Source organism: Perna viridis, chromosome 1 (genome assembly GCF_037379345.1).
Source record: "Perna viridis isolate PV_CMFRI_1.1 ecotype Kerala chromosome 1, ASM3737934v1, whole genome shotgun sequence".
Classification (NCBI taxonomy): Eukaryota; Metazoa; Mollusca; class Bivalvia; order Mytilida; family Mytilidae; genus Perna; species Perna viridis.
This window is the reverse complement of record NC_142445.1, coordinates 62,021,843-62,276,432: the sequence shown is the minus strand read 5'-3', so window position 1 is coordinate 62,276,432 and position 254,590 is coordinate 62,021,843. Positions and strand designations below refer to the sequence as shown.

General features: G+C 34.2%; 11 protein-coding genes across 18 annotated transcripts in view; 4 read left to right on the top strand and 7 right to left on the bottom strand.

Moving 5' to 3' along the window:
• Positions 1 to 3,625: 3,625 nt before the first annotated feature.
• Positions 3,626 to 8,500, top strand: LOC148629748 (uncharacterized). Its single transcript, XM_088556467.1, has 3 exons — positions 3,626 to 3,758; positions 5,790 to 5,985; positions 6,898 to 8,500. Exons 2-3 carry the CDS (start codon positions 5,793 to 5,795, stop codon positions 8,418 to 8,420), a joined length of 1,716 nt encoding a protein of 571 aa, XP_088412593.1. The 5' UTR covers positions 3,626 to 3,758; positions 5,790 to 5,792; the 3' UTR covers positions 8,421 to 8,500.
• Positions 8,501 to 17,274: 8,774 nt separating this feature from the next.
• On the bottom strand, positions 17,275 to 20,003 carry LOC148629747 (uncharacterized). The gene is made up of 2 exons (XM_088556454.1): positions 19,178 to 20,003; positions 17,275 to 18,331 (listed from the first exon to the last, which is right to left on the bottom strand). The coding sequence occupies exons 1-2, from the start codon at positions 19,518 to 19,520 to the stop codon at positions 17,541 to 17,543; spliced, it is 1,134 nt and encodes a 377-aa protein (XP_088412580.1). The 5' UTR covers positions 19,521 to 20,003; the 3' UTR covers positions 17,275 to 17,540.
• A 1,507-nt stretch (positions 20,004 to 21,510) lies between these two features.
• Positions 21,511 to 24,853, top strand: LOC148629746 (uncharacterized). Its single transcript, XM_088556416.1, has 2 exons — positions 21,511 to 22,015; positions 23,893 to 24,853. The coding sequence occupies exons 1-2, from the start codon at positions 21,643 to 21,645 to the stop codon at positions 24,822 to 24,824; spliced, it is 1,305 nt and encodes a 434-aa protein (XP_088412542.1). The 5' UTR covers positions 21,511 to 21,642; the 3' UTR covers positions 24,825 to 24,853.
• Positions 24,854 to 27,236: 2,383 nt separating this feature from the next.
• LOC148629745 (putative inositol monophosphatase 3) lies at positions 27,237 to 44,145 on the bottom strand. Its single transcript, XM_088556427.1, has 5 exons — positions 43,795 to 44,145; positions 42,821 to 42,986; positions 42,016 to 42,123; positions 35,504 to 35,680; positions 27,237 to 30,373 (listed from the first exon to the last, which is right to left on the bottom strand). The coding sequence occupies exons 1-5, from the start codon at positions 44,119 to 44,121 to the stop codon at positions 30,114 to 30,116; spliced, it is 1,038 nt and encodes a 345-aa protein (XP_088412553.1). The 5' UTR covers positions 44,122 to 44,145; the 3' UTR covers positions 27,237 to 30,113.
• A 163-nt stretch (positions 44,146 to 44,308) lies between these two features.
• Positions 44,309 to 56,646, top strand: LOC148629744 (ubiquitin-conjugating enzyme E2 W-like). Its single transcript, XM_088556441.1, has 6 exons — positions 44,309 to 44,384; positions 46,028 to 46,119; positions 48,364 to 48,466; positions 49,166 to 49,321; positions 50,618 to 50,693; positions 52,880 to 56,646. Exons 1-6 carry the CDS (start codon positions 44,370 to 44,372, stop codon positions 52,891 to 52,893), a joined length of 456 nt encoding a protein of 151 aa, XP_088412567.1. The 5' UTR covers positions 44,309 to 44,369; the 3' UTR covers positions 52,894 to 56,646.
• A 17,957-nt stretch (positions 56,647 to 74,603) lies between these two features.
• On the bottom strand, positions 74,604 to 197,708 carry LOC148629743 (potassium voltage-gated channel subfamily B member 1-like). 8 transcript variants are annotated; one of them, XM_088556371.1, is made up of 8 exons: positions 196,846 to 197,700; positions 146,534 to 146,578; positions 118,095 to 118,941; positions 91,526 to 91,561; positions 85,416 to 86,486; positions 80,424 to 81,177; positions 77,457 to 78,195; positions 74,604 to 77,082 (listed from the first exon to the last, which is right to left on the bottom strand). In XM_088556371.1, the coding sequence occupies exons 1-7, from the start codon at positions 196,941 to 196,943 to the stop codon at positions 77,501 to 77,503; spliced, it is 3,546 nt and encodes a 1,181-aa protein (XP_088412497.1). In that variant the 5' UTR covers positions 196,944 to 197,700; the 3' UTR covers positions 74,604 to 77,082; positions 77,457 to 77,500. The 8 variants fall into 8 exon arrangements, with proteins under 8 accessions (XP_088412497.1, XP_088412492.1, XP_088412506.1 ...); XM_088556366.1 differs by having other exon boundaries at positions 77,479 to 78,195; positions 196,846 to 197,698; XM_088556380.1 differs by lacking the exon at positions 196,846 to 197,700 and adding an exon at positions 168,195 to 168,281 and having other exon boundaries at positions 77,479 to 78,195.
• A 12,641-nt stretch (positions 197,709 to 210,349) lies between these two features.
• Positions 210,350 to 220,611, bottom strand: LOC148629742 (mitochondrial amidoxime reducing component 2-like). The gene is made up of 7 exons (XM_088556363.1): positions 220,319 to 220,611; positions 217,145 to 217,321; positions 214,286 to 214,460; positions 213,784 to 213,924; positions 211,704 to 211,768; positions 211,381 to 211,452; positions 210,350 to 210,504 (listed from the first exon to the last, which is right to left on the bottom strand). Exons 1-7 carry the CDS (start codon positions 220,540 to 220,542, stop codon positions 210,390 to 210,392), a joined length of 969 nt encoding a protein of 322 aa, XP_088412489.1. The 5' UTR covers positions 220,543 to 220,611; the 3' UTR covers positions 210,350 to 210,389.
• An 807-nt stretch (positions 220,612 to 221,418) lies between these two features.
• LOC148629741 (mitochondrial amidoxime-reducing component 1-like) lies at positions 221,419 to 223,076 on the bottom strand. Its single transcript, XM_088564780.1, has 3 exons — positions 222,987 to 223,076; positions 222,452 to 222,523; positions 221,419 to 221,602 (listed from the first exon to the last, which is right to left on the bottom strand). Exons 1-3 carry the CDS (start codon positions 223,010 to 223,012, stop codon positions 221,488 to 221,490), a joined length of 213 nt encoding a protein of 70 aa, XP_088420906.1. The 5' UTR covers positions 223,013 to 223,076; the 3' UTR covers positions 221,419 to 221,487.
• An 809-nt stretch (positions 223,077 to 223,885) lies between these two features.
• On the bottom strand, positions 223,886 to 227,343 carry LOC148629740 (mitochondrial amidoxime reducing component 2-like). Its single transcript, XM_088577092.1, has 5 exons — positions 227,120 to 227,343; positions 226,493 to 226,669; positions 224,782 to 224,956; positions 224,445 to 224,585; positions 223,886 to 223,897 (listed from the first exon to the last, which is right to left on the bottom strand). Exons 1-5 carry the CDS (start codon positions 227,341 to 227,343, stop codon positions 223,886 to 223,888), a joined length of 729 nt encoding a protein of 242 aa, XP_088433218.1.
• Positions 227,344 to 245,185: 17,842 nt separating this feature from the next.
• On the top strand, positions 245,186 to 250,346 carry LOC148629739 (uncharacterized). Its single transcript, XM_088556356.1, has 10 exons — positions 245,186 to 245,308; positions 245,612 to 245,742; positions 246,030 to 246,141; positions 246,756 to 246,870; positions 247,116 to 247,265; positions 247,578 to 247,811; positions 248,205 to 248,502; positions 248,818 to 249,318; positions 249,534 to 249,638; positions 250,124 to 250,346. The coding sequence occupies exons 1-10, from the start codon at positions 245,220 to 245,222 to the stop codon at positions 250,246 to 250,248; spliced, it is 1,860 nt and encodes a 619-aa protein (XP_088412482.1). The 5' UTR covers positions 245,186 to 245,219; the 3' UTR covers positions 250,249 to 250,346.
• A 3,585-nt stretch (positions 250,347 to 253,931) lies between these two features.
• Positions 253,932 to 254,590, bottom strand: part of LOC148629738 (beclin 1-associated autophagy-related key regulator-like) — a 3,732-nt gene continuing 3,073 nt past the window's right edge. Inside the window, exon 1 of the mRNA XM_088556344.1 lies at positions 253,932 to 254,590. This exon is cut by the window's right edge and continues 3,073 nt beyond it. The gene's annotated coding sequence lies outside the window, so the exon portion shown is untranslated.

The following is a 254,590-nucleotide window of genomic DNA, read 5'->3' as shown; positions in this document are numbered from 1 at the left end:
TTGCTTTTGTTCTGCGAGATTGGAGACTCTCCCAATTAAGGGTGTTTATCATGCCAGTCACTGCACCTGGTGTTTTATTTGTGTAGTCAGTGAAGACCTACCTTGCGGCTTTTCTCTGAATCTGCTCAAGTTGGGCAATTTGGTTTTGTTTATATGGATCCCAGACTGGCGAGGAGTACTCTACGATCGGACGCACAAGTGATGTATACGTAAGGCTTTTAACCTTACGTGTGCAGTGTTTCATATTTTCATTTTTCTTCGTAAAAAGCCTAAGGTTTTATTGGCTTTCGCCGTTATATTGTTAATATGTGGACCCAATCGAGATCACTACTTAAAGTGACACCTAGATATTTGCTGTCTGGTACAGTCTCTTTAAGAGCTCATATATTATATTTGACATCAGACTGTGCGGAATGAGATTGGATAAACAAATATGATATTTTTATTGTGATAAAAGTAATTATATTCTTTAATTCTGAAAAAAAAAAAACAATAAGTGGGAAAATTAATTGCAATATGAAAACTTAATTTCTAATTGGAATATAGATCTAGACTTTCCAATTAAAAAACCAGTTTTCCCATTGGAAAGTCGCATTTTCCCATTGGAGAACAAGTGCTCCCATTGGAAAAATTTCTTCCCGTTGGAAAAAAGTTTTCCCATTGGAGAAAATAAATCCAATTGAAGATTTTTTCCAATTGGAACTCTTACGTTATGCCAGAGCTTGCCGAAACTACGCAGACTTTTTGTATCGCGCTAGAACTCTAACAAATAGGCTTCTGGAACAGGGTTATGTTGCTACAAGATTGAAGTCATCACTACAGAAGTTTTATGGTCGTCATCATGAACTCGTGGATCGTTATGGTGTATCCATCAGCACCATGAAAACTAATTTATTCAATGGGTCATAGTTTTCCTTTCCTCGTTTGTCTACCCCGGACTTGACTTTTTATGAGCAACTCGGCGGGTGTTTCTAGAAAAGCAGAGGACGCTTACCTACCGGTGCACCTGGTCCATGCTCCCAGTTCTGAGTGGAGTCCGAGTTGCTCATTTACTTTTGTTACTTTGTATTTATGATTTTAGTTACTTTATGTTCTTTATTGTGTATGTCTGTTTTCCATGTCTGGTCTTTGTCCCTGGATTACATTTTTTTGATTACCGCTATAACATTGGTTCCCTTGATTACTCTTTCAAGGTAATTTTTCATTTCCAATGGGAAATACACTTTGAAATGTAATACATGTGCATGTATTCAACAGATCTAAAGGAGTAGCCAGATTTGAATGTGTGACTCTTAGTCTTTCTACGTGTATAAACATTAGGTTCATTACAGCTAGTTCCATCCCTCATTAGTACAGTCTAAATTCATATTATAAAGTATTTATATATAATTAATTTGATTAATAATAGGAGAGGTCACGTGATTTTCCTCCATTTGAGCCTTACAAGATAAAAAGACGCACTGTTATATGATGCATTGGCATTTGAAGAGATGTCTAGTCCGAGTTTCCTCCGACCCTGCATGTTGGATATTGATTTCTCGGATTGGGGTCAGAACGATGTGTGATTCAAAAAGTTGGATCTTAGCTGTACTGCGGAGTATTGTACTTCAAGTGCTTCTATATATATCGATTGTGCATGTTCTATCTAGTAGGATTCCGGCTTCCTTTTCCTGTATGCTGATAACATATTCATTTTACATGGTAAACCCAGCATTTGAAGTGCGGCACTCCGCAGTACTGCAAAAATATCCACCTTTCTGTATAGCACATCATTCTGACCTCAACCCAATATTTCAGTTAGAGGGTTGCATTGCATGGTCACAAGAAATTTGGACTATCTGAAGTCTGAATGACTATCCTAGCACGTCATAACAGTCAATACTATTTTTCTTCTATTATTTTTTATCTTGGCGATATTGAGTGCAGTACCGGTATCCGACAATCTTTCACCAAAGTGATGAAATCTTAGACATTGTCTCTATGTAACCAATAAATACACACAGGCTAAGTGAAACTTTTATTATTCAGAATGCTAAAAGATGTGCCAAATGAGATTCAAGCTTAAACGGAAATCATTTTAAAACGCTTGTCAGTCCCCGCACCAAGAAAGGAACCTTTCCTTTGAAATCTGGGGTGAGGTTCTCGAAGCTATCCTAAGATATGTCATAAGTCACGTCCTAAGACCAACTTTAGGATGAGGTTAGGATCATCTTATGACAATGTTATAGGCTGTGTCTCGAAGCTACCTCAGACATGTCTCAAGTTAAGAGGTCATAAAGACATCCTAAGTATATTCTGTGAAATGTTTAAATTATTATTTATATTAATATGCTTTTATTTAAAAATATAAAATACGGGTAAATGGTTGATATTGTTATATCAAATAAACAAAAATGTATATATGATGAGGCAAAAACCATTTGATTATCGGGGGGGGGGAGGGGGAGCAATGCATTTTTTTTCAAAATTTGTTTTTCACATATTTGGTGAACAAAAAAAATAAAATGATTGCTTCCTAATTATATGCATGTGTGTGAATTTAAAACCGAATGAAGTTATTGATTTTCGATTGCTACATGTATGTATTAGAAATAGAAACAGTAGCAATTTTTTTAATAAAGTGTCACTGAATCGTTAAACATTCAGGTCAAAGTTTAAAAATCATGAACATTCCTTAAAGATATGTTTGAACCAACGCGTGCCGGTCATTCTGTGGTATTTTTTTCTCGATAAGATGATCCTAAGACACCTATTTAGTCGTCCTGAAGTTAGGATGAAAATTGCGACTCGTCTTAACTTATGATGGCTTCGAGAACACAACTTTGGGCAAAGACGAATCCTAAGATAATCTAAGGACACGTCTTATCCCTAAGATAGCTTCGAGAAACCCACCCCTGGATTTTTCGCTCATTTTTACCTCCCCCTTCCCATTCACAGAGGACAAAGGTTCGTTTTTTGATAATAAACATGAATTATTTTGTAAAATTATAAACTAATTTTTAACATCAAAACATCATTTTTTGTAATAAAAGAAATTCATTTTCTATTGATATAAATCTTTTTTTTAATTAAAATAACTTGAATTTTTAAATATATAAATTCCGATTTTTGACGATTTATTTTACTATTAGAAATTTATATTTCATTTTCTAATATTTAAAAAATATATTTTTCAATATTAAAAATTCAGCATTTTTTTCGTATTAAAACTGCAAGTTTTTTTTTAATATTAAATTTTTTTTAAAAAAACATATCTAATTTTTCCGCTAACATTTAAAATCATTTTTCTAATATTCCTTGAGGGTAATTTTGTTGATATTTCACAAATTTAAAATAGGCTGATTTTAAATCATTTAGGCAGTAACATTTTTTATTCGAAATTATTTTAACAAGTAGCTTGTTCACACAAACTTTGATAAAGCAGCTTATAATCATTCTTGCACGTACAAATTGTCATGTTCACTACTTATCTAACAAAATATTCAAATCATTTTAAATTGAATTGAAAAGGAAAAATTATAATTCTATGTAGAAACGGTCATTAGACTTGAACTGTTTAAAGACATTTAAATTCCATTATAAAGAAACGTCGAGTTTAAATAAATTAACTACAAACAAAAGAATAGGAACTATATACTTGCCAACTTAACTGTTAGTCTTCATTTACCAGTTAACAACATCAATAATAATATATAGCCGAACTTTGGAATATTTTAATATATTTTGGTATTAATTTTGGAATTAACATTAAGAACAAGGTAAGATTAGTCTTGACAAATGACTTTAAAATTCAGATGGCTACTTTACTACACCATGGTAAACATCAATCGAGCCTGTTTTAGTTGGGTCGCTTTTGTTTTGTTTTCGTTTGTTCGTAAAAGAAACTACGTAATGTGCAAGACATGAATACTGACACTAAATAGCTCGTGTTCATCATTCAAATATTTACACCAAAATTAAGTTGCAGTCATATTTTACTTTCCGTTGTTTTCTGTGCGCTGATGTTTGAGGTGGACTCAATACCCTTACTTGGGAGGATCGCTCGCTGACTTTCTGTTGTTTTCTGTGCGCTGACGTTTGAGGTGAACCCGATACCCTGACTTGAGAGGATCACTCGCTGAAGTTTGAGGTGGACTCAATACCCTGACTTGGCAGAATCACTGAAAACTAAGATTCTTTGCTTTAATAATAAAGTCTTGCATTAAAAGCTTGCATATAGTTGACACTGTAATATATGACGACAGAAGCCAGTTACCGTAAATCTCTTCAAAATAATGAAGTAACGGCGCTAATAAAAAGACTTCCAATTTATGGTTATAATTGTTTTTACCTAAATAGCTACATAGAAAGTCTGTTGTTGGTGTTGCTATGGTCGATTTGAATCCTTAATAACAATAAATTTTCGAACGAAACTTAAACATGGGTCCTTTGTCTTATTCGTGGGTTTCTTGGATACACAAACATATAACATATGTTTCTCTTTTCTTATTTTTTTCACTGCAAATTTAATATATACTATGAACACATGAATTTCTAGTATGAAGGAAAAGCTTTTACCTAACAAATCAGTGGTATTATCAATGTATTGAATTGGTGAATATATAAACAGTCGCAAGTTCCTTTCAACAAAACAGGTAATCTTCTACAACTGAATGGCCTATCACATCCAATCATGAAATAAAATCCGTATTTGTTTTAGCATTCACCAAATATGTATGTAATCAGAAATATTCGAACTTGCACTAATATTGTAAATAAGACATAAGACAAATTAGAATATCAAAAGACCAATTTCTGATAAACGATGCCTTATGACGAAATAAAAACCAAGGAGTTAAATAAAAGAAGGAGTTTAATCATGTTAAATTGTGATTGTTCTGCAAAGCAGAATGATACAGCAGTCAACAGTAACCACTTTTTTCTTTTTGACGAAGTCAGGAAAGACTCGTTACTGACCAAGCACAACAAAACGGTGAACCAAGGATTTATACAAAATTTAATCATGACAAACTGTGATTATTATGCTAAGCAGAATGATACAGTGGTCTATAGTAACCACTCTCTTAAAAAAAAACACCAGGGAAAAGACCCAATACTGAGCACAACACAACAATGTCCCTTTAATTAAAGACAGACACTTTGACCATGTTTAATCAAGACAGAACTATACGGTGGCATAATGCAGCCATGCAAAAAATGTTTTTTTGTCTTTCCCTCAGCATTTGTTGTTCCCACATTATCATATGTCGTTCCCACTACGAAGTCATGTCGTATTCCCAAGCAAGGTATATCGTTCCCTCAAGATATTATGTCGTTCCCACAAGAAAGATATCTTGTTGCCTCATGATGATATATATGGTTCCCTCTAGATATTATGTAACTATATAAATATCTTACTGTCTTGAGGGAACGATATTACTACCTTGTGGGAACAACATACTGAAATATTTTTTCATGGCGGCATTCTGCCAGCGTACTTACATGTTACTCTTATTTCTATTGTAATACTTTTTTTTCAATTTACATCGTTAGCGACTACTGTCAACAGTAGAACTTTACACACAACATTTCGGTGACATTGGTACAGTAAATATAATCAACTCATCACAAAACGAATATGTATTCATTTTACAAACAGACTGACATCGGGATGACCCTCCTTTCCGTGTATTCTCGATGCGGTGCATTAAATTCCACTACTTTGTACATTTGAAATGATATTGTTCTTTTAGTCTTAATAATAAAAAAACACCTATGTTTTTTTACGGTTGAACTTCAATCTTTTTCAGAAAATGGCCACAATGAAGCCATATGAATTTTGTCACCCGTGTCACAGAAAAGGAGACAACATTGATGCTACAAAATGGTGTACAGATTGTTCAGAAGCTCTCTGTTCTTCTTGTCACGTGTCACACAAATCAATGAAAGCTCTGATGTATCACAAAATCATAGACATAGCTGTCGCAAATTCAACAGCAGCCCCGGGTAAGTCTGATCTACGTTTTATATAAACGAATTGCAGTATAGATTTATGAATATTGCTTAATCGACCACAAAATACATCTACAAGTCACCGGCAGTTAAGTAGTAAAAAGTCACAGTATACAACTAAGTCTTTTAAGTGTCTGTCTTCGTAAAAATCAGACATAATTGGTAAAATTTGAAACATACATGCAGCTCCAGTGGTATATTTACGCAAGTGATTGTCCATTTATCATAATTTGGTTGGTTTCTACTTATCTGGAAAAATTGGGGATTTTTCATTAGGTTACACTTTGTCCTTGAATATTTTTTTTTTTTCAGTGCACTTTATTGGAACTTAAATTCTTGACAAGCAACGTGATGCGTATTTCTCCATTGTTACACGAATAATGTAATATTACGCTGCCAGAATGATTGATACTTCCGTGTTGCCAGAATGATTGATACTTCCGTGTTGCCATAATTAGATCAGACTTTAAATCAGATTATAGACCATTTACATGGGGAGTTGTTGTTTTTGGTCGTTGCATTCTGCCAGTATTCATAGTTTCTAATCCTCCTATTTTACAATCGGTTTTAAATAATCACTCACTATTTCTACTATTGAAATTACGTTAAAATATTGGGCTTTTGAGTAGGGAAAACTTCTAGTATTTGAATGCTTCATACATGTACGACTTTCAACGAATGCGATTTTTAAAAATTCACATTGAACACTCCAAACCAATTTTGTATGAATAATTATAATCGGAATATCACTTAGAGTGATTGAGGGATGTTCATTACTGATACATCTGTGAACTGTGAACATTTCAACAATTTTCAAACGGAACTCGTTTGTGGCAAGAATTATATATGTTCTGTTACTAATTCCACGATATGGCATTAATATGCATTTTCCCTTCTTTTTTACAGATTCGATTAAAACTTCAACTCAATTCTGTAAGAAGCATCCTGACTTAAAGTTGGAGTACCATTGTCAGTTTCATGATTCTATCTGCTGCCATACTTGTATGACACAATCCCACCGCGCTTGTTCGAATGTCATTCCTATCGAAGTTGCCGCCAGGGGAACTAAGTCGTCAAAAAATATAGACGAACTTCTTTCACAACTCAGTTGTATTGACAAAAATTTAGAAGTTGTCTATCAAAGAAAGATACAGAACGTCAAACAATTAGATGACGAGAGTAAATCTATTCGGAATAGAGTGTCACAGCTCCGCCAAAAAGTATTGGATCGCTTGGATATGATCGAGAAAGATTTGAACGAAGAACTCAGCGAACTAAGAAAAACCGGTAAAGCGAAACTCGAGAGAGCAGCAAGGAAGATACAACAGTCCCAGAATTTGGTTAACCAGCACAAAGAACAGATTGAGTTCGAAAGAAAACACGGGACTGACAAACAAACATTCATTTTAGCTTCTGTTGTGAAAGAACATCTCATTGGCATTGAAGAAAAGATTTTCCGTATCAAAAACCATTCTGGTTCTATTTCCATCGTATTTCAAGAAAACAAAGACTTCTTAGAAAGCGTTGGAAATGTTGGCTCTGTGACATTAAAAGCGAGTGAAAGATCGATTACATTGAACGAACACAGTAGCATATCCGAACGAAACGAGACATTTATTCAGGGCTTTGACTTTTCCATCAAATTTGACGCAACTACGCATAAAGATGCGATGATAACTGGACTGGCGGTTACAGGCGACGACCGGCTTCTTCTTTGTGGAGGTGGAAAGTGTAATATCATCGTATGTACATTTGAGGGCAAGCATCTTCAAGAATGTAAAACAGCAGGCGAACCATGGGATATAGCCATAATCCATGATGGTGAAGGCAAAGCAGTTACAACTTTGCCTTATCTATACGCAATACAGTTCATAAATACAAATAGCATGGCAGCAGGAAAACTGGTCAAATTCGAATGGCGTGTTTACGGTATTGCAGCCCTTAACAAGCAAATTATAGTTGGAGGAAAAAACTGTCTACAAATTTTAAACACGGATGGAATCAAACAGAGTGAGGTTAATGTGCCGAGCATGAATGTATTCTACATTCACCCTCGAGAAAATGGCGACTTGTACTATTCCGATTGCACTTACGTCTATTGTATGAAACCTGACGGTCGTCATGCTTTCTGTCAAGATGTATCAACTCTGGAAAGTCCACGAAACATCATTACCGACAACAGGGGCAACCTCTTGGTAGCCGGTCATCGTTCTGACAACCTTCATCGACTATCGTCGGACGGAATAGCGATTGATGTTCCATTATCGAAAAAAGATGGAATTACTGGACCATTTGCAATCTGTTTCTCTAAAGACAAGAAGAAACTTTTTGTTTCAAACGACAATGGAAAGATAATACATGTGTTTGATTCTATATACGCCAATACTTCAAAAGAAGAAGCGTTACAAGAACTTCTGAGATATTTGTGAGACTGCATGATTGAACAATAGTTGAATTGTAAATAATAAAATGATATACCTTCGGAAAGATGAACTTATGTCAGTTTTTTTATTTGCTTGTTGTCAGAGCAACAAGGTTATTGCTTGCATGAATATTTTTTGTTTATTAATCAGAGTTGAAGGTAAGCATCGGTTAAGTTGGAACTATAATAAGTGTCCACTTTCACCTCTCAACTTTTACGTTGTCATTTAAAAAGGATAAAGAATTGTACATCTATTTTTTTTCTGCTGAGATGATTTGTGACTTTGTTAACCCCATCCCAAGACTAAAACTTTCATCGATGTAAGAAAATTTCCGACGTTTTTAAATAAAGACTATTCAACGTGATTATAACAAAACAAACAAAGAACTTTCTACTGATACATGTATAATTGAAAACATTTCTAAAACTCGTATATACGAGAAGTTATACAGCATCTATTACCAGATGAAGACTTTCATATGCCTGGTTAAATGTTACATTTTTGAGTTTAAGAGAACGGACGCCAAAAAGGCATTTTTTTTCAGAATCTGGCGGTTTGAAGAGAAAGTTGTATCCTAGCTTCGGTAGTGTCAAAACCTTGTGAAACTACTGTAAAAATGCCGTTACAAATGGAAGTCAAGTCAAGTCAAGTAAACTTTATTTAAAGCCAATATATCAAACAAGAAAACATAAACTCTGTAGAGCTTTTAAAATTGACTTAAACACAAGAAATACACATAAACTTAAAACACACGTAACATACAACTAATAATCAAGCATACAAATAAAACACTAAAATAAAAGTACTGCCAACTAAATACGAAAGCAGGTGCTACTAAGCAGCTAAAAGCATTAAAAATAAAATGCCAGCAAAATTAAAATAATAAAAGAAAGATGTCAAGGACATGACGTTGCAGCTCTCATTTGGGTAAGCCAAACTACTTGAAAAAAGGAGCAAGAACATCCCTCCCCTCCCACTTATTTATCAAACTTTTAAATTGATCAAGCCCCATCTTCCTCTTAATTTATTTGGAAGTTGGTTCCCTGGTTTAGCTGCCCATAACTGACAGAGTGCAGACCATACCTGTTACTCTTGGTGTATTCTGCTTTATGGCCGTTGTTTCCCTCCTATGTTTCATGGTTCAACAGTTCTTTGATATACAAAACAGAGGTTGCGGTAAGTAGGGTTCTTGGCCTTACTGAATCCAACTCGCTTAGGGGCATTTGCAGTTATCGGCGATTATGAATGCATGGTTTCTGTGTGAATAATGTTGAATTATCAGTGGCGGATCATGGCCAGATGGAGGGTTCCGGGTCGAAACCCCCATTTTGTTCCAGTAAAATTTGTTAATCCAGCAATATTTGGGCCAATCTCCTCCCCAAACCTATACCGCTTCCTGATTAACGACATACTACTCATCTTTTTAATGGCAGAAATAATGATAGAAAATTATGGCCTTGAAACTCTTTTTTCGAAATTTCTGGATCCGCTCCCAATAATGCATGTAAGTTGCTTATTATATAGATATAGTCGAACATTTTATTTTTCCGGTACCATGGTTGTTGATATGAACAAAACAACCCATAAAATAACAGAAGTCTCAAAATTCTACAGAAGTACGTTTTAAATTCAAAGCACATACCATTGAAACGCTAAAATTTGTTTTAAAACAAATACACAGCTAGCGAACGAAACGTTTCACGGTAATGGTAACACTAAGCGAAATAACTGAATCTACATGTTTCAGAAAAAAACAAAGTTCTTGTGATTTCTGACCAAGGCTAATCGCTGATTAAGTGCTTTATTTTTTAATATTGTATGCTGAAAATTTTATTCTGAAACGCATTACCCTTTTCAGATACAGAAAACACGTTGGCTCTCCTATGTGCTAAATCTACCGAACTGAAGCAAAGGTTGGAAATAGATCAGGAAATTTAAATTGCTGCATCGTTGAAAGCTGATTTTAATAAACTTAAGAAAGATGGGTGCCGACAACAACCCGTATTTTCATGATACGGCATTGGATTGGAAGACGTTCTCATACTAGTGACAGCATCACTGTAACTATAGCAACAAGATTTGTAGGTAAGACTTATAAAACTATACTTACATAAATATTATATAGAAAACCTTTTTTTTTTGCAAATTCCGAAATCCATTTCAATAAAGATTATATCCATTTTAAGTTGTGCATGCAAACACACACACAAATTTGGATATCTAAACAACAAGAAAACGAAATAGTGTTTGTCTGATCGTTAATTTGTCAAGAAAAGTTCATATAACATCAAATCAGATCCAATCAGGACTAATGTAGTGTACATGTACATGTTCTAGGTTATGAAATTAAAAGGATTTAAAAAAAAAAATGGATGACGACAAGGTACCATTTCAAGAGGTTCAGAGAGACGTCAGAGTACTGACTAACTACTTAGTAAGTTCTACAAAACTTTAAAAAAAAATCTTAATTATATAAATAAAAGAGTCTCATTAAAATATGCACGATGAAGAAAGATGACACCTCGACGAAAACAAAAACAACACGAAAACAAATAGAAAATAATTGTTATATTTATTCTTTAAATTCCTTGTACAGTCTCTTTTTTGAAATTATAAAAACTATATCTAGGATTTTCATAATTAAGGGTTTGAGACTGCTCACACTTCATATCCTTACATTTTAACAAAAACAGGATAACATGAAATTATTTGACTCCATTGCTAAGTCATGGAAAAAATAAAATGTTGCGATTTTTGTTGAGAGTTACTATTACAGATTTAACAAATGTCTTGTATGTATATGTTCCATTTATCATTTTGCAGGAAATAAAACCAGTGAATTATGATGTGAAGGAGAAGTGATTTTAACTGCTTCATTGACCCTTAGTATTTGCATTATCTGAACTTGCTTTTTCAAATTTATATCTAATTTTTCTATACTTTTTGTCAGTGAAGCCACGACAGTGGCTTAAATTGACCTAGGCATCGATGATTGTTTTTTTTTTAACGATGCTAGTGGGTTAGTAGGACCAACTGGTGTTGGTGGCGGAACCCAGCCTTCGGGATATTGACCGAAGAACTCGGTCTGAGTATGTCCTACTAGCGGCTGGGCTGCTGTGTTGACGCTCTGGCCTACTCCCAGACCCCACGTTGGTCCGAGAGCGTTTCCCCACTCTGTTTGGGAGTACGTCAACATGTAGGGTGTTTAACCTAGGCATCACATGAAAATTTTGCTAAATATTATAATTTGCGGTAGCACTCACTTGCATCCGCGATCAATACCATTATGAATGGAAAAGAGTGAAACGTGAAATGGAAAGGAGTAAAAATAACCATGAAATTGATAGTTAAAAACATGCAAGGGAAATTTCGCATCTTCCATTTTATTTAGAAATCCGTGTAATATTTACGCACTATTCAATGACTTGTTTCTTCGGACTGTTGATCACGTGGTGAAATATTGTTACAGTCACCGGCCATCTCATGCGTATGAATATCTCACGTGACCTTAGAAGAAACGTTTCTGAAGCTGAAGGGGGCGCCAAACGGGAAATAGTTTGATTAAGTAAGGTGGGTTACTGCACGAAAGCAACCCCTAATGTAGACACAATTCTTTCATTACAGATACTATTTGCGAAAAAGTTTTGATTATCTTAAGGGAAAGAATGGATTTTTTTTCTGTATCTGTAGCCCCCGCTAATACCCTCGCGTAATCCCGCCATCATGGATTTCTCCTTTTCAGCATTACGACAAATCTAAATGTATTATTTAATTTGCTTGACAATTTTTAGATGTAGACTTAAAATAGCTGAAAATAGTATATGAGAGACAAAGTTTTATATATTTTAATATTGAAGGGAAAATGAATCCTTTTTTTTCTGCCAGTCAACCCGTTAATACAGTACTTTCGCGTCACCCAGCATGCACCTTAACAGACGAGCATCATGTCAAATCTTCTGTATTAATCCTGTTTAATTTTTTTTATATTATTGATGTGCAAAATTTGTAAAATGTTCTTTGTACCTTGTTAATTTATGATAAATAGGTATGAATCTATCATGAGCTCATAGTCCTGATAATTTACCCTTTTTGCTGTGTAATGTATGATTATATTCATCTTACAAACTTAAGAACGTTTGAACTTTTTGGATCAGTTTATAAATATGCAACAACAGTTAAAGTATAGATATTGCATGCTATACATACATACATGTACCAACAAATGCTTGTAACATGTATTCTTTTTCCGACGCAGTTATTTCCAGAATGAAATGTAGAAAATTATAAGTAAAAAGAACAAATTTTAATGTGTTGGCTATCTTTCTTTAAAGATAAGACTTGTTTACAGTGTTACTTGTAAACAGTACAAAAACCTAGTTTCAATGGATGTATTCATATCATTGTTTGTCATCTTAATACATATACATATATTTACAATTAACAACACATGTTAAAAACTGTGTAACGTCCTTGTTTTTGTCTAAGTTTAGAATAGATAGTAAAAATGTTATTTACCCAAAGTCTTCAGTTTATGTTTATTTAGAATATTTTGACAGCTTTGCATTTAATAAGGATGGACTTGCTAGTTATCTGATTTAGCCATTAAACAAATATATGGGGTCCAATAGTACTGAAAGGTACAAGTTGTTTGAATGACATGAAAACACAGATTGTTTCTATCACAGTCTTGAATACCCTTTTTGCGTCTCTCGGGACTGCTCCATTTTATGACTCTGTTAGAAACTATATTTAGTAGAGGTGAAAGAACCTTGGTTTTGGGTGAACTACTATGTTGATGCTCTGGTCTGATTGTATGGTCATAATATGAAAGTAATTACACAGCAAAAATGGCAAATTTACATGCTTTGACACAAGAACACAGGATTCAACAGTGGTTTAACCAAAGAGTCTTTGTCCATGTATGACTAAGGGAGAACTTGGAGCTGTATAAATATTTGCTTCAATTCTATGATAACTAGAAGCAAAAGCTACGCAGTGAGAAGTGATATAAAAAGCAAAAAAGCATGGAAGAGTGAATTAACATGTATATTTTTAAATGTGTGTCAAATCTTTGTGTGTGAAAAGTAAGAAAAGGTTGTGGGTCATTTTCCCCATTCGTCTTGTCAACTGAAGATGTCATGACTGCTTAGCTAATAAACGGTCTTTGAAAAAAAATTTGAAGAAAAAATGGTAAAAATATTAATTTATTAATATTAATTAATTAAAATATTACAATCCTTTTTATGATTAGAAATGTAAGTGTGCAGTAAGAAACAGAGCAAACTATGAAGGCTTCATTGACTCAGTACTTCAGTACTTTGATTTAAATTCTTTTCGTTTGCTTGTATCTTTTTGTTTGCTTTTCATTTGTGTTGTTTTACCGTTTCTCGTATCTCCTATTATAATATTTTTTTGGGGGGTGGGGGGTTACGATATATATTTGTGAAATAATGAAATGAAGCATTTATTGTCTTTACTATGTTATTACAAGAAAATACAGATTTCAGTTTGCATGAAAATGTATGTATTTCTACACATAAAAAGGCATGTTTACAATCAACAAAATCTAAATATACGCATACTATGAGGAAGTATAATGGGAAAAGTACATTTGTATTCCAGTTTAAGTATAAAGATGTAGGAATATAGTATAAGAAGTTATAATTCGATACAAAACAGGAATTTTCAGACTTCCAGATTTTCTTTTGTTTCTTCTATCATTGGCAAATTTCATGATACCTATAGAAAGTTGGAATATTGGGCTTCATAATGACACATGAATGTCGAGTTATTCCATCTGTTATAGAATTTTATTTTAAAGTGCAGCTTGATCTGTATAACATACATGAAATGATGATTACATAATCATTCTTTAAATTTCAAATCTTATACACACATCAACCGGTCTTTAGAGGCTTATATGGATCACTATCAATCATGAGGGGCCTGATTAGGGGGGGTCTAATCACGATTCACTAGTTGATTTTTTTGTCAATCACGATTCACAGACAATAGAGATTCAGCAGCTGGTTGTTTGTGTTGTAGATTGGTTCAATTAAGCTAAAATCAATAACATTACTGACTCATTACTTGTTTACGTGTTGAATTCTCCCAGGTTCTAAATTAAATCGCGCCACTTCAGCTTTTTAGCCAAGAAAGACAACTCAATGGAACTCTTTTTTTCCGTAATGGAAAAAAATCACGAGAACGAAATATATGTCTCAATCACGAAGAACGAACATAAAACTCCAATAAAAACGATTCACGAACAATGCTTTCATCACGGAACACGAAAACTAAATCTGTAGAAAAACGGATCACGATAGCGAAAATGCGCCGATCACGAAGAACGAAAATAACCCATCAGGCCCCTCATTTATAAATATCTCAAATGTAACAATAAAATAAATAGATAAATATTCAATTATAATATTACGTAAATATGAGGTTTGTAAAAGGTGATAGCTTATTCTTAGCGATTTGTTGTAGGTTCAGGGAAAATTTGGACTCTAATTTTACCAACAGAAATATCCTCTAACAGTATAGACAGCAGTAGATGTAAAGGAAAGTTCGAATTGAAAATGTCATTTTTCAATACATCCGTACAGGAAATATTATAATGAAGACTTTAAAAAAATCAGATACGGCTATTCTGAATAATAAATGGGAGAAAAACGTTTGCGCACAATCGACCTGATCTGAATGTGGATGATACACATTTAGACATACTTTCAAATCGGTTTGATCTCTCATTTTCATTCACTTTTCTTAATTGGTCAAGTGAAATACTGGTTTTAAAATACTATAAAGGTGCTTTTTTGTAGCATTGTATTTTCCTGCTGTTCTGGGTGTCTTTTCCGTGTTTTTTTTTGTACATTTTTGTTATTTTTGTTATTTTTTGTCTTTCGTTTTGATATGCCTTTTCTTACTGCATGTTGTACAATTTATTTGTGAAAATAGATTCTTTCTTTGGTTTTCATCATTTCCGTTTTTTTGTTTTTGTTTTTGTTTTTTTTTAACTCGAAATTACTGACACATAATGAGCATTTACTACATGTAGTTCACCATAATATATTTTCTCGTAAGCAAATTAACGTGAATAGTCAAGGTAACTCAAACATGCCCAACTCAGATTGGCCAAACAAAGCAAACACCTGTTAATCTTTTAAGCTCTTATAATACGATTTACCAGTGTAAACACTTACTCAAGGGCAAAAAGTTCATACATAGTATTTTAAAAAGCCTCCCGCTGGTCTATGTGAATTATCAGGCCAGTGAAGAATAATTCGAGCCCTTCAGAAAATCGGATCCAGATCTGCAGCAAAACAGTGTTGTAATTGAAATATTTTTTGGTGTTTAGTTCGTCCGAAGATGCGAGCTTTGGATTAACTTACACTTAAATATGCCTTCAGATTCAAGCCGGCAATTTGAGTAAGCCTATTAGTTCCATCCATGTGATTCGGTCCTTTCTACAACAAATCTATATATTATATTGAATCAGTTTTTCATTTAATTATTTGTGGTACTGGAACTGACCTTAACTTTCAGACAAGAATCTTGATAAGCTCTAAGTTGTAAAAAGTATATTTTCCTAAAAGAAAATCATGTTTGGCTGAAGGATTGGAGCAGCAACAAAATCATTGTATGATATATTGTACCATTCTACTATTGGTGTTGGATATCTTTGTTGATTCGATTCAGAGAAAATACACACGAAAAATGAAAATATCCCTTCTAATCTACTTATCACAGTTTTGATTTCAAGTCTAATCTTACTTATTGAATGATTTTGTTATTATATTAGAATTCAAATCTGTTGAAAGCTATATACGCATTGGTTATATAACAAAACACTAAAACACTACCTTGAATTATTTAAAAACGATGCATATAATTACATTACATTTTTTTCTAAAACCAATGTATGGTACATTTTGAATATTTTACTACATTTGCTAGACAATTCACAATACTAGCAAAAGATAATTACTAACTCCTAGCTGCAACCATCTGGTCATTACTAACTCCTAGCTTCAACCATCTGATCATTACTAACTCCTAGCTTCAACCTTCTGATAATTACTAACTCCTAGCTTCAACCATCAGATAACTACTAACTCCTAGCTTCTACCATCTGATCATTACTAACTCCTAGCTTCAACCATCAGATAACTACTAACTGATAGCTTCAACCATCTGATCATTACTAACTCCTAGCTTCAACCATCTGATAATTACTAACTCCTAGCTTCAACCATCTGATAATTACTAACTCCTAGCTTCAACCATCAGATAACTACTAACTCCTAGCTTCTACCATCTGATCATTACTAACTCCTAGCTTCAACCATCAGATAACTACTAACTGATAGCTTCAACCATCTGATCATTACTAACTCCTAGCTTCAACCATCTGATAATTACTAACTCCTAGCTTCAACCATCTGATAATTACTAACTCCTAGCTTCAACCATCAGATAACTACTAACTCCTAGCTTCTACCATCTGATCATTACTAACTCCTAGCTTCAACCATCAGATAACTACTAACTGATAGCTTCAACCATCTGATCATTACTAACTCCTAGCTTCAACCATCTGATCATTACTAACTCCTAGCTTCAACCATCTGATAATTACTAACTCCTAGCTTCAACCATCTAATTAAGTAAAAATTAATATAAAATTCAGACACTACCAATTGTAGAGGCGATTTCTTGGTGCAGAAAAAAAAAACAACCGGAAATAATGCTTTTTCGATCTGTATTTATATGCCTAATTTTACTTAACTATAGTCCTTTCTTCATACAGATCTGTCTCCCAATTAAATCAACAGTCAAGAACGACAACTCTTTCATGTATAATTTATATAATTTTTATCTTAATACTGCAACACCGATTGAAGAGCTGAGACTTATTATGTGATTTGTAACTTTTTCTGAAAACGGAGTAAAGCGATTTGGGTTTTTTGGCATGTATGAATCACCTTCTGTCTGATTTGTATAAAGACAGTTACTTAATAAATGTCTACATCCACATATTTTGTAGCTGCCAACACCCTAAAAATAAATACAAATCGTGATAAGAAAACAAAATACTCCTAACTGTGACGTAAAAATTGTCCATTAAATATATACAAAAGTGGTGATTATACCGAATCGTGCGCTATCCAAGGCGCTGCTTTGGTCGTCACCATCACATGAAGCCGACGAAACTTTATTGCCAGAAAGTTGAGCGATACGATGCCCAAACCTCGACTTGTACTTCATATCTCGTGCATACAGTTTGCTTTTTATTTCGCAAAGTTTCAAAGCATGTTTCACAACAGGGTGGTGATACAAATCCTGATTATTTAACGCAAGATGAAATGGCAAAGGGGAGTTAACTGGTAACTCGAACATGGTAAACCCACTTGGGTTCAGAACACAACCAATTACAGTCGATTCCTCAAAGGAATCAATCAATGTGAATAAACCAGAGAAAGATTTAAGTCTAAGCTTCTGCTTACTACTAATAAAGCGGACGAGAACTGGAAACTTTTGATCGGCAATTAAATTTTCACTTTTAACGGACATATTGCCATTGTTTATTAATACTTCAGAAAATTCACCAGGATGAGTGAAGGGTATAAGAATCTGAATGTCTTTTTCATCTTTGCACTTCAGGTAATTATGCTGAACAACCTCTCGTTTTTTCGCTTTTGAAGTTCCTGTACATACTTTTTCAACGATTAACACATTCCCTGGTGTGTAATCTACTTTCGTATAGTCGTTTGTTGTCACATCTTGTCCAATACGAAAGGCTGTGAATTTAGTCAAATTAACGAATGCTTTAATCCCATGTTTCGCCAGTTCTGCTATGCTTTTGAAACAAGAGTCATCTTTGCATGTCCGTAATTGCAAGCGTAGAAAAAGACCTGAAAATCGAGGTAAATAGGATTATTTTTCCGGCTGCGAATGCTTGCCTAAGGTAACGCTCAGAGCTACATATAACTCTTTACATGGAGAGCTGACAGAAGTCAATTTTCTAGCTAATTTAATAAGATTTACAATGTCCTATTTAATGATTTTGATTTTTTTAGTCATATTACAAAATAGGCCAGTCGCTCTAGAGGATTGATCTGTTCACGATCATTTCTCTCGCTTGACAGTGTGACGGGTGTATATGTAGCTCTGATCGTAACCAAACAGATTTTCATATTTAGATTTTTTACACGATAAGTTATCGTTTTTTTTAGCATTTTGAGGACAACAACATTGTAACGTTTTAACCTGAAATGTTTGGTTGCAAGTGTCTACAAAAACCTGGTAGATATCATCAATATTCCCTTTTTCAGTGATCTACTTTTAGTTAGACGAAATCATCAATGATAGTAAAACCCACGATGTATCAGTCTAAAAAGTATATCACATAGATACACTAGTCATTTTACTTCGTTCAATCTAAAGATTATATGCATACATCTTAGCGTTAAGTACGTAAATTTATAAGTTGTTTTATTGCTGAAAGACCAAGCAAAATCTAAATTTGAAAATTTAGGAAAACCCAGATCTGTCTCAGTTTTCATATAGTTTATAGTATTATGATTAAATTTGTCACAATTTTGCGAGAACTTTCTGAAATATCCATGATGATCAAAACACACTACTTCTCAACTCATTTTCAGAAACTTATAGAAAGGTTGAATTATCAATTTAACTTATAATTCCTCTAAGTAGTTGATGTGATTCCCTTTTGAACTGAACGGACTGTCTAAATTTACCTTCATAATCAGCTGGAATGACAATGGTCTCGTTCGTTTCTGTGTATCGTGTTATTATCGAATCAAACACTATATTTCTTGCCAGTAACTTTCTGATATTCCTTTTGTCATAGAGCAGTATAGAATCAGCAAAATTAACCGGTAGTGGTTTTTCTGACTGTATCCTAGCAGAGTCTTGATTACATTTCACAACTTGTGGTAGACTGCACTGTTCCAGAATTTCCTCAATGGTATATTCTTGATTGCTCCATTGAGCTTTTTGATGCCCTTGTTCCTTCCTTGCACTTTCTTGTCTGGTCACAGCATGCCGAGAACGAGTCTTCTTTCGCACAGAACCCGACATTTTAGCTCCTTATTAAATGTGTGAATGCTTAAGCAAATAACTTATTATGTTAATTTTATCCAATTTCTTTACAAAAAAGTTATAACTTTCCTTTAAAAACAATCATTTCGCACAATGTCACAAACTTCATTCGCATTTGTAAACCAACTGTAAAATTGACATGTTTATTTTCTTTTGAATTGAAACGCACCGATGAAATTATAAGAACATGGCCATTCGTTTGCTTCGTTTGTTATGTTTAAATCCCATTCATTAATACACAAAAGCGGGTACATGTGGTAGGCATTTCCAAAGTGAGAATGTTGACATAAACCTCTTGTGCTAACGAACTGTTTTTTTACCTTTAATCCCGTAAACCGAACTCAACACTTTTTTTCACACATGAAGAAATCGATCTTTTGAATGATTTTGAGCTTTGATAACTAGATCATTATTGGTTTACTTGTTATGTAACGATATTTAGGTATGATATACAAGTACATGTATTTTGACATATATGACAGATTTGACAACTTAAAATGATATACCAGTCAGTTCCTGTAGTAAATGAATACAATTGAATAGGTTTACACTTACAATAACTAGTCTTTCGGTATATTAAACAATCTTGTGTCTTTAAAAAAAACGTGAAGCAGAGTAAAAGATTTTAAGAGTAAAACTTTTTTCTAGACTAAACTAAGAGTACATTATTATATATATACACACGCATAAAATTCAATCTCAGAGACACTGCTATTAACGACATGACTGAATATGTGCAGTTGACTTTGCACTAAAACAACTAAATGCATGTATTTTTATGTTTTGTTTTGTGCACGCAAAGGCCAGGAAATAAACAAGTACTATCTTTTTAAAAAAAAAAAGATAGCCGACGCATTAAAATTTTACTTCTAAGTTTCTACATTTCTTTCAAGAAAATAACACATGGCACGCAATGTCAAATTTTTGATACAGTTTTTCGAACGCAATTTCAAATTCTATACAGTTTTTTTTGAACGACACTAAGTTATCAGTATTTGGCCAATCGGGAAACAGAATTGCTATCAGGTGGCTTGCGTTTCCATAGAAAAGCGTCCTTAAGGTTAACGGGTAAAAAGCAAAACTATACTGATCGCGTCGGGAAAACTTCACCATCTGAAGCCCTATCGTTGTCAGTTGCTGCCCCTTTTAAATTACTTTCTTGAGTGGTATGATGTTTGTTTTCTATTTCAAAAACGAAACTATTTCGATTTCGTAAATAGTAATTTACATGCCCAATTCGAAACTGTTTCCTTTCGTTTTCTTTCTTGAAATGCATGTATAGTATATGTAGTCCCCTTTGCTTGTAGGTTGCTAGTGTGTATTAGAAAGGCGAACCTCCCAAATGTTCTCTCGTGACATGTCATCCGGTATGACATGAATGATACAAAACTGATAAAGGGTCTCATTAGGTATATTTCGTTTAACATGATGGTATTTAAACCATATCTGATAAAACTGACTGTACATTTTAAGTAAAATATGAAGCATATATAGTACTCTCCCATTGCCTCGGCTCAATGGTCATAGTCGTAGCTAACACAGAAATAAATGACAGGTGTGTTAAATTCCAATGTCAATATATGCCAAGAGTTGTTCTACACGATTTGGACATCTCTTGGACGTAAATGGATTGTTAATTGCTTGATTGGTGCTAAAATTGAGTTTGATGAAAAGGTATGAACAATTATACCATGATTTGGTAAACATGTGAAAAAATGAATTAGATATACTGATAACCTTGTCGATCCTCACACATAAAGAGAGGCTTTTGTTGAAAACAAATGTAAATTTGGTTCCTAGAGCTCTTGTAAAAATTTCCTTGAACAAGAATGTATTTTTGTGTAAACAGCTTAAGGATAATACAAAAAATTATAGTCTTCTCTCTATTTAAATAGATAGGTAAAATGAATGACATCGAAAATTTAATGTGCTTTTATTAAAATTTACTCAGCCGTTATATTTGAAAACATTTTCATACAGAAAACATTTAAAAATGGCGACTTTAAGGATGTTTAAGTTCAATATCATATACATCTTCAGTGCGTGATACGAAACGATATGAATTTAGATGAGGAAATACAACTCGTGATTTTATGAAGAAATGGAGGAAAGTGAACATAAAGAGAATGAAATCTCGGTAAACAAAAATGAAATTAAAAGGCCGAAATTCAGAGGAATCAAGAAAATCTATCCAAAGACAATGTGTAATGGATCTCCTGCTTTCACTTGGAGTTCACATTCTTATACACTGGTACATATAACCTGTAACTTCAAACTTCCGCGTGTGGTAAAATGCAGTGTTGGTTCTTGTAGTCTAGACTGGGATCTGTTACATTTCGACCTCTCACAACCACTTTTGTTGCATAGCCTAAGAACCGTCAAGAAAATTAAAGCAGCAGTTATGAGGTTGGACAGAGAACAAGGGATGCTTGTTGATACTGGGGGACAAGTAGTTATACCAATGGATTATAGCGGTAAGGAAGGATTACTTATTGAAAAACTATGGAAAAAAAGGAATAAAATTCATACACTATCATTTACATTATCGGTAAAAAAAAAACACTGATGGTAAGATATACTTCTCAAGAATTCTTAAGGTAGGATTCATTATAGTTCACTGATTATCGTAGATTTCGACAATAAATGTGGACGTTCAATGCTAGATCTAAAGCTGCTACCCATCTATGATGCAGTATAACCGGCCATTTGGAAACCAGTAAATTTGTAATTCGATATATATATATTTATATAGAAAGGTCTGAAAAATTTCCAACGATGTTAGAACTGTCAAATTTGCGAAGCAAATGTTTTGGTCGTTCCCTCCGCGGGACTCGAACTCGTACCGCTGTGACATCTATGGCAACACCGCCTGCACGGTGTCCAGTATATATATATATATATATATATATATATATATATATATATATATATATATATATATATATATATATATATATATATATATATATATAATTGCTTACACATGTACATGTATTTTGGGATACCTGGTATTACGTAACTTGCTTTTTGACAAAGAGACATTTAAGTTAGTTCGCAAATATGGAATTTAAATGAGAACTAAAATGTTCGACGACTTACAAGACACTGAGATTTTCAACTTTTTTTATATATAGTAATTACATTAAATTTCACAAAATACACAAAGATAAAACATCTTTGAACTCTCACTTCTCTTTTTTTACATGTGAACACAGGGGGCTTTAGCTCCCACCATCAAATATACAGCCGTGTACAGGTTATACACTAATGGGGCTGCTTATTTGATAGTGGGAGCAAGCCCAGAGAAATTTTGTCATGACTGTAATCACACGGGGACTTGAGGTCATGAGTTAGATCCATTTAATGAGCAAAAATTGTACTAAATGTAAAAAATCGTTAGACCATCATTTAAGTACAATTTTTGCTAATTTAATGGATCTAACTCATGACCTCAGGTCCCTGTCTATAATCTCACCTAAATTCAATCAAAATAGCAGTAAATTGCAACTTATCCTGCTACACTAACTATACAAATAAAAGGTATCGAATGACGCAAAGCTGCATAATATCGTCTCCTGGTTGCCTTTTCAGTTATGAGCAACGTCAAAAATAGCTAAAAGGTAATAAGCTTAAAGGTGCCCTCGCCGACCGCCGTGCCCAAAAGATTGCTGAAAAAAATAATTTTAACTATTCCAAATGATTACTGTTTGGGACAAATTTCGCATGCTTAAGAGTAACCAAGATTCTAGCGGAAATCAAAAGCGTGTAATCCAGAAATTATTTAGAAAATGTAGTTGCAGGATAAAAACAATACATGAACACTGCCGAAAATATCAATATATTTATTTGTACTCGCTTCGAAGATTAGTTCGGGAAACCCTCAAGATCTGACTGTTCCCATCATGAACTGGTGGATCGTTATGGTGTATGAATCTGCACAATGAAAACTGATTTGTTCATCGTGTCATAGTTTTCCCTCCTCTTTCGTCTACCCCGGACTTTTTATTAACAACTCGGCGGGTGTTTCTAGAAAAGCAGAGGACGCTTACCCTACCGGTGCACCTGGTCCATGCTCCCAGTTTTTAGTGGAGTCCGAGTTGCTCATTTGCTTTTAAATTACACCACAATGTACACGTTTACAAAGGTATAATGATGCAACCGTATTTTCATACGAAAAAAATCAAAAGTATCATTGACATATGTCGTTCTGAACGAACAGGAGAATAGACAAATACATCTAACAGAAATATAACGGTGGACATAACAATCAGTCAAACAAAGGTTTCGATCAGTCGATGTTGTTATTACAACGACACAATTAATGCTGCATAACCCTTCCTTTCTGTTTTAGGATGGTTCACTTTACTGGAGGATCTAACAGAACAATGTTTGCCGAGTTCTACTCTGGAGCCTATGGTTGATGAAGATACCGACCAAGTTTTGGTCGCTAAAAGTATCAGTTGCTTATGTTTGACAGAGACAGGTCAGGGCAAGAAACAAACTGAAAGAAAGCAAATATCGTCAGGAGAAATATTGCATATAAAACGAACTGACGTAGAAGGGTCCATTACAAGACGATCACCTCCATCGAAATATCTTGTATGTACGGACGAAAAGGAAAAGGAAATGTTTGTGCCCGTTTCACAAAATGGAAAATTTTACAAAGTGAAAAACTCATTTGAAAAAGATGGACTTTTTCAAATAAAAGACCTTATTGAAAAACAGCAGATATTCCCGTTGAAAATTCGCCATGTAATTGGTGACATGCCAACATTTGCATCAGAATATTCTAGCTATCTAAGGTGTTATGACGTCATTGAAGAAACCACCGCGGTTGGTTGCACTATGGACGAGGAGTTAGTTCTTTTAGAACTCCAAATTAAAACGCCATTAAAATTTTATCTCGCATTAAATGAAGCATCAGTGAAAAATAACAATTTCTATTCGGATGCCTTGCAAAACTGTGAAATTGAAAGTGATGACTATGTGCGAGCAATAAAATTTTCCTTCACGCTTGCTCCAGATAATTATTCCGTGTGCAATTCTGTTTTATCACTAGCATCTACGGAGTCATATTATACCGATAGTGAACTTGGAGATGAAGACGCAAATTCGGAGTTTACCATCAAATGGGATCCGACAGGCGAAGAACTCTTAGAGCAGGTCCGTGCAAAGCTCGAAGCAAAACCAGGGCCAAAAATATTCAATAGTAGCATTATCAAACCAAAAAATAACACTGAAACCGAAGAGCGTCAGTGGAATGAAGAACCAGATACTGTGTGATGGATTACAAAATAAATGTATGAAATTCATTCGGAGTGATATTCATTTCCTACGTGAATAACTATATTGTAAATTATGAAACCGTTAGCTTTCATCCTCTGGTGGACGGAACAAACACCTACAAACTCTAACAATGATCAAATATTACTTCCTCATATTTCATTACAACAAATGACTATAAAGAATATAAATCCTCTACTTATTAATTTGTATAAAAATCATTTGCATTTGCACAAAAATTACAAGTGTTTGTCCTAGTCTAATTTAAGTCAAACCAAGACTAAAAAGAATCTTCTCTTCACAGAAGCCTATAAAACTTTAAAAGCTTACTTTAATTAACATAAAAAAAATCAAGCAGGAAATACTGTCTGAATAATAAATCACCATAAAAGCTCCAATATCTACAAATGAAAAGAAAATATGTTTCATGACTTTTTAATGAAAATTTTTGTTAGTTTTTACAATTTTATTTGCTTCCATTTAATTTGAACAATTGAGTTCACACTAATAAAATTGTTCAATCTAATAAATTTAACAATAACTTTCAGTGAATACTAAATCAAAGCAGGACATTAATGGTACAGGGAACACCCATAGAGATAAGTACCAATCTATAATTGGTAATTTACATTGTAAATCAGGAGTTTTGAAACAGTATATCTTGAGTCCTTGAACATTTGTCTATCAGACTAGACATGCTGCTTTCAAAATCATAGCAGAAATAGAAAATTGTTTAAGATTTTTCAGGTTTCTGCCTCCCTTATTTAATAATTCAGTCAGGTCTTGTCTTCATAAGCTCTTGATCCGGTTTCATTAAGAATTTTAGATTTTCCTCAAATCCTTCCTCAACTCAAAGATTGGAGAAAATTCTCAATTTGAGATTTTTAAAAAATATTACCCAGTCCTATTATGCCTTATCTTTAGAAATGAAGTAATGCATAATACGATTAACATACCTTGGTTCTGCATGGCGCACATTGCTGCTCTTAAGAAACAGATTTGAACTAGGAATAAATTAATGTGAATTTAATTATACTTCATAGGAACACTATTTAATTTAATTGGATTCATTCTAATTACACTTTCATCAAATTAATCGTTTATACACCTAGATATTTTCATATTGCTACCCGTATACCAAATTCACAGTTTCATGTCAGCCAACTTCTGCTTTTAAATCATTTGAACATTTGTCATTTCAAATTTTTTTTCCCAAATATTGGAGAAGGTTGTACTAGTTTAGGACACAAAAAAAAAGACCTCATAAAGTACAGCTAAACCTGCCTAAATCTGGCATTTTCTGAAGTCCCAAAATATTTTGAACTTCTGTAAGAGAAATCTTGCCTTAATCTTCAGTCCAAAGGGTTTGGTATAGCTAAGTGTCACTTGAACCATTTTTAAAATTGATCAAAGTAGAATTTAAGGAAGTTGATTTTTGTCAAATTAGGAAATACTGGTAGCAATATCCAGGGTCAATTACACAACTATCATCAATCATTCACAGAAAGGTTTGGAGAAAATGCTTTACATCTATGAGATCAAATCTTATAAAATAAACACTATTAGAATTGAAGAGTTCTATATAATTCATTTGACCACAAACCACATAACTAATAGTTCTAACAACAAACAAATATGTACTCTAATCTTAAAAAAATATACATCATTACATAAATTAAGTTTCATTGAAACTATTTAAAAAAATGAAACTGTAAAACATTAAAACTTTTGATAAATTAATCCAAAATAGTAAGTTCACTAAAAATCTACAAAATTTCAGAAATGGCAGAACAGCAATGAGTGGTAATTGTGTAAAGGGAGATAATTCAAATTTTCACCTGTCAAAAAAGTAATAATATGAAATAATTTTGTTCATTTCTCAAACTCCTCAAGTACCACTGCAAGTATAATGTTTAAATATAGCCACTAGTTAAATTGATAAAATTCTTCACATTAAAAAAACAAAGCACACTACAAACACTTGACTAGAATATACTGATTTGATTGAATAATTTAGCTATTTCATTAGAGCACAAGTTAGGATAAGAAAAGTAGGAATTTTATCATAAAGTATGTACAGTATAACCTGTTTTAAATGTCTGAGAAGTCTAAATAAGTTGGAAATCTGGTTGTATAAGGTGAACTAACTTTTCTTCCATTTAAGTAGTATATACAGGTGTAAACAGCCAATTTGAAACAATATCATTAAAACTCAAAAAAACTTTCATGCCTCTCTTTACATGGAGCTGATTCATGTAAACTAAACCTGTTTTTTTGTAGTCCCAAGAACGACCTTCCTGTAAGTTTACAAATAATAAATTAGGTATTACATGTCTTTTTCATGGTTTAAAGTTTATACTGCAACTTCTGATTAACTCTAAATATAGTGAAGAAAAAACTACTGTGAGGAAAAACATTTAAAAAGTACCATTTAATTATACTGACTACAATGATGACAATACCAAGTAACTAAATATACATAGGAATGATACTATTTGATCATATGCATATAATGTATTTCCGATACACAATTCTTTGGCATAGAACTGGAAGACATGTATCTAATAACTATAATATCTTTTGTTCTACAATATGAACAGTAAACAAATATTTAATACTTAAGTCACTTTATACAAACAACATCACTCTGCATTTCCTTATAAATAGACAATATTTAACAAACACAGCACCCTTTATACCACATTCTAGCATTACTTACACACCACATACTATTATTTCATAAAATATATATGTATACACACAAGCATAATCAATAAACAGACTGTTATAGGTAAGGTAAAGAATAATAAGTGTGAATATTGATGTAATCCTTTAAAACCTAATAAAACATCATCAAAAACAAGTATACAGTGCTTCAAAACACAGGAACAACTTATAGAATTTACCAAAAAATTATGCTATATGTGAAAATAAAAAGTCATTAGAGACACAGATTGACAGAATCTTGCACAGTTTGCATCAAACTACATTTCTACAGTTCTATAGTTAAATTTCAAATTTTAAAATGCTCAGCAAGTCTTGTGCTTTAAATTTTAAAATTTAACCATATGGGTTACACATGTTTTTATCACTGGATGCAGTTACAAGTGTGAGATAAACATGACATTAAAATTAGTTCATAGAAATGGGAACAGAAATGACTAGACTATTAATAGGCACCATAATTTTCTAGCAATCAGTTTTCAAATACAAACTGCAATATTAACAATAATTACAATGTACAAGAAAATATTATTAAGTGACATGAGGTTGACCTGTAGGTCAGTCCAAGTTAGGGTTTGATTAACTCTTAAAAATATTTATTTGTTTGTTTTTAGTTTTTAGCTTGTAATAAACTACAAAAATGTCTGCTTCTAGCTGGACTCTAAAACTGCTATTACACATATTTAAGTCTACCTCAATTTAAAACTAAAATAATGGAAAATGTTTAAAGAAATTATCAGTTGGGGCATTTGATGATAATCGAAAAATGAACTTGAAGTGCCCTAGATTAAAAATAGTAAACATGCAATAGGCTTTCAAGATTTTTTAACAGGCAAAATAGAGAGCAATAAAAATGATAATCATAATGATAATAAAACCCATACAGTATTCCTTGAATTTAATCTTGACCATAAATTTTCTGAAGGGTGGCACATGAAAAATTTTGTTTTCAAACACTTTTACCCAAAGTCAGAATTTAGCTAAATATAATGATTTTGGAGATGTATGCGAAAAACTACTGTCTGATCCCTGCAAGTCATATTTCAAATACATCCTTTTTTTTTTTAAATTGAATGATGGCTTTTGATTAACTACAACAGTTAAAGAGAAATGCATTACACAGAATGCATTGATAGTCATTGAAAAGGGAGATAACACTTTCATATTGTGCAAAATTTGGTTGCTTTCTTAGGGAACTTCATAATCATTTTCTCAGCCATCCATTATTGATTTAAAAAATCCTTTGTTCTGTTGGACATATATATGATCAAAATATTACATCAGAACAAAAAAATCAGTGGAATAAAATTCCATGTGTCATCCATATCATAGGAAGTGCCTGGTTTCTAAATGGACTATCTCTTACTTAAGTACTTTTACTCAGATTGTTGCTTATGATATTACATGTACTTATATTTCCATTTTCATGATGTATTAAAAAAAAAAACAGTTTTATTTAATTTTTAGCTTTATTTTACACACAATAAAGAGACATTCTATTTTTGTTTTAATGATGACAATGAATCATTTGTGATACAGGTAAGTTAGCCAAAATATATGGGAATATCTTGTATTTAGAAGGAATTCTTAAAGGATCATATCACCACTCAGAGATTAATGCACATTCTCCTATTGATAGAAACTTAATAGTTATTAAATAATATTTGCACAAAAAAACCTATCACACCAAATCCTAAAAAACCCCATCGTAAATTTTTATGTTTAATTTTTGTTTCAGACAAATCTTTATTCAAAGGTATTTCAAGTTTAATGATAATCAAACTGCCAAGATTTTATGACAACACATAGATTTAAGAATATTCTCAAACTTGAGTAATTTTTCAAGTTTTGTGGCAGATTTTGTGCATATTAAACCTGTGCAATAAAAATACTTGTTTCAATTAAAGAATATCTTATCTACAACCATAAAGGACTAACTAAAGTTTATACAAGTACAGTGATATATTTAAATGATAATGGGAAATAAAATGAAAACTTTAATTTATTTTTAAATATCTTCATGAAAGACCTTACTCATATGGACCCACTTTCCAATGGTTAAGACTATCTCAAAGTATTACAGCTTGTTTTCATAGATTTACACACAAAGTTAGGATGGATTATTTATCAAACATGTCCATGTGACTAAAAATATGGAAGAAACATTGAAAATAACATCTTGTCAGAAAGAAAAAGTTGACAAATAGGATATTACCATGTAAACAGCCTTAAGGCAACAGAAAACTGGCTTCCTGCTACCAGGCTTAACAAAATGTGGTCTATGCCTAAATTTGTTCCTAAAATTTTTAAAACTGGATATTGAATGGTTAGTGAAACAAGGTATACTTGCATAAGGTTTTCCAATTGAACCTCAATCGACTTTAGCCGATGACCAATAACTTAAATAGCTAATAAAGACAACCTTATACAATAACAAACTATTTACTACCAGGATTTTTAGTTTCATACAGTGATGATAAATAATACAATCTATGTTCTTAATGTTAAAAAAACAACAGGTACCCTGACAAAAAATTGCTTAAAACTATCTAACATGATAACACACTAGGATTTCTCTTTACTTTTCATAGCACCAGCTAATTTTTTCAAATAATCAAAATGATTAGATACAGTTACTAACAAGCCTTCAGAGACTACTTTATTTGTACTGGAGGAATAGTCAATAAAATCTCCTTGTAATGTTGTCATTTTACCATCCATTGAACTCAAGATAGCATTGGCTGCACATAAATCCCATTTCTTTATTTTGGTTGTATGTAAATATGCATCTGCATTGCCTTTTACTACCTCTAAAGTTTTATACCCTGTAAGGAAAAAAGAGAAGGAAAAAAAATGAAAAAATGAACTATAGATGACTCAAAGCTGTAGCACATGCAGAGCTATTATATTATGTGTGCAAAATAGACAGATAATGGAAACCATTGTACAAGCTGTCACATACAAGATCCAATTAAAATATTTCAATTCAGTTTTATTTCATAATGCAGCTTAAAGAAGAATATTGATGGTCAAGATATATTTAGGCTCTTTATTGTAGGTTCAATATCAGAATTGAAAAGTGCAAATCAATGTGAAGTAAACAGATGGTCCACAAACCAATATAGCCCCCTTTTATTGTCACTTTTAGTAATGGAGAACAGTTTGGATACTGTTGATAGTTTTAAGATGGTCTGTAAACCAATGTGCCCCCTCCATTGCTGCTTTTAGAAATAGAAGACGGTTTTAACCACATGTCTATTGTGTCAATATGGTGCTGAGCATGATAAATACACATTGTATATACAATATGTATAAGTACATCTACATGTACTTGTATCCTGTTGAGTCAGTATCTCTATGAAAATATCAAACTTCTGATGGTCACATTTTTGCCAAAGTCACTACTGAGGGGCAGAAGATTTTAATAAATAATTTTAATGACCTCAATGACCCTATAAATAGTGTCTGTAGTTCCCACATAGTCCAAGGCCAAGTCGAGGTGGAATTGTCGGGTGTTTAAGACAAATTACCTTTACAGAAAATTCAGTTTTTTTAACTGAAAAGTTTTATTTGTTCGTACTGCATGCTTATTATTTTATTTCCTTCCTCAGATTGTCAACTTATATACCTACATGTAAGCCAATGGTGATTATGTTATCCAAACCATTGACCTGTGTACAAATTTCACTAAGTTGGGAAATCCCCTTCAGCCAGTTAGTAGGCTTCAATTACAAAAAATGATTTTTTTCCCTTAATGGTGTTAATTACAGATAAATGTTGAATTAAAATTTGTATTAGACATGCATGATCGAGTAAGGAGAATTCATATCCTATCTTAATACTTGCAAATTTTGTATGCTATCCCCTTTTTTTCTCTCATTTCCACATACACATAATTTAAAAGCGTCTTATAATTTCTTTTAAAACAAATGGTTACACATATGAGTATCAAATAATTAGATATGCAAGTCATGCTATTAAACACATGTAATTGACACTTGTAGTATACAAGCAATAACTTGTATAAAGTTATCTATTTATGTATATAATTGATCCTATTATTTTAATTCTTTTTATTTCAAAAGTACCATTACTTTGCTGTTGTTTACTATTTTAACCCTGATTAAGCCTTAATTTAAGAGTTTAAATTCTGAAAGGGAACTTCATTGAGTATATACATGCACAGTGCAAATGCAATAACTACAGCTTTGTTGTTGTTATTATTATTATAGTTTTCTTTTTTGCTCTTCTATTTTATTTTAGAATAGCACATTTCATATTACTATAAAATTGTAAATCCCAAGTACACAATGCAGTTAGCAATTTCCAAAATCATATCCTTGATGTTTTTTAATACATGTAACAGTATGTTTTCTTTTGTTATTTTCCTTTTTATTCTCAATTACCTCTTTAGATTTTGTTGTGGTGGTGATTATTTAACACACGTAAAACATCTTTTTTATAAGATCAGCAGACCTGGCTCATATGGTTCACATGTTCACCCCTCCCCCTTTTTTTATAAATGGCTGGTAGTGCTCTTGTGAGCTATAGAGCAGCCATAGGTCTCTTTAACAACAGGAAAATAGCCTTTGTACATTCGGCACCCTCAAATTTATCATACAATTGTATATTTATGACAAACTTACAGTGCATGTCACGCACATTAGGTCTATTTGTTCTTCAGTCAGTAAACCCGAACATTGACATAGTTTTTTTGCTTTTTGTTCATTATATTTTATTGATGAGTAATATTGAACCTAATCCAGGGTCTGACATCAGCAACTCCTTTTCCAACACTCACGATAAATCCATTTCATTATGCAACATTAATATTAGAAGTATACGAAACAAACTTGAATTCCTGAACACATTTTGTGAAGAATTTGATATATTAACAGTCACTGAAACTCACTTAGATCCCAGTGTAAAAGATGAAGACATTCATCTTGAATCTTTTTCAAACACCGAGATCGCAATAGCTTTGGTGGTGGTTTAGTTATCTATGTAAAAAAGCATATCCGTGTACAAAGAGTAAATATTTTAGAAAACCAAACTGACGATACGCTTTGGATTAAAATCAGTGCCAAGGAAGAAACATTTCTAATTTGTAATATATACCGTCCTACCGGAACGGAGTCTGATTTCTGGACATGATTAAATCATGCGTTAGGGACGAGCTATCAGTTGAATGAAAACATTGTAATTACAGGCGATCTAAATTCTGACTTACTGGTAGCATATTCAGATGAAGAGAAATGTACGCTTCTGAATAAATATTTTTGTTCTATTTCAAAATTGAATGATGAAAATCATAAGTTGCCAGACTTTGTCAGTAGAACAAATAATCATATTTTTGGTATCAGGATTGAAGAGCAAGAAATTATTGATATTATTCAAATTCTAAAACCGAATAAAGCATCAGGTCCCGATACCATTAGCCACAAAATGCTTAAACTATGTCCTGAAAAAATTGCAATCCCATTGAAAATCATTTTTAACAAATCATTGGAGCATTGCAAATTTCCATCTTGTTGGAAGATGGCTAATGTGATAACAATATTTAAAAAGGGTGATTCCTGGTTACCATCTAACTACAGGCCTATTTCATTAATTAGCTGTGTTGGTAAAGTTATTGAAAGGGTTGTGTTTTAAAAAATCTATGACCATCTTCATAAGAACAAGTTAATAGTTATCAATCTGGATTTATACAGTTATCAATCTGGATTTATGCCAAAACATTCCACCGCTCACCAGTTGTTAGAAATGTGTAACTGCATTATAAATTCTTTAGAGAAAAAAGATATTAACTGCTTTGTTTTCTGTGATTTTTCAAAAGCTTTCAACAAAGTACAGCATAAAGGATTAATATATAAACTAAAATCTTATGGAATTTGAGGAGATACGATATAGCTGAAAATCTTACCTCTTTATGCAGACTTTTTGCAGATGACACATCATTTAACTACTTAGATCGTGATAGTGAGCAAATAAGAACAGTCATTATTCATGATTTAACTGAGTTGAATAAATGGGCAAAAACTTGGCTCATGACTTTTAATGATGAAAAAACTGAGATTATGTTATTTTCAAATATCGAAATACTGATGTTTAGTTTTTCTTTAAATGGAGTTGAAATTCCAATAAAACATCATCATAACACTTAGGCATAACATTTACTAGTGATGCAAAATGGTCCTTGCATATTGCAAATATAATAGGTAACGCAAAAAAGCATCTTAACATATTACGAAAATTAAAATTTCAGCTGAATTGTAACATTTTAGAAAAACTATATTTATCTTATATTCAACCATTATTAGAATATGCCCCTGAAGTATGGGACAATTGTAATGCTTCACTCATTGGAAAATTAGAGCAAATCCAAACGGAGGCGGCAAGAACTGTAACTGGATTACCGGTGTTTACAAAATTGAAAACATATATAAAGAAGTGAAATGGGAGACAATACAAGAACGTCGAAAATGTAGGAAATTACAAATGCTCTATAATATCGAACAAAAGCATGCCCCTGAATATTTGTGTAATCTTGTTCCACCTAAGGTACATCTATTTCTAAATATCCATTGCGAAACAGGGATGATAGTTTATTGCCGTATTGTAGATTGTCTGTTACGAGGGAATTCTTCCTTCCAGCTACTATTAAGAAATAAAACAATCTCGACATTACATTAAGAAAGATAGATTCAGTATCCAAATTTAAGTCGGTTTTAACTAGGAATAAGGACCGATCCATTGCACCAAAATATTTTTCATACGGGCCTAGAAAGCTAAACATACTGATAACCCAACTAAGATATTCTGCATCGTTTCTGAATTATGACCTGCACCGAGTAAATATCATCACAGATCCGCTATGTAGATGTGGTACTAACATGGAAGATGTTGACCACTACCGCTTCCATTGTCCTTTATATATAGTCCAAAGACAAACTTTGTTTAATAATTTAAGCTGGCTCTGTGATACTTATACACTTAACGCAAACATTTTACTATCTGGAAGCCCTGAATTAACATATGAAGAAAACATTAGTATTTTTCAGCAGGTTTTTCAGTATATAAAACAGTTAAAGAGATTTCTTGTTGTATGATTTGTGAATCCAGTTGATATTTTTTGTGTTTTTGCTGTGTTATAGATTGTCACCATCACTTGCCCTTCCCCAAACTAATTTTCTCTCCAGTTGACTTTTAATTACACTCATTACAGTATTGTATAGTTCATATATTGTTATAGCATGCTCTCTTATTCTATATGTATTCTGTATATGTATATTGCATTTAGGACTAAATAAGTATGATTTACTTTTGTCCAATCCATTTTGTTTTGAGCAAATAAAATATGTTTAAACTAAACTATCAAACAGAAAAAATCAGTTTTACAGGTTTTAAAAATTTAAAGGCTAAATTCAACAAAGATATGTGTGTTCCTTTAACTCAATAGAATCATTCAAGTTGTGGTCATTGAATACAAGCTTCAACATAAAAATATTATCTCTGGACAAATAGGGTAAAAAAAGATTATTTTACTATGGTGTTACACTTTAGAATTGTCATGTTGACAGTACCATATTTATAGACAAAAAGATATTAAGCATAATCACTGACAAAAAACAAGAGGTTTGAGAAAAAATTATTTGTTTTTGTCACAATAGGTTTTAACATCTGTCACCTTCATAAATCAATAGTATTCATCATGAGACAAATTGTAAGGACTTTACAATGTATATTCTATCAAAAATCAATTACATGTGATATAGAGAAGTATTATTTTCACATCTGCTTGACTTTATTGTAGGAGAAAGGATATACTAATTGAGCAGAAAATCAGTATTTTTATAATTCAGCTCAATAATGCTGATGTGTAGAAAAAAGGGAAAAAATACAGTATCACCATATGTCATCCCATGTAGAAATATTAAATTCTAACTAATACCAACCTGCACCAGCTCCTTGTAAAACTTTAGTTTTATCTCCTAATGCTGTTTTAGCTACTTTTTCTACTTCCCCTTTGTGTGATATTGAAACTATTATTCTATCTGGATCTCCCTCTTTTTTTGCCTCCCTCTTTACTGCATCCAAGGTCTTTGATTTTCCATAACCAACCCATGCCCACACTGAAAGATAATGATACACTTAGATCCAGTTTCTCAAGTACAGTTGAACTGAATAACTGAATTCTTCCCATACATCATTTTTATAAAATTCAGTTACCTTCAGTTCAGAATTTGAAGAGATACATTCAAACTACATGCTCTGAAATGCTTACCTGGATAATTTGAAGCATGTCATTAATTAAAGGAAATATATTATGGTACAGTCCTTGAACCGATCCGTGCAACAATTTGACAGATCGATGACCGTTGACTGATTGATCGTTGACGGATCAATGACCGATGACCAGTAACCGATCTGATCACATTTTTTGTTATGTAAAATGACATAAGATCTGTTTTAAATAAAATAAATGTAAAATAAAAGTATTAATTGATGTTTAAATCTATCACATTAAGTAAATATGTGTAAAATTGACAAAGAAAACAAAAACAAAACCCCATAAAATACACTGACCGCACTGTGGTCACGTGATGCGGTCACCAGTAAAATGGATCGGTTAGACGGGTTGATGACTGACCAGAAACTGATTGGTGATCGATGACCGATCAGAATTTTTGTTGCACAGATCGGTTCAGGTACTGTACATGTAAGTAAATCCTATTCTTGCATCATTCCTGTCACCTACTGATCCATCTGAGCAAAACAAAAAGTAACTTGAGGGCATTCAGGATAACAACCTTATCAAGTTTCAAAACAAAAGCCCCCTTGTTTTCAAAGGGGTTGATATTTGAAAACTGGCCAATCAGAAGCTTAGGCCATCCAATTGAATTAAATTGAATCAAAGGTAGATCACTTGTAGAGGCTCTTCCTTCCATTTTTTCTGCCAAATTTGTTCAAAATTAGTCAAGGGGTTTTCATGAAGTTGAGAAAAAAACTTTCTTGGACCTTTGTCCCAGGTGAGCTAAAAAAGGTTAACTTGTGGCAGAGTTAACTGTTGTCTTAGCCAATGGAATGGGAATTAAAAGGCTGTAGTGGATGCTACAGAGAACAATCCTGTAAAAGTTTCAGAATGTTTCACACAAAAGCCTAATAACTTGAAGGTGTTTAATGAGAAATTTTATAAAGTTAAAAAGGAGCTTACAGTTAACATTTTCATAGAAATAATCCATTCACAAAAGTTTCATAGAAATGGCTGAAAGTGTTTTTGAATTATTGATTGAAAGCTAGAAATCACCCTTTACACTGTTAAAGTTATAAAATCAGAAATTTATAAAAACTGAGAAGAAGTTTACATCAAAAGAAAAAAGATCAGCTAAGTTTCATGGAGTTTTGATGTATTCTGACAACTGTAAACAAAGGATGGACAACATTGTACATGTACATGAACCATGATATTTTCTGACTATAAAAGCCAGTGCATTAAATACAGAAATAATGCCCATTCCAAGGTACATGTAATGACAGAATGATAGATACAAATGTAAGTTTACCTAATCTATACATCAAAGGAAAAGTTTTAGTAAATTCTGCTTGAAAAGTGACAATATTGGCATTTTTATCTATGTAATCTATTACAAAAACTTCTCCCTGTCAAAGACAAATTGAAGAAGTAAGCACAAACAAGGAAAAGTTGTTGCCCATTTCTCCCTCTAGATTAGGCCCTGACTATAAATGTTTTGACTGTCAAAATCTAAAGAATTATTGTTTTTCTTGAAAATCTATGGAATCCAAATCTTTTTGTGCATTGACGATCAAGTAAAATGTTTTAGCATGCACTGTACATGTATAAAAACTGATGGACGGCCTTACAACAATCAACAATATACCTTCTTGTATACATGTATTTTACACCTAACTTTCACATAAAACTAAAAATCAACTAAAACACTTTAGTTTGTCCTAATTTATATCATTCAGACAAATTGATTAATATGAAACACAGCTTCCAAAGTGTAATTGTATTTCTAAATAGTTACATGAATATTTACACAATTTATTAAAGTGGTTCTTTCAACACATTAAATCACAATAAAAATTAATTAGTATCAAACATAATTTATCTTGGTATTTAAGTCAAATAAATAACCACAATATTAAACAGCCTATCAATATCTGCCAAACGTAAAATCTAAATACAATATTTAAAGTTGATGAATGAAAAATCTAACTTTCCCATGAAATAAGTCTGGGATTAAATTTCACCCATACAGTAATGGCAAGACAGTAATATTGGATAACCAGGAAATCTGAACTCTTAATCAGGAAAATACTGGGCAACATTTAATTTTTTTGTTTTTGTTGATGGAAAATTCTGACTTGATTAATGCCTTCATAAATGTATGCATACGGTACATAGGTTATTACAAATCAACTGATATTTCCACCAATAACAGTTTTACTGGTAGATACATTTTTATCATCCATTTTGATTTAATATTAGAGAGCATTCTGACAAACAATGAATGCGGTCATATAACATAATCAATTGTACAGTGTACCTATGCTGGTCCATACTACATAATATATATATAATATAATGTACATGGTTAGATTCAGCATATTAAAGATTTCTATTGATTCAATTTTTGTTGAAATTAAATAAATGTAAACATAAATTTTCACCTTTTGGACCTCAATGTAGATGAATTTAAAAAGGGGCCTAAAATTGAAAATGTAAAATAAATAGTCATACAAAGAACCCTAAAAGATCAACTTGGAATGAAATAAAACAAATAATTATTACGGAGAGCACTTTGGAACAACTTGAAAACAAGTTCATAATTATAGAAATTCTAAAAACAGACAAACCTGTCTCCCATAGGAGAGAGTGAAATCATGGTCACATAAAACAGATGGTCTTTACATACAGGTTAATTTTACATAATACGTGAAGTATAATGCACTACAAAGGTGGATGATAAAACAGATCTGACTTTACATTGTTAGAAGTAATATTTAACATGAAAACCAAGTGTCCTAGTGTTAAACAATATCAAAGATAAAGTGAAAAGCACCAAATCATGATGCAAATTTAGGACCATACATTTTTTTGGAGTTGAGTTAAGAGTGAAAAGCATTTTAAGAATAAAATGCTTTTCAGGGCACAGCTTGACAACAGAGGATGAACCCTGAACAGTTTGGACAAGGTATGGACTTGACACAAGTTTGAATTTTGATTACAATTAGACATTTGATACAGATAAAAATTTGACCAGAACTGAAGTGGTCACTTTTTGTCCCTTATTCCTAAATGGTTCTAGTCAAAACCAGCAACATCAATCCCAAAATTCCTTGTAGTATAATTTCAAAGCAATTCATCAAGTTATTGTCTAGAAATCAGAATAAAAACTTGTTTCTGGCCCTTTTGTGGCCCCCTTATTCTTACTTGGCTCGAGTCACAACCCTAAAAATCAATCCTAGTCTTCCTTTTGCAACATGGCATCATGAAGTAAAATTTATACAAGATCCATTCACTTTTACTCAAGTTATTAAATAAACATAAGGAAAATGATTATTTCATGTCCCATTTTTTACCCCTAAATCCTATAAGGCTGAAGTTTTACACTAACAGTCAAGTTATTGTCTGGATATCAGAAGAATGCATGTTTCTGGCCCCTAATTTCTGAAAAGTTCAAGTACAATCCAAGTCTGACCGCTGTGGTACAGAATATTGTAAAACAATTTCATTGACTTTTATATACTTTTACTAGAGTTATATAGTTAAATTCTATGGGATGCTTGTTCTAGGTCCTCTTATTGGCCCAAAATTCAAAAACAGTTGGGGCCATAACCTCCAAAATCAATACCAACCATCTTTTTGTGGTTTGGAACCTTTTTTTGAATTTTATATAGGTCAACCAAATGATTCTTAAATAATTGGATGAAAACTAAGTGTCTATGAACAAAAAACAACACTATACCGATGACATATGTCGCAAGATTTTTGCAGTCAAATAAAAAGACTGAATGGTTTTCATTCATCTATGAAAAGTCAAGAAACATGAATAAATAGCATTTAAACATATCAATGTGTCCTTCAACCTACATGTAAACATATTAAGTACCTATCCATGTAAAATTCAGACACTGCCAATGATAGAGGTGATTCATGATGCATCAAAATCCCATCAAACAGCAGGTTTTCCTGGCTTTAAACCATTATAGGCCCATAAGATGAGCCAAGGGTCCATTTTATATAGGAGCCTATGGGTATATTCAAGATTTCAAGTGGCCATTTGAAAAAAAAAATGGGCCCTTGCAAAATTTCAATGGGACAGATATTTCTTAATACTGTCACAAGGGACAAATGAACAGTTTATTTTTGGTGCATTATCAAGGGGCCCAGCCAAATAAATGATTAAGTTTAATTCTATCTCAACACATTTTCCCGCAAAATTGAAAGGGCCCATTCCAGGATAATGCCTGCAGTATTATATTTTACAGTATTATATTTCTTTCTGTATTCAGATTTATACTATTGAGAAAACAATATAGCTACATGTATTTACACAGAACCACTTAAATCAGCCAAATCAAGAACAATAAGTCTTGCAAAGCACAAATTTCATACAAAATCTATATAATTTATATCTCAAAAGTGCAACAGCCTAATGAATACATTTTATCTGGTCTGTAACTGCTTCTGATATAGAAATAAAAATGTAGTTCTTGGTTTTTAAACTGTATGAATCACCTCCTGTCTGATTTCTATAAAGACTGCTACTTTCATTGGAATGCATTCCTCAATATGTGACGATCATTACACGTTACATGTATTATCAGCTCATTTTGTTTTTTGTCAATTTAACAGTTAGTATTACATGTGGTGGATAGCTTAAGTTCTTCTTAATGAAAATTTGTACCAGGGGCTTACAGGGATATTGAACTCACAGTTTATTTTCTTTAGCTTGCATTAGTTTTCTCATTTCTTGAGTAAATTACTACAGTAATAATGTGCATGTCCAATATAAGTAATGTAAATCATAACTGTACAATGTATTTATAAAGTATGTTTTTCTTGCAAGTAAGAATTGTAACCACCAATATGTATTTACCATCATTGAGACTCAAGAGCTCAAGAGTTGTTGGGAATGCCAATGTACTTGATCTGGAAACCTTGACTTGCACATGTAAATTACAATGTTATGAATGTTTAAATTGCACCAGAAAGAAAAATAATCTATTCGCACTTTTAAAATTTAAAACATGTCTTTCTTTTAGCATTTTATATTAAATTGCCTTAAACAAAGGTGTATGGGCATTAAGCTTTGAATATTGCCAAAAAATATCAACTTTTCTGTAAAAACATACAAGTTGTTCATAACATGGTAAAATATATAAATATAAGTAAAAATAATAGTTTTTGGCATTAATTCATTATAATGGGGCCATAATTTTACGTCATTTAGCAAAAAATGCTGAGAATTGTAAATTTTGTTGGTTTTTTCCCGATATATTTACATCTAGAAAACTATGTCCACACCCAAGAAACAACTTACGTAGGTTCTTACACGAGTCTCTATTGAAGATCTGAAATTTCTTCCACGAGTGTGAGCAATTCCATCAAATTGACAAGTGCAGCACAGCAGAAAAAGTGAAAAGACTAGGAATTTCTCACACTCGTGGAAGAAATCCAAGATCTTTAGTTGATGATAAGTGTAAGAATGTATTTCTTCTGTTTTACAGACAAAAGCTATTGAATTATAATGAAGATCAATAAGTAATTTGCAAAGAATATGTGTTGTGGGCACCTATTAACCATGTTAAAAATTATGTCACTAATCCTTAAGTTTTTGTATAATTTGAATATACTAACATACATTGTCATACAAAGATGTGAACCTACATACATAAAGTTGGACCCTCTGAACTTTACAGGACTACTTTTACTTTGCATATTGTGATAGGCTATTTTAACCATGACAAACTTGGTGACATGTTCCTGTCTACCATGGGCTGTCTGTCATAGAAAACAATGAAAACAGAAGAATATACAATGTATTTCACATATGATGAACAATGTAAATATGAATATATTCACCATTTCCTTGCTAAAAATATGACCAGAAAGTGACCAAAAAGTACAAAATTTGACAGAATATCTAAATATATGTCATTAAAGTTCAAGCAATTTTTCTGTCCTTTCAATGCAAGAATTATCAGAAGTCTTTATGTTTTGATGTTTGTGATGGATTCAAGTCTCTGAATTTATAATTAAATCATTCAACACTTTATGATAAATTTTCAGTTGAATTTTAGGCCAATAAGACTCTTTACTGCCCTTCCACAATAAAAATAATTTAAGTTTCAATGAAACCATAGAGTTTTTCCCCAACAAAATATTTATTTGGCACATGCATTTTATTTTTTTGATTTGCAGTTTTAAAAAGATTACCTGTTTCTCCTTCATTATTATTTACAAATGGTTTATGTATTACTCCAATGGTAGGATGTCCATCTACTGCAACACAGACCATAGTAGCCACATACTCTAACTTCATCTCTGTAATCAAAAGGAATATACATATATGTTAGAGGTAAGTATATTGACTTGGTCTTAAAGGGCCAACCGAGAGGCTTTTAAAAGAAGGATCCTATCTTGAAATTTGTAAAATTGGGGTTCCTGACTTATCATTAGCTCATTTTTTTTTGTCCACATTCATATAAAATTAACCAACATAGGAGGAATTCAACACCTGGAATCCTTACTTATCTAAAGGGTAACCACTGACTATATGTACAATGACCTGTCTGTAGCATTCCCAAACTTTATACAATATTGTACAATAGTGGAACATGCCAAGACAATTTCACTTTCTAACTAGAAAAAACATAACATTGGTAAACAAAGCATATAGATATACATGTATGCTATCTTGATTAAAAATGGTTTGAAATTGAAGAACTATATTTATGTAATTGCAGAGAAAACTGGAATGAAAAGGTTGTGGACCAGGAGTGTAGACACCATGATCACTATACCACTTCTGGGAAGTGGGGGTATTAAAAAAATTGTGAATTTACAATAAATTAGTAAATTGTACAACAGTCTTAACAAGATTTTTCTAAAAATAAAAAAAAATAAGTTTCAATAACATGTGTATTTGTACAAATCAATATATGTATGTACAGTTGTGAATATACATGTACCTAGTTTTTTACTTACAAAATTTGATGACTTAATTAATTCTTCAACTCACCTGTATATTCTTTAGTTGCATCAAGTGGGTCAACCCAAACTGTTATCTTTGATGATGCTATAGACTGATCACTTGAAATGGTTTGTGTTACTTCATCTAATTGTTTCTTTGTGTCATCTACTTCTAATAAATTTACAGGTTTTAAATCTTTTTCTTCTGAGATGACCTAGAAAAATCATCATTGAATACAATTCATAATTAGAATATTATAGGTATGCTATAGTGACAAATATAATTAGTTTATTGAGTGGTAAATTTTGTAAGATTAGTACATAGTACGTGTACATTTTGTATATGCACATGTAGCAATCAGTTGTCTTTGAAACTTGTACATGTAGGTTTACTATTCATGAAAATTAAATTCATGTTGTATTCACTGGTCTTTTCAAACCTGAGGCTAATGACACACATATAAAAATGTACTTGATTACATGTACATGTATGTCAAGTCCTAATCTAATAAACTGTAAACTGTAGCTTATGGTTGAAATACAATCACCATGGATTATACAAGGATACAAATTCTTTATTCACAAATTAGTGGCCAACTGAGGGCACTATACAGAGTGAACATGAAAATACATGTACAGCGGTAACAATAAGAAGATAAAGTTAATGATTAAAAGAGTTCAGACCGTTAATGCACATATCGATCATATTGTGTATATAATTAAATTACCCTCTAAGTGGATAAAAGTAATTTATAATGGTTTCACAGACACAGCCTCAGATGCTAAGTCTTTTGATAGTAAGAAAATTTCTTGTTTACACATGTAGAAATGTATGAATAAAGCCCATCTAAAATTATCCTGTTAAGAAAAATCTTGGCTTTATAATGTGCATGTACAAATTAAACCATAATAAAAACAAGAGTATATGTAGGTAAATTGAAAATTTGCAACAGCCTCATCTGGTGTTTTTTATACATTGCAATTAAATCATTATTAAAGAGATAATTCTGTCACAGTGTGTACCTTCAATCCCGGAAAAGCTTTTGCTAATCCATAAACAATTGCCCGATGTGATTGTGTGTCTCCTTCAGTCTTCACATCTTTTACTCCCTCGTCTGTTTTTCCTTTCATTTTTTCCTCCAAGGCTTTGCTTGCAAGTCGAACATCTTTAACAACTTTTCCACCCTTTTCTGCAAGCTGTATACACACCGATAAAAGCTCTTTCATACTGACTCTTGGCTCTCTGTGGAACCAGTCAGGTAACCCAAACATGTACAAGGCAGCACAGACACCAAGAGCAATAAAAACAGCTCCTCCAACAGGATTGATTCGAATATTTGCAGGTCCCATTCTCACTCTGTAAGTCCTGATGTGCTGGAAAAATAAATGGAAGTTCATATTGTAAACACTGTTTAGTAAATGTTGAGAACAAAATAAGAGACCAATACCATTTTAAAACGCCCGAAAATAAATCTGTTTATATTACAATTTTGTGAACTACCGATTATATCATGCATGGTTGATGAAGGGAGAAAAACATTCAAAAACTATAAATGATAAAATGAAATCCGAAACTAAAGATAAACAGACAGACGATCATGGCTTCCATGGAGGTAATTGTCGCTTTAGCTGAGAAAATTACATTTGTTTTGATAAAAATTGCATTTTTTCATTAGTCTATACACCCATAATATATTGGTCCGTTAAACTTTATAAACATACTAAATATAAATCCACAAAGGTTTCACAGTTTGACGTATAAACTTGAAATTCGGAATCAGATTGTCAGCTGTTCCAGACCCTTTATCTATCTTTGTTACAATGTATCAGAAATTCATTGGAAGTGATTCATGCACACCTGGCATCCACAATACATATATTTTCTGCATATCAGTTGTGAGGGAAAAAAATAAAAATAAAATAATGAACATAATTATGAACTGACCAAAACTGCAAAACTCATACATGTTCTAATGTATATGTACATGTATATGTTACCAAATTGGAAATAGAAAGTTACAGTATATCAGTGATGATTCAGGACTTCTTCAAAACTATGTTATTCTTGTTTTATGAGGAAAATATGTATCATTTTTAGAGTCCAAGATCAAAAAGTCGTACAATGTACATGTATATTTTATTGCTAAATGCAATCTAGAGAAGGCTTAAAAGTGTCATTGTACTTATATCGATTCTTGCATATTGACATAGTGAAAAACAACCAAACCATACTGCTAGATATCCTGTTACATGAATACCATACGTGTAGATTGTTCTCACGATATTGCAGGTCCCACTGTATTGCGCAAGAAAACAAGAACTCATGATAATGCAATTTCTAAGCATTTGATGTGTTTGAACTAGGAAACAAGTGTAAACTTTCAAACCACATATTTATCCAATTTTCTTAAAGGCTGGAAAAGAAGGGATACTCTAAATTTTTACTTGACTTTCAGCCATTTTCAAATTTGCTATGGTCATGTTCTGAAAATTGCTTTCAAGTTGCAAGAAGATGAAATTCTGATGAAAAAGTTATCTTGATCCATTGAAAAGTTGTTGAAGTGCATTCCTACAAATTAATATTGCAATATTTTTGAAAAAAATAATTTTTGAGAATTTTCTTTTCAGTAATTTGATACAATGGGAATCAGGGAACATGCAATTGTATTTTTAAGCACATTTTGGCAAGCAATTACTGAGCATTAAAGATGCTGCATCAGAAAAATAAGTTAAATGCAATGAAAGATAAGATCTTGTACTAACTTCAGACAAAATAAAAATCCACTGATGCCTGTTTTTACCTCAGTCTAGAAAACAATTAACTTCCATGATACACTACAGAGTACAGATGTTGGTCTTTGATCATTTGTGTTCCACTCATTCACTTGTATTGTATGTAAGAAAGCTATATATGGTGTTGAATTTCTTATACAATATAACTTTGGGCCTCAAGTCAAAATAATGTGTTTAGCATAGTTTGATCAATGATTCTGGAATAGACTGCCATAAAATCACATACATGTAAATGGTCATTTACTATACATACAATTAAATGTACATGTAGTACATATATGCATGTCTACTTACAAATTTTATGCTATTTTTGATTTATTTGTCTCAAGAAGTTAATTTCAGGTTTATTGCTATATTGTCATTAATTACCTCAGTTAGTGTAACTATGTAATTTAATGATTTTATTCCTTATGTGATTTAAAAGGATAATTGACAGTCATTGTGTCCTTTCTCCATTTTTCAGAAAAGACTACAGAAAGAGCTAACAGCATTGATAAAAGACCCACCAGCTGGTGTTAAAGTTGATGCTGAAAGTATTTATAAAAATTTATCAGAGTAAGTTCTCCACTGTAATAGTGCTGGCCTCATGTACTGGTAGTTATGAATATAATAAATATTGGACGTATACTTGAACACACAAAGTTGCATAGGCAGGGTAGGAAACTAACTCAAATTCTAGCCAGTCCTGAATACAATTTTTCAATAAATTTACTATATGGCTATATAAATATTTGCTAAAATTGGCCAGTCGTGCCTAAAGATAGCCAGTCACGGGCTGGTGGGCAGGCTACTATTTCTAACGTAGGAATAGCAATATGTATTGGTACTTTTTTTGTACATGTTTATCCAGTTTTTGTCCATCTGTCTGTTAGTCCAAAAGTTGTTAAATAGCTCGAGAGTATTTATTAAGATAATTTTTATCTGGTTTGGGTATGAATGATGCTTGCATTCATTTTCTTACTATTGCAAGTTTTATAAGTGTCTTTTAATGCAGTAGGTATTGCGGTATACTGGTGTCCATTTGTCGATCTTTCACACTAGGCACAATAACTAAAAAAAACAATTTTTGTGATACTTTTGTGACTTGTTTATGTATATTGATGTAAGCCCTTTTTTATTTTTGTAAATTTCTGATTTAATGATTAAGAGTTATAGGACTTTCATACAAAAAGGTAGGATTTCCAATGATTGCACAATAACACTTCAAGCAATTTTCATGAAACTTTGTTGAATTGGTTTTTTTTTTAATAATATAAGCTTCTTTTTGATTTTTATATATTTTGTGTCAAATATTTTATCTCAAACAAAATTCAGAGCTACATCAAGCTTGAATTTTGTGTCAATATTTGCCCAATCTGTCCAGGTGTATCTACATGTAGCTGTACTTCCTGAAGCATTCTAAGTAATGAGACTATAAAAACTTAAAAATAAGTCTATTTATGTGACCAATATGGTGGTGGACTATACCATATGTGAAGCACAGCTTATATAGGCTGTAAATTTGTATGGCATCAACATTTTAGTCAGATTCTGTTTGCAGCGCACTAAACATTTCAAAATATTCTTCAGGCCACAGACAATCAGTTTTTGTGTAAATGGATATTACTTATGCCATTACATGTTTGTTGTGAATGTGTGTTCAAACAATGTTATAATGTAATATTCTGTTGAAATATTCATTTTTCTTGCATTAGTAAAAAAATTCAATTAATTTTTTTGTGAAATCAATAGTTCATGTTTGAGGATAGACTATTTTGTCTTAACTGTTGATTAGATATAATCCAACATTTAAGACAAAAATGTCTATAAGGCAGTTTTCATTTTCTTCTTGATTTATGAAGAGTAATCAAGGGAACCAAGGTTATAGCGGTAATATCCAGGGACAAAGACCAGACATGAAACAGACATACACAACAAAGAACATAAAGTAACTAAAATCATACATACAAAGTAACAAAAGCAAATGAGCAACTCAGACTCCTCTAAAAACTGGGAGCATGGACCAGGTGCACTGGTAGGGTAAGCTTCCTCTGCTTTTCTAGAAACACCCGCCGAGTTGATCATAAAAAGTCAAATCCGGGGTAGACGAAAGAGGAAAGGAAAACTATGATGAAAAGAAACTACAAAATACTAAATTATAGTACATTGTAGTGTTGAATTTCATGGGCTTTTTGCAACACAGCACATATACCCAGTGTTATAGGATTCCTAATTCCCATTACCCAGGGCAAGTGAAATTTGGGTCAGGGAAAGTTAGGTACTTAGTTGCACTTTCCTGTGGCAAGTTGAAAACTTCATATGCTGGAAGGATTTGTTTTGTTAGGAAAGCAGTCAATGACTGTGGGAAAGTTGATTTTATATGGATTTTTCCTGAGGAAACGTCAATTTCTGAAAAATCCTAGAACACTGTATACCTGTACATGAGATATGTCCAGTATCTGTTTATCCCCATTGTTGGCCTTCTCACAACTTACAAATGATTTTAAAAACACATGTACTAATAATTCCAAAGGTCTGTCATACTGGAGGCAAAGTCCAGTAATGTCTTGTAATGTATGGTCATTATTTTACTAGCAATTTTACTAATTTTATTAATACTGATGAAGGGTTTGTAAAAGCCTAAACCCTTTTCTATTCACTGTGAGACTTTTCTATATGTAAGAAGAAATACATTTCAAATCTATGTATTTCTGTTATTACTTTTCATCAATTTGATTCCTAACAGAGTTTTTTAAAAGAGTTTTAATTTTTCTGACTAAAGATAATCAGTCTCTGATAAAAAAAAACTTATATTCATAGGTGGATTGTTGATCTAGATGGAGCCCCTGGAACTTTATATGAAGGAGAAAAGATGCAGTTAATGTTTAAATTTGGTTCACGATATCCATTTGATTCACCTCAAGTAAGAGTTATGTAATGATTCATCAAAAGCTAGGCCATGCAGTGTAACTTTAAAAGTTTTTGTCATTTACAATGTAGATGACTACTTTAAGATAGTTGAATGATTAGTGTTACAAACTCACAAGTCATGAAATTGCATGTTATTTAAGAGAAAGTACACAAGTCTCCAAAATACACTGTTTTATTTCTAAAGTTGTCCATCTAGATTTCAGAGTAATTTAAAAAGCAAAACATGATGTAGTTCAATTTTATAATTCAATTTTCACATTTTGTTGAACATCTAAGAGTTTTTGCTAAAAAAGTAAAAAGAAAATATTTGAATATCATAGCTTACATATTTGCAGATGTATTAAATTCACACAGTATCCACAAGATTTAAATTCTTTACAAAAAAATCTGGTTTGACACAATTGTTTTCCTTTTAAAAGTCTTTCATTTTAAAAAAATTCACCAAATATGTCAGTATAGGTTCAAACTACTGGGATTTTTCCATGTGAGCCATTTTCTTTCTTATATTTTGTCTGCAAATAATACCATACAGCACCAGTTTCTTCTTTTGATGCCATGGATAGTGAGGTACATGTACAAACTACATATATGATTATTTCTCGTCTTCCTGGCCCTTTTGGTCAGGCACATAGATGTGTCATGGAAATTTACCCAATATTTCTGTTATATATCTTATATATTTATATTGTAGGTGATGTTTATAGGACAGAATATACCTGTACATCCTCATGTGTACAGTAATGGACATATATGCCTATCAATCCTTACAGATGACTGGTCCCCTGCTTTATCTGTACAGGCTGTTTGTCTTAGTATTGTTAGCATGTTATCTAGTTGCACAGAAAAGGTAACAGAAATTAAAATTATTTTCTATCCCCTATCCTGACTCATACAGTGGTCCCATTCTAACTAAAATTAGACCTATAAACCATTCCATTCAATCACTGCATGTAAGATCTAACAACGCTCCATTCTACTTTCTGTTCAGATGACATTTCTCATCAGCTACTCAAATTTCATCTTTCTTGATTTTAAAGTATTATTCAAAGGGTAAATCCAGAGAATTCTGAAAAGATCATCTATTCAGAAAGTAGAATGAAGTGTTATTAGATCCCACATGCAGTGACTGAATGGAACAATTGATGGATCTAATTTTAATTAGATTGATAATGGTCCGACACTGTAATCACTTTGTCCATCCTTTTATGACTGTTTGGTCATAAACATTTTTTTAGTGTTAAATTTTCCCTTAATGTCACTTCTGCAGTACCCTGACCTACTGAATATTATGGGACTTAGATTTTTGAAAATAGCTTGTTGAACTAAAAATAATTGATCACATTTTTTTTCACTGCTACTTAATAGAATGGCTTATTATTTTTTCTGTAGCATGATATGTTAAGTTGTAAGAACATGTATTTTCTATTGTTTTTACTTTCAGTTTGATGAACTTGATAAAGTTTGAAGCAATTGGTGTTATCCTTTGTGGAACCTTTTGTTTGTTTTGAATTAACTATGATTCATATTTTTTTATGATGCCAAGTACTCTTCTTTAGGCAAAGAAAAATATACCTGTGTTTATGCTAACGTACATGTACTTTAAAAACTTTAAGTCACTAGGTAGGCAGAACTCTTTTTTTCAAACGTTTTTGACTAGTTTGTTTTGGAGAAACATTTAGACTTTAGGGTAAGCACACAAAAATTAGGGTTGGTAGGGCTTGCGGAAACACATGTAATTTTTATGGCCATTCAGAAATATTTGTGGAAATATTCCTTGTCCGAACACAAGGACTGCTAGCAAGTATTCTTTGTATCAAATGTCACTGTATTTAACATATCAGAGCCTGAGAGCAAGATGCGAAAGAATTTTCATCAGATTACAAGTTTTGCCAAGGCAAAAAAACATACATGTGGCAGGTTTTCAATTTTTCACATTCTTTTTTTAAAAAACTGTGTATAGTTTCAGTGAAAAATAGGTTTGTTTGCAGAAAGATTAAGAAAAAACTCTTTTCATATTTTTTTGTTGGATATTGAATTTCCTGAGGGACAAATGTCCCACTAAGTGATTCTAGAATGTACAATGAAAAAGGTTGAAACACCTTAGTGGAAATACATTAATGTATGTTATGATTTTTTTCTTCAGAAAAGGCCCCCTGATAATGCATTTTATATAAAGACTTGCAGCAAAAACCCAAAGAAAACAAGATGGTGGTATCATGGTAAGATATTTTAAAACTAGAAAAATTATAAGCAGAGCTTAGCATTAGATAACCCCTATTCCCTGCTCCAGCAATGTTGTCAAACAGGAAACTGATGTTGCTTCAGTCTGAAGTCAAATTCCACAATAATAGCATACATGTACATGTACCTATATAAAGGTTCTGTTAAAATATTAAGGCCAATAAGGGGCAGTGATAAGAAGTTGCAGAGAGAACTTAATGAAAAAGCTGTGGACAGATAAACAGACTAACAGACATACTGACAGATAGACACCATGCTCACTATATATCTAACACTAAGTGGATAGCAGTATATAGGTTACAGACCACCAATTCAACCAATGAGCATTTGGAACGTACGCAAAAATAGTCCTACGCAGAAATTACCCCTGTTCCTCATAGTGCTGTGAAAAAAGTTCTCATCTTATTTAAAAAATTTAAACAGTTTCTGAAAGGAAAAACATTTCTGTACATTTTATAGGTGCATTTTGCTTCTTGTGATGTGAAGCCTAATCTCCATAATGATTTTTAAATATACCCCTATCTTGTGAAAACACTGGGATTTCCCATGCTATTTATAGACCCTTCATTTCCGGTGACCAGTACTGCACTGCAAGTCTGCTAACCCCACATGCCATTCTGAGGATTGTGAGCTGACATATGTAGAATCATGCTGATATATAGTCCTCTGCAGGTTAAAGTTAAGGTAAAGTCCAGAGAAGCCATTGAATATTGTGAAATTAGCATAGAAGCCTATGGAAAGTGGAATTAGTGGTTTTTAGCCTATATGCAAAGATAATATATTTAACTATTAATGAACTTGAATTCTATTTCTCCTAGTCTACAAAAAAAATTTATACTTTAATAATAAAAAATACCTTTTAACTTTTGAAGGCTCCAAGTGGGAAATCATTCTATATCCAACTTCCCTAGGAGGAAGATATAGGATGGAACAACTTTTCAAGACAATTAAATGCACAGTTTCACTATTAAATTCAGCTAATACAACATAATTGATTGACTTCTAGTAAATTCTGCTATTGATTTTTGTCTCACCTGTGATGAAAGTCGAGGGAGGCAAGACTTAGGTTTTGCTTTTCCGACAATAGGGTCCACAAACTTAATGATAAGTTTTCTAACAAGTTCATTTAAACATGAACCCCTTATGCTAAGTCAATGATATTTGGTGTACAGGTGCATTTTCATCATTGCATCACAAATTCATGCCAATTTTACACATTTACCCCTGAAGTCATCGTCTGTTGACTTCGAAAATTTAATGTTAAGAACTTAATATTAAGGTTTCTTATAATTCATGTAGACATTTTTATTTGAATTCCATCTAGTGCATGAGTGGAAGGGATTCACAGTGCTTCCTCGATATAATGCTTCTCTTTAATATGGGTTTCTCTTTTATTGCCATAAATTTTTTAAGTCCATTTTTCCTAAAGTTATATAGATTTTATACAATTTATTCCCTTAATATATCCCCAACCTCTTAAACCGCCACAATTTACCTTGGTCCAAAAAGTGGCGATAAAACAAGGGTGCACTGTATTATTTTTTCACTGATTCTTCTTTTTTTCTGGTTCTTCTTTCTTTGCATTTACTTTTGTTTGGAGGAAACTCAAAAGGAACTTACTTGATCTCTTTGCAGCTTGTTCATCCATCTGTCTCCTAATGAATTTTGTAGTGGTAACACAAAAATGATAATTTTGTAATTTCATATTATTATACAAAATATGAAAGCAACACAAAAAATAATATCTAACAAACACACCATTATATTGACAATATCAAAATTTATACAATGAATTGCATTTAATTTTTATTTTTAAAATATTGCTACAGTGTTAAATTGAAACAGACAAAAAGATACTCACAAGACAATGTTTCTGCTATCTAAATATATGTTCATTTTCGCCAGGATTACAAAAGAGAAACACAAAGTATATTGAATAGAAAATGAACTTTTTTGTTTTATATACGGTAATAATAATAATCAATTAAATTAGCTCATTATAATTGTCACCAATTGTTTCAATAAAGAAAAATAATACGGGTACATAACATAATTTATACACAATTTACTAATGAGACACTATAGTAACATCAGTAATAACTATTCATGCTTTGGAAGTAGAAGTGTTTTTATTTTGCTTTTAGAATCATAATTTTATTTTTAGATGAAAATGTATGAAGATGTAGACATGAGAGTGACTGATGTTATTTAAATGGATTTGATTATCAAAGTATATATTTAGTTTTGATATTGAAGACCTGAATCAGGAAATGTTAAAAGTTTTCCTTCCTTGTTTGTAATGTGATTCAGTTGTAGATATAAAGTGTTATTATTTAAATGTAATTGTGTGGTTAATGAGAAGGAGTATGTTTTATATTAAATATAATAGGGAAGATGTTTGTGTTAGTGAAACTCTTTAAACTATACCCAAATAGAAGACTTAATAAGTACTATATAAATCGTGCATTTTTTACCAGTAGTTAAACATTTTGCTGGTCTTAGGAAAAGAAATGACATTTTCTTTAGGTATCATTTTATCAGTTTTCTTTTGTTTCTTTTCTTTGTTGGAGCTTAGTTTTGTGAAAATTCTTATTGTAAAATTTCTAAATATATGAATTATATTTTTGAAGTGGTAAAGACTCAATGTCAAAAGTCGATGAATCAAGAACAGCAGTAATTTTAATACAACTGTGTATGAACAATTTTAGTGAGATTTGTGTTGTTTATATCCACAATCATTTTCCTGGAAGGGATTTACTAAGGTAGATAACTCATGTAGTACATGTACAAATATATCCACAATCATTTTCCTGGAAGGTATTTACTAAAGTAGATAACTCGTGTAGTTCATGTACAGATATATCAAATGTCAATGAGGTCATCAACCGATGTTAAAACTGTGAACAAGTCAAACTGTTTTCGACCTAACCTGTAGTTCCTTCAAATTGATGATTCTGTAATTCTAATCTTCGTCTAAATTCTAATATATTATTTTATAAAGTTCAACTATATTCTATTATAAATAATTCTACTTGAGTTCAGTAAAAGATGTAAGATAGATGATTTAAGATTTTTCAGATCATCTTTGTAAGAAATGTAAATTAACAACTGTATTAAGACTCCTTTATTGAGTAAAAAGTTTCCACATTTACTAGCAAGAAAGTGTCTTTTTTATGAAATTGCATCTCTCATATGAATATTGTTTTTTTTTAATGATTTTTGATTATATAGTTATTTGCTTATGATGTCTTTTTTGTTTTCACAAATTCATATATTTTTGATTATTTTCTTTTTTTTTTTTTTTTTTTGCTGCTGCTTTTTTGTATATTTAAAAGTTTCTAGTTGATCATTCCAATCAATAAATGTGTTGTAAAATTGTTTATGTCTGCTAAAATGCTTGTTAATGTGATTGTAAAGGTCTAGAGAGAGATAGAGTTAATTCTCTTTTAATGAAACTTTTTAAGTAAATTCAAATTTATGTGCAATATACTTGTTTTTGTTTTATTTATATAAGTAATGTTTAACATAAAGAAGTAATTGTTTAACTAGTCATTGACAGTTATTAATAAAAAAATATCTTGAGATATTAAAATTTTCCTTATTTAGAGTGAGAAAACTTAGTGCTTTAGTTAATTGTAGATTATTGGTACTAATTTGAATTAACACAGGATTTTGTTTACAAAGTGTACATTTTTTTTTGCTTTTTATAAATTTGGGAAAGTAGTAATTTGTGGTGTACACTAAATGTTTCTTTTTTCTATATCAATTTCAAGTAAAGAAGACTTCCTTCAGTGAAGGTATATTGTAAGATCAGTGAGGTTTTGACATGCATGTTTCAGATTTTTCCCATTTGCCTGATTTTTACAAACACTCATACCTTAAAAAATTTACAAACATGTAAACCTAAATCAAATAAACAAATATAGAAAAGTTGTTATTTTATATGTATTAAGTAAGTATGGCTCTAAAAAACATGCAGAAGGTGAGTCATTAGTTATTTGATATTTAATCTAAAACCTTTTAAATAATTTGGGCAATGCTGGTTTCCTAGGAATGCAGTATGCTGTGAGATGCTCACTTGTGTAAAACTGTGTACACAAACTGAGTGGGAAATTTTTTTCATATTTCTCAATGTAATACTCCACAAAAATTTAGGTGTAAATATATTCTAAACCCAACTTTCTCTTGCACTATCATTTTTAAGTAATCATTGTCTTTTAGGTATTCTGAATGGTTTCCAGTATAAATACTTCTGTGGAAATGTATGCATGAATCATTTATTGTCATCATCTGCATGATTCTTAAGTAGAACTATACTGTAACAAAATGAAGAATAACTAAAATTAAAAAAAAAAGCAATCAATATGGCTGTAAAAATGTTTTTTTTTTTATGTACCAGTAGTTTGTGCCCACTTAATTCATTTTTCACCATTCTTTAAAGAGTCACTTCATGTGCATTGATATCCATACTTCAGAATCATGATTAATTTGATGTTTACAATAACACTTATTTAAAATCTGTATTTGATTTATAACAGAAGAAAAATAAGTTAGTATCAAAACCAGAAGATTGAAAATAGTTAAATTCCAAAGGTTTGGATACAAAGTAGACAGTACATGTAACTACAGACTGATAAATATAGAAAATTATGTTCATGGATTATTTTTCCATCAATTTTAAAGTTAGCATTTTTATGTTTTTACACTCTGATTCCTTATATGATTTTTTTGGCAGATTTTAGATCAGATTAGTGATGGGTCCAATTGATTAAGTGCTTGAATATGATTTTTTTTTGCTGTTATTGAAACATAATTGTTATCTTTTCCTGTTGATATTTTAATTGCCATCACATTCATGTGTTTGTCTTTCATAATATTTATGAAAATTTTCAGTTGATATTTTTATCCATTATATAAACAAGGAATCTGTGTGCAGTTGATTATTGTATTTCTACAATTGCAGTCAGTAGAAGTTTTTAACTGTGGCCATGTAAACAACTTTCACTATGTAACTTCCAGTATGTTATAGGAATATGAAAGTCAACTGTTCATAAATTTAGCTTTTGTTTCTCCCTAATTCTTCAGTCGAAGTTTTTACATTGAAAACAAAATTTGTATGCCAATGTTGACTCCCATTGCATGGCATCACACAGAGAAAAAATTATGTACAATGAAAATGAAACAGTAATGGACAATGAATTAGTGTCATTGACTAATTCTATTTTCTTTACTTCAGAATGTCTTTTTGTTGATGTAAAGTATAAAAGTTTCAACAGAATTGAACTTGCTAAGAAAAAAAAATATGTCCTTTTGGCTGCAGTCAAAATCTACTAATCATCATGGTAGAACAAGCATTCACATGTGAATAGATATAACTTTCCACAAATTGTTTGAAATAACAAGGTAAAGCCAGGGAATGTCATGCATGATATATTATTTTATGCTTCACAATGTTCCACATTACTTTATCTATCTTACAATACTTATATTATGCATAAAACAAACTTGCAAATTTGAATTTAATGTTTGAAATTGTTTTGTAAAAAGCCATTAGAGGACTTTTGTGCCTGCTTTATTAATGTTATTGTTTTCATGTTTTGCAAGCAATATTATATTTGAATTAGTTTTTTTCTGTTTTTGATTATATTCTTCAGTGGTTTAACATTTCCTCTCTCATTGGCTAATGTACATTGAAGGCATGTTTTGAGAAAATTCGTTTTTAATGTGTGCAAGTAAGAATTAAGATGCACTTTGTAAATATTTATGAGGTAAGGTCTTTATGTGTTTGTTATTTGTGTCTAATTGTGATGTTTTAACTGTTGAATGTTATGTGATGGTCATGTGACAGCCATATGACTGCCATGTGACTTCTCAATAGTCTGTGATAGCTAAGATGTTTTACTTCTTAAAATAAACTTATGTCATTTGTTATTTTTCAGTAGAATTTATTGATCAAAGTGTACTATAAAACATTATTTGAAGCCCACTCCTTTGAAAGTATTATGCTTTCTTTAGAAATTGGGGATATATATATAAGCAATTGTAATAATTGGCAATGAAATTAAAAATGAGTCTGAATCAATGTAGAAACAACAAATATTTCAAACCTTCCATCCGAAGCAACATATATTTTGCGTTCATATTATGAACAATCAGAATAAGCAAGAAGCAGTTGCACAAAATGTAAATATTGGCTTTTTAGTCTTGCTGAATTGTTCATTGTAATTAGGTGTAGACAGTGAATAGGTGAAGAAAAGACATGTTTTCATTAATGAGGTTGCCAGACCCTGATTATGAACATTCATTGCAAACACGAAAGTTTTGTCAGTTGGATTTTGGCTAAGAAATTCATGTAGTATGAAATCATCAAATTACTTACAGGGAGTGATCTCTATACAACCATAGATCTGTAATAAATCATAGGTCTCTGATACAATGTTGCTTATATCACCGCAAAATAATGCGATCGTCAGTGTTGTCAACTAGTTGTCGTTCGGCATCTGTAGACTGTTTGGTTTCCGGAAAATAAAATGAATATAAGAGCATGGACCTAAATAAAATTGTACTTCAAGGTGCCATACCACAAAAGGAAGTCTAGAATAGACACTTAAGGATGTGATATTAACATTTTAAGAATATGGGAAAAAAACATACACGTTCTTTGTTTCACAACAATAACTTCTAAGATAATGTGTGGATCGCTAAGTGTTTTTTTATACCTTTGTTTTATTTTTTAAATTTCTTTTGTCTATTTTCGAATTTCCAGATCTTTGAATATTTTTCAGGAACTTACACTGTGGCAAACATTTAATCACATTCCAAATTGAGATTTATCTAGTTTAAACGTTATGTCGAAATTTAAAATTCAGTCAGCGGTCTTATCAAGCTGCGCCCTAAGAATCATTTATTACCTATATTCCATATCAGAAAAAAAATCGAGCGATTCGCTAACATTGAAGGGACCGAGGAACTGACAACAGTAAATAATGTGAGTCTCATCATTCGAAAATTCAGAAGGATATGGCAAGCCAAAGTGGACAAAATTGAGCATTTTCTTGTATTAAAAAAAATGATTTTTTTCTAATATTACAAGTAAGATTTCTTATATCACGAAAAAAATTTTTAATATTAAAAATTCAATTGAATTTCTAATTTTAAAAAACTATTTTTAAATAATATTAGAAATTGATTTTCTAATATTTGAAAATGGATTTATCGTATTCAATTACGATTTTTTAATATTAGAAAATCATTTTGTAATATAAAAAATGTGACTGATTTTGCAATATTGCAAAGTGATTTTTTAATATTACAAATTCGTTTTCTAATATTACAAATTCATTTTCTAATATTACAAATTCAATTTGTAATATTACAAAATGAATTTCTAATATTAAAAAATCTTATCTAATATTAAAAATAATTTTGTAATATTAAAAATTCAGTTTCTAATATTACGAAATATTGATTTTTGTCCACTTTGGTTTGCCATAGAAGGACGTGTAAATTGTTCAGATATCTCGTAGGAAGGGCCCATATAACTAACAGTTCTACAAACAAGACAAGTGACAGTGATATTTTTGTATTCTCCCTAACCCGTTCGAATTAGTGACGGAACGTTCCAGACATTAGACTGGTTAGGCAGTAATACTGATATGTGTTAAAATCTCTGTTACTGATCATGGATGGATGTGTATGCATGGGAAAGTAGAAAACGCTTAATTAATTACCAAGTATTTTGGTCTATGATACTTTGTTGCGGTTGAATCCGAGTTGCTCAACTACTTGTATTTTTCTTTGAATGAAAAAGGGAAGACTCTGTAATGATAAAGGAACTTCCTGTTCTACAATTTAATGTTTGTGGCATTCATCTAGGTTAAACGCTTATCTGATTGAAAATAAGTTTTTTGATTCAGTAGTTAAGCAATTAATATATATTTCAAAAGTCAATCTGTCCCTATTGTCTCCTACAGTTTCACCAACACCATTGCCCGTAAAATTTTATTGGATTCCAAAATTAATACATAAAAATCCATACAAACAAAGGCACATAGCAGGATCATCTACTTGTTCTACAAAAGAGCTGTCTGAACGTTGCTCGCCAAAACTACTGACACAGCTTCCTCCGCACGTCATTTTTGGACCTTCACCTAGAAATTGATGACAGTAGTCATCTCAGTACAAAAATATATGGCGTTTATATTTCCCAGTTGTTAAGGTATTTCACAGTTAGTAGCTATTCTGGCTTCTACTAAAATGCGTCGTTAAATTGTCTGAGAGACAGACTTTTGGACCAAGGTTATAAGAAAATGCGTATAATACAAATGTATGTTGCATAAAAAGTTTTATTTCCATTATTTAGATTTTATTGAGACTTATTCTGCTTCTGAATGAGTGATCAAAGGAACAAAGACTCGAGCGAAAATCAAAAGAATATATTCCAAGGATAAAGATTATAGACAGAGACAGTAGACACATACAACAACAAAAATAAAATAACCAAAATAATACGTACAAAGAAATAAATTAAAGTGAATGAGCAACCCGGACTCCACTAAAATCTGGGAGCGAACACCAGGTGTACCGGAATGATGAGCATCCTTTTTTATAGAAACACCCTCCTAATAAGTTACGTCCGGGGTAGACGAAAGAAAAAAGGAAAACTATGACATGGATAACAAAATCAGATCCATGTTGCAGATGGATACACCATTAAGGTACACAAATTCATGATGATGACCATAAAACTTACGTAGTTGTAGCAACATAACTCTGCACCAGAAACCTAATTTTAAAAAAAGTCTAGCACGGTTAAAACAATCCGAGTAGTTTGGGCAGGCTCTGACATAACGTACGAGTTGTGATATACGCAGGTGCTGAAGGGACAACCAGATGATGGATTTTCATAATAATAAATTGATTTTCTGTTCTCTCTTGACTACTGATTTTACTAATTTGACCGGTGGTAATATTATGCTTCCCGTTTGTGTTGAAATATATCGAAAATAATAAACCGTAACTGAAGTGGATGGATTGGGATTGGGGAAGGGGGTTGCGCTATAAAACCAAGTTTAACCCATCTGGCTGTTTAGAGTCAGGACCATTGCGGTGTTTTCCAACTTTCCAGTTTTTACCAAGACATTGTCATTTGTTATACGGACTTTCCTTTTTACTATTTCCTTTCATTCTTCAGTTCTGTAGTTTTGTTTTTACCCTTTATTTGTATAAATATATATGTTTACATCATCACATTTAAAGTGTTTCCTGCTAAAAGCTTTGAACACTACGGTTTTTTTTTCTTCTGGTAAATGGTTTAGTATAATATTGCGATTGATTTTATGAAAATGCATTACGTATTTGAACATTCTGATATAGGAATGGTCCTTATTTGTACACCGAAGATCTATAATTGATTCTTACTACCAGGAAGTTCTCTCTTTATTACACTAAGGGCATCTAAAAAAACTCCCAAGTGACAGTGAAACTTTCTTGGATGGAGACATAACGAAAGATACGAACGTTCATATATCATTTCTGCATATGATATGGCTATTTATCTAAAATTTAATACAGATTTTTCGGTTAAGTAATAACTTCAGAGCCCAAACATCCTAATGTAACTTACTAACTTCCTCGAAGGAATCTGTGTCAATTTCATACATTGATAAAATTATCCTGTAAAGGATAGTCCGAAATCAATAAATACTAATTCACTGTATTGTAAAGCCTAAATTGCGTGTAGACATTTTACTTAGAGTAAAATTTGATGTATATCCTTGTTGCTTTGATATTTGAGGCAGACACTCTAATCAGAACTGATCAATTTGTTCGTATCACTTTGCTTCATTTTTCTGGATTCATTACTCCAAAGGAAATATTTAGTCTCCTATTTCATTATTTTGACAGTGTATGCCATTCCATACCATCTTAACCAATTTATCACAAAAAGTCTCAAATGCCAAGAAGACAAAGTAGTTTCCATCTCTCAACTGTCATGTGATCTTAAGTATTCAATTTGGCACCATCTACGTAAACAGACGACAAGACAATACTTCTCATTATTCAGATAAGGGTGCAGACTATTCATATGTTATCCAATATGAATGACTTAGTCTTACCTAATTGTGAACCAATTTAGTAAGAAAATGAAAAAAGAAGTTTATTCATCCAAATACAGGTGATTTTGATTAGTGTGAAAAAAAGACTCAACCATAACTGAACTATTTACTTTGAGTTGTTTCAGATGTTAGAGAGCAGATGGAAGTCTAGCTTATAACTTGAGATGATTTTACTAACACAAAGTAAACACGGGCACGAAAGTAAGAATTTTGAATTGTAGGGATGTCCCAAAAGTTGATGACAAAAGAAAGATGCTTGGAGACATTTGACCGTTGAATTTGTAAATACAACTTTGCTCTATTTCTAAACCAAACTTTACATTTTATCACTTAGCTAGAAAACAACAAGATGAGCAAGAGGCTCATAAAAGCCTGAATCGCTCACCTGGCAAACCATGCCATATTCAATAATTTATATCATTATTTATATTTTATAACATTGTATCATTTCTTCATTTTAATGACATCATAATGGTACCACAATTTTGCTTTTTTTTTTCCTGACGTATTTGCACCCAGAAAACTATGTTCACACCCAAGGAACTTCTTTATATTTTCACATATGATGAACTATGTAATAATGAATGTATTCACTAGATATAACATTTTAGGGGGTAGTGGACAACTTTTGCTTGCCAGAAATATGACATATGACCAGGAAGTGACCAAAAGGTACAAAACTGACAGAATATCTTAATTTGGGAAAACTCCAAGCAATTTGTTTGTCCTTTTGTATGTCATTCTAGTTTCAGTTTCTGTCCCGGAATTTCCGATGTAGAATGTATTGAAATCCGAAGACCGATTTGCATTTTATTGTTTACTTCCGGGAAATCGAAACGCAGCATCACCATGCAAAATCTTCTGTTTTATGCTTAACTTCAAATTTTTATCTTGTAGAACTAGATTAACAACAGTCAAAAACTGAAAAATTGTCAAAAAATACACTTTAAGGGGCTAATACTCTGTGAAGGGTCAACATATCTTTCTGAAATTTATACCGCACTAGACCTCTTACAATTATAGTCGGCGTCACATAAATAACATACTGTTAAAATTTGAATAAAAATATTTTCTACGACTTTATTGACACCTACCGTCGTTTAAATTGTCTTAAATGACTTGCTCATTCGTTTAGCCAAACGGCTTCTCCCTAAACATTGAATCGTTAAATTCCGGTCAGATTTTAATTCTAGGTGGCAATATTTACATTGTAAAAAGTCGGCCATGTTTACAGTGATCGGGTTGCTAGGAGATGTTGTTTACGTTTAAATGGTTTGTCCAAAAACCGAAGAACCCAGAATGCAATTCGGCGTTATTTCGGATATCTCGGATTTATTTTACGCGAACAACGTATAATACCGAGAAGTTGATCAAGCAGACGATTGTCACCGGAGTTCGACGGGAACTTACGCACTTCGTTTGTAAACAAATCGTCCCGTAAAAACCAACATGGCGGATATTAGTATGGGATTTTCCCGTAAGGATTTGTTACGCATGATTTAAGCTAATAAGCGACTTGTTTTTGAGAAGCTGTTTGGCTAAACGAATGAACAAGTCATTTAAGACAATTTAAACGACGGTTGGTGTCAATGAAGTCGTAGAAAATATTTTTATTCAAATTTTAACAGTATGTTATTTATGTGACGCCGAGTATAGGCTTCTGGAAAACGGATATGTTGCTACCAGATTGAAGTCATGTCTACAGAAGTTTTATGGTCATCATCATGAACTCGTGGGTCGTTACGTTGTATCCATATGCATCATGAAAACTGATTTGTTCAACGTGTCATTTATTTCCTTTCTTTTTCGTCTAACCTGGACTTGACTTTTTATGAGTAACTCGGCGGGTGTTTCTGAAAAAGCAGAGGACTCCTACTGGAACACCTGGTCCATGCTCTCGGTTTTTCATGTAGTCTCTCATTTACTTTCGTTACTTTGTATGTATAATTACTTTGGTTACTTTATGTCCTTTGTTGTGTGCGTCCGTTTTCCATGTCTGGTCTGGTCCGTGGATTACATTCCTTTGATTTCCGCTAGAACCTTAGTTCTCTTGATTACTCTTGCACCAACAATAGATATTTAAATACTTAGACATTTCTTTCAGTTAACATTAACCGCCAATCTGCTATCGTTTTCTAACACTGGAAAAGTGGTTTTAAGCAACAAAAAAAAACCTGCCTTTCAAGGGTATTAACTAACAAGGTATCATCATACAATTTGGACCCTATAGAGATTAGTAGACTTTATCAGAAGGATTATTTCATCGATCGACAGGTTTTTTTTGCTTATCTTATAGATAATTGGACAACATTTCAAAAATCGTTATTTTTCGCCTTTCAAGGACACACACACACTCACAAGGAATGAACACTTTTGTAGGACTTATCATAAGGATCAAAGATTTACTTCAAAACATAAAATCCCTCAGCTTTTCGGAAAATTTTTAAATCTTAACTCTTTACACTACGTTGCCACATGAAAAATTGTAAGGAATTATTCGAAAATCTTTTAATTGCTGATTCGAGAAATTATGTTGCTCTTGGTTACAAATCCACATATTGTTCTAAAAGATCGCAGAATGGTAAACTGTGCAAAGCAGAAAAGCAGGTTTTCGACATGCTTGATTTCCTCACTGATAACATACTTGTCACATTTGGAGAAGCTATTTTACAACAAGAAGTTTGCATTCCAGTGGACACTAACTGTGTTTCTCTCCTGGCTGATTTGTTTTTATATTCATACGAATGTGAATTTCTTCAAAATCTCGTAAAGAATACAAATATAAAAGCTACTTAATCATTTAACTTTACATACAGATATACTGATGATGTTTTGTCCATTTGGTAAATGGTTACCTTCAGTACTCGAGACTAAGGAGACTACAGAAACTGCTTGTTATACATCTTTTTTTTACCTACATCTCGAAGTTGACAACAGTGGTCATCTCAGCACTTCGATTTTTGAAAAAAAGACGATTTTAATTTCAGTATTGTAAATTTTCCTTACCTATGTACCAATATAACTTCATCTCCTGAATATGGTGTTTGTATTTCATATTTGATTCGCTACGCTAGAGCAAGTACTAACTACTCTGATTTCCTTAAACGCCATAAATATCTGCGTAACAAACTCCTGAATCAAGGGTATTAGGAAATGCATATCAAAAGGCCTCTTATCAAATTTCTTTTTTTTAGATATCAGTCTTGGTTTCTCAGTTTCTCCTAAAATAATGAATAATGATTGTTTTATTGTTCTTTGTGCTGTTGTTACCGCTAATTTAACGATTATGTCTCCGGTGTATTCACGCCGCAATAGAAGAGGGAGGTTAAGTGCTGTAACACCTAGATTTAACCACTATTTCGCTTGAAATGCCTGTACCAAGTCAGGACCATTGAAGTACCAGGTGCTCCGGTGGTGTAATGTATTTTGTCACATTTGTTTTGGACTTGACTTGATTATGGATCGGATTTGTTGTTACCCTTATTCATCAATTAAGTTTTTTCTCTCTTTAAATTTTTGAGACTACACAAAAGCATCTTATTTCGCCTTTCAAGTTCAAAAATGTTGGAAAGTTAACTACATTGTACATGTAATGCCACGTCATCGCTGGTACGTTACTAACGAACGCCATTACCGGTTTTCCTTATAAAATGTATAAGTATTCCCATCAACTGTAACGTTTTTACTTGATCCATAATATCCAATCTTCCAACGCGTGTTTAAGTCTATATACGATATTAGTTTGGTGCCGTGACCGCCAGGAAAGAAAATGTTAGTCTTCGAGAACGGGACAATGGAGTGCAATGACGAAGTTATTGAAGAAATTCGAGGGAGGGATAATCAGAGGAGAACTCGACAACGATCAGCTTTGGATAATTCTAGATTTAATTGTGGAAAAGAAAAAAAATGAGATTACAGAAACAGATGGATGATCTATTAACTTGGAAATGAAGTTTTGTAAGTTTCACTCACTACCCACACCCATCACTCGCCCTGACCTAATTCCCCAGACAATCCTCAATCCTTTAGTTGAAAGTTTTGATTATAAAAAAAACTAAGCTTCTATATCGTTAATTGCATAGGCCATTATTCATTCCCAGTATTGGCACAACATTTCATAAACCTCCGAAGTAAGAGTTAGCAAAATTTGACGGCCAACATTCTACACTGGCGAGAGTTTTGTGATTCGTACGATGCTGCAATCCACAAAAATTACTCCCTTACAGATTCCCAAAAAAATAATTATCTGAAGTCCTCGTTCAAAAATGAATCTTAAAAACAGTATCGGGATTTCTCCTCACAAATACAAATATAACAGAGCCAGCGATTCGGGCAACACATATTTGGATGCGTACGGAGCTGTTTTTACACAAGTTTTCCTCAACAAAATTCCGTCTAGAATCCGTGCGCACCTTGTTTAAGTGATTAGACCCTTAATGAACTTCGAGAAAATGGCATTATAGAGAGAGGACACACAATAGGCGTGCAATCCAGTAAACCATCGTTTCCCAGTACTGTTAATCTAATAAAAACTAGTACTGTACAAAACAATAAAAAGCTAGCACTACAAAGTACACGTAACAGAGTACAGCGGATATTAGAAGGAGACCATGCATTTTTGTGGAGTGGCACATAATCCAACGAAAAATCCACAACAGCAATGCATTGTACTACTGCGTCACAAGTTCACCTGAAAAACGCTATTGTCACAGTAAGTTTAAACTCAAAGTTATTGTAGAGGCGAATTCTCCGGGCCAAGTAATCTATCTAACAGAGGAAACGCAGAATCCATGATGAACATTCTTGTTTAAGATAAAGAAAAACCTAGCGAAATATAATTTTTTTTTTAAAAATTCGAGTCACTACACCCGAGTCCGAAGACCGGACTCAGACAGACTACTTAGAGAACAACAGATCAGAGAGCATAGTATATAATGGTTCGAAATACACTGCTAATAACACGGAGAGACGATCACGATCAACTGTCATCACACTTAGAAGCAGCATAGATGGAAGGTAAGCGATGACAACATCCACTGTGGAATCAGAGACACAATACAAACAGACCCATAATCATGTGACAAAATAATAAATTCTTAGAATATCTCCGAAAATGTATGATCTGCTTTGAATGCTTAGTCTCGTAACCATCCGTAGTACGACTTTTCTACAACAACTATTGACTGATAAATTCAGCTGGGGCGAAATATTGACAGAATCAACCACAGCAAAATGGATCAACATCAATCAACATTTGAAAAAAATAATACTTGAAAGAACTTTTGACAGTACTTGTAAGAGCAAGACTAGTATCTCATGCATTGACAATCTTACAAAAAATCCACCATTGTATACTATGGACACGCAGTCAATTCGTTCTACACAGGTTTTCATCCAAGAATAGACTAAAAACTTTTATATCGAAGCGTATAGCCGAAATAAAAGAACTAATATCCGTGTTCGGGTGGAAGTATTGCCCCGACGCAACATAGTCCTTACTTTCAATAAGGTTAGCTTTTTAGCAGTTCAACTCAGGTACGTAATGGAAACATGGACCAATCTGGTTGCCGAATAAGAGAAACTGATCAGATGAGTGTTAACGGAAGTGTACATCTGACTACATTAATAAAATAAATGAAAACGTAAATACTATACTGATAATATCGAAAAGAGGACTTCCTTCAACAATATTGTATTTTAGCCTACGTATTGAAATTCGAAAAACAAAAATGTCACAACAAAGAAAGAAAATGTCAGAGAGAAAACTTAGAATCACATGTAATAGATCTAGCGGCCATAGACTTGACAAAGGCCGTTCAAAGATGGAGACATACTCGACAGCCTGACTCGGCAAACCAATTGATGTTATATCTTGACAATTTAGGATTGGTATGTTATAGAAGAAGAATGAACAACGCGCCGCTACCGAAAGAAAGTTCTTTGACCAAACTTTACGACAAACCTTGATGACTTTCCATTCAACACTTTCCTTTCATCTGTGGCAACTTCCCTTTAGTACCTGCGTATCGAGTGTTCATATCACAACTCGTACGTTATGCCAGAGCTTGCCGAGGCTATGCAGACTTTTTGTATCGCACTAGAATTCTAACAAATAGGCTTCTGGAACAGGGTTGTGTTACAAATTGAAGTCATCACTACAAAAGTTTTATGGCCGTCATCATAAACTCGTGGATCGTTATGGTGTATCCATCTGCACCATGAAAACTAATTTATTCAACGAGTCATAGTTTTCCTTTCCTCGTTTGTCTACCCCGGAGTTGACATTTTATGAGCAACTTGGCGGGTGTTTCTAGAAAAGCAGAGGACGCTTACCCTACCGGTGCACCTGGTCCATGCTCTCAGTTTTTTGTTGTGTATGTAATGTGAATTACAATCTTTTGATTTCCGCTATAACCTTGGTTCCCTTGATTACCCATTCTACTACCACCAAAACATACTTGTACGTGACACTCACACAAAGAATCTTTATTCCGGAGTTGGAGCGACATTGACTTGCAACATCGATGGATACCGTCTGGTAGATACGAAGTCAGATTAATATTACAGAAATGTATTACTTGCCGGAAAGTTTCCGGAAATGCTACCGCGTACTTGCTCCACCACCACTTCCGACTGGCAGACTTTTATCAGGGTGCACTATACAGTTATATTAAGGCGCACTGTTACCCCGGTCAAATTTTAAAATTAAAAATTGAAATTTGGTAAATATATTGTTTAAATGTAGATAAGCATTTATACATAGACTGATGTAATATATGTTATGGTAAACAGGTGTAATTTAAATGAAATATGGTATCCGGAACGTTTCAGTCCCCTGCCGTATTAGGTTCTCTCCTCAGCATCAGATGGCTGATTTTCAAAATACCTTATTTCGCACGAATTTTTGGGACTAAAATTGTGAGAGAATGAATCGAAAAGGGTCTTATTATTTTTATCTTTTTTTCCATTTACTCCATACATGCTTTCATCCTGTGGTAGTGTCTAAGTGCTTGATATTTTATAAAACATAGTATTTGGCTGTTAGTTTTGGAAAGGCACCCCTGATTTGTACTAAAACTCAATTATATTTTTTTCAGTATGTTACCATGGCTACTGGATTTCATAAGAATAATCACTAAATTACTTATAAATGACTTGAACCTCCATACACCAATGATTTAAACAATATGCACTTTTTTATTACAAAACACTAGAAATGTCTGTGTGGACTGCCTCAAAACAGCTTTATTTCAACTAAATGAAACCAAATTTTTAGAAATGACCTAACTGTATTGTACTACCTTAGAACCACTGTTTTCCGTTACTGGTGTTTATTTCAGTGGAGCATTGCATACAAAAGACGAGAATGGACAAATCCGCAAAGCCTACATATGCCTATTTACGTGCGCTAACGGCCGAGCAGTTCATTTGGGAATTGTATAAGATTTAAAGGAAGAAACATGTCTTCTCGTATTCAGACGATTTGTGAGTCGTACATTCATCCCACGTCTGATAATGTCAGGTAATGTCACTACTTTTGCTTCCGTCGCTGAGGAAATCAAGAGATTTACACGATCAAATACGTGACACGACCAATTAAGCTAGTATGAAACAACGTGGAAGTTTATCAAACAACGCGCTCCTTGATACGGGGGCTTCTTTGAAAAGCTAGTTGGACTTGCAAAAAGCAGTCTCAGAAAAAATACTTGGACGTGCACTTGTAGATTTACAATTACTTCAGACTATCATCGTTGAAATTGAAGCAAATTTAAACAAATGGCTTCCCACGTACTTATCTTCCGATATTTCCTACCCAGAACAGTTTACCCCAGCACACCTATAATATGAAAGAACATTTCATGTTCATCGCCTGAATATAGCTGAAATATTGCTGCTCGGGCGTTAAACCCCAACAATTGAGCAATCAATCAATCAAAGGTTTTAACTTCAGAGAAATTCCTCGCACTTGTCGAGCGCTGGAGGATATTGGAAAGTGTAGCAGATGTAATGCGACGTTATCGCAGATTACGTTACTAACGAACATCATTACCGGCTTTCCTTTTCAGCTGTATAATGGTCCTATCAACTGTAGCGTTTTACTTGTACCATCATATATGATCTCTACCAATGCTTGTTTGAGTCTATAAACGATAAAAACGTGGTTTAATTAAAGTAATTTTTCACCTTTCAAAGCCAATAGCTGTAACATGGAGTCGCCAGAAAACTTTTAACCAATACAGACTTTTGTAGAACTTTCCAAGCAGAAGAAGGGGAGTCACTTTAATTTACCAATATCTCTTATAGTTTTTAAGTGATAAGTAAAAATTGGTGACTTGACCCCTGTGGTCTAAAAATAATAATGGTGGCCATTTTTTTACGTTTGATCCTTATAATCAATAAAACTTTTAATTTGTCTACCCCGGACTTGACTTTTTATGAGCAACTCGGCGGATGTTTCTAGAAAAACAGAGGACGCTTACCCTACCGGTGCACTTGGTCCGTGCTCCCAGTTTTAGTGAAGTCCGAGTTGCTCATTTGCTTTTGTTACTTTGTATGTATGATTTTAGTTGCTTTATATTCTTTGTTGTGTATGTCTGTTTTCCATGTCTGGTCTTTGTCCCTGGATTACATTCTTTTGATTACCGCTATAACCTTGGTTCCCTTGATTACTCTTTCACTAAAACTAAAGGAGCAAATAAGGTAATAATCGACTGAATGGTTTCAAAGAAGAATTTTAATGAAAAGTTATCGACGGACGGCAGACGACGACGATGACGAACGCCAAGTGATAACAAAAGTTCACATGACCTTTAACCCTTACTATGCCAAAGAGCCTATACATAGTCTTTTCATACTCCCGTATTTTGCCAAGAACCTATATATAAACTTAGCAAATGTTGCCTACACATTCAGCAAGTCGATTGTTCTGCAATGATGTCATTGACGTCACAGTTCTGAACGTGATGATTTGTGGGGTGCTTAACAGGGTAGACTACATATTAAAACAACGTAAAAAAAATCCTTGCAAATTTTTTTCTTATTTCTACTCATTGTTATCTATTGATCAAATATTCACATTTTATTTACTTCTCTTTGTTTTTACCTTCAGTGCAATCTACTTAAATCAAGAAGTATTCTTCATGTATTCGTACAGGGAAAAATAGAAAAAAAAGTGTAAAAGAAATAACAAAAAAGCAAAACAGAAAAAATAATGATAATTTCAACTATACATTATGCACATGTATTTTTTCGTTAATAAAATCGCAAATATTGTACAATGATTTTACTCAAAGTTTACATCGATTGCACGGAACATTTTGTCAGCTGAACATATGATTACGAAAATTAATCTTCTCAGATCTACTAGCGCCAAAGTATTCCCTGATTAGGGAAAAGAGAACATTGGCATGAAGGTTATTTATTTCCTAGAGGTTTTACAATTTTTTTTTAGGATTCCTTTCAATGTCCCGAATAAAATAACTAGGTTGTTTATCAATATTACTTCTATTTGTTTTTTAAACTGTACTTATTTAAGGAGAATGGATATGACATTCAACTTACTTCTTAGATGTTTTAATAGCTTATTATACCCTTTTCAAATAAATATCAGTGTATAAATAGTGGCTTGTAAAATCTTTTTGTGTGCTAACTATGGGCTTAAGTATTAAAAAGGTTTAATGTGGTAAAGAAGATGTATTTAGAAAATCGACAAGTTGAAAACACTTCTCGTGAAATGTCTAATTATATTCTTTTTTACGTTTTTTTTACTTTTTTTTAAAATATTTTTGGGTAACTTTTTATTACGTAAGAACGTCAATGCGTATATGTTCTAAGTTGACAACTTGACAGTATAAAATATATTCGAAAACATCCAAATGATGACTATACTCGGCGTCACATAAATAACATACTGTTAAAATTTGAATAAAAATATTTTCTACGACTTTATTGACACCAACCGTCGTTTAAATTGTCTTAAATGACTTGCTCATTCGTTTAGCCAAATAGCTTCTCAAAAACAAGTCGCTTATTAGCTTAAATCATGCGTAACAAATCCTTACGGGAAAATCCCATACTAATATCCGCCATGTTGGTTTTTACGGGACGATTTGTTTACAAACGAAGTGCGTAAGTTCCCGTCGAACTCCGGTGACAATCGTCTGCTTGATCAACTTCTCGGTATTATACGTTGTTCGCGTAAAATAAATCCGAGATATCCGAAATAACGCCGAATTGCATTCTGGGTTCTTCGGTTTTTGGACAAACCATTTAAACGTAAACAACATCTCCTAGCAACCCGATCACTGTAAACATGGCCGACTTTTTACAATGTAAATATTGCCACCTAGAATTAAAATCTGACCGGAATTTAACGATTCAATGTTTAGGGAAGAAGCCGTTTGGCTAAACGAATGAGCAAGTCATTTAAGACAATTTAAACGACGGTAGGTGTCAATAAAGTCGTAGAAAATATTTTTATTCAAATTTTAACAGTATGTTATTTATGTGACGCCGACTATAGTTTATGTCTATTTCTTTCTTCCTTCGATCACCCCGCCGTTGTACCCTTTCTTGTGACGTTAGGTTATTGTCGACGTTATAGGCAGGACAGTTGAATTTGAATCTTCAAATTCTTCCTTGGCAAAATAAAGGAAAAGCCTTGGCACTCAAAGGGTTAAGAACAGGCGTCGGTTTCACAAAAAGTCGTAAGTGTGAAACCGACGCCTGGGGAACTAAAAATGAGATGGACGTTTTTTTCTCATTTTAGGAGAAAAGTTTCTGTGATTAGTTTGTGATGCCAATACATACTCCATTTGATGACGATGGCATTGTTTTCTTACAATTAATTATCATCTTATAAATATTTTTTTTAAAGAGAAATGGACAAATCATTTAATTTATTCTTTACGACTATGAGTCATTCTAGTGCAATTCAGCTCAAGCTTCATAACGATTTAAACGAAGAAAACAAGTAATGCTATGATTATTAAAGAACAAGTTTGCAACTTGCAAGTTTAAGAGCTTACTGATTTTATCCAATTTACTATTTGAAAAGTCAACATTAAGAAAACATTTTTTTTTCTTTTCGTGTTAGAGTACAGCTGTCTATATGACCACCAATTTCTTTCCAAAATTTACCGACTCTATCTTTCTGAGACAGTAAAGGATCCTTAACGGCAACTTTTCATAACAAATTGGAACAATTTTGATGTAAATACCTCTTCATCTAAATCACAAACTACCCATTTAACGTTTTTAGATTGTACCGTGATGTCTGCTTTTAGTTGCAAACTTCTATATGGTTGTATGTTAACGATTCTGTCTAGTAAATTTTATCGACATTTTACTCGTTAAACGCCCACAAACTTCCATTAGAAATGTCGCTGAATTTACAATTTAGAGAGCTTTTCTAGGCTTGTTTTATCAACCATGCAGGTGTGTTTGTTAGTATAATTCTTCAAAGCCTATCGTGTCAGACGACAACATATCATTCAATGCTATTGGGAGAATATTTTAAAGATACATCTATAATTGTGAATGTTTTTGAAAAGCTGTAGACAACATTACCAGACAAGAATCTTGAACTTGTGTTAGGATAATATAAAGTCCCAACACAATTTTAAAGAAATGATGTAAATAGCCTCAAATATTTTACTTTATATATTGTACCGAATTAATGTAATGAAAAACAAAGTGTAACAATAGGCACTCTTAGAATGTCAAACACACCCGATTTAAGCTGATCACGTGCTGATCACTTGCAAATCGTACGTCTCCATGTTCCCCATTAGGATTGTGTGCAAGCATTCCGTGCAAGCAAAACAAAAAAACAAAAAAACAAAACAAAACAAAACAAAACAAAACAAGAAAAAAACAAAAAACAAAATAAAACAAAACAAACAAAAAACAAAATCAATGAAAGCCATTTCAAAAGAACAGGAAGTAACGGGATGAAGTCATTACATGTACAATATGTATAATGTAGTTAACTTTCCAACATAGTTGCCCTTGAAAGTCGAAATATTACGTTTTTTTAGTAGTTTGAAAACTGTGATAGATAGATAAAAAAATCTTTTAATTGATGAATAAGCGTAACAAAAAAATTACCGCACACAAATCCGATCCATAATCAAGTCTAAAACAATTCTAACAAATAGATATTACACCGCCCGAGCAACTGGTACCACAATGGTCCTGACTTGATACAGACATACCGGTATTAAACGGAATGATGGGTTCAATCTAGGTTTTACAGCGCACTAAAGGTTACAGACCACCAATTCAACCAATGAGCATTTGGAACGTACGCAAAAAGTCCTACGCAGAAATTACCCCTGTTCCTCATAGTGCTGTGAAAAAAATTCTCATCTCATTTAAAAAAATTAAACAGTTTCTGAAAGGAAAAACATTTCTGTACATTTTATAGGTGCATTTTGCTTCTTGTGAAGTGAAGCCTAATCTCCATAATGATTTCTAAATATACCCCTATCTTGTGAAAACACTGGGATTTCCCATGCTATTTATAGACACTTCACTTCCGGTGACCAGTACTGCACTGCAAGTCTGCTAACCCCACATGGCATTATGAGGATTGTGAGCTGACATATGTAGAATCATGCCGATATATAGTCCTGTGCAGGTTAAAGTTAAGGTAAAGTCCAGAGAAGCCATTGAATATTGTGAAATTAGCATAGAAGCCTATGGAAAGTGGTATTAGTGGTTTTTAGCCTAAACCCCCCTCTTCCATTGCGGCGTGAATTAAATAACATATTCATGCTATTGCGTCATAATCGATAAATTAGCGGTTACTTCAGCATAAAATAAAAAAAAAAAAAAAAAAAAAAAATTACAAAAAAGCAATCATTACTCTCATTTCCTCATACCTCTGATTCAGAAGTCTGTTACGCAGATATTTATGGAGTTTGAGGAAATCAAAGAAAACAGACAAAATACAACAGAACTTGACCGAAACCAACACAAATTTAAAAATGAGCAACCAAGAGTCTACAATAACTAAGATTTGGTGCACCGATAAGGTTTGCGTCTGCTTTTATTGAAAGACATGTTGAGATGTTCATTTCATGTCTTCGAAAAAAAAAAAACAAATATGACGAGTGAAGTTATTTTTTCTAATAACTGAGATGGGTCTGCCATATCTCTGAAATGTTAATGACAGCGACATGCAACTTATGAATAGATGTTGCTCCATATTTAAGACTGTCGAACTGCAAATAAATTTCGATAATGCACAAAATGAACTGAAATTACCACCGTATGTTATCCAAATACGTTGTGCACATCGTGATGTAGTAGCATTCTTTGTGTGACGTAACTGATCTGCATTTTTTCAGTTCATTATAAAATGCTTTATGATTAAGTTATTTCAACTAAGTATCTCAACAATCACAATTATTATGTATATGCAGTAAAACTCTTTCAAATATGATTTTGTTTAGACAGGTGTTTTACCAAGGTTTAATAGCTGAAATTTTGCTGCTCGGGGTTAAAGCCCAACAATCAATCATACCAAGGTTTTAAAACGGTTTAAATTTAAATAAAGGCACATTAAAAGTGTTTAATTTAGACATGTTTTCTGATTATGCAGGCTTCGGTTTTGAAATTTTTACTGTACTTATTTTTTTTCAATTTGTAGCGGACCAAGTTTCGTGCTGCTATTCATAGAAAATTTGCGTATTATAATTACATTTTGTTGTATTTTTTGTAGTTCGTACCTAAATTTAGTAAGTGTCAATAGAATAAAAAAAGCTGTCAAATATTTCTCATTTATTTGAATCGTATGTGTCTAGAATAAAACTTCAATGACCTAGTTTGAATAAAAGTACATTTACTCAAATAGTAAAAACTCACATATAAAACACACTAATTTCAATATTATATCTAATAATAATAATTATAATAATCTTAGGTAAAAATATGCAATCAACGATGAGAACATTCATTAAACATGAGAAATGGATTAAGACAGGGATACCCTGTCTATTCTGTGTTCTTACGCATTTTTTATGAATCCAGAACGTGAAATATTGAACATTTTGTTTGAAATTAAATAAACCTGCGTTTGAAAAACAGCAAAAAAAGGAATGTAGATAAATACGATTACTTATATGATTTCCTTCAATACATTGCATGGTTATTATCACTTTTTAAAAATCAGCGTCAAACAATGATTTTGATATATTTGGCAATAACGAGATATGATACAAGATACAAGGGAATCAGATCTCCCTACATAAATATGGTAGAATGAGGTAAAAGAGTTGAACTTGAAACACCATACGTAACAAGTCGAGTTCAAATTCTCTGATAAATACAGCATACATTCACAATATTCTGTGTACACAAAACTGGTAACTATATCAAAAAGTTCATCGTGTAATCATAGTGTTGCATATTATATGTAGATGACAAATGATGACAATATCCATATGTTTGTTAGTTTGAAGTAACAGCAATATTTTAATAATTTAAATACAGACCGTGGTAAAAACGCCACAAAACCTATTTAATGTATTTAATATGTATTGTAACAATTAGTCTCTCTTACAGGAAACGTGATCAAGTAAAGCAAATTGTTTTATTCACAGATTTGGTAAATCTAACAATATTTTATAATGCAATGATTACAACGAATTTATAAAGGTGATTAAATATTAGAAAACTAACAAGTGGTTGAGAAAATAAAGAAACAAAGAATCAAATGGCAAGGATTCAAAGGAAGACAACTTATGAAAACATTAATAACTTAAATGCATTAAGCAATAATTTTCTTTGAACCTCTTAATTCATTGTCCTTAAAAGACAATATCGTATTACTTATATTTCCACGTGGTGTCCTAGCATTAAATGTACAGAAAACTGTGCATTTATTTGTAACACTTGCATAAAACAAAACAGATGATAAGAAATAATTAAAATAGCCACACAAATGTCACAATGACATGTTTTGACTGTCCTTGATTTATGAAAAACGATGCTTTGAAAAGTAACCAACCTGCTCAAATGATGTTAAAGATCACATGACTAGATATATTTGATTTATTTTTGTAAGCACACAAATCCTACCCTTAATCAAATCCAACTGATGTAAATTATGAAAAAAAACGGAAAAGTCATCATTCATTCATACATACGTGTTACTCATTTGGTTTCATATAGCAGTTATCACAGTCATAATGTGTAAGAAAACATCACATACATAAGTGTAAAGATACATATTTATAACAAAATTCAACTATCATTAACAATACTAGCTTGTACACAAATACAGTAGTAAGAAAAAAATATTGTGCATTAATAAATAAATATATTGTACTTTTGTTCAAAATTTTGACTTATTTCTCGGTTCAACGTTTGGTTGAAAATCAAGGGTCATCACTGTCAGGACTGGTAAGCTTAGCTTGCAAAGACCCCTTCCCTTCACAAACTAGCAATTCATAGTTTTTTTCCGAATGATTTTCTTTCCAACCATTTATAGAATAATTTCAATTTGCTTGGAATATATGTATATGAAATGGTCTAAAGCAACAAGTGTTAACTGCAACTTCTTTAATTTATTGGCCTTGGCCAACATTGTGCAAAGTAGTTGTTTTTGTTGTTTTATCAGTAGTTCCAAACACTCAAAGTAACTGGTTTTTAATCAATAGATTTTCTTTAGACTTATCATTTTGCTATGTTTTTACAATCAAATACAAATACAAATACGTTCTATATCACAGAAAATGCATACCTTTTTTTACCATGGAAGGCCTGGTATAACAGTAATCTTCAAACATACCGTATACAAATACCACCAAGGGAAAATTAGAGTAAATTCAATTGGGCTTACTATAGTTTCCATTGTGACCTTAATTTATTTTGTAATTGCAAAATTCACTTGAGTTTTTTATGAATAAAAAAAAAACACGAATAAAAAAATACTCAGGGATGGTAGAGGGTAACAAGTATTAATTTTTGTGGACATTCGTTCTGTATTGACAACCGAAGTGATTCTGTTAAATATTTTCATAGGAGACAGATCCCATAATTTATAAGCGCTGACTTTCGAAGCATTGAATTTTTCACATATTATCGCAATCTATATGCCAGGTAAACTAATTATCATTTTGTTTGTGAAAAACACACATATGGTGAGATGTCTTTTTCAAAGTCCATCCACACAAATGCTTTCCGGAAAGATCCGCTATTGTAACACATTTAGCCACCTTAGCCACGCTCTCTGTTGGTCCCACTATAAATAAAAAAAACATATATTACTATCACATTTCTGCATAATATAGTTAATAAAACAAGCCATATTTCAACGAATGTCCATTATTGATGTCTTTTGTTGTGTAATAGGGTTTTTTTATGTTCATTTGAAAAAAAATAATAAGCCATATTGTCAAAAGATTCTTACAGCAAAATTATAATGAAATCGTCTGTCCATAGTTTATAAATACAATACTCTAATAGAATTTACGCATTCATTAGTGTTTGTAACCGAACATTCTTCTCGAGTTCAAAAACACGGAAATGTGCAAATTTTATGTGCAACGTAATGGATAGAATTAAGCTTAAAGTTTAAGGTGTTTATTTAAGTATTATGTTTATTCTATTACGTACATTGACCCTATTTTTCAGTTACCTCTTGGTTTTTGCTTAACGTATCAGCCACTTGCATTAGCCGACGTATATGGATCTTTTTCACTGTCGTCGGAATGTTGTCGTCTGAAGTTATTAATTAAAGCATCGAATGGTACAGCAGTACTTTGATTGGTATTTGAATTCGGGTAATCTCTTTGGTCAGCATTGGATTTTGATTCTGGATTTTCATTGTCAAGAGGAGATAGCCTATTAAAATTATGAGAAGAAAAACTCATGTCTGATGGAGAATAATCACAAGAATTTGAGCCAGGGATACTTTCGTCTACATCTAAATTGTCTGATGGACTAGTATCGTTTTGCCAAGGTGGTCCGTCGCATTGCCAATTTGATATCTTATGTTGGTTTGCCAAGCTATCACTGAAATCCAACTCTCCAATACTATGACTTCCGGTATAATCTGTAGAGTTAGGAGAACTTGGACTGGTAACATATTTTCCACTCATGTCATTGCCGTCTTTGTCAAAAGAGTTACCAAGTCCTGACAGTATATTAGGGGTTGCTTGATTGATGTGGTTGTTATCAGGAAGAAATACATCATCGTCAATGACTTGAGTTTTCTGAGCATCTTTGTCACTTAAAATATTTTGAAGAATATCTTTTTTCAAAGGTCTTTTCTTTGTCGGTGGTTGTTCATATAATGGTGAGCTGCTACTGCTTCTGGATTTTGTATTTTTTTTCTTTCCAAAATCTAAATTTCCTAAAAAAAAAAAGAATACACCGTGTTCAAATACTAGCCAATTTTACTTAGTTTAGTTTTAAGTTTCAAGTTTGATTAATGATAGTTTGTCTCAATTTTTTGATTTTCTGTTTTCGATTTACTTACGTTCATTACTTATGTTTAAACCATTCCATATCTCATAGAGAAATTAAACTATATCAGATAAATAGAGTAAATCTGTTTCCCCTTCAGATATATAAAGGAATGGAATGTTGTGTACATGGAAAAGGCGTAACATACAGAAGTATAAATATTTTTAAAATTCTACACACAGGTAAAAAAAACAAGCGAAATAAAACGAATTTGGGGTAAAAATACGACAAAATGTATGCTTATCAAGCAGTTCAATGAATGGCGGTAAATCTATTTTCGTAGAAAAAGCACGTGAGTTTAATTCCACTAAAGTTCGTATCTTTTATTTGTCCGAGTACATTGGTAGTTTGATGTTTAAGTAAATGATACTTTGTTTGATTTCTGGACATGAAAGAGTTCTGACGACTACCAGATGAACTTTAATGAACATTGGATGCGCTTCGCGTCGTTACTTATTCATCAAACATCTTCAACGATAATTTTCCCATAATTCTAATTTAATGCTACCTTTAATTGATACATTAGTCATTCTTGTACAATCCAAGATATACGGAATTTTTCATCATAGTGTTTGACACAAACAACCCGAGACTGTGTTTAATTGAAAAGAATTAACATCCCATGTGGATTCAAAATGATACTTTTGCTTCAATGACTATCTCGTTGTATTTTTGGTAAAGTTTTATAACAAGAAGATTATTTTTCTCTACTGGCTAATACTAGTAGAACATACCAGTCAAAGTTTGTAATATTGAAAACATTTTTAAAGTGATTTATAATTTAATGTATCGTTTTATGATTATTATGATTATTTTTTTTGCATATTTAGATAGTGTTTTGCTGATTACTTGTCTTGTATGTAAAACTACTTTGATAAATGTAAATATATATAACAATCAAAGCAAAAAGCATTCAACAGAATTACCACAACAAAAGCAAGGTTCATCTGAATGTGGTTCGATATAGAGTTTGAACACAAAGGAGAGGAGAATTCTGTTTCAGGAAAATGCAAACACTGGTGTGACCAAAGACGAAAGCGGGGAGCAGTATACAGCTAGAAAGTCAAGACACCGAATGTTTGACATATCTTATGGAATAGGAGGCATTAAAGCGGAGAAAAAAAATTTAAGCATGGAGTTATATTATACATTTAGCAGCCAGCATGCTTTGCAAAAAAAAAGTAATATGAAAATACTGAAACGTTAAAAGTTTTTTTTTGTGGAGTTAAAGACTTTGCTTTCAATCTGCATGAAATTGTGATTTCTTTTTCATGGGAAAACATAAATACAAAGAACAAAATACATCGAATAAACTAAAAACAGGACCGAAGCCAGGTGAAAAGCTAATCAAAGCTGAGAAGATAAAAGGCAGTGGGTAAATGGCGGATTTTGTACACGCAGCACGGGTCACACCAATGTATCGCACCTGAAATCTGTCTTTTTCTCTCAGCAAATGGAATTATTCTTCACTCAGTAAAGGAGAAACGTTTCGTCTGAAAGACAAAATAATTTTGCATGCAAAAAGATCTTATGTTTTGTAAATCTTTAAAAATGTCTAAGAATATTCACATTCATAAAAATTTTGTGCAAACTATTCTATCGTCAAGTGCAGGCTAGTCTATGAAAGATGCAAGGAAACCATATAGCATCACACAAGACAAGAACTTACTATGTAAATATAAAATTAGGGTCTTTAAGTGTCTGATATTTTTAAGAAACGGATATAAACGGATACTTCAACGTTAGAATAGCCAACAAGGACCATGATAGAACTTTAGTTAACGAATACAGTTTGTACAAGAAACGAATGTAAGAAAGTAAACGGTTCATATCAATTATTTAATAATATCAGAATGAATTACCTGAACTAGAATAAACTCTTATCACATCATTCGTTTCCGACATCACTGAAATTTTAGCACTCCGATTAAGCTTAACGTTTAACTTTTTTTTTTATAGATTTAATAAATATTTAAAACATTATTTTTCTGCGATATTAAGCCGAAAAAGGATAAAATGTTTTTTTTTAGTGTATCTACTCTTTTTTGTTCAACACAAAGAAACACAATGAGCAAGAAAGTGAAAGCAAGTGGTAACAACATCTACTCCTGTTACCTGACTGTGGGTTGCCGATGAGATGATAATTGGCAAGTTTCCTTCCAGTTGACGGACTAGAATGAAGTTTACTTGCAAGTGATACAGCCTTTCGAAATTTTGTGCTTTTATTTTTTGATGAGGAGCATTCTGAATGGAGATTATCGGTTGATGAAAAGTTGCGCTCTTTAATATCACTAAAATGTGGATGTTTTTCACAAGTCTCTGATTTATGTCTTTTAAGGCTTGACCTCTTTGGATTGCCAAGCGGTACAGTACTAGAAGGCTTAAAGTCAGAATTTCGAACATCGTCTGGATTAGATTGTTGACTTAGCTGCCAAGTTGTCGTGAAACCTTCATTCAGTTTTTGTATCACTTGATTCGATTGGCTGACTGGCGGATCCGGAAATGCATTTTTAACCAATAGTTGGCCGGAGTCCTTTTTCTCCAACGAACTATTATCACAAGTACCCGTAAGGTCTGTATCGTATAATTCCGAATTTATTGTTCTTAAACTTTCGTCCATTGGGTTGATATATAAATTATGTTGAGCATTAGAAGCGAGTTTCCCACATATTGTTTTGCAAGTGGGACTACATAAAATGTTAGCAGTACTCTTGATAGATTGGTTCAACGGACTGTTTGGTGGTTGAGTCAGGCAACTATTGAATGTATCAGTGCTAGTGTTACTGTTCTGACGAACAATTGTCTTCATTTCAATAGTGCACCTTGGGATATTGTTATTATCAGCAGTTGGTTGATACTGAACTGGTTCCTGCAATACAAGTGAATGTTAGTTGCGTGAAAACAAAACCGTTAGTAATCAAATGTGCAATAAATGAACATGAAATGAGTTAACAGATGGTATTAATAAGTCTAAAACTATGTTGAAAATCGATTACTGACCAGTTGAATACACACAATTTAAAACAAACTTGGAATGATAAATTGGACAAAAAGTGTATGTAAGCATTCTAGTTTCACTGCTAGGAATTAACAAATCAGCCAACTACACAACAGCCAATGCATAAAAGGCTTAGAAAAATTGATTGACTTAGGAAAACTCGTAAATGATGAAGAAAGAAAGACGTCGATAAAATGAAAAGAGACCCATACTCATATCTCATTTTTAGTCATGGCAGCAATTATTTTCGAAAAATTACTTTGACAAAAATTGTATCTTTTTGATCAACTTTTCAAGATCTATAAATTCAATAAAACCGGTTCTCATATAGTTCTTGAAAAACTCATTCAAATTATCATAAGTTTTTTTGGAAGAGCAGTTTTAAAGTTGCCTTAGAAAAGTTCAGCCTATGCAAATACCACAAGAAAAATGTCCATAAATGTGTAAACACATAAAATAAGAAAAGTTATTTCTTTTTATTCACATTAAAGAAGAGAGAATTCGCCAAGAGTAGATGATTGAAAATTGATAACAGAAAGATTGAGTATTGGAAGAAAAAGGGAACATAGAGAAAAATATTGTCCATACAAGGAACGCAACCTTCATATTATAATCATGGATGAGTTTTGTGAAAACTTCAGGAGGGTATTAACCGTTTTGATATTCTTATTGATTTAAAGGACTTTATATCTTGAACATGAAAAGTTTTTGCTATGAACCTAATCAGAGTCTGCACACTTGGTTGATTTAGATACGAAGTATTCCTCTATAGAATTTACCTCTTGTTTGTACCTAACAATGTCTTTTGAATTTGGATTCAAAACAGAATATTCCTGAATGATGAAACGAATGCATTCAATTGTTCTGCTGTTTTAATGACTGAATGATAGTGTATTACATTTTCTTTTGGCATTTCGGCAGTTCACTAACTAGATATTAACTCAAGAGATCTGGAAATTAGCCGTTTCAGTATTCTTAGAGTCAAGTTGCCCAATTAATTACAATAGATGATTTCTTTATCGGATTGATAGACCTGCTCACCGAGTTGACAGTTTCTGCAATTCAGGGATTTGAAGAGGATTTAGAAGTTCTAAAATTGATTATCTGACACATAAGCTAAGCAATTAATTTCTCAAAACTTCAAAGATTGCTAAATAAACTTGATAGAGTTGAAAAATGTTATTGCAAGGTTTTCCAGATCAGACAAACACCAAATATGCATTTCCGTAACAAACCAAACTCATTTCGGTAATGAAAATGTTAACAAATAGAAGCAAACATGAATTTATTCCCCCTAATCAATGTAATAACAATCGCTTACAGTTGATGAAGCTGATTGTCAATAAACTCGAAACCTCTAATATAAAAAAAAAACAAGCAGGAGAAACTAAATGGAAATTTCAAACTTTCTGATCTGATTGATTTTCACGACTATTGGTACATACATCTACCAGGGCACTTCATAAATTTGGGTCCAGCACATATTTAGCTCCATGTTTTGTAATAGACCCAAACTCTTGGCGTGATATTACAACAACAAACTAAAGAAGAAAAATGCATTTCATTATTTTGTAAGTGGTAAGGGGTATGATCGGTTTATTTTAAATTCTGCCCTGAAAATAAACTTGACCAAATCAACTTGAATATTGCATAATATATAAGTAAATATAAGCATACCTCACCAACGAAACCTTTTGTTTTTGTTTTTGTTTTTTTTTTCTGTTATTTACTCATGCATATCATAAAACCTTAGTGCAAAACGGAATCCAAATCTGTTCATTCTGCCAAATTGGCGCAAAACATTTATATTTTTACATTTTTCTTTGCAGGCCACATTGGCCGACAGCTAAATATTCTAACCATGAAAGTCTATTGCTCATGTCATGTTCAATAAACAACTCTTGGGCTAAACTTCCCAGTTTCAAGACTTTCAAGAATTGTCAGGCTATGCAATGCTAAGGCTTTAATACTCCTAGATACTTTATGCCCGCCTTAAAAGGACAATTGCGTGTATTTAAATGTCAACCTGGAAATCTAAGCTGAATTTGGACTGACTTTACAAAGCGTCCAATTAAAAATTGATATAGCAATTTTAAACCTTTCAAAATTAGGTTGGCATATTTATGCTTTTAACATCTGTTCAATAATTGTGGGTATAAATCAAAAAGCAAGTATAGTATTACAACCAGTCATATACTGAGCGATAACACTCCAGCAGGTAACTAAATTTGCATGTGATTTGGCTTGATGAAAAACAATATGTAAACAAAAATTTAAAAATTGTACAAATTAACAAATTAAAGAGAATTAGATTTTTATTTTTAAGCCCCCATCACTTTTCAAGTGGCAGGTATATAGCGAACATCCTGTCTGTCTGTACGTCCTAAGTTCTAATCCACAACTACTATCAAACCTCTAAATAGAATTTAATGAAATTCATTCATTATCATATGATGCCATTGTATACCCCTTTTTCCCCATCTCACTGACTTTTGGGATATCATGATACATAACACGGTCTTTGTCTTTGGTCAACTTAGGAGAACCATCTTCGAATCCGAAAGGCATTATATAACTTGATCAAACTTTCACACTTTCTTTATCACAGGACACAATTAATATTATGCACCTCTTACACTGACTTTGTCATATGTCGACCAAAGGAGGAACATCCTCTAATCAGTGACTCCTCTAAAATAGCTGTTTCGTTAGATATTGTTTAATACTTTCTGTTTCCATCTCAATAACTTTCGGGGTTTCCTGGTACAAAACATGGACCTTGTCATTGGTCGACCAAAGGACACGATCTACTAATCCCAAACTCCTCTTTAACCGCAGATTTGAATTCAATGAAACTTTCACACATATACTCATACTTTATCAAATGATGATATTGGGCATCTCCTTTTTTGTTTTCTTTGCCCATTTGAATGACTTTATGGTTTCCTTTATGATTTCTAAAGAGGAAAGGGGTATAACTACGAGAGCCACACGAATGCTCAGAGTTTTTCTACTTTTTTTATGTATAATCGCGTATACGTTCATTTTGAAATTGCGGTTCGTGTGTTGTCTTATAGATTCAATTCAAGCTATATGAAATGGATTTTAATTGAAAGTTAAAAAGTGAAAACTTATATACAGCAAAGAAAGAAAATATCCGAAGTTTATAATTGAAAAAGTTTTAAAACCGATTCATGTTCTATAGATAAACCACAATAACAAAAAATTGTTTTATTGATTTATACCAACAGACTAGTATAAAATCGCATGGACGTCAAAATCATCAACGTATGAGTTTGCATGATTTTGGTCATATATATGAATTATTCAGTTAAATATAAACAATTTTCCCTTTGTGAAAATCATTAAGGAGAAAATCTAATTATTTATGTGTACTCTTCTGTACTATACAGCTACTAACTACCAAAACAAATGGTTATTAAAAATCCCTCGACAATATATATGGGAATAAACCACAGTTTTATCTACTTTGCCTCAGCATTAACCTCTGATATTTCGGTTAAACAAAATAATGGTGACATGTTTAGCTAAATAATTCACAAGGGTACCATTACTGTAGAGACATATATCAGGCAAAATTTCAACCATTCAACATTATCTGACAAGCAAAAAATAACCCAAGTCCCAAAACCACGTCTGGTAAGTTTCAAGAATTCTAGAAACCCAGAAATAAATCAAATCATTCTGTCTCTGAGAGACACGACTAAAAAGGGACATAGAGAAAATGTCGTTGTATGCAATAAATAACTGTTCAGTTATCAAATAAATATAAATGATAAGTATGTTCAGTATGAAAAGGCTTAGATTAGCACAAACATAAAATTCAGATGTGCAAGTGAGAGTAACCGCATGCTGCACTTCAAGAAGTGAGGCTTTCTTTCTAAACATAAGGAAAAATGCACAAGATAATCAATCAAAATGCAACACATTTGTGAGTGTAAATACAGCAAAATGAAGCAGCGTGAGAAATCACCCAAAAGCACCATAAATGGAATTGCTTTTAAAACTTTAAAAAAGAGTTTATTTTCATAGCAAAAAAAGGGTAACGGAAAAAAGTTGAATAAGATTAGAAAAATATGCGTACCTACCTGTTGGTTGGTGTTCAGTACTGGTTGTGATGACGTCATTCTATTGGGACAATCGTCATCAGTTTCTGCTACATTAGAGGTACCATGTTTTTGAGTTCCAGGAAGACTTTTAGTATCACAGCTTTCGGTTCTAGCTTTTAGTGTTGCAGTGCTAGATTTGGTAACGCAAGGAGAACCCGACCCTTTCCCATCGTCACTAAATCCATCACAACTGTCCCGTCTTTGGTTTTGTCTATTACCATTAATGCTGACCTCCAAAAGATCAACGCTCCTGGCGAATGCATCGCGCAGGTTTATAGAATGAAATGAAACTATACTTCCTGTTCTTTTTGCACGCTCTAGTGCATCACGTCTTTTGAGCGCTTTTTCTCGCCTCATTTGATCCTTGTAGAATTCTGCGAAGTTGTTAACTATGATTGGAATTGGTAGGGCAATGACTAAAACACCACAAACGCAACATACAGAGCCTACTATCCTTCCCGGAACCGTTGTGGGATATATATCACCGTATCCAACAGTCGTCATGGTGATCGCTGCCCACCAGAATGTTTCGGGAATACTGATGAATTTTGTTTTATGTACATCTTTTTCGGCAAAATAAGCTAAACTAGAAAATAGTAAAACAGAAATAGCTAAGAACATTAACAATAATCCTAGTTCTTTGTAACTTCTTTGTAATGTATATCCTAAAGACTGTAATCCTGTCGAGTGCCTTGCTAGTTTTAAAATTCGCAAAATTCGCATTATCCTAAATATTTGCACAACTCTTCGTACATTATGAAATTGTTCAGTGGTATTCTTATTTGTTTCGGTTAAACCTAAGCTAATAAAGTATGGCATAATTGCAAGAAGATCAATTATATTTAGTGGTCCTTTGAAAAATTTCCATTTATTTGGCGATGCCCAAAATCTGGCTAAATACTCAAGTGTGAACCATCCAATGCATACTGCCTCTACAATGTCTAACTGTTCGTTGTCTTTTCCTCCTTTCATCTGCATTTGTGGCATTGTGTTAAGAGTTAAGGCAATTGTTGAGAGAACGATGAAAAGTATGGATATAATTGCAACAACCTGCAAGACAAAAACAGTGTCGCTTATTATGCTAACATGGAACATTATGAAAGAATAGAACATTGAAAAGTTAGAATAAATCAATTCTTTTCATAAAAAACGTCGACTGATTATAACGTATACAACAAGATTGTTAAATCCGGCGAATAAAAAGGTCACTTCAGCGTCATTTATAACCACACGAAGTTTTTGCAAAATTGAACGATTGCAATCCATGCAAAGGATAAGCAAAATGCATTAATTGCATTAAAGCCTCCTTCCAGATGTAAAAAATCAGTATCTAGACGAAAGCATAGTAATGAATACCAGTCGGATAGATAAGGCAACTGAATTGCTTAGAGTATAACAATTCACGTTTGTCTTGTTATTCATGAAACGAATGTTGAGACGAACTTCATAGTTGACAAATACAGCAAGATTGCGATGACGACGCCACCTACATACAAACGCAGTTACACTGTATCAGCAACAATTTACCCGTGATAGGTTGAATTGTCGTTTTTTTTATCAGTGAATAACTAATAAAACAGCAAAAAAAGAAGATCGATCAAAATCCATTCTGCAGAAGTAAACAGAATAATGACTTATAGGAAATCCGTAGCTCTAAGTCATTATTGCTAATAAGATATTGTTAAACAACAGAATTTTGCGACTTATACGGGCAACCACATATTCGTTTTTGTAAACAAACATATTACAAGCACGATTTATGGCATGCCTGAATTTTTAAAACAATTAAAATCAAGCCAGCACTTACTTTGCAATAGTACCGTCTGGTACGAAATTAGTAAACATATTGTTTGCTTTAAGCACTTTAAATGTTTACAACACATATAAGAATAGAACGCTTTTACACAGAAAACTCATAAGATAATAAAACAAAGTAATGCAATTCTTCGAACTTTGACCTTTGAAATAAATGGGATTTAATTTAGAATCTTAAACTTCACCCTGGCTGCCATTGTTTTAATTAAACTCATTACGAAGAAAGCAATAAATATTTGATCTTGGCGTGCCATGATTGCAATAAAAGGCAAGAATCGATACAAATTTTCATTACCAGCCTAATACTTTGCTAGGTTTCCTTCGATTGTCAGTGTTTATTACTTTACTAATGGGTTGTTGTACTGATAAAGCATCCAAGCATAGTTAAAGTGAAGTCTTTGGGTACCACTTTACAATAGAATCGGGCAGTCCTGATTCGATATCTCACCAAATATGTTTTCTTTTCAACGACTGTTTTCCCTTGTATGAAACTGTATTAAGTTATAAAAATGCATTTCTCCTTGCAATACAATTGACATTCAAAAGATATTCAAGGAATAAAATGTCTGAATGGGTCTTTTTGCATTCAACAAATTTGTGTCCATGGGATGTATCTGAAGTCATAATGCATTCAAGTGAAACTACTATGGACAATACTGGTAATGAAATTAGATCTACTGATTATTTCGTTTATTCACTGCAATAAAGATTAAACAACACTCCTTTCTGTTAAAAAGACCTTCCTGGTCAGCCAATCAGATTTCTGCTTTCACAATTGTAAAAGAGTTATATGAAGGGGAAATACTTAGGTTCTGAAAAATGCATTCTGAACAGAAAGTATAGAATGGAAACTTATCATAACGTACATAATGTGACTAAATTAGTCCTATTTTTATTATATTTTATGAATTAAAACTTTGCATCAGCCCTGTCTATAGACTCGATATAAGTCTATGTGGTATCCATGATGAAAATAATAATGATAATAAGCTTATGTAACATCATTAATACCATACTCAGCTATTCATTTGTAGTACAACGGATTGGTAAGAAAAAAAATGGTACATTCTGTAAAGAGTGAAGAGAGTACCCTACCTGATTCTTGCTTCAGAATCTATCGTTCTTGTTTGAATGGCATCTTGATCGAATAACTAGAATATAACCTTCATTTACTTGATCGTTTTCTGATTTTGTAATGCAACAAACAAATTTTATGGTACTTGCTTCAGCATTTATGGAGCAAATAATGTTATATGTTTGGGAAAAAACGACAACCACGAAGATATTCAAATGTCATTAGACCTTAACAGTGAACCATTACACAGCTGTAATAGGAGTAAATCAAATTCGATCGAAGCATTTCAAAATATTGACGATTTAAAATTCTCGTGCGTAGAGATTTGACAAAAGTTGCCGCATTATGATGATTTATTCAAATTTTAGAAAATCGTTCTTTAGCAATTTTCCCACCAAGCATGTTCCAGTTTTTCGTGAAGCAGATTACTCCATACACTCCGCAGCACTGGATGTCTGAAGGATTCCGAAGAACTTGATCTTTTGTAATTAGAAAAATAAATTTTGCACATTTCAATTGCTTTTTTTTATTATTTCGGGAAAAGTTATAAAGTTATATATATATATATATTATATTTTTTTCAAAATTAACCTGGATAGATTTTAGGTTATCTATGGTTTTTAATTTCTTTAGCTTTCCATAAACTAACAGATAAAATTTCAAAAGGCGTATTTATTTAAAAAAAAATACTTCAATGAGAACGTAAATTAAGTTTTCATTTGCATCACCAAAAAGCGTCATAGCTTTTGACAGTGAACTGCGAAAAGTCCCAAAGATATTCAGCTTTAGATAATCTTATAACTTCAAAATGTTGTCAAAGTCGAGAAACGTTACGAAATTAATATTATGGACGGAGCGCCAGCGACGTCCTATACATGTAGCACATGGCTGAAAAAATATTCTGACGGAAGTGAAGAAATTAGTCGACACGGAAGTAGACGATTGCGCAAGTGAGGGGGCGTTGTTTTGTCTAAATTAGAGACTGAGCTTATATAATGGATACCCAGAAATCATATTAAGAAGTCATTGTCAGCGTTTTACCCTTGATGTCAATGTAAAATTGTTTTTTTGGTGGGGAATGCTCATATTTCTAGAGAACCACCGCGTAAACATTAAAAGAATTTCACTTTATAGGTAAATGATACCAAGATTGTGTGAATGAATTATAATATCTGATAAACAAGACATGAAAATCATTAGTTGAAACACTTAACTTCGTTAAAAAAAAAAAAAAAAAAAAAAAAAAAACTTGAAAAAATGAATCTGTAAAAACGTACTAATCAACTTTTCTAATCACTTAAAGATTTCCCTTGTTTTCATGTTTTTTTTAACGATATCTATCAGACACACAAAACAACTTATCACTTTTTTTGCTTGTATATATCTAATAGTTGATGTCAGTCGTTAATCTATAGCCTTTGATTTATAAAGTACACCACATGACGTGCATTTTGTTTATTTGTCATGCATTTACCTGAAACAAAAAAGATAAATGTTGCGAGAAATGCACGTTTCATCAAGACTGAAGATATTTCCTGTGCTGATTGAGGCATTTTTTCTTTCAAAATTTGTGATGATATCATTATAAATACATCGCACTTTCGCAACGTATAAATAATTACTCCATATCATCGAGTTAGTGAACTAGTAAGTAAAAATACAGGATCGCATCACAATAAATGCTGAAAGGTTTGCGTGGGCACTCGTCATATTATCAGTAGCCCTTTGATTAGGATATTTAGCAAAGGTTGTGGGTAAATGTAACATGCAGGTCCATAAGAAGACGGAAAAGACTCGACTTCTGAAGTACAAGATGTACACAGCAGGTAATCTCATGCATGTACGCTCAGTAAATAATAGTATGTGCAATAAATCAGATTGGATGTTTGCTCTAAGAAAATGTTCTTTCGTCTTGTATTAACAGAGCTTTAAATAGCCATTACAACAGTATATACTAGAATTCTGCTTTATTTGTTACAATGAAATAAAAATTAAACTATTTCATTTTTATTTGGTAAACAAACTTAAAAAAAAACAAAAGAGAATGTTCAGCAAATGCTGATAATTTGGTTCATCTTTTTTAAATAAGCTTGAAACATTATTCTCTTTATATTTATTAGATCGTTACAATACTCAACAGTTGAATAATTGATTACTGCACTTGTTTTCCCTGTGAGCATGCGGTGGATTTGTTTACTTCTCCAACAAAATAATTAGAACTGACATTGTATTATTAATAAATAATTTGATCTATTCTATTCAAACTTATTAGTAGGGCTAAGATGCAGCTATTGACAAAATTGATGTGGCTTCAAGCGGAGGAGAAGTTAACTTAATCTAACGGTTGTTGTTATATAATACTTTAATGCTCAGGAAAAAAGATTCATTTGAAATGGGGTAGTTTAAGTAATAATTTCATGCAATAATCACTGCGAATGCAATGCAAATTTTGCGATACCAGGGAAACCCCTACGGCTGTATTAGCATATATTTAAAATTCGGCTTTGACTTTTGCGATTACATTGGCTCAGTTGTAATGTTTACATTTGAATTACATTGAATTGAGCATTGTCTTAATACTAATATATGAGTAACATCATCTACAGTGTTATAAATTATCTGATTATCTGGTCATCGACCAATAGATAACTATAACTACTTCTCATATTCGTGTACACGTGCAATCCTGCGTGCGCTTTGCTAAACCGCGTTTCTAACCGAGCGTCAAAGTACATTTAACAACAACCATTCAAGCTCTACTAAAAGCAAGCACAGTAAGTAACTAATCGCCAGCTTTATAGCCAAACCAATTCAACCAATAGCTGATAGCCTAACCACCCTAGCTATGTATAGCTCTTAATCTAGGTCCGTGCAATGCTTTTATCCATTCAGGTCATTCAAACAAGATAGCTGACGATATTAAAATGTCGAAGCGAGGGTGTAAGACAGGTAAATGGTGTAGGATATGCATTATCTCTTCACTCTGAGTACAGTTGAATAAACAGTAAATATTAGTAAAAAGATACACAATTTATTATTAAAATTTAAATTCATACTATTTTACTATTCATATTGAAAGTATGAAAGAAACAAAAGGCCCCAAAAGCTGGAATAAAATGGAAAAAAGTGACATTTTGATATCGCCATTTTCAACCAACGTTACAAGGAACAAACGGGAAGATTACACAGGGTACTATACCTGTGAAAGCTTGGCCATGAATTTCTCTGATCTTGTCTGTGAAAATAAATGTAAGAATATTTTATATTTAAGGTATTGTAAACTTTGAATAGAGGGGACTCTCCTTCACGCAAAATTCACCCCTATTGCATTTAACTTGTTTTCAATATAATCACATGCAACTATATATACTATATTACACGTATACCAATATGTTGGGGTATATATTCGCTACATTCTGTATACGTTAAATTCCACTCATTAGTATTCTTTTATCGCTTAATTACATGTAAGATACACATATTTATAATTTTTTGATAAATCATACCACCGAGTACTTACACATCTTTATTACAAGCACATTAGCTTACCTAATTTGTACCTAAACTCTTTGTCTCAGATTCTTGTACTCCATCACTGCTGGCATAATATTTTTTTTGTTTGTTTTTTGTAAACCGTAAGGTTAAAGGCATACAGCTCTTTGGAGCATATTATAGGATTAAACACTGTTTTTCAAGAATTTATCGATGTAAAAAAATGGACCATTCACTCAATAAATTTGTTTTGTGAGTGAATGGTCAAATTTTACACATCCATAAATGTCCTTCGGACTTTTATTTGTTTCGTGAGTAAATGGTCCAATTTTACACATCGGTAAATTCTTGAAAAACAGTGTTTAATCATAATAATTCCAAACCCTAACTATCTGAAATATATTGTAAACAACGTGACATTGTTGTTCATTTCAATATTGAAAGTATTTACGGGCTACTGAAAAAAGTTATAGTAACGAATACACGATGCCGAAAAATGAATGGAATAAAGCAGATAATACTGTTTTAAGCCTTTAAACGGCTCTATCTTTTGTAGAAGCGATGGTAGACATGTTGTTTACGATATGTACATGGAATTCACAATTGTAAATACATTCATCGCGGAGGTCGTTAAAAGTGAACAACCAACCATAATGCAAGAAAAAAGACATATGCTAATTAGGTTTGAATTATTCATCAATATCTAATGTACCAACAACTTCTCAAAACTTGTTGATAATGTCAGCAATTCAAAATGTACAGTTTATATACTTTAGATGCAGTTTAACACACAATATCTGTATATAAAAAGTACTACAGAAAAATGTGAATAATACGTATTTCAAAATTAAATAGCAAATTTGAATTAAGACGGCAATCATCCGATGTTAAAGGGTTGGTAATTCTGTTTAGTTATGGAGAGGAGCGTAGTTACATGATATTTATAAAACCATAGAAGTAATTTCGCGTTCCCAAATTTGAGACATCGAAGAAATACAGATCAATCTGGGATACCAAAATATAAACAATAAGTATTATGCGTTATACTTGTTATTTCCAGAAAATCAATCATATCAACATCAGCTCAGAACAAAATTGATACCCACAAATAAATAAATGAAGATCAATGGACAAATACACATTGATCTTGTAATGATCTCAAAACATGCATCTGTATCTTTGTCAAGGGCGCACAGTTTCGATATTACATAAGGCTAGCCAAACTTAATTCGTTGGGAAAAAAAGATTGATTAGAGTGCCATATTGGCATTTCCCCAACAACACTTTATTGTGTTCAAAGTTTTGGCGTATCCAGACTTTCTTTTCAAAAGTGAACTGACAAACACCAATATTGTACAAGCACTAGTAGCTGCTTTAAATCATCCCAAGTAATAACTTGGAGACTTCTATGCTGCTTGTATATGTATATATAGTTTATTTTATAAGATAAATAAACACCAATAGCTTTCAATTTCGATTGAATGCCATGTTTCCATATGTATCTTTGTATGAATTCAACAAAACATCTAAATATGACACAAAGACAATAACAGGAGATCGAACATCAAATGTAGGAACAAGGACTTCAAACACATACAAGAAAAACAAGGATGTGGTGCAAGGAATGAGAAAGGAGAAAGGCTTATGGTCTCTGCTCTACAAAAATCTAGTCGTGGGAGGCACGATGTATCCAGAAACAAACTTGGTACTCAATTAATCGAAGAGACAAAATTAGACAGACCACCTCTTTATCAACAACATCATATATAATGACAGAATAGAGAGGAGTTGACCATCAGATGATAACAGGAGATATAAAGACAAAACATTATATCAAAGAAACATACACTGATAAACAGAAATTACAAAATAATGACGAAATACTATACAATAAAGTAAGAAAAAAATTCCCAGTCCAACAAGATCTTCCTGTGAACATCATATTTATAGTACTAATACGGTTTTAGACAGCACAAACTACACCTCTTTCTGATTGTATTGAGTATTAAGTCTTGACATACATCAGAATCACTGTCTAAACTGAGCAGAGAGCAAAAACTGATATCAGCCAGAGCTGAATACAGCAGGAATTCTGGCCAAACTAAACTTAAACTTTTAATTACATCATTTGAGTGATTATTGTATAACCCTTATTATTGGTACGTGACAAATCTTGACCAACAAAAAAGCTCAGCTTTCAACACAAACAGCTATTCAGGATAATTTGTGGCCTTTTAAGATCACACAAACAACTTCTCTCTGACGATATTACCTTTAAGACAGACACGCTTATAATAGCTGGCTATAGATAGGCCATGTATTTGGGACAGATCAGTGAAAGTATCGGGCAGCCCTATTCTGGACACATGATGAAAGACAGCGAAAACGAAAACAAAAAAATATTGCCAAGAACAAACGACAACGGGATGGCGTAATGAGCAGTAAACTTAAAGTAAAAAGGAATATAACGTCATGATGAAGAACGTCATGATGAAGAGAAATGAGAAGGCAATGGACTGCTGTAAAATATTTTTGCAACAAAAACTTTATTCATAGGCAATAACTTCTGTACACAGTTATCCTCTTATGAATTCCTCCTGTAGTGATAATTTTTTATTCTAAATTATCCGGCTTTAAATTCTAGTACCATTCTCTTACTATATATAATACAATGCCTTGTATTTTTGGTGTATCTTGTGTGATACCAGAAAAAAACAAAGTCAAATGAATAATGCTATTAATGGAACCCGATAATGGTTTACCACTAAAAGCTTTTAGTCATGGACAAGCCATTAATGATACAGTAAATCCTTGCTTACACGACCGTAAAACTTAAGCTTCTATATGTATCTTGCATTAAATAATTCGACGTATTCTGCAGCTTATACGACTGGTTTTAGATCAAGTGCTAAAAGGAATTTTTCATTTCAACTTTGTTTACTGTAGTGTTGCAAAACGTGATATACAGAAAAAGGCCGATACCGTTCACTATGTACACAATTTATACCAAATAAAATAATATAAAATCACGAAAACAAACTATGATAAACAATTCCACATGACGGTGATTTCCCAACTGTAACTACTTTGATATAAGATTGATCAAAGTAGAATTTGAACCTTGTTGTAAGGGTTATTTTATCTGCTGAACATTTCTTTACATCTATCATGCCTTCAAGATAGAAATTTAAAGAAAAAAAAAATGGGGGCTACCACTTTTATATGGAGTTGTAAAAAATGGACAACAAAGATAAGCCTTGTCACTAGGATAAATTCACTGATTTTCTTCCTATCTACTTATGGTTTACAAATAGAAGCTAAAACATCAATACATTTTATGTAGTCGTCAAGGGCAATCACTTTGTTAAAACCCAATTAATACTTTTCATCAGCTGAAAGTTTATCTATTTCCGATACGGTTTTCATGGTTATAGCAGATCATACACGGCCTTTAAAAAGGAACTGTCGGACGACTTCGACTTCGACTGAAGTAGGTAGGTCACCTTTACTTTACTCTATCGAAAGTATCGACAGGGAATTATACCCTTCATAAGTGATAAAAAAAATAGCATTGCATTACGCCTTATCGTTATAATCAACACTTTTTTGAAGTAAACACATCCACGGTGCATCTGGCCAAATATAGCAACAACAACGCAATGGTATAGCAGATTTTCTAAGACGACGACATTCGACGATTGATGCAGAGTAATGAAGAGAACCAGGATTCGAGTGGAAATCAAAAGAATATAATCCAGGGACAAAGACCAGACATGGAAAACCGACAAGGAAAACAAAGAACATAAATTAACCAAAATAATACAAAGTAACAAACGTACATGAGCAAAGTGTTGAAAAAGATTCCATGTATAGAGCAGACAAGATAATCCTGTACAGAACCGAAACTACTTCGACAAAATAAAAAGTTCAAATAAACTATCAATTTAAGTGTCCAATATGGTGTGCTCTATAGTTAACGTTGATAAGTATTTTTACCAAGATTTCAATATTCAACAATTACTTAAAATGTCGACGATTATTTGGCAAGATTCAGAAAAAGCTTACAAGTAAAGCTACAATTTAAAACTAAGGCACCACTCCAAACTATTAAGAACTTCATCGAAAATTAGTATATTACTTTTTCACCTGAAAAAACGTAGAAACGAAACTAAGTGCCAAAAAGATAATGATCAATTTACAGATATCACCTGATTGAAAGTAACCGTAAATTGCTTCGCTTTTTTTCTGAGGTAATAACGAACTACCGATAATATTGGACCCGAATCAGAACAAATTCATTAACAGCGAAGCTGTGTATAAAATGTATATTTCCTTAGCAACCACAACACCCATTGTTAACTAATTTAAAACAGAAGTTCGTTTGAAAATCGATTGAATTTGTGAGTGTCATTTAAAGCAATCATGGAAAGTGAAATTAAAGCATAGAAATAATTCAGGTGGTCATGGACACAATCCAACCTGATATAACTAACTTCATTATATTATCATTAGAACGGGAAAAAATGTCACACAGCTGAAGAAAGAGGAAAAATCGATAAACCAGTCGTTTTATCTGTGACAGACTTACAACATCAAATCACTGGTGGTATATTTTTCTATAGAAGAATCCTATTACTTCCAGATATCTATGTTTTGTCTATATATGGCGATGAACTGATTTAGCTGGAAAGCTGTGTATAGGCATATTACCAATTCTACAGGTGGTGTAAACCATTTGGAATATAATCGTTAAGCTATTCAAACTTGTTTGTGGTGTATTTTATTTGAACAATTATCAGTAAGAAAAGAAATCAACTAACAACCAAACAAACAATGAACATAAAGAAAACAAATAATATTAAAGAAGACCAACTACAGTATTTTAATGTACTGACGGTTAAAACGACAAACAAAAACAAACAAAACACGATACTAATACTAAAGGTTAAAATAGCATTTTGCAGCGGTTTCACGGTTTCTTATTTTATTTTAAGAGCGGATATACAAGCCACAACCTGTTATGTCTAAAGCACTTGATTCCAATATAAAGATACGTTCCAATGTTCATACAATATTTCTATACCAAATGATTTGATAATCTATGCTATGTTTTTATGAAAACAATTTTATGTGCTTGCCTGGTAAGCCCACTTATAGGAGAGTACTCTTTTGTTGTCATGGTATATCTAAAGTATGCCAGAAGTCTTTGTTGTTGAAAGATAAAAGCACACTTTTCATACATGAAAACTCCATATCAATCAAAGACTAGAATACAATACGTTACCACGGAGACTTAGAATTGCATTCAAAGAAATTCTGTTTTAGAATATAAAAATATCTAATACCATTTGCATTTTTAATTCTAAATAATCAGCTGGTATTTATTTTACCAGCTTAATTGATTTTGTTCTGAGTCTGAACATTATAGCTGGTATTGTTTACAACAGAGAAACCAAATTTGAACAATGCATTTATCGGTTTCAGTGTTTCCTGGAGGAAGAAATTGACATCAATACGGCTCTGCTTCCCATAAATACAGAAATTCACTACACGGAGATTGTTAATCTACAGCGTTTGAATTCTTGCTAATGGATTTGCAGGTGCAAGTGAAACAAGAGTAAATGTTTCTGGTTCTATGTTTCAACGCTTGAAATTCTTTCCATAAAAGCAAGACGGTTATATCACTTTTTACCATGCCTGACCTTAAAAGTAAGATTTATCATTATTCCAAAGTCAATATATGAAGCGCCATTGTCAAAGAAAAAAAGGATTTATAACTTATAAAACATTCATTTAATTTGAGTTGCATGCGGCTATTGGAAGAGTAATCAAGGGAACCAAGGTTATAGCGGTAATCAAAAGAATGTAATCCAGGGACAAAGACCAGACATGGAAAACAGACATACACAACAACAAAGAACATAAAATAACTAAAATCATACATACAAAGTAACAAAAGTAAATGAGCAACTCGGACTCCACCAAAAACTGGGAGCATGGACCAGGTGCACCGGTAGGGTAAGCGTCCTCTGCTTTTCTAGAAACACCCGCCGAGTTGTTCATAAAAAGTCAAGTCCGGGGTAGACAAACGAGGAAAGGAAAACCATGACCCGTTGAATAAATCAGTTTTCATGGTGCTGATGGATACACCATTACGATCCACGAGTTCATGATGACGACCATAAAATTTCTGTAGTGATGACATCAATCTTGTTGCAACATAACCCTGTTCCAGAAGCCTATTTGTTAGAGTTCTAGCGCGTCTAGCGCGATACAATCCCCGTGCAGGTCCGGGTGTTAAAAGAATAGGCCTGCAGCAGCGCTAAGCTTGTTGTAAAAGGCGACTAAATGGTGCTCAGAACCCTAGCAGGGGGCTAGGGCGCTTTGTCCACAGAGCAACTGGGATGTGTGCCCCAGATGGTTGAATGGGATACCTCTGGCGTGTTACATGCTGGGGTTGTCAGGCTATAATACGGAAAACCTGACCGCAAACCATAGTGGTGCACCGTGTTGGGAAAGATGCCACGTTCCTCGCACGTTAAAGAACCTTACTGTGGTATTCTCCCGGAGTAGGAACCATAGGCCTCCGCCACAGGAGGCTAAATTGCCCGACCCTACCCACCTGTCCCTATTTCCAGTGGCAATCAAAATTTGTCGACCTCATTGTCCTTGTGTCCCTTCCCTGTTTCATTTCATCATCATTTCATGTTCATTTTATCATCAATTTCATGTTCATCGTCTGAATATAGCTGAAATATTGCTGCTCGGACGTTAAACCCCAACAAACAAACAAACAAGCGCGATACAAAAAGTCTGCGTAGTTTCGGCAAGCTCTTGCATAATGTATGAGTTGTGATATGAACACTCCATACGCAGGAGCCGAAGGGATGTTGCCACAGATGAAAGGGAAGTTTACAATTCTGAATAAAAAGTCATCACGTTTGTTGTAAAGTTTGGTCTATAGTTTTCTTTTACCATCGATTTCTAAGTGTAGGTCAAGATATGAGGCTGACTTGAAGCTTGTATTTTTTTGTATTTTGAATCCTCCACTTTTTTCACTTGTATAACAAATTATCAAAACATAATGTCTTAGTACCAATATACAGTTGTACTGTACATATAGGGCCGGAAGGTTTCAATCTTGACTCTTAAAACAGACAGGATCGTCATGGTGTTCTCGCGGTAGCATGCTCACCTGTAGTGCAGGAGGTCATGTTTTCGATCCACGACCAAGTCATACTAAAACTTCTAATTTTTAGCCCATTTATCTGAGTCAATCAGTCAATTAGCAAAGTCGTAAAGGTTGCACGGAGTAAAGAGTGGAAAGACAAACTTTCATGTGAACCGTTACTTCTGTGAGCTAGCTAGCACATTTTCGGCTCATGTTATTGGTATAATACTAAACAACGCAAGTCTCATTGCACGTCTATCATTTGACGTTAAATTACTAAGTCACGGATCGGTCCGGTGACCTAAAGTAAATACAGATAATTATATCACGTACTTTCCTATTAGATTTAAATGGAGGAGAAATATATGCAGCATAATATGCGTTTTGACTGAGGAGATTCGGTTAATATTTCAATCAAAAAGGCATTATTTTTTCCTAAAAAATCATTTGTAATCAACTTTTTGATCCTTATGAATTCTATGTTTTTGTTAATTGTATTTTGACAAATTCGTACAACTATCAATACAATCGCTAATGCATAAACACGATGATTGAAATATGCCACTTAACTATTTCTAAACTATAAAAAGAAGTTTGTTCATAATACAAAAGAGAAGATTCTGACAATCATTATATTGATGTACTCGGAAGACAAAATACAAATCTGTCTTCGGTTTTGAATGCTTCCAACAGAAAAAAATCCGGGCCAAAAATAAATCGAAAATGAGACCTACAAGTCTTTGTACGTGTCTCATCTACTATATGCAAAACTTGTATACACGTCAAAATTGAAGCACTGATAAACGGCAACTGTAGAGGTACCTAAATCTGTCGTCACTGATTGCTGCTGGTGCATTTTGTATCATTCAAGCAGTTATTAACCAAAAATTACCTGTACATGTAACGAAAAAGGCATTTCATCAAGTTTTTCATTTAATTAATACCTTTCTAGTCGTCGTTTTCTTTGTTTCATAATTTCATGAATTATAAAAATGTTATCGTGTAAGGCACAGATTTAAAAAAAAAGTAATATTACATAACTGTTGTGTTTATCACGAATATGCCAATGGCTGAAAAGTTTTGTCAACGATTAAGATTGATGGATATTTTGATATGATAAAATGATTGCCAGAACCGAGTTCCTGCATTTATTTCAAATAATTAAAACGGAATATTGGGTAAATATGTCTGTCGAAGAGAATTTAGGTGAGAAATTAATCGAACTCTGTCGGAAAATCACATGATACGAAATTAATTAGAAATATATGCACGTTTATTCTCCCCTTATCCAAAGGCACATAAAATTAATTAGTGATGAAATGTATAATTATTGTTTATTTCGTACAATTCTTTCATTTCTTGACAGTTTGTGATCTCTAATGGTATTAGAACACGACACTCTGGGAATCTTGTACTCATTAATGTTGCTCACGCAGGAGACCAGTCGTCAGAAGGTTACAAATAAAATATAATCCCTTGACACATAGTGGTTTTGTTTATTAATTGATCGAATCGTCTAAATACCAAACAAACGAATAAAATGAATTTATAGTAATATCAGATTATAACAATTTATGAGATCGCTTTCCCGCAAATATTGTAAACTTTATTGCGACTTATATGGTTCTAAATGTCAATTTTTACGGCAAATTTGCGGCAATTTCGATATCAAATGGAAGTTAAGGACTCTAAGCACACGAAATCTGTCAAATAACTAAGTCATGAATTTTTAGAATGTCACAACCGGTAAAACCTTACGTAACAAACTATCCAGTACTCCATAGTAAAATGAAATGTATTAAGTTTTTTTTCAGAAGTTGGATCGATTGAAAGTTACATCAATTGCTTGCAAAACTCTGGGGGTAAAAAAGCAAGATTAACGAGATTAACGACAGTATATTTCACTTAGGAACGTCTGTAAATTATTCTAAATATTTTAATTCATACCTTGCTTATCAATGAGCACCTGTCATTTTGCTTGTTTAATCAAGCAATCATTAAAACTAGGTCCAAATGGCGATTACTGATTTGCGAAAACCATGATTATCGGAGATTCCAGTGTGATGGAGGGGATTTTAGTTTTGTCAATTTGTTTCCTTAAGGTGAAAACCATTTAAACAATTGAAAAAAAAAACAAAGATTTGGTATGAATATCATCATCCTTAGCACTTTTGTTCACATAAAAAGCTTAATTGATTCGTGTGGACTACAGTTTTATGTGTGTGTCAGAAGTCAGAAGAATATTGTTTACTCGTACTTTTTGATAGATTTATAGGCCATTTTTTTCAAATACAACAATACATTTTCAGTTAATGATAAAATTTTCAAATCGTTGTACTGCTGTTTTATCAATTGGTAGCATGGAAACCTTCAAAAAACTTGCTTCAAGGTTTTTTTTCCTCTAAAAAGGACTAGTTATTCTAATATGGAATCTGCCTTGCGGAAAAGAACTGAAGGTCAGTTTTATGCGAATCAGAAGGCTCAGGGTTTGGCCAAATATTTATGAATCAATTCAATATATAGCTACATTAACATAAAATGAAACTTTCGATTTTTTGATATTTCGATAGTAACTTACAACAAATTTATGAAATTCATTTTTTTAAATTTTGTGTTGATCTACGAAAAGAGGGAAATTAGTAATGATTATGACGTAACCTTTACATTAGATATTTCACATGTGTGTAGATCTACCCTGCTTATACATATCATTTCGTTTGTAATTTTGAATATTGTAACAGTAACTCAAAGTTTCAGTAGAAGAAGACAGATGATTCGAGGATATCATAGTTTTAAAATATATCACATAAAAACTTAATGGAAATACTCGTGTCAAGAAAGAGGTTTAAGCTATACGTGGTGAATATAATCATTTCAGAAGGAAAATAGTTGATTTTGAGATACTTCATTATCGTTTAAAGATTTTTTAGTTGAAACATATAAATACGGATCATAATGTTCACTAATAATGAGATTTTGTCATTCGTTTTCCATTCTCATGTGTGTTTGAAGGCTTCAAGTATTCAGTATCCATAATATATGCCTTTATTATATAGATAGCAGTGATTTACCGAATGTTCCCAGTGTAATTTTTTTCGATAATTCACACTGTGAAATAAATTCGGTAATTCCACTCCCGCGCTTTCTCCCACCGAAACGTCACAACATGAATATCAATCCGCCTTTCACAAAAATTTTAATTTATGTTGAAAATAACGATGAATAATGGAGGTAATTTATATAATAAATAACTAAACCGTTTAATTGGCAAAAATAAGAAAATTACCTATTTTTCATATTTTTTGTGGTCAAAGGCATTTTCTGCCCTTCAAACATTTTAATTAGTCCTAAATGAATCATAACAATTCATTTGTGTTCACTTTTTAAAATACATTAGCTTGGTCTCGACTAGTCGATTTTTAAAGGGGTGTGTGAGAAATTTAGAGTTTTATACCATTTTTCAAATGGTTAGCAACTTCTTAATCTTTTTAGTAAAGATCAATATCTTAACTTTCTTGTGATGCCACTTGTATGAACAAAAACAATATTTTTTACTTGGATGGAATCAAAATATTTCGAAGACGAATACTTAGAAATGACCATGTGCCCTCCTTTTAGACCCTGGTTTCCATGTCAACGCTGCATTTATTTTTTGGCATACAGGCGGATTTATGTTCTAAATTAATGTACATATCTCTCAACCTATGTAGGTCTGCAGAAATCCCTCTGGAGGGGCTTCGTAATCTGGCCCATGGACTACCAGTCTTGTTCACCAGCTTTTAATTGATTCATATGATATTTGTTAGGTCCTAAATATTACGGCATTACAACAAAAGACACCTACAAGTCTACAAAACACCTGACTTTCGATTGAATACAAGCTGATATCAGTATACAAATGCCATATGTTATTCTTCACAGTTTTAATCATGATTTATCGACTTACTCAAATCTTTGGTCAGCGACCTTCCAGTATAGACATCGCGTGAAGGAAATAGAAAAGAATGAATAAACGTTTCACGAACTATTATCTAGGAGATGCTTCTTATTCCGGGTACTACGTGAAGAGAATCATTCATTTTTTAGAAAACATCTGGATATGATGACACAGTTTTCTTATTATTTTTCTATTAAAGTGAGCATATGAACATTTTCGATCAAGGAATGTTTGCCTTTAACTTATCGGAATTTAATCTTTGGACAACCGTATTGACCTTATTAACAGGTCGCTGACCTCGGAATTTGAATTAATCTCTAAAATATCGGTTAGGCCTTTTGACAATAAGACTCGACATTACCTTCAATCTCGGTACTGACAAAGCTAAAAATTGGTAAATTAAAAGCATTTACCCGGGCAAAAACCCTTTTTCAAAGAGAAGATCATTTACGGGAAAATGTTCATCGGAAATATAATCAGAAAAGAGGAAAAAAATACTTTATGTTTTTAAAGATGTTTCCGTGCGAGTCAGTTTAATGCTAGAGCAAATTTTCAATCGTGGGCTTCGCGACTTCTCCTTTTTTTCCTTAAACTGGTCAAGACACATGAAAATCCGAAAAAAAAATACAGGGTGAAGTAAGTAAGTATATGCGTTGTATGTACGCCAATGAAATAAATGGCCTATAATAAATCTAATCAGATGACATTCCATAACATAATAATAATATAGAAGGTAAGTGATTAATTATCCAATATTAAGAAGATAAATATTTGTCAATTGGCGATGTATCTGTCGTATTTCGGAGTTAATTACAAGAATTAGGTACTTAGCATGATAATTAGGATACATCTCCCTTTTAACGCTTTTTATAACAGAAATACATTCAGACATCAGAAAAAGCTGATGTTGAAGAAAACTTAAAAAATTTAGAAATTAAGTGAAATACACTGCAAAATTTTCCTGTCATTCTTTGTGTAACTAGTAAAAATTCGCATATCTTATCAAATGGTTCTTTAATAAATTGGGATATGAATATATTTGTTCGAATTCTTTCTAATCACTCTTAGTAACGAAAAGCATGGGAACTATGTTAGTTGGGCTTCTTTTGAAATGCCCACAGCGCTTCGAATTCCTGTTGGACACATTTTAGTTTGATGTGGCGATACCGTTTATCGTCAAAAGTTTTTGGAATTTCCATGGCGATCAATTGTGTTCCACTTTTTGAGGACCTCTTTCTGTATTGCTACAATTCATGACTTGAATGGATGGGGACCCCTTTGACGACTTCAATATCTATACTTACATAACTTTCTTTGAATAAAGCAAATCTTAATAAAAAAGAAGATCCGTCTCTTGAGCTTAGTATTCGTATCAATAATGGTAAACTCAATACTAAAACTTACGTTTTATGAATTGACGATTTTTTATTCTCTTTTGTTAACTATCCGTTCTTTTAAATGGTGACATCCCCTTGTCAACATCATATGGTGTTTACATATCACAATTGGTTCGACTTCTTCGTATTTGAAATAATGTTCCGGATTTTAACGGAAGAAATCTTTATATAACCGAGAATTTACTACATCAGGGTTTTTGATATCACATTCAAAATTTATCTCAACTGATACAAGGAACTCTTACTCCAATACAGATGTACTTGCAAACGATTTATATATGCGGGTATCTCCCACCCTCTATTTTATGGTAATATTCGTCACAATGCACGGAAAGCTCAATACTCACCAAATAAATTGACTAAACTGTTAAATAAGCTGTAGTCCTTTTCAAGCCCCGTGCAGGTCCGGGTGTTAAAAGAATAGGCCTGCAGCAGCGCTAAGCTTGTTGTAAAAGGCGACTAAATAGTGCTCAGAAACCTAGCCGGGGGCTAGGCGCTCTGTCCACAGAGCAACTGGGATGTGTGCCCCAGGTGGTGGAATGGGGTACCCCTGGCATGTTGCATGCTGGGGTTGTCTGGCTATAATACGGAAAACCTGACCGCAAACCATAGTGGTGCACCGTGTTGGGAAAGATGCCACGTTCCTCGCACGTTAAAGAACCCTGCTGTGGTATTCGATAGGAGTAGGAACCTTTGCGCTCCGCCACAGGAGGCTAAATTGCCCGACCTTACCCATCCCCCTTTTTCCAGTGGCAATCAAAATTTGTCGACCCTATTATCCTTGTGACCCATCCTTTTTTTTATCATTTCATGTTCATTTTATCATCCATTTTATGTTCATTGTCTGAATATAGCTGAAGTATTGCTGCTCAGACGTTAAACCCCAACAAACAAACATTTTCACAAAAAATCGTAAGAGTCAAATTAGTCGTAAGTTATGACGTCACAATACTTTTATTTACTATGACGTCATAACTTACGATTAATTTTACACTTACGATTTTTTGTGGAAAGGATCACAGATTCTTAAGAGACATAGTTATGATATTGTTGTCAAATCGTTAAAGATATAATTTTTTGTATTAGCATATATTCGCTCTTAGGGTCTTAATACATTTAACCAAACACATTATATTTAAAAGCAGTTTTCGGAAAGACATGGATTGTTTCCTTATCGTATGACTATGTACCGTGATTTTCAACGCCGCATGGGAAGAATTTGGATTAATATTACTTACGATGAGGACATAACTATTTGTAGGTTTAAACTGATCTGGAGCTGGTATGTCAGTTAATTGCTAGTTATCCTTTGTGTGTGTATTAATGTAACGTATAATCAGTTTCTTTATTTCTGTTTTAACAAGGGACTCAGGCCTTTTTGAACTGGATTTTAGGTGTGTTTAAATGTGTAATATTTTTCCACGGTCGCCAGATTTCATACTAAAGTTCTTTAACCTCGCCGCATTTTTGCGCCTGTTTCAAGTCAGGAATTTCTGGTCTCTGTATGTATTGTTTCGTTTTCACTTTCAGTTTACTTTTATGTTGCTGGGGCATATAGGGGCAACTATTTCGCTGTACCTGTGTAAAATTTTGTTTTAGATTGCCCTGTGGTGTGAGGGTTTCCTCGTCGTTCATTAAAGACCCATGGATGGCCTTGAGCTGTCATTTTTTTTTTATACCGGTTGTGTTGTTATCTCTTTGACATGTTCATCTTACCCATTCTCATTACATTATATGTACGAGAAAAACCTTTATATTACTGTACTGTAATATCATTTGTCCGTTGAATCATGATTTGGAGCGTTCTTTTTTCAACGTGATAATTTACATCCTTTGAATGATATTATACACACACTGCCTGCAGTTGAAAGTGGTATACTAGATCACCACATGAAAGAAGATCATCCCGCAATTTCCCATTTAATTCCCCACTCCAAATGCAATAAAATGTCGTCCGGATCGCCAAAATTAACGTAACTTAAAGTTTGACATGGGAGCAATCCCTTCATTTTCTTCCTATCTCAGGTCATTTACAAAACACAACAGATCTATATTTAGAATTTCATCGGCATGTAAAAGCATTGACCGGTCGCACATTTTTTTACATGAACGCTAAAAAGGAGTCCAGTCATAATTATTGAAGGCGAGGCCTTTATAGTTAGAAGTTGTGTTACATCGACTCATTCAACATCATTTATAAAGCGTCTGTCGAGAACTCCACACCGCACATAGACGACGTACAGTATGTACCGCGCTTTATTGTAACCATGTAACGTCATAAGTGCTTGACGGAACTTTACGCCTTTCTCGAAATACAATGTTGATCTGAATAGACGTTTTCCTTCACGTTCTTGCCTTTACCTATACCACTACACGATATTGGTGCCGTGACAAGGATACAAATGATGGAAAAGCTGAAAGCTGTACGAGCCGGACATAAAAGAGCTGTTACGAGACTCCTAGGAAAATTTGACGATATTCGACAGACCACGGAGTCGACCGAGGCGGATGCTGTTGAGATTTCAACCCTGCTGGAAACTGTTAAACAGAAGCAAAAAATTCTTGCAGACCTCAACGAGAAGATTTTGGAACAGACAAAAGAAGAAGAAATAGCAGACAAAATACAAGACTCAGATGAGTATATGTACGATTTAGACTTTAAACTTCGTCAAATTCAAAATTTAGCAGACGCTAGTGAAACAGCATGTACGAATAAACCCACAAGTCTACCTGCAACTCACAAAGCTACTCCTTTGAATCCAAATGCTCATATCTTTATGCATCAAAGTGTACAACCTACTGTAGCTTCAACCTCTAGTTACTTCACTAATCCACCCATGCAAGTCCCAAATCTTCAGTCTTCGTCAACATACAGTGCACGCAGTGACTATCACAAACATCCAAAATTGAATTTACCCATATTTGAAGGAGACATATTAGACTGGCAGCTTTCCTGGGATTCCTACGAAACTTTTGTCCACACAAATCCCACATTGAGCGATGTTCAGAAATTTAACTACCTAAAGTCCCTACTACGCAATGAGGCATTACAAACCATTGCCGGGTTTTCGATGACCAATACAAATTACGCTAAAGCAATTTCACTGTTACAAGAGAGATACGGACGGGTTCACAAGATCATACAAACCTACATGCAGGCCTTACTCGATATTCCAGCGCCGATATATTCCTTAGCTAGCCTCCGTAATTATTACGATAAGACCGAAACATATGTACGTGGCCTAGAATCTCTTGGGCAGACTGATGAAATTTACGGATCATTACTAGTTCCAATTATTTTGAACAAATTACCTATAAAAATCCGTGAGCATTTAGCCAGAGAACATAAATCCACAAACTGGACTATAAACGAGTTACGTAGGGCGCTACTGAGTGAATTAAATATCATGGAAGCCGTGAAACTTCCGGAAAAAATCGAAAGCCCGCACGCCACAGCTGCATTTTTGACGAACACGAAAACCCGTCCTAAAATTTCAGTAGAAATGATAAGTCCGGATCAATATTGAATCGCAATACTAAGTCATGTTTATTTTGCCATGAAACTGGGCACTTCGCCGTAAACTGTACCAAAGTCACATCCTCTGAAGATTGCATGACTGTTGTTAAAAAGGATAGATTGTGTTTCAACTACCTTGGCCATCAGAGTTTAGCGGACTGTAAATCGTCGAGCAATTGTAAAAAGTGTAACAAGCGCCACCACACAAGTTTATGCACTAATAAAATAAATCGCAAGTCTGATGAATCGAGTAAACCTTGCACGGGCGAGAAAAGTAATATAGTTTTACATTCATCTCTAACACACAAAGCTTCAAATGTATTGTTGAAAACTGCAATTGCCAACGTGCGCTCAGAAAAGTATACTACAGAAGCTAATATTTTGTACGATGAAGCGGCACAGAGATCATTCATCACAGAATCAGTTGCCGAAAAGTTACAGCTATGTTCAACCAGAAACGAGGTGGTCCATATCAATTGATTTGGCGAAGAAAACAGACAAATAAGACACCTGAGATCAGCAAATATCGAAATATCGATCCGCTCAATGTACTTGTAATACCAGAAATTGCCGTACCAATACGGACCCATGTTAACTCTGTCACTGAACTAAAACATATACGCGCACTGAAATTAGCGCACCCAGTGACTAGCGATGATAGGTTCGAAATAAACTTACTGATAGGGGCTGACCACTATTGGAACATCGTCGGAGACCGTATTATCAGAGGCAATGGTCTAACTGCAGTTGAGTCAAAGATTGGTTATCCTATGTCTGGTCTCATAACATCAAACAAACAAGTTAAATGCTGAATGTTATGGTATCTCACAAGGTAGAAGAATACTATTTAGAAAAGTTCTGGGAAATCGAAAACATTGGTATCGAGACATAGAAAACAAATACAGAACATGAACACTTCCTAGTAAATTACGAAAATTCTATAGCCTGCCGTGACAACCGTTACCATGCTAAGTTACCATGGAAAACCGACCACCCTCCATTACCGGTAAATACGACAATTGCTATGCAAAGGACTAGGAATGTAGTTAGGCGTTTAAGTAAACAAATGTATGTAGAATTATTGTCTAACTGATTGTAATCCGGCCGATTTGTTATCGAGAGGAATTTCAGCAGAAAAATACAAAGAGAGCAAACTATGGATGGGCGGTCCTAGTTGGCTCATTGATGAAGACAAATGGCTAAAATGGAGGAAAGATGAAAACCTCATATTGTCAACTGTTACCGAGTCAGAAAGAGTAATCAAGGGAACCAAGGTTATAGCGGTAATCAAGAGAATGTAATCCAGGGACAAAGACCAGACATGGAAAACAGATATACGCAACAAAGAACATAAAGTAACTAAAATCATACATACAAAGTAACAAAAGCAAATGAGCAATGTATCAATACATACACGTGTACAATGACGACGGATAACACGGATAAACAAGGACTCTCTAAGACCATTGATATTAACAGATTTGATTCGTTTAAAAAGCCGTTGATTGTTTGTTGGGGTTTAACGTCCGAGCAGCAATATTTCAGCTATATTCAGACGATGAGCATGAAATTGATGATAAAATGAACATGAAATGATGATGAAATGAAAAAGGGATGGGACATAAGGACAATGGGGTCGACAAAGTTTGATTGCTGTTGAAAGTAACTGCCTATGTTATAAGATTCATTAAGAATTGTAGATCAGCCGAGAAACAAACTGGAACGTTGAAAACAAATGAAATTCAAACCGCTCAGTAGCTTGGATAACAGATTCTCAAACCAAACATTTTCCCAATGTTATTAGTGATCTACAAAAAGATGGGAACAAAAGGACCAATCTTATAAAACAACTTAAGCTGTACATTGATAAGGACAACTTGATTCGATGTGAAGGACGCATCCATAATGCACAAATAGATGAGTGTGAAAAATTTCCATTGTTACTTCAAGGAAAAGAAGCTTACACAACTCATTGTCATGGACGCACATGTTTCTCATCTTCATTCAGGAATATTGAGTACTGTAACGTTACTTCATCAAAGTTATTGGATACCTGCGACACAACAAGTTGTTAAAAGTGTCATACGTAAATGCGTGAAATGCAATAAAATTATAAGCCGACACTATTCGGCACCCAATCCTCCACCACTTCAGAAAGATAGACTGAGCGAAGAACCGCCATTTACTGTAACAGGTGTGGATTTCACAGGTGCGTTAAATGTTTAAAACAAGAATTGAGAAATCAAAAAGGTATATATTTGTCTATTCACCTGTGCCAGAACACGGGCCGTTTAATTGGAAGTGATGACTGGTTTAAGCTAAAACATGTTTATCTTGGCGTTCCGTAGAATCGTAAGTAGAATATCACTGCCCAAAACTGATTTCTGATACTGCCACAAAATTTTCAGCCGTCGCAAAACAGATCGAAGAACTTACACGATACACGATCGCCATTACTTGTAGACCAACTCAACAATTACGGAACAACTTGGAAATTTATACCTAAGGAGCTCCATGGTATCGCGGCTGGTGGGAGATGCTGATAGGTCTTACAAAAAATGCATAAAGAAAACGTTAGGACGCTTACTTATCAGCTTAGAACTACTAACGACAATTGTTACCGAAGTTGAGACTGTACTAAATGACCGACCATTCACATACGTTTCATCCGATCCGTTAGACGAAGAACCACTTACTTCAGCTCACGTACTTTACGGGCGAAGAATAACTTCCCTTCCCTACCTGGAGAATAAAGACTTTACAAACTCACCGCATATCATGACTCATGAATCTGTGAACAAACTATCAAAATTCAAATCAAACATCATACAACAATTCTGGTGTAAATGGAGACACGAATATATGACATTTCTACGAGAATATCAGCAGAACACAGGGAATAACGAACAAACTATAAAAACCGGCGATGTTGTACAAGTTTATGACGATACACTCATGACCAAATGGACACTAGCCGTGGTAAACAAGCTCAACACAGGAGGAGACAGAATAGCGAGATCAGCAGTTATACGTACCAAAAATGGACTTACGTCACGTCCTGTCACGAAACTGTATCCGTTAGAGATGACATCAAATAGAAACTCAAATGTCGATAATTGTGAAATGGACTGTTCAAAAAATCATGTTCGCAAAGCAAAAACTGTTGCTGTTGATAAGATTAAAAGATGGACAAATGCGAAATAATAAAACGTTTCATTAAAAACTTTCAAAGTGAAATTTAAAATTGTGCAGAGACAGTTAATTCCGCGCTTTATTATTCATGAACATTCATTTATTCTTGACTTTCTTTCAGTAATTTGATTTTTCTTTATTTCTTTTCATTTAACTTTCGCGCGGCCCCCAGAATGTCGAGAACTACACAGTACCGCACATAGACGACGTACAGTATGTACCGCGCTTTATTGTAACCATGTAACGTCATAAGTGCTTGACGGAACTTTACGCCTTCTTCGAAATACAATGTTGACCTGAATAGACATTTTCCTTCACGTTCTTGCCTTTACCTATACCACTACACGATACCGATAATCCAATGAGATTGGCGTATTTTTATATGCACAGTAAATGTAATTATTCATATATATTAATGTCAGATATTTCATGTCAAAGCAAGGCATAAATTTTCAGCAATATCGGAAAGGTCAGAGAATATCATATTTATACTGTTACACGATACAATGTAAAGATGTCTTTTAATCATGCTGCTGATATCCTACTTCGGAATAATACGTATTTTAAAGAAATTGATCATCATATGTCAACAAATGTATTTTCAGTCCATGGCATATAACCAACACCAAAGTCTTAAGTATCTACCATCCCTATCTCTGGAAACAACTGCAGGTTATCACCTTTCGCAGCTGTCGAGTCCATAAAATGTCATAAGGATTCCGCACATGAAGTAAATATAGCTACTTCTTGGCAGTGACATTTGTAAAAGACATTTGTTAAATGTCACTGGTTCTTTTCAGAAATCAGGTCTTTATCCTGATGGTTTTGGTTATTCGTTTTGTTATAATTATTCAACTAATATCACACCCGATTTCATAAAAACACGGACAGATGTAATTATAAAAAATGCCCAAGTATGCCAAAGTGAATATTATATGGCATCAACATCGCATTCTCAATTTATAAGCTACTGGGGATCTGAAAGTTAAAAAAACAGAGAGAATACTGTTGAACTTCCAGACAATTTACATGCTACAATATCACAATGCAGAAGATTGTTACTGTTTCGTGATAGGCGACGATAAAACTATATTATTACATAATTCTATTATCAAAATTGCATTAATGACTAGTATTGTCTGCAAACCTACATGACTTGCCAGAATCATGAGTCACTGTGATTAAGCTCGTGCAGAGTTCGTGCATTTTTTAAATTTTGATGCTGTGAAAAATGGTCATGTTTTGTTCCAGTTTTAGCAAATAATTAGACGACATAAAGTATTGATTTTCACAACCAATCCTTCATGTCAGTGTTATACGATGCCGACCCGCAGAACTCTCCCCAAAAAGCTAACATTTAAGAGACTGATTTAGTTTCAGTTGTTTTTAAGCCATTTTATTTACTTAAAGAAGCTATTAAAACTTCATAGGTCATAAATGAAATCCCGCGTAACAAAAGGACACGACTTTCGGATTGATCCGACAGACATGTTCATGAGTTCTTTTCACATCGATTACTTTATGTTGGGGTAAAAGGAAGTCTAGCAAATGTCTAAGGATTTTCTGTTAACAATCGACAGAGATAAATACATGATATGTAGTCTAAAGCTTGAAAAGGATCATTGTTACCAGTTTGCAACTTCTTTATCCCCCAAAACCAAAATTTTGGGTACTAAGGGTAACGTCTGTCTGTATGTCCACAACTCGTTCTTTATTACTAGCTGGACTCTCCATGTTGGAACACTTAATAGAGACGTGGTTGCCATGACTACATATGGCTATAGACCTGTTTGCTGTCCAACAAAACGTTGTCTGCTACGCTTTCTATTTCAATTGCTGGATATTCATGATTTATTCCAGTTTTAGGTAGTACAATACAGTTAGGTCACTACTGAATATTTGGTCCCACTTTGTTGAAGTAAAGCTGTTTTGAGGCAGTCCGCAAAGAAATTTCTAGTGTTTTGTCATAAAAAAGTGCATATTTTTGAAATCCTTGGTGTGTGGAGGTTCAAGTCATTTATCAGTAATTTAGTGATTATTGTTATAAAATCCAGTCGCCATGGTAACATACTGAAACAAATATTACTGAGTTTTTAGGCAATTACTATGTTTTACAAAATATCAGGCACTTAGACACTACCACAGGATGAAAGCATGCATGGAGTAGTTGGAAATAGGGTAAAAATAAGAAGACCCTTTTCGATTCATTCTCTCACAATTTTAGTTCCAAACGTTCGTGCGAAATAAGGTTTTTAAAAATCAGCCATCTGATGATAAGGAGAGAACCTAATACGGCAGGGGACTGAAACGTTCCGGATACCATTCTTCCTACACCTGTTATATATATTACATCGGTCTATGTATAAATGCTTAACTACATTTAAACAATATAACCACCAAATTTCTACTTTTAATTTTAAATTTTACAACATTTGACCGGGGTAACTTGGTGTGCGAAACAGTGCGCCTTAATATAAATGTATAGTGCACCCTTAGATTAGTTTATAAAGATGTGCATACGTCAGGAAATTCTGTTTCGAGAATTTTGGTAAAGGTATCACACACGCAAGCACCGGGGTAATCTTAATAACATGTTAGACGAAAAGCCATGAGTGTGAATTTAAAATCTACATTTAAATATATAATCACAACCATTTCATATTGTCAAATACAAGATTTGTAACGCATCATTCTGATGTTCACAAATGTAACAAAATGCATCTCATGTTTGGTAGACGCTTAGCCAATCGGTCATCCAGGAGTGTATTTATATCTTATATATATACTTCGTTTCTTGCTTTCTGAAACTTGAATACTGGTTTGTACCAGTCACTAAGTACTCTTATTTTGACATGGTTAACTTAATCTTAGTGGTGGACACTAAATAAATAAGCAAGTTATTTTTAAGTATGTATCATGGACATTGAGGTTATTTCAAATGGACCGTCAGGAAGAATATAACAGTCAATCCTTCATATGGTGTAGGCATATATATCGCCTATAGAAGCGAGCACCAAGAGATTCAACATTTTTGAGTCCTTACTTTTAGCGGAAGCTCCGGCTATATCATTTTAAGATTAAGCTGGTCCAATTCAGAATATGAATAAAGTCCGGAATGATAACAGTTCCCCACAGATGGTGGGAATATTTTACACATAACTTGTGACGTAAACGCAACTGACGGCTTTACAGAAATTCCAAATATGATTGCCTTCCCTATTTTAGAAAAGCTATGCTTCGATTTGAATTATACAGTCGGGGCTATATTTTTTCAAAGGCGGGTAATATTCTTTAACAGCAAGTGGAACAGCGAAGGGAGATGCGTTTACAAGTGCACGCAACCCTTCCCGAATTTTTTAATGAATATTTCATAGGTTTCTGATTTCATGACGCAGGGAAAATTAAAGGAATGCATTGAAAACGACTGTATATTTTCAATGATAAATATGACTTCTGATCTATTTTTGTTTATTGATCCCAATGAGTGAAATTTCATGATTTTCTTGCTGCCAAACATCAATTTTAAGGCTGTTTCTGCTGCCTACTGAACGTAATCTGGTTAGGCTGATAGCTATCACTTCGGACCATCTCAAGAATGTTATTTTCACGAACACACACGTTGCTGTTGAGCTCACTTTGTGCTTGCTGTAATTTAATTTTAGTACCAAACATTACAAAGGTTGATGACGTCACAGTCACATTATGAAATGTGGTCAGTCAGAAAGCGTGTAACTTCTCAAATTAAGTTTTCTTATTAGGAAAAGGTTCACTGTTATTTAGACGTGTTTCACACTTATCCTGTATAGACTGTAGAAATGTACATGGTTGACTTTTAATGAAACTATGCATGCTACAGTCACTATACGGTGCGTAGTTTATACATGAATTAGAGTAATATTAAGTTCATAACAATAAGTATCAGGGCAATTGATGACATTTGTTTAATCTTTCGGAATGTTACATGGTTATTTCCTCTTGTCTATAATTATAGTGATTGACATTTTAATGTTCATTTTAGAAACGAATTTCCTACAATTACATGGACAACGAATGACGAATTCTTGCATAATACATGTGTTGGATGTTTGCTTACACTAGAAGCTCTGTGATCATCTGGAGATGATTTGAAATTGCACAATCATGCCAGTCAAGAATTGGTGAAATGGAAAATACATCTGAATGCCAAAGCAATATGAAAACTTAAAAGTATATTATACTATCATTCATTTCCAGTATCAGTTAAAATATCCTTCTCTGGAAACTGTGTCGAAGTTGGTTTAAATAAATGCAACAGACTCGGTACGAAGTTAACCAAATACGCCTACGTTGTTCGGTGCTTTATCAAAACAAATGACTACACAAGGATACAGAGTTTTTAATAGTACAACTAGTAAACAATAAATTATAGGCTGTTAATCATTATGCTAATCAAATAATGTTTTACATGTTAATAAATGATATTAATTCAAACAATAAAATATAAACCCAAATTACGTTTTCTTTTTCGTATACATATACGATGTTAAGAAAGGTTTTATTATTTATCAGAGGACAGCCCATGGTAAAACTACCGAAAATTATAACTTCCGACTTCATGAAAAAGTAATCAAGGGAACCAATATTCTAGTGGAAATCAAAAGAATGTAATCCAGGGACAAAGACCAGACGCGGAAAACTGACAAACACAACAAAGGACATAAAGTAACTAAAATAATACATACAAAGTAACAAAAGTAAATGAGCCAATCGGACTCCACTAAAAACTGGGAGCATGAACCAGGTGCACCTGTAGGGTAAGCGTCCTCTGCTTTTCAAGAAACACCCACCGAGTTGCTCATAAAAAGTCAAGTCCGAGTAGACGAAAGAGGAAAGAAAAGCTATGATACATTGAACAAATCAGTTTTATGGTAGAGATGGATACACAGTAACGATCCACGAATTTAGTGCCGCTAAACCATGTTTCTATTGCATCGAGCTTTTTTGCACTGAAAAACCATGTCTAGATTGACCAAAAATCCAAAATACTTCCTTCGGTAAGCATTGAACTTTCATCGTGTGTATAAGTGGTTATTATTACCACGACAACTTGATAAGCATTTTAAACGAAGAAAGATGTTTACGACATGAAAATTAACGCCCACGTGATAATCTTGGCATGGCGTTTCCATTTCCACAGATACCGAGATATATTAATGCAGAAAACAGATGTTAATTTTTTTACGATTAACCTTGGTGAGCTTGTTTTAAGGTCAGAGAGAAAGATTAAAAGTGGAGCTAACATTTATGTCTTAGAATTTATTATCTGAAGGAAAGAGAGAGTCAAAACGTAGAAAAAAATGTACATTATGTTTCAAAAACTCACTCAAATACTCAAATACTTTGTTCTGTGTTTGAAGGCCCAAATGAATGATCAAAATCATTGTGAAATGCGGTTCTCTTCTATAAACATCTAGCACTGTTTTTGTGAATCAGGTGGCTGATGCTTTTCGCAGAGATGTGTATAAGTAGGTCTTTAGTTCTCTTTAGAATGGCACCTAACCATACAGACTATCAAGCTCCGAAACAGCATCTGACATTCGAAATTCATTAGTTAGAGGAGCTAGACTGACTATACATATTTTGACTATTAGTGGGGCAAATGGGGGATATTCGGAATTGCTTAAAGTTGAATGAATAACTCAATGCAAATTATTTCATATTAATAAAAAGGCTATTATTCTTGGCGACTTTGTTAAAAACGAAATATGCTATGGGCGACTAAGCTTATAAGATTTGGTATTCATACGAAACACGTTTGAATCAGATCGCTGTTTTCTTTGCATGACTCTTCGGTGTGTTTCCTCCTGGGGCTTATTCTCCTAATGTTGCTACTAGATTTATATAAATGATTAATAAGGAGACTAGTAATGATATTTGTACTTTTATATGATGGTATCCGGGATAAAAGGAGCGCCAATACATTATATATTACATCACATGTCATTCCTATCGTCTGCTTTGCTCAAGGCACGCGCGAATATATACAAACAAGATGATTTAGATGCTGCTTGTTTGTATTTTCAAATTAGAAATCATGAGATAAGATCGCCTATGCATTATATATTGCTTCTTATGTGAAAGACTCTTTACTACACGAGTTTTCACACGAATGGAGGCATTCATACATAATACCAGTATTTGAATGATTTCATTAGCAGCGATTATCTTATCTCAGAAAACTAACCTCTTTTGCATTATATATAACACCATCTGTCGCATTAGGATTAGAATCACTGAAAAGATTCCCAGATCATTGTGAGGTCTCCCATAATTCCGGCTTCAAACCCCCTTTATATAGTGTTAGAATTACAGTCCTTTTACAAGTGCTTTACAAAGAAAAATAAGGTAGACAAAATTCGAAAAATGCCCAGCTCTTCAACCAGGACCTAAGAACTATTAAACATGTTTAGTACACGATGTTCGCGTAAATCAGACTGAATCGTCATAACATTGCAGTAAATACAATGATAGTAGGAATTCTGTAACATGTTTTCTTTTGCTTTGTATCAGCCATGATTGTGATAACAAATAATAATGTCATTGTATCAGACATTATTCAATGGTCTAAGTCTTTAGTATAGTTTTTTGTTCATGAGAAACACATTTAACAACTTTTACCTCTTAGGTCATTGTCCTTAAGCCATCCTTATGCAGCAGAAATAATGGGAGTGCAAATATCAATAAGACAGCCATTTGAATCAAAACACGTTGACTCATAGAACTTTTGTTGTATGTTCGAAAGTGTTTTGGACTAGTTTGGAAATCAGAATCGATACTAAATCAAGATTTATAAATTTGACTTGCTTTTGTTTTTTTTTTTACCTTGAATAAGTACATGTGTAAGTTTAACCTTTGTTTTTGGAGAACGTATAAATTCTTTGTTTGTCTGCGTTTTCAGTTTATTTGCATTCACATATAAATATAAACGACTGCAATGTATAAAAGCTAATATAAATTAAGTAAATTTTAATTGAAGGTTAAAATTTAAAAAAATATATTCGAAGTAAGAAAAAAGATACTTACCCGTGCAGCCATAGATGTTGTTGGCTTTTCTAAAAGATCCCATATTTTTTGTCTCCAAGCCGAACACATTCCTGTTCCAAAATCCTCTTCATCTCTTTGTCGTAAACTTTCCGCCTCTTTCCTTATTTCCTCGTAGACATGTTCCTTCCTTTGATAATATTTATGTTGACAACACGATTCTAGATACAATTCATCAATCCCCCAATATTCTAAATCCTCAGAGAAAGACAAAACACACATTTCTTCTACAAGATGTAATTTTCCTGTTCTATAAAAATTAAGAATTGAAGCAAAAGATCTAGGATGGCGATCGAAGAAATACTCATTGTGAACAATTGAATAGTCATCACAGATTTCCATTAGACTTTCATGTGTGTTACATGATTTTAATTTTCCTAGACGAGTATGGGGCATTCTATCTAAAGTTCTCCATAGCACTTCATGTTTAACTCCACCAACATTTAATACAACTCTTTTTGACATTTCCTTGCTTCTAGAAATAGCCTTTGGTTCAGGAGGACCGGTTTCCGTGTATGGGTAATAAGTCCCACCAGTTCCTCCTTCACTGGGTAACCCCATATCAACTGAGATCTGCATTGATGTGATTGAATTGTTATGCGGTACGGCAGACGTAGCTAATGATATTGGATTCGGCGTTATTTTCACTTCTTGCTTTGAAGTGGTATCTCTCTGCCTTCGAACGCCTTGAAATTTGTTAATATTTGAAGAACAGCCCTGTGGCTCAAAGGCAATTGAATCTCTTTTGCACTTGTTGGTATCGTAATGTAAGGAAGTGCTTCTTGAGGACAGATTGCTTGTTCCGTCAGATTCGCGGCCTTGTCCAGAGCTAAAAATGGTAGAAAAGACGTAGTCAATAATAATTAATCATTTATCTATATATCGAGGCGAAAAAACTATGTAAAAATCCATCTTGAATATAATTTCGTCTTTCCATACCATGTAATCAAGAATATACATTAGAGATTATTGACTCCATGATAAATTCCTTAGATGGAATCACAGACATCGTAGAGAGAACATACACAAAGGAAATTTATTTTTACATGCAAGCGTTTCAGCATGTTTACTAATCAAACGCTTGGTTTAGACGCTACAAAGGCATGTAAATAGATTTCCTTTGCTACACATCGCTCAATGTTACGTAGAGAAATGCAACAGTGTATCTAATGCACAGTACCGATTATCTCTGGTGTTATTGTAAGTAACTGAGGTTTCATCGATTGGAACAGTATTACTGGTATACAGATAGATGGGTTAGCTTTGCAGACAGGTTAAGTAGAAGATAAGGAAAGTTTTCATAATTGATTTCAAATCATTCATGTGGTAAAGAGAGCTGATAAGTGATTTTCAAATTGTCGTATATCATTAATACATATCATTTTGGAACTTATAGCATATCATAGTTCTTTAATTTTGATTTGAAAATGGAATAAATAATTCAACTTTAAAGAAATCAAAATGTTTTTTTTTAGATTTAAAATTACAATTTTGAAAGAAAGCAAGAGAGAAATTCAGCTAACTGAAATATCGATTGGCTCCATTCTTAAAGTGAAGAACATACTAGTAGTATCTTTTGAATATTACCGTATTATCTTGTACTACAATCGGTCATGGATCTTTTAAGAAAAAACACATATTTAGATTTAACAACGCAGAACAACTTGTCTAAGATTGGTTGAGTTGCATGCACATACCGAATCTCGTTGATATGTCTTTAACAAAAACAATCAAAAATATATATATATTTATCAGCAAAACAAACTAACTCACCTTCTTTTATAGTTACATTTATTATACAGCTTTTAAATGCGTCTAACCACAGAACCGTTTTAGTACTTTTGAAAATTACCATAGAGATATCATTAACTTAAAGATAAAAAGATTTCAAACGTCAACAACGCTTATTGTACATGTTATTTATTATTGAAACCAGATATGCTGAGTAGAAAGTAATACTTGGGTATGAAATAATTAGTCATGCTAATTGACCCTAAACACTAGCTCTGCGCTGAGGCATGACACGTGTACTGAAACTATACTTTTACCGACTGCAATTACAGCCCGTTTTCCGTGTCTATACAATAGCGAATCGTAAAGCAGAACCAAGCGCTGTGTGTGATCAACAAGTAAGCTTTTTATAGGATCAGTGCTATTCAATTCCAAAGTTCTCCAAGCTACCTAATCTTATTTCTCCTTCTTATTGTCATCCATAATGATGTGTTGGTTTAATTAAACAAAGCTACCGTCATAAGGATAATGCAAGAGTGATTATTTTTAGAGACCTGCTGCGTCCGGCAGAAGTTACTTAATACATCTTCTGAAATTCAATAAGCGTCGCAGTGATCACTGGGAAATGATGTTATTTCTTATCATTGTTATACACCATCCCCGGAACACCATCGACACGATCGATACGATCGATTCTGCAAACAACGAAAGCTGAGAATTAAACTATTTAAAGAAAATCAATTGGATATGATATTCATTACAAATAGAATTGTAACCATTGACTTGTATTTGCTAATTCTCTCAAAACGAGGACCGCATAAATCAGAAAATTTAGTCGTAAATTACCGCATAGGTCATTTGATGTATCGATCTTGCCTTGATGATGGTGCGTTAAAGAATGACATCCTTCCAATCGGAAGAAATAAAACTAACCAATGCATGGGACGAATCTAAAAAAAAATATTCAGAACGCTTTATACAGTGTTGAAAAATACTAGAAATGTATATTTGTTTTTAACAGGCAAGATAATTTCTCCAGGGACCATCTGTTAAAAATAATGAACGCCGTTCATTTTTAGACTTTTTAGAAATAGTTGTTACCAAATCTATATTACTTATTACAGAGAAAATGAAGTTCGTTAGAAAACTAATGCATCAACAGGCTACGGTTTTTAGGTCAAAGAAAGTCCTTATTTTATACCGAATAGGAATTGAAAAAAAAAATTGCTGACAATATTTCCTCTATAAGATCTACATCAATTGATGGACCGTTTAATGAAATCATACCGAGGAACGAAGGAATAATTAGTTATCTGTATTCTGAGCAATATCAGGAATGCACGATTTTTCCGATTATGGATAACACAACGTTATTCAAAACGATCTCCGTGCACGTATCCTCAAAACAGAGTAATATTATGACCAAAGAAAGAAATCACTTTTTACATGTACATGTAGTTATATTTAGAAAGAAAGTACATTACACGTACAATCGAAAACAAAATATCTTAAAAAAAACGCAAATAAATAAAACAAAGCAAAACAATAGACGTAATGAACAAAAACAAAAAAAAGCAGAAGAATAAAAACAAACAAAACAAAAGTAGGAACATATTGCAGATAACAAAGTTACTTGGTTCGTAAGTGTTTTAAACGTTTTCTGATCGCTTGCTGAATGTATTATGCAGCATGTTTGGCGGTTAAAGCATTTGACAGTAAACTGAAGAACACCAAAATTCGACTATGGAGAAAGTATGGATTCATAAATCTTTTCAAAATAAGACTGTATTTTTAAAAGGCTAAGTTCACCAAACTTACAAAATACAATAAACAACAAACGTTTTAGCCAGAGGGATATATCACTAATAATAAATCCTAGTAGATTGGAATGACTTGTCTGTGAGTCGACCACTTCCAGTCAGATTAAATGTAAAAGGTCATAGGTTGAATTCGTATAACCGTTATGAGGACTTCGTCCTTTATTGTGGAGTATTTTTCTAATAAATATGACTTGCGAGAAATGTGAATAAAATGCCAACAAAGAAAATCCAAACCATAACAAAACATACATGTAATAAGAAAAGCAGGAGGTGATAATTTGTCGACACGCACCAATCCCAAATGTCTTAGCTTATTGTAATTGGCATTATTATCAAACGAAACAAACTACATTCTTCGTTCCTTAATTCGTGAACTGCAAATGCATTAGCCTCAGATTTTCATTTGACATTTTCATGTCAATGATGTTCATAATTCAGTTATAATGAATACTAGGTTTAAAAAAATGTACCAAGAAGTACTGTTAATTCAACATTTTTCACCTCATCAATTTCTAGCAAGTTTTTATACTGGTAAGCCAAGTGGTCACTGTAAAGAGACATTTCGTAGTTTTTTTTCCCCATAAAATGATACAAGCCTATTTTAAATACAGGATATAGGGTCATGAAAATAGATCTATAATCCATTTTATTTTAACGTCACAAAAATGTTTTCCACAAATTTCAAAGTTTTCAAATTTAAACAATATTCTTATGTCTAAAATTCTACTTCCATATTTTAGATTATTTATGTCAAATTTTCAATTTTCAACCAAATGATTGGTCACTTTTTGGAGATGCGTGGAGTTTTTGAGGCGACAAAAATTATGATAAATCCTCTTAATACCATTGTCTTATGTTAAATACTGCTATTTTTGTAGGGGAAAAGTAAAAAAAAAGAGAATCATCATTTTTTGGGAGCACTAACACCAATTACTACAATGTCAACATTTTATGTAGAATGAAAACAAAAAACAAAACCCTTCAGAGCTTAACCTTACCCCTCGTTGGCAACGGCGCATGTTCCTACATGTAACATTTAGGTGTGGAGTTTGACCACGGTATACATTTCATCTAACCCTACTATCTTCGCCCTATTTGTAAGTTCTTTCACTTGAAACGTGTAACTCAAAAATCAATATCGTTCTAATTCAGCTCACAAAAGTCTTGGCCGTGATCAACCACGGTAAATAGTATTTAGATGAATCTTCAGAAAATATCATTTTCTTTTAACATCCAATAACATGATGTTAGCTGACGTTTTTAGGTTTACAGACCGCTCCACTTGTTTACGTTGATAAAAACTGATTTTATTACCAAGCCTTTTTTAATCCATCAAAAGCATTCGATGTATCAAATCTGATCCTTGTCTTATCATGATTAGATACTATTTCAGCTGACGATATCAAGAATTAGGTTTCCCTCTACTACTCCATAGTCTTTGTAATAAATAAAACCATTTGATATTGTCAGTGCTGATATGCGAAACGACAAGTTTCCAGAACTGTTGATAAACATGGTAAAATATTTAAGCCTGCCAGAGACCAGAAAACGCGCGTTATCATTAAAGCAACTACTATTTGCTTATCAAATTGTTAACGTATTGATTCAGAAACCAGTGTTTGGTTCCAGTATTGTCATTTGTGCGTTGAGAACATTTTTTCGAGTGCTAATCCAAGAGAATCATAGAGAGCGACTGCCAATAAGGAATCAAACGGCACTAAACAACCACAACTACTATTCATGTCTTTTTATGGTAATGTTGATTCGCAGTATCTTGAATAAGGGCATCCTTCTTAGATGTCTTCTGCTTTGTATTGATTTTGAAAAACTTGTCGTCTGCTGGCGAACACATATAATTATTGTCAACTATTGTGACACGAACTATTTACATATACGTTGCTGATAGCTCGTTTATTATTTATAAATCGTTATTACTAGAGATGTATGAATCCTAGAAGCCGAGTTAAAATGATTATGACAATCATTTCTTTCCGATTGAACTGCGACATTATACACGTGGCTGATCCGCCATGTGTCCTCGTTTGTTATACTGGTAAATTATTTTAATTTTATACACCTGATGATTTACTAGTGATGAAGTTCAATCGATATTCTAGAACTGTTTGTGATCATATTTGTATACAAATTATTGACCATGGCTATTGATTTTAGAATAAATTTTTCAGATTCGTTTCCTAAGAAAATTGTCATTAAATATTGCTATGTTAGTAGACAACAAGTCTCCCACGAAGGATATTTTTCCCGGTACTTGGAGATGCCGTGTGTTCATACTTCTGTTGTTGAGGAACCATCTTTAATGAATTCATAAAACTGCTTTAACGTTGGTATAAAAGGTCTCAGTATCGTATTAATTTTCCCATAGACTTCTATAGTGAAGTGCATATTTTTAGGATTTTTTAAAAAATATGTAAATTGATTCAATAAAACTTTCACTTATGTAGCATTTCTAAGGACATGTGAAAAATAATTTCCCGCAAAGAAAATAGGGTGAGTCCACGAAGATTGGACAGAAAAGTAGTCTTGAACTATAAATAGCCATTTTCCCTACTTTCACTTTCGTTTTGCACTCACCAAACCAACCTTTTCAGTGGAACATTTTTATGATATTATGTTAGATTTTCTTTTAAAAAAGTTCTTCATCTTACAGTGTGATGTTTGCTCTATTTTTTAAGTCATTGTTCATGTCTTTTGACAAAACATTAGTTTGTAGAGAGGCAAAAAGAAAATGCACTATATTTTTATGGCATCCATGTTTTGACGTACACCCGCTCAGGGATATGCAATACGATACTGGTACCAAAATGATACCAACTTCATAAACGTCGAATGTAAAATAAATAGACCTTACATGATAAGGCGACCGAAAATTTCATTCATTATTTTTCTATGATAAATATTTATTTTTTGTGTGAGTGACACATTAACTCTATAAATTTGCTTATAATTGTTCATATACTGGAAACCATAATACTCAAGCTTTGTGCCATATATTTTTCTTTAAAAGGTTGCAATATTTCACAGTGTTTCCTAAGACAATGTTATTATATCACATTAAGCTGCCCTAGCTGGCAGTGGATGAATTCGTGTACTATGGTATCAACTTATCAAATACTCACAGATGTGCAAATTCGAGATAAATAGCTGACAATGGGATGCTGATATGGAAAGTCAGTATATTCATTTGTACTTCTATAATGCATGTCAATCTGAATTGCTAAATGGCTACAATTAATCTAATGGGATGAAGATGGATTAAACCCAGTGAAATGAAGACATTATTTACTATAAGGAACACTGGAGTTTTGGCATACTTGAGCTCAAATTAATTGTGACATTACAATGCACACAATATGGTAGTAAAGCAAGCTTACGGTTGTGTGTGCTTGGTTCATGGTTAAATATTTGATTTTTTATGATATTCACGAATCAATAAAGTTGAAATTATTGTACAATTACTTGTTTAAATAGTATTGTCTTTTTAAAAAACTTATCAAAATAATAAGAAGTTTAATCACTTTTTTGAAGGAAAAAATATTAACAAATGGCTGTGTTCGCGTTGTCAATCGTATGCTTATATTGGTTCTGAAACACCTAATCATTAATATCATTGGATGGTGTATATTCTTTTTTTCCGTTGTATTTTCTTATGAAACTAAGCTTCAACATAATTTAAAACAACTGACTTATATCCCATCTATAACATAGACAATGGTTTCATACTTTGTCATTGTTTTGCTTTGTCAGTTTTTCACAATAATTTTCACAAGTTTCGATCATTCACCTGGTGAAAGCAGATTGTGAGTAAGCCAGAAAATTCCAGGAAGATGAGATAATAGAAAGTTTATACACAATTATTGATGGGATGTCATCAACTGTTTTATATCATCTAATGCGATGATAAAAAGGAATAATCATTCCCCACCTGACATATTTCTACTTAACTGCATTTCGCAATAGACGCACATTGCCTTAATACTTTTTATTCTAGTTTCTGAAAGCATTAACTATCAAGTATTACACAAAAAGAAAATTGCATGAAAATGGCACTTTTAATCAATGTGATGATACTCTGTATAAATACTCTCCCATGCTACATATGATCATGTAACCTGACAATGTCTTGTACAGTTTATACGCATAATTGAAAACAATGATTTTTAAAACGAAGCTTTTCTGTTGTGAATGGTTAGAGCAACATAAATTAGTTATTTTTCTAAATGGAAGTCTTAAAATGAACTCTTTGTTGCCAGTATTATAACGTGAATCCAAGAAAGTTGAAACAAACAATACTGACACGTGAACTTCATTCATGTATGTGGGTATACCTGTTTAACATACCGTTCCAACATGAACATCATAAAAGTGTTTCCGAGGACAGAAACAATATCAAGTATTCGAGATAATTGTGTTATTCTGTATTGATTTCATTCCGGAATCTTCGGAATCAAAGGCCGAAGCAAGGTCTGGATAATAACAAGAAATTCTAATGATAAATAATAGACAGAAATAGAACTCTCTATTCGCGTCAAAATTGATTTTCCTAGTCCATTTGCTTTAATGATATTCTTTGACTTTGAAATTTGTCCAAAGCATTGTAAGCAAGAGCATAAAACTGAAATGCAATCTCATCTAGTCTTTATCTGATATAAATGGAATGGGTAACCATTAGAGCTTCATGTCTAGTAAGTTGTACCCTTGTATGAGAGCATAAAGACATTTTTACAAGCTATGAAAGAAGTCAATGTGTTAATATAGGTTTGGCAAAAACAAAAATAAAAAAAATGGTCCAGGTTAGACGAATTTATTTGAAACTGTGGTCATTACAGGATTGTAGACACGACAATGAAATACGTCTAGCCGGTAGCACATGGACGTTGATAGGGACATTGTAACTAATTTTATATATTAAGAACTCTTTATAATATCCATACACCCATTTGACCCCACCAAAGTGGACAAGTTGTTTAGGCATATTTTATTGCTTGCATTGGAACTGTGACAAAGTGATATTTCGGTGAAGTATAATTTCAGTCAATATATCGTGACTGACGGGGTACATGCATAAAAGAAAGAAGTGATGTCGTTGCAACTACATACCAAATATGATTGACCTAGTACAAGTGGTTCATATTTAATTGACTTAAACATAAAATAGATTCTTAACAAAGACTTTAAATATTTAAAGTCAACAGACTGTAACTGCAGGGGCATAAGCATGAAATGAATATAGAACTGCTAATGCAACTGTATACCAAATATGATAATATGATTGACCTAGCAAAAAATGGTTCATATGTGATTGACCTTATCAGAAAACTTGACATCAAATCTAAAACATGAAATTTAAAATTTTGAAGTCGATAGACCATGAATGTGAGGCATATGCATGAAATAGATACAGAATTGCCAGTGATAAAGTTGCATACCAAATATGACTAACCAAGCATAAGTGGTCCATATTAAAATGACCTAATCAGAATCTTAACGTTGATAAAGTAATACCTTAGTCTCGCCATCCAAGACATTCGTCGCAGGCGAGACAAATAAACACAAAATGTTACCTTCAACCTACTTTTTACCGAGAGTGAAATTACCCCCCCCCCCCATAAAAAAAGCCACACGCCAGTGTCTACAAGATCTATAACTGGAGTATTGAGGTTTAAAGTGAACGTAATAAAGTTAAACAGTTTAAACTAGTTCCAAATCTTGTGTAATAATATGATTTTATGCTTTGTCTACCAGGAACGCACTTACTTCTACTTAAATAGCATTTAAGTTTATTGATAATGTTCCGTTATGTCTCCACCAATAAAAATATGCGAGACTTTTTTTAATGCACATGCTTAAAGTATCAGCTTGAATCTTAAACTATCCACTGTGTAGACTCTTTAATTTACCACTAGAAAATGCAGTATATCCTAACAAATAGAAAAGGGCTAATGTAACCCCCATATTTAAAAGTAATAATTCCAATGATGTTAAAATTATCGTCCTATTTCACTCTTATGTGTAATATCTAAGGTCATGGAGGCTGTGTTTATAAACATGTACATAATCATTTACTTGAGAATATCATAATAATATACAATCGGGTTTTACTAAAGGAGACTCCGTGGTCAATCAATTCGCAGCATTGGACAGCGGCAAAGAAATTAAAGTGATCTTCTGAGATATTAGCAAAGCTTTCGACAGGGTCTGGCATAAGGGTTTATTTAAATTAAAACAGGCTGGAATTGAGGATAATCTTTTAAATTGGTTTAAAAATTATCTAGAGGGAAGGTCTCAAAGGGTAGTCGTAAATGGTTCTTCTTCGGAATGGTTACCCATTGGTGCTGGAGTTTCTCAGGGTTCTATTCTTGGTCACCTGTTATTTATCTTATTTATCAATGGTATAGTAACTGATATAAAAGCAAACATCAGATTATTTTGAGGATGATACCAGTCTCTTCCTCATAGTCGATTCCCCTAACGACACAGCCTCCATACTTCCTGGTAGTCGATTCCCCTAACGACACAGCCCCCATACTTCCTGGTAGTCGATTCCCCTAACGACACAGCCCCCATACTTCCTGGTAGTCGATTCCCCTAACGACACAGCCCCCATACTTCCTGGTAGTCGATTCCCCTAACGACACAGCCTCCATACTTCCTGGTAGTCGATTCCCCTAACGACACAGCCCCCATACTTCCTGGTAGTCGATTCCCCTAACGACACAGCCTCCATACTTCCTGGTAGTCGATTCCCCTAACGACATAGCCTCCATACTTCCTGGTAGTCGATTCCCCTAACGACACAGCTTCCATACTTAATGACGACTTAGTTAAAATTCATAAATGGTTTAAACAATGGTTAGTTAACTTCAACGCCAGAAAAACAGAGACTATTACTATTTCTCGGAAAAACAATAAACCTGTTCACCCCACGTTATATTTGAATAATCGGCCTATTCAGTCTGTAGACAATCATAAGCATCTTGGTCTAATGATTTCGAACAACGGCTCTTGGCATGATCATACCGATTACATTATCAAAATAGCGTATAACCGATTAAATGTTCTAAGGAAAATTAATGTAGAATGATTCTTGATAGATTTACTTTGGAAAAGTTATATATGTCTTTCATTCGACCCATTTTAGAATATGCCAATGCCATTTGGGATACTCAAAATCAAACTTTGATAGATAAGTTAGAAAATGTTCAAATCGATGCAGGAAGAATTGTAACTGGTGGGACAAGGCTTACTACTTTACAAAAACTTTATGAAGAAACTAAATGGGAAACTTTGGCTTCCAGACGTAAAACTCATAAACTTTTTCTTTTCCATAAAATGTTAAATAACAAAACACCCAATTACCTATCAGATCTTGTCCCTGGTACAATTGCAAATCGCCACAATCATAACAATAGACAAGCAAATAATATCGCTAACATTTTTACTCGCACTAATATTTACGCAGACTATTTTTTACCTTCAACAGTAAAACTGTGGAACGAATTAGATGTAAATGTCAAGGCAGTAGATTCTACTGCAATCTTTAAGCGCGTAGTCAAAATGATAAAGTACCAGCTTACTATTATACTGGTACAAGGTTAGGACAAATACTATATTCACGACTGCGATTAAATTCTAGCGCCCTTAATTCCCATTTATTTTTTTTTTAATCTTGACAATTCATCTACTTGTACTTGTGGCGAAATTGAAACCACTAAACACTTTTTATTCCACTGTCCAAAATATCGAACTCTAAGAACTGAACTTCTAGCCTCGCTAGCTGAAATCCCTGTTGAAATCAATACAAATCTTCTAATCTTTGGATCTAACCAACTGAATGATGATCAAAACATTGCCATTTTTTAACTTTACTCAGTTGTATATTATCAAAAGTAAGAGATTTACTTGACTGTTTTGTATATTTTAAAACTAACATTCACTGTACTTTTGCCCACAAGTCATTTTCCCTCTCTTTTTCATCTTCATTTTCAATTTCATATTGTATACCAAAAACCTAAGTTTTCATCATATTTTATTCAATTGTTCGTAAATATTATTAGAGTACGAGCATGCACTATTTATACATATTTGTCATTTAATTACCTAGGAAACGGATTTATAAAAGCTTAAAGCTTGTTTCCGAATCCTTTCCTTACATTGTACTTATGTTATTATACTATTGTTTGAATTTCTAAATAAAACATGTTTACACTAATACACGCTGTTCGGCTGCGCTAAATAGTCAAACAACTGGCATTTCTGAAATACGTTACTCTCGACAGAACGATTTTGAGCCATGCATGTTTCATCTACATCTAAATATATGTAGGCCGTTGCTAACACTCCGTCCTTATTAATGAGTTACATAAACAAACTTAGTATTCTGAATGAAATAATATAAAGTTTTCTTAGAGACATCATTGTTGTAAAAGCGATCAAGTGTCCATTTTTAAAAATCACTCAAGACAAACGAACCTACATTGAAAGTAAACAAAAAGTGTAGGTTTTAGGTAAAAAAGTAATCAAATGAGCAGATGCTGAATCTGATAGATAAATACAAAAATACCAACAATGTGACTGTACTTGTACCTGTAAGACAAGTAATGAGTATTAAGAAGACTTATAACAAACTTTCCTCTATAGTTCTCTTATAGACTATGATATTCTTGTCAATAATTTCCTTGGTATTGATAGCTGCCCAGGAAATGCACCATGCCATGCATTAACGGAATTAACTCCATCTGAAATAAGGCAATTACAATCTTTTGTCCAACCCCCGCACTTGGGAAAAGCCGAAGAATATTCTTCCGTTTGGGGAAATCCATAATCGCATAGAAAGAGAGAAAAACTCATTTATAATGTTCAGCGTATATTTGGTACGGTACAGTTTGGTTTCTGCACAAAAGAGTTTAATTCCTATTGACAGAGAATCCATTATCAGTATTTCGGTGTACTTCTCCTTTGGGACACATAGAGAGCTTCTATCTAATATGTATCTGTAAAGACTATGTATTGACTATTTCTGTAAAATCATCAACTACATTAAAGAATTCAAAATGATGAACCGATAATGCTTCGACATGTTTTTTGTTTGTGATTCATATAGATCCCGAAACTCACGTATCAACGAAGAGGTAAAAAATGTTGATAGAATGATGCATACTATGATTTAACTAGAAGTAAATGGTTCAGTAAATGAAGAGTTATATGTGACAACGGTTCCTTTACATTTATGAACAAGTTTTTATTTCTTATAAACAACGAGATCAAGTTATAGATAAACTTTTGTTCGTAAATTATAAAATGATTTACCAAGAAACAAACGATAAAGATATGTACTGATTCATCTATCTAATATAAAGACTTGTTAGACACTTGTTTGAAATTCATACACAATTACAGCGACAACAGACCTGAACAATAAACCCCTTGATAATGTTTACACTTTCCTGATCAAATAACAGTAATACCTATTATCTCTCTTGAATATTTATAGTTGATCTGAACTGTCGGCCGTGGTCCTTTAGGAATAAAATATTGCATTAATTTGTGGCCTTAGTCTTCGAAGACATCCATTTTTTGTGAATGTGGGTTGTCTTAATAACGTTAGAAGGATGACGAGGAACAAAGCTGGATTATTGGCGATTTCATATCGACTTAATCCACCACAAAGAAAAGAATGTGAGTAAACATAATATATGGTTCATTAGACGGAGCTATTGTTAGATTTTCCAAAAATATGCTATGTGAAATAAAAATGACGTTTTGTTGACAATAGTGTATTGTACATAAAACTGAGCATTTTTTTTTTGTTTCAATATAGTAAAATTAATAATTCCGACAGAAAACTCGAAAATCAAGGATCATAGAAAACAAAAAACCCGTATTAATAATTTTTATGTCTGGACGTCATAAATTTTCCTACAAATAATATTACGTTTAAAACCCTTAGGGCACACGACAACATAGAAAAACAGACCGATTACAAACATTAAATGCTTTAACAAGACAAGGGTTTTCGGAGATTAAATTGTAAATTACTTTCAATACTCCCGGTACTGCCTACAAAAAGAGTTGAGCTCGGACAGTTCTAAGTAAAGACTATAAACGCCAATAGGAAAATTTATTGAAACAAGTATACAGCATATCGAGATTTGCAATACATACATTGTATGATTGGTGTTTCTGTGTTTTATTAAATAAATTCAAAAACACCAATGGTAAATATTTTCCAAAGTTTGGCATGCCGTACCCGTGTTAAAAGGAGTTACTTCTGGGCATCAGCATTATAACGAAAACAATAAGATGGCAATAACTTGGAAGGAACAACATAGCATACATACATTGATAGATGGAAAGTAACTTAAAAGCGCTGAATGTTCAATCTTTTTTGACTCATCATTGAAACCAAACAATCAACACAATAATTAAAAATGATGTCTAGGGACAAAACAACTGTCAATAATTTAATTTCAGAAGAAACACAGTTTCTGATTGGATAAAAAATATCGTTTATTATTTCATAGACCAAATTTTGCCATGACTGTGACGTCTTCAAACTTTTTTAATTATTTACTTGTTGAACTTTGGTACTTGAATTAAATTATAACAAATGAGGGTTATATTTTTTCGGTCTATTTGAAATGACACAGGTTATTTAGTGTGCACCACGTGATTGTTGTCATTTCTTCATAGACCGAAAAAATATAACAGTCATTCCTTAAATGTCTCAAACAATGTTTCTATTATCTTCAAGGAATCAAGTTCATCAACCTAACAGGGGTTTAACTGTGTTTAATTATTCACTATATATAGATATACGAATATGATGATATATTTAAAGACAAACAAAGGTTATGCATCTAATACAGTTATTTATTCCTCAAACCATTTCAGACAATCCGTCAAAAGGATCTCAATCAGTCATCTAAAGTTCTATTCAATTTGGCTTACTCCATGACCCATGGGGATTTTCTTACACATTCGGAGTTCAGTCGTTTTCCGAGTCTCTATTGAGTTTTTTGTATTGCATAACATTTCAAAGAAAAGTGACAGGAAGCTGAAGTAGTATTCACACTTAGTATAGTATTGTAAATTTAAATTGTAATGTCATGAAAAGAAATTATGTCATTCTCGTAGATGAGTACAAAATGATAATCCAGCATACACTTTAACGTAAATTGAGTTCAAATTAAACGTGTTTAACACGTAACACTTGAAGACTAAAGGATATGAATATTAACCTGTGATTCGATTCTCTGAAACTGACACGACTGTAAAAAGGGTATCCACTGAGTTAAGCTAGATCATACCTACTTCACAGAATTAATTTCAATGAGAGGTATACCCCTTTCCTTCCGAGCTTAAATATAATAATTATGCACCAGAAAACTTCCATAGATGGAAATAGGCTTATCCATTAGAAAAAAAAACGTTTGTCCAACAGATAAAATAAATTCAACATCGGGTTCTTTAATGATCATCACGACATTAAATTAAGTTGATACGGTGACTTATATGCACTTAGTCTTCGTGTTATCGTTTAAACTTTTTAAAATTCTAAATATATACATGTATTAACTTTATTAGTGTTCTACCGATCGATCTTGTAATTTATACAAAGGAACATCCTCCAATGAAAAAAAAATTAAGAATAATAAAATATATAATAATTTATCTTGATTGGTTCAATTGCTACAAAACTTATGTTCCGCAAATACGAATTAATAGAACCAGCAGAATAACATACTTTGCCATACAATAAAAGGGTTATTGCATAAATACTGGAGAATATTATCCTCGTAGAACTCATGCAATATAAAATTCTATCCGGCATGATATTTTGCAGTGTTCATGGTATAATTATATTATCGTTATGTATGCTAGGGTTCTTTTGAATTTCAAAGAAAATGCATGTAAAATCTAAAATTCACGAGGACTATGGACTTAACAATGTATCAATTAATTATAGCCACATATATAACTATTTATAACAATTTCATATTCGATAAGTCAGATCAGTAATGTAAACAAAAACTACAATTCGAATTTTCATAAGCAATTTTCAGTAAGGTTTTATCATTTGAAAAGAAAAATCTTTTTTCTCAGGATTGGAAAGCATAAGAGGTAGCATATGTTCGCATCCAATACTTTAATACTATCAGGCAATTTACACACATAACTTAATACTATCAGACAACACACAGTACTTAATGCTATCAGGCAACACGCAGTACTTAATACTATCAGGCAACAAACAGTACTTAATACTATCAGGCAACACACAGTACTTAATGCTATCAGGCAACACACAGTACTTAATACTATCAGGCAACACGCAGTACTTAATGCTATCGGGCAACACACAGTACTTAATACTATCAGGCAACACGCAGTACTTAATGCTATCAGGCAACACACAGTACTTAATGCTATAAGGCAACACACAGTACTTAATACTATCAGACAACACACAGTACTTAATGCTATCAGGCAACACACAGTACTTAATGCTATCAGACAACACACAGTACTTAATACTATCAGACAACACACAGTACTTAATACTATCGGGCAACACACAGTACTTAATACTATCAGACAACACACAGTACTTAATGCTATCAGACAACACACAGTACTTAATACTATCGGGCAACACACAGTACTTAATGCTATCAGACAACACACAGTACTTAATGCTATCAGACAACACACAGTACTTAATACTATCAGGAAATTTACACACAGTACTTAATGCTATCAGGCAACACACAGTACTTAATACTATCAGACAACACACAGTACTTCATGCTGTCAGGAAATTTACACACAGTACTTAATGCTATCAGGAAACACACAGTACTTAATGCTATCAGGCAACACACAGTACTTAATCCTATCAGACAACACACAGTACTTAATACTATCAGACAACACACAGGACTTAATGCTATCAGACAACACACAGTACTTAATACTATCAGGCAACACGCAGTACTTAATACTATCAGACAACACACAGTACTTAATACTATCAGGAAACACACAGTACTTAATACTATCAGACAACACACAGTACTTAATGCTATCGGGAAACACACAGTACTTAATGCTATCAGACAACACACAGTACTTAATACTATCGGGCAACACACAGTACTTAATGCTATCAGGCAACACACAGTACTTAATACTATCAGGCAACACACAGTACTTAATACTATCAGGAAACACACAGTACTTAATGCTATCAGGCAACACACAGTACTTAATACTATCAGACAACACACAGTACTTAATACTATCAGGAAACACACAGTACTTAATGCTATCAGGCAACACACAGTACTTAATACTATCGGGCTACACACAGTACTTAATGCTATCAGACAACACACAGTACTTAATACTATCGGGCAACACACAGTACTTAATGCTATCAGGCAACACACAGTACTTAATGCTATCAGGCAACACACAATACTTAATGCTATCAGGAAACACACAGTACTTAATACTATCAGACAACACACAGTACTTAATGCTATCAGGAAATTTACACACAGTACTTAATACTATCGGGCTACACACAGTACTTAATGCTATCAGACAACACACAGTACTTAATACTATCGGGCAACACACAGTACTTAATGCTATCAGGCAACACACAGTACTTAATGCTATCAGACAACACGCAGTACTTAATGCTATCAGGAAACACACAGTACTTAATACTATCAGGCAACACACAGTACTTAATGCTATCAGGCAACACACAGTACTTAATGCTATCAGGAAACACACAGTACTTAATACTATCAGGCAACACACAGTACTTAATACTATCAGACAATTTACACACATAACTTAATGCTATCAGGCAAACACACAGTACTTAATACTATCGGGCAACACACAGTACTTAATACTATCAGGCAACACACAGTACTTAATGCTATCAGGCAACACACAGTACTTAATACTATCAGACAATTTACACACATAACTTAATGCTATCAGGCAAACACACAGTACTTAATACTATCGGGCAACACACAGTACTTAATACTATCAGACAACACACAGTACTTAATACTATCAGGAACCACACAGTACTTAATGCTATCAGACAACACACAGTACTTATTACTATCAGGGAATTTACACACAGTACTTAATGCTATCAGGAAACACACAGTACTTAATGCTATCAGGCAACACACAGTACTTAATACTATCAGACAACACACAGTACTTAATACTATCAGACAACACACAGTACTTAATACTATCAGGAAACACACAGTACTTAATACTATCAGGCAATTTACAACATAACTTAATGCTATCAGGCAACACACAGTACTTAATGCTATCAGGAAACACACAGTACTTAATGCTATCAGACAACACACAGTACTTAATACTATCAGGCAAAAAACAGTACTTACTACTTTAATTCTTCGTCATTAAAACCAATAATACAAACGAAATGTTTGAAAGAGTAATAAAGGAATTCAAGATTCTAGCGAAAATAAAAAAGAATGAAATCCAGGGATAAAGACCAGACATTTAAAACAGACACACATAACAAACACCATAAAATAACCAAAATAATACATACAAAGTAACAAAATATGACGTACGTGACTTTACTATAATCAACAACCAATATTAAACGTTCTCAATACACACAGACACCTGGTAGATGTCATTGTTAATACAATGACGCAAATATATAACTATACCTAATAAAATATAGATATACTTAATAGGGATCTTAAATATGTGGTGTTGATAAATATTGCAAATTTAGCAAAAGATAAAAAGAATATATACTATTTCTAGTGTTGAATTAAAGTTTGAGGCCAACAAGCATTTTTTTTAGAATAAAGGGTCTTTCAAATTGAAGTGATACTATACATAACTAAAAAAAATGAAAATAAAATGCTCATAATTTTTATTTTTGATGAAATTTCACTCGTTTCTTTTTATAAGTAACTTTTGAATTTCTTTATTTAAAAAGGCTTATTTTATACAAGTTCTCTTCATTCAAATTCATTACCAGATTCTCGGACCAGCAGCAAGGTTAAGTAAATAGAAGTGTTCTATCATAATTTTCCAATTGTTATGATTCGCCTATGTCCATCATAATGATAGGCTTATGTTTCTTGGCAGTATCATTATAGGAACTGTAGAAAAACTTAATGACTGCTTTAAAAAAAAACCCAGAGAATATCAAGTATTCAAGAATCCTGTTCTATGCCTTCAGTTTTTGAAGGAGTCCCTCTAAAGATGCGTGGTCGAAATGCTGTGGGTTTTTATAATCACTTTCAGATAATTCAGTATTGTTCGACTCGGTTTTTGATATACTCATGATAGTTTTCTTTATTACCAACATGTGAAGTTCATATTCTAAATTTTGACAACGTATTCACTTATGAAATAGAAAGAACCAAACATACATATATTAAGGGTAATAATAATTATAAAAAAAACAAAAACAAAGAAAATACAAAAAATCAAAAAAAAAAAAAAAAACACACACACACAATATAAATGGGCTGCAGGAAATTACCACCAGTCAAAATTGGTAGAATAAATCAGGCATGTAGTCAAAACAGTACAGAAGATGAAACACAAACCTACGTATTTTGTGTAGGGAAATTTCTTCAAATATAAACCAACGAATCTAAGCAACAGCAGTAGGATAGGTCAAAAAAAAAAACAAGACCGGAACGTGAACACAGGAAAAATAGACCACTTACACACATAATGCAACGAACCATGTATTATAGATTACACATTAAACTGAAGTGAAGGAAAACTAGGTATCTTTAGGATGGAATAAATATCTGTGGGCTCGATTTGGTAAAATTCCAGTATAATAGCAGTCCCTATTCAATTTTTCAAACAAAAACTCATTCCATCCCGGACACACAATAGTTATGCCAAAATCATTAATTTGACCTTAAGGTCAATTATGGTACGAATCACCTTGTCCTGAGTTGGTCTACCTTCATACCAAACATCAAAAGCCTATACCAAAAGACAAAGATGTAACAGTCCAGACACGAATTTGTATGCAAAAATCAATAATTTGACCTTGAGGTCGAAGTTCCAGGACATAAGTCACATGGAACCTGACAAATCGTGTTTAGCTCATCTACACTCATGCTAAGATCACAAGCAGACACCAAAAAAAAAGTTATAGCCCGGATACACAACACGTCGTCTTGTGCTGTTCTACCCTCATGCCAATTATCAAATGCTTACACCAAAATACATCATAGATATAGCCTGGACACGATTTATTACGGACGGACGGACTATAGTGCCTCCGCTACATAATAGCTGTTTTTTTAAGACGTCACACAAAAACTAAAACTCGAACAATATGAACTCCTACAAAATCTGGGAGGGATATCAGGTGCTCCGGAAGGGTTAACATGTCATGCTCTGCAAGCGACACCCGTCGTATTGCAAGTGAGCATAATCGTCAAGCATCTATATAAACAAGATATGCCAATAGGTCAAGCTATTTGCATATTATTTCATTCATCAAAACAAACAACTGTTAGATAGATGTAGAAGGGTAACATTGATATATTCTTTTGCACTAAATATAAGGAACATATCACAAGTCTTCCGACAAAAAACGACAATAAAAAAACAAAACTAAAACAAAAAAAACAAAACAAAATGAGCAAAAAAAAAAGAAAAAAAAAAAAAGGAACGCTGAAACAATTGATGCTTTCTAATATTCGATATTTTTCAGATATATTTTTCTTAATCTTTCAAGCAATTCTTTAATAGGTCCCTGGCGACAAATTTATTTAATTTTTATGTATTACTAAAAGAAAAAATGAGCTACAAATTTACTTAGCAAAATATTACCAACATGTGGAGTTGTTCATCTTAATCCTCTCATAATACTGCTGTTCGGGCGTTAAACCCCAATAATCAATCAATCAATCGTATTTTGTCATATCATTCATAAAAAAAAAACAATAGATAGAGGTAGACTTTTTTTTAATGAAAAAGTGTTAGATGTATTGGCCATGTGATAGAAGAAAATTTCATAAATATAAAAATTCTTGATATAAATATATTTTAAATGAAATTCCTGTACCAAGCCATGAACAAAGTTGATAATGTTATTTGGCGGTTTATCCTTGATTTAGCCAGCTTGTTCTTTTTGATATTGCCCTTCCTATTTTTTTTTATTATAACTTTGTTAATTTTGAAAGTTTTAATTTTGTTTTATCTAAAAAAAATTCTTAGAATGACAAGCGTCATCTACTAGTATTTTCAAGACTGGATTATCCAACATGTTTACAGTAAAATAATTAATTTTCGCTCTGGACAGAAAAGAGCGATAATAGTACCAGCAAATTTGATTTTTAACACTATACAACGCTTTACATTTTTTGAAACGTCGAAAATTGATACCCGCGAATATGTTCAATTAACAGAATCCGCGAAAATACGTTTGTAAGCAACCGCGAAAATTAATGCGTTTTATTTAAACTGGTTACAATACGAAAAACAATTGTACATTATTTTGATAACATATTAATTCATAAAATGACTAGGAATTTGTATTGAAACTTAAGATAAATAATATCACTTATTTATGAATAAGGCATTAGTGGCAAATGCTTAAAAGAAAAAATAACTAATGATGTATTCTGATTTATTATGATTATTAAACAATAAATCAACACAAGCTTCAAGGAAAATAAAACCTTTCCATGTTTGTTCCCACCCTTCTTCAACATTAATGCATACCATATGATGTTTGTATGTTCATTGATTCCATTGTTGTAAGGAGCAACAGCTTTTAAAGAATTTCATTTTTATTTCTGTTTGAACAAATTCTTACAAAGAGAAAAAAAATGAAATGTTTTCTTATGCATACATTCGTTAGAATAATAATATACATCTGGACTAATAAATGAAATAGACAATAACTAAGTCATAATTTAAAGTCTCTAATAGCATCATTCGATTTCATCATGAATTGTTGAAGATATCTGAATTTCCATGACCATATATAAAGATTGAACACATCTACATTATTTCTGACTTGTGTAAATTTTAAACGTAGAATATTACAAACTAGATATGTGTGAAAATAATTGGTATGAAACGTATTGCTCAGTTTATTATAAACATAATCAAAAACTGCCTCTAGTAAATCCGCACAATATTTGTTTTAATCCGATTAGATCTGCTGCTTCAAAACTAAACTATTCCAAAGTAAAAACTATAGATGGTTATTTAAGTATAGTACAACCAACATTTTAAAATTATATCAAAACAGTATAATCTATTTGCTCTCCTGTTTTTTTATTACCACTGTCCAACAGAGAACATGCATTATTATTATTATCATGCTCTGATAATTCAAAATAATTTTACTCGGTTCTAAATACACTAATAAAAATTCTTCATTTCTGACCTGTAAAGTTATCAATTTTGTTGCAAACCACTAACAGTAAATACTTATATATAAAACATTGATACATTTAGCATCCTACCAATTCTAAATGACACATCTCTATGCAATTCTTTGTGTCTTTTCCAGATATAAAAGAGTAATCAAGAGAACCAAGAGCTAGCGGAAATCGAAAGAATGTAATCCAGGGACAAAGACCAGACATGGAAAACAGACAAACACAACAAAGAACATGAAGAAACTAAAATAATACATACAAACTAACGAAAGTAAATGAACAACTTGGACTCCACCAAAAACTGGGAGCATGGACCAGGTGCACCGGTAGGATAAACGTTCTCTGCTTTTCTAGAGACATCCACCGAGTTGCTAATAAAAACTAAAGTCCGGGGTAGACGAAAGAGGAAAGGAAAACTATGACACGTCATCCCTTTCATGTTCACCGCCTGAATATAGCTGAAATATTGCTGCTCGGGCGTTAAACCCCAATAATCAATCAATCATTGAACAAATCAGTTTTCATGCAGATGGATACACCGTAACGATCCACGAGTTCATGATGACGACCATAAAACTTCTGTAGTAATAATTCTCACCTCCTCATAAGATTGACTTAAGACATGCATTAGATTAGGTTTAGTAAATGTCAAACTGTAATAGAAGTCAAAAGCAAAGTGATAAAAGAATTTCCATTAGCATTTATTTCAAGGTACATTTGTTTGTGGGCTTTCCTATACTCCAACAAAATGAGCTTCGAGGCAAATAAAATAGTAGGTTTGATTATCACATATTTACCGAAGGTGATCATGATTAAAGAAATTATGAAAATTACAAATGGCACAAAGAAGAATGTTACCAATTATTTCGAAAAGGAGCTGTTTATTTTAAACATTTTGTATATTTTCATAATTGATTACAGAATAACAGAAAATTAGGTGAAACTGTACATACACTAACAAACCTTATCACTGAAAAGGTAAAAAAAATACCATGGACAACGATTGTTTATATATATATATATATATAAAGGTAACGATGTTAGAACTGTCAAATTTGCGATGCAAATGTTTGGTCGTTCCCTCCATGGGACTCGAACTCGTACCGCTGTGACATCTATGGCAACACCGCCTGCACGAAGTCCAGCGCCCTAGACCACTCGGCCAGCTAGGCTATATAAAAATACAGCTTCCGCTGGCCGGGTCATTCCTCCTCTTAGGATTAATCTAGCGCTGTAACTTAGTACACGATGTGTGGTAGTACGAGAAAGTTCATTTAGATGTTATTATGTAGAATAGAGGATCAAATTAATGATGCATGTCACAACAAATCAATATTATACAAACGTCTCAGAATATGACTACTCTATTCGCTACACTGCTCCATCGGATCAAATTGATACTGGGAAGATAAATAATATGTAGGAGGGTACGTCGACAGAAAATATGAGCATTTCAATTATACACTTAAGTTTGAATTCATGACATAAAATAGAAAATGTTGATATTGAAATACGAGGTATTTCTTTTCTTCAAAAAACGTTCTTTGAATATGATTTGAAAAAAAAAATGCGCTTGATAGTTGTGTAAAACTTCAGTAAAACAACTGAGACGTGTTAAACTCAGCTTGGTTTATACTTATACTGAAGGTCATTTTAAAATATACAAATATGTATTGTCGAACTTAAACTCCGTAAATCACATTATATTTTTTTTCTGAAATAGAAAAATATCAGTTATCCCTTCTTACTTATTGAGTCACTGTTTTCCTTGATGTTAAATTAAGAAACATCTCAATTTGTCTTTAAACGTCTTGCATACGGAAACATTATACTTTAAAATATTTACATTGAAATAAAAAAAATAGTAATAGAACAATATGGATAGAAAAATAAAAGGACAAAGGAACAGAATGACAAATAAAACACAATAAATTTCTAATAGACGATCGAGATATTTAGTGGTAATTCCACTTATTAAGGTGCTAAACGAAAAACGATAGTTTAAAGAAAGAAAGAAAAAAAAAGAAAAACAAACAACAAAACCAGAGACAAAAACAACAACAACAAAAGGAATACACGGTATTCATGTCCATGTCACATTTTGCATATTTAGAGTCCTAGTACTCGGAAACTAAAATTCTGAAAATTAAAAAAACAAAACCAGATACTTTTGTATGAGATTGATAAATGAATTGTCCAATTCTTCAACAGACAAATCCATACCAATTATTTCATATTCCTATACTTCACCCATTGCATCAAAAATGTTCAATTATAAAAGGCTATTGCAGAACCTCGAGATTGAGGACTTCAAGGCTAAACCACCTGACTGTTCTTGCAAAAACTCTCCATTCAAATATGGTCTCGTCTGAATATAGCTAAAATATTGCTGCTCGGACGTTAAACCCCAAAAATCAATCAAATATGGTCCTTCTGGTCACGTCATTACAGGAGATTTAACCATCATCGAAAACGAATCTCTGCGTAATATCTTTTCTAAAGGTCCCAAGTACCGTGAACCACGCTCCATAAATTGGAATTATAACTTCAAAGTTCTTATGGATGCCGTCGAGGACTATGCACGAAAATGGATAAAACGAGAAGAAGACATTGATTCTCTGTCAGAGTAGTTAAAGGCCGTGATTTTGAAACGAATGAAAGTTTTAAGTAGGTCAATGAGTGCCAAGGCTACATCGGTTTTCAAAGACACAGATGTAGCAAAAACATTGTCTACTATACATGACAAATATGTTGTCGTACCAGCAGACAAAGCCCAAAACAACGTTGTTTTTGTCTGCAAAACGTTTTACGTCCAGTGTTTATTATCAAAGGTAGACGTAGAAAATAATAGCAGTGACAAGACCTATACTGCTACCACACTCTCCAAAGAAAAGATTGTGGAAAACCATAAATCCTCTTTTGGTCCCTCTACCAAGGACGATGATTGTGATTTACCGTCAATGTACTGGATTCCTAAACTCCACAAAAATCCATACAAACAACGTTTCATAGCTGGATCTGCAAAATGTACCAGCAAACCTCTATCAAAACTTTTAACTTCTATACTCACAACTGTCAAAGAGGGTCTGCAGACCTACCACAATACTTGTTACTCCCGTAGTGGTATTAATTCAATGTGGATCCTGAAAAATTCGAAAGATCTTTTGAAGACAATCAGTTCAAGACTATTATCAGAATACACTAGCATCAAAACCTATGATTTTTCAACACTGCATATTTCTATTCCCCATACTCAGTTAAAATCCCGACTTAAAAAACATTATTCATCGTTGTTTTTTTTCCAAAAAAGATGGTACACCTAGAGACAAATATATAGTTCTTGGTAGAGATTCCTCATACTTTGTAAGAAATAATTCCAAATCATCTTCCAAATATACAGAGGAAGATGTTTACAAAATGCTAGAATTTTCATCGACAACATATTTGTCCAGTGTGGTGGACATGTTTTTCAACAAACGGTCGGCATTCCAATGGGAAAAAATTGTGCTCCTTTACTTGTTGATCTATTCCTTCACTCTTATGAGGCTGACTTTATAGCTGATCTGATCCGAAAGAATATCGTTTGGCTAGATCCTTTAATCTCAGTTTCCGCTATATAGATGACGTATTATCTTTAAACAATCCTAATTTCGGGGATTTGATGCATGGCATCTACCCCAAAGAACTTGAGATAAAGGATACTACAGACACTGTGAAGTCAGCCTCATATCTTGACCTACACTTAGCAATCGATGGTAAAGGAAAACTACTGACCAAACTTTACGACAAACGTGATGACTTTTCATTCAAAATTGTCAACTTTTCTTTCATCTGTGGCAAGATCCCTTCAGCACCTGGGTATGGAGTGTTCATATCACAACTCATACGTTATGCCAGAGCTTGCCGAAACTACGCAGACTTTTTGTATCGCGCTAGAACTCTAACAAATAGGCTTCTGGAACAGAGTTATGTTGCTACAGGATTGAAGTCATCACTGCAGAAGTTTTATGGTCGTCATCATGAACTCGTGGACTTATGGTGTATCATGAAAACTGATTTATTCAACGGGTCATAAGTTTTCCTTTCCTCGTTTGTCTACCCCGGAATTGACTTTTTATGAGCCAGTTTTTAGTGGAGTCCAAGTTGCTCATTTGCTTTATCTACTTCGTATGTAATATTTTAGTTACTTAATGTTCTTTGTTGTGTATGTCTGTTTTCCATGTCTGGTCTTTGTCCCTGGATTGCATTCTTTTGATTACAGCTATAACCTTGGTTCCCTTGATTACTCCTTCAACCACGTGTGTACATATTAACAGACAGATGCAGGCAGCTAACAAGACAACATGAAAGTGACACATACTAAATATGAATCAAAACTTTTTGATGTTTGACTAATTTAATCTAATATCACAATGTGCAATATACTGATAAATGTAAACAAAAATATCATTTCACTCTTTTGATCCGATGCCAACAAATTCTTGAGAAAACTTGTCAACTTTTAACTTTATTTAGCTTTCAATCAATTTAACAGGATGATCTTTTATATCACTCTACGTATATCGTACCTTATTCGTAACTTGTGTATGTTACCAATGAACATTGTGTAATGTTTTATTGATGTACTTCCGGTCAATGACTGAGCTACAGAATTAAAGCTTCATCGCTTTGAATGGTTCTGGATGGTTTAATGGTCACGAATCGTATTATTATTGACCAAATTGAGTTGTACATCCATGTTAAATATATTAATGAGAAAACATGTTACATAGAATAGTGAAAAAGGCGAGAACATATTTTCTATCACTAAAAGGTAAATGACTTGTCAGCATACTAGTGCATTTCAGTCACCGATCTTATCATTTGGATAGTTATAATTGTTATAGTTATAATAGTTATGAAATACAAATTAATTTACATAGCTGGGTAGACACAAAAATATTTTCGCCACTTATGCCTTTAAGCAGTTCAGGCGTGTTCTTTCGAGTATTTTTATGTGGACTTCATGTAAAAGAAAGTTTTTTCAATGTAATTAAAATGATAAATTTTGGCATGACGTGAAATAATCTTTAGGTTGATGCATCCAACAACCAAATTGTAGTCATTGCAATAAAAAAAAATTAGAGATCAATAATTAGATATGGTAAATATTTTCTACGGGAGGGAGCACACAAGATCTGTTTATATGACTATTCCAGCTATTAAGGTTTTTATTAGCAAACAAATGTTTTAAAGCAATCATGAAAAGGGGGAATGAAAATGGCGACAGATTATGATACTAAGTAATTGCAATTTATTGTACTGTAGGATATTTTACGATTAAAATTTAGACTACTACAGTTAGTCATACAAGGGTTGAGATTATACTCCTCTAAAATGTCGATTGCACATGCTACTTGCCTGTGTCATGTAGAACAGCACAATATATTTATGATAATTATGTACATCAATGATTTTGTTCGATAAACAAAGAGCCCCCGTACAGATTGAAATATTAATTCAATAATGTAAAATATATTAAAAAAATTAATTATAGCGTTTGTTATATGACCTGCTTCAAACAAACATTTGTCAAGTTCTGATGAAATTGCTAGAACAATACAGAAAAATAAAGTAAAGTAAAACTTTTAGTCGAACGGTAAAAAAAGCAAATATCAGTTCTTGCCTTTCAAGCAGTTATGGCCCCGTGCGGGTCCGGGTGTCAAAAGAATTGGCCTGCAGCAGCGCTGAGATTGTCGTAAAAGGCGACTAAATAATGCTCAGAACCAAGCCGGGCGTAGGCGCTCTGCCCACAGAGCAACTGGGTTGTATGCCCCAGGGGGTGGAATGGGGTACCCCTGGAGTGTTACATGCTGGGGTTGTCAGCCTATAATACGGAAAACCTGACCGCAAACCATAAAGGTGCAACGTGTTGGGAAAGATGCCACGTTCCTCGCACGTTAAAGAACCCTGTTGTGGTATTCGATAGCAGTAGGAAGCTTTGCGCTCCGCAACAGGAGGCCCGACCTTATCCATCCCTCTCCTTTTACTAGTGGCCATCAAAATTTGTCAACCCTATTATTGTATCCCATCCCATTTTTCATTTCATCATCATTTTATGTTCATTTTATCATCCATTTCATTTTCATCGTCTGAATATAGCTGAAATATTGCTGCTCGGACGTTAAACCCCAACAATCAATCAATCAAGCAGTTATGCTTTCAGTTTTTTCAGGAAATGCTTGATAAGCAAAATCTACACAAGTGTCATGAAAACTTTATTTAAGAGATTACGTAACGGGAAAATTTCCTTTTTAAAAGCCTTATCACACTTGAATGCAAATTAACTTTTCTTAACAGTGCTTATCATCGATCCACCAACGAACTGAATAGAATTGCATATAATTCTTACCTTGTGCTTCCCACATGGTGAGGCGAGGAAAGGCTGGACATACGCCTGAAATAGATAAACAAACCTGTAATTCAAGATCCATAACTCATGCTCAGAAAATATTATAATCTACAGGTTTGAAACATCTGTGACAGAAAAGTATTGATTCATGTTTCATATGGAGGAGTCAAACTTGCTTTAAATATAATTAGCTTTTTTTCTGGTAGTCGACTCTATCACCTCATTTCTAATCCAGTCAAAGAGCGATAATGCAGATTTTATTTCCTGCATTGCTTATTTATCGCGCGAATCTGAATTACAACCCTTCTATCGAGATGATGATATTATTTAAGTTGTCTTATAAAACATACACCTATGCAAATATCAGTTCTTTACAAATCTAAAATGGTCAATATTTGAACTTATGAAATATATGCAACATGTTGCATGTAGCAACACTTCACTGCACCGAAAGAATCCTCCTTTTTTACGGTTGCATCACCAAAATGGTGTAGTTTTTTTTTTTGTTGAGAAAAGGCAAACAATACAATTAAATTTCGCAACGGCGGATCAGTATTTAGACAACATCTGCAGCAGAAGACATTATGCACATGATTTATTTTTCAGTTCCACTTTTATCGTTATTGACTATTTTATATTTTTATAGACATAAGCGATTTATTATATGCCTGTAATTCAATGCAGTGAAGAAGAACGTAAAACTTGTCAAGACCTCCGTGAAGGAAAATCAACAATATTTATTACCGTACATATGTGATTCATACTTTAAGTAATGAAGCATGTTAATAATATGTAAAACCCATATATCCAGAAAATATACTTACGGAACCTATATGAAATATGAATTTTGGTTTAACATACCATTCCAGTGATACATATATTTTAGCAATAGCGAGTGCATATTAAATATCGTTTAAATTATTTGTTTCAAAAAAGAACCTTGTATGAAAACTACAATAAATACTTTTCGACTATTGAACAATAAAAAAAATTGATGCATGGATAACATAAATGCCATCTTTATGATTGTTTTTTTTAAAAGAGTACTTGCCCCGTGAAGGTCCGGGTGTCAAAAGAATAGGCCTGCAGCAGCGCTAAGCTTGTCGTAAAAGGCGACTAAATAGTGCTCAGAAACCTAGGCGGGGGCTAGGCGCTCTGCCCACAGAGCAACTGGGATGTGTGCCCCAGGTGGTGCAATGAGGTACCCCTGGCGTGTTACATGCTGGGGTTGTCAGGCTATAATACGGAAAACCTGACCGTAAACCATAGTGGTGCACCGTGTTGGGAAAGATGCCATGTTCCTCGCACGTTAAAGAACTCTGATGTGGAATTCGATAGGAGTAGGAACCTTTGCGCTCCGCCACAGAAGGCTAAATTGCCCGACCCTGCCCATCCCTCCTTTTTTTTCTCTTCTTTGTTTGTTTGTTCAGGTTTAACGTCCGAGCAGCAATATTTGAGTTAAATTCAGACGATGAACATGAAATGGATGATAAAATGAACATGAAATGATGATGAAATGGAAAAAAGAATTGGACACAAGGATAATAGGGTCGACAAGTTTTGATTGCCACTAGAAAAAGAGTAGTTTCTTAAACGAACAATATTTTTTACGCAAACTAGTACAATCCAGTGTTTTTACTTTTTGTAACAAGTTCTCTACACTTCGAAATGAGATGGCTATTAAAAATTCTTATTCCAGTTATATCATTTGGTTTACCTTTATTAATTACCATTCTGTGTAAGAATCATGCAAACGGTGGCACATCATTATTCTAAAGTTGTTTTTGTTTAATTTTAATATATACAATACTAAAACACAGCCAAAACCCTTTTTAAATTTATCATGAAGCATCTGTTACTTAGATATTTTAATACATATATAGGGAAAAAGTGTAGGCGAATTTTCCCCATCATTTGTACACAATGCATTTCGACAAAATTGGGCCCCGTGAGGGTCCAGGTATCAAAAGAATAGGCCCGCAGCAGCTCTAAGCTTGTCGTAAAAGGCGACTAAACAAGTGCTCAGGGCTGGGGCGCTCTGCCCACAGAGCAAATGGGTTGTGTGCCCCAGGTAGTGGATTGGTGAAATATTGCTGCTCGGGCGTTAAACCCCAACAATCAATCAGTCAATCGACAAATTTAGTCCATCACAATCTTACAAAGGCAAACTTTACAAACACTTTGATGGTTATTTCTTGAGCCTATGAGGCATGACTACTTGGATACTGCAACAAAATATCTGCGTTTTTTTCTTCATGTGCCACAACAAAATTGCCTGATTCTTTGAAGTACTTAAACAATCAATTACTTGACTGCTCAAAAACAAAAGTTGGAAAAGTAAACGCTTTCCAAACTGATTTGGATTCACATTTTTCATTTCAGCATTATATTTTTTTATAGTCAAGGTAATAACTCAATCGATCTTGTTACCAAATTCTTGACATTTAATTACATTTAATTACATTAGTTGTATTCACCATTCAATTCATGCGCCCCGAAGGGAGCGTAAATGGTTGTATTATCAAGTAGGTACTGTATACCTTTGGCCAGAAAAAAACATCAGTATCCGATACGTGCATGTAAAATCGGGGGTTTTAAAACAGCATCATGGCAGCTTCCTGCTCGTATACTTGGTAAATGCAATTGAGAATCACGTCAGTTTAGGAAACATTATCTAAGATGATTGAATACAAATCGAATCTGTTTTCAGTATAGAGCTGATCAAAACATGGCATCCGAATGTTTACGAGAATGACGTAACCAGCTTATCGATACCGGACAATTCAACCGGAAGATATTTCGGATGATGATAACTCACAGTTCCTACCAAAGCCGGACATATCGGACATATTAGGAGAATGTGTAAGGACGATAAAAACTGTATATCAAAACAAATTTGACCATTTTAAAAGTTAAAAATGATAGGGCTGACAAATTAAAGGACTATGGTGTTTATTTGAGAGCGTTTAAGGTTTGACAGTCTTCATTTTAAAATACGTTTAATTAAAAGGTTAACAGAGCACAATGAAAAATAGAAACAAGCATGATGATAGAGAAAAGGAAAACCACGGTTTCAACTCTCATCACTGCAATATAGTAACAGTCTTAAGCCATATAAATCTGAAAGTCATTATTTGTACATATATTGAAACTAACAAAGCAGTTGTAGCTCCTTTGATTTAGTGCTATATTTAAAGTTAAAGACATTTGGAAAATTGAATTTTCGTAACAAAATTACACCCATTTATCATTTAAATGAAGACATATGCTAATAAGTTTCTTACCAACTGATGAAGTAGTTTACGTACGTTCAAGGGAAAACCCGTCGTAATAATATTATTGCCATGAGTGCAAGTCTGTGTTTCATTTGAGATGACTTTTATTAATGGTCTCAATTTAATTATCCACTGTATTTAAGTGAAATCAATCGAATAAATCACAATAAGTATAACTTTCCGCGTAATTCAATTGTATCTTACTTTTTGTAGTATTTATGTAGCGAATAACTAAGCCCAAAGAACAATTAATTGTTTAGAAAGGAACATTTTGGTTATTTCTGGAAAAGCAGTGATATTTTAAATTGCTAACATTTCATTTTCTATATTAAGCGTTACATCTATTTTTAATCAAGTTCAGATAATCAGATCGGATTTTTTCATTTCTTATAACAAACCGATGACTTTCGGATCATGTGCTAATATTTCATTGCATTAGTTTGACAGTTGATGCGCAACAAGTATCGACTTACATAGATGACAAATTCATGATTATTTTTTTTATATTTCATTATGTATCTGTAACCCATGTTTTATCTAAATATAAGTTACTTGATTACCACGGCAGATTACATTGTACTTGAGTGTACATAAGTATCATTTTCTTGTTTTGAATAATAAAAAGCATAACTTGTTGTTCAACCAATATCCGTCTTGGGACTACATGAGATAACCTAAAAGCTTGACTTTATTTTATAAAAGCAAAGAACGTTTGTTAATCCTATCAGATGATATGGATTACGTTTTTATTGTATTTTATTAAAACATGATTTATTACACAAAATATCAAAAGTGTATTTATGGTTCAGTATATTTGCAGTATTTCTCGTCTACTGACCTGGAGTATCACCTACTTACTGAATATAAAATATTTTTTTATCAACGACTGTAACTGTTTGCTATTTCAGTTCAAGTTTAATTTATTGTATTATTGTATTATTTTTTTTTTTATCAAATTTTGAACTTCTCGGCTTTCCCTCTATACACAATTACTACGGCCATTTCTTCGATATTTCGAACACAAACTTTCCTGGTGAAGGTTAACAAGATTGATTGATTGATTGTTGGGGTTTAACGCCCGAACAGCAATATTTCAGCTATATTCAGGCGATGAACATGAAATTATGATGATGAAATGAAAAATGAGATGGGACACAAGCAGCAGAGTTCATTAACCTGTGAGAAACGTGGCATCTTTCCCAACATGTTGCACTATTATGGTTTGTGGTCAGGTTTTCCGTCTTATAGCCTGACAACCCCAGCATGCAACACGGCAGGGGAACCCCATTCCACCACCTTGGGCACGCAACCCAGTTCTGTGGACAGGGTTCTGAGCACTACTTAGTCTCTTTTTACGACAAGCTTAGCGCTGATGTGGGCCTATTCTTTCGACACCCGGACCCAGACGGGGCGTTAACAAGAAAATTGGCAATCGTAAGATGTGGGCAGTTCCGACATATATCCAAGATTTTTGTTTCAAGCGGCAAAGTAATTTTAGCTATCAAAGCTAATTAAAATCAAGTGATGTTATGAAAATTTCATTTCTTGGTAAACTAGATACAGAGCTTTCCAACCTTAAAAGCATGTCATGGCCCCCGTGCAGGTCCGGGTGTAACAAGAATAGGCCTACAGCAGCGCTAAGCTTGTCGTAAAAGGCGACTAAATAGTGCTCAGAACCCTAGCCGAGGGCTAGGACACTTTGCCCACAGAGTAACTGGGATTTGTGCCCCAGGTGGTGGAATGGGATACCCCTGGCGTGTTACATGCTGGGGTTGTCGGGCTAAAATAAGAAAAACCTGACCACAAACCATAGTGGTGCACCGTGTTGGGAAAGATGCCACGTTCTTCGCACGTTAAAGAACCCTACTGTGGTATTCTCCCGGAATAGGAACCATAGGGCTCCGCCACAGGAGGCTAAATTGCCCGACCCTACCTACCTCTCCCTATTTCCAGTGGCAATCAAAATTTGTCGACCGCATTGTCCTTATGTCCCATCCCTTTTTCATTTCATCATCATTTCATGTTCATTTTATCATCAATTTTATGTTCATCGTCTGAATATAGCTGAAATATTGCTGCCCGGACGTTAAACCCCAACAAACAGACAAACATACTGAATTCAAATACACAAATAAATAACATTTCTTGGTTTAAAATATAATCTCTGATAAACCTCTTTAAAATAAAATAAAAGATCGTCAAGATTTTCAAATCCCATACTTTAAAGGACTTGTATAGCACAGAAGACCAAATGATCAACCAAGACTCCGCGAAACAGCTTGAACGTGGAACAGGTGTTCTGGTAGAGTGAGAGCTATCGCTTTTCTCGAAACACCCACCAAACTACCCTTGTCATATTAAATACAGACAAGATCAAAACTTCACATACCGGTATTAAGTTAACAAAACGGCTATAATCGAATTACAGAGTGGTTATTATTTGCCCTTTATGAACCATTAAAAAAAAAAAACATCATAAACTTCTTTTCAAATGAACGTTTTTCATTTCATAGTATTAGGAGTTAAAAAATTAACACCATATAGTTCTACAGACTTTCTTGGGTTATATGCCTCTCAAATATAAAAAGAAAATATGAAAGTAGAAATTTCGTCTTCCAATGTGAAAACATGTTGACAAATCGTGTATTTGAATATGTAAAAGCCTTTAACAGTACATGTATACAAAACAGATACTCCAATGATTATAAGTTTACTCATTTGAAACCTAATTTGACATTAATATTTATAATTAACATTCATCAAAGTCTACTGTCACATTTAGATTATGTTGCCGAATTTTAGGTTTAGTTAAATACTTAATTTTAAGTTGGAATGAATTTAACTTTATCCGTAAACGCCGAAATAGGACAGCATTTAAGATTAAATAATCACCTATACATTTCAAAATGGTTCTTTATTAGAACTTCTTATTTTTTTGTTTTGCTGTCTTAAGATAATTTTTAATGTTGATAGTTTTTTTTTCTTTTCTTGGCGGTCCTGTGCAAGTCCGAATGTCAAAAGAATAGGCCTGCAGTAGCGCTAGGCTTGTCGTAAAAGGCGACTGAATAGTGTTCAGAGCCCTAGCCGGGAGCTAGGGCGCTCTGCCCATAGCGCAACTATGTTGTGTGCTCCACGAGGTGGAATGGGGTCGTCAGGCCATAATACGGAAAACCTGACCGCAAACCATAGTGGTGCAACGTGTTGGGAAATGTGCCACGTTCCTAGCACGTTTAAGAACCCTTCTGTGGTACTCTTCCGAAGTAGGAACCATAAGGCTCTGCCACAGGTAGCTAAATTTCTCGACCCTACCCACCTCTCCCAATTTCCAGTGGCAATCAAAATTTGTCGACCCCATCATACATGCGTCCAATCCCATTTTCATTTCATCGTCATTTCATGTTCATTTTATCACCCATTTCATGTTCATCGCCTGAATATAGCTGAAATATTGCAGCCCGGGCGTTAAACCCCAACAATCAATCAATCTTCTCTTGGCGTTATTCGGCCATCGAATTCAAATCGGTTTATTATGTGCGCTATATTTTATGCATTTAATTGACGAATATTAACAAAAACAAAGAATTTTTTTTAACAGATAATCAGAAACAAAGTTCTCAGAAAACAGTGTTCCCCAAAATGCAATAACATTACTCGTATCAGAACTTTATTAGATAGTTTGTTAAAACTTATGAAAAATTTACATTTAGGAAAAAACAGACGTACCCAAGTCTTGCATGCGATCTGCATTAACAAAAGCATTATTGTGCACAATAAGAAGTGGAGAAAAATCTAATAGACAGTAACAGAGATGATGAAACTTAGTAATTGGTGCCAATTGGTACCGTAACGGATGCAATAACGATCAATTAACATCTGACATATCTATGACGTCAAAAGTCCATCACATCTCTAAATTAGCTATGATTAATGACTATATATTCAATCATATTTCATATTTTGTCTGTAGACTTAAACAAAAATATAAAATCATAAACGTTTTACGTTGGCAATATTGAATTAATTGATGGCTTTATTAATAGACCCGGTTTGATTGTTTGTTTGTTGGGGTTTAACGTCCGAGCAGCAATATTTCAGCTATATTCAGACGATGAACATGAAATTGATGAAAAAATAAACATGAAACGATGATGAAATGAGGCACACATCCCAGTTGCTCTGTGGGCAGAGCGCTCTAGCCCCTGGCTAGGGTTCTGAGCACTATTTAGTCGCCTTTTACGACAAGCTTAGCGCTGCTGCAGGCCTATTCTTTTAACAACCGGACCTGCACGGGGCGACCTGGTTTGATAAGTGAAGATTGGTTATAGGAATCTTAAAAGGAAGAAATTACTAAAGACGAATTTAGCTTTTGGTCAAAGTTCGTCGTGACTATCAATTTAGATTGATAAGTTTTGATGATTATCATATGGCGAACAATTATCTGTTCTCAAAATATTTTGAAGTATGAAATAAATTTATCTTATCTGAAACGTGAACTTAAATGATGCCTGCCGTGGTACTAAATATCTTTGAAATTGTCTTTGATGAACACAATAGCTCCGACTTATTTATATATTTCATTTTTTAGTTTACCTTTTTCATGACAGTCAAAAAACATATAATGCGATTAAATCTGTCAATATAAATTACGTAATTATAAGAGTAATAATAATAAAAAAAACATTCACTTTTTAAAGATCTATTTTTATAAGAAATATTTTCTTAATCTGTTCAATGCATGGAAGAGCAAGATCTTGAAAATGAGAAGTTGGCCTCATTTAAAATAAAACCTATTTTCAGAGATATCATGTTTGTTCCGAAAACTAGAATTATAGGGCACAACAGACAGTAAATCAAGATTTCAAGCTAATCCCTAATTTATAGACAAGAGATAACAATTATGACTAAGCTATACGACAAACATTACTATTCTTCATTCCATACTGTCATTATTGGGCTATATGTTGGGCTTCAAACCTTACGAGTTGTACATAATCAATTTGTTGCCAAAGTAACAATACGATGAATGAGCAAACCATCATAAGTGTTTGACAGAGTTATGTAGTCCTAATGATAACGTTTATTTCTTTCCAAAAACTATGAGTGGTCCGTGGAAAGAGTAAAGCAATATCGCGAAGACTCCGGTAATATTAATGAATTTTCAGTTTTATTTATGCTAATGGATGATGAAGTTTCTCTAACCAAGATAGTTATTTGGTGGCATTTTCCGCACCAGCAATAACGAGTGCCGTGATTTAATTTTCGAAATCAGATAATTCGCGGGTCATAATGTATGACGCTCTCTTCCTAATTTCTTAGAGCAAGAAAGTTTACCAGTGAAGTTCAACTACTCCGAAACTATATTTCAACGCCTGCACATATAACTGTTACAAGGTATTGACAACCTTTTTTGGTAACTCCATATTAAGGTGTAATTCCTTAATTACCATTCATCATAAAGCAAATGGGTGTATACATTTGTTTTTTCTCTCTCTGATTTCATATTGAAAATTTCTGATTTTGGTTCAAGTTAGTGTTTTTTTCAAAACCGCCAAATTTGAAAGGTGGTGGTGAAACAGGTTTATATTTTGATTATTTTTGTGCTTATCCTTGCATTCAAATAAAATAATGCAGTTGAAATTCCTAAAAAATATTTTCTATATTCTGAATTCTATAAAACTTCTTACAATGAAACAATGCTATACAGTTTCCACTAGTTTATTCCCACACTATGTATCTACACATCAGTGTCACTACACTGAATGAAACACTTAAATAATTGCATGCAAACGATCACCAAGATATTGCATTTTCATAATAAAAGTACTTCTCCTCACTTTGATGTGCATTGTTAGCCCATAAAAAATAATGTTTATGCCTCAATACTTTAGAATCGATACCTTCGTTAATGATCACCATTACTAAACTCTCTACCTGATGTTACATGAACAGCACGAACATTTGTAACATAAACAAAAAAGGCATCGAAATCTGACATTACAAACGGTTTGAAAATCAAAAAGCAAGTCGCCAAAAACCAACTCAAGAAGGCAACCTTATATAACCTTTCAATAAATCAACCAATAATAATAATAATAATAATAATAATAAAATACCATATTGGTTAACAAGACTGAAAGAACAATTCTGATTTCCATTCTATACCAAATAAGGAACAAAATCCGATATTGAAATTAAATATTATGATATCGTGTTGTCTCTTTTATGTATGATAAGAAAAAAAGACTATTTTGTTCCTACATTCCACACAAGAAAATAACGTTTACTCATGACGATGCCTAATATCAAATCTGTATCATCATACATGATGTAAATCAGAATACAAACTTATAAAGACAATATAATGGTGGCGAAGCAAAGGTCTGCGGTAAGAACCCTCTTCCTTTGTGCTAAATTTGGTTAATTTTAAACAAACATGGGGCAAAAACAACAAATAATAGCTTGGACCTCTTTTCAAAGAGTTATCAAGGGAACCAAGGTTATAGCGATAATCAAACGAATGTAATCTAGGGACAAAGACCAGACATGGAAAACAGACATACACAACAAAGAACATACAGTAACTAAAATCATACATACAAAGTAAAAAAAGCAAATGAGCAACTCGGACTCCACTAAAAACTGGGAGCATGGACCAGGTCCACCGGTAGGGTAAGCGTCCTCTGCTTTTCTAGAAAGACCCGCCTAGTTGCTCATAAAAAGTCAAGTCCAGGGTAGACAAACGAGGAAAGGAAAACTATGACCCGTTGAATAAATCAGTTTTCATGGTGCAGATGAATACACCATAACGATCCACGAGTTCATAATGACGACCATAGAACTTCTGTAGTGAAGACTTTAATTTTGTAGCAACATAACCCTGTTCCAGAAGCCTATTTGTTAGAGTTCTAGCGCGATAAAAAAAAGTCTGCGTAGTTTCGGCAAGCTCTGGCATAACGTATGAGTTGTGATATGAACAGTCCATACGCAGGTGCCGAAGGGATGTTGCCACAGATGAAAGGAAAGTTGACAGTTTTAAATGAAAGTCATCACGTTTGTCGTAAAGTTTGGTCAATAGTTTTCCTTTACCATCGATTTCTAAATGTAGGTCAAAATATGAGGCTGACTTCACAGTGTCTGTAGTATCCTTTATCTCAAGATCTTTGGGGTAGATGCGATGTATCAAATCCCCGAAATTAGGATTGTTTAAAGATAATACGTCATCTATATAGCGGAAACTGAGATTAAATGATCTAGCTAAACGATATTCTTTCTGTGAAGCTTCGTGCAGGTCCGGGTGTCAAAAGAATAGGCCTTACGCAGCGCTCAGCTTGTCGTAAAAGGCGACTAAATATTGCTCAGAAACCTAGCCAGGTGCTAGGTGCTTTGCCCACATAGCAACTGGGATGTTTGTTTGTTGGGGTTTAACGTCCGAACAGCACTATTTCAGCTATATTCAATGACAATGAACATGAAATGGATGACAAAATGAACATGAAACGAAAAAAAAAAGGATGGGTCACAAGGATAATAGGGTCGACAAATTTTGATTGCCACTGGAAAAAGGAGGGATGGGTAAGGTAGGGCAATTTAGCCTCCTGTGGCGGAGCGCAAAGGTTCCTACTCCTATCGAATACTACAGCAGGGTTCTTTAACGTGCGAGGAACGTTGCATTTTTCCCAATACGGTGCAGCACTATGGTTTGCGGTCAGGTTTTCCGTATTATAGCCTGACAACCCCAGCATGTAACACGGCAGGGGTACCCCATTCCACCACCTGGGGCACACATCCCAGTTGCTCTGTGGGCAGAGCGTCTAGCCCCCGGCTAGGTTTCTGAGCACTATTTAGTCGCCTTATACGACAAGCTTAGCGCTGCTGCAGGCCTGTTCTTTGAACATCCGGACCTGCACGGGGCACAACTGGGATGTACGCCCCAGGTGGTGTTATATGCTGGGGTTGTCAAGCTATAATACGGAAAACCGGTCCGCAAACATAGTGGTTCACCGTGTTGGGAAAGATGCCACGTTCCTCGCACGTTAAAGAACCCTGATGTGATATTCGATAGAAGTAGGAACCTTTGCGCTCCGCCACAGGAGGATAAATTGCCCGATCCTACCCATCCCTCCCTTTCGTCTAGAGGCAATCAAAATTTGTCGACCCTATTATCTTCGTGTCCTATCCCATTTTTTCATTTTCATTTTATCATCCATTTCATGTTCATCGTCTGAATACAGCTAAAATACTGCTGCTCGGACGTTAAACCCCAACAATCAATCAATCAATCAATCAATCAATCTTTCTTTAAAAATATCAAACTAAAAATATTTACAAACACTGTGATGATAAGAAACTATACAGAAAAAGGAAGATCTTAATGTTTTTTTATTTATTCCGTGTGGATGTAAAACACGGAGTTCTTTTATCCAAAATCCCTCCCGCTTCACTCTGTAGATCGCTCCATAATGTGTTTTGTTCCCAGAATTTGTTGAAATCATCGAGGCAGTTGTTTGGTAATTGGGGTGTAGCTTAGATTTGATATTAATATTTATATATGTGTATTTGTATTAATGTATTTTATTGAATCAAATTTTGATGCTTTAACAGTAATAAAATAATAAACTCGTTGTCTTCAAACGGATACTTCAGGAAACACATAATTAAAGAAACTGTGATAACAACATACCTTGAAATGAAATTCAATATGAAGAAATGTCGATAATTGCAATCGATAGCAGTCAAGATGACTAGACCAAATGCGAGTCAATTAATTAGGCATCTGAATTCTATTAATAACTTCTCATTACAAGCTGTTTACTATTGTCTTGATAATGATAAGTTCGATTGGTTGCCACTCCACTTTACAGGTAAATCAATGTCAATAACTTATTAACAAGACATAGAACACAGATTGATGAAACCAACGCTAACTGTAAAAAAAAACATTTGAAAAACGAAGCTTAAATAACAAAATTAGGGATACGAAGTTTATAATGATAAAAACTTTAAACAATATATATCAAAAGCACGCAGAAATCAAGGAATAAGTAAGCTACAACTTTGATTCCATCATAAACAAGAAGTATAAAACATAAACAGGATTGATTGGTTGTTGGGGTTTAACGCCCGAGCAGCAATATCTCAGCTATAGGAACATAAAGATGTGTTTGTGTTTCAGTATATGGTTGCTTCATTTCATATTGACTTTTCAAAACGAGCAGATGATAAAACCAGATTAAAATATTTAACCAGAGAGAGTTGATATTAGTGAGTAAAAAATAAATAAGTAAAATTCATGGGACGGCGATAATTTTGAAATGGGGTTTAGCGTTCCGTATTAAAGTTGGTCAAATTACATAGGAGACATAAAAAGAATTATACAACTGAAAAACTCCAATAATTAACAATCTATTATCAAGTTTGAGATCTTATGCTTGATATGGCAATGCTAGAAGTAAATCACTTCGAGCTCAAATTCCAACATTATGTCAAAGTGGGACAAAGATGTATAACAAATAATGCGCGAAAAAGCGAAACATGTGGTTACTCTTGACATTACAAACAAAGGGCACGTGTCAAAACACCTTCGACTTGCTTTTAATGATGGGTAATTTCAAAACTAAAATTCAACCCCCAATAAAGTACACCTCGCATAGGCACAAATAGGTTTTTCGAACTTTGATTGTCGAGAGATATCAAAAGATAGTATAAAATTATTGCTATGAATATCTGAAAATAGCATTAATCTGTTCAGAAACGAACGAAATTATTTCAATTAATGACGATGGCATTTGAAACCGTATAATTTTATTTGATTCAAAAATAATCTATTTATGTTTCAAAGACAACAATAAGGAAAAATCTATCTTTAGAAGTCCTACTGACGTTTATGTTAGTTTTCTCTCCAAACGTAATTATAGATTTGATCCTTAAATAGCTAGACTTTTCTCTTTAAAGGTATCTTGAGAATAATAAACTATAAATTCTATTTTATTGGCATCAAATGAAACTTTTGACAGCAATCAACTGAAACAAATGTTGTAATAATCTTTGTTTTACAATAAAACAAAAATAGCCATTCTTATACTTTCTCGTCATAAATTTATTGAAAATGTACAGTACATGTTGAAAGTATTATGGAACGATTTTTGAGTAACCAAAGTTTCGTTTTTCTTTCCTCGATCCTTTACTTATGCATTAAAACTAAACCTTCCGTGAAGATTCAAAGAAGGTGAACATTTACACTGGGAAACTCACACTGTACCGTATATCATTTTCTAGTCAAACGAGAGGCTCCCAGGAGTCCGAATTGTTCAACTGATTCATTTTTGCCTTTCAATGGCAATACATCTAACAATTAGTTTCCCTACATATTTCATCAAATGGTGAATTTTGTAGGCCTTATAGTTAAAATCACTTCATGAAATGAACGTTTTTTTCCCTATCTATAAAGGTTTTCAAGATATTAGCTAAAAATGAAAGCAAGTGATTTTTCCACTTTAAATGGCAAACACCAACAATGAATCATCCTACAACTTCTAGCAAATAGAGATTTTTGTAGAACTTATCATAAGGATCATGAATGATTTGTTTGTTTTGTTTGTTGGGGTTTAACGTCCGAGCAGCAATATTTCAGCTATATTCAGACAATCAACATGAAATGGATAATAAAATGAACATGAAATGATTAAAAAAAAAGATGGGTCACAAGGACAACAGGGTCGACAAATTTTGATTGCCACTAGAAAAAGGGGAATAGGTAAGGTCGGGCAATTTAGCCTCCTGTGGCGGAGCGCAAAGGTTCCTACTCCTATCGAATACCACTATCGAATATTGCTGCTCGGACGTTAAACCCCAACAAACAAACAAACAAACATTATAATTTGGAGTGGAATCAATTAAAATTTTAATTATAACAAAAATCTTTTTTGATTTAAGAAATGATGGAAATTATTTTTATCAAATCAAAAAACGTGTTACATTGTAGATAAATTTAAGATATTTAAGAATAATCTGCGTTTAAATTTTAACGCAAAAATGCATGAGCGTATAACCTATATAAAAATAAAAGAACAGCGTTCCAATGTGTGGAAAACTTCCGTAACCGTAACCAAAGTCGAACTTAATTTATAACTTCTCATAGTAAGACTATATACAAAAATAAAATCAATTGGTAAAAGCATTACAAAACAAAATTCGAAAAACTAAATTCACTGAAAATTTCGAAGTCCAAGGGTCGTAACTTCCGTAAAAAATCATTCAACCGTAACCAAAGTGGAACTTAATCTAACATCTCATAGTAAGACTACATACAGAATATAAAATCATTCCAAAAAAAGTGCGGAAAGCTGTAAATTAACTGAAATGATTTAATTATAAGGCCCATAACTTCCGTAAAAATCATTCAACCGTAACCAAGATCGAACTTTAATATGTAAAGCTACATAATAAAGCCACATACTAAGAACAAACTTATTTGGTAAAGGCATTGCAAAAAAGTGTGGAAAACGCGAAAGGACGGCATTTCCATGTCCCCTCGCATCGCGGGGGTCAATAAGGATATACATTTAGAGATCATCTTAAGGTCTTCAATAAGTTTATAGGTACCCCTTCCTGATTCTTGTCGCACCATATGGGTCCGGGTGTCAAAAGAATACGCCCGCAGCAGCGCTAAGCTTGTCGTGAAAGGCGACTAAATGGTGCTCAGAATCCTGGCAGATGGCTAAGGCACTCTGCCCACAGAGCAACTGGGTTGTGTACCCCTGGTGTGTTACATGCTGGGATCATTAGGCTATAATACGGAAAATCTGACCGCAAACCACAGTGATGAAACGGGTTGGGAAAGACGACACGTTCGTCGCACGTTAAAGAACCCTGCGATAGGAGTAGGAACCTTTAAGCTCCGCCACAGGAGTCTAAATTGCCCGACCCTACCCACCCCACTATTTCTAGTGGCAATCAAAATTGGTCGACCCTATTATCCTTGTGTTCCATCCTATTTTTCATCTTTTCATGTTCATCCCTTGAATATAGCTGAAACATTGCAGCTCGGGCGTAAAACTCAATCAATAAATCTAAACACACATTTAAGTGAAAATTGAAAGACCGTGACAACAAAAGTAAAACAAATCCACGATAACAGAACGGTGATACCTATAATAAACTAAGAAGATAAATAACAACAGAAAGACACTTAATGACCAACATTTTAAAACTTTTCAGCATTTTTTTTTTCGATTTGTAATACGTATTTAATGTATAACAGTTATTAAATAAGATGCCATTTCGAAAATTCCGATAGTTTGATAAAAAAAAAACTAGAACCGATTTCTTCATTATGTTTTCTAAGTTGTATTCAAAAATAAGAAAAATATTACTGAATTCTGAGAAGATAATAACAATCAAACAAATGAGTATAGTACGTCAAAATTACGCTTTACGTTTGTTTGTTGTTTGTTTGGGTTTAACGCCCGAGCAGCAATATTTCAGCAATATTCAGGCGATGAACATAAAGTGGATGATAAAATGAACATGACATGATAATGAAATGAAAAATGGGATGGGACACAAGGATAATGGGTTCGACAAATTTTGATTGCCACTGGAAATTGGGAGAGGTGGGTAGGGTCGGGCAAGAGTGTGTTTCTTTTAGTTTTAGTTTAAATTCTGGAGTAAAAACAAACAAGATGCATATTTTGTGAAAACATGTTTAGCTAACCTTTTCTTTTTTATAAAACGAAAGCCTCAAATAGAAATGCACAATTATGCAAAGCCATGTCTTCTTGGTAATACATCAATATGCATTTAACTTCTTGAGTGTCTTTCCTACATTAATCTGAAATTTTTGTCTTGTAAATTGATTCACGAGGGTAGTATTACAAAATCAATGAATTCTTAATGATGTAAAATTGTTTATGGAGTAGGATGATTCGGACTACTTGTTGCAAGGGAAATTTGTGTAATGAATAAAGAAAGCTGTCAAGAAGTGCAGCGATATACTTCCATGAGGTAGAAATTTCTTTTTGAGTTATATTATTAGACTGTCGTCGATACTGAACATGGATGGCTACATTCAAATCTGCCTTGCTTTATCGCAGAGTTCAATATTATCAGTTGATTGCTTCTTAAGGGGAATCGAAGAAGTTACCTGGTAAACTTTATTGATTGATTGTTGGGGTTTAACGCCCGAGCAGCAATATTTCAGCTATATTCAGACGATGAGCATGAAATAGATAAAATGAAAAAGGGATGGGATACAAGGACAATGGGGTCGACAAATTTTGATTGCCACTGGAAATAGGGAGAGGTGGGTAGGGTCGGGCAATTTAGCCTCCTGTGGCGGAGACCTGTGATTCCTACTCTGGGAGAATACCACAGTAGGGTTCTTTCACGTGCGAGGAACGTGGCATCTTTCCCAACACGGTGCACCACTATAGTTGCGGTAAGGTTTTCCGTATTATAGCCTAACAACCCCAGCATGTAACACGCCAAGGGTACCCCATTCCAGTTGCTTTGTGGGCAGAGCGCCTAGCCCCCGGCTAGTGTTCTGAGCACTATTTAGTCGCCTTTTACAAGTTAAGCGCTGCTGCAGGTCTATTCTTTTGACACCCGGACCGCGGGGCGCGATGAATATGAAGTGGATGATAAAATGAACATGAAATGAAAAAAGAATGGGACACAAGGATAATAGGGTCCACAAATTTTGATTGCCACTGGAAATAGGGAGAGGTGGGTAGAGTCGGGCAATTTAGCCTCCTGTGGCGGAGTTCTATGGTTCCTACTCCGCGTGAATACCACAGTAGGTTTCTTTAACGTGCGAGGATTGTGACATCTTTCCCAACACGGTGCACCACTATGGTTTGCGGTCAGGTTTTCCGTATTATAGCCTGACAACCCCAGCATATAACACACCAGGGGTACCCCATTCTACCACCTTGGGCACACAACCCAGTTGCTCTGCGGGCAGAGCGCCCTAGCCCCCGGCTAGGGTTCTGAGCACTATTTAGTCGCCTTTCACAAGCTTAGCGCTGCGGCAGGCCTATTCTTTTGACACCCGGACCTACAAGGGGTGATTGATTGTTGGGGTTTCACGCCCGAGCAGCTATATTTCAGCTTTATTCAGGCGATGAACATGAAATGGATGTTAAAATGAAAAATGGGATGGAGCACAAGGCGGAGCCAAATTATTCATACTCCAATAGAATACCACAGAAGGGTTCTTTCCCAACACAGTGCACCACTATAGTTTGCAGTCAGGTTTTCCATATTATGGCCTGACGACTCCAGCATGAAGCAGACCTGGGGTACCCCATTCCACCACCTTGGGCATACAACTCAGATGTTCTGTGAGCTGAGTGCCTTAGCCCCCTGCCAAGGTTCGGAGCACTATTTAGTCGCCTTTTTTTATAAGCACAGCGCTGTTACGGGTCTATTCTTTTGACATCTAGACCCGCACGGGGTAGATTATATCGAATAAGGTTAAACTACATAGCATGTGATTTGATTGACTACCGTGAGAAAATGAATTTGTAACTGATTTCTTCAAAATGACCGACATCTAGAATCATGTAAAACATTCTGCCGACTATTTGTGCCACAAGTTCGTTTGCATTTTTATGTATCCATGTTGTTTCTTGACGTTTTCTACTTTATTTGTACGTGTATAAAATGTTCAATCAGTGCCTCTGTATCTTATGATGGAAAGTGGTATTTGATTGAGAAGTTTTTAAGATTCAACTCATCAAGTAATTAAAAAAACAGAACCTTTTAAAACAAAAGGCATGAGGCTTGTACTTATGTTAGAAGAAAGCGCCACAACGAAATGAATCTACTGGCGTGCGAGTCAAACGTGTACCTATCTCAGTACAGACAAACGAGTACCTATCACAGTACAGTTTCTTGGTTCTGGAAGAACGCAAGGTGATTACAGTTGTCTCAAATGTCATTTTATCAGGCAACAAAAGTTCATTTAGTGTGTTTACATTTGTTGCAAATTGCACAGAGCCATGATTAGACAAATACACAATACCCTTGTTAATCTCATTACTAAATTGTCTTCTTTAGAACCTTGTTACGAAGGAAGAATAAGCATGAATATGTTTTAATGAGAGTTTTATTAATTATAGCTTTTGATTTCGTATAATTCTACGTACACTTATGAACTTTGCACGCATTCAACTGTTCTGTTACAAGTTTTAGTATGAATTAAATTGTAGTACTTGCTTATCGGAATTATTTAGTTCATTGTGTGCCAATGTGTGCCTTAACAACATTTAACGTGGGAGGAACGTGGCATCTTTCCCAACACGGTGCACCACTATGGTTTGCGGTCAGGTTTTCCGTATTATAGCCTGACAACCCCAACATGTAACACGCCAGTTGTTACCCATTCCACTACCAGGAGCACACATCCTAGTTGTTTGTGGGCAGAGCGCCCTAGCCCCGGCTAGGGTTCTGAGCACGGAATTAGAAACAGAAATTTAGGACATTGTGAAAAAAGGAAATAACCCTGTTTAAAATATTGTTACTCAACTGTTGGTTTGCAATAAAACAATGAATGCAAGTATGAAATTATCAGTGTTTACCTGAGATAGAGTTAAACATGCAATGTTATCTTCACTTCCTTATTATATGCCACATTTAAATCTTAATGCCGACTAAATGGGTCATCTTAAATAAAAATTCACTTACGTGCTTCATAGAAATTGATGCCAAATATTAGCAGATCAAAATAGAATAAAAAATGTAAGGCATCATGGTATTTCCACACTCTTTCCAGCGTGTATCATACCAGTAAATGTTATACCTTTACAGAATTTTTTTTTCAGAACATACCATTTATTCTTTCCTACCAAAAGTGACTTAAATAAACATTTCAGTCTCTTATAGCGAGTTACAGGGAATTGAGTTGGTCTTTCATTGGTTGAATGATCATTGCCTGATGGACTTCCGTATATTGTTAAATAAATGTTTGACATCGAATTTAAACTGTTTATATATTTTCCATAGGTGTCTTTAATTGTGCCTGACAGAAAGGTTAAATCTCTTTGTCAATTGTCCCCCTAAGTACCTAGTGAAGTTCATTGGGTGATAGTCATTTAATCAAGGAAATGTTCTGAAGCTAACTATATTACTCGCTGTAAAATTTACCCAAATCTAATATCCCCAGTAGTGAGGAAACATTACGTTTTAACTTTTAAAAATTTGTTTTCGTGTTTCATTTTTTGTTTCTTAGTTGTGAGCACTTGACGTTTTAGTATTCAATATTCGTTTCTTCAAAACGAGCATAATGGGTAATTTTCTTAATTTCTCAAACTGCAAACTCTTACATTTAAGAACTATTCAAAACCATAGTTGTATCTGCAAAGTAATTTAAATATTGTGATGAAGGCCCATAATCTTTGAAAAATAAACCACAGATGTAAAGAGAGAGAGATACAGCATGATACTTTGTTATATATTACAATATCATCGTGACATACTAATCGAATTGAAATCTTCCCTAACATCGGCGATTGCTGACAGGACATTGGAGACAATGCAATAAAAAAGTAATATCTCAGTCTTAACTAACAGGAACAAGTATTGATCAAGGAAAAGACAATGAATATAATTAAATGTTGTCAACAGCCTAAGTCGGTTGTATTGACCAAATCAACTGACTTTTTATTTCCATTTCCACACTAAAACAACATATCTCTGATATTGGTATCTCTGTGTTTCATAGTGGGACAAATTCTTCATTTTGAACAATATTTACACATTTTGGTAACGTATAAGCATGTATGACATAAGTTTAAACTTTATTTACCAAAATTTATTTCATTGGAATAAAAACTTGACTTTAACCAAATAAATATTATTGACTTACTCTCTAAGTCAAGTATTTCTTTTTTATTTAATTCCTGATTTTATATATACACGCGTGTTATATTTGAAGTCAACAAATTAGCTTTTCAGATTTAGAATAATCCAACAACAATTCAAGAGTAGGTGCATGAATGGTTAACGTTTGACTTTTCTAATATGGATTTCCTTTTTTAAAAATTGCTTGATAAATATCACCAATGGCTTAAATGGATGTAATGAAACCTATCGTTTTGTTTGTATCATCTACGCTTCTGTGCTATTACCTTTATATTGCCCGTGACTTCTTTTTATTATTTTGACACACCGGTAAATTAATCGTACTGGTATTGTAGTGTACATTTGACACGACACTACACAAATGTATCATTTGAATTTGGGGAAAAAAATGAAACTATATTTGATAGAGAAAAATGTTTTTTTTTTTTTTTTTCAAAATAATCGTTATGATTCATTTCAGTGACCTTCTCTTTTTGACCTTCTTTATATATTTGTAAGGATGAACTTTAGTGAGAACCTTTTGGGAAATGACGTCAATGGTTTGTATGATCAAACAGCCACAAGCCACGACTGAGTTCATCACTAATCATCATATTATATAACTAGAAGAGTAAATGTCCTCTGCTTTTCTAGAAACACGAGCAGAGTTGATCATATAATAATCCGGATTAAAACAGAATAACATAGTGAATAAATCAGTTATGATGGTAAAGATTAAATATTGCGTTCGAATTGTTCTTATCTATATTTTTATTGGTATGTATGTATGGTTGTTTTTCTTTAATATTTGGACATAGATGTTTGTTTTGCAACTTAAACCAAGTGCATGTTTATATCATATTTTATTATTACTGTTATTAACTGATGATTTTTTCAAAATCCAGTTAAATTCAACAAAAATATCAGCTGTAAAAGCCAAAAATAGTATTGCCTAAAACATAAATGTGTAATTAAAAATGAAATCAAATTTTATAAACTTAAATAAAGCCACAAAATTTGGTAATTTGACAAAGACATTGCGAATTTACCGTCCGTGAAGCTAGAAACTGTGTTTGAAAGCATATTTTCACCCAGGTTCACATGTATCTGAGGGATAATTTCTCCTTTAAAGGCTATTCCATGAAGCACGTGTACAGCGTTCAGAAATGTGCATTTTATATTTATGATTGTTATTTTTGTATTTAAACACGTGTACAGAATAAAGAATTTTGCAATACTTATATAAGATCGGTATTTTGTTTCCACATGGGTTAATAAAACAAATTAGAGGCTAAGGGCACTAAAATGGTTCTTTCTGTTGAATAGGACGTCATACAAAAACAAGGCATGGTGTGGTGTATCAATTTATTAACTTTGAAAAAAGTCGTACTTGTCTTGCCCTCCCCCTATATATTCAGTTAAATATATCCACGATTTAAACCTTAAAACTTGAATGCACGCGACCCAGTGTAATCTATCAATTCAATTAACGAGGTAATACCAAAAGCAAATTCCTAACTAAAGCTAAAACTAGTTACTAGGCTTACTTGTAGCAATGGGTAGATGTTCTGCCAATCGAAGCACAAATTCTGCGATTCATACTTCCATCTGAATAGATACAGATAACTTTCCGATAAGTCCCATCCGACGTAATAAGCTTAAAATCACAAAACAGACATACGTAATCACGTATCAATTACTAGAATTAAAATTTAATCAAATTATTCATTACATTGTGTTACACTCTCATTATCCAAAGTAAACTTCCATCACTGTGGGGCGAATACTACTTGCAGAGAGCGTTCATTTCAATAACGTAAAGCGATGGGATATGTTAGAATTAATCTTTCATAAAAGTTTTGTATTAAAATAGATGAGAAGGTAATGGCCACCAGAGACTACTGATTGAAGTCAAAAACATGTTCAAGCATAAAATATTTTGGGCTTCCATGATGAACGTATTGAATTTTCTTCGATTTTTTTCAAAAGGTTTTCAAGTCAGAGCGAAGAAATGAATAATGTCCCACTGAACGTACTAGGGCATGCAAAGAACATTCTAATTATTAGGATAGTGCCGCGAGTTCAACTCGCATGACTGAGTAGCGATGTGATTTACAAGAAATATCGGAAGGTTATTGCTAAAACAGGCAATTGGGAGACCTTAATCATTACTTGCACTATTTTAGGAATAACAGGTATTAGACGAATGCTGAGATTTATTTTAAAATTTTATCCACGATAGTGCATTCATAAACCTTTGTCATGAAAAACACTAAAGGTGAAATGTAACAATTTTCGTAAAGGTATTGACCGTTCATTCGTACTTAGTAAACTTTGCTTTTTTTCTCTAGTAATTTCGTGACTTTAAGGAATTAACCTTCAAGGATTGTAAACATAGTTCAACTTTACTCTTTGGTTAACTAATAGCTCTTACCGTGATACCATGAAAGGCATCTTCTAAACGAGACTGAACACTCACTTAATTTATGACAAGCTTCCTAATACATAAATCAACGCAGGATTTTCATGTTATTAACCGCTATTATAAACTTTATCTTTTAAGAGGCCATCGGCAATGTCAGAAATAAAGATTGTTGAAACGTTTGGCAGGGGATTTATGCTTACGGGAAAAATTAAACGCTATCTGAGAAGGTTATCTGTACTGATGTTTTAGTTCAAAAGGAAATTAGAAACAAACAGTAATGTATTTGGCGACAACGATTTTCTAACAACATACAATCTTATCAATTATAAATTACTATTGATTTAAGAACCAAAGGGCAAGCATGTTCTGTTACAGGTGCTCAGACATAAATAAAAAAAAATAAAATAGTTTGGTCGAGTATCAAAGTAAGAAGGGTCAGTTATTCATGAATATAATCGAGAGAAAAAATCAAGAATATACCATCCATAGCAAGGAAACGTCACATTTCAAAACTAATGTCTTATCGGCCTTTATCATAGCTTCTAACTTGACGTGCTATTAAACGATATACCTTCATTTGGGCAATTCAGATTCCGAAATAGCTTTTTTTCAAGACAGTCATGTACAAAATGTATATAGTTAAATTCGTGTTGTTATACTAGAATGAAATAATCGAATATAGGGACCAAGTCCGGATACAATACCATTACCCAATAATATATTTAAGAAAAAAATAAATCTAGTTGCTTATTAATCCCGCCAAATCAAGAATTTAATTTATTAGGCCTGTGTGACGATTGTTACGACATAATCTAAAATTCTCTTCTACAAAGTTACCTGGGTTGCCTAAAGAAAAATAAACCTATCAGAAGGCTTGTTACAGATCAAATAAATTTCATTTTGAAAAAATATTGTTCTATAATTGAACATATTAAAATTGAAAATACTTGCATTTCTTCATACCCATGACCAATTATTGAAAATAGGGGTATTTATCGAGCATATCATACAGAAAAAAAGTGCAGTGAGAACATCAACCGAATGAGCTTTCATTATGAAAAAAAAACAAGAAATTCAATAAATCACTACATCAGTCAAATATATATTGGTAATATGAGACCGGCGATTTCATTAACACCGGCGTAAATTGTTTTTTGCAGATTAATTTTTTCTTTATGTCACACGGCCAGCTTAAAAATGTTGCCATGTGAATACTGACCAAATAACCATATTTTTTAAAAGTATATTATTTTAAGTTAAGAGTACATAGGCTATGAAAGATAACATTGTTATTCACATGACGTCGCTTTTACTAGAGCAACTGGGATGTGTGCTCCAGGTGGTGGAATGGGATACCCCTGGCGTGTTACATTCTGGGGTTGTCAGGCTATAATACGGAGAACCTGACCACAAACCATAGTGGTGCACCGTGTTCAGAAAGATTTGTCGACCCTATTATTCTTGTGTCCCATCCCTTTTTTCATTTCATCATCATTTCATGTTCATTTTATTATCCATTTCATGTTCATCGTCTGAATATAGCTGAAATATTGCTGCTCGGACGTTAAACCCCCAACGATCAATCAATCTTTTATCATTTAAACTGGCACTTTAAAACTTTCAGATTTCAGTAAGCTCGATAGTCATACCACAGTCACAAGTACATTCAGTGTACTTGGCTGAGAATCTGGATGAGAAAAACATAAAGAAAAGTAAATGGCTGCTTTGAATGTTGTCTCGTTTTGTTTTTCTTTCGATTGACGAAAATATTTTACAAAATGAAAACCAAAACGGGACCTAGCTTTGCCTGCTTATTTGTTGGCTACTTGGAGAGGAAATATTCTAACACATTGTTATTTGAGTAATCACTCATGTCATCCGCAGTCATGCAAAAAATGCCTTTTCAAAACCAAACTTCGCCGTACCTGTAAGGTGAATAAAGTTTCAATGCTCAATGTGGAATAATGAAATCGTTTGTCAAGCAAAGCTTTCGATAGAATTGTCAAGTCATATTTAGATCAAGATATAGATAGGAGGGTACGAAACACTATATGTTTCGATAGCCATCCGTTGTTTTTAATATTCAATCCTCACAACGTTACAATCAAGGACACTTTGGTTTGCAGCTTCAAATCCATTGACCGCTGTAAAAACGTGGCCGATCGGAAATAAGGTGATCGCTTTGAAGAACACCGCCAAAGTGTCACGAATGCCAGTAAAAAGGACTGCCCAATCAGTGAACATTCTCAGCATCACTAAAATTTACTTTAAGACTTTTAGTCTATACAGAATTAAATAACATGTTGTGAAAATAAGCATGAATATTCATACGCAGGTACGGCTAAAATAAATACTACTATTTTTAATCAAACTAATTTTATCATGATGTGAAATTTATTGTTATCATATACTTATAGAAAATAATTCCAAAATTTTACCCTGTGATAATATGACAATTACATAAACAAATCTATATATTTTCCCTTAGATCCCCGAATCGGGCGTTAAACCCCAACAATCAATCAATCAACCGATCTGCCTCAGCCATGTGATATGACATTGTTATATCACACGCTTCCGGTTCATATCAAACGCTTCCGACACCCCTAATTCCGTAATCGCGCCACGTAGTCCCGTTATCGATTCGAAATCTATTATCGCCCAGAATCAAAACATGGCAGACGACGGCGGAGACGAAACGCAGGACTACATAAATGCGCTTAAAAATGCCAATACCAACAGAAAAACGTTGAGTGATATGAACATTTTGACAAAATGGATGAGAAGGAATGGATGTTGATATTACACACATAACAAACTTTGAAAAAAAAACTGAAATCCCAAAGCAAAACCGCCAAGAAATGCCGGAGATCAATAATGATAACTTCAAGGACAAAGTTGTTCAGATGTTTTCAGGGGCAACAATTACTGGAAATGTAACTGTAAATTAATTTTCCCTCGTAAAAGCTTCAGCTAGACCAATTTGACTTTGATTCACATCATTGACCAGATGATATAAACCATTGTTGTGTTTTGTTATTGTTATGTTAACACAAAAAAAAATTGTTAAACTGCATATTGACCATAATTACAGAACTATTAATCAAGATGACAGAAATAAAAATAAATGGTTATGGAGTGAATGTGTGTGTAGTACATTTAAAAAAAAACAACACTTTTCAGTTAAATTGATATCACATGCCTCCGTCTGATAAAGAGAGTCCAAAGGGAACTATAATAAACACCAATATTGTTTGTTTGTTTTTTTGTTTGAACGTCCGAGCAGCAATATTTCAGCTATATTCAGACGATGAACACGAAATGATGATGAAATGAAAAAAGGATGGGACACAAGGACAATGGGGTCGACAAACTTTGATTGCCACTGGAAATAGGGAGAGGTGGGTACGGTCGGGCAATTCAGCCTCCTGTGGCGCAGTCCTATGGTTCCTACTCCGGGAGAATACCACAGTAGGGTTCTTTAACGTTCGAGGAACATGGCATCTTTCCCAACACGGTGCACCACTATGGTTTGCGGTCAGGTTTTCCGTATTATAGCTTGACAATCCCAGCATGTAACACGCCAGGGGTACCCCATTCCACCGCCTGGGGCACACATCCCAGTTGCTCTGTGGGCAGAGCGACCTAGCCCCCGCTAGGGTTCTGAGCACTATTTAGTCGCCTTTTACGACAAGCTTAGCGCTGCTGCAGGCCTATTCTTTTAACTCCCGGACCTGCACGGGGCAACACCAATATTGAAATATATGATAAAATAAGATCATAACACGTCATTTTTCATACCGCACCCATATCAGCCCACGGCTCACGGGCTGCTAATAGGATTGATTGATTGATTGGGGTTTAACGTCCGAGCAGCAATATTCAGACGATGAACATGAAATGGATGATAAAATGAACATGAAATGAAAAAAATGGATGCCACACAAGGATAATAGGGTAGAAAAATTTTGATTGCCACCAGAAAAAGGGAGGGATGGGTAAGGTTAGGCAATTTAGCCTCCTGTGGCGGAGCGCAAAGGTTCCTACTCCTATTGTTCATTTGTTTATTGGGGTTTAACGACCGAACAGCAATATTTCAGCTATATTCAGGCGATGAACATGAAGTGGATGATAAAATGAACATGAAATGATGATGAAATGAAAAATGGGATGGGACACAAGGATAATGGGGTCGACAAATTTTGATTGCCACTGGAAATAGGGAGTGGTGGATAGGGTTGGGCAGTTTAGCCTCCTGTGGCGGAGCGCTATGGTTCCTACTCCGGGAGAATACCACAGTAGCCCTAGCCCCCGGCTAATGTTCTGAGGACTATATAGTCGCCTTTTACGACAAGCTTAGCGCTGCTGCAGGCCTATTCTTTTGACACCCGGATCTCTACTCCTTTCGAATACCACAGCAGGTTTCATTTACGTGCAAGGAACGTGACATCTTTTCCAACACGATGCACCACTATGGTTTGCGGTCAGGTTTTCCGTATTATAGCCTGACAACCCCAGCATGTAACACGCTAGGGGTACCCCATTCCACCACCTGGGGCACACATTCCAATTGCTCTGTGTGCAGAGCGCCCGGCCCCTGGCTAGGGTTCTGAGCACTATTTAGTCGCCTTTTATGACAAGCTTGGCGCTGCTGCAGGCAAATTCTTTTAACACCCGGGCCTGCACGAGGCCGATCTTTTCGGGGTTTCATCACTCTTAGTGTAAAGATTTTGTCGATTCGTTAAATAAATATTCACAGGGGTGTAGTGTAATTGAATACTGAGACATCTGTACCATCTGAAAACCAGAACTTACATTATAAAATAACGTTATAGTCTACGATCAATTTTTAAAGGACCAAATTATTGTAAGAAACAAAAATTGGTAAAAACTGAAGTAATTGAATACAATGTTGAAGTACATGTTTAATGTGTATCTATCTGTTAAGAAATTTCATCAAAAATCACTTGCTGAACACATTTCTGTTGTGATTTATAAAGCACGATACAGTGATTGCACATTTAAATAAAATATTAAAGGGCTGTAATGAAAACGTTCTGGAAAAGCCGAATTCCATTTTATTTCAGACTCTATGTCTAATTACACTCGAATTAATCCGGATAAAAACTAAGAAATCAATAAACTTATCTATTTTGAGCTTTATACTAATATAATTGATTTTAATACAGATATTAATTGAAATTGGCAAGTCGTATAAGTAGAGACAGAACAAGCCGCAGGTGGTCGTCAATGTTTTCATTAATGCCTCAAAACCTATAAACTTTCTTAAAAGTGTAGTAATCAGTAAATACTCTACTATGGTGTTTCCCATAACTATCACAGCATGAGCCGTGTACGACAAAAAGGGACACACAAAAAGGAAACTTTGTTCGTACGAAGTCCAATATTTGCTGATAAGTGCGAAAGTGTTGATAAGAACAATGAGGTTCTATTAACCAAACCAGACGCTATACAAGTTGCTTTAACTTGAACATGGTATATTCCTTCAAGTATTCCTTCAACTGACATCAGCATGCATGGCTGCTTCTTCATAAAATTCTAACATTTTGCATCAGCCACGTAAGGCACATGCTTCACTTGAACAATCGAACAATAACCACGAAAAGTGGACTTAGTAAACATAACGATGTAATTCTGCAATTTTGACCTTTCCGATTAACATTTGAATTATATAATTTACAGAGCCTGACATCACTCTCCTTTTTCACTGACAAAGAATACGAACAGTTTCGTGCTAATATCGGTATATGATCTTTGCAATTACAGAGTTCTGATAGAGGATTTTATTGCTGATTTATATGTTTCCAAGTGGTTGTATTGAAAGAATTATTTGTTCTTAACTACCACTCACTGATGAAATTTGACCTATTGACCCCACATCCTGGTGCCGGTCATTACGTGACGTTGATGGATGGGAAGGTGATCGTCTAGACTAAGCGTTTTTGTTACTACAATCGTATCCCTCCGCCTACTTAATCCATAGGGAGATTTCGGTTGTTACATTTTCTTGTTTACACAATGAACACTTAATTCGAGAAATGGTCTTAATTTTTCCATTCGCGAAAGATTAAGTTTATGACATAAGGAATCTCTAGAGACTCTTAAACGAATGATTGTGAACTATCGTATCAACGCGGTGCGCTGAACTTTGAAACCCCTAGTACATTTATGGTGCATGTAGGATTATAGCAACAACTGGAAATGAAGGATTGTGTTAAGATGATCGTTTATTTATGGATTTCGGGATTTTAGGGATTTCGTATTGCTCAGGACTGAGGATTTAGTCAGTATATTAATACATCTTATCCGTACTTGTGAAAAAGTAAACACTTCATCATGTGTATAATGCCTTGATGGAAAACAAAGAACTCTTAAGAAGTTTGTTTGCGCAAAACTGTAATAAAAAATGAAGAGACGTTTTAGATCAATTTTTATGTCTTTCATATTCCAGTTGCTCTATATAGTTTTTTTTTTCTTCCTTTCTATTATATCAAACATTAATGTCGTATACCTTATCACTGTGTTAGTTCTGACAACTGTATCAGATGTCAATTTATGGATATGACGGAATTCCTCATTTACTTCGATCAGTGCTTCCACTTATGGCTAAAAGTATAATGTTCATTACTACAATCATATTGTCTATTTTAGGAACCAGTACGTTTAGTTTCATTTAAATATTCATGACCAATTATACATGAATCTATAATTTTTAGTTCTGTTGGAAATGTATTGATTTTGTTAGGGGTGTTGTGATGAACTAATAATTGTTTCAAATTAAGGTTTTCGTGATTTGTATTCTACTTGGGTTTGTTCTCCATCAAGAAATGATGGGATTTCACTTCAAAATAAGTTGTCAACATTCTACAGTTTTTTTATTACAATTTCTAATTTCAACATCAGATATTAAAATACGAAAACTTAAATTAAAACGACGTTTAGAAGAAGAGAAATTAGACAATTGCAGTTAATTAGTCCTTGACATATCATTATTACATCACAAAATTATTGGCATTGTTATACAAACAACGGTAACGTAATTACAGTTACATAACGTAATTCATTTCTACTTAAATTACAAATGTTTATTTCCTGATTGGTTATGCATCATCATATATTTTATTTGAAAGAAATGTAATGAGTTTCTAGTTCGATATTGTTAATGCCAATTACGTTATTTGATATTAAGAGTTTTTGCAGGACAATAAGGAACGGCCTAAACCTTCCACCTACAAGTTCTTCTGACTAAATGTACATGACAATACATGTTACTAATTTCAAAGTTGCGGAACTAAACACTTTTTAAGTTTTCTTTGATTCTAAATTTTGTAACACACGGCTAGCACTCATATATTGACCTAAGCACAAGTTTTCATGACACTTGAATAGCGTACATTTTGTACTTCTAAATATATTCAATAATTGGTTTCACTGTGCACTGAATACGCTATAACAATAAACTACATGCATTGACATGGTATGTTTCAACACGCGTACTAAGTCTATGGCATTCAACTGAAAACGAAAACATTACGCTTTTGTTGTCATACTACAGTATCTGTTTCTGAAAGAAAAAGAAAAAAAAACACACAATGTTCCCATAAAAATGTCATTGATTCTTCGCTAGGAGTTGTATTGTTCCCAGATCTTCTGTTATTGCGTTTTCTAAGGAAGCTTTGAGAAATATACAAGTCCATCATCTAGTTTTATTCTTACCATTTCCCCAAGTGTGAAATTATCATGTGTAACTGGTAGCTTATAAAGACATTTTCTAGCGATGAAATAAATTGCATGGAACTGTGATAAGATATAAGAAACAGAATTGTCACGGAGCGACAATAAAAGCCTTCTAACCTAAGAGCTTTCAGAAATTTTATTGTATATTATATATGTAATGAAAGCCATGAGTATTGGTTTCTTTATTTGAACCGAAGGCAGATCGCAATGTTTTATGACACGCACCCTTCGTTCAGGTTACCATTAAATACGACATAACGTATATAGAAGCAAGCAGTTGGTGCACTATCGAGCAAATAATCAACATAGGAGAACTCTTTAACTAAATAAATAATCATATTTTCGTAGTGTAACCGATGTTTGTATACATTTAAATGAGAAGGCCTCATTTTGTATTTCGCTTCTCTTTCTTCCTGGATAAGTTAATTATCGATCGTGCTTCCGTGACCAATAGTCGCATTTGTTATTCTCGCTTATTATTCCGTTTGATTTATTAGGGCTCAGCCACTAAGTGGCGGCCGCTCTATAGTAATCAGTCTGTCCGTCCGTAACAAAATCAGTTTTCCGCACTTTTTTTCAATATGCTTGCAGATATTGGGCTGATATTTTGTTTGTGGGTCAAGTATAAATAGTTACAAATCAAGTTTAAATTTCGTTCCGCTCCACCTATATTTTATCAGGTAATGGCCCTTGGACTTTGAAATTTCACTAAAATCGCCATTTTCCGCACTTTTTTCCCATACGCTTGCAGATATTTGGCTGATATTTTGTATGCTAGTCAGTTATGATTAGTAACAAATCAAGTTTGAGTTTCGTTCCGCTCCACCGGTTTTTGACCAAGTTACGGCCCTTGGAATTCCAAAATTTCACTAAAATCGCAGTTTTCCACATATTGTTCCCATACGCTTGCAGATAATGGACCAATGTTGTGTATATGTGTCAAGTATGATTAGTTACAAGTCAAGTGTATGTTTCGTTCCGCTCCACTGATTTTTGACCAAGTTACAGCCCTTGGAATTCCAAAATTTCACTAAAATCGCAGTTTTTCGCACTTTTTTCTATACGCATGCATATATTGGACTTGTATTTGGTAAGCAAGTCAATCATGTGTCAATTATGATGAGTTACAAGTCATGTTTACGTTTCGTTTCGATCGACCAATTCTTTACCAAGTTTCGTTCCGCTCCACTGATTTTTGACCAAGTTACGACCCTTGGAATTCCAAAATTTCTCTAAAATCGCACTTTTTTCCCATACACATGCAGATATTGGACTTGTATTTGGTAAGTTGTTTGTTTGTTTGTTTGTTGGGGTTCAACGTCCGAGCAGCAGTATTTCAGCTATATTCAGACGATGAACATGAAATTGATGATAAAATGAACATGAAATGATGATGAAATGAAAAACGGATGGAACACAAGGACAATGGGGTCGATAAATTTTGATTGCCAATGGAAATAGGGAGAGGTGGGTAGGGTCGGGCAATTTAGCCTCCTGTGGCGGAGCCCTATGGTTCCTACTCCGGGAGAACACCACAGTAGGGTTCTTTAACGTGCGAGGAACGTGGCATCTTTCCCAACACGGTGTACCACTATGGTTTGCGGTCAGGTTTTCCGTATTATAGCCTGACAACTCCAGCATATAACACGCAAGGGTACCTCATTCCACCACCTGGGGCACACATCCCAGTTGCTCTGTGTGCAAAGCGGCCTAGCCCCCGGCTAGGGTTCTGAGCACTATTTAGTCGCCTTTTACGACAAGCTTAGCGCTGCTGCAGGCCTATTCTTTTAACACCCAGACCTGCACGGGGCTATTTGGTAAGCAAGTCAATAATGATGAGTTAAAGTCATGTTCACGTTTCGCTTCGATCGACCAATTTTTTACCAAGTTCTCAATATTTCCTGTTAAGCAGTGGATATTTAAAAATATATTTTCAACCAGCGGGGCCCTAAGAGATGGCTGCCATCTCCACGATATCCAGTTTGGGTGGACGACGAAATTAAAAGGCATCTGTATAGTGTTTTCGTCATCAGAAGACCCGTGCAGGTCCGGGTGTCAAAAGAATAGGCCTGCAGCAGCGCTAAGCTTGTCGTAAAAGGCGACTGATTTAGTGCTCAGAATCCTAGCCGGGGGCTTGGCGCTCTGCCCACAGAGCAACTGGGTTGTATGCCCCAGGTGGTGGAATGGGGTACCCTTGGCATGTTACATGCTGGGGTTGTCAGGCTGTAATACGGAAAACCTGACCGCAAACCATAGTGGTGCACCGTGTTGGGAAAGATGCCACGTTCCTCGCACGTTAAAGAACCCTACTGTGGTATTCTCCCGGAGTAGGAACCATAGGGCTCCGCCACAGGAGGCTAAATTGCCTGACCCTACCCACCTCTCCCTATTTCCAGTGGCAATCAAAATTTGTCGACCCCATTATCCTTGTCTCCCATCCCATTTTTCATTTCATCATCATTTCATGTTCATTTTATCATCCACTTCATGTTCATCGCCTGAATATAGCTGAAATATTTCTGCTCCGGCGTTAAACCCAAACAATCAATAAGTCGTAGATAACACTTCCGTTATAAAAAAAAAAACCTCCGTACATGATACATTACCAGGCTGCTACAATACCAATTCGTCAAAATTGATACAAAAATCGGTAGGATACCACCTGACTTGTCTAAATAAATACAGGAGCAGCTTACATGGACACTGGAACCGGTGCATACGATATTTTTTACGCTTTTGGAAGCAGCACATTTACAAAAACTATAACTGGCTTACATAGTACAAATCTAAATCAGATGAAATAAAAACAAAATAACAATGAAAAACCAAGTAATAATTTAAGTTCAAGTGTCACATGCGTCTAAACCTATAAAATAAATGAGGCACAATATTCTCATCCAAAAAACTAAATATACTTAAATCGGAGCATTTTGAAGTTTTTGCTCGGAAATTAGTACCCATGACCGCAACGACTTTCACATGGTCTTGAAATTCACAAATTTAGAATCATAATGTAATTTTCACCCAAGAAACCAAATTTCATCCAGATTGGACCACAATTTTTTGCAAATAAAAAAAAACGGTTGCCGTGGTAACTGCAATTCGCGAATCTTCTTGAAATGTCAAAATTTATACTCGGCATGTCATTTTCACCCTTAATACCAAATTTCATCCAAATCGGAACATTTGAAATTTTTGCGGGAAAATTGGTTTCCATGGCAACATATCGTTTCAGGTTTTTTATAATCATGTTAGCATATTAAACTGTTCCAAACTTCAAGATCCTGAACACATATTGCAATATCCTATATATTGACCTTTTTTTCTTATTTGGCAGGTCCGGGTGTCAAAAAATAGGCCTACAGTAGCGCTAAGCTTGTCGTAAAAGGCGACTAAATAGTTCTCAGAACCCTAGACGGGTGCTATGGGGCTCTGTCCACAGAGCAACTGGGTTGTATGCCCCAGGTGGTGGAATGGGGTACCCCTGGTGTGTTACATGCTGGGGTTGTCAGGCTATAACACGGAAAACCTGACCGCAAACCATAGTGGTGCACCGTGTTGGGAAAGATGCCACGTTCCTCGCACGTTAAAGAATCATCATCAATGAATGAATCGAAAAGGGTCTTATTATTTTTACCTTATTTCCACCTACTCCATGCATGCTTTTATCTTGTGGTAGGTAGTGTCTAAGTGCCTGATATTTTATAAAACAGTACTCGGCTGTTAGTTTTGGAAAGGCACACCTGATTTTTACTAAAACTCATTAATATATTTTTCAGTATGTTACCATGGCTACTGGATTTTTATAACAATAACTACTAAATTACTTGTAAATATCTTGAACCTTGAACTTGTATGATTTTTGTTACTTCATGTCCTTTGTTGTGTATGTCTGGTCCTTGTCCATGAATTACATTCTTTTGATTACCGCTATAACCTTGCAATTGGTTCCCTTGATTACTCTTCCACACATCAAGGATTTAAAAAAAAAATGCACTTTTTTTTATGATAAAACACTTCAAATTTCTGTGTGGACTGCCTCAAAACAGCCTTTCCATGTCTGGATAGTTTTGCAACCCAGAAAAATGGTAGATATCATTTAATTAAGCAAAATAATGAACTTACAATACTCATGTACCACATGCATGTACACATGATCCGGGCAGTACGTCGATTGAGCATGCGCGAAAGCGTATTATAACACAAGGACCAATGGCGGTCTTCAAATTTGTATATTTTCCCAAAAATTCGCGTTTTCCGAAGAAAAAAGATTGTTTCAAAGGCAAATTTAGGAGATACACAACATTATATTTATTCATCAGAGGAGTTGCGGCTCAAAGACATCGGTCTCTTCCTTTTGTGGTATAGATCTATACGTTAATTTGTGAATTTTCGGTATAGCTTTACCAAATTAAATTTGGTCATTTTCGGTTTTCGGTTTCCACTGAACTCTCAAAGATGAACACATTATTGTTATACCTTTGTCAGTTAAAAAAACATGGGAGAACTAAATATTGTTAGAATGTGTACAAGAAACAACAAATCTACTGATTTGTTACCAGGCAGTCATTAAGATTTCAATATTAAGTGAAACTGCCTTCTGCTAGTCAACACTATATAGTTCTTTCAAAACCTCTTCGTGGAATTCACCCATATATAAACGTGAAAATTTGAAGTAGCATCTCATTTTCGTTATCCATTTCACATTGTGACAAATTGATCTGTAAGTTGAATTCCATAATTTGATTCGCCTAGATCAACATTTATCTAAGAAATTAGTTTTCCTCATTCCCTAATCGCCATTTAGATGGATGACTCGTAATATTCAACATAAAACGAGCCCATGACTTAATGGATTTTAATGAAATTTAGGAAGGAGAGTTGCTCGAAGATAACAATAAAGACTACTGGAGATTTTTTAAAAAGTAATATTGCTTTTAGGAGTAATTAAGTTATGGCATGTACCGAGAAATTACTTCTATAAAAAGCAATTCGAAATTATTTATCTTTTCCGTCTTAAAACCCTCAAACGTTAAGTGAGTTAAGTAAGTAATTAGATAAAATATCCATCCCTTACTGGTCAATATTTAAAACAACTATAAATTATATAGTTTTCGACAGGTTCTAAAATTCAATATCATAAACGAATAAAGCCAAATGTCTGCTTAACTAAATTTTAGTCATTCAAGCTTGTCCTGTTATCAGATGTCGAGGCTTTAGAAAGTGTCATTATTTGTAACTTTTCATTGGAAATATGTTGAATCTATCATTTATCTTTGATTCTGTTACTTATTTTCATTAGGTTGTAAAGATACTTACATAAATAATATTTGACCTTTACATATCAACCTTTGAATGAAGGACCAGGCCTGACAGAATCTAATCATTCCTAGAATCCGAATTCTAGGGATAAATGCTAAATAAATAAAACGAAAATAGTAAATCAAATGACATTACAGAACGAGAACCTGAACAGATAAAGTCAAATAAGCGTCCCGAACTCTTTAAAAAAGGAATGCAAGAGCATCAACACTGATCGGGCAACGGTTTTTGCATTTCTGAAATTATCTGACAGGGTGTGCGAGGAACGTGGCATCTTTCCCAACACTATCCACCGCTATGGTTTGCGGTCAGGTTTTCTGTATTTTAGCCTGACAACCCCAGCATACATCATGCCAGGGGTGCCCTATTCCACTACCTGGGGCAAACACCCGTTTCTCTGTGGGAAGAGCGCCCTAGCCGAGTTTTCTGAGCACTATTTAGTCGCCTTTTACGACAAGCTTAGCTTGCTGCAGGCCTATTCTTTTGACACCCGGACCTGCACGGGGGCGTGAAAAGAGAAAACATCCACGAAAACTTTTTTCCAATAAAATATTATCGTGCCCTATAAATCAGACGAAAATGTCCGTGGAATTTCATATCAGCTAGCAGCATAAAGTGCCATGTTATTCAACATTAAATGTCTACATATGTTCATTTGGCTAATAGTTTGCAAAAATAACTATATTCATCCAAGGGCAAGTAGTTTCAGAAAGTTCGGCCTTGTAGACTTAAAAAACATGTACAAGCCATCAACTTCAAACGACAACAAGCTACAGACACTGGTAGAGAAGGTCTACGAGAAAATAGACGACGCCATAACCACGCTAAGAAATGCATACCATATAAAAAAATTACCCATAGACAAGTTCCAGTCCCTGAATAAATTGCTTACAACACTGAATGGTGCTTCAATAACAGCCAGCATATACCAAGATGATACAGCTTGTCTTGAATTTATACAGATCATATCCACTCAACTTGAGCAGACATTTCTACAAAACATGAAAGACAGTCCAGCATTTGGTATTATAACAGATAGTCAACAGACCTGTCCACCCAGAAACATCTGATTATGTGTCAGTTCTTTAACCGATGCAAGAGATCTTAGAGAAGAGTAATCACGGGAACCAAAATTTTAACGGAAATCAAAAGAATGTAATCCAAGGACGGACAAAGAACAGACATGGACAACAGACAAACACAACAAAGAACATAGAGTAACTAAAATAATATATACAAATTAACAAAAGTAAATGAATTGACATTATTTATAAACAATATACAGATTATTGTTGCTGTATTTCTCGTCTTTGTTTGGTTTCATAATATTTGTGCTCTCATCAAGCTTGTCGTAAAAGGCGACTAAATAGTGCTCAGAACCCTAGCCGGGGGCTAGGGCGCTCTGCCCACAGAGCAACCGGGATGGGTACCCCTGGCGTGTTACATGCTGGGGTTGTCAGGCTATAATACGGAGAACCTGACCGCAAACCATAGTGGTGCACCGTGTTGGGAAAAATGCCACGTTCCTCGCACGTTAAAGAAACCTACTGTGGTATTCTCCCGGAATAGGAACCATAGACTCCGCCACAGGAGGCTAAATTGCTCCTGTCGACCCCATTGTCCTTGTGTCCCATCCCTTTTTCATTTCATCATCATTTGATGTTCATTTTATCATCAATTTCATGTTCATGAATATAGCTGAAATATTGCTGCTCGGACGTTAAACCCCAACAAACAAACAAAATATGATTTTAACTTTATCCGTCTTTAGATTTATTTCGTCAAGTTAAACCCTGAAGTACCTCATTCTTACAAAGACTCATATGCCATGGAATGATTAATAAAATAGAAACATGATAAAAAATACACAGATTGTTTGTTGGGGTTTAACGTCCGAGCAGCAATATTTCAATATGAGCAATATGAGCAGCACAGGCTTTCGTTTAAAGATGAATAGTCATAAATAAATTCCTGCTTACTTTTGCACCACGGAAAATGATTGTATTGAAGTGAAGCCAAATAAATATGAAACTGAAAAATATTGATCAGAACAATTAGTGAAGTCATTTGAATTTATCAAATTACCAGAAATACTCTGGTATCTATAAAAACTTGATGATTTGTTGGCTAGACACATTATTGATATTTGTGACAAATGACACGACGATACAAACAATCAAGTTAATTGAGTTACGTACACTGCAAAAGTATGAAACGACAAAGATTTGTGTACAGGAATTTTCAAAAGCTGAAAAAATTTAAGTCTGTCGATAAATTATAGAAGCAGTAATTTTTTTAAAGTAACACTATCAAATTGCTGTACTTGAACTTCATCTAAATTTTCAACATTGTAAAACGATTCATTTTAAATGACCGTAATTCTTGCATCCATGCAATGGTATGGTGCCTTTTATTATCGTGCAATATAATATGAGAATTACTCAATCAATCTCTACGGAATTTTAACATACTGTTAAAGTACTTCAATTCATGGATTTGGGAAGAAATACAAGTTCGTGAATTCTTAAATTCGTGGTTTTGAGGTTTTCAGTATACACTTCAATGGAAATCTTTCGTTGGGAACCAAAGTCCGTGGTTAGGCCTACCCACAAATACTGGTGCACACAAACAGAAATACTTTCACAACAATTCACATATATTATGACAATTGCAAAATTCATTCAGTGTCGGAAACCTATGTTTTTTTTACCACAATAAAAGTTAAAAAAAAACGAATTTGTGTCAAGCTTGAAAATAGTGGCCTTATTTTCCAAAATCTTTCACGCTCGATCAACGTTGTTCTATCATGCTGCATTTTGCGACGCATTTTATTATTCTGTGCGACAATAGTGTTTTTTCTTGGCTTCAAATGTTTTGGTGTCCTTTATTCCTTTGCAATAATTTTGATTCGTCGTACCTCTATCAACATTCGGCCCTGTGCAGGTCCGGGTGTTAAAAGAATAGGCCTGCAGCAGCCCTAAGCTTGTCGTAAAAGGCGACTAAATAGTGCTCAGAACCCTAGCCGGGGGCTAGGGCGCTGTGCCCACAGAGCAACTGGGATGTGTGCCCCAGGTGGTGGAATGGGGTACCCCTGACGTATTACATGCTGGGGTTGTCAGGCTATAATATGGAAAACCTGACCGCAAACCACAGTGGTGCATCGTGTTGGGAAAGATGCTACGTTCCTCGCACGTGAAAGAACCCTGCTGTGGTATTCGTTAGGAGTAGGAACCTTTGCGCTCCGCCACAGGAGGCTAAATTGCTCCTGTCGACCCCATCCCCCCTTTTTCCAGTGGCAATCAAAATTGGTCGACCCTATTATCCTTGTGACCCATCCCTTTTTTTCATTTCATGTTCATTTTATCATCCATTTCATGTTCATCGTCTGTTTGTTTGTTTGTTGGGGTTTAACGTCCGAGCAGCAATATTTCAGCTATATTCAGACAACGAACATGAAATGGATGATATAATGAACATGAAATGAAAAAAAAGGATGGGACACAAGGATAATAGGGTCGACAAATTTTGATTGCCACTGGAAAAAGGGGGGATGGGTAAGATCGGGCAATTTAGCCTCCTGTGGCGGAGCGCAAAGGTTCCCACTCCTATCGAACACCACAGCAGGGTTCTTTAACGTGCGAGGAACGTGGCATCTTTCCCAACACGGTGCACCACTATGGTTTGCGGTCAGGTTTTCCGTATTATAGCCTGACAACCCCAGCATGTAACACGCCAGGGGTACCCCATTCCACCACCTGGGGCACACATCCCAGTTGCTCTGTGGGCAGAGCGCCTAGCCCCCGGCTAGGTTTCGGAGCACTATTTAGTCGCCTTATACGACAAGCTTAGCGCTGCTGCAGGCCTATTCTTTTATCACCCGGACCTGCACGGGGCTGTTCATCGTCTGAATATAGCTGAAATATTGCTGCTCGGGCGTTAAACCCCAACAAACAAACCTTTCCTTGTAAAATTTTCTTTGCATGTCCGTGTTAGGACTCAGTACTTCCCCCTTTCCATGAAATAGTACGCTAGATTTGGCGGTCCCGGACCACCAAGGTGCGTCCCGTAGAGCGTTCTATCATTTTGTGCAACAATGCGATTTTTTGTTGAAAAGGTTTTTAGTGTCATTCATTTTTCCCCTGTTTAAATAAATGACAACATCAAGCTACAGCATTAAAAAAACATCAACAAAACATTGAATACGTCACTATATATGATTAGGAGCTACTCTAATATTGTCGAAACTATTAATAAAACTCCCTATTTGAACCTTGTTTTCCGTTTTTATCTCATTTTCAGATCAATCCAATTCCCAGATTATCCTCTTTCAGCTTCTGTTCACAACGCTTAAAGGGGAAACCGAAATCAATATTGACATTTAAGCACTGATATGAATATACATATTTATATAAAAAAACAAAACGCTAAAACTAAAATTGATAAAATACATAAATAATGTAAAGTCTTAAGACAGATAAAATTCTATAAAAAATTGGAACAAAATACACCAGATACAAGTATTATGCGTATAAATGGTATTGTTTCCATCTTCCTAACTTAATTGTTCCGTGCAGGTCCGGGTGTCAAAAGAATATGCCTGCAGCAGCGCTAAGTTTGTCGTAAAAGGCGACTAAGTAGTGCTCAGAAACCTAGCCGGGGGCTAGGTGCTCTGCCCACAGAGCAACTGGGATGTGTGCCCCAGGTGGTGGAATGGGGTACCCCTGGCGTGTTACATGCTGGGGTTGTCAGGCTATAATACGGAAAACCTGACCGCAAACCATAGTGGTGCACCGTGTTGGGAAATATACCACGTTCCTCGCACGTTAAAGAACCCTACTGTGGTATTCGATAGGAGTAGGAACCTTTGCGCTCCGCCACAGGAGGCTAAATTGCCCTACCCTACCCATCCCTCCCTTTTTTTAGTGGCAATCTAAATTTGTTGACCCTGCTTCCTTGTGTCCCATCCCTTTTACCATCCATTTCATTTTCATCGTCTGAATATAGCGGAAATATTGCTGCTCGGACGTTAAACCCCAACAATCAGTCCTTACTTAATTCAGCAATTCAGCAGGTTGTTGATCCAATATCGGGACTAAGTGTAGTATGGCATATCCATTCTCAATAACAAAAATCAACTTTGTTATTAATATAACTTCATTTAGTATTCATTGAAACCAAATTTAGTGAAATAATAAATATCAAGTACCAGTCGAAGAAATTTCATGAAGTACCGTAGTTCCTATCGTGTAGACTTAAATGTATGTGCTTAGATTTATTGATACAAATTGGCATCCTATTTTCTTATTCTAGGCAACACTGATCGCACATAATGTGTAAAAATGTAATGGTAAGTATATAAGGGTAATTGAGGTTCATTTGTACTTTACAGATATTCTTAGGGGTATTTGTATCTTTTGTTTTGCTGCGAGGGCATTGCCTTTTTTTTCAAATGAATTGATTGCTTTTAAATCAGATTTCCAACCAAGATCGTGCTCTCGCAGTATTTACGATAAATCTGAGTTTTATAAACCTGGATTTTATTTTTATGTAGGTCGCGGGCTTAAGAGTCTACTTGCGTCGATCCTTTTTTTAAGATTCAAAACTAAAATAAGGACAAATGAATATATTTGTTCAAATCATAGTATTGAAATCACCCATATTCATGATAGGTTCTTCTATTCTAAATCTCAAAAATTCCCATTGTACTTAACAACTGTGCATATTTTAGGGTTATATGTTCGCAATTCTCAAAGGCATCATAATAAAAACAACTATGTCAATTAGATTGATGGACATTTAATAATAAAGCAAGAGCTGTATCGTAGATTATAGATGGTATCTTGATTTATATTTTCCGATGTTGACAACAATTTGGATGCAATGTGACGAGACATTTCACTTAATGTTGACATGAAAGTTCAAAAAGAAGTTTCACTCCACTCTGTGGAAGTTCAAAGTACGCGAATACGAAATTATGGAAATGACATCATTTTTCGTGCAACAAAAAGTGTACTTTACTTTTTATGCATTTTTATGAAAAAAGATTTTCAAAAAAGCGGACACAGTAAGATTAACTACTTAAAATTTTCTACGTTTCATTATAAAATAATAACACATGAGACGCGATTTCAATTTCGAAACAATAATTCGAACGACACTTGTTATCAAAATTTGGCCAATAGGGAACAGAATAACCATCTGGTGACTTGTGTTTCTATGAAGATCGTCTTTAAGGTCAAAGGGAAAAAAGCTGAATTATACCCACTGCATTGGAAACAAATTTAAACACACACTCGCTTTTACATATAAATTGTCGTGATATCAAGATATTTCAGATCCGTTATAGTTTTTTTTGGTTTTCACGAATCTTGTCCGTCAATGGTCTTATTTTAAATTAGTTTATTTCTATGAACGACGATGCCGTCATCCAAAGGTTCCTACTCCAATCGATTACCACAGCAGGATTCTTTAACGTGCGAAGAACGTGGCATCTCGGAAAGTTGGAAAGAATCGAAGTGGTCCTGGGTTGGTACAGGCATTTCCAATAGAATTAGAATTAAACCACGTTTTGAAGCGATCTTATCCCCACTGCCTTCGATAAGATTCAATATATCCGGTATACTTCACTATAAAGAGGCAACATGAAATTAACATCGGGCAAAATTGGTAAAATCTGTTGTCAAAACAGTACAGAATATATATAATAAAAATTAAGTAAAAATTTAAAAATCGCCGTATGTAAATGGTAAAAAGGACTAGTTATAATGCAAAAAAAAGAGGCTCCCAGGAGCCTGAATCGCTCACCTGGTTCAATTTCGCCTTTTTTTAGGGCAATAAATTTAAGACTTTAGCAAGTGAGTTATCATAAAGATCATTTCAGCAATTGAAAGTTCTTTTTATCTTTCAGTTTTCAAGATATTGGCTCAAAACTGTAAAAAAAAATGTCATTTGTCATCTTTCAAGAGCAATAACAAGGAGTCGTCTGACAAGTTTGATCCCTGGAGACTTTTGTTGGTCTTATAATTACGATCATTTTATAAAGTGAAAGAATTTGGCTAAACCTAACGGTTTTCAGATATTATATGCGAAGAATTAATGTCTGACCCCTATGTTCTATTTCTAGTTATGGCAGCCGTGTTTTTGATTAATTAAATACCCCATATCAGTTCTACGTAGGATACAACCATGCCAAGTTTGGTTACAATTGGTGAAGAAGTATCTATCGGAGGAGAAGATTTTTAAAGAAATAACATTAAAATCAGCAAAGAAAAACTCCAATATGGCTTAACAGACTGAGACGAAAATTTATCCACAGATAGATCTCATCATGCCGACCACTTTTAATCCTGATAGAATTTCAGCAGCACTAACATTGTCGTAAAAGGCGACTAAATAATGCTCAGAACCCTGGCCAAGGGCTAGAGTGCTCGGCCCACAAAGCAACTGGGTTGTGTGCCCCAGGAGTTGGAATTGGGTACCCCTGGCATGTTACATGTTGGGATCGTCAGGCTGTAATACGGAAAACCTGATCGCAAACCATAGTGGTGCATCGTGTTGGGAAAAATGCAACGTTCCTCGCGTGTTAATGAACACTTTGTGGTATTATATCGGATTGAGAACCATTGGGGCCAGAGAAGGCTTAATTGCCCGACCTACCCACCTCTCCCTAAATCAGTGGCAATCACAATTTGCCGACCCCCATTATCCCTGTGTCCCATCCCATTTATCATTTCATGTTCATCGCGTAAATATAGCTGAAATAATGCTGCTGGGGCGTTTAACCCCAACAATCAATCAATTGGTGATGTAGTGTAAGAGGAGATGATTTTTAAAAGAATATAGCATTAAAAATTGCATAAAAACGTCGAAAAGGGCAATAACTCCAACATGGCTTAACAGATTAGAACGAAAATTTTACCAGACAGATCTCACCATGCTGAACACTTATATTCATGTCAGAATTTGGCTTAACCTAACCTGCGAAAAAATACTGTCTGACCCCAATATTATATTTTTAGTAACGGCGACCATTTTTCTCAACGGATCAAAAATCCTCACATCAGTTCTATGCAGGTTACCCCAAGGAATACTCATACTAAGTTTGGTTCCAATATAGTGTCAGAGGAGAAGTGTCTGAAAAAAAATAACGATGACGGACGCCAAGTGATGGAAAAAGGTCACATAGCCATCAGTAGACGCAAACCGTCGAAAAAAATGTTATAAAACTAGAAAAAAAAATAGAATAGTAAAAAATCATATTCAAGAGAATAGTTTATAATATACATAATGCAGACATGCTTTATCAATAACAATGCTACAACTCTTGGTACTCTTTCGATAATTATGCCCTGCGTTTTTGAAGATAATATAGATTTTATTCATTTCTTGGTGACTGCGCCCAAAATTGATATATTCTTGGTTTGTTTACCCTACATTACTACTGATAAGTGACTGAACAATCAATTATTATCAAAACCTTTTAATATTTGGCATTTGATGCCTGTACGATCAGTATTACAGTGCGGTGTATTATGATTATTTACATGACTTTCATTGCTTCTAAGACGGTTCTAAAAATCAGACTATTTCACAGTAAAGCTACCGTTATAGAGAGTACAAAGCAGTGAGGGAAGTTTAAAAATAAAACAAAGAGGCAACGATTAAACAAATGACAACATCAGAATACTGTCTTAGTAAATGCCGTGTACCGTTAAACTTTGTCAAGTTTACCTTTTTAAGACATCCTAAAGCTAAGATGGTATATGTACTAGAATTTTGACCAGTAGTCTTAAAGGAGTAGGAAAAAGTAGTATTTTAATGATATTTGTGATCCACCATTTCGAAAAATACTGTTTCCATAGCAAAGGACCAAATACTACTACTAGTATGTCATTTGTTTATACTCTGAACGTGTTGACAGACTTTAATATTGTTGTTTCCCAATAAATCAGACTCAAATCAAGTTCCGTTTTGCGTCGCTTAGTTTAATCCTTTCTTCCTACCAATATCCTGTTTGTACTTTTCTAAGACGGATTTTGTTCTCTCCTTTTCTTGAGGCAATAAAACAACCGTCGTCATATTAAAAACGCAATTAGGTAAAGCTAACTCACGAAAAGACATGCTGATATATTCGGTACAGCGAGACTAGATGCCGAAAAATCATATACAAAACATTTTTGTGTGATTGAATTTACCTATTAGCATTCAATGAATTAAGAAATAGAATTGATAAACAACAGTGTATGTAATCTTCTTTTAGATTAACATATCACAAGCATTTGAAGGCCATGTCAAAATTGCTAATTTATTAACTGTAAATGTCAGATTAGCCCTGTAAAAGTTAAATGAGTGCTATCTAGATGAAAACTGTAAAGCATTACACAAAGTACTCCTGTAACTTGAGTTGACAATGATTCACCCTCTGTTGGTCTCAGAAAAATGGAAAATGCAATTAAAGTTCCAAGGTTGATTTAATTTTCTGAATTATTTGATTAAAAATAAAGTATGTGCTGTAGATAGTAAATCAAGTATAAACGGAATGATAATGTGTGTTCTCCGTATATCATAAATTAATACTACCGACAATTGAAAATGAAGAACAACATTGCTTTCACTCAGTAAAACCGAATGGAGCAAATGCGGTTGTTAAAAAGTTTACTCTTTTTATAACTCCAGTGTAAAAAAGCGGAACTATAAATTTACTTTTGAATTATTCAATATGTTCAATATTTATAAATTTTACTTCACAAAGCGAATTATTTTTCTAGTAAGATAAACGTGTTCATCGGAACTGATAATTTATTACACTTCAATAAGAAGAAATCCACCAAAAAAACTTTTTGATTAGTTTATAAATAATACTGATATATCATGAAATTTCGTCGTTTGAAATTAATTGTCATATAAAAGTATTTAATCATACTAATCGACATTCTTCATCCCTACTGACACAAGAAGACCGAGTATGCCCGAAAACAGACATCATAATGCAGTGTATAAGATGGTGACAGTCACTTCTTATATTTAGCGGTAAAGTAAGTTTTTTTTGTGGCCGCAAAAACAAACTGGAGGGCTTCATGTCTTATGTCGTAATACACAACATTCAAATATACTAATCTTACTACGGCATGCCAAAACTGAAACTCTCAAGAATGTATTTGCATGAAAAAGCGTAGGGGTGACTTATAATAGCGAGGTTTGGTTCAAAATATTGTAAACTTACTAATATACAGCTATGCTCTAACCAATAACACTTATGATGTCAAAAATGATGTTTAAGAATAATTACAGGGGACCTTCCTGCTAAAGTGAACTAAAAATGAGATGGACCAAGTGATAGTGAACACCCATCGTCTTGATGCATGGGGTTACAATGTTAACTATCTGATTGCTTTAAGTATTTGCAACAAATCCTTAATCGTAGTGACTACTTCATGGTACACAGTAAATGGGGAAGTTCGTTTTTTAATTCAAGAGTTTCATGTGTAGCGATCGTCAAGGTTTAGAAGAGAATCGTATTACATTTTCTAATAAATGCCAAAGAAACAACTTACAACAAAAAAGATATTGCACATATACAGAAGCGATATAACACACTTAACAGTGTATTGCTTAGGTACAAATCACGTATGTGGGAATTCTATACCCATATGTATCTCTTGTGAATGACGGATATGAAATTCCACTTAATCAAGTAAAACCAGTCAGTAGACGGGTAAAATATTTTGCTGAGAGCTACATTGCAAACCTTACCATCTGTCTACAACAATTGTCATACTAGAACCATCTGTTTTGAACTAAAACCTTATAGTTCATACTTTCAAAATGAAGGATTTAAGGTTATACGATTATTGAAGAGGAGTAACTCTTCTTCTCATACCAAGTCTCCAATGTTCTTGTAAACATAATATAAACCCACTAGACAGAGAACAGGCAGGCAAATGTAAGCAGTGTTGATCAGGAACATTATTGCAGTGTTATAAAACCCTTTTCATAAATTTCATATACTTACATTAACCTGTTGACAGCATTCATTATGACATCCTGGGAAATTCGCAATATTTAACGAAATCCCAAAAATAATAATAAACTATTGATTAAGCTTCCTTCTTAGAATGCAACACAACCAAATCAAAACTAAAGTACACCACCTGTCACAAATTCCCGACTATAGATTGGATTCAAACAACACGAGAGAATAGTATTGAAGCTTTGAGGGAACTAAATTTCATAAACTGGAAAAACAAAGAAAAACTCCCTTCTTAAAAGAGAAAGCGACAACTGTACATCATTGCCAAAACATTTGGACAACGACGATGTTAAATACACCAGAGACAAGGTCATTAAGATATGTTCCTAACATCTGTTCACAGACTTGGACTTAAATGATCATATGGCAAATTAAAAACCTTGTTTACCGAGGGTATTCTCTTTAGCATGGATTGTGTTTCAAATGGTTAAATGATATGTGCAACCACACAAAATTGACAAACGTTATTATTTGGTAGATTTAAATCATTGGTTAACTTCATTCTACAATTACGCGCATTTTTTTAGATCAGCTATTGAATTTGTATTGTTTGTTTGTTGGGGTTTAACGTCCGAGCAGCAATATTTCAGCTATATTCAGACGATGAACATGAAATTGATGATAAAATGAACATGAAATGATGATGAATTGAAAAACGGATGGTACACAAGGACAAAGGGGTCGACAAATTTTGATTACCACTGGAAATAGGGAGAGGTGGGTACGGTCGGGCAACTTATGGTTCCTACTCCGGGAGAATACCACAGTAAGGTTTTTTAACGTGCGAGGAACGTGGCATCTTTCCCAACACAGTGCACCACTATGGTTTGCAGTCAGGTTTTCCGTATTGTAGCCTGACAACCCCAGCATATAACATACCAGGGGTACTCCATTCCATCACCTGGGGCACAACCCAATTGCTCTGTGGGCAGAGCGCCCTAGCCCCCGGCTAAAGTTCTGAGCACTATTTAGTCGCCTTTTACGACATGCTTAGTGCTGCTGCAGGCCTATTTTTTTAACACCCAGACCTGCACGGGGCGAAAATTGTCCATTCTGATGTTCATTGCAATAACCGTGCTTCCACTATTGATCTTGTAAAACCCTGTCATTTTTGTGAAATATATCGTATTTTACTTACTGAAATGTATGTGTTTGATTGTTTCAGTGCTAGAGTAAGTTTCTAATAGTACATTTTCTTTTTAGTTTTGAAACCGGAAAAAAATCAAATATGTGTTTAGTTTTTGTTATTTGACATAATACGTTTTGGGTATTAGGATTAAAACCTTAGTATGAAACCTTAGTCAAGCCTCATATCTTGACCTACACTTAAAAATCGATGGTAAAGGAAAACTATTGACCAAACTTTACGACAAACGTGATGACTTTTCATTCAGAATTGTCAACTTTCCTTTCATCTGTGGCAACATCCCTTCGGCTCCTGCGTATGGAGTGTTCATATCACAACTCATACGTCATGCCAGAGCTTGCCGAAACTACTTTTTTTATCGCGCTAGAACTCTAACAAATAAACTTCTGGAACAGGGATATGTTGCTACAAGATTGAAGTCATCACTACCGAAGTTTTATGGTCGTCATCATGAACTCGTGGATCATTATGGTGTATCCATCAGCACCATGAAAACTGATTTATTCAACGGGTCATAGTTTTCCTTTTCTCGTTTGTCTACCCCAGACTTGACTTTTTATGAGCAACTCGGCGGATGTTTCTAGAAAAGCAGAGGACGCTTACCCTACCGGTGCACCTGGTCCATGCTCCCAGATTTTAGTGGAGTCCGAGTTGCTCATTTACTTTTTTTTACTTTGTATGTATGATTTTAGTTACTTTATGTTCTTTGTTGTGTATGTCTTTTTCCATGTCTGGTATTTGTCCCTGGATTACATTCTTATGATTACCGCTATAACCTTGGTTCCCTTGATTACTCTTTCTTAGTAACTAAGAAGGAAATCCTTAGTAGAGGTCATGATCGAGGATCATTTGGGAAAACAATTTAATCGTAGCTATGAAATATGAAGGCACGAAACAAAAACAAAAAACGAAACTTCTTTCAAAAAATCAATATCTAAATTCCAGAAAATTGTTCATAAATATTGCTGATAAACACAAAAACATGGTCAGAAATGGAAATTAACACACAATTATTTTTACGTAAATTACATTCTCTAAAAAATATATTCACGATAATTCGCCAATGGCAGTTTCTCGAAGTACTGAAAATTATTTTTCATTTAGCTAGTTTCAATTTTTTACAACTGTATGGGGTTTTTAAAAAAGCAAAATAAGGCCACGTTCCATCCAAAAAAGGAAAATAATAAAAGTAATATATAGAACAAATAAAAATATACAAACTAGATATCACGAAAACTATCCACGTCAGTCAGCGCAATCATACCTTAAACAGTGCGCCGTCCTGTGAGTTTTGTAAAGAAGAGCAAAATTGACACATGGGAAATATGTACAAAAAAACCTGTATAGTAACTTATTATTTCCGATGATTAAAATACAGGATTTCAATTTTGTTTTGTTTTGGCGTTATCTTGAATTCCATTTTTTTATAGAACATATTTGAGAATTTAATAAGTCTTAAAAGAATCACTTTTCTTTTGTTTTATAAATTATTCATTCGGTTAAACCTTTAGAAAATCGAAGTTTTAGCGACTAAGGAAAGTAAAATAGAAATATTAAAATCACACTGGTTTAGGGAATGAAAAGATAAACAAAACTGTCGTAAAACACACTGAATTTAAACAGATCTTTTTACTACATTAGATTTCAGTTAAGGTTCAATAAAAAATGAAAAGACACTCGGTAAAACTTGACTACCAGTTTCTACTGTTCACTTCAGATTGACTATTACCTTTTAGCTTTTGATCCGTCTTTCAAATAATGGTCACCATTTTTTTTTCTCATTCATTTTAAGTAATTGACCTGATGAAGTGTCCAGTTACCTTCAAGATCAATAGAATTTGAGTAAAATGGCAACATTACTTTCCCATGCCATGTTTTTTCAAGCTACAGACATACTTCAATGTCCCCAAAAGGTTACTTTTGATATTTGACTTAGTATGTGTGTTTGAAGCAAGTAAGAGATATTCACATACTTAGTCGTGCCGAATATTATAGAATAATAATTCGCTTAGAGCTCAAATAACCTCGACATTCAAATTATCAAAACAGTTAATAGCAAATACACTCTTAATCAATTCTGATATATATATTTTTACCGAGGGCTTCACGGGTTTATCACGACATACTATCAATACCTCCATTTCCAGTTGCATCATAAATCCAATTATTATGAATCCTTTTATTTTTAGTTAAGACTTCTTTTGGTACAAAGGCGTACTTATCGACAATGTACAACTTCAAAGATTTCTCCACGTAGTTTCCATTGGATCATAATGAACGTTTCCGTAATGTAATGCAGTGTACGTGGACCTACAGTTTACGATGGAGGACGACACCTGCGTAACTTCGAAGAAATCGTTTTTCTAGTCAAGTGAATTCAAGTACATATATAAAGATGTTTCCTTTTTATACATCTGTTTCTATAATATTTCAAATAATAGCAGTCTTGGACCATTCCCAGTTAAAAAAAATATCAACACACAAAACTTGTTTTAATCTGTAGGTATATTTACTTACCTGTAATTTTCATTGGCAGCAAGGGAACGTCTTCTGTGTTCCGAAATAACTCTTAAATTCTCAAGCAACATAGCGTGTGCTCTATCGCCGTGTTTCATTCTGTATTATGGTCTGTCTTTCAAATTCTGTCTCCTATTATGCTCATTACAAGTATTTCACACATAATTTCTATATAAAAGATATTCCCTGTTACACATTTAACAATTCTCTATACGTATAGAATTACTTTTCATACGGTATAGACTTTTTTAAAACCATCCTTTCTACGTCAAACTGCATTTTTATGTTTCATTTACACCATGTAATTATGTTGTCTATAAAAATCAGTAGAATTATCACATCAGCAGATACAACTTCTATCAATCTCGTCTGCTAATTTGAAATCCGAAAATTGGGCGTACATGTCGTAAAATAACAATATGTATGAACCAGCTGTGATTCCTGTTTCTTACGTATGGGATGATATATAATAGAAAATAATACTTATAATCAGTATATATATATACATATATATAAATATTTCCTAGGTAAATAGATTTTTTAAAACATATTACATGCGTCAGACTCCGGTGGTTGTTTGCTTTCTAAATAGATATCGTTGTTAAACGGTTAATATCTTAAAACAAACAAATGTCATAAAAAGTCATGTTTCCACCATCGATAATCAACTCTACCGACCAGCACCAAATTTTCGATGCTCAACACGACGAATTAAATGAATATCCAAGTAAATGCAAGAATTAATTTGTCAATAATTGGCAGAAATATCCCCGATAAAATGAAAAGAACATATTTTTGAATTTGATACTATGTCACATTTTCCAGAAGAAAGATTTCGCCTCACTGCTTATACTGTCACTGATTTCTCCGATATACCTGTTGAATTCTCAGTGATTACGTATTAAGCTAGAACAGAAACCACCTGGCATTCTGTTGATCGATCAGTCTGCTAAACCAACAATTTTCTACACTTCTAGTCTGTCAGAACTAGGATTGTGCTCTCAATCGCAATTAAAGGTAATAGCACATTTCAAATAAGATTTCAATTTGATGGATTTTCTTGCTAAACGAGTATTATCATATCTGAAAGGTCAATTTCATGTTGTTATCGTTGTCCAATGTTGTTCAAGTGTTTTGGTTAACGAAACCAATTATTTCTGACATTTCAAGACTGATATGAACATTAGCGCCGCGGGTCTAAGTATCCCTAGTGCTATCTACTATATTTTGATTACTTTCTACTTAGGGTGGTTAAAAGGGACGAAACAAACTTCAGTTTTAGATATCACTGTTTTAGTTGACTGGAAAGGAAAATCCAGAATGTGATTTTACCAGTGAATGATGGTACCTAGAGTGTACTGGAACTAATGGTATTGAAGCTACAAGTTGCATACATATTTTTGTAAATTTTGGGGCATAAAATATTTATATAAAAAAGATTGAATTTACAATTATCCAAACGGATTGATAGCCTTGTCATCAAAACAAGGTATAATAAGAGACAGTTCAAATGTGCACATTTATATTACATGTACATCTAAAATTAAAATCTAATTTCAAATGTGAAAATGAGTAAAGGCGAACAAGTTCATTTAAAAAAAATATTTAATAAGAAGTTGAACAAGAAAACAATTTTAACCGTCATTTCATAGTATTTCATTACTTGTGATTACTAATAATCCGCATTATCATAAAACATCGAAGATTCAAACGATGTATAGTGCAGATGTAAGGAAGTAGGAAACTATAGTAAATGCTATATTCGGCTTAAACAACTATTTGGGCTTTATAACTGTGACTTAATGTTTTCAACTTTCCTTTGATACAGACAAAACAAAATGGAATAATATTTCAATGACCAATATTCTGTTGGGTGATTTCATACATGCTTAAAAACGTTTTTGTTTTCCTTTTTATGCGAAGAAGACCTCGCCATTTCTCAGTCAATCCTTGATATTTTTACTATTAAATTGTAAAATAAAGCATGTTGAAGAATATTTTCTAGGTGAGATTAAATAATATAATGAAATTCTAGTTAAACTTAAATATATTAATCATAGAAGGAGTAATCAAGGGAACCAATGTTATAGCTGTAATCAAAAGAATGTAATCCAGGGACAAAGACCAGACATGGAAAACAGATATACACAACAAAGAACACAAAGTAACTAAAATCATACATACAAAATAACAAAAGCAAATGAGCAACTCGGACTCCAGTAGGGTAAGCGTCCTGTGCTTTTCTAGAGACACCCGCCGAGTTGCTCATAAAAAGTCAAGTCCGGAGTAGACAAACGAGGAAAGGAAAACTATGACCCGTTGAATAAATCAGTTTTCATGGTGCAGATGGATACACCATAACGATCTACTAGTTCATGATGACGGCCATAAAACTTCGGTAGTGATGACTTCAATCTTGTAGCAACAGAACCCTGTTCCAGAAGCCTATTTGTTAAAAATCTGGCGTGACACAAAAGTCTACGTAGTTTCGGCAAGCTCTGGCATAACGTATGAGTTGTGATATGAACACTCCATACGCAGGAGCCGAAGGGATGTTGCCACAGATGAAAGGAAATGAATGAAAAGTCATCACGTTTGTCGTAAATTTTGGTCAATAGTTTTCCTTTACCATCGATTTCTAAGTATAAGTCAAGATATGAGGCTGACTTCACAGTGTCTGTAGTATCCTTTATCTCAAGTTCTTTGTTGTAAATGCGATGTATCAAGTCCGCGAAATTAAGATTGTTTAAAGATAATACGTCATCTATATAGCAGTAACTGAGATTAAAGGATCTAGCCAAACGATATTCTTTCTTTCGGATAAGATAAGCTATAAAGTCTATAAAGTCAGCCTCATAAGAGTGAAGGAATAGGTCGGCAAGTAAAGCAACACAATTTGTTCCCATTGGAATGCCGACCGTTTGTTGAAAACATGTCCACAACACTGGACAAATGTTGTCAATTAAAAATTCAGCATTTTGTAAACATCGTCCTCTGTATATTTGGAAGATGATTTGGAATTATTTCTTACAAAAGTATCTTCCATGATTGATTGATTGTTGGGGTTTAACGCCCGAGCAGCAATATTTCAGCTATATTCTGGGGATGAAAATGAAAAGGATAATAAAATGAACATGAAATAATGATGAAATGAAAAATGGGATGGGACACAAGGATAATAGGGTCGACAAATTTTGATTGCCACTAGAAGAAGGGGGATGGGTCGGGTAATTTAGCCTCCTGTGGCAGAGCACAAAGGTTCCTACTCCTATCGAATACCACAGTAGGGTTCTTTAACGTGCGAGGAACGTGGCATCTTTCCCAACACGGTGCACCACTATGGTTTACAGTCAGGTTTTCCTTATTATAGCCTGACAATCCCAGCATGTAACGCACCAGGGGCACATATCCCAGTAGCTCTGTGGTCAGAGCGTCTAGCCCCCGGCTAGGTTCCTAAGCACTATTTAGTCGCCTTTTACGACAAGCATAGCGCTGCTGCAGGCCTACTCTTTTGACACCCGGACCTGCACGGTGCCGGAATCTCTTCCAAGACCTATATATTTGTATCTAGTTGTACCATCTTTTTTTTTGAAAAACAATGATGTATAATGTTTTTAAGTCGGGATTTTAACTGAGTATGGGGAATAGAAGTATACAATGTTGATACATCATAGGTTTTAACGCTATTATATTCAGATAACAGTCTTGAACTGATTGTATTCAAAAGGTCTTTCGAATTTTTCAGGATCCACATTGAATTAATTGCCCGACCTTACCCATCCCTCCCTTTTTCTAGTGGCAATCAAAATTTGTCGACCCTATTATCCTTGTGTCCCATCCTTTTTTCATTTCATCATCATTTCATGTTCATCGTCTGAATATAGCTGAAATATTGCTGCTCGGACGTTAAATCCCAACAATCAATCAATCATTGAATTAATACCACTACGGGAGTAACAAGTGTTGTGGTAGGACTACAGACCCTCTTTGACAGGTGTGAGTATAGAAGTTAAAAGTTTTGAAAGAGGTATGGTGGTACATTTTGCAAATCCAGCTATCCCAATAATTATCAACCAAATCATAATAACTATGGAGAAGTTTTTATAGTAAATTAAAAGACAATGGTTCCATATCTATTCGTACTTCCAAATGAATTCACTGAATGACTGTCACAACTTCCGGTTAATTTGAAAACATTTTGGAACCAGTGAAGGATAGTATTCTCATCGGAATATACGCTTTTATCGCAATATTTCCATTATTTGTTATGATAAAACCTTTGTAAGTCCCATAGTGCTAAAATCAATGGTATTGTTTAGGAGTAAAGGCCTTAATTATTGATAAAAAGACACTCTTAGAACTAACGGGTGTTTCTCCAATATTTTCCAATTAATATATACTATTCCCAAACCTGTGCAACAAGGATTTGATCAACAATTACAACTAGATTAAAGGGGATACTATATATGTCAACTCAATCCCTAAATATTGATTCATTTCTCGTCCTAATGGAAACTTCGTACAGGCGTATAATTAATTCTGCATTTTTTTTTATTTTTTGCTACTACCAAATTACACAATTTAATTAATTTGTTTCGTATTAGTGAAGTAAAAAAACTAAAATTAGAAATTCTTATGAAAGTTTGGACCTGCAATGTCAATGTCGAATTAACTACTTGTACAAAATTATGTGACATTTTGTTGCACAAACAATATCTACACCTCAACATAAAGCTTCATGTGACGGTTTCGTATTTGAGTTTTTGACGTCTTTCTGTAATATCAGAGATTGATATATATTCTTGTGATTATTCCAATTGCACCGCTTCAAAAAGTACAACAAATTAAACAACTCGGCTATATACAATTTTCGTTAATGTGGTGGTTCCCAATCTCTCACTTGAGATATGTGAACTTTCCTATTTTAAGCTGTGCGATGTATTCCTTATGATATCTCTTACACGTGTTGAGACAGAACATTTGCGCTTCAGATAAAATTTGGCAAAATGAAAGAAAAAATTTAGAAGTTATAGTTTACCCATGTGTATCTAAAAAGTCTATTATTTGCACAAGGATAACTGGTGATTGATAATTGGTATTTTTATCATGGCCCTCTTATATACTAAGAAGTAATCAAGGTATGTTATAAATAGCACAATGTCTTGGCTCGCAATTACACTGCAAATGTCGATACGGCAGACAGAGAACAAAAAACGGGCCACTATTGAAACAAACATTTCTTAATTCTGTTCATATATTAACCAACCACAAATTGTAATGTAACCTCCATTAAAAACATAATTATATCTTTAAGAAATAACCTTGAAATTTCATGTACAACTAGCCTGGACTACAAAGAGAAGCTGTATGGTTATCTAACAATATATAAATTTATTTCTTGTGTTAATACTTATGTTTCTATTTTCGTGTCCAATATTAACATGATAGTAGGTTTTCCTAAAAGGTATAACATAAAAAATTCTAAATCGTACTCAGGCCTAGACTTTCACACTTGAAAGAAACAATGTTCTTTTAATATCTATTGCATTCGTCCATATCATTATTATTTCTTCTGTGGTATACATGTATATTGTATTTCGTGCATTACAATAACAGATAAATTTTCGTAACAAAATAAGAAATGAAGTCGGCCATTTTGTTGCATAATGCCCTGTCATAATGAAATTGGCTCTGTTGTACATTTCGTAATAAATGTGGAAACATTAACCATAATTCACTTCGTGGGTTAACAATTTCTCATTCAGTTGTTTGTGAACCTAGTGGCTGTTTTGAATATCGGCAAAAACAAATATCGAAGCTTGAACAATGGGACAATTCAAATACGTCAATATTCAAATAATGGGCCAGAACAAAAAGACGGTCTTTATACACAATGTAACGAACATAATAAGATATATTACATATAAAACTTAAGACAAAGAAAAGACGTAACAAAAATGAATAAATAATAAAGCAGTAGAATATGAACTACCACAAAAAACCGAGAATGAAATGAAGTGCTCCGGAAGTGTTAGCGCAAACCATAGTAGTACACCGTGTTGGGAAAGATGCCACGTTCCTCGCACGTTAAAGAACCCTGCTGTGGTATTTGTTAGGAGTAGGAATCTTTGCGCTCCGCCACAGGAGACTAAATTGCCCGACTCTACTCATCCCCCCTTTTTCTAGTGGCAGTCAAAATTTATCGACCCCATTATCCCTGTTGCCCATCCCTTTTTTTCATTTCATCATTATTACATGTTCATTTTGTTCATTTTATCATCATTTCATGTTCATCGCCTGAATATAGCCGAAACATTGCTGCTCGGGCGTTAAACCCCAACATTCAATCAATCAACCCCACTGATACCCTATAATGGGACCCTTTGTGCCATCCCCTCCCTTTATCACTTCCACTCTCTCCACCACCTCTGCATGAGCCAATTCGATTCCCATGTCTAGCTCGATGAACTACATTTATGAGGCATATAATGGCTTCTGACTACGTTCTATTCAGTACACGTGACTGTTTTTGCCCCTAGGACATTATCCCGATTAGTGTTTCACTAAGGGTACCCTGTAGCCGAACTTTGGGGTATTTTCATCCGAGCATCAAGGGCCACCTTGGCTACTTGGGAATATTCTGAGCCAGCCCACTATTCATCTGGACTGGCTCCCCCGACCGAAAATATTCCCTTTGCTAATTGTAGTTCATCACCTTGCTGTTTCAAGATGCCCAGTGCAGGTCCGGGTGTCAAAAGAATAGGCCTGCAGCAGCGTTAAGCTTGTCGTAAAAGGCGACTAAATAGTGCTCAGAAACCTAGCCGGGGGCTAGGCGCTCTGCCCACAGAGCAACTGGGATGTGTGCCCCAGGTGGTGGAATGGGGTACCCCTGGCGTGTTACATGCTGGGGTTGTCAGGCTATAATACGGAAAACTTGACCCCAAATCATAGTGGTGCACCGTGTTGGGAAAGATGTCACGTTTCTCGTACGTTAAATAACCGTGCTGTGGTATTCGATTGGAGTAGGAACCTTTGCACTCCGCAACAGGAGGCTAAATTGCCCGACCGTACCCATCCCTCCCTTTTTTTGTGGCAGTGAAAATTTGTCGACCCTATTATGCTTGTGTCCCATCCCTTTTTTCATTTCATCATCATTTAATGTTCATTTTATCATCCATTGCATCGTCTGAATATAGCTGAAATATTGATGCTCGGACGTTAAACCCCAACAATCAATCAATCACCTGGTCCATGCTCCCAGTTTTTAGTGGAGTCCGAGTTGCTCATTTGCTTTTGTTATTTTGTATGGATGATTTTAGTTATTTCATGTTCTTTGTTGTATATGTCTGTTTTTCATGTCTGGTCTTTGTCCCTGGATTAGATTTTTTTTATTACCGCGATGACCTTAGTTTCCTTAATTATTCTTTCGATACAGTTTTTCGAACGCCACAAAGTTATCAGTGCTTTGCCAATAAAGAGAAAGACTTACAATCAGGTGACTAGTGTTTCCATAGTAAAAGCGAAACTATACTGTCTCCGTTCGAAAAAAAAATGTGTTTTGTATAGCCAGAAATGTGCCATTGCTCGAAGGTGATCTTGAATAAGCTTATATGACATGAACATATTGGTTTTGTTTGATACCATGTTACCATACAGTTAAGTTTTATAGTCGTCATCATAAATGGATTGACCGATATGAGGTTTCTATCTCAAAATTCGAGTGAAGAGATCTGATGAACACTATTTAGTGGCCTTTTACGACAAGCTTAGCGCCCCGTGCAGGTCCGGGTGTTAAAAGAATAGGCCTGCAGCAGCGCTAAGCTTGTCGTAAAAGGCCACTAAATAGTGCATCCCAGAGCAACTGGGGTGTGTGCCCCAGGTGGTTGAATGGGGTACCCCTGACGTGTTACATGCTGGGGTTGTCAGGCTATAATACGGAAAACCTGACCGCAAACCATAGTGGTGCAGCGTGTTGGGAAAGATGCCACGTTCCTCGCACGTTAAAGAACCCTGCTGTGGTATTCGATAGGAGTATGAACCTTTGCGCTCCGCCACAGGAGGCTAAATTGCCCGACCTTACCCACCCACCCCCCTTTTTCCAGTGGCAATCAAAATTTGTCGACCCTATTATCCTTGTGACCCATCCTTTTTTTTCATTTCATGTTCATTTTATCATCCATTTCATTTTCATCGTCTGAATATAGCTGAAATATTGCTGCTCGGACGTTAAACCCCAACAAACAAACAAACGTTCCTCGCACGTTAAAAACCCTACTTTGGTATTATCCCGGAGTAGGAACCATAGGGCTTCGCCACAGGAGGCTAAATTGTCCGACGCTTCACACCTCTCCCTATTTCCAGCGACAATCAAAATTTGTCGACCCCATTGTCCTTGTGTCCCATCCCTTTTTTCATTTCATCATCATTTCATGTTCATTTATCATCAATTTCATGTTCATCGTCTGAATATAGCTGAAATATTGCTGCTCAGACGTTAAACCCCACCAAACAAACAACAAACAAACAAGCGTGTTATAAGCTGGGGTTGTCAGGCTATAATACGGAAAACCTGACCGCAAATCATAGTGGTGCACCGTGTTGGGAAAGATATCACGTTCTTCGCGCGTTAAAAAAAAACCCTGCTGTGGTATTCGATAGGAGTAGGAACCATAGGGCTCCTACCCACCTCTCCCTATTTCTAGTGGCAATCAAAATTTGTCGACCCTATTATCCTTGTGTCCCATCCCTTTTTTTTTTTTTCATTTCATCATGCCCCGTGCAGGTCCGGGTGTTAAAAGAATAGGCCTGCAGCAGCGCTGAAAAAACCCTGCTGTGGTATTCGATAGGAGTAGGAACCATAACCATAGGGCTCCGCCACAGGAGGCTAAATTGCCCGACCTTACCCATCCCCCCCCTTTTTCCAGTGGCAATCAAAATTTGTCGACCCTACTGTCCTTGTGTCCCATCTTTTTTTTTCATTTCATGTTCATTTTATCATCCATTTCATGTTCATCGTCTGAATATAGCTGAAATATTGCTGCTCGGACGTTAAACCCCAACAAACAAACAAACATCATTTCATCATCATTTCATGTTCATTTTATCATCCCTTTCATGTTCATCGTCTGAATATTGCCACTCGGACGTTAAACTCCAATAATCAATCTTTTTGTCTTCTTCGTCTGCGGTGCTTCCGCCATGATTGGTTGAGAGTAATTTCGGAACGGAACGGTTTATAATAACCAATGAACAAAGAAGAGTTATACCATGAGTAATTTATATTGAAGATATTTACCAGCTGACAAAGGTATGACGGTAACACAGGTCCAAACATGTTTTTGGTCCAGCTTACGTAAGAAACCCTATAGTAATATCTTGTGAATATATTGTGCATTTATACATCTGACTTTTTACAACTAGGCCTGTTTAACTAGAATTCCCGATTTGCTTTTATTTTACAGATTGTGGAATAAATACCTAGTTACAAATCTTCTAATCATAGTGAATGTATTAGCCAGATAACCTGAATACATGCTCGGCTATCGGGGGCTAGGGCGCTCTGCCCACAGAACAACTGGGTTGTGTGCCCCAGGTGGTGGAATGGGGTACCCCTGGTGTGTTACATGCCGGGGTTGTCAGGCTATAATACGGAAAACCTGACCGCCAACCATAGTAGTGCACCGTGTTGGGAAAGATGTCACGTTCCTCGCACGTTGAAAAACCCTACTGTGGTATTCTTCCGGAGTAGGAACCATAGGGCTCCGCCACAGGAGGCTAAATTGGCCGACCCTATTTCAAGTGGCATTCAAAATTTGTCGACCTCATTATCCTTGTGTCCCATCCCATTTTTCATTTCATCATCATTTCATGTTCATTTTATCATCCATTTCATGTTCATCGCCTGAATATAGCTGAAATATTGCTGCTCGGGCGTTAAACCCCAACAAACATGCTCGGCTTTAGTTATGGTATTTAATCAAATTATAGGCTCGTGCATACTTTTGGACTGAATAAAACGGATACAATGGCATTTCATTATAAAATCTGTATAAAAATTGAATACATCCAAGATCTTTTAACTGCTGAGAACTATCCTGATATTATAATGGACTTTTCAGACGTCAAATTATCTGTTGCTCTGTTTAGCAGTAACTATGGCGAAAATAGATATTTGCCAAGCGAGCATAAAACGGCATGTGATTGTGATTTCCATTAGTAATTTAGATCCCCAGTAATTGGTCTACTAATTTTATACATGTCAATAGTTTGAGACTGTTGAAAGGATGCCATCTAATTTCTAAATGTCACAATGGCTTGAAAAGATGTTGAAAGCTTCTGCAGAAAGGCAGACTAGATGATTATTTAGTATTCTGAGAACTAATTAGAAGTTTCGCTCATTTGTAAGTACTTGACATGATCCACTCGATTAACTCTTACAATTTTTGTTTAATTTTCATCGTAGTTAATTTTTGCTTTCATGTATGATTTCTCCAAGTATGATATAGCACGCAAATTTAGATATATAACGGATGGTGGCTTTTACTTGTTAGAATAAATGAGTAATCAAGGGAACCAAGATTCTAGCGGAAATCAAAAGAATTTAATTCAGGGACAAAGACCAGATATGGAAAACAAACAAGCACAACAAAGAACTTAAAATAACTAAAATAACACGTACAAAGTAACAGAAGTAAATGACCAACTCGGACTCCGCCAAAAACTGGGGCACCGTGCAGGTCCGGGTGTTAAAAGAATAGGCCTGCAGCAGCGCTAAGGTTGTCGTAAAAGGCGACTAAATAGTGCTCAGAACCCTAGCCGGGGGTTAGGGCGCTTTGCCCACAGAACAACTGGGGTGTGTGCCCCAGGTGGTGGAATGGGTTACCTCTGGCGTGTTACATGCTGGGGTTGTCAGGCTATAATACGGAAAACCTGACCGCAAACCATATTGGTGCACCGTGTGGGGAAAGATGCCACGTTCCTCGAACGTTAAAGAACCCTACTGTGGTATTCTCCCGGAGTAGGAACCACAGGGCTCCGCCACAGGAGGCTAAATTGCCCGACTCTACACACCTCTTCCTATTTCCAGTGGCAATCAAAATTTGTTGACCCCATTGTCCTTGTGTCCCATCCCTTTTTCATTTCATCATTATTTCATGTTCATAGTTTGAATATAGCTGAAATATTGCTGCTCGGACGTTAAACCCCAACAAACAAAACAAACTTTTGGATCAGATCAGCTATAAAGTCAGCCTCAAGAGTGAAGGAATAGGTCAGCAAGTAGAGGAGCACATTTGTTCCCATTGGAATGGCCGACCGTTAGTTGAAAAAAAAGCGTCCACCACACTGGACAAATATGTTTTCGAATAAAAATTCCAGCATTTTGTAAACATCTAATTATATTTGGAAGATGATTTGGAATTATTTCTTACAAAGTATGTGGAATCTCTACCAAGAACTATATATTTGTATCTAGGTGTATCATCTTTTTTGGAAAAACAACGTTGTATGTTTTTAAGTCGGGATTTTTACTGAGTACGAGGAATAGAAGTATACAGTGTTGAAAAGTTATAGCTTTTAATGCTATTATATTCTGATAATAGTCTTGAACTAATTTTTCGAAATTTTCAGGATCCACATGAAATTGCGAATATACCTCTGTTTTGGATATTGCACTCAGGGGTCAGGTAAGTATCAAAGTAGTAAAAGAAGGAACCAAGATTCTAGCGGAAATCAATGTTTGTTTGTTTGTTTGTTGGGGTTTAACGTCCGAGCAGCAATATTTCAGCTATATTCAGACGATGCACATGAAATGGATGATAAAATGAACATGAAATGAAAAAACAAGGATGGGACAAAAGGATAATAGGGTCGACAAATTGTGATTGCCACTGGAAAAAGGGGGGATGGGTAAGGTCGGGCAATTAAGCCTCCTGTGGCGGAGCGCAAAGGTTCCTACTCCTATCGAATACCACAGCAGGGTTCTTTAACGTGCGAGGAACGTGGCATCTTTCCCAACACGATGCACCACTATGGTTTGCGGTCAGGTTTTCCGTATTATAGCCTGACAACCCCAGCATGTAAAACGTCAGGGGTACCCCATTCAACCACCTGGGGCACACATCCCAGTTGCTCTGTGGGCAGAGCGCCTAGCCGCCGGCTAGGTTTCTGAGCACTATTTATTCGCCTTATGCGACAAGCTTAGCGCTGCTGCAGGCCTATTCTTTTAACACCCGGACCTGCACGGGGCAGCGGAAATCAAAAGTTTTGTTTGTTTGTTGGGGTTTAACGTCCGAGCAGCAATATTTCAGCTATATTCAGACCATGAACATGATGTGGATAATAAAATGAACATGAAATGAAAAAGATGGGACACAAGGATAAGACGGTCGACAAATTTTGATTGCCACTAGACAAAGGTAGGGATGGGTAAGAGGTCGGGCAATTTAGCCTTCTGTGGTGGAGCGCAAAGGTTCCAACTCCTATCGAATACCACAGCAGGGTTCTTTATCGTGCGAGGAACTTGGCATCTTTCCCAACACGGTGCACCACTATGATTTGCGGTCAGAATTTCCGTATTATAGCCTGACAACCCCAGCATGTAGCACTCAAGGGGTACACAATCCAGTAGCTCTGTAGGCGGAGCGCCCTAGCCCCGGTCTAGGGTTCTGAGCACTATTTAGTCGCCTTTTACGACAGGCGTAGCGCTGCTACAGTCCATATGATATGGGAAGATGGAAAATTAATTCAAAGTGTAATCGAGAATTTCTTGGGAAAATAATACCAATGAATGTCTTGACCTGCATCACCGTCATATATTTTTTCAGCATACAAGTTTCTTTTAAATACTAATAATATTATAAAAGACTACATTATGGGTTTCAAATTTCGATATGTAATGTCCTGATAATTGCATATGATTATTCCATGGCGAAGGTAAATATTCAGTTTTTTTTCGAATGTCTGTTGACAGTGAAGTGAAATTCCCCGGTGTGTCACTTTTTCATATTTTTTTTTATCATATTAGCCCCAAAAGACTATTAGTCGGTCAATAGTTTCTTTACTATTTGCCTTCCCTGAATACATTGACCACAACCGTTATTATATTTCACGGAATTTTCATTGCTGTTTCGGGATTGGCTGGGTTTTTAACACTTCATCTGGAATTCTCGGCATTCATTGTTATTCCTGAAATTTCAAATGTTTGCATCATGGACGGTGCCCTTTCGGCGGGTCGGTTTGCGTGTCCGTTGTCTCCTTAAGGTAAAAAAATATGACTGTAACAACTACTAGAATAGGTATATGGAATTTCTGAGATCTAGTATGTTGTCTCTTTCAATCTTTGGTATTAATTTGTGTCTGTTGTCTCCTTCGGTATTAAAAACACTTACTAACAGTATATTCGGAGAATAGTAAGTTTATTTTCCCCTCATATCCAGTCAATAAGTATATATAAAATAAGATAGAGATACAGCTTCATTGATTTTTTTAAGAAAAAGGCAAAAAATTCTTTTTACAACCTTATTTTTTTATTCAACAGATGTTATCTATGCATTCCGTAAGGCATACACAGGGTCTCCGATATTAATAACTCCCGCTCTATCAACTGCAATGTTAATCCCAAATAACGGCGAATCTCCATACAAAGGTGACTTTCTATATCTAAAAAGTATCAACAAGTCATAAACTTAACAATTATCTAAAACAAGAAAGAAAATCAGCACTTTGTGGTTTGTATGACTACGATGACGAATGCCATTCGAAGGAAAGTTATTATTAGTATTTAAGTAAATATAAGTGCCTGTTTATGATAATGGTTGATGAGCAGAATAATGTCTTGGAACGTATTTTGATTATTTTCAAGTATCATATTTGACCGAGTGCTCAGTTTCTTTTTTTTATGGTCTTATCACAAGAACAACGCGTGTGCAACCACTTCTTTGTTAATGTATTCATTATTATTTTTTTGTTTGTTGTCAGGTACAAAACCTATTTGAAGTTTAAGACTGGCAGGTGTCCTCAGGTTGACGTTTTACGGCTGCTGTTTCAGTAGTATTATTGCTGCCAGATTTCTTGAATTCGATGCAGTACCTCCATATCTTTTTTTTTCTCATATTTTGATTTCAATATTGTTTGTGGAATCCTTTAATTTTTTTTTTTAACTTTCCAGTACATTTTTGACTCAATGTTGTGATATCAAGTTCAATATCAAATTCCGTCGGTTTCAAAAGATAATTGAAAAGTGCGTATGTTTTATGATATTTTTTTGTTGTTGTTATCATTGTCAAATTTTGACGATTTCATATATTTTTCCACTATTTTCAAGTTATCTACTACGTTTACATCATGATATGACGTTGAAATGAATGATTTCGCCATAGAGTGAATAGTGTATGACCCGTGTCGCGAAGACCATGCTTTGGATTTTTTTTAATCATCCCACTGCTGACGATTTGGTATCTTTTTTTGCCAATATTAAATAAGTTCAAGAGTTGCCGACATTAGAACAAAAATTGGTTCAAACATTTAGAAACTCACTTTCTCAAAGTTCTAAGTGGTTCGCAATCCGCATTACGTTTTCCATTGGGGTTAACTGTTATCAACAAACATCTTAAAAAGTGAATTGGCATTGATTAAATGTTTTTAAAAAGTAAGCTGGAAAGGTTAGGTAACTTATATATTTGGGTAAATTATTTTGAACACATGATGATTAATAACGACATGATTGCATGAGGTTAAGCTTGAATTTGCAAATATAAGTCTGATTAGTTCACGAGCTCTTACTGCAGTATCTTTTTAAACTTTCTTTTGGCTTTGCTCTGTCTGTTAAAACTTGGAATCGATTATGACACAAGACTTACCGAGGATTGGGTTCCAATATCCGCATGTACACTTCATCACCAATTCGTAATTCCGTCCAATAATCCTAGTGTGCAGAAAACATAACTTTTATTTAGTCAAAGCTTTAAAGTCCTCAAAGACGTCAAGTATATGAATTCTAACAGTTAACTGATTTTAGGCAAGTTTTGATACTCAATTCCTTTTTGCACTTTTATTCTTATACTCCGGATAAAAGACCCTTAAATTTATTTGAATGTGTCAAGCTGTCGATTTGTAGACAAGGCTCGTATTATTTTGTAATATAACTGGAAAGTAATACACTCATCTCTATTACTTTGTATTCAAAACATTTTTTCAATAACTTGTTTTGGCCCAAAATTAATTCTCAAACCATAGTTGCCCCGTGCAGGTCCGGGTGTCAATATAATAGGGCTGCAGCAGTGCTAAGCTTGTCGTAAAAGGCGACTAAATAGTGTTCAGAAACCTAGCCGGGAGCTAGGCACTCTGCCGACAGAGCAACTGGGATGTGTGACCCAGGTGGTGGAATGGGGTACCCCTGGCGTGTTACATGCTGGGGTTGTCAGGCTATAAAACGGAAAACCTGATCGCAAACCATAGTGGTGCACCGTGTTGGGAAAGATGCCACGTTCCTCGTACGTTAAAGGACCCTGCTGTGATATTCGATAGTAGTAGGAACCTTTGCGCTCTGCCACAGGAGGCTAAATTGCCCGACCCATCATCATTTCATGTTCATTGTTTGTTTGTTTGTTGGGGTTTAACGTCCGAGCAGCAATATTTCAGCTATATTCAGACGATGAACATGAAAGTAATGATAAAATGAACATGAAATGAAAAAGGGATGGGACACAAGGACAATGGGGTCAACAAATTTTGATTGCCACTGGAAATAGGGAGACATGGGTAGGGTCGGGCAATTTAGCCTCCTGTGGCGGAGCCCTGTGGTTCCTACTCCGGGAGAATACCTACATTAAGGTTCTTTAACGTGCGAGGAACGTGGCATCTTTCCCCACACGGTGCACCATTATGGTTTGCGGTCAGGTTTTTCGTATTATAGCCTGACAACCCCAGCATGTAACACGCCAGGGTGTACCCCATTCCACCACCTCGGGCACACATCCTAGTTGCTCTGTGGGCAGAGCGCCCTAGCCCCCGGCTAGGGTTCTGAGCACTATTTAGTCGCCTTTTACGGAAAGCTTAGCGCTGCTTGCAGGCCTATTCTTTTGACATCTGGACCTGCACGGGCCCATTTCATGTTCATCGCCTGAATATTGCTGCTCGGGCGTTAAACCCCAATAATCAATCAACTCATTGTTAAAAACTGCCTAGTATGATTTTGTTATTTGTTTTGCCTTCGTATTTAATCACTGATATGCGATGTATCAAGGCCCATTTTATCATCAATTTCATGTTCATCGCCTGAATATAGCTGAAATATTGCTGCCCAGACGTTAAACCCCAACAAACAAAAACAAACATACCGATGTATCAAGTGTTATTGCTAGGTTTAAAATTAATTGACATACAAGAGACAATGGTATCGAGTCCATTAACACTTGTTAAATCACCCAAAGTAGGGATACATATCCCTTTAACAGAATACAGGCTAAAAACCACTAATTCCACTTCCCATAGGCTTCTATGCTAATTTCACAATGTTCAATGGCTTCTCTGGACTTTACCTTAACTTTAACCTGCAGAGGACTATATATCAGCATGATTCTACATATGTCAGCTCACAATCCTCAGAATGGCATGTGGGGTTAGCAGACTTGCAGTGCAGTACTGGTCACCGGAAGTGAAGGGTCTATAAATAGCATGGGAAATCCCAGTGTTTTCACAAGATAGGGGTATATTTAAAAATCATTATGGAGATTAGGCTTCACATCACAAGAAGCAAAATGCACCTATAAAATGTACAGAAATGTTTTTCCTTTCAGAAACTGTTTCAATTTTTTAAATAAGATGAGAACTTTTTTCACAGCACTATGAGGAACAGGGGTAATTTCTGCGTAGGACTATTTTTGCGTACGTTCCGAATGCTGATTGGTTGAATTGGTGGTCTGTAACCTACAAGCTAACCTCCTCGAATGCTTTTGGTCCACTGATTACAATACATGGTCTGAAATTCCCCATAGTTACAGGAGAAGTCAATCTATTGTTAAGATCACTTAGTGAAGCTTCTGTAGCGATGTTGACAACTGCTACCTCAGCGAATGTTACCTGCCAACAACAGATCGACGTATATGTTTATGTTTATCACGTGTTAATATCGATGGAACATAAGTATATTCCTTTGGCCATCAGGTACATGTATACGTAAAAGAGAAATTTCTGATCAGAAAATTTATTAATTATCAAATTCTTTTATATTTTGGTTTGTTTTAAGCTTTTTTATTCATATTTGAAAACAAAATATGAGCAAATGTGACTCACGGACGGGTGAAAATGCACATGCAGATTGCGATGATAGTAAAAAGCGCTTCGTTATTTCAAGCTTTCTGATTTCAAGTTCTCTGATTTTTGTTTGCTTCTACGTCCTATTTAAAACATGAAATTATTTCCCCCTACTTCAACTACTCACTTTGTCATCGCTTGACGGAACATTAATCCATGGTTTCTTTAAGTCGCCAACATTTCTTCCACCAATTCCTGTGTTAGAGATTAGTATTGAAAGTCCTGGTGTGTCTAGGTATTTGCTGATCCACTGGGCGGCTTCTTGTCCACAGTCTATTCCTCTTAACGTCCTTCCTTGTACCCTATAAGTACACAGATTGCTAACATAATGATTGAATCTCTTTTTGTTTCAGGTATGTTTTTTAAATCTAAAAGGACTTGTCAAGCGTGCAGAGTAATCTAGGGAACCAAGATTCTTGGAAAATCAAAAGAATGTAATCCAGGGACAAAGATCAGACATGGAAAACAGACACACACAACAAAGAACATAAAATAACCAAAATAATACGTACACAACGACACAAGTAAATAAGTAACTTGGACTCTACTAAAAACTGGGAGCATGGACCAGGTGCACCGGTAGGTGAATGAATTTAAGACATAGTGGACAAGATTACTCAAACTTAGCTACATAATGTTGCTACTTTGAAATATTGTGTTCCTCCCAAATACAACGATTTCAGTTGCATGATGTGAATAATTTAAAATGGTAGAATATTACTTATGTGAACAAATGTATTGTTCAAGACGAGAAATCACCTCGAGAACTTAATTACCTGTGATTGCTGAACTTTTAAAATTGAAAAATAAGTGAAGATCAATGACTTTTCACCATGAACTAAGTTTTAAAATTTTTTAAGTACACAATGGTTGTGTGATTAAAACCTGCGACGAAAAAAATATGTTCCATTTTGAGTCAAGAGACCATTTTGTAGCACCGCTAGAACGAGTACATTGTTGTAGCGAATTCAAACTTTTCAGAATGACCAATTGGTGTTTGACCTATATTAAGAGATCGATAGTAAAGGAAAACTATTGAACGACAAATGCGATGACTCTTCGTTCCGTATAATCAACATCCCTTCAGCACCTGCATATCACAACTCATACGTTATGCCATAGCTTAACTATGCAGACTTCTTGTACTGCACTACCCTTTTTTTCAATTAGGCTTTTGGAACAGGGCTATGTTGCTACAAGATGGAAGACGTCACTACAAAAGTTCTATGGTCGTCATCATGAACTCTTGGATCGTTACGGTATAACCATCTGCACTATGAGAACCGATTTGTTCAACGTGTCATTATTTTCTTTTCCTTCTTAGCTCACCTGGCCGAAAGGCCGTATGTGCTTTTGCCATCAATATGTGTACGTCGTCGTCGTCTGTTAACTATTCAAACATATCTTCTCCTCTGAAACTACTTGATAGAGTGTAATCAAAATTTGCATGAATATTTTAGGGTATTTTAAACAATCTATGTGTGGGGATTTTTTATTTGACATAGACCCGTGCAGGTCCGGGTGTTAAAAGAATAGGCCTGCAGCAGCGCTAAGCTTGTCGTAAAAGGCGACTGAATATTGCTCAGAATCCTAGCCGGGGGCTAGAGCGCTCTGCCCACAGAGCAACTGGGATATGTGCCCCAGGTGGTGGAATGGGGTACTCCTGGCGTGTTACATGCTGGGGTTGTCAGGCTATAAACAGGAAAACCTCATTGACGGATGAATGAGTTACATGTCCTGAAATGGATTTTTTTCCAAATTTTACATTTCCAACTTTAAAAATCTTCTCTGAAACAGGGAGAAACGTTTCGTAGAACATTTTTAACAATCTATGCATGTTTTTTTATCTTGCGAAAAAAAGTGGCCGCCGTTACTAAATATAGACCATAGGTGTCAAACAGCAGAATTTTGCACAGAACTCAAAAACAGTTGGGTTTAGTAAAATTGTTCAACATGATGAATTGGACCTATGCCAAAATTCTCAGGAAGATCCATTGACGGATGAATGACTTATGGGTCCTGAAATGGATTTCTTTCCAGAATTTTTGTATTCAAATCTTCAATTCCTGAAGAACTGAATGTAACTACACTTAGCATGAATGTACCTTACAATATCCTTAATAAATGTGTGGAGATTTTTGATCTGGCAAAAACCATGGCCAGTGTTACTAAAAATAAGCCATAAGGACTCAAATAATTATTTTTTGGAAAAAAACTCGTAAACAAATTCTGACAGGGTAAAATTGATCAGCATTGTGATACCTACCTTTGCCGAAATTTTCATAAAGATCAATGTCAGAGTTTTTGCCTTTGAAGAGTAAAAAAATAACAATGAGACTTATTTTATAATATGAAAACTAAGATGTTCTTTATTGATTAAATGTTTCTTGTGACAATAGTGCAGTGAGGTCAAGGGTTCAGCTTTAGAAAGCTACAAAGACTATTTTTGACCAGGTGAGCGATTTAGGCTCTCTATTTTGTCTTCCCGGAGCTCGACTTTTTATGAACAGCTCGGGGGATGTTTCTTGAAAAGCAGAAGACGCTTACGCTACCGGAGCACCTGGTCCATGCTTCCAGTTTTTAGTGGAGTCCGAGTTGCACATATCTTTTGTTCCTTTTTGGATATTATTTCGGTTATCTTATATTCTTTGTTGTGTGTGCCTGCTTTCCATGTCTAGTCTTTGCTCCTGGATTACATTTTTTTGATTACTGCTAGAATCTAGGTTTCCTTGATTAATCTTTAAGCTTGTTACAAATATCTCTTGTTGCCTTTCCAGGGAATTGGGTACACATTAAGATCAATCTACAAAATATTTGTTTGTGTTAAGGATTATATATTCATTGCCATTTACTTAAATTTCAACATCAATTTACATTTTTAAAATGTTATTAAGCTCTGAAAAGTAATGTATAATAAAAACGCCTCGTCATTCGGAAGCTATTTTCAATAAACCTTTTTTGGTGTTAAAGACCCATAAATCATTACCTGCATTTCTTATACACAGCATTAGTATATCTTGGTGATTTTTCCAGCTGTAGGGTTTGCATCCCAGGAGCATATAAACATAGGAACTGACCACTAATACTTGTTTTTATCTGCGTCATTCTAGGGTCCCGTTGGATGTTAACACACATACCATCTTCATTCACCACAACCCAGTGTCTGGAAAGGAAAAAATAAACATTCCTTTTCATTAGATTTTACATTTCAAAGTTCATACTTGCTTTTCTTTTCTAAATCATTATTTATGGAAACTATATGATAAACACGAATTATTTTTAAAATATCATATTTAACGTAATGACAGAAAAAAAAATGAAAATAAAAATATCACAAACTTTTTCATCACAAAAAATTCGTCGAATATTTATTTGTATATGTGGGAACGTCTTAAATTAAAAGCTCTGCAAATAAATTTGGCTAATTTCCTTGAGTGTTCAGACATTAAACTGCTCATCTTAGCAGTAGTGTCCATAGACGTGTTCATTGAATTTTACAATTCATTAAATATAACAATTCGAATGTTATTAGAAAGGTCCCATTCTAAGAGAATATTTATTTTAAGTATAGTAGCAGTGAGTAATACTTGATATAAATATCGGACAATTCATTCAAAACCCCTCAAAAATAACTTTTATTTCTATTTCTGAATCAGTTACAGACCATAAATCCAGTCTTAGTTTGGCAGATAAAGCGGCTAATAAGGTAGTTATAATATGACCTGGATACATGTTTAATGTAACATAATAACTAACACAGTACTTTTCAATTATTAAATTCTACAGAGTGAAGAAATTAAAGAACACCATGAATCCGCTGCTTTGTTATGCACTAACACCGAACACATGACCGTTCCGATCTTTACACTGGAGACCAAAAGTCGTTCATATCACGTTTTATTTCATCTTCCAGCAAATTTTCTACCATTAATACTTCTAAATGATTAACTTCTACTTTAACCACTATAAAAAAATGTTGAAAATTACATGTATTCTAATAAATGCTATGAAAACTATGGTGTGAACTATATTAAAAATTGATTTGAAGCATTACACTAGCTTCATAACTTTTAGGATTCGTATGATACTGCTGATATTTATGACTTTTCTACCCTATTTACAACGCAGCCGGATAAACTTATTAAAGGAAAGTTGTCATATTTAATTATATGGTCTTTGGATAAATCTGGTTCTTAAGTCATATCATGTAATGAATACAGTGCTACTCTTATAGCTGATTTGTTTCTCTACTGCTATGAATCGCAAGTCATTGCTAATATATTTAATATCTTTCAAAACATGACCCATTGCATGACTTCAATAATACTTTTAGATTTCTTGATATTTCGGAAGTAAATAATCCGAACTCCGAAACCTATAATCAAGGTATCTACCAGAACTTAAGCTGACTTAGTCTAACAATTATGGTGCTCGTACACCTTTCTTTGATTTAGATATTACACTAGAAAATAGCAACCTTCAAACTAAAATTTGTGACAAAAGAATTGATTTTGATATTCACATTATTAATTTCTCATTCTTAGATGGTGATATTCCTGAGACAAGATCCTCTTATGGAATTAATATTTCACAACAGGTCTTTTTTTTGCCCGTATTTGTGATTAACAGACAGATTTTAATGCACGCAATAAAATCCTTACAGAAAAACTTTTGCACCAATGGTATCGATACCACAAACCACTATAAACTTTTAATGTTGTTTTCACCGTTACAAAAGTTTGATTCAAAAATATAATAGCACTTAATTAAAAATTGTATTGTCTACCCATTTTTTTATATTTTTTTCTTTTTTTTGGAAATACAGTTTACAAAGCAGATTCTTGCAGACAAAATCCGATGAGTTTATCAACTGCTTTTAATAGATTGGTTCGTAAAGGATACGATTTTCAAATTATTGTCTATTCTTTGAACACAGTTTTCACAAACAGAGATATTGGACCCCTTATTGCATCTCTACGTACGTCATTTTTTAGTAATGCACTATAAGGTATCTTACCTATTTGGTACTGGACTACTACTCCAAAATCCAGCCCATTGGTATTGTAGTGACCGATTATTTCTAATGCTTTTTTTAATATGTTCTGAGCTAGTTTTCAGTATCGAGCGTTCTTTATGTGGATATCTCATTTTTCTATATTGTTTATGATGAGGTAATCAATGGAGAGAATTTAATGTATTATTGAATGAATTTAATTTTATGTTTGTTGTTCCAGTTCATTCTTGACCTTACATTAAAGGAGGATGGTTAAGGCCCACCGCAGATTCTAAGCGCTTGTCTACAGTCAGGAGATATTAATGCGTCTTTGTGTTGTTGTATTATTTTTGGTTTGATTTTTAAGAATTTTTATCGTTTAGTAACGATGGGTTTTATTACTTTGTTGTCGGGGCTTTCCAGAGCTTACTTGAGGGTATGTTTACACTTATTGAAGACCTTTTAGTGATCTCTAAAGTATTTACTCTTTTGTATTGAGGTTATACGCTGGTACATTTATCACGTGTCACCATATCCATTTTTTTGTTTTGTTTTGTTTTGAGTTTGTCATTTGGTAGTTGCTCTTTTTGAGTCGAAAGTCGTAAAAGTTGTACATGAAATTGGCACTTTGCAAGGGTTATCGTTCATAATTTGGATCATTTTTTTTTATTTCAACGGAATGTGAATTTTCGAAGTTTTCTTCTAAATACAGATCTGTATACAATATAAATCGAAATGGTGTATATAAACCGAAAGCGTTTGCTCGATGTTTATTTTTCTGGACCTTGTATTAGCTCTACCATTGGCAGAGTCTGAATTTCATATGGATTTTTAATTGAATGACGGGTTAATAGGTAACTGACAAAAATATCTATATCATTAAGCATGAATAAGTGACACAAAATGCATCAACGTAATTTCCTGAAAAATAAAAAAAAATTCTGACACTCCTGACTGGATATTGATAGCCACGTTAGAACAGTGCGCTATCTTACATTAGAAATATTTTTGTTGCTATCACATAGTAATTGAATTGTATAGAATTGTGTATTTATTGCGTATATTTTAAATGTTGATTTAAATATATTTAATGTCAATGAAAATTTATAGAAAGAGAGGGAACACGAGTAGAAATAGAAATGGGTCGAAACATAAAATTGAACATACCTATCATATACACCTTCGTGAATCAGTCCAGAATTAGTGCAGCGAACCGATTGAAGACTTACTGGAGAGCATGATTTCACTGGGTATAAATTCAGAGCAGAAACATTTCCAACGTATTCGTAATTATTCTCCTTTTGTTTACGCCACAAAATTGCCCCAAGATACTTAGCAGCACTGGCAGCCACTAATGCCAAAACAAGATTAAAAGGGTCCGACACGGTCATATTTATATACAATGTACATGTATATAACTCAGCTTGACCCAGTTACAATACATACCGATTAAGACGAAGTAAATAAGCAAATAAAGCTTGGTATGCCTGGCTAAAAATAATTCACTGGTTCTCCGGATCTCCCCTTTAATTTGTTTTTAAACTTGGTCAAATATAGGGAAGGTAGCAGGCTAAGTGCAAAACAAAGTTAATTACTTTGTTCTCAGGCTCCAATAAAAAAGGGAGTCCTCACATTTATTTTTGATTGTCCTAAAAAGTTGTTAATGTGCTTTTGGTCTTGTTTATAGGCCGACTCCCCCCATAAAAAATATGTGGTTGGTGTTTTCCGTTTTTATATTATAATGATATGGCAACATAATGTGATAATGATGTATTCCAAATTAAAGGGGAGATCCGGAGAACCAGTGTATTACTAACAACGTAGATATCACAAGACAAGTAATGAAGGTTTTTGTTGTTACTTTTTCTAACTGTCTTGGCATGCGGTAACATAGTTTGTTGTTTATGTTTTTTTATTTATTTATTCTTTAAATTTACAGTATAATTAATACGTAATGATTATTATTTTCATTATTTGTCAGTTTACCAAAGATTGAACGTTTAATATTATCGACCTTGATATATGATGTTTGTTACGTATAGATGCACAGTGCGTGTTATGCAGTGAAATATACGACCCGGAAGTAACTTACTTTCGTTCCTTGTCTGATATTACTTTTAGAACAAAGATGCATAAGGACTTAGTGGTTGCAACATTAGACTTATGAAACTGAAGTTTCCCTATCCCAAAACGATGTCGCCGTGTATGTTGCCTGAATTTTCAGGTATGCTTGGTAATAACACCTTTGGTATCGGTATCGTGTAAATTATTTTATTTTTATTTTTTTTTATCTATAATTTATTTAATAACCAGGAAATAAATTTCATGAGTCTTTTTCAAGGTTTTCTCAGCACATATACATGGTCTCCAACACTCACAACTCCTTCTGTATCCACACCAACGTTAATCCCAAATAACGGCGAGTTCCCATACAATTCCGAAGTTCTGTATCTAGAAATAGAAAAATAACCCCCTTATTGGAGATTTCGATCCCCAAAAAATTAAAATATAATAAATTGGCGCTATGACTACGTTTACTGTAAGATACCCTTAAACCAAATATTTTCATCATCTGAGAAAATAAACCGCTAAACCCAAATATATTTTATCCTTCATTCGAATTTATAACGGTACGAGTTTTATCCATTTGGATATAAGTGACAATTTTAGTCCCTGCACTTTACCAAATACATTCCATGGAGCTTTGGCGGAATATAATTGATTCTATCGCAATAAAGTGTAGGTATAAATTTTCAGTAACGAGAGTAATTATTCGTCACATCTTGAGTAGCAGTTGTAGAAGTTAAAACTATAATAATTTATGATGCGACGCTAAGACATTGGTTTTGTTGAAATTCTGGATAAAACAAAATGAGGGAAAGAAACAACTTCTGTTATCTCTAATAGTCCCTTGGATCTTTATCTTAAGGAACAATTTTCCTGCTTAAGAGTTTCATAATCTTCATTTAATAAAAGGAAAAGTTGTATTTTTAAATTTCTTTCTTTTTATTTGGCGGGGGTGTATTACCAACAATCTTGTCAAAGGGTTAAATTGCTCATGACAATATTTTAAAGCAAAAGTGTTATTGTAACATTTTTTTTCCGGGGAGTGGAAAATAACCTGTGGTAGAGCTCATTCGGTTATTTTTTTTTTATGGAGTTATTGATTTTTAAGGATATTGTATAACAGTGAAAGGATAAAGTTGAAATCCTTTAGTTCTTTTTACTTTATCTGACAAAACACGAGTTATCTTAATACAACAGTTTGGCTCAGCTTGTTTAAGTGTCTTTAAAACTGACTTTCTCAGTGTTGTAAGCGGCTCCCGATCAGCATTTCGTTTTCCTTCAGGATTTACCACTGTCATTAAGCATCTGTATAAATTAAAATTAATTAGTCAGAAATAAAATAATGATTTCAATGCTATGTTAATTGGCAATAAAATATGAAAAAGGAATTAGTTAACGCATTATTTGTTATTTGTCTGTTTTTAATCTCAATGAACAAATATCTTGAAACCTATTTATGCTGAAAATGCTGCTCACTTGAAGATAACCGCGACTGCCTCCCAAAAAAAAACGTATGACAAACATATTAGGAACATTTAAAAAAGGAGGTGCACAATGACATCCTTTGATAAAGAACTTACCATATTTAATCAAATTCAACTCAGTAGTTTTCCGGTAGTTGCGGATAAAAATGTAAATGCCCCTGTTCATCAAATGACATTTGAATAACGTGTATATTAATTGGTTAGAATTGAGGACGGACAGAACTACACACCCTTACCTCAACTACCTTAAAGTGCAAAAAAGAAAATAATGATAACAAACATACCGAGGATTTGGTTCCAATACCCTCATGTATATACCATTGCCAATCCGTAATTCAGTCCAACTATCCTGTTAAAATGCAGGCGAAATTTCGGCTTTCAACTTTTATATAATACCTTTTCAAATACATCAAATGTCTTGCTAGATACTGATCCTTTTTATTAAATAAAACTAACCTTTTCACTATAATTCTTACATATATGTATGTTATCTACCACGGCGTGATACGTTTTGTAGTGTTAAATTCCTACTTAGTTCTGTGATTTCTTACTTCACTTTGAGAAACCAAACTTAGCAGCTCAACGTTCATATTTCAGACTCCTTCCTTCTATCTACATTATTATAGATTACATTTCCCCTTTATTGCGCAGATCCACGAGGTAGTGTAACAAGAGGCTTCCATGAGCCCTAATCACTCACCTAGTTTATGTTTGCCTTTCAAGCGCAATAGCTCTAACTAGGATCATTTGGCAATTGAAAGAATATGGCTAAACCTAACGGTTTTGGAGATATATGAGATAAACTTAGGACTTACGACTTTGTTCTATTTTAATAACAGCGGCCACGTTTTTTTTAAAGAAATAACATTAAAAATTTGGATAAAACGTCGAAAAGGGGCTATAACTCTAACATGGCTTAACAGATTAAAACAAAAAATTGACTTCGTGCTGCAGGATACCCCTAGGAACATTCAAACCATGTTTGGTTCTAATTGGTCAGGTATTGCTAGAAGTTCTAAAAAATTGTTAACCACGTCGACGGACGCCAAGTGATGGCAATAGCTTACCTAGTCTTCGGCCAGGTTAGCTAAAAAGGAAGGGCTCTCTGCTTTTTAAAAATGCTAAGCGGATATTTGCTCTTTTTTGATAAAGTATTTATACGAATTTATTCAACCATTATACATTACACTTGGAACTGAAGTAATAAATAATTATTTTTTATCAATCATGTAAAATAAATTAACCGTGTTTTGGCATTCACAATTTCTTTTTTTTTAATGATAATGAATGGATCGCCGACTGCTAAACTGATATAAAATCGATTTAAAACGATTTAAAGAAACAGTGGATATAATTTGAATTTAAAACAAAAGTGGATATTATTTAAAAGAATCTGTGACTTTGTTGTTAATCAAATTGTTGGTGGTTGGTTTTAATTCAATCGAGCCCATCCAATGTGACTTGTTTATCCGGTCGGTTTGTTCTCGCTGCACAAGGCTTGTAACATTGTCATTGCCCACAAGCATATTCTTGCTAGAAATAGTGATATATAAGAGTTCACCACTGCCTTTTTCAAACAAATTATGATGACTAATGTGCGAGAAATGAAGTGTTTTTTATTTGAATATAAACTCAGTTGTCCGATGGCTGAGATGTGAAATTGGAACTAGCAAACCCAAACATTGAACTCCGAAAAATAAAAGATACCTTTGGCTTACGACGTATAATAAAAATAAAGAAACCTCATCAAACGGTTCTGATCCTGTAACTATTACATTAGGTCTGAAGTTCCCCATGGTAATAGGTTCGGCCAGTCTACTGTTAAGATCATTTAATGAAGCTTCTGTAGCCAAGTGCACGGCAGTTACAGCAGCGAAGATTACCTGAGAATGGAATTTTTTGTCCGTAAAATCATAGTGATTTAAAATACACAAGTACTTAGTTGTATATTCATTTGGATAATTTAGATAACAAATTAGGTTATATCGTTCTTAATTCAGTCTCGGTTGTGCATCCCTATAAATATAATAATGTCCTACGTATAACATGAAATAGTTTTTCAGTTTAAAAAAAACTCACTCTGTCGTTATCTTTAGGGTCATTAATCCATGGTCTTTTCAATTCGCCAACTTCTCGTCCACCAATGACTGAATTAGACACCAGAATGGACAGATTCGGTGTTTGGAGGTATTTGCTGATCCACTGAGATGCTTCTTGTCCACAATCTATTCCAGTTAAATTGTGTCCATATACCCTGAAATCATAAGGTTAACGTTCTGTGATAAGAGGTTACATACTTACGATGAACTTTGTGCGCATACTTGATACATTCATCTAAAAAACTTTAATGACATCTAACAACCTAGTGATGAGAGAACGTTAAAAGACAAAATGACACGATGCAATACAAACTAGGTCTATTGCAAACAAAAAAATATTCAAGGGTCCATGGTTCAAACGGTAATAAAAAAAACCCTGGGATAACGACTGCATAAAGAAGCCATACAAACACAACAGAGAACATTTTAACCAAATTAACAGTCACGTAGAAACAAAAGTAAATGAACAATCCGGGATACACTAAAACTTGGGGTATGGACCAGGTGCATCAGTAGTACTTGGCGGAGATTTTTCATACTTAAAAAAAATATTCCAAGTCATTTTCTAAATATACCTAAATTGACAACATATTTGTTCAGTTTGGTGGACGTGTTTTTAACAGATGGTCGACATTTCAATGGGAGCAAATTGTGCTCCACTACTCCTATTTCTTTACTCTTAGGAGGCTGACTTGAAATCCCATCCAAAACATCTTTTTGCCAGATTCTTTGATTTCAGTCTCCGCTACATAGATGATGCTTTGCCTGTAAACAATTCTATTTTCATTTGGGGATTTTAAACATCGCGCCTGCGTATGGCGTTTCACATTTAATTTACAACTCACGTTATGTCAGGGCTTGCCGAAAATACGCGGACTTTTTGTACCGCGCTAGATTTACTAGAATTAAACTTCTGGGTCAGGGTTATGTTGCTACAAGATAACTGCAAAAGTTTTATGGCCGTCATTGTGAGCTCATGAATCGTTATGGTGTATTCATTGCAACCTGAAAACCGATTTGTTCACCGTTCATAGTTTTCTTCATTCGTCTACTACGGACCTGACTTTAAATCTAGGAATGCCAATAACGCCTTATCCTACGTATTTTTATCTAGGTGTTCCGTCTTCCTGAGAGTTAAAAAAACTGCGTAATGCTTTTGAGTGGGGATTTCAACTGAGCATGGGGAAGAGCAGTGTTAAGATTTGACATAATCTTGGTTTTATTATAGTCCAATTATAGCATTGAGGGTTTTTAAATCTTTCAAACTTTTCAGGAACAACATTAGTTAATACCACTACGTGACTGAGTGCCGTGGTAAGACTAGTGACCCTTTTTAACAGCTGTAACTATTGAAGTTCATGTAGATAGTTGTAAATTATGTTTGATTGTACGTTTTTGCAGATTAATGTATGAAGACTTGTTTGTTGGATTCTTGTGGAATTTTGGAATCCAATACATCGTCTTTGGCAGAGACCAAAAGAGAATAGGACGGATTTATGGTTGTCAAGAGTTGCGATTTAATGTTGTTCATTTTATTTTTATAGATGGAAGTTTATTGCTATTGATATTTTGTTTATTAAACTGCATCTTGGGAAAATCACGATCATTACAGATATGCAAATACATGTATATGTATCAGCATTATTATAATAAACAAATGATGCACGTGTAAAACAACCAAAATTTTTTACCTGCATTTTCTAGCAACAGAATTGATAAATCTCGCCATTTTGTTCAACTGTAAAGTCGGCATCCCAGGTGCATCTAGGCATAGATAAATGCCATATAGACTTGTTTTATTCTGTGCCATCCTAGGAAATTGTTTTATGATTAAAGACATGGCATCTTCATTTACTACAACCCACTGTCTAAAAAAAGTAAGAAAATACTATTGTATTTGAGCAGGTTACTGGTTATAAATGGGCTTATTTCTGAAAACTTTAATATGTGTTTTCGTTAAACTTGATGCCCGTGCATTTTATTTTCTTAAGCTGTAAACACTATAAATGTTTTAAGCTTTTTTTCTGACCTGATATTGTTCCACTTACGTTCTTAATGCATCAAGGCAAGCGACATGAGTTCCAAGAAACATCAAGTTAATAAATACATTGCATTACACATGCTGTATAAATTCAAATGATAAACTTTGTATTCTTCGATATTATTCTCACGGCTGACAAAAAGAGTGAAAAATCGTTTTTTCCTCAATTGCACATTTATTCATTTCATTTCCAGAACAGCAAAAATTAGTACATGTGACTGTGTTTGGAGTTTTATAGATTCCACGAAATTAACGTTCATATTATTGTTAGGCTTACCTGTCATGTACATCGTCTTGAATAAATCCAGAACTAGTGCATCGAACTGTTTGAAGATTTATCGGAGAGCATGACTTCACTGGATATAAATTCAATGCAGAAACCTTACCAACGTATACAAATTTGCTCTCTTTTTGTTTTCGCCACAATAGTGCAGCAATGTACTTTGCAGCACTAGCTGTTAATAATGCCAAAAAGAGGTTGAGGGAATGAGAGGTTGACATTATCATTAGTGATAGTTATAATAACTCAGCTTTGTGTTTTCATGCAAATAACAGGTATGTGTGTTAGTCATAACTACGGTACGTATGCACTTTAATATAAATTCATCAAAACCCCACGTGGTTAGCCTTACTTTCATCTGTTAGGGTAAAACATCTCAACCGAAGCTGATTTGATACGTCTGGGTTTTCCAAATCCGGTTAACCCTAATATTGCCGTTTGTTTACGGACGATTTTCACTTCACTATTCCTTTTGGCTATTGCCTAGAGTTTATCAGTAACGACATATTACTCCCGATAGAGTAATTGGTATTGCTAACTTGGATTGTATATTAAGTCTGGTTTGTTGAAGTATCTGAATGAATGAAGGAATGAAGGAATCACGGTCTCACTTATTCTTTTGGTTCCTTTTTAAGTCGCTAATATTGTTAGCGGCTTCTTGCACTCGTAATTTCAGTACTTATTATTTTGCATGTGATTTGCATAAATATGTCGTCATACGCCACGTAATGCTGCAGATCCTGGCCGTGTTTACCACAATAGCGTCATAGTTCTGGCTTCATACGAGATAAAAATGTACCTCTGAAGTATCATACACGTGTGTTCTAAGTGTGTTTCTTGCTTGAACGAGGACGGGAAGTTTAAATGAAATGATAGGTTAGCTTTGAACATTAGTTCAGTTTCCGGTTCAGGCACTTGGGCTCGTTACAAGACCACGTGTCATATACATTAGCACGCCCCGATATTTATGAATATTCATTGCCAGTTGCTGAATCTGGTTCCTAAACTGATTCCCTGGTCAATATCATAAGCGACCCGAAGATCGCTACAACGTACCTCTTTTAAATTATATCACATACATGTCTAATGCGTGTTTTTGCTTGTATTAGAACGGGAAGTTTACATTAAAAGATAAAGTGATCGGTTAGCATTGAATTTATGTAATATTACAGGCTGGCCTTATAGTGTCCGTAGTATTTTTATCTCAAATTCTTTATGGTAGGTACAATGCATAAAATCCCCAAAACTATGATAGTTAAAAGACAATGGGTCATTTACATAGCAAAAATTGAGATCAAAGGATCTTTCTAAACGATGTTCCTTCCTTTTGATACAAGCAACGATAAAGTCAGTCTCATAGGAGTGAAAGAAGAGTTCAACGTGTAGCGGGGCTTAAATTGTTTCCATTGTAATTCCAACCGTTCGTTGAAATTCAAATAAAATGTTCACTACCAAAACAATTCTTTCAACAATTGTTTTAGGTAAAAGGTTTCTGACGATGATTCTTTATTGCACGAAACTGGCATTATATATAGACAAATTAACTTTTAAACACATCAAATTAATTTATTTTACCAAAGTTTGGTATTAAAGTGGTACTGATTGATGAACCAACACATTTTACCGAAAACTCTTCCTCTATTCTAGACTTAATAATGACAAACAACACGAACGCAATTGCGTATAGCGGAGTCGGTCCTTCTCTAACGGAACAAATTCGTTTTCATTGTCCTATTATGGCATTTCTAAATCTACCAAAAAATAATTGTAGAACATTTAAACGTAAAATATGGCTATACGATCGTGCAGATTATGATTCTTATAGAAATGATCTCCGGGATGTCAACTGGGACTTGATTACAAATAATGAAATTATCGATCAAATCACTTAAAATCTTACACCAGCTATACTAGATGCTGCAGATAAAAATATACCCAATAAAGTTGTAACAATACGTAATTCTCAACCACCCTGGTTGTCAAATGAAATTAAGAGATGGGTCAGGAAAAAAAATCGTATTCAAAGACATGCAAAAAAATATAATAATAATGCTTCAGATTGGGAAAAATTTAGGAATATTAGAAAAAAAGTTACTGAACTGGTTAAAACGTCCAAAGAAGAATATAAACAGTCTCTTATTAACAAAATTTATAATGGTAACTCGTGTACTAGTAACTGGTGGAAAATTATTAAAAGTTTCAGTGGTTTGAAAAAACGAGATAACAGTATTCCTCCTTTGTTAAAAGGAGATCACCTCGTTTTTAATGACACTGATAAGGCTAAAGAATTCAATTTATTTTTCTCAGCACAGTCTAACTTAGATGAAACCAACGCGAATTTGCCCAATACTCAGGTCCATGTACAAGATACACTTTCACAACTATCTCTAAATGAAACTGAAATAGAAGACGTACTTAGTATTTTAAACTGTACAAAAGTATCTGGTCCCGATTCAATTAATCATAGATTATTGAAGGAGGCCTCACACATACTTAGCAAACCTCTCTGCAAACTGTTTAATAAATCTTTACAAAAATCTATCTTTCCATCTCAGTGGAAGAAAGCGCATGTCACTCCTGTTTTTAAAACTGGTAAACCCAATGACGTAAAAAACTACAGACCAATTTCCCTTTTGTGTATTATGTCGAAATGTATGGAACGCTTTGTATACAAACACGTTTTTAATCATTTAAGACAAAGCCAACTCCTATCCGAACATCAGTCTGGATTTACTAAAGGGGATTCTGCTGTGAACCAATTAATAAACATATCTAATGACTTCGGAAAAGCTCTTGACGCTGGGAAAGAAATAAGAGTTGTCTTTTGTGATATAAGTAAAGCCTTCGACAAAGTTTGGCACAAGGGTCTATTATTCAAGCTTACAAAATCAGGGATATCGGGTAGTCTATTAGAATGGTTTCGTATCTATTTGTCGGGTAGAGCTCAAAGGTTTGGTTTAAGTGGGTCACATTCGGATTGGTTGTTTATAAATGCTGGAGTACCACAAGGGTCTATTCTTGGACCCTTGTTGTTCCTAATATTTATAAACGACATTGTCGACGAAATTCAAGCAACAATCAATTTATCGCAACAATCAATTTATCTGCTGATGACACAAGCCTACATGTTATAGTTGATAATCCTATCAGCGCGGCTGAAACTTTAAATAGTGATATTTCAAAAAATTATAAATGGCCTCAAGATTGGCTAGTGCAATTCAATCCACAAAAAAACTGAAACAATGATTGTGGCTCGTGAAGTAAATAATTCTATTCATCCTTCACTAGAAATGAACGGTCACGAAATTGCATCTGTTGAAAATCACAAGCACCTAGGTGTTTATTTATCGAATGATGGTAAATGGGTTGACCATTGCAATTACATAATTGAAAAATCGTACAAAAGAATCAACATTCTCAGAAAATTAAGATCAGTTTTAGATAGATTTAGTCTTGAAAAATTACACTTGTCTTTTATACGTCCGATTTTGGAATATGCAGATGTAACCTGGGATAATCAAAACCAAACTATTATTGATAAAATTGAAAATGTACAATTAGACGCTGCACGCTAAGCTTGTCGTAAAAGGCGACTAAGTAGTGCTCAGAACCCTAGCCGGGGGCTAGGGCGCTCTGGCCACAGAGCAACTTGGATGTGTGCCCCAGGTGGTGGAATGGGGTACCCCTGGCGCGTTACATGCTGGGGTTGTCAGGCTATAATACGGAAAACCTGACCGCAAACCATAGTGGTGCACCGTGTTGGGAAAGATGCCACGTTCCTTTTACGTTAAAGAACCCTACTGTGGTATTCTCCCGAAGTAGAAACCATAGGGCTCCGCCACAGGAGGCTAAATTGCCCGACCCTACCCACCTCTCCCTATTTCTAGTGGCAATCAAAATTTGTCGACCCCATTGTCCTTGTGTCCCATCCCTTTTTCATTTCATCATCATTTCATGTTCATTTTATCATTAATTTCATGTTCATCGTCTGAATATAGCTGAAATATTGCTGCTCAGACGTTTAAGGCTAGAAACCACTAATTCCACTTCCCATAGGCTTCTATGCTAATTTCACAATATTCAATGGCTTCTCTGGACTTTACCTTAACTTTAACCTGCAGAGGACTATATATCAGCATGATTCTACATATATCAGCTCACAATCCTCAGAATGGCATGTGGGGTTAGCAGACTTGCAGTGCAGTACTGGTCACCGGAAGTGAAGTGTCTATAAATTGCATGGGAAATCCCAGTGTTTTCACAAGATAGGGGTATATTTAGAAATCATTATGGAGATTAGGCTTCACATCACAAGAAGCAAAATGCACCTATAAAATGTACAGAAATGTTTTTCCTTTCAGAAACTGTCTAAAATTTTTAAATGAGATGAAAACTTGCCCAGACAGGGCAAGATTGCGGCACAGACAGGGCAAGATGGCGGCAGGTGGTAAAGGTGTAATTTGTTCGCTAGTATTTTTTACGTTTTTGAACAGTCAGCTCCTTTCTTTTGACAAAAAAGATGATCAGATATTTGGATATTCAAAGAAAGATAGTTTACAAGCTGATTTTACCAAATGTGTATCAATTAACAACAAAAACTTTTCATTGTCCTCGATTATGACCCTGATGAGTGTAAACAAACCAACATTGAAATCATCGTACAATAATAAGATAAACATTAACTTGTCATACAAAGAACCTTCGATAAAACTTTTTTATGATTATAACGCTGCTAAAAAGTGGGGATATTCACCCGCAGCCCGGCCCAGCTTCAAAAAGTCAGACGAAAAAATCCAGAATACCAAAATTCCCTTGTTCCATTTGTCAGAAGGGGGTAATTGCTACAAGTAAGGCAGTACCCTGTGTCAGATGTAAACAAAAGAGCCACTTAAAGTGTACTAAATCGATTTCTTTGAGCCAGTATGAACAACTGGTAAAAAACAACGTATCGATTAACTATGAATGCAACAAGTGCACATTATCGAACCTTCCTTTCGACGGATCAGATATCGAATTAGAAGATGATATAGTTAGTAATGAATCACACGGCATCACTAGCAGTCCTTCAGGAGAAGACAATGAATGCTATAATTCCTTTAAATCAAAAGGACTTCACTTCATTCACTGTAACACAAGATCGTTACTCCCAAAAATTTCTGAATTGAGAATTATTGCAGAAAAAACACGAGCTGCGACTATATCAATTACTGAGTCGTGGCTAGATAATTCCATTACGAATTCCGAAATACACATAGACGGATACAGCTTAATTCGTTCTGACAGAAATAGAAATGGCGGTGGCGTTTGCATTTACATCAGGTCAGACCTTGCCTTTTCTGGTAGAAATGACTTACATTCCGACAATATTGAGGCCATCTGGGTTGATATCCTCCTTCCACGATCTAAGCCAGTTGTTATCGGCTGTGTTTATAGACCTCCAAAGCAGAATGATTTTTTGGACCAATTTGATGCAATCCTAAATAAACTTAACCCACAACATGAAATTTACATATTTGGAGATTTCAATATATGCTGGTTGCAAAATAACTCCAATGGGTACAAAAACTATAATAGTGTCCTCAGCCTACATAATATGAAACAGATTATTGATGAACCTACTAGAATAACAGACAAACATTCATCATTGTTAGATCACATTATCTGTAATATAAAAGAAATTATAAGCCAATCTGGTGTCTTACCCATTGGTTTAAGTGATCATTTATTGACATATTGTACAAGAAAGATATATAAAAAAAGTGACATTACTTTTGTTGACAACTCAATTAAGATTAGATCTACAAAACATTATGATAAAGATATTTTCACAGAGTTGCTGACCAAAGTAGACTGGTCAAAATTATATCTTTATAGAAATGTTAACAAAGCTTGGGGCATTTTCAAAGATTTATTTTTATCTACATTAGATGAGGTAGCTCCGATAAGAGAAATAAAGGTTAAAAAGAAAACTGAACCTTGGAAAACATCAGAAATACTTGAGTTAATATCAGAGAGAGACCAGTACTTTTCTATTTTTAAAAGATCAGGTTGTGATCAAGACTACTCAAATTACTGTAAACTGAGGAACAAGGTGCAAAGAATGATAAACAGTGTAAAATCTTGTTATTTTGAAAATAAGATAGAAGAGAATAAAAATAACCCCAAAAAATTATGGGAACAATTTAGAAATCTGGGTTATAGTAATAAGCAAAAAGATACTTCAAAAATTGTTTTAAATATTGAAAACAGTAGCTGTCATGATTCTCGCACAATTGCCAATCATTTTAACAACTTCTTCACTACTGTAGCTGGTAAACTAGTTGCAAAACTGCCAGCAGCTAAAGGGTTTTACAATTACAGCTCAAATATTTTCCAAAATTTTCATAGAAAGGTTTTCATGAATAATTTATGTTTAGAACTGTCTCCTGTTACGGAGGAATTTGTTTTTAAAGAACTACAATCTCCGAATATTACAAAGAGTACGGGTCTGGATGGTATTCCCTCACGATTTCTTAAAGACAGAGCACACGTTTTGAATAAACCTATTACATTTATTATAAACTTATCTATTACCAGTGGCATTGTCCCTGATGACATGAAACAAGCACGTGTCTGTCCAATCTATAAGAAAAACAGCAGGTTGGATGTCGGTAATTACAGGACTGTAAGCATACTAGTTGTGATATCAAAAATACTAGAAAAATCCATATATTCACAACTGGAGAGATATTTGGTAAAACATAACCTATTATACGACCTACAGTCAGGCTTCAGATCTAACTACTCAACCGACACATGTCTAATACACCTACTAGACCATATAAAAACACAAACATCTCATGGTTTATACACAGCAATGATTATGCTCGACCTACAAAAAGCATTCGACACAGTGGACCACAACATTCTCTGCCACAAATTAAAATCTCTTGGTGTCTCTTCCACAAAATGGTTTCAACCGTACTTATCAGATCGAAAACAAAAAGTCGTCATAAACAGAACAGAATCTGAATTTTTGATTGTAACCTGTGGCGTACCTCAGGGTAGTATATTAGGCCCTCTTTTATTTCTGTGCTATGTCAATGATATGACAACCAGTATCAGCTCACAATGCAAACTTTTATTATACGCTGATGACAGTGCAATCTTATACTCACATAGAGATCCCGGTATTATATCATCCACACTGGGTCAGGAACTCCAGTCTTGTGGTCGATGGCTGGTGGACAATAAACTGTCGTTGCATTTGGGTAAGACAGAATGCATTATGTTTGGCTCCAAAAGAAAGTTAAAGAAACTTACCCGGTTTAGTGTAAAATGCAACGACCATACAATAGATTCACAGACAAGCCTAAAATATTTGGGTTTAAACATAGATCAATACTTGTCTGGGGAGTCTATAGTTAAAAATATTGTCCAAAAGTCTAGCTCAAGACTGGGGTTCCTGTACCGAAATGCTAAATGTCTATCAGAGGAGTCCAGGAAGTCACTGAGTGTGGCACTTATTCAGTGCCACTTCGACTATGCATGTTCATCTTGGTATGCTGGTCTCAATAAAAAATTAAAAAATAAACTTCAGGTTGTTCAAAACAAAGTCATTCGATTTATTAAAAACCTGGACTCTAGACATAGCATAGATTTTAATATATTTAAAGACGTTGGTATTCTTAATGTGGAAAACAGGGTACGACAAATGAGGTTAAACCATGTTTATAAAATATTTAATAGAAAATCACCATCTTATATGAATTGTAATTTCACAAGAATTCGAGATTGTCATAACCATTTTACCAGATCTAGTGAAAATAATTTTTATGTTCCAATTATAAAGGGGCCAACTGCTCAATCTTTTTATTATAATGCAATTAAAGACTGGAACAATTTACCAGCAAATTTAAATAGTTTAAAAAATTCAGATGCGTTCAAACTAGGAGTAAAAGATTTTTTATTTGATCAATTGAAGCAAGCTCGGCATAAATAGTTTCATTATTATATTGTAATACAGTGGATTTTACTGTACGTCAGTACTTTGAGTGTTTGAAGATGAGTACTGGATGAGGACCATTGTTACTGTTGCAGAGTGGCGCTTGCCGCCTGGACACTACCTTTGGTGGCCGTTGACCGGAAGTGACCGGTAGGGGAACGGGACCGGAAGTGGACCTTGGGTGACCGGAAATGGTCTTAGATGGGGAACCCATGACCAATAAAGAGAACATGGGGACCTTTTGATGTAGAAAGGGGGGCTTAAAGGTAAGGAGGGAGGAAATGACTTCCATAGGTATCCTCATTAAGTGCCCTATTAGTGTCATTATATAGAATGGTGTAAACAGGTAAGTATAAAAATGGGGGATGTATTATGACTATAATCTTTCTTGGTTTAAATTTTTTTTTTGATTTTCATTTTTTTCGTTAAAAGTCATTGTTTTTAATTATTTTTGCTAATTATTTGTAATTTCATTGTCTTTGTGTAATAATTAAATGGACACTTTCAATAAATTTTAAATTTTGATTTGGATTTCTTTGTGTCTAATGGATTGTGTAATTTGAATAGATGTCTCACGGACTAGACAGATGTTTAAAACTGCCCATTTTACTGGTGATTTCAACAGCTCTTGTATTGATATTTAACCGCTTTTTATTGTACTTACTGATTACACTACAATTGTAAGGACGTCTTGTGCAATGTTTACCTCTCGGACATTAATTTTAAATCGTTGTTTTAATTATTTTTGTTTAAGTATGTTTTATTTTTTTTTATTTTTGTTTTATTCAGTTTGAAATTTTGACTAACCACTAATGATAATCCTGACAATTGTAAGATTTACATTTGGAACGTTAAGAGCTTTGAAAGGTGTATTGCTTTCATTTCAGTTTTGTAGTCCATTTCATCACCTATTGTTACAGTCCTACTCATTCTTTTCGTCGATTTTATCCGTTTTATGAGGCTCTATAGGGTAATTCCTTTTTTCATATTTTCAATGTTTACATGTCGCGTGTACTTGATTTGACCCGTTATGGGGTAAACCATTGATTTGTTGATTTTATTTTCTCTCCATATTTTTATTCGTACTTTGTTTCTTACGCCCTTTTTGTTTGAGACTTGTGTGCTCGTTTAATTCTTTTCTTTTGTTAATATAAGGAGATTGAACTTTTTACTGCTACAGTGTGTTTTCAAGTTACTTAACCCAAACTTGCTTTGAACGTGTTATGAGGCTCTAGTGGGTAAATTCCTTTTTTTTTTCATACTTTCAATGTTTACGTTGCGTGTACTAGATTTGACCAGTTATGGGGATACACCATTCAACTACGGAATTCTATTTTTCTCTATAATTTCGTTCGTGGTTTGTCTCCTTTTTGTTTAAGTAATGTATGATGGTTTTTTCATAAGGTACTTTTTATTGCTATAGTATGTTTTCAAGTTACTTACACTCAAAATTTGGCCCGTGTTATGAGGCTCTGATAGTAAATATGTTTTTCATGCTGTCGCTAACGGTTTTAATAGGTGTTATCGGTTTTGAGCTACCCTGTCTTTTAAGGAGGTTTTTCTTTAGTCTAGTTTTATAATACAACAGGATTTTTTTCTTTTATATTTTATTTACAATTCATATTCATTGTTCCATTCGTGGCGGGGTGTCGTCTGTGTTTTTCGAAACCGGGTCCTGCTCAATTGTCTGTTCCATAAAGTGTTCTTCCCCATTAAGTAATTTCACGATCCGATCTTCTGATGATTCTGCTTTACTATGAGTAGTCCGAGTATCGTTGACGTCAAGGCTGTTTTTTTTCACACTTTTTAACCTTCGCTTCCTTTTGTTCCTCGGTAACATGACTTCTGATGGTGTTCGTTGTATTTCCCATATAGCTCCTCCTTTTTCTTGATGAACTATCCTCTCGGGTTCTGGCATCGCAGATCAATATGATTCATCTAATTGAACTTTTGTAACTTTCTTGATTTCTTATGGTCGTTGTTTCTTATACAAGGATGCACGATACTCTGCTGTGGTTTCCACTTGTATTTGATATTCTAACGTTGTACGTTTTACGTTCTTAATACATCCGCACTATCTTTTTTTCCGAAATCCTCTCTATACAGTTCCATTTATAGGTGTCACATCTGTTTCATTTGCTTTTTTTCTTTCCTCCAGCTGGTCTACCACGAGGTCTTTTTGGGGTCGCACTTTCTTTTGTCAGTTCATTCTTTGGTTTACAGTTGGCACATTCTTTTGTCCATTGCACGTGTACGGCATCGCGACTGGTGACCTCTTCTAAATGAATCCCTCGACAGGGAACTATCTTGTAAATCTTTATTGCACCGAGTGCGTCCATCTCCTTTGCGAGTCGGCCAAGAAGTGACCACACATCTTTTTTCATCTCTATTTATACTTTTTTTTCATCCAAAAACACATCCTGAATTTCCCATGGGAAAATGTTGCTTCTCAATCTCAAGTTGTCGGGGGTGCCCTTTTTCATGTCGATCAATAAATATCCGTGGGGTTTGGCAGTGGAATACTCGTACGATTTCATAAAGTAGTTTGTCTTTTTTTGGGAACATTTGTTGGGCCATGGTCATGGCCTGTGATACGTCTCTGGGATTTTTAAGCAGAACCCTGCCCCCTGCAGCAGCGCTAAGCTTGTCGTAAAAGGCGACTAAATAGTGCTCAGAAACCTACCCGGGGGCTAGGCGCTCTGCCCACAGAGCAACTGAGATGTGTGCCCCAAGTGATGGAATGGGTATCCCTGGCGTGTTACATGCTGGGGTTGTCAGGCTATAATACGGAAAACCTGTCCGCAAACCATAGTGGTGCACCGTATTGGGAAAGATGTCACGTTTCTCGCACGTTGAAGAACCCTGCTGTGGTATTCGATAGGAGTATGAACCTTTGCGCTCCGTCACAGGAGGCTAAATTGCCCGACCCTACCCATCCCTCCCTTTTTCTTGTGGCAATCAAAATTTATCGACCCTATTATCCTTGTTTCCCATCCCTTTTTTCATTTCATCATCATCATTTCATATTCATTTTATCATCCCTTTCATGTTCATCGCCTGAATATAGCTGAAATATTGCTGCTCGGGCGTTAAACCCCAACAAACAAACAAACAAATTAAAGAGAACCAAGTAATGGGCATTCAGACTGATAGTTCTGTAATACTTGTTTTTTGTTGAACAGATTCTGAACCAGCAACACGACACTTATATTTTTATGGTGAGAATATTTCGTGAAGAGATGCGAGATAGATTCAGTGACCGAGTTCATCTTATCGTCTAGAATAAGCAAGTGTTTCTCTCTGGTATTCAAGGTGTCACGGTCTAGGAGCCCTTGTACAAAGTCGACATTCTTCACGGTTCCATAAATGGTCTGGTACACATCGTAGCACCACGTTATTCGATCGTCTACGCATCATCATGCGTTTCACAATTTGTACGAATTGACGTACAAACATCGTTTTTCCACTTCCGGTGGGTCCTGCTATGACACTGGTAAAGGGATAGGCCCACGGCATGAAATGGTAATTCAAGTATCCTTTGGGTACGTCGAAAGCAAGGAGGTCGTCTGTCGGATGTATGAAAAAGTTTTCGTCAGTTGTGTCCTTTGGCAAGCTTTCTTGAGTTTCATTCTGGATCGATTGGCGTATAGCCATTTCATCGAAGTATAAGGGTCTTGGCGTAGTTCATTCATCAAAGTATCTTGGTTTTCTTTCCTCAAAGAATCCAGTGATCAAAGTATCATAGTTCGATTTATCGGTTTGACTGGGTCTCATCTGTGGGTAGGGTCTGTACCTTGTCGTATCTGAATTTTGTGAACTAATCTCATATGTCTGTTTAAACTATCCATTCTACTCAAAGACTTTCAACAGATGAAACAGGGGAACTTGTTTGACAAAATTTGTCGACCCCATTGTCCTTGTGTCCCATCCCTTTTTCAATTCAACATCATTTCATGTTCATTTTATCATCCCTTTCATGTTCATCGCCTGAATATAGCTGAAATATTGCTGCTTGGACGTTAAACCCAAACAAACAAACAAACTGTATGTGTGTTTGTACGTGTGATTGAGGTCAGATACAACCTAACCCTAACCCTATCCCTGACTCTTACCGGAACCTTAATCTTTGTTCTGTATGTTTTTCTGTTGTTTTAACACTATCTCTATCCTCAGCCATTTCCGTTCAACTAACTCTATTCGACCTCAAAGTGCATCTCCTTCTAGAACAGTAACCTAATCGGTAAACAATTTCTCACATTTATTGGCCATAGCCCTAACTCTAACCCTAGGCAAACACCATGGCTTAACCCCAACCCTTAACGTAAACCTAAGCCTAAATCTTTGCTTAATCATACGCTTAACCCGAACCTAGATCTAACGTTCTTGACACTGGACCTTATCTGAAACTCTAACCCTAACCCTAGTTCTTTGACCCGTACGCTAACTTTCTAACTGTTTTCCTAACACTGATCCAAGTCATAACCCCGAACCTAACCAGTAACGAGACCTGACCTTAACCACCATAAAAAACTCTAGGTCTGACTTTCATAAAGTCTAAGACCTGACATAGACCTAACTCTAGACTTAACCATAATCCTAGACAAACAGCAACATCTGACCCCAACCTTAAACATAACCCAAATACCTAACTATACACATAACCATAAACGTAATCCTTACCATACACCTGACCGTAGATCTAACGGTTGACTCAACAACTTTCTTCACACTGGACCTTATCCGAAATTCTAAAGTTCTTTGTTAAGCCTTAAGGAATTTGTAAATTCTACATCAAAGCAATTTTAATAAACTTTAGATTCATGGCACAAGGAAAATCGAAAGTGATAAAATAATTCCTAATAATATTAATCAACTTGTATGCACAAACATTTGTATCAGCTTTGTTATTTAGCGATGTTCAATTCTGCCTATTTGATTGCAAATGCACATAAAAACTGATTTCCTATAATGAAAATTTAATTCTGGTTTTCCTATAAAATCAGGGCGGTAAACAGAATTATAATTTCAAGCAAAGACCTTTACATAACAGCCAATCACTACTTGACACCGAGGATAAGATATGTGTAGAACGCAGTTCAACATTATTTACAAAGGGGTATGTTTAGTAATCTCATACACCATCTTATACATTCCCTTTGTAAGAAAGCTGTAAAAATAGAGAATCCCTAATGAGTTCTACAAATTTTATAGATTTTTTTTCGATTTTCCGGGTTTTGAAATCGGCAGCCATTTTAAAATTCCTGAATTTGTTTGCATGTCCCCTGAGCATGCTTGATTATTGAGATAAGTTTGGTATGAATCCAATAAACAGTCTCCGAGTAATCGTACGGACATCTTAACGTTTAGAAAAGGAAAAAAGCAAAAACAAAATAAGTCGCAAAACTTCGTTTTGGCGACTTTATTGTTTATTTTTCAGCATGCTGCAATATAAAAATGTGAATAGAACTCTGTTCGTCAGTCCGGCAAATCAGTTTTCCACACTATTTTCGTCACTGTTGCAGATATACATTTGATATATGGTACACTGCTTAACCACGACAATTTACAGATCATTTCTGTTCTCTTCAACATAATTTTTAGAGTAGGAAACTTTGTTGTTAGTCTTGAATATTCTCAGAATGCTCGTTTAACTAAAGTCTAAAAAAATACAATAACGTGTAAAATGAGTGAAAATTCTGAAATTCACAAAATTCACTTTATTATATAATCATTGTACTCCAAAACAGAAAAACAAGTGCCTGAAACGAGCAGATATGTGGGATAAATCGTAATAAAAATTAATTATGCCCAAAACGTCTTTGTTTTGTTTAATGCCCTCCCCTTTTTTGTTTGTGGGGTAGCAATATTTCACCTGAACGTACTTAAAGTAGTTCAACTATTTATTTCTTCGGCTCATTTGAGAACTTAAGAAGTAGTCTTTGTAAGAATCATGCAAAATCTGAAAGATGGGATACATCCCCAAAAAGGCTACATATTTTTACTTTTGTAATTAAGTTGTTTTATTGATGTATATTATGAAATGTGTAATTATTCATTGCAATTTGTCCGCTCTTTGAAGATAATCAACATTGAAAAGCCAATAGATTCTATTGTATTTGAGTGTCAATTACAGAGTTGTCGTCCTTAATTTTGAAATCTACATTGCATTCTATGTAATTTTTATCTCCTAAGAACATGGGTTGTATGAAAAATCGAATGTTAATTTCTGTTTACTATGGCAATTCTAACAAAATATCAAAAATAAAAATACGTAGGCTTTGCATCTATGAATCACGTTTTGAAACTTGAACTTGAAAATTGGTGTGGTGGTTTGATGGAGTTTGATGAGCTCTACAATAACATACAAAACAAAGTGAATCGATATTTTTGATGTTGCCATGGTAACAAATATAACGAAAAATTTCCCCGTTTTTTTGTGGTCTTTCAGATGTTTTTTTTCTTTATGTAGGAAAAATGACCCGAGATATCTTCACCAAACTTTATAGATATATAAAACGATTTTAATGTGATTGAATACATATTTTGGATTATTGTAGATGGCCGTCATTTTAAAATGGTTACCATCCAAAATATGGTGCCCACTTCCGAAATAGTGTAAATGTCATCAGAATTTTATAAAATTGATATTTAGGCATGACACTGTATGCTTAATTCAAAATTTCGGGAATGTTTACACATAGATGTTTACTCTACAAACAAATTTTGAAAGGAAGGGCGCTTCGGCCTAAAAGGGGGAAAAGTCATAATATAGGACATTGTGATATCTCGCAAATATATCTAGCCATCAACTTGAAAATTGGTGTAGCGGTAGAGTTTGATGATTTCTATAGTTGTATAAACAAAAAGGCGAATTGATATCTCATGTGTCGCCATGGTAACGAAAAAAAACCCGAAAAATTTGGTCGATTTTTGTGATTTTTCAGATATTTTCCTTTATGTAGAAAAAATGACCTGAGATATCTTCACTAAACTTAATTGATATATAAAATCTTCGAAGTATGATTAAATGCATACAATGGATTATTGTAGATGGCTGCCATTTCAAAATGACCGCCATCCAACATAATGTGCCTCCTTCGAAAACAATGTAAATTTTATAAGAATTTAATGAAACTTTGTATATAGGCTTAGAATTGTATGCTGAATTCAAACTTATGGGCTGTGTGATCATTTAAGGAACGTGAGGTGACTTATATATGACTTATTTGCAAGCACAACTTAAAACTTGTTCAAATATTTATTTCTTCGGCTCGTTCAATTTAAATGTACTGCATCATGAAATGTTATTCTAACTAGAGAGTTTTTACGTTCATTTTGAGGTGTATTTTAAGGGATTGGGGTAGCGATATTTTACCTAAATGTTTTTTTCTTTTTTTTTTTAAATTAATTCAAATATTAATTTCTTTGGCTCATTTAATTTAAATGTACTGCATCATAAAATGTTATTCTAACTAGAGAGTTTTTACTTTCATATTGAGCTGCATTTTAAGGAATTGGGGTAGAAATATTTGTACTTAAAGTTGTTCAAATAAAAATAAAAATTTCTTTGTCTGGTTCGAAAGCTAAAACAATTTAAATGTACTTATTTCATCTATAGTATTTAAAAGAGTAATCAAGGGAACCAAGATTCGATCGGTAATCAGGAGAATCTACATATAAACACACACACACAACAATAACGAAGTTGAAATAACAAAAATAAACAAAAGAAGCAAAAGTAAACGAGCAACCCGGACTCCACTAAAAACTTAGAGCATATACCAGGTGTACCGGTAGGGTAAGCGTCTTCTGCTTACGAAGAACCACCTGCCGAGTTGCTTATTAATGATTGATTGTTGGGGTTTAACGCCCGAGCAGCAATATTTCAGCTATATTCAGACGATGAACATGAAATGATGATGAAATGAAAAATGGAATGGTACACAAGGAAAGTAAGGTAGACAAAATTTGATTGCCACTGGAAATAGGGAGAGGTGGGTAGAATCGGGCAATATAGCATTGTGGCGGAGCCAAATGGTTCCTGCTCCTGGAGAATACCACAGCAGGGTTCTTTACGTGCGAAGTAAATGGCATCTTTCCCAACACGGTGCACCACTATGGTTTACGTTCAAGTTTTCTGTATTCCACCACCTGGGGCACACTACCCAGTTACTCTGTGGGCAGAGCTCCCCAGCCCCCCCCCCCAGGGTTCTGAGCACTATTTAGTCGCCTTTTACGGCAAGCTTAGCTGTGCGCCTATTTTTTTACACCCGGACCCGCACGAAGCTCATTAAAAGTCACGTCCGGGGTAAAAGAAAGAGGAAAGGAAAACTATGACTTCTCATGGTGCAGATGGATAAACCATAACGATACACAAGTTCAAGATGATTTTGTTGTGAAGACTTTAATCCTGTAGCACCATAACCCCGTTCCAGAAGCTTAAATGTAAGAAGTCTAGCACGGTACAAAAAGTCCGCGTAGCTTCGACAAACTCTGGTTTAACGTTTGAGTTGTGAAATGAAGAGAACTCCATTAGCAGGTGCCATAGATGAAAGAAAAGATGAAAATATAGAATGAGAAATCATCGCGTTTATCGTACAGTTTGGTCATGAGATTTCCCTTTACATCGATATCTAATTGTAGGTCAAGATATGAGGCTGGCCTCATAGAGTCTGTAGTTTCTTTTATCTCAAATTCTTTATGGTAGGTACAATGCATAAAATCCCCGAAACTATTATAGTTAAAAGATAATGCGTCATCTACATACAAAAACAGATCAAACAGATCAAAGGTTCTTTCTAAACGATGTTTCTTCCTTTTGATAGGAAAAACAACAAAGAAGAGTTTAACGTATAGCGGGGTTTAAATTGTTTCCATTGGAATGCCAACCGTTTGTTGTAATTCAAATAAAACGTGCACAACCAAACTATTCTTTTAATAATTGTTTTAGGTAAAGCGTTTCTGACTATTCTTTATAGTACGAAACGGACATTATATGTAGACAAATTAAACACATCAAATTAATTTATTTTACCAAAGTTTGGTACCAGAGTGGTACTGTTTCAACCGTCGTTGTTAAGACTAAAACCGTGGAACCAAGCAATAAATTAAAATTCGGGTATTTTGCAAACACGAGAGCATTTATGGAAAATCTTAGCATTCTACAGTCTGAATACAAAAATAAAAATATTGCAAACTTCGACATGCTGTACACATGTTTCAGAGAGTATTCTCTCATCAGCAGCATTAGAATCAAACACATTTTATATAGAAAGAATAATTGTTTAACAGGCGTACGCAAAACCAAAACTATCGAAATAGAAGCCAAATCCATCTATGAGAAGTTTTACCATTTGCAATACAAGGAATGAAGCTTCCGTGTTATAGTTATTTGTTTGTAATAATTAAATACAAAATGTATGATAAATCAAAATGATGACTATGAAAGTGTCTGATGCGTGTTAGAGGTTTCTGACAGACCGTCTCGAGGAGAAAGAGTTACAATGAGACAAATTTTGCTTTGTTTAATTTCATTTTCTAGGGATGACTGAGAAAATATGTAGTTGTACCTCTGGGTACATGAAAACAGTAAAAGGTTGATCATGTTAGCACAGCGTGCTAATATTGTTAAATAGATTTTGAATTGCCATTCGCTTTCAGAGTAATTTATTTACGCAACCTACGTCTTTTCTCAGGAAATGATACATAATTTAACAAATACCGGCATAAGAAAAACCACGAGTCCGTTGTTGAAACTTAAAACCTGTGTTAGGGGTAAGACACGGTGCACCCGTCTAAGTCAATTTACACTTGTAATCCCACTCATATGCCTATTCCGTTGGCTTTTGAAAAAAAATAAATTCAAGCATTTTTTTAAAATACAAGTAATATTAAATTGAATAGAATTTAAAAGAAAAGAAAATAGATAGTACATGTACAACCATATTTCTTTTTATGATTATTACCATCGGGAACGACAACTTTTGATAATGATACTTGTAAAACGCTGCGGACGATATATATTACATTCTGCTTCCGGGCTATTGTCCCTACAATTACTATGACGTTACACCTTCCGTATCCAAGGAGTGAAGCTGTCGTCGCGATAGTCGAATGGAAGCAATGTCTATTCAGGCGCAGCTACCAAAGATGAATTCATTTACAATCTACAACACAAACTATGCGGATACACACAAAAAACAGTAAGTGTAATAATGGACATGCCAGTATAATGCAGTTTTACAAGAATTTGTCAAGTGTTCTACGAAATGACAATAACACTTTTCTTATAAATCTTCCATGTTGGTTTTTTTTTTTCATAAAGTACATGTTATTACTACAGAATGTGTTTCTATCTATTTCAGAAGATATTTGTTCATTGATATAGACACTGTTTTGCGCACTGTGCGTTTCATTGACGCTTTCAAGAAATTTATCACCCTAAGTACTTTTAATTGTTAAAAAAAACTTGACTAAACTATTATCTATTTTTCTGCGCTTTACAGTCCTACAAGTATGAAATTTATGCAGCGGTTTACGGACATGCATATAGAAGGAAGCAGCAAGTTCATTCAATATTTTGAACCTAAACTTCAAGAGCTTGAAAATGACTTGCAGCACTATAAAGACCCAGCAGGTATAAATTAGTTACTCAAATAATAAATTGCTGTCCCAATGGTACAGTTCCAGTTATCATACCAAAATAACTAGTAGAATGCTTTTGTGCGGAGTTAACTGATATAACAATAACCGTTTACTAGTCGGTTCAAAACTGGTACTGGCTTTTCAACCCGTCTCAATTTACAGTTTGATTCATAGCAGTTTCAGTACGGAATAAGGGAATGACTTTGCACTTTGTAATATATTCGAATCCTCAAGCATTGATAATTTTGTATATCTCAAAAATCTTAAAATCTATTACAGAAGAGGCTTGGGTAAAATCTCTAGAAGCTGAAATTGCCCGTGATAGGGCCCAGTTAGAACTCCTCAAAGCACATCGAATGACATATGGTGCCATGGCGGTGAAATTTAGAGAGTGCGTATACTGAGTACAACTATGTGTACTGTTTGTTTTGTATAGATGTAGATACATGCAGTCTGGTGGTCCCTTTGGCATGTCACCCGTTTCATCTTTCTTCTATATTAAAAGCATTTTTATTAACATTTATTAACTACCAGTGTTTGAAAGTGCGCATGATAACAAAAGTGTACGTGTACTGTATGTAACTTACTAAGAATACTTCTGAAAACAATTTACCCATTGCTTAACAAAATTTAAAATTTACCGATAAAACAGCGCCATTCTTGTATTGCACATGGTATAACTTCTCGGTGATGGATGTTGCTTCCTATTTCGATAGTTTTGGTTTTGAGTACTGCTTATATGCAATTAATGTTTGGATTAAGCTCTTCCTATATATTTGATTTTAATGCTGCTGATGAGAGGTTTCCCATTGAAATACGTGTACAGCATATCGGAAGTTTGCAATATATATATGATTGTTATTACATGTATTTGATTTGGTTTCAACAATTTATTTTTTTCCTGTGCGTTTTTATACCAATTTGGCTTTTCATCAAGTTGGATTTCGACTTGAAATGAATTATTTTATATTTATTGTATGTTTACATGTTTTAATAAATCATTAGGTACGAAAATAATAGAAAATCAGAGGAGGACAAGTTGACAAAGATGAAATCTGAACTGAAGAAGCAACAGGAGGATTGTAAAAAGCTCCATAAAACTATGAGAGATCAGAAATTGGTTAGTATTTAGCAATCAATGTACTGAATTATTGCTAACTCGAAAACCGGCACAAAGTAAGAAGTTGCATTATCGAGTCCAGTTGAGGACCACCCTTTTGTTTGATAAGTGATTGTTTTGCGCAAACTACTATATCAGCCTGGAATCATCAATTTATAACATTGCCTTCACAAATTATCTTGATTCGCGCCTGGATTATAATTTCTTTTAAAAAACTGAAAGCTGTTTTAAACGTTCATTTGCAGAAACTTTCTGGAAAAATAAACAGACTTGAAAGTATGGTTTTGACATCGACAGAAAGGATTCAAGAAAAGGCCAACATGATTACAAAGATGGGGTTCAACTACGATTTAAATCATACTATGGCTCGAAAGAAGATATCCGAACTACAAAAGGTTTGTTGCAAATACCAGCATACCATTTTTCATGAGTGCGTACCAATGATAACAGACGGTAAACGTATTACGTGTAACTGAAACTCATTTCTCAGGAGTAGAATAAACAATATAGGGAGGTATTTGTATTCTTTATATCACACGACAAAAATGACCTTCTCAACAAGCTACAGTACATGTATATCAACACTATCATGTATTTTTTTTGTGTTAGTTGCATTTCAACAGTAAGTGTTCTTTAAAGAATGTTCTAACATGTACTAAATGTCTTTGGTCCTTTTATTTACTTTAGGAATTATTATTTAATTGCAGAAATCTGGAGAAATGTTCGTAAAATACCACGAAATTGAGACAGACAGAAGCAACACCATACTAACGAATTGGAAAGAGACGCTTTTGGGGCTGGAAAACAACTTGAAAGAATTCCGGAAATCAATGGGACGGAGTAAAGGTGGTTCTCATGCAGCAAACGAAGTTAATATTCAAAATATTGTAGAATTCAAGAAACAGGATAGAAAGCGAGATATTAGTTTCCAGAATTTTCAAGTATGTTTCATTCACTGTGCAAATAAATTAAAGTTAAACTGTCCATAACTTATGTAAATATAACCTGTAGAGTTTTAATTAAAAAAAGGCATTTTCTCTAGTTCTTTTGAATTTCTGTGAACTCTCAGAAATAGTTACACGTTGGGTAGTTAACTCATTTACACTCAAAACAACCTGACTTCATTGCTTATTTTTTATACTTGAAAAATTATACAACGTTTAGTTTATCATTTTGATGTTGCTAATTACGAACTAAAAAGAGAACAATATGATGGGGGAGAATCTTGATATCTCCACAATATAAAAAATCCTGAATGGAACGCCACATGATGGCATGCTCCATGCATCAATGTGGTACAACGTGGGAATATAATCCATGATTTACTTTAACAGACTTGCGAAGAGATGTTGAGAGCGAATCAAACCTGTTGGGAATTCATGGAAGAACAGAAAAATATACTCGAGGGCAGTAATGAACATTGCGCGGAGCGAAATGCCGGGAATCTAGCCCAATGTAGTGCTCGGCACGGTGAGCAAGATAAACCTAAAACAAAGAACACACAGTGCAGAGATTCAGAAGACGAATCCGATTACGATACATCTGATGAAAAGGAAAAGGAAAAGGATGATTCTGAAATTGAAATTAAAAACACTGAACGAGAAACACTAGTAGAAGTACTCCAAATTGAAGGTAAAGCAAATCTCTTTAATTAAATAAATATTTTTTTTCTATCCATGTAATATAAAATTTCTCATAAAATTTTCAAATTTATTTCACTGAATAATCCTGTGTCAGCTATGCAACCGGTATTTTCTCTATATAAAAAGACTTAGTCTAACTCATGATTTAGCCAAAGAAGTGTTGTTTTTTTAAGTGTATGACCATGGAAAGTAAAATGTAAAAAAAATATTGACAGTTTTATGATCAAAGAACTTAAGCCCTTGTGGAAAACTCATTTCATAAGTATATACATGTAATAAAAAGCTTGTGTAATTTTCACACTAGATTTATCAGATGACGAAGGAAGCCGATTTCCTGAAACAATAAGGCCATGCTGGACTTACCTAAAAGCACCAGAGGAACAAACTCAGGATAAAGGGGCATCAAAAGACCTCACACAGTGTTCAACGACTGCTAAGAAAGCAAACGAGTCTATCCCATATAAAACGAGAACGCTTCCTGAACCACCAAAGGCCCTTAGGGAGCAGACAAATAAAAAAGAGGAAAATGGAAAAGGTACAAACCCTAGCATCATGAAATATAAGCTGAAAGTCACAGAGAAGAAAGATGGCAATACTATAATATCAAAGACTGTGGCAGATAATGGTAAGCAGAAGCATAGGAGTGCAGAGGAGAAAAATGGTGAAAATGAACCAATGATTCTTCAGCAGAGTACTACAGCTAAACTGTCCATAGGGCCTGGAACAGTGGTAACAAGATCACTCCCTGCTGCAGGACAAAGTGGCATGAATACGAATGTAATTCCGGATTTTACTGCACCTAGTGGTAAGTAAATCACAAAGTATACTAAGTTTATAATTTTTTGACTTCATTGTTGAAAGAAATATTCATTGAATTGCAAATAATATACAATTAATAAAATGATCACGAAAGTCAATAAAAAATCAATTAAAAAAGTGTCCGAAACAGCTCCTTTGAGTGACGAAAATAACAGCATATGTCAACGTGTATCCATTATCTAAACTTTTTAATTCTTTCAGTTAAAGCAGGCAAAACCACACCTGAAGAGCCTTTCAATCAGTACAGTGCAAAAATAAGAGAATCATTCCGGAAAGAAGTTACAGGGCAAATGTCTGTCAAGAAAGGTGGGTGTGTTACACTGAAGAAGTATTCAGAAAACTGTAATTATAAAGTTTTTAGTATCAATTGTAAACAGAGAGTTTTGAGACAATATTTTAAGTTGACCGTTTGAAGAAATTCTTTATTGCGATAGAGAAACAATACACATATCAATTTATATATATCATGCATAAGTATAAGTTGTCTTTAAACCGATAAATTCACAAGTTTTTCATAGAAAGAAAAATCCACTAACAACTTACAAGCTCCGTGCACAGGGACTTGCTCTCGCTATCAAAAAATAAAGTATAACAACATGAAAGAAAAAACAAAACAAAACAAAAAAGAAAAAAAAAGAAAAAAAGGATGAAAAAATGAGTTCGTTGATTCTAGTTTGGTGCACATATTTTTACCGGGAACAAGTCATTGATCTGTGTGATTACCCTCCAGTATTATTTTGATGGAGTTCTTAATCGTCAGTTTTTATTTTGTTTTGTGGGCGTCTTTTCAGGAGAAAAAGTAAAGATAATCGGAAGACCTGAAAACGGGTTCGTGTTGGCAAAGAAAAAAGACAAACTTGGCTTGAAGAAAAAACAAGGACTCATTCCAACATACACATTTGACAGCCCAGTTTGAATAATAACCGGAAACTCGCTATAAACAATAGGCTTATAGTGCTTGTGATGTTTTTTTTTATTCGATTTAGTATTTTTAATAAATTTATTTGCAATTAGCTTCTTCTGATATTTCTGTGCTTTGACATAAACTCTACTCTAGCAATGTCACAGGTTGTCTGGCAAGCTATTTTCCGACTTTTGTGGTATGGAGGAACGGAATTTCAACCCCTTACGTTGTAGAAGTAGACTAAACTCATAAAATACTCACAGGTACATTGAAACAAGGTACACTCAAAACAGCATCCAATACTTACAAGAAAGGACAACTTAAAATACTATTATATTTTATATTGTTTCTTGGCTTATCAGCAAATTTCACGAAATATATTGCGAGATCAACAAAATGTATATATAAGTGAAAAATGTAAGGTTGAATGAGTTATCATAGAAGCAAATATGGGGATTGCAAAAGCCCCGTTAGATAACACATTCAGTTAACAGTATAACGAATGAAGTCAATTTTTTTGCGTTTTATTTGGTTTTTGAATAATGATACTTCCGTCATCATTACTTTCACTATCAAAGTTGTGAAACAATATAGCTAAAAATAGACCCCCTACTACAAAATGAGAGAAAAAAAATGATCCCCCTTTCCACCACAGAAAAAACCCTGACACCACCACCCCCCAACATTTTGACCAGTCACCCTGTCAATCCAGTTAAAAAATGATAATTCCCTCAAAATAAAACAGAATGACCCACTTTACTGTCAAAATCAGGAATGGGTCTTTTTTCAATGGCACATCTATGGATCTATAGTTATCACTGTTCATTTGCAGTCGACATTGCGGGAAAATATCCTTCAGTGAAGGTCAACTTATGTTAAGCATTTGGTTAAACAAAAATATAATATCCTGATTTACCCAGGTGGAAATTTTTTTAATTCTTAAATGAAAAGTAAAAATGAACAACTGTCCATGGTAGAAATAATTGGAGGAGGAGTAGGCTCATGAATTGATGACTCAAATAAAAATATTTGTCATCTTTGTATGATCGGAGCTATTTCCCTTAAAAAGTTATATTTGTGTGGTATTTCAGAACACTAATTTCAAAGGGCATAATTCCCACAAAATTTGATGGTTTTGTATCATACACACAGGTACATATTGTATCCTTACGGTATCCTCACCACATGTCAAGTCACCGGAAATTCGGTTCAATAGTTTGAGACATGTTGTGTCAATAAACTGATATATCTTGTAGAACAGTCTTTGAATCAAGCAAATAATGATAATAAAGAATGTCCGTTCCTTGATCTTAGTATTCATATCGATAATGGTAAACTTAATATTAAAATTTACAATAACGGGGATGATTTTCATTCCCTGTTGTCAACTATCCGTTTTTAGATGGTGACGTCCCCTTGTCACCATCATATGGTGTTTACAAATCACATGAAGGTTTTCGATATCACAAGCTCGTAAAAACATTCACAAAATTGTTCATCCGATACAAGGAACTCACTCTCTAATATAGATGTACTTGTAAAGGATTAATAACGCGTGGGTATCTCTCACTCTTTGTTTTACGGTTTCTATACTAAGCACAGGAAGCTCGATACTCACCCAATAAGTTAATTAATTATTAACTGTTGAATAGGCTCATTCGTAATATATATTATTAGTTCAAATTGTTAAGGATAACATTTTAAGTCGCTAATATTGTTATATTGATTTGCATAATTATATTACTACGCCACCTAATGCTGCTGATCGGTGCCGTCATGTATTCTACGGATGTTTTTTATTTGTATGAGAGCAGGGCGTTCACATTAAAAAGATGAAATGATCGGTTAGCGTTGACTTTTCTGTAATATAGCTTAGTTGCTACGCTTTATAACTCAAGTGCTGCAAGTTTTTGCATAAACACCTACATGCCATGTAAAAGCGCTTAGGTCCGGGGTAAATACTTCTAGCGACACGTATATTGATATTAAAATAAATGCCAACGTCATAGAATATAATTTCAACAATTATGTCTGGTGCAGGAATCACTAGACATAAACTTGTAAGACCCTTTAGCACCTACAGCTCTATTATAATAACACATGGCCAAAATAGCCAAATAGAATGATTATTACTAAAAAGCAATATCAGCAGACCACAGACTGACACCATTTCCGAAATTCGTCTAAACAAAGTTGCATTTTTACTTGCCATTTCCGGGCTTCCGATGTCACGAGGCGGTAATCGTAGTAAGTATATACGATAGTGAGTGATACATCAGGAACGTTCCGGGGTTATACCACCCTTTTGTTGAAAGTTTGGCGATTTGGGCGGCTGATAAAAGCCTGAAAGAGGGCGTGAGTCCCTGTCTGGAACCTCTTTCTTTTTATAAGTTTCTTGATTGGAATAGTACGTGGACTGAGTCCCCCCCCCCACCCCGGTGCACCCCGACTTATCAACCAAAATATGATTTTCAGGTACCCTTATACCTCCCATTTACAAATCTTATTGTCGCAAAAAAAAAAAATAAACTGAAGCATTTTTGTATTTTTTGGCTACTTTTTATACCTCGTTGTGGCAAAACTCGATTTTTAAAGTTTTTTTTTTATTCTACAAACTTCTTCTTTCTACAGAAAGAAGTAAACTGACATATGTATGTATTATCATGTAGCCCAATGTCGCAGCTTTACAATGGTACCAAGAAAGTTGCAATAATACCCAGGGTTTTGCAGTAAAATAAAATTATGTACCCCGACCCCACCGAAATATCGCTTAAATCAACATATTTTTCAATGTCGAAACCCCTAGAGTATGAATGCTTCAGTAAAAAATGGCTTATTTTGTATTTTCTGTTTGATATTATCATAATTGACACTTCTGGGGCTCTTTTGGTAAATTTTGGCGATTTTCGTAGTCAGAATTTATCCAAAAAAAAATGCAAAAAATGGGATTTTCGATTTTTCGATCAAAAGTCACACAAATTCGACTCTTCAAGTTATTACTGAACTAAAACGTATCAAATTTGGTATAATTCGATAGATAATTTAATTTTCTACATAAATGAATTTTTACTGAAACATTAATACTCTAAGGGTTTTGACATTGTTTGTTTGTTTGTTGCAGCAATATTTCAGCTATATTCAGACGATGAACATGAGATTGATGATAAAATGAACATAAAATGAAAAAGGGATGGGACACAAGGACAATGGGGTCGACAAATTTTTATTGCCACTGGAAATAGGGAGAGGTGGGTAGAGTTGGGCAATTTAGCCTCCTGTGGCGGAGCCCTATGGCTCCTACTCCGGGAGAATACCTCAGTAGGGTTCTTTAACGTGCGAGGAACGTGGCACCTTTCCCAACACGGTGCACCACTATGGTTTGCGGTCAGGTTTTCCGTAGTATAGCCTGACAACCCCAGCATGTAACACGCCAGGGATACCCCATTCCACCACCTGGGGCACACATTACAGTTGCTCTGTAGGCAGAGCGCCCTAGCCCCCGGCTAGGGTTCTGAGCACTATTTAGTCGCCTTTTACGACAGGCTTAGCACTGCTGCAGGCCTATTCTTTTAACACCCGGACCTGCACGGGGGGACGTATGAATGGATGAACAAATATATCCTCGTTGTGTTGGATTTATATTGGATCGAATAGCAAAACGTGCATTCCATGGAAATGTTCTGCAATGAAATACATTTCATTTTATAGTTATTTTTTATTCTTCACCAAAGTTTTGAGTGCATGTACTTCCAACAGTTTCATGTTCATTATAAAGCCTTTGTTAACAAAATTTCAAAGATTAAGTGAGCATTGGGACAACAATACCCTGATGAAAATCCACCAAAAACAATTGTGTACCAATAAAAATGTACATAGGGTATGCACAAGTATGCAGCATAGCTGCTAGACTATTTTTCTCATATTTAAAGGAAAAACCTTTATACAGACATTAAAAATTTTAAGTTATATTAAAATCATAGATTTATGATTGTTTGAGAAGACAAATATGGTAAATTTTTTATAAACTTGTCCTGTATAATGTACATTTACATGAACCATATTGTCAAAAAGTGTGAACAACATAACTCCCATTTCTGCAACAAGCTCCATTCCCAATAGGTTTTATGACATTGAAAAAAGATATAATTCAAAGGTCATATTAAAATCATATTAAAATAACATGCAATTTTTACACTCCAGATTCTTATAATTTGAATGGACATACATGTACAACAAAATGTACATGTGTAGGTGGATACATCTGCTGATGACAAACCCTGAACAGTTAAGGCAATTACAGACACAATAAGCTTTCAATTCAGATTGTGGTTTTAAAGATGAATGAAAATAAACA

Coding starts and splice junctions, on each gene's coding strand:
- LOC148629747 (XM_088556454.1), bottom strand. CDS start 19,520: ATGTCGGGTTCTGTGCGAAAGAAGACTCGTTCTCGGCATGCTGTGACC. Junction 18,332..19,177: donor CATTCCAGCTGATTATGAAG/GTAAATTTAGAC, acceptor CTCGATTTTCAG/GTCTTTTTCTACGCTTGCAA.
- LOC148629741 (XM_088564780.1), bottom strand. CDS start 223,012: ATGAGGGTATTGGAACCAAATCCTCG. Junction 222,524..222,986: donor GTATTGGAACCAAATCCTCG/GTATGTTTGTTA, acceptor TAATTTATACAG/ATGCTTAATGACAGTGGTAA. Junction 221,603..222,451: donor CCGCTTACAACACTGAGAAA/GTCAGTTTTAAA, acceptor TTCTATTTCTAG/ATACAGAACTTCGGAATTGT.
- LOC148629740 (XM_088577092.1), bottom strand. CDS start 227,343: ATGTCAACCTCTCATTCCCTCAACCTCTTTTTGGCATTATTAACAGCT. Junction 226,670..227,119: donor CAAGACGATGTACATGACAG/GTAAGCCTAACA, acceptor TACTTTTTTTAG/ACAGTGGGTTGTAGTAAATG. Junction 224,586..224,781: donor ACCCTAAAGATAACGACAGA/GTGAGTTTTTTT, acceptor TTCCATTCTCAG/GTAATCTTCGCTGCTGTAAC.
- LOC148629739 (XM_088556356.1), top strand. CDS start 245,220: ATGGAAGCAATGTCTATTCAGGCGCAGCTACCAAAGATGAATTCATTT. Junction 245,743..246,029: donor GCACTATAAAGACCCAGCAG/GTATAAATTAGT, acceptor AATCTATTACAG/AAGAGGCTTGGGTAAAATCT. Junction 248,503..248,817: donor AGAAGTACTCCAAATTGAAG/GTAAAGCAAATC, acceptor TTTTCACACTAG/ATTTATCAGATGACGAAGGA.
- LOC148629743 (XM_088556371.1), bottom strand. CDS start 196,943: ATGAAACACGGCGATAGAGCACACGCTATGTTGCTTGAGAATTTAAGA. Junction 146,579..196,845: donor GCTGCCAATGAAAATTACAG/GTAAGTAAATAT, acceptor TATCTATTTCAG/GCGTATGTCCAGCCTTTCCT. Junction 91,562..118,094: donor CAACATCTATGGCTGCACGG/GTAAGTATCTTT, acceptor TTATTTTCACAG/ACAAGATCAGAGAAATTCAT.
- LOC148629745 (XM_088556427.1), bottom strand. CDS start 44,121: ATGGGACCTGCAAATATTCGAATCAATCCTGTTGGAGGAGCTGTTTTT. Junction 42,987..43,794: donor AAGCTTTTCCGGGATTGAAG/GTACACACTGTG, acceptor TGATTTTTCTAG/GTCATCTCAGAAGAAAAAGA. Junction 35,681..42,015: donor TAATAATGAAGGAGAAACAG/GTAATCTTTTTA, acceptor ATTATCTTTCAG/TGTGGGCATGGGTTGGTTAT.
- LOC148629748 (XM_088556467.1), top strand. CDS start 5,793: ATGGCCACAATGAAGCCATATGAATTTTGTCACCCGTGTCACAGAAAA. Junction 5,986..6,897: donor AAATTCAACAGCAGCCCCGG/GTAAGTCTGATC, acceptor TCTTTTTTACAG/ATTCGATTAAAACTTCAACT.
- LOC148629744 (XM_088556441.1), top strand. Junction 46,120..48,363: donor ATTTATAAAAATTTATCAGA/GTAAGTTCTCCA, acceptor TTATATTCATAG/GTGGATTGTTGATCTAGATG. Junction 49,322..50,617: donor TATCTAGTTGCACAGAAAAG/GTAACAGAAATT, acceptor TTTTTTCTTCAG/AAAAGGCCCCCTGATAATGC.
- LOC148629746 (XM_088556416.1), top strand. CDS start 21,643: ATGGAGGAAAGTGAACATAAAGAGAATGAAATCTCGGTAAACAAAAAT. Junction 22,016..23,892: donor TATACCAATGGATTATAGCG/GTAAGGAAGGAT, acceptor TTTCTGTTTTAG/GATGGTTCACTTTACTGGAG.
- LOC148629742 (XM_088556363.1), bottom strand. CDS start 220,542: ATGACCGTGTCGGACCCTTTTAATCTTGTTTTGGCATTAGTGGCTGCC. Junction 211,769..213,783: donor GACCAAAAGCATTCGAGGAG/GTTAGCTTGTAG, acceptor TCTGCACACTAG/GATTATTGGACGGAATTACG. Junction 210,505..211,380: donor CCACTTAGAACTTTGAGAAA/GTGAGTTTCTAA, acceptor GATACTTTTTAG/ATATAGAAAGTCACCTTTGT.